Source organism: Camarhynchus parvulus, chromosome Z (genome assembly GCF_901933205.1).
Source record: "Camarhynchus parvulus chromosome Z, STF_HiC, whole genome shotgun sequence".
Lineage (NCBI taxonomy): Eukaryota > Metazoa > Chordata > Aves > Passeriformes > Thraupidae > Camarhynchus > Camarhynchus parvulus.
In genome coordinates, this window is record NC_044601.1 from 68,928,965 (window position 1) to 69,217,322 (window position 288,358).

Below are 288,358 nucleotides of genomic sequence, written 5' to 3' on the forward strand. Positions count from 1 at the left end.
GAAGTGGAGGAAGGAAGTGAAGGAAGGAAGGAGGAAGGAAGGAAGGAAGGAAGGAAGGAAGGAAGGAAGGAAGGAAGGAAGGAAGGAAGGAAGGAAGTGAAGGAAGGAAGGAAGGAAGGAAGGAAGTGGCGGAAGGAAGGAAGGAAGTGGAAGGAAGGAAGGAAGGAAGGAAGGAAGGAAGGAAGGAAGGAAGGAAGGAAGGAAGGAAGGAAGGAAGAAGGAAGGAAGGAAGGAAGGAAGGAAGAGCGGAAGGAAGGAAGGAAGGAATGAGGAAGGAAGGAAGGAAGTGAAGGAAGGAAGGAAGGAAGTGAAGGAAGGAAGGAAGGAAGGAATGGAAGGAAGGAAGGAAGGAAGGAAGGAAGGAAGGAAGGAAGGAAGGAAGGAAGGAAGGAAGGAAGGAAGGAAGGAAGGAAGGAAGGAAGGAAGGAAGGAAGGAAGGAAGGAAGGAAGGAAGGAAGGAAGGAAGGAAGGAAGGAAGGAAGGAAGGAAGGAAGGAAGGAAGGAAGAAGGAAGGAAGGAAGGAAGGAAGGAAGGAAGAAGGGAAGGAATGAGAAGGAAGGAAGGAAGGAAGGAAGGAATGGCGGAAGGAAGTGAGAAGGCGGAAGGAAGTGGCGGAAGGAAGTGGCGGAAGGAAGTGGGAAGGAAGGAAGGAAGGAAGGAATGAATGGAAGGAAGGAAGAAGGAAGAAGGAAGGAAGGAAGGAAGGAAGGAAGGAAGGAAGGAAGGAAGGAAGGAAGGAAGGAAGGAAGGAAGTGAAGGAAGGAAGGAAGGAAGGAAGGAAGGAAGGAAGGAAGGAAGGAAGGAAGGAAGGAAGGAAGGAAGGAAGGAAGGAAGGAAGGAAGGAAGGAAGGAAGGAAGGAAGGAAGGAAGGAAGGAAGGAAGGAAGGAAGGAAGGAAGGAAGGAAGGAAGGAAGGAAGGAAGGAAGGAAGGAAGGAAGGAAGGAAGGAAGTGGAAGGAAGGAAGGAAGGAAGGAAGGAAGTGGCGGAAGGAAGGAAGGAAGGAAGGAAGTGGAAGGAAGGAAGGAAGGAAGGAAGGAAGTGACGGAAGGAAGGAAGGAAGAAGGAAGGAAGGAAGGAAGGAAGGAAGGAAGGAAGGAAGGAAGGAAGGAAGTGAAGGAAGGAAGGAAGGAAGGAAGGAAGGAAGTGGCGGAAGGAAGGAAGGAAGGAAGTGGCGAAGGAAAGGAAGGAAGTGGAAGGAAGGAAGGAAGGAAGGAAGGAAGGAAGGAAGGAAGGAAGGAAGGAAGGAAGGAAGGAAGGAAGTGAATGGAAGGAAGGAAGGAAGGAAGTGGAAGAAGGAAGGAAGGAAGGAAGGAAGGAAGGAAGGAAGGAAGGAAGGAAGGAAGGAAGGAAGGAAGGAAGGAAGGAATGAAGGAAGGAAGGAAGGAAGGAAGGAAGGAAGGAAGGAAGGAAGGAAGGAAGGAAGGAAGGAAGGAAGGAAGGAAGGAAGGAAGGAAGGAAGGAAGGAAGGAAGGAAGGAAGGAAGGAAGGAAGGAAGGAAGGAAGGAAGGAAGGAAGGAAGGAATGAAGGAAGTGAAGGAAGGAAGGAAGGAAGGAAGGAAGAAGGATGAAGGAAGTGGAAGGAAGGAATGGACGGAAGGAAGAAGGAAGGAAGGAAGGAATGAAGGAAGGAAGGAAGGAATGAAGGAAGGAAGGAAGGAAGTGGGGAAGGAAGGAAGGAAGGAAGGAAGGAAGGAAGGAAGGAAGGAAGGAAGGAAGGAAGGAAGGAAGGAAGGAAGGAAGGAAGGAATGAAGTGGCGGAAGGAAGTGGCGGAAGGAAGTGGAACGGAAGGAAGTGGCGGAAGGAAGTGGAGGAAGGAAGTGGAGGAAGGAAGTGGCGGAAGGAAGTGGAAGGAAGGAAGAAGGAAGGAAGGAAGTGGCGAAGGAAGGAAGGAAGGAAGGAAGGAAGGAAGGAAGGAAGGAAGGAAGGAAGGAAGGAAGGAAGGAAGGAAGGAAGGAAGGAAGGAAGGAAGGAAGGAAGGAAGGAAGGAAGGAAGGAAGGAAGGAAGGAAGGAAGGAAGGAAGGAAGGAAGGAAGGAAGGAAGGAAGGAAGGAAGGAAGGAAGGAAGGAAGGAAGGAAGGAAGGAAGGAAGGAAGGAAGGAAGGAAGGAAGGAAGGAAGGAAGGAAGGAAGGAAGGAAGGAAGGAAGGAAGGCTGCTGTGTGGTTTTATGGGCCCTCTCCATCCCACCTTCACCAGGGCCGCTTTCCTGGCCCAAGTGGGCTCTACCAGGAAGGAGGAGAATCCAAGCAGGGAGACAAAGGTGGCCTGTAGTTCATGGCTGTTGCTTAGGTCAATAATATATCGATCACAATTTTGTGGGCTAAAAGCTTGACCTTTTAAAGGGCAATTGGCGCCTGTGAGATTTGATTTAGGAGAAAGATAATAATTTAAATTTAATTTTCACTTTGTGTTTCAGTTGGGAGAAATTCGAAGCAAGGGTGCTTTTTGGGGGGGAGGAAGGTAAGGGTTTTTTCCTGGAGCCATCACAAAGAGCTTCATTTCAGGGTGAGAACAGCTCTGTTGGTTGTCCCTGCTCCACTGCTCACCATGCAGAGGCATGGACAGGACACAAGGCACTGAGCAGAACATTTATTCTGAAGCTCATCCCAGTAAATATAACAGATACTGAATATCCCACATGAAGGAATGATGGCTTTCCCCCCTCTAGGAACAGCCTGACCAATGAAAAATCACACAAGGCTGTTTTAGGGAAAACCCCACATTTTTAGGCCTTCAAGAACCTGTTTTGTAAGAGGTTTTGAATCTGCAGACATGGTTTTGCCCGAGTGGTTTATTCCCATTATTCTCAAGCTGATTCAGTCCTTGAACAGGGACAGACAGCTCTGGTGGGGCTGAGCAACCCCTGGTCCCCTGCACCCCGAGCCCTACACCCAGCAGGATTCATGGGGGAGCACTGCAGACTGGATGCAGGAGCTGTGCTGGAAGAGGGGATGGACCCTGACAACAGCTCCAGGTACAAAAATAGAAACAGCAGGCTGAGGACAGCTGTTCCTAGTTTAAATCGCCAGTTTTTAATAAGCTGTTTTGCTCCTTGAAAAGCTTTTTTTTTTGTCATTTCATAAATAGGAGGAGGGGCCAGGGTAGCATCATCAGGACGTCACCTACTTTGTCACTGCTCCTCTCCGGATCCTCAATTTTCCCTGGTGCCATCACATTCAGGGCTTTCAGCAGCACAAAGTGACTGCAAGGAAGACTGAAGTCTGCCATTTAGTTTGCCAAGACATCTGGCAAAAACATTATGTACAGCTGAACATTTCATCACGTCTGCCAAGACATATTCATTTTGGATTAATTTTAAGACAGTTTTTAAAGTGATGATGAAGGATTATGCCATGCGCTTCAGCAGAATTTGAAAAAAAATTAAAATCATCCCTCCACTTTAAATCTCTCATTCAAATTGTCCCAGTTTGGCAGCTCCACGGTGTATTGGAGTCATGATCTGGAGGGATTCACCAATAGTGACATCTTCATTCATCTGAGTCATGTCAGTGCTGTCACAGTCCATGGGTGGTAGCAGAGCCTCCAACACAAAACACTCCGTGGAGATAATTCACTTCCAGGCAGGCAGCACAGCCCCAACATCCAAAATGCATCCACCAGCAATAACCCAGCACTGATGACTGAATGAATACGAGCTGCAGTCTCAGCTGGAACCTCGCAGTTCGGGGTTAACTGACCCAGAATGCAAAGCATTTCCACAGAGCTGTTACTCCAGGGACATCCCCGGTATTCCCAGTGAAGGGATGCCAAAATCAATGCCAGGGGCTTGCAAAGGAGGGATGTAGCTCATGGGTTGCTGCTTTTGAGCAGGCCCATGCAACTCTACAGCCATATCCATGGCCCTATCAATTTCTCTGGGCACCCTGGGCCAGGGCCTGCCCACCCTCCCAGCCAGCAATTCCTAATTCCCACTAGCCCAAAATCTGTCCCTGCCCTCTGGCCCTGGGAAGCCATTGCCTGGCTGCTGTCCCTGCATGCCTTGTCCCCAGTGGCTGTGCAGCTCTCCTGGAGCCCCTGGAGGCCCTGGCAGGGGCTCTGAGGTGTCCCTGGAGCCTTCTCTTGTGCAGCTGAGCAGCCCCAGCTGTGCCAGGCTGGCTCCAGAGCAGAGGGGCTCCAGCCCTGGGATCTTTAAATTCCCTTCAAACCCAAACACGCTGTAATTACATTAAACGATCATCTCCACTGCCCAGGCACCTCCCTGCCCAGCTCCTTATGAGCGGCTGTTCCCAAAGTCACAGCAGGAAGTACAGCTCTGCTGCTGGGGTCATTGGAGGTTGCAAGAGCTGCCCTTTTGTCTGTGAAATACCATTATCTTCAGCTGGCAGAGCTGTTATCAGCTGCTGGTGACGTGTGCTGATGTCTCATGCACGAGGATGGCCTGGAGCACTCCCTGGTGATGTCACAGCAGCCCGGGGATGTCCTGCCAACTGGCTCCTTCCCTGAAAGTGAAAAGAACAGGGAACCTCCCAGCCTTGTGATCCCTTCCCTGAACCTGTCACACGCATCTGGGGGTCATGACTGGCCTGTGCCAAGGCACCATCAACGAGTAACTCCTAAAAGTTAAAAACTCAGCCTTCTGGCCAAGCCCAGAGCAATTCCCAGCCCCATCCAGCCCAACCTCCACCACCAACCTTGTGGCATCCGGGGCTCAGTCTCCAAGGACTCCTGCACCACACCCAGAGCTCACAGCCACCACGGCTGCTGCCAGGACCTGTCCAGAGCTGAGGCTTCAGAACCCAGGGGCTGTTGTGTCTTGCTCTCAGGTGTGCAGCTGTCACCTTCAACACTGCTAGCTGTTAGCAATTAAAGACAATAAATATGGTAATAACAACTCCCTCGAATCCTAAAATTAACAATGAATCCAGCACAAAAGCAGCTGGGATGCTGAATTTTACCATAATGCCAGTACCATTGGTACAAATTTTTAGGTAAGGTGGCCAAAGGGGGAATGGGTAGAAATAGGGAAGGATTTGCAGTGGTCAGGTGATTCTAGGAAGTGAAATGCATTAGAAAACTCTTGCTCTTCCAGCACAGAAGGTGGAGTTCTTGCAGACCAAGCCCAGTCAATTACAAGAGAGCCTGGGGCTGACTTAATATGAGATTTGACCTTTACTTGGCTGAATTAGACAACATATGCAATGATAAAACCAGTAGAAAAGGTTGTACAAAATCTTTAGTTTCCAAAGAAGGGAGGGGAGTTGTTTGCTTCTTCCTTTCCTGTTTAACTGGTAGATCAACAATCTTGTGGCACGTACAAAACAGCTTGGGTTTTTTTCCCCCTGTGACTTGCCAATACTCTTTGGTTTTAGGCTATTAGGGTCAAGAAACACCAAGAAATCTGGCAGGTTTTTGGACTGCTTTTGCCAAAGTGAATGATGCCCAATGCATTTATCTCTTCCAGCTGCCCCCCTCACCCCCACCTCTCTTTCACAGCAAGAGCAGAGTTTCACTCCATTGCCTGAGCAGGAGGATTTCTGCCTCACCAGGGACACGTGCATGAGGCTCCACAACTCCCTCTTCACCAACAACTTACACAGCAGCTGAGTTTTCTGCCTGTTTGGTCCTCTGAAAGGGATGGTCCTCTGAGAGCAGACCTGCCTTCTCCTGCCCAGCCCTGAAGTGATGGATTTCCTTCTCCAGAGCTGCTTGGGGAGCTCAGGCAGGTGGTGACAGCAGTGATCAGCACCCAGAGCAAGAGTATTGTAATAGAATCTCAGACTGGTCTGGGTTGGAAGGGAGCTTAAAACCCACCTTGTTCCACCCCCTGCCATAGCAGGGACACCTCCCACTGTCCCAGGCTGCTCCAAGCCCCATCCAGCCTGGCCTTGGGCACTGCCAGGGATCCAGGGACAGCCACAGCTGCTCTGGGCACCCAGGGCCAGGGTCTGCCCACTCTCCCAGTCAGCAATTCCTTCCCAGTATCCCAAAATCTGTCCCTGCCCTCTGGCAGTGAGAAGCTATTCCCTCTTTTTCTGTCCTTCCAAGGCCCTCTCCAGCTCTCCTACATGCAGGTACTGGAAGGCCACAGTTAGGGCACCGCAAACATGAGTGTAGTCAGGAGAAGGTGCAACACCCACCCCACACCCCAAAACCAGAGACACCATCAGCTGAAATGGACAGAAAAGGGAATCTGAGGGTGCAGAACACATCAGGTCTGGTCTTGTGTGGACAACCCTGTCCCCTCTCTGCTTTCCCCCATGACTGTGCATTCCCAGCGTCCCACTGTGACCATTAAAGCTGAGCTGGCAAGAGGTGACATTCCATGTGACACTGCAGCACGACATGTTCCTTCCTTTACCAGACACTGACTTGAACACTGATTTACTTTACACAACAAATAAATTTACACTCTTCTTCATTGCACATCGTGGAGGACATTATAAAACCTCGATCAGGTTGGGCCTGATGATCACACCAAGACCTGTGACAAAACACACCACCCTGTATTTACTGTTTCATCTTTTTTTATTTTTGTAATTACGCATAATAAATCTTTCACACAAAGTAAAAAGGATCCCTAAGGTGAAGGAAAAACAGAGTATTTGTGACCATACCAGACTGCAGATGTCAGGACACTGCCAGGCCCACATCACACTCCAGCTCTTGGGAGAGCCAACGGGGCCAGCATGAATTTCTGCCTAAATCTTGGTCTGGCTCTGCTGTTTTGGCTTTAGGTGGTAACTCCAGCTGTTCCAAACCAGCTGGCATCCAGGAGCAGGGTATTTCATGAAACACACAAGGAAATTACGCCATCAGAACAAACCTCTGCACCTCAGTGTCACCACAATGGGAGGACAGTGAGAGAGAATTTTCTGTGCGGCGACGCCGATGATGGTTCAGCAGCTGTTGGACCTTTTCTATCAGACTGCTGCTTCATGTGCTCCTCTCTTGCAAAAAGCCCTTTCGCAGACAAATCAGGTTTTCTGCAGTCTGACACCTGGCTGAGCAGCGTCTGCCCTGGCAGAGCCTCTCTGGTGCTGCTCACCCCGGAGTGTTTAAAACAGATGAACATTGAGCCAGCCCAGCAGCTTTAGAATCCACGGTTTAAAAGTGCATCTTCAGACTGACCTTTCCAAATCTGGGCAGCCCTGTTGACTCACAAACACTCTTAGTCTTTTAATAAAGACAAAATTACAAATCACTACACTAACCAAGAATAGTTATCCCCTTTTGACGTTTGCTTAAAGACCAAAACAAAACAGAATAAATCCAAAATACAGATCAACTTATGTGCAGCTCAGTCATGGTTCATTAATTTCTCCTATTTGTCTAAGAAAACACTGCATCTCCAGTCTTACCATCGTCTTTTCTCAAAAGCTTCTGCCATTTCAAAGCCCTAAATGCTCATGGGCTCTATATATCCCTTTGCAGCTATATTTAAATAAATTTGGAAAGCTTTTTTTTTTTTTTACAAGCCAGCATTTCCATTTGTGTAGGACTCAAATGGACTTCTGTCTCTAAATAAGCAGATAAAAGGAAAGTACAATCTTAGCACATCCTTCAGAGGGATGAAACGGTGCAAGAAATTCTATTTAAAGCCATTCAAAGGACTTTCTGAAAGCAAACGCACCCAATTCCTCAGGTCAACAAACAGAACATGCTGTAGCAAGCAGTGAATACAGAGGGTTGCCACGCATCTTCAAGAACTAATTCCTTGAAATTGAAGTTTTGGCATGCAATGCACTGCTGACAGTCCCCCACACAGCAGCACGTGGGACGAGGAGAGTGGGTGCACGTGTGTGCAACAGGCATCCCCAAAATACGATCCCCACTTTGAAAAATGAGATTTCTTTCAAAATCACACCACTTCTTTTGCTTTTCCCACTGCTGAAACAGGTATATCAGGAAAGGGCACTTGAAAACAACCAAAAAAGAGAGTAGTATTCTACATTCAGGTAAATTTATACTTCTGCCATAAAACTTTAAAAGCCAAGAGGAGGTTTTCAACACAGAGCTTTGTCAAGGATCCCCAAAACACACTGTCACCATTACGCACAGATTTACAGGACACTGGTCTATTTTACAATCTTGTAATTATTTTCTTTGGACTTTTTTTCCCCTCTTCCCTTACACGTTCAATTTCCAGGAACAATTTTGCACAGGAGCACAGAAAAACAAGTCTGTAAGGGACTTGACTCCGAAAGCAGGTGTTTCTTGCCCTCTGGAGAGTATTTGTCAGTCAAACAACAACAACAACAGAAGACTTGCTATTGAAAATCCTCCCACAAACATCTAAATCAAGTGTTTTGAATCTGCCTGGGAGCTAACCTGATTAAGATGCTGCTTGCTTAGTTCCCTCGGATGACAGCGTAGACAGCAATTTAAGGGCTGCAGCCTTGACAGTGCCACAGAAACGAAGGGCTGTGAGTGGAAACAAGGATTAGGTAACGAGCACCCCACGGCAGTGTCCAAGAGACCATAAAAAGCTTGACCCAAGGAAGCTGCCTGCTCCAAAGAGCCAAAAATACAAACACTCCTTCCAAATCAAAGCCTGCAATCTCATTTAGCCTGTTAAGTTAAAAGGACGATCAGGTTTGTGGTTGGTAGTAACATCATACCCCATGTGTAAGGCCTCATTTTCATCAAACAAGCTCTAGGTTACGGACTATAAACACAAGGTTGCCTACAAGCCATCAGTGCCCCACACCAGTCTGTCCCAGCGTGAGGCTGGGCTGGACACTGGTTCTGGGGTCACGGGCGCAGTTGGAGGGGGTCAGGTTGGAAGGGGTGCAGAGGTTCAATTCCTGTAGGATGGAGCGGGGCTGGCCTGGCCGGGGTGCCCCTCAGCCCGAGTCCATGGTGAAGAGCTGGATGTCACGGGGGTTCCAGTACAGGGCCACGGCAGAGTTGTACACCAGGGACCACACGTAGGGGATGAAGAACTCCTCAGGCTGCTCCTCCTCCACGTACTTAAACTTCAGCTCGGGGAATTTCTGCAACAAGAAGCCAGAGACCAGTGAGGGAAGGTTTGCATGTCTGCTTACAAACACACAGCCCACATAAACACTGAAGAAAGAGGTTTGGTGAAAAAAATAATGGAAGGAACTAAACCATTAGAACCCAAGGAAAATATTTATAGGATAAAGAGAACATTTATAATTTCTTCTTTGAATTAAATGCTACATTAGCATATTGTATTCGAGCCTTTTACCATTGGTCACAATCCATTTGCCTGTTAACAGACTAAACACGTGAATCCTTTACAAAACACAAAGGTCTCAAGGAAAACTCATTTTTAGCAGCCCTGCAAAAGCCTTCTTGCTTGTGCATGTACAAACATATTTATTGCATTTTCCCTTATAAACATTTTGCCATTAATTGTACTTGGCTCCTTAGCAGGAGAATCCTCTGAAAAGGCTGAAAGCATAAACACAGCTTATGGTAACATAGGATCACAGAATATCCTGAGCTGGAAGAGACCCACCAAGATCACCCAGCCCAGCTCCTGCCCTGCACAGACCCCAACAATCCCACCCTGTGCATCCCTGGCAGCGCTGTCCAAAGGCTCCTGGAGCTCTGGCAGCCTCGGGGCTGTGCCCATCCCTGGGGCGCCTGGGCAGTGCCAGCACCCTCTGGGGGAGAGCCTTTCCCTGATATCCAAACTAACCCTCCCTGACACAGCTCCAGCCGTTTCCTGGGTCCTGTCCCCAGTCACCAGCGAGCAGAGACAGACATGCTGCAACCTCAAGTTCCCATTTTTCTCATTTTTTCCCTCCCAAAGCAGTGCACACTGCAAACCCACCAGGCTCACTCTTGGTAAGCGTGTATTTTGGAAAGAGCTGAGTCTAGTTTTGTATTGTGCTCTTCACTTTATCCACTTCTAAATGTTGCCTGTGTCTGAGCTTGGCAGAGTCTCAGGCAAAAGCCGCATTACAATGATCACTAGGGTAAGATAAAACATGACCCATTTTATTATTTATAAGGCTGTGGCTAAGACTAAGAATAAACTCCTCTGTGTGACATGATCAGAACAAGCACAGGAATGGCTAAGGAGTCTCTTTGCCCATTAATAATGAAGGGATTCCCTATCCTATTTCTTGAGCTCAGTGTCCTGTTTCCTTGCCTTAAGGGTACAAGAATTCTGGCTGGATCAGTCTCCTTTGAGGGGGCATTTCTTGGACACTTGGTTTTCAGGGTTAGGTATGTAACTTCAATACTCCCATGTTATTTGTACTCTTGGAGTCAGAAAACATGTACACTTGTAGAAAAGTTGTAGAAATATGTGGATGTGGCACCTGGGGACACAGGTTGGTGGTGGCCTTGACACTGCTGGGAGAGCAGCTGAACTCCAAGATCTTGGAAGCTTTTCCAACCTAAAGGATTCTGCACTATCTCTGTTCAAGGAGGCAGCTAAAGGTAGGGCTGTTAAAGGCTCCTCTGCATCTAACTCCTGTTGAGTTCAAAGCCCAGAATCTCAAAGGTACATCAGCAAGTTTAATTTCCTGTGCCAGACATGCAGTTTGTGGTAGAGAACTCTCCCACAGCCGTTCTGTGCGTCTAAGCCACTTTCCACCACCTCTCTACAACCTCTCTTCTCCAAGTCTGTTTTGACCAGCCTGTTTAATCTTCTGCATCACTTTGGTTTTTTCACTCTTAGGTACCTTAGACCCATACTCACCCCCCACCTCTCACTTCCAATCTCTCAGCCTACTGCCATGCCAACCCCTTTCCACTGCATCCTTATCCTCTCTCTTTAGCATACTTTTCTCTTTTGTACTCACCTAACCTTTCTTTTCTCACCAGCCTTGTGAGTGCCTCCTTTTCATTGACACTCTCTATCCCTTCCCCACTTGGCTCCCAGTTCTGAAGTTGTCCCTGTCTTCCCCCTCTACCACCCCCCCAAACAAGCCTTCATGTATATTTTCATTAGTATTTATTTTGTTTAAAAAAGCCCTGACATTCTACTCTGCTTATCCTCAGTGTAATCTTCCCCACTTCCTTCCAAAACTTCCTGGCTTGTGGTCAGTGTAGACAGGAGCACGTTCTGCTCAGCAAGCACTGCATCAGCAGAATGAATGGTTCAACCTCAGGATTACACCATGGCAACACTTCCAGCCAAAGGAAAGTCTCACATAGCTGCCACTCTTCACCCCAGGGGCGGCATGCTTCTCACCAGGGATGCAGCCCATGGTAGCCCTTCTGGGAGGGAAGAAGGGGAAAGTGATTCAAGATTCTAACTTGAATTGAATTAAACACAACCTTCTTTTTCACCTTCAGGTCACAGATGTAGCTACTGGCTATGCAAACATTAGTGGCAGTAGCCTGGGACCATTCTTGGGCTCTTGGGCAGCTTAAAAAACATCTTCAGCCTCAAAACAGTAGGCAAAAATACATCAGAAATTCCAAGAGCTGCATCTGAGATACTCAGGTCTTACTATCCCATTATCTCTCAGCTGGAAGGGCAGCATAAAATGGCTCAGGTAGCATTCATATTTTCAGGCAATAAGCCATGCATTGATTTTATTATTCAGCCTCTCTTCAGGCTGATCGATGTTGCCATTTACTGCAATCGTACCGTAGCAATTTAATAATCAATTTCAGATTAAAGTCTGAGTGTAACTCACTGCAGTCAGCCTGGACTCTCTGACACTCAACATGTGCTTTGAACAGCCTATGGGGGTGTCTTGGAAATGCAGACAAGGAGAATGAGATTTTTAAGGAGAGCAGTAATATACACTGCCACTATATATACACAGTTTTGATTAAGCCTATATAAAAAGAATGTAGATAACATTAGGAGTGATGGATTTTTGAGGGTCCACCTGAACAGCATGCTCAGGACAGCTCAATGCATTGCTGATGAGACATGAAAAATTAGAATTCCAGGCCAGCAATTCAAACCCACATTCTTTAGATGACTGCAACGACCCACAGCTGTGTGCTGGCCGTGTTTTCTTATTCATTTAAAATGAGAAATTCTAGAGGTCCAGCATGGAGAGAACTGCACCAGCATCTTTGGGGTGTGCATGTAGCACTTGGAAATATAGTTTAATAGTGAGCACAGTCCTGCTGAGTTAATGTTTGAACTCAATGATCTTAGAGGGCTTTTCCAACCTCAATGATTCTATGACGTAACTTGCAAGATTAACCATGGCAGCCATCCACTGTTGAGATAAAAAACTACCCACACTGTTTCACTAACAGAGTGTTCACTGAAAACAGAATTTGTTAACAAACAAAATAATCAAAAGTTTCTTCCTTAAGAGAATGACTTTATAACAATTTGTAACAGCAGGATTTAAACAACATGTAAAAAGTTTGATTGATGCCAAAAAGCGTTAAGATTTTCAAAAAGCTTTTCAAGATTTTCAGGTGACAGTCCAAGGAATGCTTAAATTCCTATTTGTGTCATTTGTCTCCTGTATGTCCTGCTTCAAATAAGTGATCAGGAGCCTTGGGCCCTGGCTGTGTGCTGCAGACACACAAGAGGTGACACTGTAAAGCAACCAGGCACATGGATCTCAGAGCACTCCCAGAAATAGCCCAACCAGCAGTGGTGAGGACTTTATCATGGTTAGCAAAATTGCCAAAGTGGCACATCAAACCTGCAGTGCACAAATCTATTTTCTTCTACCTTGCTGCTGTTGTGTTCAACTTACTTCTGGAAAGACACTGGCACCCTAGCTGGTGACACTCCAATGAACCAGATTTTTAGCACCACTTACAAAGAGAGACCGTGCTAAGGCATCTTAAACAGCAGTCTTAATGATAGAGGAAAAGCCTTGGCATGGGATGAATCATCCCTTTTTTTCCTTCATTGCCCTGTTTGTTTGGATGGATGGTGTGGAAAGATGGAGCCCCTCTGCTCTGGAGCCAGCCTGGCACAGCTGGGGCTGCTCAGCTGCACAAGAGAAGGCTCCAGGGACACCTCAGAGCCCCTGCCAGGGCCTCCAGGGGCTCCAGGAGAGCTGCACAGCCACTGGGGACAAGGCATGCAGGGACAGCAGCCAGGCAATGGCTTCCCAGGGCCAGAGGGCAGGGACAGATTTTGGGCTATTGGGAATTGGGAATTGCTGGCTGGGAGGGTGGGCAGGCCCTGGCCCAGGGTGCCCAGAGCAGCTGTGGCTGCCCCTGGATCCCTGGCAGTGCCCAAGGCCAGGCTGGATGGGGCTTGGAGCAGCCTGGCATGAAGGAAGACATGGCATGGAAGATGTCCCTGCCCATGGCAGGGCATGGAATGAGATGAGCTTAAAAGTCTCTCCCAACTCAAACCCTATTTTGATCAAATATACAACAATGTTCACTATTTAAATTACTGAACTCCTTGCCTTGACATAAACAGGTCCATTGGAGCCATTATTTGCATTTCTTGCCACCCCACAGAGGGACAGACAACCCCAGACAGTTTAAAATAAATCAGCCTGAGAAAGTCCTTGAAAACGTGAGAGACAGAGGTAACATTACGGTTTGAACGGCACAGTTTAAATACAGACACCACTTATCAGCTCCAGTGAATCACCCCACCACATCACCCTATCTTGTTTTCTTCTGCCAGACAAAGCAGAAGTCAGATTTCGTGGTTGGGACGAGGGTACAAATGAGACAGACCGAGAACTTTGCAGACTGTCTGCATTGTCAATCACATGATTCGATGAAAAACCACGGGAAGTCCTATGAACAGACACAGAACTGCACTGCAGTAACTCAGTAACTCCCCCACCACAGAAGTTCAACAACATTGGGGAGTTTTGTTGGGTTTTTGTTTTGTTGGTTTTTTGTTGTTGTTTTGTTTTGGTGGGGTTTTTTGTTTGTTTGGTTTTTGGTTTTTTTGTTTGGTTTGGTTTTTTTTCAGTTAACGTTGAGGAAGGGAACATCATGGCCAGTGCACCTGGCTCTGCTCCAGGCAGCTCAGTGGGATCTGAGCTATAAGGCTTGAGCCATACATTAAATAAAACATCCCCCTCCCTCCAAATGAACCCTCAGAGCTGCTCTAAGGCTACAGTGTTATGTCAGTGGATGATCTCCACTCAGATGACACAGGCACAGGCAAATGGAGCTGCTTTAAGAGCAATGTCTTTGCTTCTTCCCTGATCTAGATGTTCAGCTGGATGAAAAGCAGCATTCATCAAAAATATGGGGCAGTCACTCTGGAAATTAAAGAAATTAAAGAGCTGGATTAATAAAAACCTGAACAACCCTCTTTTCCTCAAGTTCTGGTTGGAAACTCTGGTTTCTGAAACAGCAATCAAGCACGAGTCAGTATTTTCAAAAGCAGGTGACTCTTTGAGCAGAGAAGTGCTGTTTTCAAAAGAGTCTGAACACATTTGAGAGTCAAATTCATGTGAACTTTACATCAGTCCAAAGCTTCAAAGTCTCTCTGAAAATGGGATTTCTCTGTGTTTGAAAAGCTTACCATGAATCCTGTTTGGTAACCTAATGACTTGATGGCAAATTATGTGTTTCATATTGTTTCTGCTAAATATAGCAGTATTGCCTGCAGAGCATCTGTAGGATTGGACCTCATTAGCAAAATACATCAAATGGCAGGGGAAGAAAAGAGGACTCAGGTTCAGCACTGTACCAAGCCTCTGTTATAGGGTCTATAATGAATATTTACCCCAGCAAGGATCGCCCCTAAAACCTGCCTTGCACCAAACATACCAATCAGTGAGGATTTTGGGCAGAGAAATGACACCTGTACTTGACTGCCAAGTCCTCAACGCCACTTGGAAATCTGGTCCCCAAAATACCAATCTAAGTCAAATTAATGGCCAAGGATCTTGACAACAACGCAACAATCATGCCTGGCACACTGTTCATGGTATGGATACTCAGGTACATATGGAAACACTGATATATTTGGGTTTTATATAAATACAAGGACTTGAATTCTTTAACAGACCACAATTCATGGAAGAAAATGTCTCAGTGCTCGCTCCAGGATACTGACAGATTGAATTTTTGCAATTACTTAGTTTTCGTGGGGCGTTAAGGCTGTTTCATCTTTCTCAGGTTCTGTTTGTGTCTGCGGTGCTTCTCTTTGACTGCAGACAGAAAGTGTGTGGCTCTGGTGAACTATCTGTATGGGCTACACCACATCTGCCTGATACCATCTTTTTCTCCTCCTCGGGCTCACAGCACAGAGGATGATGGTGGGGAGATGAAGGAAGCAAACAGGAAATGTGCTAGACTAAGTGTGAGCCACACATCTTGTTCAGAGATCTGCCTAAGGAATAGGTGCAAACGGAAAGACAGTGAAGAAAATGGGGGCTGAGAGCATGGCAGGGAGGTGGAAAAAGAAATAGAAAACTCAGGGTAATAAGAGGTTCAAACCCATCTGTGCACAAGCTAAATAAAATAAGTATATTACATATTATTTTTTAAATATATATTAAATACAGTATTATTTCTAATAATAGAATGATGAAAGTTTAAGCAACTACACAAGCTGTAGTAGACAACAACATTGTTCCCAGGGAGTAAAATTCCGTAAGACAGGTAACCCACATTCTAATGGGTCACAATCTTCCAGGTCCAGGAGGGTAGGGGAGTTAATCTACAGAGAGAGAACTGTTTCAGCAAGTTTCATTGATACGTGATTTCTGTTTTCAGATCACTTTGAGTAAAGGTTTGTACAACCACAGCTGCAGGAAAACAAATGCTCAGCAGTGAATTTTCAGTGTCAGATGTGCACTACTACCAGAGAAGCAGACGTGCCTCTGGTCAGAGTTCAGCAATTACCAATTTTTTTATAGAGTACTGAGAAGCCAGGTCATTTTGGGAAAAATCAATCAAACAGTTCTGCCTAGATAACGATTGGTAAAAACACAATTAGTTAAATGAGTTAAATATTTGTGGCAAACCTGCCAGGGCACAAAGCTTTGCAGGGTACCATAAGAAGACTGCTTTTCTGTCTGGAATAGAATGGCAAATAATGAGAACTTTAAAGTCCTAGAAATTCAGAGACACAAACACATATACACATGTCTCTTTTCCTTCCAGGAAAGGAAACTTGCTGATAAATGTCAATAGTCCCAAATTGTGCCATTTTTGTCCTCATACCAGGCTGTTATCTGCACAGATTCAAAAAGCACTGTATAAATGGATATATCTGAGCTTAGGACGAGGTCAGGTATCTGGTGTTTCAGGATCTGCTGGGTTCCACATCAGAAACACTTGGACTCTGGGCTACTTCTAGACAGCACCAAATCCAAACAGGACCACTGGTCAGCAGCTATAAAGACAGGCTGGGAGAGCTGAGGGTGCTCAGCTGCACAAGAGAAGGCTCCAGGGACACCTCAGAGCCCCTGCCAGGGCCTCCAGGGGCTCCAGGAGAGCTGCACAGCCACTGGGGACAAGGCATGCAGGGACAGCAGCCAGGCAATGGCTTCCCAGGGCCAGAGGGCAGGGAGAGATTTTGGGCTATTGGGAATTAGGAATTGCTGGCTGGGAGGGTGGGCAGGCCCTGGCCCAGGGTGCCCAGAGCAGCTGTGGCTGCCCCTGGATCCCTGGCAGTGCCCAAGGCCAGGCTGGATGGGGCTTGGAGCAGCCTGGGCTAGTGGAAGGTGTCCCTGCCATGGCAGGGGATTGGAATGCAATGAGCTTTAACCTTCCTTTCAACCCAAACTATTGTAGGATTCTGTGAAAATCCCTCAATCCCTTAGTTTGAGGGATTTGAGTTTCTGCTCAGCTTCAGAGATCCTGTGTCCACCTGAAGAAATTTTGGAATGGGAGGAAAAGATAACCAAGATAAAAGACTGAACCAAACCTACACATCACACACTGTTAAGTATCATTAATCTCTACATACATTTTATGCATCCTGACATTTATAGTCACAGTTCAAGGATTTACAGCCCTAAGTATAATTTGCTTTCCCTGTCAGGATTGTCCTCTATGCCATGTTGTCTAGATGGACACAGATCTTTCCAGAATATTTCCAAGAGCACTGCTCAACAGCCAGGAGCCAGACTTGTCAGACCGTGGAGACAGAAAACAACAGGAACACTGTGAGGACATTTGCAACACTGCAGAAAATACAATACATGTTTGCTTTACCAAATAAAAAGAAAAGAAAGAGACTGATGTATGTAATACACTTGAAGCAGGAGGATGAAGGCAGGACGTGTAAATGAGGTACCATCAACAAAAACCAGAACTTTCATTCACTTCAGGGCTTAACCTGAAAGAATGGTAATTCTCAGAAAATACAGTGGCCTTTCAGAAGAAAGAACACAGGTCTGAGCAAAAAATGAACAATGACAACAATTCAAACAAAGGATGTTTTTTACATTGAAAAAAAAAACCCTAACCAAGAAGAGAGTTAAACACATGGAAGGAACAAAGCTACTGTGACCCAACTGACAGAAACAGTTCTGGTCCTGACCTCGCTCTAGCACTTGTTATGTGCATACACCAACCACTCAGACAAATAAGTAAAATCCTTTGTGTGGTTTTGAATTTAGGGAATTAAAATCTGAAAAATTGAATAATCCCTGGACCCATTTCTCAGTGGCATTAAAGGACACCAAAGCAAAAATGGGGATGAGTCTATTAACTCACAAAACTTTTATGGATATGAAGCAGATATATAAGCCTTTCCTACCATGGGATTTGCAGAAAATGCACATTTCATAACAGTAGTCCCTATTTTTAACACTGGTAAGGAAGATGCAAATAAGTTTAAGCTCTGGCTTCCTGTGCTTCAGCTTGCAAGCCATTCTTCTCTAGATTAATGTGCAAGGCTTTACACAACCACGAAAAACAGTAGGTTCTCAGCAAACATTTTTGTTAAAACTGAAGTGAGTTTAGAAATCACTCATCACTGACACCTTTATACAGAAGACTTATAGACCTGCTAACAAAAGGTTACAAGATTAGAACTAGATTTTAGATGCCTCAACTCACAATTAAGACCATAATGCTTTAGCAGTACCCTCAAAGAAGGGCTTAGAAATACATAAATTTCCGAAGTCTCAGAATTAAACCCTGCACTTTATGAGACTTTCCAAACCCCAAAACACCACTTACTTGCCAAACAAAGCTGATTCAAGGCTGTATTTTTTTCTTTCCAGAATTTTATAAGTGAGATTTGAGCAACCTGGAAGGTGTCTCGGCCCATGGCAGGGGGTTTGAACAAGTTGAGGTTTAAGGTTCCTTCCAGTTGAAAACATTCAGTGATTCTATGATTCTATGAATTCTGCCACTTTTCAAGTGCGCAAAAGGTAAAGTTTAAGAAATTGGCAGCAATAAATCAGTTGGGAACATCTCATGAGGAACAACTCTTTGCAGATCTCAAATTGGGCAAAAGCTCAAGTTGTCCTAAGTCCATACATGCACGTGCACTATTTGGATCATTTTGCAGAAGACAGAAAATGTATTTATAAAGTCTAGGAAGCAAGAAAAGGCAGGGGAAGATCAGTTCTGCAGTCAACCAGATCTGGAGCAGTTAACCATCCCTGGAGGGATTTAAAAGGTGTGTGGATGTGCTCTTGGGGACATGGATCAGCGGTAGCTTTGGCAGTACTGGGGGAATAGTTGGACTTGATGGTCTTAGAGGACTTTTCCAACACAAATGATTTTGTGATTCTGTGATCTGTGAGATCCTAAGATGCTTGCTCCCTCCAGAAAAAGCTCATGGTGCTCTCAGAGCCCCAGTATGACCTGGTCAGTGGGAAATCCTTATATGAAACAAGAAAGGCTTTTTATGGTTCAGGACTTGCCAAAGACCAAAATAATTCTTCCCAGGCAATTCTTCCCATTCTTCCCAATTTTATTATTCTTCCACAATGTGGAAGAACTCAAAGAACGGTGAGGTAGGGTTGGGAAAGGCAAAGTCTCTCCTGGAGATATTGTAAGTGAAGGCAGTAGAGAAGAATGAAGTTATTAATTACGTTGTTACTGGACAAAGTCTGCTTCAACTTTGGGATAAAAATGACAGATCTATATTCCCTTCATCAGCCTTTTTTAAACAAAGCCAATACTATAAATGCTCAACAATATTCCACTTTTCATGTCAGAGACAACCATCTGCTAATTATTTTCTGAAAAGTGAGTTACACACTTTTAGTCTGATCAATATAATTTATTAAACTTTTTTTAACAATAAAGAAAAACTCACTGGAAAGGATTTAAAAGGGCCTATGAAGTGCACAAATGATAGAAGCTTTACAGAAAATAACCCTGCTGAATAATGAATGTACACTAATATGTGTAGCTATATATTAAAAGACACGGAGAATCTGCTCTAGACAAATCTTACAGCCAATTATGTATTTTACATTTCAAGCAGAGAGTGCTACTGTTTAAGCCAGAGCAGTTGTTTTGACTTTGATAGCAGACTAGTCTAAAATACAAGGAATGTTGTTTATCATGGAAATGCTTTGTGCTCCAGATAACATCACGGATGGCTGCCCCACCTAGGCTACAGCACCATCCCACCGTCCTGAAACAAACCCCAGATAAACCTCTCCCTGCTGCCCAGCTCCTACTCCCACCAAAGATCCAACTGTTGTGCATATAAAACTCTCACCATGGTGTGTGCCATGCAATCAGCAACACAAAACGAGCAGAAGGTGCTGGATATACATGTGACAGTGAATGAAACTACTGGACTTTAAGAACATGACCCACACTTTCATGTTTTGGTAAGGCACAGAAGCCTTGATCACTCTGGCACTTTGCCTTGATGCCAGAGGGATGCACCCCAGGAACCCTGTATGGACAATGCATATATCCTGATGGAGTAATATATAAATACTACCCTTTTCTCACTTTTTAAAATTTTTTTTTATTTTTATTTTTTCATAGGATTGTCATGCCTAGGGTTAGGTTTTTCTTCCTCCACCCTGGAGAAGGAGCTGAAGATTTTGTCATCTGGCTTGGTCCCACACTGTTCTTGTTGATGGAGACTGTGACCCATCTATGGAGTTTCCAGCACTCCTCTCTCTGTTCTTCAGCATCTGAGCTGGGAAGGGACTAAAGCACATTAACAGTACAAACCCCACTAATTTCACGGTTTTAAGATTCTTCCTTTTGCAAACTACTATATGCAAACTACTTTCTCTGCTCTAATACAGTCTTGGGATAATCCAGCAGAACCACAAAGGATTGAAAGGTCAAAATGCTGTTTTCATCTGCCTGTTTCTTTCACCCCAAATCTAGAGTTACTACCACGTTACAGTTGTTTTGTTTTCTCATTTATTTGTGTAGACCATATTCCCCCAACACAAAAGGTGGCAGGAGAAGAGCACAGTGATTCAGTTTGCATACTTTTCCAGTGATGAGGTCCCAGACATGCTTTCACTACACATCAGTTCAACACTGCCTCCAAAACATCCCGCCAAGCCAAAAAGAACATTCCTTTGGACAACTGGGACCACGCTCCTCTCCGTTATCACTGTACAAGGGTTGATGCACTGCCTAGGCCTTGGCTTCGTGCATCAACCAGAGAGACAAGGTCCATTCTCCCAGCTGAGCTTAACGCCTTTGATTTGCATCCTCTGGGCTGACATTCACAGCATGTTTCCTGGTGCGGAGGGCTCCTGGAAGGTCACTAGACAAGGTTTGAGTTTTCCTTCACAGCAGCCACAGAGCTGAGGCCCGCGCCGACATCCTGCTCCAGTCCCTCCCACCCAGCGCGGCGGTGGGGCCGCGTGCCAAGCCCAAACATCCTCCCCCACCCCCAGCGCCCACGGAGGAAGACCTCCTTTTGATTTTGTACTTTTTAATCTGAGAGAGCCAGGCCTGTAAATATTACAAAAAATTATAACAATGACTAAAGAACAGAGACAGACTCGCTGTCACCAACTGTTAACTCTCAGATCAGGGCAGCCTAGGAAGCGGACCCTTATCTGCCTGAAGCTCAGGACGTGCTGACTAACACCCTATTGAGCCGGCAGACCTTTGGCTCCCTAATCTCCCCAAACTGGAAAATGTACACCCCAGTGGACATACTCCCTTCTTAAGTATTTCAAGCCTCTGCAAAAAGACAGACTGTGCTGCGAGATGAGCAGTGCTGCCCTGCTGCATGCAGGAAATCCCATTTATTTGTCTTGAGGAGTGAAATGTCAAGTGACAGTAAAACCTTTCCAGCCATAGCACAGAGTGCCAGACTGCAGCCTTATCTCTGCCAGGACTGCCAGCTAAGGAGCTGGTGCCAAATGTGTACGTTTACACAGTAATTTCGTGAATGTGGACTTCACAGCTTTATAAAAAAAAAAATTGCCCTAATGCCAAAAGTCCTTGAAGACAAACCAAAATCAGGGGAGAGGGGTTGTGTTAAGTTGACCTCAACAAATAACCAGGATGCCTTTTCTGAAATGGATTTTTAGTTGCTCATTCTGTTATATTTTATTCTATATTCCATTATAATAATGCAGGTTGCAATAGCAATTTCAAATTAGGTACTGAAGAGACGCCTTTATAAATGATAGAGGCAAGCAGTGTGTAGAAAAGAGAAAGGCTAAGTATGAACAGGACAAGGATTCCTTAAGGTGTTAAGACATCTTTACAAATCTTGAACCTGGCCAACTGGGCAATCTCCTTGACTGTCTGAGAACAGGAGCTGACTGCAACCAAAAGGGATCTGTATGCTTGGTATCATCCTGCAGCCACCAGTTTAAAAAGTAGCACTCTCCTATAGTGAAACTGCATTTTTTTCCCTAATGCAAACAATCACCTCAATCTGAAAAAGGGCCCCAAGTGAGTTGCTGTTTCAATAATGAATTAAAATTACTTGTGTTTTCTTTTTCACTATGCTTTAAATGCAGCATTTCCATATTTTTTGCCTTCACTGACACTTCACTTGTACTAAGACTTATTCTGGTAAAGACTGTCTTTAGGACATGAATCAAACATTTCTAGAGAACTCCCCACCTCAGGCCGGGGAATTCTTTCATAAATGCTACTATGTTCCTCTGTTATTGAACCTATCTGCCCCCTTCCTCCCTGTGCATTCAAGCCAGGTTTGTTCACCCTGGTGACAACAATCAGGCTTTGCTGGTCTTAGCTCAGCAGCTCGGCAAGTCCTGGTGGGGCAGATAAGCACCAGGAATTCAAATAAAGTTTTGCTGCCTGACTCTGCTCAGAACTACAGGCACCACTTGGATCTCGTGGGTCTCACACCAAGGACAAGGTGTAAGTTGAAGGCCTGTGCTCTCCTCCCACTCCACAAACACAAAATTTCCTTCTATGTTCTGGAGCTGCCAGTCCCATAGACTCGAGGGACCCTCCCTCAATGAACTACCCATAACTATCCAGCCTCTGGTTTCCCATCTATAGAAACCATCTTTGCTGTGTTTTTTGCCAGCTCACATGCTGCAGTGAAAGCAGGGAAATCTCCCTCGTGCAGCTTTGGATGCTGCTGCTACAGCATCAACAAGATGGGATATTCTCACCCCACTGCTACACTCTCTGCCCTCAAGCCCCAGCTCATAATCCACAGGTTGGTTGCTCTCCCCACAGTTTAAACATCAAAGCAATGGCTTTAAACTGTCAGAGGGCAGGGTTAGATGGGATATAAGGAAGAAATTTTTGGCTGTGAGGGTAGTGAGGCCCTGGCACAGGTTGCCCAGAGCAGCTGTGGCTGCCCCTGGATCCCTGGAGGAGTTTAAAAGCCATGTGGATGTGGCATTTGTGGGGGACATGGGTCAGTGGTGGCCTTGGCAGTGCTGGGGAATGGCTGGACTTGATGGTTCAAGAGGGCTTTTCTAATTTAAAGGACAAGGAGAAAACCTGGGTAGAAGGGAGCATAGTAGGGTTTATAAGGCACAAGAGTCAACATGAGGACACAGTCAGGAAAAACCAGCCTTTGTTTGTGAGCTCAACAGATTGTGGGCTTAGAATTAAAATCTTATCATAAACCCAGCCTAAATCCACAGGGACTTAAGATTCAATACCATCATCTGATACCCCAGAACATCTACAGTGACAAAAAAGACAGGGTGGTCTAAACCAGCTGCCCTCCAAATCCTAACACCAGAGTCCTCAGCAATGATGATAGATATGAGAAACCCCTGCTTGGCCAGGAAAAAGCCATTTCCATCTCTAATCATCCTCAGCAGGAACAAACAGCCTGTAAATCAACTGGAGAGAAGCTCTGCAACTTGTACCAAAGGTTGTGACAAAATTAAACTCTGTATGGGAATGCAGCGGACGCAGCCATCAGCTGACAAAGTACATCTCTTCCTCATTCTCACTTTTTGGTGCAGTTGCTGTAAACATTGAAGACATTCCTCTGATTTATGCATTTAATTAGAAGATATCTGTAACATTCCTGCTGTTTACATTTAACCCAACACTGCAATGAAAGCTGTAATTTTGTCTGGGATTTATATTCTGTACTCAAACTTATTTTGATTCCTTGATTTAAACATACACACAGAAGTGAAAATGTGTCAAAATCATGAAAATGGAAGAGATTATACTCCATTATGTAGTTCATCTGTCATCCAGGGCAGAAATTTTCTGAGGACTGTTTTTCTCAATCTGCCACATATTATAGAAACTTAATTCAAAAGACTAATTCAGAAAAGACAGCTAAACCTTATAAGTGGAAGAGCAATTGGATGAGTATAATTAGAAGTTACATGATTTTTTCCTCCCTTTATCTTGTATTTAGTTGTCATAACTCATTAAATTTTGCACCTTTTGGGATAAAGTTATTGGCCTCTGATACATTATTTTACAGTTTATTTAAAAAGTGATTAAGATTTCCTTTTCTTGATGGAGGGGGGGATAATGTGGGACTTTATTAATCAAACAAATGAATAAATTCATTTTAAATGCAACTTTTTATACTTTTCAGCTACTCTGCCTACACTGAAGTTTTGCAGTAGAAAAGGAACACATGGATTGGAAATAGCTTTCAACTGAGCAGGGGAAGAAAGGGGTCAGGGCATTTCAGTGTAATTTTACTTTATTTTGACCAAAGCTGCAAGATATTTGGAAACAACACGTCATACGAATGCAGTGCCTTTGGCACTGCGCTTTTCATTGGACTCACAACATATGCAATGGAGCAAGGGGAGGCTGCACAACACATGTGAGGCAGATTTAGTCACAGCAAAAAACGTAATAAAAGTATAGGGAGGCTTTCTAGGGAGGGAAACTTGGGGAATGTTATTTAGCTTGAGCAATTGTACAGCTCTGAAGTGAGCAGGGGCTGGGCTCTGGCTGGGAGCCCTCCTGTAAGATGTGTTGGACAGGGAGTTTTGGGCTGCTCAAGAGTGTGGGGCTTCTGCCAATGTCCTGCAAAGCCAAAGCTCTGCAGCTCTGGGCAGGGAAGCTCCTCTGTGCTCTCTTTCAGAAAAAATGGGATCACCCTTGAAGGTTAAGAGAGTTCAAATGATGTGGCAGGCCAGCAGTTAGCAGAATGGAAGTAGCTTTGAAAAACGTACACATGCAGAGAATTGTTTACCCAGGTCAGAGCTCAGTTGCCATGGGGAGCAACGTGGAAACTCTCACACTGCTTTCCCAGCCTCCTGTTTCTCCAGAGCTTGCTTTCTGCCTTGTACTTGGTATCTCTTTCTTGTAGCAGCTTCCTTAAACCAATGAAATCAGTTAATCTAATGTATCTGGTGTCAAACAACAGATACACAAAGACAGACTGTTTCATGTTAGAATCTGTGTAAAGCTTAAATTTTTCTGCTCAAAGTCTCTTACTTGTGCCCTTCCTTCCCACAAAGTAAGAGAATGAGAGAATTGTAGAATGGTTTGGATTCGAAGGGGCCTTAAAGTCCATCCCATTCCAGCCCCCTTCCTTGGGCAGGGACACCTTCCACTATCCCAGGGTGCTCCAAGCCCTGTCCAGACTGGCCTTGGACATTTCCAGGAACAACCACAGCTTCTTTGGGAAACCTTGTGTCAGGGCCTCACCACCCTCATAGTCAAGAATTCCTTCCCAAAATCTAGTCAAAAGATTCTTCTTCTATTTTAAATTACACCATCTTTCTAAGTGCCACTGAAAAATTAAATTTTGGGACTAGTTCTTTATTTTTAAATTGCACAATTAATTTAAAATAGATGTACAGACAGCCAATGGAGAGTCTGAAGACCTCTGAAGAGCTGAATAAGTTCTGAATCAGAACTTATAGCTAACTTCGCTGGTTATTTCACACTGCAATGACAGGCCAGGGTTCAGCTGTGGATAAAGAAATATTTCACTGATCTCTTTTGGCAGTCCACACTCCCTTTAGCAGACTGGAGTTTGTGTGTCATCTCCTGACCCTTCCCCTCCACAAAGCTTGCAGAGCACCTAACACCAGCCCCTCACCATTTACTGCCTTGTGCAAGGATGCTCTTCCATATGGACAGCAACAGGATGGTATACATTCCCCATCATGGATGACAGAAAATGTCATCAGTTACATTATTCTCCCCTAAAACTTCACTCCTAACAGCAGTTTTCTGCTCATCACAGCTCTATAGTGTCCTTATGGCTGGGAACCAGCTGGAGCACCTTTCACTGGGAATGAGATGAAGATGCTGAAAGGGTCCCTCTCACCCTGACTGTCACCAGTGGAGCACAACCAGATTCTTCAGATCCAGGGAAGGAGACGATCTTTGCAGTAGACTTCCCTTGTGTCCCTTACAGAAATATTTTTCTGCTCTCTACAGGTAGCATAAAGAATTACATAATTATTTCATAGAGTCCCAGAATGGTGTGGGAGGGACCTTCAAAGCTTATCCAGTGCCACCCCCTGCCATGGGCAGGGACACAGGTTCCAGGTTGCTCTAAGCCCCATCCAACTGGCCTTGGACCCTTTCAGGGATGGAGCATCCTTCACCTCCCCAGGCAATGTGTGTTTTACCTCCTTCATTATAAAAAGTTTCTTCTTTATACCTTTCTCTGAATTTACCTTCTTTTCATTTAAAACTTTTACCCTTATCCTGAGCAAAAAAAGAAACAAAACCTCCTTTAACACCTCTTGTTACATGACACTACTTCATCTTCTAAAGCTTTTGCATGTAACTGCATGAATTTTCATCTGTGGCTTAATGGGAGCTAGTTAATTACAACCCACAGAGCGCCACAGCCAAGGCTGAGGCATTATTCAGCTCAGCTGGGTACAGGGCTGTGACTGCAGTTATAGCTCTGCAGAGCAGCAAAGGGAATTCCAGTCATAGCAAGGTGAAAAAGACCATGGGAGAGAAACAGCAGACTCCTGCACTGCTGATCAATCTGCTGCTAGATTTGGTTTATTTTCCCTTTCCCATTTTTATTGAAGAATTAAGTCTCAGAATCACAGTAGATATTACTGTATTAATTTTATTACATTTGCATTTATACAATTAAATTGCTACTGTTACCTAGTCCACGGTAGTCCTGGCTGGGCAGGCATGACCTTGTTGTCTACACATTTTTGTTTAAACTTTTTTTTTTAAACTGGTCTGGGATAGCCAAAACACTGCCCAGCCTTCTGCAGGAGACTAACCTGCATAACAGTATTATGGAATAGCTCTTTGGAAGCAGCTACGGCCAATCCAGGATAAGGTGATTTCATTCCAATGCAATTGTTGAGCTTTGCAAAGAAAGCAATGACTCGGGAATGAAGTGACTGAATCCAGAACACAGCTTCCAGAAGGTAACTGGAATAATCTTCAGGGGTGGAGGGGACAGACAGTAAGCCTCCATGTAAATATTAGTCTCCATGCAGACAGCAGCTTGGGAATAGGAGTGTCCTGTGCTAGCCCACCCTTCATCCTCATCTTGGCCAACGCACCTCATTCCTGAACTGCAGAATCACTGTACTCCAGTCACTCACCCAAGCACCACCCTCCCAAGCTACCTTGGATTCTTGTGCAATACCCATCTCTGATGCATTCCTTCAACCTGGAATGAAATGCGTTTCCCTGGATTTCAGTAAGATAAACAAGCCTTCTGTACGAACAGGATGCTTCTTTCCTAGAGAACTGTAATCTAACTACAAGTGAGATGTAAAGGAGAAGGTAAAACCAGACAACATACTTGATTTTGAAACTATAGCTGTCGACATAACCCTGATGCCACTGAAACCCTCACCAGTGCTTCTGAGAACTCTACATGTAAGGCTTTCCTACATTATATTTGCATTTATATGATTTAATTTTACTATCTATTACTCCAAAATAGCCGATTTTCAGCCAGTCCTTTATCTTGTATGCATTCAAGAAAGTTAAGATTTTAAGCAAGCATTGAAGAAAGGTGAGGGTTTGGCTTAGATCCTCCAGAGCAGCTGTGGCTGTCCCTGCATCCCTGGAAGTGCCCAAGGCCAGGCTGGACAGGGCTTGGAGAAACCTGGAATAGTGGAAGGTGCCCCTGCCCATGGCAGGGGCTGACACTGGATGAGCTTTAAGCCTTTTCAACCCAAACCATTGGCTTGGTTCTACACCCAAGCCATGGTTCTAAATTATTTGGAGCTTCCCCAGATGACAGTAAAGGTCTTTTTGGCATTGTGATGAGTTCACTCATTTTTAAATGCATACTGCAAGGAGATTTGAGTGTTACTGGCACTGTAATGGCCTTAAACATCATCAGCCTCTCACTGACAGAATGAGGGACCTCCAAGTACACACAGCCCTTAGCCATCGTGGCTTTCCTTGTTCACAATGGAAAGGACCAACATTCTGAGATCCTCAGGAGTATTTATGACACACTACTTTAAAATGGAAAATTATATTTATACTACTAAACCACAATTTTTTAAAAGCAAGGAATGCTAAATTCGTAATATTTTTATGTTAACTTCAGCTGCAGACACAGCTTGGAAAACATTTGAATTTTACGAGCCTCAGTTATGTTGGTAATGAGGCCAAATCACCCACTTATCCTCCCCTGCAGTGGCTCAGGCTCGCAGGATGCAGGCCATGAGCAGGGTCCCTTGCTGGCACCAACCCCAGGTGGTTCCTGCAACAACAACCACAGCTCACAGAGTGGCAGATGAGGCTTACATGGTGCTTTCACAGGTGGTGGAGCTGTTTTCAGCCACTTTTTGTTTGTGGAACAAAGGATCACAAATTGCCATGAAGCTAAATGAACTAAGAGAGCTCTAAATACTTCCACAGTGATTTGCTCATAATAAAAAGGAGACTACCATATTAGACTGCAAAAATTCTATTTAAAGGATTTTTGTATGAGAAGTGATGAAATTAAGAGAGGCTGCATTACTTGCTACTGCTATCAATTAATGCAGCAACCACTTCCAGACATAATAATTACCATATGTGCACTGTGCTTTACCTCTGGGCTTAGTAATTTCATACATGGGAGGTTACAACTATTGATTGCATTAAAACAGACTGATGTGTTATGAGAGACATGCTCCCAGTGCAACACATCATTGCACAAACTAAAATGATTCAAGTGGTACAGGAACAGACACCTGCACCCACCAGCAGACAATCTGCAAATGGTCATTTCTCCATCCCCTCTAAAGCACACAGATACAGTGTGTGACACAGAAAAAGTATTGCAAAAGGAGTGAGCTCAGCTAATTAGGGACAAAACTGAGGAATCTTAAGAGACAGATGTCACCCTCTGGAGAAATGAAAAATCCCCAGGAGTAGCTCCTATCAATATAAATAAATCAATAAAACAAAAATGGCTCTTTGTTTCTCAATGCAATTTGCACAATTGAGAATTTGCTCATGTTTAGGTTGAGTATTAGGAAAAACTTCTTGACTGAGAAGGCTGACCAGCCTGGCACAGTTTCCCAGGGCAGTGGTGGAGTGGCCATCCCTGGAGGGGATTAAGACCTGTGTGGATGCAGCACTCGGTGCATGGGTTAATGGTGGCCTTGGCAGTGCTGGGGAACAGCTGGACTTGATGGTCTTAGAGGCCTTTTCAACATGATTCTGTGATTGACAACTAGCTCTGCAAATTTAGAGCAGCCTGGAGTCTGGTAAGTCACAAAAAATGCATTTACATTTTGAAAAGTGCATTTGTTTTTTAAAGTTTCCTGAAAACTTTAAAAATTAAAGACAAGGCCCTCCAAATAGCATCTAAAAAGAATGGTGTTTACCTTGCCATTACACAGCTGAGTTTGTAACTATATGCAAAACCAGCAACATACTCAGAAAGAACTGCACTTGGCTTTTTTGTTGTCATCCTATATGCATAATTAAAGACATATTTCTATTCAATTCTGGTTAAGCTCCTACAAGTTATGTATAAGTTATAACTTAGGCTTTAATGCATCCCTTAAACAACAAAGCATTGTTTATGTTTTTAATAAATCTTAATTTTCACTCCTCTAATTCAGAAGACATTTTTTGAAGCAAGAATACCCTGAATTCAGTAGGCAAATCTCCCATTAACATAACTCAATTGCCCTAAAATAATATTTATAAAGACAGTGGCAACTGTGATGTAAAGAGCTAAATGTAATAGGCAAAATTATCCTGCATTAGTAGTATATTCATAAGGGGTGAGAGTGTGTCAGCAATTTCCAGAAACCTTAAAAGTAGGAAGGAACCTGGCTTTTTTTCAGCAAAAGCACTAAAAACAAGCGTCAGCACAAAGAGTTAACACATTCTTCCTACTTCTGAGAGCAGGAACAGGGCCGATTTCGTCAGTGAGGTTTGGCAGCGCGCGAAATCCTGTAACCAATTCCATTTCCTGATAAATGAACGGTCCACAGGGGAAAGTCAGCCAGAGGCTTTGGGAACTGCCGAGCGCTCAGACATGACCGAGAGGCTCCTGGAAGGAGACAGACTGTCTCTTTGCTTATCGCCGCCCAGCCGAGCGGCACCAGCGCAACGCCGGTGCTGCCAGACGGCGCTGCGAGCCCAGGCCACGGCACAGCCGCTCCAGCCGCATGTGAGACCCCCAGAAAATCAGAAAATACACCAGCCCCAGCACATGCCTGACATCAGGCTCTAGGAACTCTGAGAACACATGGCCGTGTAATACGGGCGTTGGGATGGGACTTGTAACAGTCCGCATTGTTTATGTATTTCAGAGCCAAGTGCTAGGAGTGACTCGGTATTCTGGAGCTGAGGATCTCGCCCCCACCCTTCCAACAGGAAAAAGCCAAATACAGAATGATAAATCATTCATTATTGGTTAGATTTTGGCATCAGTGAGGCTGTGAAGGAGGGGTTTTCAATTGGAGCTATAGGGTGCGTCTCCTCAAGAGCTGAACATCACTCTCAAGTCCTAAACCGTTCTTCATTTTGAGCTACAAATGCTTTTTTTATAGTTATCTTCATAAATGTGACTAATAGTCTTAATGAATGTTAACAGTAAATATCAGACCTAATAGCTAAATGACGAATGTGCCCCATCCCAAGATTAGCCCTGAGTTTCTGGTCTATTTAAACACCAACTTGTCAGACAGAGTTAACCTGGATGTTTGTTCACTTTCATATTATTACAAATCCTTTCACAGCTCCAACATTTTTACAGGAAATTCAAGTAGCTTGACATACACAGAACTGGACTTTCAAAAGTCTAAAATTTGAGCTCGTAAAAAAGAATAAAAATACTGCTAGTCTGATGACCCCTGAAGGGAAGTTAAAAGAAAAGAAAAAAAGAAAAAGCTCAAATAATAACTTCAGGCCCGTCATTACCAAAATCCTGGGTAAGTTTTCAAGTGGCTTGCAGGCTTATAATAGCAACTACGTCTGCAATTGATTAGCTCCCCCAGCACAAACAGATGTCTTGGTGACAGGGAGAAAGTACTGTGGGCTTGGAGTTTACTGGGATGCACAATATCCCATTACTGAAAAACAAAATAATAAACGGGAAGGTGAGGAAACGAAAGAAATATTAATATATAACTTTACATAAATATTATGCTTGTTCTCAATGTGTCTGAATCCTGTTTTACTGCATGTTCTAGTTCTTTGGAAAGCCCAGGATAAATTCTTTCTTGTTCCCAAAGAAAATGCCAGAAACTTGGTTGAATCTGTCCTTTATCACAGCATCACTACTCATTCCTTTGCTGGGATCTTGCTGGGTGTTTTCTGCTCATGGCTGTGACAAATACAAGCTAACAGCATAAAAGAATGATAGTTCTCTACATTCTCTATCTGCACAGGTTTGCAAACAAGGTACGTGGCCTTGGAGGAACACCAGAGCACCGTTTCAGACATAACACCCACACGTAGACCAAACAAACTCCCCGTTCCTGCCGCTCCTTCCCTGACTTTACCTCGCATTAATTAATGCATGCTTTAAACCTCAAATGAGAAAAGTGGTGGGAATACCTGAAGGAGATACAAAAGAGATTTGCTACTCTTTGGAGCATTTTGATATTCACAACTCTGCCACCTTTAAAGTATCCTTGATCCTTTTTGGGCTGCTGCTGTGCTTCTACCAAAGACTGCGATCACTCTGTGCACAGCATTGCGTAATGAGCAAGGAATACTGCAGCAAGAAAAAGTCTTCCTGCTCTCTTAAGGATGTGGCATTAAAGTGGAGGATAACACTGCAGGTATGGAGTGCCACAAGCTGGCTGACATAAGCAAAGCCCAGAACAGAAGGATTAGTATTTCTATAATAGAATTGCAGAACCATTTGAGTTGCAAAGGATCTTAAAGCTCATTCTGTTCCAACCCTCTGCCATGGGCAGGGACACCTTTCACTGTCCCAGGTTGCTCCAAGCTCCATCCAGCCTGGCCTTGGACACTGCCAGGGATCCAGGGGCAGCCACAGCTTCTGGCACAGGGCAACCTTGCCAGGGCCTCACCAGTCTCACAGCCAAGAATTTCTACCCAATATCTAACTTAAACTTACAACAGTCAGTCAAAGTACATTGAAGGGATTCAGACATCAGTGTCTTATTTGAATTGTAATCTGTCTAAGAGAAATTATTCACCAACAAGGGTGACAAAAGGCAACCTATTCAGGACAAGAGTGAGCAAAAGCTGATGGATTTGATGTGGGTAACTCCCAGCTTCTTTGAGCTGACTGGGCGCCTGCTAACAAAGCTCTAACTCCATCCCATTGCTCCTTGAGCTGCTTCTCTCAATCCACTCCAGCTGAGATGGCTGAAAGTCAGGAGCTCACAGACACAGTTTTGCTGCTCAGATCACATACAGCACAGGCAGAAACACAGCATCCATGGCACAAGATCCTCACCAGGCTGCTGACCATGCAACCAATGCAATCCCCACAGAGCAGCAGCCAGGGAAATCAGGGAAAGGGCAGGGGAACATGAAACACAGTCCCTTTTTCCTCCTAACTGATACCAGTCACTGTGAACCACACACTCCCCGCCATGGGACACACACAGCCTTGGGGCCTGCCTAGTGTCCTGCTTGCATCATGCCTGGTACCATCTCTTAAGCATGAAGATGCAGCCTGACAACCTTGAGAATGTTGGAGCCATCAGCAAAACTTTCCAGTAGAAGCAGGATTTTCCCCATGAAAATGAATGCTTCAGCGACTAGGAAGAAAACAAGACTGAAGTTCCCAGTTTATTCTTCATCTCTGAAGAAAAGCTGTTATACAAATGGTCTAAGTTGAAAGCATGATTACTATTTTCTGTTCAAAGGGATTTTTGGGTGCTTTACAATAAGAAACTGATATTACATGAGAAACAGTTTAAAGATCAGAGATTCAAAAGTTTGCTAATGCTTTTTTCCTATGTTGATGCTGCAGTGATGTTTATATTACTCTTCAATAGGGAGGTGTCAGAAAAGCATTAATATGTTTTTAACTGTGTGCCAGGCAGACAAGCAAAATAAAATAGCTGGGTTTTTTTCTTGTTCTAGTCAACAATGCCAAAAATTACTGCTTATTTTTCTCCACCCCCATGAAAGAATTTATAACCACTGAAGTAAACTCAAGTTAAAAAGCTGGTTTTAATCCCAAAATTGACTGACAGCTGCTGTGTAAAAGCAAATGTAACTTGTTTGGGTTCTCAGGAGCATTCACATTTGAAAAATTTAGTCTCCTGGAATCATTTGAAGGGCGGTTTTTGGTGTTTTAGGATTTTTTTGTCCCTTTCCCCATAATGCTACAAAAATAATTTAAAGAATGTGATACTGTATAATTTTCACACTCCTAAGACAACTGGGGAAAGGTAGAAAGCACATTCCCTTTTCAAACAGCCTTAAGAGTAACATGTAAATGTGGTGTCAGTTACAGCGGGAGTGAACTCTCTTTGGGAGTGCCAGGGAGAGGTTGTGAGTGCCACAGTGCTCGGCCTGGCAACACTCAAGCAGATAAAATACTCAGCTGCAATTCAGACCTTGTATGCAAAGGGACTCGTCTCACACCACACCAAAGAAATCCAAATCCTGACATGTATGACAGTTAAAATCCATGCAAACACTTGCAGGAATGGGTGAAGAGTTCATGTTAGGGTTTTTTTTTTCATATAAAAATATTAAACCAAACTTTGAAAAATAAATAAGTACACTTGATAAATGCTTGATAACTGCCAGCCTATGCCAATATTTGAAACACCTTGAATTCAGCAATATGAAAATAAGCGCTGTGGATAGCAAGTTTCAAGTCAAACTACATTGCTAAGGACTGCAGTAGAATTTATTTCTCTTTCATTAAAGTCTCGAAGTTAACTGATTCCTTCCATTATACCTGAAGGATGCTTCTGAAAATGAAGTGTTGTTGGTATTCAATCCAACTCATCAGCTGTATTTGCATTACATGTGGCTACAAACAAGGCTCTCTAAAGACTGCTAAAATCCACTTTTAACCATGGAACAACAGGAGTCATCATGTTTCAAAGACTTTTGATCACTTACATGCACAAAAGCCATGTAGATGTGAACTAGTGGTGGCCTTGGCCACCCTGGGGGAATTTATTTTAGAGGGCTTTTTGGACCTAAATGATTCTGTGATTCCGTGACTTTGAATCCACAGATGGCAAAGTGAATTTACTTTGGCCACTGGCGTTTTCAGTGTTAAAGCAACCAGGCACACGAGTATATTTTTTATTAACATGCTATGTATTCTAACTAGCTACTGAACCCTACTTCCTACTAAAATCACATTTCTGTGGATTATCATATTAATGCTTCAAAGCGAGGGTGGTATTTATTTCTGAACTAAACCCCCAAAGCTTTCATTCCCTTCTGGGATGATGCCGTTATTTTTCTTCCTGTAAGGTTTCAAACTACAAAGCCAAGAGTTCCCATACAATGCATTATGTCAGCAAGTATCTAACTTCAAGCACTATAATAATCACAGTTTTTCCATAGTATTTTTCACATACTTTAGATCTTGCCTACACACAAGTTTGCACCATTTAATTAAACAGATTTAAATGATAGAAACTCCTGCTTGGACATACTTATTATAAAGTGGTGTCATCCAGTTTAGTTTCAACTCATTCTCACCAATTTAAGTAGCAAGGCTTACATTAATAGAAAAGCACCTGCATAAGGGTTTGCCCTGGCTCAGACAGACAGACAGGTTTATAGTCCCGCTGTAAGATTAGCCAGAGTCAGCTGAGTGCAGACATGTCTTTGACCGCTCACAGTTTCACAATGATAAGTTATTTTCTGACCACAAAGCCCATCAAAACTTTCAAGATCATTTTTTCCCCCTGGAATTTTGATTACCCAAAATAATATTTCTCAAGGGACGCAGAGTATATTCTTCTCTGCTCAAGGTCTCTGAGAAGCTGACCTCTAAAACAAATGCCTTCAAAAGAAACGCGAGTTATTGTCCATCACTTACAGGTCAGCTCACAGAAGCAGGGAAGTCTGACATCTTAATTGAGGGTATAAATTGTCAAAAGGAAATATACAATCCATAAATACTCTTATTCTTAGCATATGGTCAATGTTCTGGAAAGGCCCAAGAAGCACTTTGTTTAAAACTTTCTTACACTTCTGTCACTAATCTGATCTTCTTCAGGGTAAGGGTTAACAGCAGCTGAGGGTCAGCAAAAGGAAGTCTGTGTTGTAGACGCCTGCCTAGCGTCAGACCTAAGGATGTATTAGACACAATCAGCTTCCACTGTAATAAGAACTTTGACCTTTGAGCCAGAAAAAAAAAAAGAAAAAGATAAATATCAGGAAGAACTGGATGAATTTATTTTTTAAGGAAGTTTTCTGTCTCTCTTGCTTAGTGCTGTGTCTTAGAACTCTGTAATGGATTTGTTGATCTCTGTAACTCCTCTGTCCCTATTCCTTTATGGTGTTACACAGAGTTAATTTGTGAACCATTCCACCAAAAACTCCACAGCAGGAAAAGTGCTACAGCAATAAAATAAACACAAGAAAGCGGTACATAGCTTTTAAAGCAATTACAGATCTGTCCCAAAGTTTAATTTGGATTATTAAAGACCACTGGTCTGGATCCTGAATCCAGCATCTTGATGTGGCCAAACACTCAGGACTAAGGACAGCAAAAAACCTGTGGGGAAAAAAACCCCTGTAATCAGGAGCAATTCTAATAGAAGATGAGGCAATGGATGGTTTCTTTGGATCAACGAGGTACATCTATATAGAACACCTCCAATCTCCTTTGCCACCTGGGGTGCTATGCAGGGTTGCCTGTGTCCTGTCCCTCTGCAGGTGTGATGGCACCACTGACTGACCAATAGATGATGTCTTCTCCCTGGGAGGAGTATCTGCAGAAGCAGGAAAATTCTTCCAAAGAGAGCTCAGTACCCAAGCCAAGAAATTGCTTAGGTTCCTTTGGTTTTGGGGACTTCACACGCACTTTCTTTTATGGCCATTCCTGATTTCTGATTTGCCATGAACACAAGTCTGATGGGGAGCAGCTGAGGGAGCTGGGAAGGGGCTGAGCCTGGAGCAAAGGAGGCTCAGGGGGGACCTTGTGGCTCTGCACAGCTCCTGACAGGAGGGGACAGCCGGGGGGTCGGGCTGTGCTCCCAGGGAAAAGGGACAGGAGGAGAGGGAACGGCCTCAGGCTGGGCCAGGGCAGCCTCAGGTTGGACAGCAGGGAAAATTTCTTTACATAAAGCTCTGTCAATCCCTTGTTGCCAAGGGCAGTGTTGCAGTCCCCACCCCTGCAGGGATTTAAAAGCCATGTGGATGTGGCACTAGGAAACATAGGTTAGTGGTCACCTGGGCAGTGCTGGGGAAATGATGGGACTTGGTGGTCTTGGAAGGCTTTTCCAACCTAAATGAATCTGTGATTCTACCAAAGCACCTGTGCTTGACATCCCTTGTTGAATTCACTGCCACCTCATTCAACAACCAACTGTTTTTTACGGTATTTTTTGTAGCTAAATTTCTGGTGCTGCTTCCCCAGGGTGATGTGCCAGGGATATAAAGCTGCTCTGGTCCACCTCACAGGCAGTATCTGCCATCACCATGATGACAATTTACTCTTCCCCTGTGCTCTGGTGCCTCAGTGATTAGCAGCTTTTTTCAGTGAAACAAATGGAAGCTGATGGAGTTGGAAGTACATTGTTAATAGAAGGGGAAACCTATGAGAAGTGCTTTTAACACCTAAAGTGAAACTTGTTCTGTCAAGAGACTGAAGGCTTTTACCTCTGCTCCTTTTACATATTCTGTGAAATTTTAATGCCCATCGAACTCAAATGCACTTCAATAAATATTAAATTTTGTACCATATCAAAATTGTGAGAGTTGATAGCATAATGGCATGTCTGCATAGCACACAAAGAACATCTGACAAAGTGCACACTGATGACAAAATACTCATTGACATGGGGAGAAAAGGAGTGGGGGAAAAACAGAAGCAGATCAGAAAATGCTCATGAAAAACAAATCTCCATCTTAAGTGGCTTAGGTAATGGGAACTTTTCTTTTATAAAGCATTAAACATGGCTTCCCAAGTGTGATCATTCCATAAAACCAAATGTCGGCTTCCAGTCACTAGCTGGCATTTGAAACAAGTTTTCCCACTTATTGCAGAAGAGTTGTTGTTGTTATCTGCTGGCTAACCCCCCTTAAAATCCTGAGATAAGTCACAGGCTCCAGACACGGTCCCACTTCTCTCACTCTCCTAATCCTGAAAGTACAGATAGGTCACCAAAGGGAAGGAAGGCAGCCTGAGAACTTTCAAAAAAATAAAGGGAAAGAAAGAATGAGGCTAATTTTCACCTATCACTATGATCTCTAAATTGCCTTTAATAAGCTTCTGCAATATAGCAGGGAGCCTGGATTGTGGGCTGCTCGTCTGCAAAGGAGACAGCTCTATCTCCACGCCACGGCTTCTGCCTCCATCCCGGGCATATTAACTCCATTTATCTCCTCCCACAGACTGAGGGAGAAATAACCAGCTCTTGATTTCAGCACCTGCCCTTTATCTCTCTGTTTGTGCAGAAGTCTTCTAAAAGGCTAATTGCTCAGCTTGGACTTTCTTGGACTTCCACAGTACACAGCTAAAAGCATATGCTTAAAATAATGTTAATTATATTGTTTGTCTCCAGTCAGACTGCTCCAGGACTGGAAGGAAAATCTGAGTTAGATCTCCCATTTCCCAATAATTATTTGCTAAGAAAACGCAGGATATCTTTCCTAACACAGACACACACACACACACATATATATATTTATCCATGACCTACTGCTACCACCCATGCTCACTTTGCATCCTGTGTTGCTCCCCATAGTGGAAGGGAGCAGGAGCACCAGGGTGTGCTCCCAAACTGATAAGCTCCATTATGCAGATGAGGATCGTGGCTCTAAGTGCTGTTATTTTTAGGTGACGTTGATTCATGTTTGAACTATGGGCTAAGCAACAGACTCAGAACCTGAATACATGTAGCACCTCTTGAATGCTCACTTCCTCGACAAAGGCCAAGATAAGCAACTTGGAAACATTCACTTGAAAACATCCGTGCATACATTAGGTACACAAGAGAAAAAAACATCATTGTCTGAGCTGCAGGGAAGTGACTGAGTAAAAGCTCTGCCTCAGCCCTCATTTTCCAAATCATATCCATGTTTCAACTGCCTCCCCCAGAGTGCTTCAGCTGAAGATGGTTATTTCTAGGACGCAGGAATAATATCTCTGCAGGGTCTCTTGTACTTTACAGCACTTCAGTATGCTGTGGCAAAAGGCAACGATGGCTTGAAAATTAGTTAGCAATTAACTGCAAAGCTGACACACACATATAGATATATTCTTGGGATTGAACTCCACAGCTTTGCACATTGGAATTACGTGTAGGTTGTGTCAACATAGATGCAACAGATTCCTAATTCCTCCAGACATTGTCCAAAGCGGCTGAGCACAAGCTGCCCCCAGGGCTGGGGACAGCTCTGGGCCCCCAGGACAGGAGAGACACTGAGGGGCTGGAGCGTGTCCAGGGCAGGGAACGGAGCTGGGAAGGGGCTGGAGCCCCAGGAGAGGCTGAGGGAGCTGGGAAGGGGCTGAGCCTGGAGAAAAGGAGGCTCAGGGGGGACCTTGTGGCTCTGCACAACTCCCTGAAAGGCGTCATCAAAGCCAGAGTGGGTAGGGCTGCTCCCACCCATCGAGACTTGCCCAGAGAGTGTCATTAAAGACCTAAGGATTAAAGCTTTCTCCTTTACTTAGCTGCTGAAGTGCCTCTGAGTTGCCAGAGCTATTGTGTAACTATATCTTCAGTATGATCTTAATATGAGTTTGTTGAGCTTTAGAATAGCTTCCCCTGAAAACCTCAGACTTAAGTGGGAAGACGTGAGGAACGGGGAGACTCCCAGGAGAGAGGCACATGGACAGAGGGCACAAAGACTCACAAAGCCATTTCTATAGGAGGGAAACATGTGCTGCTCCTCATCACTACCTCTGCAAAGGAAGGATGTTACTTGCATAAACAAACTGATGCATGACAATACATAGACACATATCTATATATATACAAACACTCCATCCCAAGATCAATGTCACCTTTTCTACATAGAAAAGTAACGCGCTCTGGCCAAACTGCTGCTCAGCAAATGTATTAAAAAAGAAAGAAAATAAAAAGAAAAAACAAAAAAGGCAAAAAAAAGTGAAAAAAAGGAAACCAAAGAAAAACAAAAAGACAAAACCCAGTAGGTGTAAGTGGTCAGTACCGAAGACTGATGTGCCAGGCTGGCTTCCCTTTGTAAGTCTGTCCCAAAACTCAAGTGCTCCAGAGGAAAGGGAAGTCCTCCAAGCAACACTAAGCATCCTTAAAACTGGAAGGACTTGACTGTTTGGTGAGGACTTACAGAGCTTGGCACATACCAAAAACTGCTGGTTTGTAGCTTTAAGTGGCAATATAAACATATAATTTTGAATACTGTATTTTGTTAGTGCAAAAAATTGAAACTTGATGGGATTTCACTCCAGAAACAGCATTTCTGTAAATTGTGGCCTGACATATCAGTCAATGTGGCACACTCAGCAACTGAGAAAACCTTCATTTTTTTCTATGCAGTGAGTTGATTTGGTTATGGCTCTGTGTCAAGAAGGGTGTAGCCTCAACATAAGTGCTTTTAATTATCTGCACATCAGAACAAGTTGTCATAGAAACCGCTGAAATTCCAGTGTTCCTCTGCATTCACAGCATCACCACACAGAAAGGACAACCTGAAGGGTTGGATTTGGACCCAACAACTGCTCTGGTGTTACTCAGGCTATTCTTGTACTGTGGCTCAGGACTTGGACTCTAGACCAACCGCTCCTGAAGGAATTCAGCCTGAGTGACTGAAGATGTGCCATCTCAGGGACACAGGATACTGCAGAAAAGACATTAGTATATGCAACCAGCCAGAAAATTCCCACTGGGTGTTTTAAAATTACCAGCATATAAATAAATTACCAGCTGTTGCCACTGGCTGTACAGACTCAGTGTGCCTTATCAGAGGATATTTTACTAAAGTTACCACAAAAGAAATAGTGCTCTCACTCTCTTATCACAGAGAAGCAACAAAAATAGTTCTGCAGAAAACAGACAGTATTTAAAAAACACTTGACATAACAGAGAAACAAGATCCATCGTGTTTAAAAAACACACACAGCTCCCATTTGCTTACTTACCCACTTACACAGATTTCTTTATTGCAGTATTTAAACATCACACAGCCATTAATGGATTTTAGTCTCCCAAAACCTGTCAAGTTGGTAAATCCCTCAAGAGATTTGAGAGGTTCTCAGAAAGGAATAGAGGGGACTGCTCAGGATTATACAGAAAGCTCATCATCATGTTGACCAGACTTCCAGGTCCTGAACTGATTTTCCCTAGGTTGGGTTATTCTTAACTAAAGCCCTCCAAATTTATCTTTATAGCATTTAATATAGACCAAGACAGAGGTGCACTAGAACACTAGAAACAGAAAAAGAACACTAGAGACAGAATTACCAGTGTTTGGTTACAGTATAACTAAACAACAGATGGAGAGAGGAGCCTGCATCGTCAGGATATGTTGAAGAAAACCTTAGCTTCAGCAAATTTTAATTCCTCCACACACTTCAATTTAATAACTAATCACAAAAACTCACCCAAACACTTAGCAGAAATTAGGAATTTAAATGAAAACATACACATATGGCAATCGGCAGTATAATCACTTATCAGTCACTACTGAGAGGAGAGATGATTTTTTGAAGTTACAGACATAAAGGGCATATATGTGTAATTGATAGGAGCAGTGTACTTTAAGTGATGAGGTCTTGAGCACTTACTCTTAGCCGGTCTTTGGGCAAAGCAACAGCTCCTTGCTTGATGATTTCCAGAACTCGCTCCACTGACAGCTCAGCTCCAGCTTGCTCTAATCGGGAGCTGAAAAAGCTGATCACCTGGAATGAAACATCACAGCACATAAATAAATAGAAGAGATCTTTGGATCAATTTATACACAAAGCTGTCATCTTCTTTTTTGGCAGCACTGCACTTCTTAAAGAATAATCACATTATTGCCTGTGTCACAGCCAGGGAGACTTTGTTAATGTCAAATTAGCACAACTCTCAGCATCCTCTTGCAGTCATTTTCAACAGACAGATGATTTTACAATATAACACACACAGCTGAATTAATAAATTTACATTTTCAAGTACTGTGCACTGAAATATGCCTATATTTCTTTCTGTCCATTCTGTCTATCAGGCTTTTGAGTTCTTCCAGTCTTTCTATGATTTGAGCTACATTGTAAGGTATTAAAGTAAAACCATTATTGTTTCACTGACTTCTGGGCAAAAGGCTTTAACACAAATGTTAAGTATCTCAATATGAGAGACTACACTTCCTGGGATCTGTGTAGCACTCAAAGCCACAGCAAGTGGATAATGAGAAGGAAGTCCACCAAGCTTCTCTTCCATCCAGTATCCACCCCAAGTGCCACATATACCTTCCACATCCTGGATTCTAGGTCTAAAGAATCCTGCAAATTCCCTGTCATCTTCCAGATATCCCCCTGGTAAAGCCAAGCTCATTTTCCCCATATTTCCCTTCCCACCTCCTTTTCTGTGACCCAGCTGGTCCTTGTTAGCTAGAACTCAGGTCAGGCTTTAACTTTCATCTCTCTCCAAGCTCAGTGGGTCACAGCAGAAGCAGACATCCCACTGGCAGTTATCCATGTGGGACATCAGAAAACTTCCATTTCATCCAAAAAGAATATACTTTGCAAACCCCATACCTTATCCCAGGGAAACTCCTTAGTCACACAAGGGATCCAGGACTCAAAACACAAAAAGGGTCCGGGGAAAAATTTCAACACCTACTTAGAATCATCTGGAAGAATTATAAAAATACCAAGAGGCACTTGGTAAAGCCTGTCTACACCAGAGCACCTGGCTACCCCTGGGCTGCAGGCAAGCACAATGCTGATGGCAGGTTCTGCAAAATCCTGTGAGCTTTCAACACCCTCTGTGGAAAAATACTGATGTTCACTTGTATCTGAGTCACAGTCCCAGTCCATCGAGTAATCTTCGATAATTCTCTCGCGTAGAAGTGGGGAAAAGTGTATTATACTACAAAATCTCTGCTGAGCTCTCTTTGTTCTGCAGTGAGACACAGCTGGAGCCAGAAACCATTACCCTAATTATGCCTCAAAGCTCAGCTGCTGTTCATAAAACAAAGACAGCTGATGGCTTGATTACTGTGAGATTCAAATTTGTTGTTCCTGTTTGTGACTTCCCCCACAGAAAGCCCAGCCCTTGTTTTGAGCTGGCAGATTTGCTGGGATCTCTAGAAACTCTTGCACCAAGTGAATGAGGCAGAGGCAGACTAAAGTTGCTGGAAGTTGCTTTTTGGGGTTGTCATGGGATTGTGGTGTTTGGTTTGGTTTTTCTCTCTGTTTTATTTTGTTTCTAACAACAGAAGTACACAAACCAGTCAAGAAAAAAATTCAGGTTTAATCTTCTGTGCTGTCCCTACGATTATCTCCATACTTGAGCAGAAAGGGAGAATTTTGCTGCCTCTGGCAGATGCTGCAGGTAGGCTTTTACGTTCTTAGAGATAAGGACCTGGTGGAGCACTGTGATCTCTGATCCTTAGAAAAAAAGGAGTAGGAAGATGTGCTGGGTTCATAAGCAAAGGAGCTGGAGGGAGGGACCAGAAAGAGTAAAAGAGCAAGAAAGAGCTTGTGCAAAGAGCGTGAGGACCTCAGAGTGAGGCTGACACGGTTTTGGCACAGTGTTTGGGACAAATTGCTGGTGGAGGATACACAGCTCACAAAGGAACAAGCAAGTTGCCCACAGACTTTGAAAGAAAAAAACATCTTCCTGCATTCAACACTCTTCTGTTGTCAGTAATCACTGGTGAAACCCATCCTCGCCAAGGGCAGGCTCCCGCACAGAATCCATCCCAGTGGCACTGCCTTGTTAGCTCAAGTTCTGATAAACCACAACAAAAGCGAAACTTAATATTTAGCTTTTAACCAAAAGGATAAAATACTATCATAACGCAAACATGTAAAAAAACTGAATGAAGCTCACAGATACTCCCTGAATTCTGACATTTCCTATTTTAGGAAGTCAAACCCTTCAATCTTAACATGTTTTTGAAAGACTTATGTTTTTGTGGTAAAGGTACTAATCTTCTTCGGGTTATATTTCAAAAGAACAAAAGCAAGACAGGCTTCCAGTATTTTCAGGCTATGTCAGCATTTTACAGAACTCAGAATGGCTATTTTTGATGTGTAGTTGATGACTAAAATTAAAAATACTTACTTTAATAATGGTGCTTATCTCTAGGAGTTATTTGCCTTACTACTTCAAACAAAATAGAAATTAAGTACCTCCCTCTTGGACCTTGAGAGCACAATACCCCAATGAGACAGTGAGATACCCACAAGTATCCCAATGAATTTACAAAACAGAAAAGCAAAAAGAAAAATTAATGATTAATTATACAGAGGATATCCTAAAGAAGGCATTTTCTTATTAGCTCCAGATGAGGAATAGAACCAAAAAACATCCAGTATTATGTCTCTCATGCCCAAGCTCCCACCTCTGTAGCAGAGGGCCTAAGACTTTTCCTATTAATCTAGTCGGATATAAAAATATAAAAGCTCAACATCATATTAAAGAAGAGTAGCCTTTTCCTTTGAAAGAGCTTTAATTATCTTCTAGGCCTCTGTTACTCAAGTAACAGAGGCGAATTTAAAATAAAAATGAAAATTAACAGACTTCCACTCCTTATCCCATTGAAAGTAAAATGAACCAGAAAAAATAAACTGGGAGAATAGTATTAAAAGAGTTTCAGGTTTTAGTACATGTTTTAAAACCAGCTGAGCATATGACTGTATGAATAGAAAAACCTCAAATCTTAGGGCAAATAAAAAAGGTTGAGAGATTATGTTTTCCTGGTACCCTGAAAATTAATTTTCTTCTTAATTATTTGGGAAATTGGTCTAAGAAAACAACTGCAAAGACTGCTTAAAAAGAAGAATAAGAAGAAACTCCATGAGTTGCTGTGAATTACTCTCTTCCTAGTCATGCTGAGCTCTGAAAGGCCTCTCCTTGAAGCAACATAACCCATTCTAAAAGCTCTCTCTCCAGTCTGGCTCCCATATTAGCAGAGATTAAAAGGCACATCTAATCCAGGATTAGACAACCCCTCATCAGGAATATCTGATCCCTGTCCAGATAAAAGGCATGGAGAGCCTTGCCCTGTGCAGAGTCTAATCCTGGCTGTACCTTAGTCTATCCTAAGGTACCCAGACCTGTGGTACAATGGGCACAGGGGATCTGGTTTGGCCATCTACAGCTCAGGCCTTGCCAGGGTTTCTATCAAAATACCATTAATATTTCTGTACAAAAACTATGTAGTTTTCTACAGTGATTTCCAAAACTGGTTTTAATCACAGACTCATGGAATGCTTTGGCTGGGAAGGGATCATCCAGTGGATATCCCTGCCATGGGCAGGGACACCTTCCACTAGCTCAGGATACTCCCAGCCCCATCCAGCCTGGCTTTGGGCACTTTCAGGGATCCAGGGACAGCCACAGCTGCTCTGGGAAACCTGTGCCAGGGCCTCACCACCCCCGCAGTGAGAATTTCTTCCTAGAGATCAATTTTCCATGAGAAACTCATACTTTCTCCTTTTGTTTTCTAAACAGTAAACTTACAAGCTATTGCCAGAGATTAAAAGTACTACAAAATTAGAATTATTCAGAAACATTTTTCATTTAAAGGCAATATTTTAGGTTTTGGAGATTACTTTTGAGATTGTGAGGGAACAACCACAGTGTCTGTTATTTCACCCAACTGTTGTCTTCGATTGGGCTGCAAGGCTGAAGTAACAAAATACTTCCCTTTACAGCATGCCAACAGCAGAGCTATCAAGGGCAAAATGTTTTCTCCAATTGGATTCCATCAGCAGATGCTGAAGTGCTGTGAGGCCTGTGGCAGCCCAGGCAGTGCTGCTGCCTAATCAACATGACAACTCCTCTCCTTCTCCTCCAGCTAAAAATAACAGTACAACACGTTGCTGCCTCCTCTGCCTGCAACTGCAAAGGTCAGTTCTGAAAGACAGAAGAAAAAATCACTTGGCAAAAAATGAGTAAGTTTTGAATCTGTTTTTGTCAATTTTATTTCCCTTTGAAAGCGATTGAAAGAAACACTTTGAGAATTTTATTTCCAGCCACGTTCACCACTGGGAGAGTAATATGGTGTATTAATGGCACACCAAATGGAGAAGAAAAGAAGAAAACAAACCTCTCACTGTAAAGTACCATAGGATTAGCACTTCAACTAAGTAGCTTCCATAGGGAAACATAAATCACAGCTACATTTGGTATCCAGTAGTCATAGCTGGAGCCAATGAGAGGCAAAGCCAACCCTTGCTGATTTAAGAAGGGGTGAAACAGCTTCATGTGATTCAATAGCAGGAGAAACACAAGAGGTTAATCAGCAAACCTGAAGTACTGTATTTTTCAGAACCACCTTGAAATGAGGAGCATGTTCAAGGGCACACGAGCTTTTCCAGGTATTCTGCTCTCCACTCCTAGGGTGTAGGAGTGAGAAAAAAGGAAACAGGCAAAAAGAGCCCCCCAAAGCAAACAAACAATAACCAACAAAACCCCAACCCAAACCCACCATAACCTTAGATTATGCAGCTAGGTTCTGGTAATCAGCAGGATCAAGGTTTTTCTAATTTTAAGGAAAGCCATAAAAACGTAGTTCTTAAGTCCTGAAGGTCTTGCAACAGGGGTTGCTATGCCAGAGTGAAGACAACTTGATGGATTTTAAAATCTAGTAGGGAAATGTCTTTGAAGAATGAAATTCCTTGTAGGAAATTGCATCAATTGAATCCTTTGCATCACTAAGCCGGTGCTCCCAACCTCTTGATGTCTATCAGAGTATTTTGCAAACAAAATTCTAGCAGCTCCTAGTTAGGCCTGTTCCACCACCTGGTATCAGTTGCTCACTTGTAGGAAATATGAGAGCAGTGAAAGCCAAGGAGTTCTCGCCGTGGCCATGAACCAAACACATCTTTAGGAATGATAAGTGAAGAGTCTCCACCAAATTCCTGACATATCTGAAGCGGCTGACCAAATTACAGACCACCTCTGAAGTGGAGGCATAGACAGCTCCCAGATGAAATATTTCTGCATAAGGCCAGAAGAGGAACCATAGCATTCCTCTTTGTTCACCATTCAGAATAGGAATATCCCATTTTAGATAAGAAAGATGCACTATCTCCTACTAAAATTGCTTTCTAAAATAAAAGGTAAAGTAATAGGAAGCAGAAGGTATTTTGATTTCAGTTTCTTCTGTACAGCATTAATGGTTCCCATATGTTCCCAATCAACTCGCAATGGTGATTTTTAGATTATTTAAAAAAACACAGAGGCAAATAAGTAGTTTTCAATAAAAAGTGGTCGCTATACTGACGACTCTTATACATTCACCTATTTTTGCCTCAGTAATAAAGCACACAGACATTATGTGTATCTCGAGAGTAAACTGAATGGTCCAAATCCTGAGAAACAGCCCAGAGCTAATGTGGCCAGGTCTGTACTGAAGGTAACCTTGGCAATTCCTGCTCTGGTCTGAGCTCTGCTGGGGCTGCAGAGGCATGCTCACACCCACCTGTGCCTGTACCTGTGCCTGTGCTGGTCTGTCCTCTGCCCCAGTGCCATGCTGCCAAACACCAGAGGTCTCCAATGCTGAAGTCCCTGAAAACCTACCACAGTATTTCATTATTCCTAACCTTGGAAAAGTCTTTCCTTATGATCTGTGAACCCACAAGTATGTCAAAGAGACTATTCCACTTCCCTTCAAAGCAGCATTTTATTTGAAAAATACCACATCACTTTAGCAAATCAGCACCTTCAGAGGTTCTGTTTTCTACAGCTCTTATTTCTACCTGGAATTTCTTTCATGGTGCCAGCTGAGTATGAGCACAGGTGTGCCCAGGTGGGCAATGGCCCCTGGGCTGTCCCAGCCAGGCTGTGACACAGCCCCAGGGCAGGGCCTGTCCCTGTGCTGGCGCTGCTGAGGCACCTCCAGTGCTGGGGACAGCTCTGGGCCCTCAGGACAAGAGAGACACTGAGGGGCTGGAGCGTGTCCAGGGCAGGGAACGGAGCTGGGGAAGGGGCTGGAGCCCCAGGAGAGGCTGAGGGAGCTGGGAAGGGGCTCAGCCTGGAGAAAAGGAAGGTCAGGTTCCTTGAGGAAAACTCCTCCATGGAAAGGCTTGTCCAGCTCTGGAACAGCTGCCCAGGGCAGTGGTGGAATCTCCAGTCTGTGGAAGAGTTTAAAAGCTGTATGGCTGTGGCACTTGGGGACATGGGACAGTGGCGGACTGGGCAGTGCTGGGGAATGGTTGGATTCAATGGTGTTGAAAGTTTTTTTCAACCTAAATGGTTCTGAGATTCTAAACCCAGAGTAATCCAGCTAAGAAGTCACCAGCATGGCTAGGCTTAGAGGATATCTCTGTGTTATTCTTTGCTTGTATACACACACAGAATTGCAGCAGATGCCTTCTTCTATTTGCACCATCAACTACTCATTATTGCATCCCCCAGTACACTCTCCAATTAATTCTTCTTCAAATTTTTAGCCTTTTCACCTCTTCCATGCTTCCTTTTGGTTGATGAGTACATTATGTCCAACTGAGTAAAAATAATAAGCATTTAAGTCTTTACATGTCATATCTATTTTATACATTCTTGACAAGGCAAACTGGCAACTGTTCTGGTGTCCAAAACTCATTACAGACTTTACATGCTCTGTATTTTGGTCTGATTTCTGATGCATTCAACAATATCACACAGTCTGTTAGTATTTCTCTATGAAATGCAAATCTGGAATACAGTTCACAGGCAGAGAATCTTTCATCAGCTGGTGGGCAGAATTTGCTGGAGCAGAGGGATGTCAAAGTGACATGGTGCATAACAGGCACCTACTGCTCACATGAATCTCTAGAGCTATCTGATGACTGGAATCATAGAATTCCAGAATGGTGTGGGCTGGAAGGAACCTTTAAAGGCCATCTAGTCCAATCCCAGTGCACCTTCTCCTAGACCAGTTTACTGCAAGCCCCATCCAACCTGGCCTGGAACACTTCCAGGGATGGGCCAGCCACAAATTCTGTGGGCACCTCATGCCAGGGCCTCACCACCCTCCCACCAAGAATTCCTTCCCAATATCCCATCTATCCCTGCCCTTTGGCAGTGGGAAGCCATTGCCCCGGTCCTGTCACTACATGCCATGGTCAAAAACTACACTCCTGGTTCCTCTGCAGCATGGGTACAGATAATGCAAATATTGCTGTTTATGACCAGAGAAAGTACCAAGAGAGGGAGCCAGGATGCAGCAGAGCCCCTGCAGACATACCTGGGGAGCTTCAGAAAGGTAACTTTTCTTGACCACTCTTGCATTACCAAAAGTCGTAACATTTACCATTTCTGTCTACAATTTACACAATTTGGGCCACCGAATTTCATTGATCACGACAGCCTGAAAGCCAACACAGCTCCCCAATATGCAGGAAGTTGGTGGGTCCATCCTCTTTTGAATAACCAGCCTTGGTCACAGGAAAAGCCTGGCCAGCTCACTATTCTACCTGAAAGCAGGCTGGGATGGATGCTGAAATAAGAATATAAGAGCAGGTCAAGAATAGGGAGATCCTCCCCATGAGTATATCCTCCCAGCTTTCAGCAACATACACTTTAGAAATTTATTGAGCCAAATCTTTAACGATTTTTTTTCTGACTCCTTTCAGAGCACAGCTACATTTCAGACATCCACAGAGTCCCATACTGCTGCGAGGATGGAGCTCCAAGCTCCACCACTGCAGAGAAAAGCCTGGTAAGCTCTTGGAGACAGAAACTCATTTAGGTTCTTCTCAGATCCTGCCCATGTGGCTCCCAGACAAGCTCCCTGCAATGTGTACAGTAAAACTGACATGATTTGCCACTGTTTCAAGGGACAGCAAGACCAGTTAGAACATTCTGGCTGTAGCACACACGAAAAAGACTGGTTCTGTATGGCACTGCCAGTACTGTTTATGAAGCGCAGGACGTGACAGGGTAGACAAGGAGTCAGATGAATCTCATCTTTTATTCAGATCTACAAACCTGACAGCTCTTACCACTTGCCAGATGGTGACAGGTACATTAGAAAAAAAAATTTAAAAAATTTCTTTTTTTGACGTCCTCACTTCTCTAACAAAGGAGCTATTTAAAAATTCAACATGCTCCCTTGGAAAGCTTTAAATAGTTTCTGAATGTAACTGGCATTATGCTGTAACCCAATATTAAATAGTTTTGGGGAGGAATTGTTTAAATTGTTGAGGGAAACCTACATTTAACTGTTACAAAGGAAAGGATGTGCTGCTGTCTGTGGGAGGCACAGGGCTGCAAGCAGAAGGATCTGGCCACCATCAGTTATCCTGGATGTGGGCAAGTAACCAGAGAAGGTCCCTATCTCAGTCAGGAATGTAGACAACTGTTATCTTCAGTGCACCATATCCTCTTTACACAACTTGAAGACATCTTGTTCTAATCAGCCAGACAGTATCATGCTGCCTTGTAGTCTGCAGCTGCCGAAAGTTTGGAGAGTTTTGAGCTTCAAGTTCTCCACTCCCCAAACTCTTGCATGACCAGAAAATGTGAAGAGAGAACAGAAGAGGAAGGAATAGGTACAGAGCAGGATTTCAGTGCAACATTTTAAATGATTTTCCTTTAGGGGCAATCAGATATCTGTCAATCTCCTGTAATTAAAAGCAAATCAAACCAAAAACTCTGTAGATTATTAGGCACAATAATATGTTATTCACTGCATTCAGAGACTTAGTACCCTGCTCAGCCCTCCCTTCCAGTATTTTGCACCCAGTGGTCATAGTGTGGCTTCAAACATTGCTCAGCTCTGCAAATATTGACTAGAAGACAGAGAAAAATTTGTAACTCTTCAATTTTTTCTAGCAGAAGCTCAGGCTCTCCATATGAACATTAAAACTACTATCAGAGGCAGAAATAATTAACAACTGTTTCCCAAAGTCATGCTCCACAGAGAGTCACACTAGTTAACAACTTCTTATCCACAGCTATTTTCTTCTGTTTTCTTCTAAAATGTTTCCCTAGGCAATAGGAAGGCTGCTGTGAAGAAAACACTTGGCACGTGGAAACAACACACATTCAGATATAGACAGAGAGTAAGACAGCTGTATGCCTGCTCTTCAGTCATTTAAAATTAATTCCCCATAATCATTAATAGGCTGGTGAGAGGAGTAAGAGAAAAGAAAAAAGATTGTTTGCTGATGCAAATTAGCTTTTGCTCCCCTGAAAGGTAGGTTTCTAACAAGGGGCAGTCAAGAGAAGCTGACATTGTTCTCCCTTTGAGGGGTGAAAGATGTGTCACAGCTTGGGAATTCCTTACCAGAGGCATCGCAAAATCCTTCTGATTCACCTGAGTTAAAGATGTGGGAAAGGGCTGTTAAAGAAATTAGAGGGTTGGAACTAAATGACTTTTAAGGTCCCTTCCAACCCAAACCACCCTGTGTTTCTATGCTGCCCAGAAGGCATGTGCAGGCCCAAAAAACAGACAAGAAAAATGCAACATTTTAAAACAAACTGGTAAAAAATGATAAATATTTTCCACCTCTCAAGAGTAAGAAGAGGTCACAAAACCAAGTGTAACCATCTCTGAAGTCAGGTATAACTCACCAGGTCTATATTTTGCATGATGTCCTGGAAGGAGGGGTGAGTCCGGAACTGCTCGAACAGATCGCGCTTGTAGAGCAGAGCGTACACCAGGTTGGGGTTGTGATGCAGGGAATTGGTCAGGCAGGAGTTGATGATCTCCAGCATCATCCGGATCACTTCCTCAATCACATTCAGGTCTTGTGCCTTTAAGAAAGGAGAGAAAGGTCAGTGTGCCCTCTTCCATTGTAAAATATTGAGTAATAAAGGCAATGCAAAGGTAATTATTATTAATAAAGCTATTAGCTGGTAATGTTTCTATGGTGAGCAAATCTGGCATCCATGTGTCTGGAAAGAAATCTGTTTTCTCCAGTAATCACCAAAATTTTAATTGAAATGCATCATACTAGTACTCAGCCTCATAGCTTGATTCTCCCAACAGAGAGCCATGACATAAAGCATTACCATATTGTAATCAGTCAAATTCATAAGGGTTAAGTGAACACAGTCTTTTCAACCCTTCCTATTCTAAGTAAAAGCATTTCAGCATATAATTAATTTATTACATTTTCTGTTGAGCCCCTATGCAGGAAGGAGCGATAGGGAAAAAGGAGGAAAATTAACAGAAATAAAAAACAGTGAGTGAAAAAGCAAAGGCAGGAGAAGGAAAACTGACTGTATCAAACATCACTGCAACTTCAACATCTGTCACTGTTACCAGACTTTTCCTCTTTGACTCTCTTTTAAAATTATTTTCTTGGCATTGAAGAACATTTGTAACAAATGAAAAAAAGTAATCTCCTTTTGTAGTGCACAAAACGTTCACACTAAGATTAACTTGTAGAGCTTTTAATTTTGTCGGTGCATTTGACAACTCAAACCTCCTAAGCTGAACAAGCTGGCATGTGAACTCCTGCCAGCTGCCTGGATTTCCCTCCTTGAGCTCCACATCAGGATATCTCCAATACAGTTATTCTGACTGCAGAGTTGTCTGTCCTACCTTGGAATAGGGTAAAAAAAGGGCTCTTCTACCTTGTTTGTATCATTTAGGTTGTCTCCATCACATCAAAAACTGGACTGTGAGACTTTACACGTCTGGCAAGAATGAGAACCATACTAAACCAGCTTGAGCTTTTCTGTTGGGTATGAACAATAAAACCACTGACACTTCCTTTTGCCAACTGCCCACAAAGTTCACTTTCTGAGTTATCATAAGGCACTTAAATTCTTCTAAATTCTTACAGCATTTTGTTGGGCTGTCATTCAATCTGCACACAGTTATTTTCTACTATTAAGCAGCACTGTAGGAATTGTCATGTGGCAGATGTATGCTCTCTCCAAGACAGAAGAGAACACAGGAATTTTCATTATCCTGTTTAGACTCAAAAAGAGCAAAATTCTTTGCTACCACTTTGCTCTGGCTGCTTTCAATGGGAAACAAGGTGCATTTCTTCCTAGAAGTGTAGCTCACAGAATCCCAGAATGGTTTGGGTTGGAAGGAACTTTAAAGCTCAACCAGTTTCACCACTTCCATGTGCAGGGACACCTTCCACTATCCCAGGCTGCTCCAACCTCCATCCAACCTGGCCTTGGACACTTCCAGGGATCCAGGGACAGCCACAGCTTCACTGGGAAACCTGTGCTAGGGAACCTCACCCTCACACCAAGGATTCCTTCCTAATATCCCATCTGTACCTGCCCTCTGGCAGTGGGAAGCCATTCCCTCTTGTCCAGTCTCTGCATCCCTTGCCCCAAATCCCTCTCCTAGATGTGGCCCTGCAGAAGGCAGCACCATCCCCCTAACCTGCTGCTCCATTTCTTTTGTGACACTGAGGACCATGGAGAAGTGAGATCCTATCATCTGATCCCACGCTACAGTCTGGTTATCCCCAACCCTTGTCTTCTACATTTACAAGGGAGATTTAAGTAGAAGTTACTTGAAGTTCTGGTTTGAAAAGCAGTATCTTGTGCACACATTCCAGTAAAATTTATTCTTTAGCAATGATACCTGACAGTGAAGGTTACAGACTTTTTTCTGAATGTACGTATCTCCTATTTTTTAATGACTTTGCCACCTAAATTAGCATTGTAGTGTACCTAACAATGATGGCAGAAACCATTACAAAGCTGATTGCTGTCAATGGGATCACATTCTTCTATGACAGAAATAATCTTTACTTTCAAAATGCAGGTGGTTCCTCTGCCTGTAGATACCTAGTTATTGTGCTATGAAACAGCATCTCAGGTAGGTGTTGCCAAGGGTATGTAATGGAAAATATTAGATAAAAATACAAAAAGCTGCTTCAGCTGGCATCTGAAGAAAAATCCAGACCTAACTCACCTGGGGAATCGTGCTTGCCTATCAGATTTACTGCAGAATAGGCTGTATTATGGTATATTTTTAAAAGCTCTGAGCACTGGCATACTTCTGCCCCCAGTGCAGCAGGGTGAGTTAGTGACCAAGACACTATCCTAAAATACAGAATAGATGACTTTCACAGAAATATTATGATTCCAACTCAAGTGAGATCCATCCAGTTACCAGAAAGGTAACAAACCACACAACTACTTTTCAAAACTACATGTTTTTTTTTTTTAAATAAAAGGTGTTCAGCTTAAACCCCAGGCATACAGCTAATTGAAACAGAAAGCATTGCTAACCATCTTCCAATGGGTTGGAGACTCCGCTAATGATCAGCTTCAAACAATGAAAAGGTTCAGAGGTTATTGCACAGTAATTAAATTTAACATTTTTAAGAGCTAATGGACAGAATCAACCAGCTGTATTTCAGCTACTACATCTCAGGTGCAGAATCTGGGACCCCTCCATGAAGAAAAACAGGAGATATAGTGAAGATTTTTACTCACAACTGACTACATGAAAAAGAATTTTTAAGAAGAACTATGTCCATAAAAGACAGAGAAGTGGCACTGAATCCCTGTTTTGCACATACGTTATCAGGAGAAATGTCTGCTCCTATAATTAGAGATTGAACCATTCCTAACGGTTTAAAAGTTTTCAAAACAAAGGAAAAAACAAGCATAAATCCAAGGACAGCATTTGGATGAGAAAGTGGAGAAATGCTGATAAAATGCCATGTGGTTTTGTTGCTCTGTATCATCAGTATCAAGCTACAGACTGACTGCACCCAGACATATCATCAAGACAGGTATAAATAAAGTTATATTAACATTTTGTTGTTGCAGTTTATCACCTTGTGTATTACTTTCAGAGTAACTGAACACAGCTGAAATGCTGGAAGTGTGTGGCCAAGGCATTTGCTCACAGTTAGTTGCTTACAGACATATTTACCCATCAAAAAACAAATCACTGTCAACAGAGGATGCAAAAACTCAATGTCACCTAACACCTGCTTAATTTATGGTCCCCATCTCCTGGTTCCCACAACGGAACATGCTCATCCTTTTAATTCAATTTGACACTGAATTTATTTTAATTATGTGACCATAAAAAACTGATTTAAAAAGTTCTATCATGAATGAATGCAAATCTCCACCCTCTAAATGTTACCAGTTCTAAGGAGATAAAGGGAGGCATGTCTTGTGTAATTCAGCTTAGTGTTGCATAACCATCCCTCATGGTTTGTACTGTCTAATATAAACAGAGGCAAAATTATTCAGCTTTCCATTTTCTTTCCTCCAAAGTTAGTTTATACAGAAAATAATAGCTGGTTGAAAAATTAGAATTTTGGTGACTTGTGATGCTATGAAATGGCATCAATAAGCAAAGGTGGACATGTGCTTCTCTCCCATGATGAAATTAGCTCCTTGATTAGCCCATTTTTTGCTGGAAGTCAAGCATTGCCCTTTTTCAGAGTGGTCCCCAGGGTATTGCACAGCATGGATGGTGACAGATATCTTAATGATATTTTGCATTTTTGATCATTAACCCAGGAAGATATGCAGCACACTCAGTCACAGCTGGCACAGGTTTCTCAGAGCAGCTGTGGTTGCTCCATCCATGGAAGTGTCCAAGGCCAGGTTGGATGGGAACCCTGGGATAGTAGAAGGTGTTCCTGCCCATGGCAGGAGAGGAACAAGATCAGCTCTAAGGTCCCTTCCAACCCAAACCATTCAGGGATTCTAGTCCATGATTCTAAGAAGCATTAGTAAACAAACTTAAGTCTTGTGTCATGTCCACATGACACTTACAAGCTTCAGACTATATATTATAGATATGATTATATATTTCTTTATAGCAAGCTGGAATTCACTTAAATGCAATGATCTGGTTTTTCTCCCTTTTATCTGGATATACAGTAAACCCCAATCCAAAGCAATGAATAATTGTAAGCCTAAAGAGGTCTACTTTCTAACTTTTTTAAAAATTGGAGATCTAACAGAGCAACTTTTCCTTTGTGGCAAGATGCATGTGAATGGTGTTATGCATCATATGACAATGGGTACAGACACCCAGGTCACTTGTGTGTACTAAAAAAAGCCACATTTCTCACTGTGCATTCACATCACAGCAATTTTCCAGCCAAATTATACTTCCAGCTAAATAACTGCTAATTATATAGTTAGCACAATAAGCAGGAAGAAGCTTATCTGCCTAAAAAAAGCAAAACCTGAACAGGGATTGGTAAGGGAGTATGCTACAACTGCACAATGTAAATAGGGTAAAAGAAAACAACAAGAAAACATATTGTGCTGAAGTCTTAATTCAAAGAAACCTGATGAAATAAAGTGGAAATGTCACATGTAATTGCAAAAGAAATACTTGACAGAAATGCAGGCAGACCAAAAAAACACGTCCTAACACAATTCTTAACTTAACTGCTTATGACAATGAATGGCTTTTAGTGAGTGGGAACTTGCTGCCAGTAATAAAATGCTTTGACATTTGAATTTTCAAAAGTGCAAGTTGTTTTGTGTCAAAGCTTGGTGGCTTTAGCTCATTCTGACCAACACTGCTGGTCCCTCTCCAGCGGAGCCAGGAGTGCACACAGTGTGCAAAAGCTGTGAAGCGGCTACTTAAAACAGCTGGACATGATGTAATAGTTTCCTTCCCAGGAACTCCACAGTTCACAGAAGGAAAACCATCTTGGACTCACCACTCTCCCTGCTAGGTCTGAGTGACCCCTTAAGGACATCAGCTCCCTTTGCCTCTCTTTACAACTCAGAAAATCCCAGGATGGTTTTGGTTGGGAGGGACCTTAAAGGCCATCTTGTTCCACCCCCTGCCATGTGCAGGGACAACTTCCACTGTTCCAGGCTGCTCCAAGCCCTGTCCAGCCTGGTCTGGGACACTTCCAGGGATCCAGGGGCAACTACAGCTGCTCTGGGCACCCTGGGCCAGGGCCTGCCCACCCTCCCAGACACCAATTCCTAATTCCCAATAGCCCAAAATCTGTCCCTGCCCTCTGGCCCTGGGAAGCCATTGCCTGGCTGCTGTCCCTGCATGTCTTGCCCCAGTCCCTGTGCAGCTCTCCTGGAGCCCCTTGAGGCCCTGGAATGTCAGGAAGGTCTGCACCATATCTGTGTAGCTGCATCCACATTGCGGGACCACCCATCATCTTCACAGCTGAGGCTGAAGGCCTCATACAGACATAGGAATAGAGAAAAGGTGAGGGTGGAGGCTGCACAGGCAACTGTAATTATGGCTGCTCTCCATGCTGAGCCCTTGTCCATGATGACTCACTATAGCTCTTCATCTGTAATATTTTCAGTGAGATTCAACAATTTGTGAACATAAATGATAAAAAATTATAGTCATAAACAACTACTTCCTTCATGACGCAGATATGACTATAAAGGCAATTTTGTCAGCAATGAAAAAAAAGAAAACCATATATACCCCGCACAATTAACAGATATCAAAAGGACTAAGAATGCCAAATTAACCCCAAACAGACAACTGATTTTTTTTACCAGGGAGAGACCAACAGGAAAAATCTGGTAAACCGTTTCAGATCCATAAGCTGCAGCCACACAAAGTACAGCTGAACAGACAGTTTCAGTTCATTTTACATTACTTTTTTTTTAATCTGGCTTTGTACATGCTAAAGAATACTTCAATGAATTATACTTTTGGACATGCAGTAGTTACTACTTCTGCCTGTAATGCAGCTATTCCAGATTTCAGGGAGGTACCCCTCAATCTTTTGTGAGGAATAGACAATAGATGCTACAGGGAATTTCACCTTGATAACATAATTTATCAGCATCCACAATTGTAATGATATAAATTTCCCTTTCTCTTTAGAGAGGAATATCTATAGTTAAATATTTTCAAATAATTTACTTTATTTTTAGTTAGTTTAAGAGAGGCATATGTATCTTGTTTGTATTAGCTTTGGGGAGCTTCCAAGAGAGCTGTCTGAATTTCCTGCACTTTCAGCAGAAAATAAAACCTTCAACAAAATAAACTTGCTCTGCCAAAGGAGTGGAAGAACGGAGAGGAATGAAGGAAGCTCACAAGAAAGCTGTTCTTATGCTCAGTGAGCAAAGCAACTTCAAAGCCAAGCCTTTGGTGACCAGAATCTTATCTTTATCTCTTTTACTGGCAATACTCTTTGGCTGTTCTATGTCAAGCTTAGACAACTTTTGGTAAAGTAGGTATTACGTGAAAAAATGCAGGGCCTATAGTGATTATAACCTCAAGTATTAACCCTGCCATCTCTGATCACTGCTTAGAAATGAAAGCACTCCTGTCACACAGCAGAGCTGTTTGTTGCCAGACACTTTGATAAATAAACTGTCCATCCTGACATTCCTCCTTTCCTTCCCGAGCAGCTGGCAAGCTGAGAGTGCAGGTTTTCAGCCACGCTGAGCCAGCCTGTCTGGGGGTACAATTCCCACAAGGAACACAGCATTTCCAGCCCATATCCCAATGCCAACACTCACCACAGCCCACGACAAAGAGGAAATGCCATAGTGTGTGTCCTGTCCCAGAGGAACAGGCCCAGGAGCAGTCTGCTCCAAAGGAAAATACACCACAGGACACCTGCCAAGGCAGCAAGCCCAACTGCTTTCCTGCTCCAAAACCATGCTTTCCCAAATTGCACTGGCCCAGGAAATACAGAGCCATTTCTGAGGACACAAATATAACCCAGGGAAGGTACAGCTGCTCCATTGGTACTTCGTACATGACTTTACCATACTGTGTTTATTATCCAGCTGACCTACAGCTAATCCACTGCTCATCTCCTGCTCACCCCATCACTTTCATCTCTTCTTCCATCCATGCCCTTCCTGTGTTTGAAATTCCAATCCTAAACCACTTCACTTTGAAATATTTTAACTTATCCTCCACTTCCTTCAAAGTCAGGCTCCAGAATCAATCAAAAATTGCTATAAAACTGCCCAGATTCCTTCAGTGCTTTACTGATTCTTGGTGATACTTCACTCTCATAGCCTTGTGTCTTTTTTACCTGTTGACTGAGGATTTTGCAATTCTCAGAATCACAGAAACCCAAAATGGTTTGGTTTGGAAGGTTTATTGGCAGAGAAACCTTACACTAGACCAGGTTGGTCCAAGCCTCCTATGAATCAAATCAAATAACCTGATTTTTACCCAAACTAGCTTAGAAAAGGCAAATTACTCTGCAAGACATCTACCCAGGGTCAAGCTTCAGAGGATGGTCTAAGCCCACCAAGAAGCTTCAGCATAAGGGGATCCACCACAATGCCCAAAATACCTGGAAGTCACCAGCTGGGAACTCTAACACTCAAAGACAGTATTCCCAAACCACATGCAACAATGACAACAGAATACAAACAGTATTTAGTAAAACTGAACCCAATCTTGTCTAAGATCCCACAAAACCTGGGAAGCAACTGCTACTAGAGGATGACAACATTCCTACTAAGAAAATTAAAACTGTGAATTTTTATTTAGTCATACCATGCTTGAAATACTAATGAGGTTTTCTTGCTGTTGAAAGGAAATGAAGATTTCTCCATTTCTCCATGAAACTTAGCAGTATTTGCTAGAGGTATGGGAAGATTTTGTTAAGTTTGACTGGTAGAACAAGAAAGAACAAGTCCCATACACAACCCCAACTCCACCATACAAAGGTAAAATAGATCATCATGATACAGGCTTTAATTAAGAGAACCAATCTACCTTGAGGAGTGTTTGAGGACTTTAAAGACATTCCTCAAGTGAAAAAGTTTCTGATTTCAGCCCTACACATTCAGCTTAGCTGCAGAATGTCACCAGCAAAACTGTTTGGAGAAGTTACACAGCAGTAAGTGCTGCAAGAACTGAAACCTTGACAATTATCACGGAATGATAACCACCACAGGATGGTTTGGGTTGGGAGGGAGAGAGACCACCTTGCTCCACCCCCTCTGGCATGGGCAGGAATAACTTCCACTGTCCCAGGCTGCTCTAAGCCCTGTCCAGTCTGGCCTTGGACATCCAGGGACAGCCACAGCTGCTCTGGGCACCCTGTGCTGGGGCCTGCCCACCCTCCCTGCCAGGAATTCTTTCCCAATATCCCAGAATATCCCAGCTAACCCTGCCCTCTGGCAGTGAAAGACATTTCCCCTTGTCCTGTCACTCCATTATCTGGTAAAAAGTACTTTTCCACTTTGTGGAATCCCATCAGGAGCAATGCAGGTCTCATATAACACACAGTTTCCAATTTATGCATTAAACCTAACAGTTGTATTAATAGCAATGTAAATAGTACCTAATGAAATCTGTAGACCTTAATGTGTATCTTAGAGATGATTTCTGATGACCCTCTTTGAAGCAAGTGAGTGGTTCTCCAAAAAGGAGCAAATTTAACAATTTACTATGAAGATACAGTTGCTAATACAGGCGTTCAGTTTTGTGTTTCAGTTCATAGTTAACTCCAGACTTAAGCACCCTTACCATATTTTAATGCTTCTTTGGAATGGGCTCATTATTTTTATCCTATGTGATGTTAATTGAAGTACAGAAACCCATATTTTTATCATGAAGAAGAATAAGATGGCAAAATATCACATCTTGCAAATGGCCAGAAAAAACCCACCAGTTAGCAGTTAAACCCAAACAGTTTTCTTCATGTTTTTCCTTCACACCTCCCAAACTTTACTACATACAATACACTACAGTTGCAGGAAGTAATTTATCCACCAGTACCCCCACCCCAGCATAATCCCTGACTATATTATCAAATATTTTCTTCATCCTTGATATTATGCTTAGCAGTAACAAGTGTAACACTGTCTGCAAAAGTACATATAAAACTATTAGCATGTTTCCTGTGAACCACCTGCTGTCAGCTAAGAAAATCACTCAGTAATTACAGATTACACCAATCCTGGAGTCAGCTCTGGGCCCCTCAGGACAACAGGGACATGGAGGGGCTGGAGCATGTCCAGGGAATAGAGCTGGGGAAGGGGCTGGAGCCCCAGGAGAGGCTGAGGGACCTGGGAAGGGGCTGAGCCTGGAGCAAAGGAGGCTCAGGGGGGACCTTGTGGCTCTGCACAGCTCCTGACAGGAGGGGACAGCCGGGGGGGTCGGGCTGTGCTCCCAGGGAACAGGGACAGGAGGAGAGGGAACGGCCTCAGGCTGTGCTGCTGGAAGTTCAGGTTTGACAGTAGGGAAAATTTCTTTCATAAAAGGGCTGTCCAGCCCTGGCACAGCTGCCCAGAGTGGAGTCCCCACCCCTGGAGGGATTTCAAAGCTATGTGGATGTGGCACTTGGGGACATGGGTCAGTGGTAGCCTTGGCAGGCTGGGGAAATGGTTAAACTCAATGACTTTTCCAACCCAGACATGAGAGGGCTTTTCCAAAGCAAATGGATCCTACAATTCGATGGTCTTGCAGACCAAACTTCAGTGTCTAAGCAATTTTAAAAATTGAATATATTCAATTTAAAAAATTGAATATATACAAACTGAACATATACTGATCCCCGACTAAAGCTGTTAACTTCACAGAATCTGAATTCCTAAGTTCTCGTATGGTTCCTCACTGATCAGATCCTGTGGTTCAGCATTTCTGCTATGACGCAGCAAAACCATCAACGCCTTGGAACTGCTCTCTCCCACTGAAAGCACCAACCCAAATAATTCTGACCCTATCTAAGAGAAAAAACTTCACACACAAGACTGTGTAATCCAAGTACTCAATACAAATAGAGACTGAATGGGGTTTCCATAATTTCCATACTATCCAAGCAGATTTTCCAGTCCTGATGATGCACAGGATGTCAGTGGGAAAAGTCAGTGCTTCTCTCTACCCAGCAGCCAAAAGATTCTGTATTCCTGCCCTTGGGTTGAAGATTGCTATTGAAATTTCTGTGGGAGGCATAAGAAAGTCAGAAGGGGTTCACAGGGCAGATGTATCCATCATTACAATTCGGGGAATGCCAAGGAGGCAAGGGAATGGTGTTACTCCTAAGGCCACACACTGCCTCTGCTGCCACAGAGCAAGACTCCTGCTCTCCTCAAACACCAAAAATCACTGCAAAGGGACACTGAGATGGGTAAGACAACAATAGAAAAGCACCACAAAACAGAAAAAACTCCTCTTGACAATATTAGGCATGTCTAAAAGCAGTAATTACAAAAAAGGTTGATTTAACCTGTTGCTGTTCATGTAGAAGGTTACAGCTTGCACACAGGAAAGTTTATATGATGGTTCAGTACTGAACAGCAGCAGTGCATGACACAAAATGTCAGGTCCCAGGTAGCAGACAACTGACAAGGGGTTATGGCACAGGATTCTCAAACTCCTGTGAGCAGGAATAAGCTGCTTTACAGCCATCATCTTACACCAGAGCTGAAGATAAATCATGGAAAATGTCTTTACTTCTTATGATACATTAAAAGATAGCAGCATGGTTAAAGAAGTAATTCTTTGACACCACTCAGCACATGTGCTATATTCATTCTTTCAGTGGTGTCAAATATTTTGAAAATTAAAGGGAATAGCTTAACAAAGATATGTGAAACCTATCAGAAAAATCACATTATTGAGCTTTGAAGTGGTTTTCAGTATAAGGAAGATAAGTTCTTCTAAGATTAGAAAACATAAGAAAGTGGTTTTGTTTTCCTCTTACCTTTCCAATTCTTCAAAACTAGTCACTGCCAGTAAAACTATCATTTATTATATTAACCTGGGCCCAAAAAACCTCCATGAACAAATTTCAAGAACTGCTCTCTTGAGCTGAATAAAGTGGAAATTGTAAGGAGATGAGAAACAGCCTTCTGAGGGCTGACAGCAAACAAACCAAATAAATGGTTTATCTTTTAGATTAAATCACTTTTTACTACATTCTATCCTATTTTTGAAATACATTTGGTCACAAAGACACTGCATCAGTTCTGATAAACACAGAAGTTGCTGACCACTGTGCTGCTAAATGTTCTGGAAGCACAGAGCAGCTGCAGCCTGAACACCAAAAAAACAAACCTTTAACTGAGATGTGGAAAACCCAAAACTCACAGAAAATAATTGTAGATGTCTATGCACAGAGGCATTTGCTCCAAAATGAACTATAAGCAACAGATGGTATTTTCTCAAATTTTGAGGCAAAATGCTCTTGATGGAAATATGTGAAAACTGCATTATCCAACTAAATAAAATTTCCTGAAATATTTATGAAGCCTTGTCTATTTTGGGACCAAAGTTTATTTTGTATAGTCTGGTTCATAAAACTCAGCAGTGACAGACAGGGAGAAGATGACAGATTACTGCTGAAAGACAGTGAAGCACCTGGGTATGTTATACATCCATCCCAGATCCCTCCACTCTTCCTCACCAAAATCCTGTTTGTGATTATAACTGGTTACCTATAATTTACACTAAGTTTTCTAACAAACTTTAATTAACTTATCACACTTTAAGATGGCTAATATATTGCAGAAAAATAATTTTATATATCAGAAAAATTCCACAAAGCTTTTTCCCATGGGAATGTAACATGACTCTTCCTATTGACTCAATTTATCAAAATCTAGAAGATTAGTACTGGGATGGGAAAACTTGTCATTATTTGTTCAGATAACGTTTTTTGGCTGCATTGAGTAAGCATCTTATTTCTCTGTGAGTGCCACAAATTATCTGCTGGTGAGTAGACGAAAGACCTGCCTTTGGGAACTGCAACATCCATTTCCTCCACAGTTTATCTGGGGAGAACATATATACTTCAGAAAATGAGTCCTATTGCAGTGAATAAAGCAAATTGAACCTGCAATGTTACAATACATTTTATTTTCTCTAGAACAGGACGGCTGTTTTTTGTTATTACCAACATTATCTTTGAGGTCAAGGGTTTGGGTTAACACACACACAAATGCTGGAGTGGAACAGGCTCTGTACACACCGTGCCAGCTTGATAGCAACAGAAAAATGCATTGGAACACAATGTCTTTGGAGAATATGTTGTTCAGTAGTGGGCCACAGCTCACCCTGCTTGGGCTCCAGCCTGAATATGAACAAGAGCAGCTCTGGAAGAGCTCCACTACATTCCAGTAACATATCTGAAGGGCAAATGGGAAAAAAAAAAAAAAAGTATCTTACGTGTCTCAACTTTGTTTCAGAGAAGTGAAGGCAATCAGACATCTCCCAAAAGTGCTGGGGATAACAAATACAGGAGGATTAAACAATGGCAATGTATTAGAGGCTTGTCTCCCCAGAGCCTTCTCTTCCCCAGGCTGAACACCCCTAGTCCTCTGACTCTAACTCAGAGATTGTTACGAATTGCTACTTTTTGTGCAAAGTCTGGGTTATTGTTTCTATAATTAACCAATTCTGGGGAAGAATCCCTATTTATGAAAACTGACTTAGCACATGAAATATGCAATGTATTCCACTAATTCACTTAGTTCCTAATCAACAAAGAAATGAGAAAATTAGGAGAAATAGCTGATTGGAATGAAAGGGAATTAAAAGTTTATCTTTTCAATTACACCTGTGAAAAACATTAGGGTGTCCATACAATTCAATAAAAATGAGTAACAGACTCCTAAATTTCTGTTTCTTCTAAATACATTCTCTAAATTTTCTGAGAGGTTTTTCAGGAAGGTATTTCACAAAGAACAAGAATCCACTCTTGTCAATGAGGATAAACAAAATGTAAATTCTCCCTTCTACATTTCTTTAATGCTGTTTTCAGGCCAGGTGATGAGGAAATAATTTTTCAGTAAGTGGCTTATTTTGCTCCATGTGATACTTCATGAGCAGCAGAGAGGAGCCTACCCTTTTTCAAAATCCAATTTTGGTTTTGGATTTCTGTCTATATTAATAATTTTTCGTATCCAAGCCTTTTTCTTATGCACTTCATACCAAGACAGTCTTTTAATATGGTTGACTCATTCCCTTTAAAATACTCTCCTTGCCTTCATCCCATCCCTCAGTCTTCTGGCCGCCCACACTGCCAATCAGCAGCAGTTGTGTAACATTACAGGTAATATTAACAACAGCCACCAGTGGGAGAATTGCCCTCGGCATGACACTGGGAAATGCTGCTCAGGGGGCACGAGAAGATAAATTGTAAACTGATGAGATGAACTTGCTTCAGTAACATGGACACAATGTGTAATAAATGTGACTCTGCAGAGGTAGAAAATGGTCCCAAATTACACGACTGTTTAGGCTGGAAAAGCCCACGAAGATGGAGTCCAACTATTCCCCCAGCACTGCCAAGGCCACCACTGACCCAAGTCCCCAAGTGCCACATCCACACGGCTTTTAAACCCCTACAGGGATGGGGACTCACCACTGCCCTGGGCAGCTGGGCCAGGGTTGGACAGCCCTTCCCACGAAGACTTTTCCCTGATATCCACCTGAGGCTGCCCTGTCCCAGCCTGAGGCCGTTCCCTCTCCTCCTGTCCCTGTTCCCTGGGAGCACAGCCCGACCCCCCCGGCTGTCCCCTCCTGTCAGGAGCTGTGCAGAGCCACAAGGTCCCCCCTGAGCCTCCTCTTCTCCAGGCTCAGCCCCTTCCCAGCTCCCTCAGCCTCTCCTGGGGCTCCAGCCCCTTCCCCAGCTCCGTTCCCTGCCCTGGACACGCTCCAGCCCCTCAGTGTCTCTCTTGTCCTGAGGGCCCAGAGATATCCCCAGCACTGGAGGTGTGGATGTTTCAGTTCAGACAGATTTGAGCAGCATCTCCACAGGTGAATAACTTCTTCCATTATTTTATCCAATGTGAAGCACACTATCTTCCTCTTATAGCATGTTTCTCAAAATCATGGGGTCTTGGTTCACCCTAATTTCTAGTATTTTCTTTGTCTTTCCAGAGCCAAATCACAGATCTCTGCAATGAACGAGTCTAAAGATCTGTGTTTGGTTACTTTTTTAATAACTTCTTAGTACCCTTTGGTAGTAATGGATGGCTTTTTTTAAATCAACTAAAAACATACAAAAATCTCACTGGTTTTTCTGTAAATGTGCCTGTAAAATATGAAGAGGAGAAATTGGAAATGGAAGGTACAACATGTTCCGCCAATATCTCATAGAGAAAAAGCAGCACACAGAAATTCCAATTCCAGTTAGATATTTAGTACCAAACAGCCTAAAAGGTTTGGTACATACTTTCTTCCTCATCCATTTCCTCTACTTTATATGGCTGCATGTTTAAAAAAACAATTACTGGGATGTTTATAACATATGGTCACATACTTATGGTTTTTAAGCACTACATTTTTCAATCAAAACCTTGCGCTAGGAACACCAGAAAATTGTTTTAATGCATTGTTGAAATAGATTGCTGCTATAAAAATAAATCCTACTCTTTGGAGAGCTACTGCATTAGGTTGTTCTGTTTGTCTGTGGACGTCTGACCAAGATGAACCATCCAGGTGAATAATTGGTTTCTGAGAAACCCTGAACAACCCACTCATGTGAAACAGGCAGCAGGAAAAGCATCTAATGACCAAATCAGCAAAGGGTGCTTTGGGGATCAGTACTGCTCCTTTTTTCATCCAAACACTTCAATACTTGCCATTAGTGCGAATAAAACAAATGTTGGTTTACATGTCAGTAATAAACAGTTTTATAGAGAGGCCTATGAGGGCTTTATCTTAATAATGTATCACATTTTCTATCTACAGCTACACCTAAGACCCTTCTAAAATACCCAGGCTTCCAGTTCTCTCAAATGCAACCCAATTAGCTGTAGAGGAGAAAAATCAGCTTACAAAGTTCTCCTGTTTAACTTATGGAGCTGCAAAGGAACCCCAAGATCTCATCCTTTTGTAAGACAAGGTCTTACAACTTCTTCAGTTTAATCATCTTTTGTTTTAAGAACACTCATTTAAGCAGTCTTCTCAAAAAACATAGGGTTTGAGTGCAGATTTTGAACAAATGCCATAATTTATACCCTTTACTGCAAAATAATGACAATGTACTAAAGCTCTACAACTATTAAACAAGAAAAAGTAAAAAAAAAATATTATCATGTTTTGTTTATTTCAAATGTTTCTAACAAGCAAAACAAGGGGTTTTGAAATTTAGCAGGTGTTCTTCCACTTATTGGTTTTCCTTTCTCACAAACCTGAAGAATGAAAGATTTTCAATCAGATGATCATAAGATGCTACTGCCACAGTAAATGTTTTTTCAAACCGAATGAATTTTCATCCCTATTTGCCAAAATAATGAGAATTTTTAAGTGAAATAAAGCTTAAAACCATCTGTGTAACACAAATACCAGACACCAATGGCACTTTTGTGGAAGTCCTGGGTGATGAAAGACCAACATCCTATTGAAGGATATCATCTTGATATTCTTCAATGTATTTAATGTAAAAATCTTTCAAACACAAGCAATGCATTTGTAAAGATATAATAATGCAAAAGCCAGCTGCAAATAACTATTAGTACTTCATAATAATATACAGAAGTTTAAAGAGACTGAACTTCACCAACATATTTTTTCACAGGATTTTAGGATAGTTCTTCTGTTTAAGGATAATTTATGCAGCATTTTCTTATGAAAGTTTCAATTCATTTAAAGGAAAGAACTGATTAAGAATTCAGACAGAACTGCAAAATTCAGCTATTACTCAATAGAAAAGCTTGCTTTAGATTTGGGTTAGGTTGGTTATTTCAGTCTATTCTGAAATAGCTATTTTTTGGTGATATAAAAATAGGGGGATTAGGTAGGAGTAATATTCTATAAAATATAATTCATCTGAAGGAGGGTATGACTAATATTTAGAAAAAGTATTTTTAGGCCCTCTGCTCAATACTGGAGACAGGCAAACCCAAGAATAACCTGATATTGAAAACGTTACTTCATCAGCCATCAAGTCAGAGTAATCAAAAAGAAGGTATTATACTGCAAAACAAGGTGACTCTCCTATTAAGTGCAACTTGAACAGCTAGAATCCACATACTATTCAAAACCCACCCAGTACTATATTGCTTTACCATATGCTTTCATTAAACAACACCCTAATAAAAATTCTCTTGTATAGTCACATTTTAAGTTTATTCCTCTAGACAACATGAGAAACTAAAAATTCACACACAAAAATGAAGTTTTTTAGACTACTAATGATGCGTGACTAAGACATTAAAAAAAAATCTTACTGGGTTTCCTGATGCCATTTTGAAATGGAAGAAAATAGAAACAACAAAAACACTGAAGAGACCTAGGCAGTGCTTTGGGTGGTAAGTAGGTGAGTTCTGAATTTTAAAGAAAGATTATGACAAAAAAACCCAAAACAACATAACAAAACTACCTTCGTCACTCCAGTATTTGACAAATATGGACATATTTCAGTCAGCAGTCTTGATTTAATTTGGCAAAAGTTTCCCATTCTGCCAACAGTGTATCCAGTTCTACATATTTTGTGAGTTCTTAGCAGTTTCCACCGAGCAGTACTTTACAGACTACCAGCTGAACAATGTTAATTGCATCGCACTAACTCTATTACAGCCCACCAGTTTACTTGGAAGTAGGTTTAATTTCATTTCTGCATCATTTCTGGAGTCATCAGATGATTGCAGGGAAGACTTCCCATTTCTTTGTGATAGCACACGTTTATAGGAGAACACTTCTATGTGATGGCAGAGCTCTGCATTAAACTGCTCTTTAGATAATTAAAAAAATCAGATAGAGCTGCAAGATACCTCATGTAATATTAGATAGGCAAGCACAGAACATATTATAGGACCTGATGAACCTAGAGGTCTTTTCCACTCCAAATGGCTCTATGATTCATAGAATCATATAATCCTAGAATGATTTGGGCTGGAAAGGCTTACAGATCATCTCCTTCTAATCCCCTAAACATCACAACATTTATTTAAAGGCCAAATTGTTCACGTCATTAGTGAATAAAATACTGGCTTTTATCATACTGGATTAAAAATTAACTTCTCTGCACGTAACTGAAACTAGAACATTAATAGATTCTAGATCTGTTCCATTATGCTTAAAAGACAGCACCTACTGCAGTTCATGTACCTGATTTTACCTACTCTTTAGCAATTTCAAGTTTCTAAGATAAATATGGAGCTCTTAATTATAACAGGCAAGTTTTTCTTAGGAAGTAAATGACGCAGGGGAACCTTTTTACATTTCTTGAGGTACAGAGGGGAGACTGGGCTGGTTCTCTCTTGGGGAAACTCAAATGAAGGACTATTTATGAAGTACTTGGAGGTTTGAGTATAATCAAATGTAATAACAAGATATAAGCTCCCACCCCCCCAAATTTCTTTTTTGTTGAAACCACTTTTGTAATACTATTTTTTAATAACCCCCATAATGGCCAAATTAGAGGGACCCCAACTGAAGTCATTCATCCCACATAAAACAAACATTGCTTTTTCTTCTTAGCTTTGTTTTACAAGCTACATTACTTCCAGATGACGCTCGAGGGGCCTAGGAGTTTCAAGAGTTAGATGGTTAAACAGACAGCTGCTTTCTATTTACCATATAAATCAGGGAAAAATCAAAGAAGAATCTAAATATTGGAATTCATTTAGCCCATTATGGAGCACAAACTGAGGGGGAAAAGAAAATAATACAGAAATCTCATCATCCAGATGCAAAGTTTAATTCTGGTTATCAAGATGAGAGAAAAACTCATCAACATTTGCAGAATTCCAGCCCTCCATGAAAGCCAGCTTTGCACAGTGGGTAAATTTACTGGATTGGGAAGGAGTCATGAAAAGTCAGCTCTAATTGGGATGTCTCCAGTACCACAGGCTTTGCTACTGCAGACTTTATATATATAACTACACATCAAAACATGTAGTTTTATACATATACATGCACACACAAAGCTCATTACATTTGTATTTTTTACATTTTTCCCTTTGAGTTACCAACATGCTTTCATTTTATACTAAATAAGCCAAAATCCAGATTTTGGACAGAGGATTGAAGAATGGCTCTCCATATATTCATTAATGTATCCATTCATATGAAAAGTTTGATATTACTCTACAAGATTTTTATCCCAAATTTCATCCACCATTGACATGCTGTTTAAATTACAATGCTGTGTATTAAATAATTGAATATATTGCCACTAAGTGGGATTATTTTTAGAATTTTTCCTAACACATTTAAACTTCATCTGGCTAGAACAATTTTTTTTAAACCCAAAATTCAGGAGGTAAGACTCAAGTGATGATGTCTGGCAAACTACTTGAATCTAATACTATACCTGCATTTAATTTTTAATTTCCTCAATTTTTGCATTAAGGAAACTGGTTTTTCTCACATCAATAAGAAAATGACATGAACTTGCCAAAAATCAAAATTTTCTCTCTTCTTCTTCATAGAAGGAGTTAAGGAGAATCTCTCATTACCAGCTGTAGTTTAAAAAGCAGGGGAAGCACTCAAAAACCATAAAGAATACTATGAAATCCTTGAAAAGAAACTTTTGGTGTAGATGGTAACTCCAACAACACATCTGATGTGCTACTTCCCTAGAGAAGTTAGCATGTCTCTATTTATGCTGTTAAGTACCTCTGATTTGATAAATTACATTAGGCTGTAATCAAATTACCAAGAAAATAATTGATATGTTTACTTAAGTAATATGTCTTGATTTGAACTAAAAGAAGCAAAATTCTCAATTATTTTATTACCAGTTTTCTTGTTTGCTAAAAATATTGGAAAACATGCTTTCATTGAATGCAAGAAAGTAAGAAAGATAAACTTAAGCCGACTCTTCCCATTTCCAATTGGATCATATGTAGTATTTCAAAACAGGTCAATGCTGCTACAAAAACAACGACTAATAGTCTAACAAAGGATTGTGTCTAACAATTAATAATAGTCTTAGCAAAGGATTGTCTTCGAGGCAATAATGACGGGTTGGTTGTCTCTGTCCTGCTGCCTTCTCCATCCTGCTCCTGAATCCACCACACTGACAAGAGTTTATCAGGAAAGGACCAGGACACTGGTCCAGCATCAATAAATGAAACAAGTTGCTCTTTTCTTTTTTAAAAACCAGAAAAACCCCAGCAAGAACAATATCAAGGCCAATGGGGTCAGATCCTCATTCCAGTTCCCAGGTCTGCTGTTACACCAAAACCTGATGGCAGACTGCAGCAGAAAACTCACAAAAAGAACATTAATAAACATGTAAAGGTAGAACTCAGTATATTCCTACCACCATCAGTGAGTATAAGCTTAGGGACTGTGTATTGGATCAAAAACTTACTAGAATATAAAGAGTACTACGGTTCAAACACACAGAATTTAGGACAACATCTTAAACAGCACCTAGAATACTTTTATGTGATTTAACCCTTGGATTCGGGTTCCATGCAAATTCCCATTTGGATTACAGAGCACAGTAAGAAAATGAATAATTTCTAAATTAAAGTGAATGAAAAAATGGTGAAAAAGGCATTTTAAAAATACATATTTGGTCCAAACAGAACCTGGCAAGAGAACTGCTTATTAGGCAAACCTCCACCTCTCAACAAACAAACCTGTGCAGAGCAGGCAATACTGGAATCACCCTTTTCCTTAGCTCCACGCTGGGATACAGAGGTAAAATGTGCTTCAGGACTTCTGACATTTCAGTCCCCTCCACTCCTACACTCCTCCTTGTTCTTACACACAACATAAACACAGGTTTTCAGAAGCAGAATATGCTGAAGTGATGAAATCTGGCCTCAACATTTTTTAGTCAACTGCCTATATTTCAGGCTGAGCTGTAACATGAGCAATTTGGAGAGTAAAAAGAAAGGACCAGAAAGCCATGCCTTAACAGTTTACCTTATTGTTTCAAAATACAGGCCATGAACTTAATTTACTCTCCCCTACACCAATCTTTCCAAGGGCTCTCTTTCCCCCTTCCATCCCTACATCATACCAACAGTAAAAAGAAAAAAAATCAGTGGAGTATCTAAGCCTCTTGGCTGTACTCCAGGGAGCTTTCCCAGCTCTATCAGCTGCATTGTTCAGCTGTTTCTGAACGTAAGGGGACAACTTCATACAGAAAGCCTTTCCCCCTTGGCCTTTCCTTAACTGCAGCATTGTTTACATCCAGCAAGTTAAAAAGTTCAAAAGCCATAAAATATTTTTCAAGCATTTTTTTTTTAAGCAAGTATTCTTACATATCTTAAAATACAGATCTTCATATCTATGTTACCACATGCCTATGTGTGCCTATGTGTTTTGCAGAAATGTGCATCATGTTGTTTCCTTATTTAAGTCATTAAACAATTATATCAAATTATCTTTTTAGGTATTTTTATATTTAATACTAGAGTAATAGGATATGCAAAGTCTCAGGCAGGCATATTATGGATCATGCATTAGCCCTGAAAATAAAACAGTTGATACATTTTCATCCTCAAAAATCCCAAGCAAATGATAAATCAACTTTTCTTTCCTGCACACAGTACTGCAGCGAGGGTTCAAATGAGTACAGACCAAAGATACTTCAGGAGCACAAAGATATTATTCAAGTCCTCTCAAGACGTCTCCTTCTTCCACCCAAAGCAGAGATTTCCCAACAAGCCACGCAATTAAATACAAAATTGTTGCCTACTTGTGGGCATTGGCTCAGCAAACTGAAGGGAACTGTAAGTATCCATGTATTCAGAACATACTAATTTACCCCATGACTCCAGTACTCCCTCAGAGGCTCACTGGGAATTGTTTTCAATCATTTTTAGGCATTTTAAGATTCTGTGGATGCTAAAGCCCACTTCTTAAAAATGCCATTTTCAATGGTGTGATTTAAATATTCTGAATTACAAATGGCTTGAAAAGCATGAGTTGACAGTTAAGTCTCTTCCTTCTGCATAGCTGTGGTTTTGTTCTGCCATTTCTAAGTGTAATTCTTGTTTTTTAGAGACGTTTCAGACATGACATCATTCATACAGGTTCCTGTATTTTGATGTCGGTGGTTGCTCAGCTGCCACACACTGAGAATTCTTTGCAGATTTAGGGACGTATGACTTGAATTCCGAAGCACCCATAACAACATTCATTTTGATACTCACATAATCAGGAAGTGGAGAGTCGTTTGAACCCAAGGAACCTCTCAAGGACTGCGTGGCTTGCTCCAGAACTTTGTTGTGTTTTTTAGACAACAGAGAAAACAGACTGGGGGAAAAAGAAATTAAAATAACTTCACGAGAGTGTCCTGAAATAGTTAAGATTGTTCAGAAAGGAAAGGCGTCTTATTATATACATAAAATTTTTAGAATGTAATGCACAGTTGTATTATTTATTTATTTATTTATTTAGCATCTGGGTAAGTAACAGCAGAGTTTGAATCAGAAACATTCTATACAATATATGCTCTGAAGAACATTTTCTGTTCATTATTAAATTCTTAAAAGTGATATCGTCACAGAAGGAATGGCATACATGCATTTTTAGTTCATAAACAGTTTGTGTTCACTAGAATGCAATTTTTAAGTGCAGCACCTCATGCAATACACTGTAATATATACTTAAGTATCTCATATATTATCCATTTTAATAACCTATTGCTTAGACAGGAGAAATCTGAGTATATGATAAAAGCTTTGTGTATTTTGAGGCTGAGTTATTGCATTTTACTAGTACGTATTATTTTCAAATTTATTTTAGCCTAAGTCAAGTGAAAAAGGATTACGTTAGCTTTATAATCTGTTAAATCAGAGGTCCATACACATACAGAGAAATAAACATATTTTTCTTGCATTCTGGAAAAAAGCAGGGCAATGACACTCAGAGAGGATGGTGTAACCTGATTTACAAGGAGAATGGTGGAAGTAACAGCAGTAGGCAAAGACCATCAGGTAATGCTCAGCAGCAGCAAGGAGTCCGACACTCCTCTAAAGCCCTGGGTAGCTCAAACATGGCTATTAACTAACAGATGAACCCATCCCCATACTGGAAGAGCTTCTAAGACCATCGAGTCCAACATTCCCCCAGCACTGCCAAGGCCACCACTGACCCATGTCCCTAAGTGCCACATCCACTTTTAAATAGTGGCTTTTAAATCCCTCCAGAGATGAAGACTCCACCAGTGCTCTGGGCAGCCTGTGAAAGAACAACCCCTTCCATGGAGAATTTTTCCCTAACATCCATTCTAAACCTACTCTGGTGCAACCTGAGGCCATTTGCTCTTGTTAGGTGTCAGATGTTTTTAGGCTTTCTGCATTTAAAAACATCATGTGGATTTCTTTACTTCTTTTTGGAGCATTACAGGACTCCTATCAGGATTTCCAAGGATGACTGTATGTGTTTTAGAGGGTGGAATGGCTAGGTTGTCATGAGCTCTTGTCATCCCATTGCTAGTCAAGAATCTCAGGAAAAGGCTTTTCCAACACTCCTCACAGCCAGGAGGAATTAGTTACACTAACTCACAGCTATTAGTCAATACCATTAGAACATTCCATGCTAAAAGGGGAAGAAGCAACACAGAAATTAAGATCTATTGGTAGCTTTCCACCTTTTTCCCTCTCCCATATTCTATTACTGCACTCACAGACTGAAATTTTTGTTCAGATCAATAACTGGATCTGCAAACTGGTCCTTGGTAGAAAACAGTAGCACTACTTCTGCAACCATGGGTATCTTTGAAGACTCAGATTTCAGAGATACTGTCATCAGCACCATCTAGTGCTGTGGAGACAAAATAATCAGTTAAAACCAGGCTGGAGATGCTTATGTGGGATGCAGCAAAATCAGGTTAAATCTGGTGTCTGCTCCAGAAGATAAAGATAATTTCACAAAGAGGAAGAGTTTGGAATAAAGCATATTTCCAACTAGTAGATTCTTCTCCAAAACACATACAGCATTTTGTCTTTAAATGAATTTTAAATATAAACAAGGAAAAGGGATCAAGATTTTGAAAGTGCATGTGTCCAATGCATATAGAGAAGAAAATGAACATTCAGTGGTACTCTGCATGGAACCAGAACAGCAAAAAGTAAATTTATTTATTCCAGTAGAAATGTAGAGAACTGGAGAAAAGCAGAAAGGAAAATAATGGACAAATTATTTCCTTATATATTCCTTAAAGGGTTTTTTTTTTAATTATGTGCATTATAAGTAGAGTTTATCGCATAAGGGAGATCTTGGTGGCTGATTTCTAGTTAAAGAGCAGCAGTGCAGAGGCTTTTGTTGTCTTTCCCCTTGCAAAGTTCTGCTTCCCAGCCACAAACTCATGTCCTTCACACCATGCTGGAACAATTTTTTGTGGGACCAGTGCCCATAACACAGATATCCAGGTTAGAAAAACTCAACACAATTCTCTCCTCCATCCATTGGTAATCCTTCTCTAAGGACCATCCCTTAGATAAGCACAAGGACAGGGATACATGGCAGGATTTTTCATACTAAATTTTTCATAATAAAAATGCATAGAACTGCAAACTCAAACACACCCACAAAAACACTACAGCAAAACACAGAAAAAAAAAAAGAAATCAAGGCCAGATATTGTGATTAGGAATGGATTTGGAGCTTCCTAGGAAATACTGCTGCCCCCTAAATTGGTGCAAAACTTCAATTCTAAGTCATTCACTTATTATTGTGCCTCTGTCTCCAGCTCTGAAAACCACCTTGATAAATATCAGACTAATTTTTAAAGTCTCAGCACAGGGTTAGTTATAACCCTCAAAAGGCATTTCTATGAAGTTTAGCTCATAAATATCTTTCATCACCACAAATGCTGCATTCTAGAAGAGTTGCTTTATTTTGCAGCAGCCATGTCTCCAGCATATGTAGGATTTTAAGCTTGATTTTTATTTTCAAGGCACGAATAACGCAATTTTAAAAAAGCAAAAATCCTTTACAACAAGGTTGTTCCCCTCCTCACAACAAGGTACAAGGTCCAGAAGTGGAAGCTGTGACTGTCTCCCAAATTTCCCTCATGTGTCTTCATCACACATCTATTTTTGCCCAACTAAAAGCCAAGTTGAGATCAAAAAGAGAAATATATGTACAATGTGGTCACTAAGGGCAGCGTGCACAGGCTGACAAGAATATGGATTTTTCTACCGGAATATTTGTCCTCTTTCATCCACTCTTCTCCATCAACTGTCAGGCAGGCTATGGAGCCTGACAGCCCTCCAATTTCACCCATTATGGACTTTTCATAACAACAAAGAGCTATGTCCAGAACAATTAAATCATCTTGGTACCCCTCATCTGAACTCCTCTCTCCCTCACATCCAGGCCAATGCATAGTGAGCACACATCCAGGGCAATGCACAGTGAGCAAAACAGCAAGCTGGAATAAGAGCAAGATGAGGTAACAGCTGGCATCTGTTAGGAAGATTAAGACCATCAGCTGGCATTATCAGGAGAAATTCCTGGCTGTGAGGGTGGTGAGTCCCTGACATGGGGTGCCCAGAGAAGCTGTGTGCAGCTGGGAGTCCCCAGGTCCCTGGAAGTGTCCAAGGCCTAGCTGGACAGGGCTTGGGGCAGCCTGGTCTAGTGGAAGGTGCCCCTGACCACACACAGTGTGAGCTTTAAGGTCTTTGCAACCCACACCATTCTGGGATAATGTGATCTATTACAGATCATCAAATCGCAGCAGCAATGAGCTCAGCCAGCAAGGAAGACTAAAGGCTGAACAACAGTCTCAAGGTCCTGTGGTTGTTTGTTTTTAAGGAATTTAAAACAACATAGATTTCTTACCTCCCTTTACACAGCAGGTTTTAATTTAACTCAGGGCTGAACTCCAATAAATGAAAGAAATTAATACAGACTAAATAGTAATGGTTGCTAATACCAATTAATTGATTAAGTGCTATTTGCACACACAATAAAATGCAAACCAGTAACATATGAACTTAGCACTTTCAAAAAGTCAACTCCACAAAGCATGCAGATCCCAAAAGGAAAAAAAAAAGCCAATATGGAAACTCATCTAACAAGTGCCTCAAAAAGTCTAATTTACATCAGTTTGAAAAAGCTCATAAAGTACACTTTTCACATCAAAAAACCCCAATGTATAAAATGCAGCTTTTATAACTAAATTTGGAAAAAAAGATGTGAGAATTAAAATTAAAAGTTGAAAGGAAATCTGAAGTTAGAATTCACCAAAATGTTTTCTGAAAGCTTTGAACAATGAGAAGGAAAGGAAGCAGTGTACTTTACTTTAAGGAAGTGAATAGGATGCTCCAGAACAACAACATGCCAGTTTGTCCTGAGCATAATACTGGAACAGTGATTGTGAAACTCATTCCAAGGAGGATACCACCAACACTAAAAAATATACCTTGTCAATGGTCTTTCAATGAGACTGCAAGAAAAATAAAGCACAGTACCCCTGTTGTAACAGGCTTCTACAAATCATTTATATGACTTTGCTCCATGTGAGATTTTTTTTTAATTAATACAGTTGAATAATAAAAAGTAACATGGGATGCATTATATGAACTGAGACATCCCAACAGTCTGAAAAATATTCTTAATAGTTCCCAACAGGAATACATTCTTGGGCCATCTAAATAACAAAAGCTGATAAACACTTGATCAAGCCATCAAAATACTTTCAATATACAGAGAGAATATATAAAGTGACTTATATCGATATACATCAAGGGTAAAGAAATGTCAATGGCCTGAAGTTGTGCCAGGGGGGTTTAGTTTGGATATCAGGGAAAGGCTCTTCCCCAGAGGGTGCTGGCACTGCCCAGGCTCCCCAGGGATGGGCACAGCCCCGAGGCTGCCAGAGCTCCAGGAGCCTTTGGACAGCGCTGCCAGGGATGCACAGGGTGGGATTGCTGGGGGTCTGTGCAGGGCAGGAGCTGGGCTGGGTGATCCTGGTGGGTCTCTTCCAGCTCAGGGTATTCTGTGATTCTATTAAATACTACAATTAAACTTTGCAAATGGCACAGTCATTACAGGAGTGATAAGTAAAGAGAAAAGGCATTTTAATTAAATTTTTCTTACCTTTTGAGAAGTTGGACACAAAAATAAACTTGCTGAGACTTAATGCAGCAGCAAGCAATCCCAGCTGCTCCCTAGGTATGAAGGATTTCACCCTGGAAGCAGCAGCTAAGGATGACCAAAGAAAAAACAGCTGCCTATAATGCAACAAAGCTGCTGAAAGAGTACCTGTCTTTGGTTTTAACAAAAATATGGCCCTTCATGACAAGAAAGACATTGAGGCACTGGAGCATGTCCAGAGAAGGGAACAGAACTGGGAAAGGCGCTGAAGCCAGTTGGGTGTCTGTCTCTTGTTCCAGATAACAAGTGATAGGACAAGCAGAAATGGCTCAGGTTGTGCCAGGGCATTTAGTTTGGATATCAGGAGAAGTTTCTTCATGGAAAAGGCTGTCTAGCCCTGGCACAGCTGCCCAGAGCAGTGGTGGAGTCTCCATCTCTGGTGGTGTCTAAAAGCCATGTGGATGTGGCACTTGGGGACATGGGGCAGTGGTGGGCTGGGCAGTGCTGGGGAGCAGGGTTGGACTCAAACTTAGACATCCTTTCCAACCAAAACAATTCTATGATTTTATATCCAGTAAAGTTGTGCTGTGCAGCAAGTGCCCCTGGCATCCTGCGTGAAAGATTTTGAAACAATTGTATGAAAATGCACAGGATCTAAACCAGAAAACATACTTCTCCACGAAATTCTTGAAAACTCATTTATTCAATGGATTTGAGATGAGTGATTTGACCAAAAAACCAAAAATATGCAAATGGAGAAAGGAAGTTTGCTTACACAGTATTCTACAAGATACCAGAATAAATAAAAAAAAAAGAGTTATTAGAAACTTAACTATCATTACATGGGCACCCTTACAAAGGAGGTTGAAGCTCGGCTCAAGGTGCAATAAATTCCTATTTGCACTGTCAAAGCAATGGCAGAGAGGGAAGAAAAACCTGGGAGGAAAGAAGACAATCTCAATACCTAGGGTATGAGATGAGCTTAGACTGATGGTGTGATACAAAGAAAGAGAGGGAAGCCTGAAAAAAGTGGCACGGATAGAAACAAACTGATGACATTAGCAGAGGAAAGTCAGATAGTGTTATATGACAGCAAGAAGGGGTAAGGATTGGATTTCTCACAATTCAAATCACTACTGAGCTTCTAAAGGTGAATTTTCATTTATCTGGGTATCTAGAAATATTCTGTATATGCTGAGTTAAGAACTACTTGAAGACCAAAGCACCTCTCCACAGAATTTATTTGAAGTTTGGAAACTCAGATGTTCTGAATTTTTTCTGCTCACTCTCCTAGTTCAGCAGTGCTGCAAACAAACTGAACAACACCCAAACACAAACCACTATCTGGTAATGGATGTTCTCAAACAATTCAGCAATACTCTATGCTGCTTTTTCTCACTCTTCTTATATACATGCCAAATGTACTATTGTTCTCTGTTTTAAAGACTTAAATATAAAGCCTTAAATATCAAAACCTTGCTACACGAAAAATACTCCTTTTAAACAAAAGGATTTTACAATGAGACAATCATATTAGAAAAAAGCTCTAAAAAGATTTTATTTTCAAAACCTGATATCTAAAAGTTAAAACCATACCTTGATTTCTGTATATGTAAGGAACACTCCTTGGGTTGACCTATTTTTTAAAAAGGATTACAGCAAAACAAAGTGTGTGCTGTGGCACAAGACCTCTAGACATGGATATGTCCCAGCACAGACGTCTCCAAGCAGACAACCTGAAATGCCCATCTGGTTGAATAAAGGTCTGTGAAGGGTCATACCAGACATCAGAACAAAATAAATGCACTGTGCTGCTCCACTTGAAATACAATAAATGCATTGTCCCATAGACCTGTGTGGGGGACAGTTTGTAAGCAAGTGCCTGTCTGGGCAATGGAGAAGTGCTCTGTGAGCACTTAAGGAACCCAGCACTGGGAAAAATCCATTTAGTACAAATAAATGCAGAGAAAAATCCCTAAGTCCCCTGTGCTCATGTCTACTAAAGAGCCCTTGAGGCATTCTGCATTCAAATTATCCAAGCTACAATGGCACATAAATAGAAATAAAGAGAGACAATAGCCATGGAGAACTCCAAGGCCTTTGCAGGGCCATTTACTCATAGAGGGGCACTGCTCTTATTTATTTGAGACCAACTCTAAAGCCTGGGAGACATTTAGGATCCCAGGAAGCGGAATCTAACCAATTAAAATATTAAATAACAGAATAAACAGAAAGTAAGAACGCACCTTATATCTTTCTTTCTAATCTTGTAAAGTGAACCATGACTAAATTCTGCTGAATAAAGATTTGCTATATTTACTATTAGGTCCATCTGGCTTGTGGAGATGATGTGAAATCAAGAGACTCACAGTGCGCAGACATCACAAATATCATGGATGTAAATAACATGGCTAGCATGGGCCACACTGGTGGACAAAGAGGGTTCAAGGGATCAGGGAATGAAAAGAACTCCCAGACAGTACAACATTCACACGAGGAGGGTATTGCCATGTTCTGATTTTGCTGGACAGTGATAAGACCTTTTTCTGCTTTTCTTATCTTGTGCCTTCTTAAAAATATAAGTTTGTGTCCCCTTGGAAACAGCTATGTGCCGCAGCTGGCAGCTATTTCAGGGCAAATCCCAAACTATAGAACCTCTGAGTGATTTGGGTTGAAAGAGATCTTAAAGCCCATCCAGTGTCATGTGCAGGGACACCTTCCAGGTTGCTCCAAGCCCCATCCAGCCTTGGAAACTTCCAGGGATCCAGGGGCAGCCACAGCTGCTCTGGGCATCCTGTGCCAGGGCCTCACCACCCCCCTGCCCCCTGCTTTTAAATAAAGAATTTCTTCCTAATACCCAATCTGAACCTGCCCTCTCTCTGTTTAAAGCTATCTTGTTGATATCTGGTCATGTAAAAAGTCATTCACCTGAGCTGCTCTCTGGCATCACAAATGGTTTTAATGCAGCCTGGGTAAGAAAATTATTTCTATCCCATCTCCCTGTTAAACAGCAAACATAAAAGGCCACTCTTTTAATTCTACAATCCTAAACTTGATCCTAATAAATTATATACTTCAAGATATCTTCATGACAAAACATCTTATTAATTTTCGAGTACTCTTTTATCTGCCACTGCTTACATATGAGCAGAGATCTGTAAGTCATGTGTTATAAAGCCATATCAAATTCTGTCTCACAGAGGATAACATTATTATTTAGAATATTGTTATATTAAGTAGAAAAACAAGAAGTCACCATACACTTGTAGATTTATAAGCAAAATCAGAAACAACTTAAAACAATTAAGGGAGGCTTTGCATTAACGAACAGGATTTCCTGCCAAAATGGAGTTAGAAAGACAATGACACTAGAAACAATATGGAAGAAAGGAATTTGATGTGGCAAGACAAAAGTAAATATTTACAAAATAAGCCAAGAGTTTAATTTCCAGAGACCAGGAAATGTATTTTTCAACTGAAGGCATATATTGTTCGGCATCTCATGGCCACTTTCCAGCCAATGTTGGGAAATGGATGCTCCTATTGCTAGAGAAGTAAAAGGAACAGAAAGCAGTAAATTCCTTCCCCTGTATCTTGGTACAGATCGTTTTATTCCCCTTTTGTCTGACATGCCAAATAACATCCTTGTAACTCCACTTACAGGGCACAGGCGGGCTAGGACCTAACTCTAGGATGCATTGAAGTAGAAACTCAATAAGCAGACTGTGATATACCATGGACTGAATTCCTGCACACAAATCCCACAGAACGTGATCATTTTGACTTGACAGGGCAGTGCTTTGCTGAGCACCATCTCTCTCCTGTACTTCTCAAGAGAGTGGCAAGCAGGAAACTAAATTCTGAAAAGCTGAAAGTATATGTCCAGTATAAACAGAATATGTATTTGCAAAGCTCAGATTAAACACAAGGCTTATTCTGAGCTAAAAATCCCCAAATCTGTTCTAGGTGTCTCAAGGTATGCATGTAATTCCTTCCAATGATCCCTGTGTTTGTCCTGTTACTATTTTATAAGAATATCAAATGGGCAGAGCCTGCAAAATTTCAATTTTATCTACTTGCACTTAATTCAATAAGGGTAAGGGTCTAATGGCTGCTGAGAGATGGCATTTGCCTTGAATGAGGGCAAAGCTCTGTGGGTGAGAATCAGGGGAAATTGCTTGAGAAAGCATCCTGAACAAAACTCTCACCCAAAACCCTAACAAAGAAATTACAACATGAAAATTAGAAAGATACTGCTGTTGTGCAACCTAAGGTCCAAATCCCTTTCCTTTGAGCAGCTCAGATTTGGCACAGCTCTGCTGAAACACACTGGCTGTGCAAGCACATTTGTATGTATTTGTATGTATTTGGGTGCGTGCTACACTTGGAAAGAGAATTGCTGTGCCCTCTAAACTCATTCTGACAGGAAATAATCTGAGTCCACTTTAGGAGACAACAGACTCATTCTGCTTGCAGAAGGTCACAGGGTATGGGTGTTGCTAACAGCCCTCTTTGTTCTAAGATCTAAGCAGAACATGAGCCTGGAGTCCTGGTTCAGTACCCGGAGCCCTCACAGCGCTCACCTCTGGCACCACCCTGTCCTTACACAGCCCCGTGGGCTCAGCGAGGGTTTGGCTTTTTAGTGCCCTGGCACAGCTACAATGAATTAATTGCAATCTCCTGTGAAACTTGGAAATAATTTCACAGAGTCATAGAATGTTTGGGTTGGAAGGGATCTTAAAGTCCATCCCACCCCCAGCCCCCTGCCATGGGCAGGGACACCTCCCACTATCCCAGGCTGCTCCAAGCCCCATCCAGCCTGGCCTTGGGCACTGCCAGGGATCCAGGGGCAGCCACAGCTGCTCTGGGCACCCTGGGCCAGGGCCTGCCCACCCTCCCAGCCAGCAATTCCTAATTCCCAATAGCCCAAAATCTGTCCCTGCCCTCTGGCCCTGGGAAGCCATTGCCTGGCTGCTGTCCCTGCGTGCCTTGTCCCCAGTGGCTGTGCAGCTCTCCTGGAGCCCCTGGCAGGGGCTCTGAGGTGTCCCTGAAGCCTTCTCTTGTGCAGGCTTTGACCTAACTTCATAAAACTTGAATTCCGGTGTCGAAGCACAACAAGAAAGAAGTCCCTAGGACAACCCATCATATGCTGCAGACAGAGAATGCTATTTTTGTCTTATGCCTTTGTTTCCCTTCTCCCTCCTTTCTCTTGGTCCCTGTCCTAAAGGTCTCTTTGACCTGTTTGCTCCACAGGAAGCAGTTTACTGCTTTCCTCATGGACTGACCTTGTCTTTGGCCAGGTGTCCTTCCTGATCACATCTTTCTCCCTTCACAGTGATTCTGCTAGTGGGCATGGAAAGCCTCTAGCTGTCTCTCCCTCATCACTACAGTCTGTTTGGTTATCCTACTGACATGAAACCTCTACAATTTTAACAAACTGGAAACATTTTTTTTAAGAAATAAGGAAAATCAGTTGGATCAGTCAACTTCACAATAAAGTCATTGCTAAGGACACTACAGAAAGGACCAGAAATTCAAACCTGACATAGGTGCCACAGCTAAGATGTTCTCCCAAACATAATTTTGGATGCAAGGACTCCCTTAGGAAAACAATAAGGCCACTTGTAAACTTTCAATGCCCCAATAAGGAAAAAAAAATTGCAAGATAATGCATTTATATCTGTGCACAACTTCCATAACTGTTTATAGTGGGTAGCAATCTTTTCTTCCCAAATCTGTATTTACAAATAATTTGTATTTTCACTGTGAACACTTGTGAACCACTGAGAACTTTTATGAGTATCACGGGCTGTAAAAAGAACAGTTATTAAGGAAATGAGCATTTTTTGTCTTCTGGATAAAGTTAGATGGCATGTGTTCAGTATGCCTGAGGCCACACAAAGAATAAAGACAATGCAAAAAAACCCAAACCAGTGAATAACTCTACATTCAAAACAAAGCACAATGAACAATCACTTAATTAAAGATTGTGTTTCACTTTTGAAACCAAGACAGTGAATTAAACTTTTCATAAAACCTTAATCTATTATTTCCTGAACTTTGAGTGAAATTCCAATATTGATGAAGTAAATTTTTATTGTAAAATATGCATAAAGCATAATATATTGCATGTATTACCACCTCCTTCAATGGAGTGCCTCCATCCATATCATGTTAGTGATTTTGGCTCAAAAATCTCATTTTACTCAATTTCCAGACATGAAAAATTTACAGTTTGAGCTGGACTACTATAAAGCTGAATTTGGAGCTGAATTTTAATCATTCCCCCTACACCTTCACCAGGAGTTTCGCACAGGATGTTCAATCTTGGTACACAAACTGCAATCTCCAAGACATGTGTATTCAAACCAGTACACACAGAATTTCAATTTTCAAATTTTGCTCATGCATTCCTTTCTGAATAAATCATGCCAAGCACAGAATACCTCTGAAGGAATAAAGAAGAGAATTTTAGGTATGGTAGTTGATGATGAACTCAAAATTCACACTACAATATCTGGTATCACATTATCCAGACAGGCTCCAGCAGTGGCCCATGGAAACATCTGAGGTTTAACAAGGCCAAGTGCTGGAGCTGCACCTGGGTCAGGGCAGCTCCAGGATCAACCCAGGCTGGGGCTGAGCAGAGGGAGCAGGAGCCCTGGGAGAAGGAGCTGGGTGTGCTGTGGGTGAGAGCTGGGCCTGCCCCAGCCTGAACCCCCTGCCCTGGGCTGAGCCCCAGCGTGGGCAGCAGGGCAGGGGGATCCTGCCCCTGTGCCCCTGGGCTCAGGTGAGAGCCCACCTGCAGAGCTGCCCCAGCCCTGGCTCCAACAGCACAAGGAGCTGGAGCTGCTGCAGCCAGTGCAGAGGAGGCCACGGAGATGCTGCCAGGGCTGGAGCCCCTCTGCTCTGGAGCCAGCCTGGCACAGCTGGGGCTGCTCAGCTGCACAAGAGAAGGCTCCAGGGACACCTCAGAGCCCCTGCCAGGGCCTCCAGGGGCTCCAGGAGAGCTGCACAGCCACTGGGGACAAGGCATGCAGGGACAGCAGCCAGGCAATGGCTTCCCAGGGCCAGAGGGCAGGGACAGATTTTGGGATCTTGGGAATTAGGAATTGCTGGCTGGGAGGGTGGGCAGGCCCTGGCCCAGGGTGCCCAGAGCAGCTGTGGCTGCCCCTGGATCCCTGGCAGTGCCCAAGGCCAGGCTGGATGGGGCTTGGAGCAGCCTGGGACAGTGGGAGGTGTCCCTGCCCATGGCAGAGGATGAAATGAGATGAGCTTTAAAGTCCCTTCCAACCCAAACCACACTAGGATCCTAGGACTGAGTGTATGCACCTACATAAAACACCCACACCTTCCTCCCATGGTATTTGCTGGAAATACTTCTCCTCTCTGCAAACAGCCCTGATGCAGATCAATATATTTTCCAAGAGATGAAAACATTTTCAGAAGTACATGAAGGCATACTAGTATTTGAAAAAAGGAAAAATGTAATAAAAACACAGGATAATGTCAAATAATGTAACATCAAATAATGTAAGATATCAAGTGTTTTTCAATACAAGACCAAGATTAAGTTTTATTATCTGTTACTAAACACATGCTGTAACAACACAGTACTTGAAAAACATGTATCTCAAATAAAAATTGTTTACATCCTTCACTGTAATGTCAACATCATCCCCTTTGAAGCATTTCTGTGAATTTCTGTTCTTAGAAACAAACCTGCAAAATTTATTTAGCCTGTCATAAATAAACCACTTTTCAAAGGAAAATTGAGGTTAAAATAGATAGGAAATTAAAGATAGGTATTTTCATCCTGAAAAATACTGCATCACCGAAAGAAAACATTTATCAAGAATACTAAATTTTTTGTAAGGGATGTTAATGTTCAGTCAGAACCCAACTGCAGTGAATGCTGAACAAAACAAGGGATAATGAAGCATTTCATAAGAGTGCAATTCACTATGGAAAAAGCTACAGTTAATGACCTACACGGAGGTTAACTTGGCTTTAGGAAGTCCCAGCCTGCCCTTGCCCAGTTCAGTGTAAATGCTGTGCCAACATCCTGGGAAATCAGCCCATAGCATTTTTTTAACTCCTGTTATTTAACATTTCTCTTTATTTTCTTTATTTCTCTCTTCTTGGTAGCTCCAGCCTCTCAACAACACCCATGTCCTTTCCTAGGTATGTCTCAGAGATAATGCCAGGGCCTTTCACTTGCTTCCTTTTCCATGTATCTTTATTATGAACAGTAAAGTTGACCTCCCTAACATCACATCCCAAATGTACAGTGTTTAGTGATTTTTTCTCCCTTGTTCTATAGCTCATGAGAAAAAAAAATTAATTAAACAAAACAAAACAAACAAACAAAAAAACCCCAAAGCCCACACAAACAAACAAACAAACAAACAAACAAGGTAGGGGAAAACAACCAGTGAAGCGTTGCTGGAGGGATTTAAAAGGTTTGTGAATGTGAAACTTTGGTGACCTTGGCAGTGCTGGGGGAACAGGTGGACTTGCTGCTTTTAGAGGGATTTTTCAGCCTAAATGATTCCATTAAATGTAGAGCAAGGACCTAGACAGGTTAAAACACATCTCCAGGGAAAAGCTTATAGGTATCAAGAATATACCATGGTCTCCAGCATGTACAAAAGCATTTAGAAATACACTACAGCTTGAAATGCTCTGAACTACTCATCATTGCAGGAAGATGACAATCTTGGAACGGATAATCTGGAAGCCTTTAAGGAAGGAAAAATGTTTGGAGTACTGAATTCTCCCAGCTTTTGTCTCCATCACCACCACTGTTCTCCCAAACAAACATGTGTGATCAAAATCACCATAGCTCACAGCAGGAAAAGGTTTGTCAGCATCCTGAAGGATCCCCAGCTTGGACCGTCTCCTCATCTTTTATTAAAATATTTTCCATATCTAGCAAAAGTCACATCTTACCCAAGTTTCACAATTCAACCTTGACAGAGCTGAAATGCAATCCTGTTTCTCCACTTTAGTCTGCCTGTCAATGTTTTCAATTTTATTCTTCAGTGAAAAAGGTGTTACAGACAATACCAATGAGACCTAGAAATGATACATGGGCATGAATAGCCCCTATTAAGAAAAAGCAGATTTTATTTAGATAAAGCTTTAAAGCTATTGTTCATTACTTTTCAGTAGGAAATGTGTCATTATTTCCCACATACACTGTCATCTGAAATTACCTTACCCACTGCTGAACCTGTCATTTTGAAGAGAGATTATTTTATTGCCTTCAGACCTCCTCAGGTCTTAGAATTGGTGGGACAACTAACACAGATTTGATTTAATTATTTATTTCAGCGCTCTTGCAGTTGTGCAATATTTTTCCATCTTAAAAACTAACATGATAGCTTTTAAGTCCCAGTCCTTTGAGCTGCACAGTAATTAAATTTACATCGTCTTCAATTTATTTGGAAATTAACCTCCTTCCCACAGAGAAAGAGGTTGAGCTTTACCTCCCACTCAGTTTTATAAATCTTACTCTGCTGTGTAATTCTTCCTGCCTCTATCAATCTAAAAATCCTCCTAAATTCCAAAACATTGCCCTCCCCAAAACACACTTTTTAAAAAGGCACATTTCTGTGATGTTCCAGGTCATTCTCTGTTTTTCCCAAAGTTAAGACAACATTTCCAGGAACTTACTTCATGATGATAAAGCAAACACTAACAAATTTCATATTCTATACTGTAAAAAAACCAAGTACAACCACCATGGGTTGGGATGTTAATTCCGCTCCCGCTTGGGAAACAAATCCTAGGCCATAGGATCAAACATAAACTGCATTTCAATAGGATATTCAGAAGAGACACAGTAAGAGTATTTCTAGGCATGTACAAACATTGTTCTGAATTTCAATTTACCCAGGTGACCGAACCACAGAATCATTTAGGTTGGAAAAAACCTCAGAGATCACAGAATCCAAGCTGTGCCCAACCTTGTCACCCAGTCCAGTGCACTGAGTGCCATGTCCAGGCCTTCTGTAGACACCTCCAGGGATGGGGACTACATGGGCAGCCCCTTCCAATTCCTGATCCCCATTTCCATGGGGAAATTCCTGCTGCTGTCCAACCTGAGCCTGCCCTGGCCCAGCCTGAGGCCGTTCCCTCTCCTCCTGTCCCTGTTCCCTGGGAGCACAGCCCGACCCCCCCGGCTGTCCCCTCCTGTCAGGAGCTGTGCAGAGCCACAAGGTCCCCCCTGAGCCTCCTTTGCTCCAGGCTCAGCCCCTTCCCAGCTCCCTCAGCCTCTCCTGGGGCTCCAGCCCCTCAGTGTCTCTCTTGTCCTGATGACCCAGAGCTGTCCCCAGCACTGGAGGTGCCTCAGCAGTACTGGCATAGATCACAGATGAGTTCTCCCAACCCTGGTGGTGTAATCTGAAATCTTAATTCAAGGCCAAAACTATCCCGGATACTGAAGCAATTTGTAAATATGAACAACTACACAGACAGTATAAAGACTCACAAAGATAAAATCAAGATAATCATGGTATTTTACAATTAAGCCAAGTTGTAACAGAGTGATGAAGTAGAGACTAGATAAATGGACAGGGAGGTGGACAGAAACCTGGCTAAACTAAAAGGGTCAGAGAGCTACAGTCAGCAGCACAAAGTCCAGCTGGAGCCCAGCCAGAAGTGATACACTCCATGTGGCAATTCTGGAGGAGGCCACGGAGATGCTGCCAGGGCTGGAGCCCCTCTGCTCTGGAGCCAGCCTGGCACAGCTGGGGCTGCTCAGCTGCACAAGAGAAGGCTCCAGGGACACCTCAGAGCCCCTGCCAGGGCCTCCAGGAGCTCCAGGAGAGCTGCACAGCCACTGGGGACAAGGCATGCAGGGACAGCAGCCAGGCAATGGCTTCCCAGGGCCAGAGGGCAGGGACAGGTTTTGGGATATTGGGAATTAGGAATTGCTGGCTGGCAGGATGGGCAGGCCCTGGCCCAGGGTGCCCAGAGCAGCTGTGGCTGTCCCTGGATCCCTGGCAGTGCCCAAGGCCAGGCTGGATGGGGCTTGGAGCAGCCTGGAACAGTGGAAGTTGTCCCTGCCCATGGCAGGGGTGGAACAAGATGGCCTTTAAAGATCACTTCCAACCACTCTGGGATTCTGAGACCAGTGTTTTCCAACATCTCCACTGATGCTCCAGCTGGTGGGGCAGGCTGCAGCCTTGGCAAGTTTTCAGGTGATACAGAACTGGGAGGAGAAGCTGATGCACGTGATGATTGTGTTGCTAGAGGGACAAGGACAGGCTGGACAAACACTCCAAGAGAAATCTTGTGAAGCTATGAAGGGATGTATCAGATCCTGGCTGTTGAGGGTCAACCACATACAAAGCAGCTTTGCAGCAAAGGCCCCCACGTTCCTGGGGAACACAGAATTGAAGGTCACCAGCAACTGACCCTCACACCAGTGAAAGCCCTGGGCACCTTGGGCTGCGTGAGGCACAGCACCATCAGCCCAATGAAGAGGTGATCCCCCCTCTCTGCACAGCACTGAGAAGCCTCACCTGGAGCACTGGGCTCCCAGCAGCAGGAACATGCACACACTGCAGCAGGTCCATCAAAGCACCACAAAGTTGATGAGGGGACTGGAGTGTCTCACGTGCAAAGAGAAGCTGAGAAGCCTCTGATTAACCTGGGAAGAAAAGGCTCACAGGGGTCTCAGAACATACAAATATCTGATAGGTGACAAGGTGGTGTTAGATCATAGGTAGGACTTGATGACCTAAAGGTCTTTTCCAATCTAGATGATTCTTTGATTCTGATGGGAAAGTCTAGAGATGATTAAGCCAGACACACTGATGCCCAGAGAAAGGACAAAAGGAAATGGGCCCAAATTGCAATACAGGAAATTGCATTTAACTGTAAGAGAAAAACCACAAGTTACACAGAGAGCTTGTGGAGTGACCATCTTTGAAGATATTAAACATCAACTGGATGTAGCCTTGAGCATACAGCTCTTGGTGACCCTGCCCTTGGACATGAAAATCTCCAAAGATGCTTCCTAACTAGGCACTTTAATGATTCCCTGAAATCGCAGAACACAAACATTGAGCACAACTCAATAAACAACAAAATGCAAGGAAAATTGTCTGCTGGGAATGAATGCCAAGCCAATGTAGAAACCTGTAAAGCCACAACTGCACTACAAAGCACTCTGGAAAATACAGAAAACATACTTCAGGGTAAAATACTGCAGTAGCAAGAGGACAGCTTGTTGATTAATTACAAGAATGCAGCATTGGAAAGATCTGATTTTATTTATTAAGTTGGAAGCTTTTTATAAACACCAATTTTAAATTTTTACCAAGTGAATGTCACACTAAAAGCAAGGACTTGCATTTTTTTCACTCTGGTGAAAAGGAAAATATCCGTGTTGAATTCCCTTAAAAGTCTTCTGCAAAACTGAGAAGCAATCACTGAAATTTGACCAACTGGAAGTCAAAAACTCTATCTCACTACTGCTAACAGGTCCATTACAGGTACCTTACCATATCTTATCTATAAAACTAGATTTTCCTCATTTATAAAATATTCTGATAACTACAGAACACAGGCAAAATGCAATACTGCACATCATGCACCTAGAAGTATTTAAAGTAACCAAGTGCACAAGGTAGGAACATTAAATGGGAACTTTAAAATCTTTCATTAGTTACATGTATTGAACCAGTTTTCAGCTAGGCTGACGCCCCAGAAAACTTTTCCAGCAGAAGAAAAGCCAAATGCTAATCATTGTCCTGGAGGTTACACTGGGGCTGGAGGATTAGTCATCTTTGGAAACCAGTTGTGGTTGTTCTTATTTTCCTCTCCCACTGCTTTTTCTGATCTGTGGCTGCTGCAGTGGGAGCATTCTCATCAATGTTTTCTCATAAATTCAGCTTACAAACACGAAAGAACAAAACCACTTAAGAATAGCTCACAGCTCTCACCCCCTACATCCTGCTGCAGAGCGGGGATCCAAAAACTCCTTACACAACTTAAATCAATCCTTTGGAGGATTGGAATAAAGAGCTGACTAAATCTTCCCCCCAAGCCTCTCTCTTCATTTCTTGGTCAAACAGGCTGCGGTGAGGAAGGGCGATACCAAAATGTGAGAAGACATAATAGTTGTTGTTTTCAGATGTTCTCAATAGAAGCCAGAAATTAAAAGAAGGAGTTGTTCTTACAGTGTTACTAATTCTGCAGATCTGGAATGGTTTGGGTCACTGAGGTCAGTATGAATGGATCTGGATGCCCATTTCCAATTTTTCGGGTATTACACCTTCAATAAGCAGGTCAGCAGTGTTCCCTATTCCTTTCCTCCCTATCCTGTTCCAGCCACATGGGGAGCCAGGCCAGGCCTGCAGGACCCAGCAGCCCAGAGGCTCTGCCTCCGTTTTAATGTGCTTATGACCCCTCACTGGTGGCACCTGCCCCTTTGATGGCAAATCGCTGATTTAGATTCAACAGCTGGGCAGCTGGGAGACTACCCAAAACTACATCAGAAGGAGAACCATGAGGATGATGCCTCTAATCACTTATACTGTTAATCAAATATTTTAAAAAATATATTTTTTTTAATCAAAATAAGCCAAACTTCCAAACTCATGCTATCTACAGCTGCAGTTAATTAGAAAAATATAAACCCTCAGGTATTTTCACTAAGCAGGTCTCCCCTATGGCTCCTGTGCAGAACATCTCTGCAGAACATATCACAACATCTGGTTTGAGACAATTTGGGCTTACTGGAAAACACCCAGTGAAACTGGGTTTCACTATATAAGGGTTATCTCCTGGACTCATCCTTTTTAAACTAACATACCAGCCCCACATCAGCAGACCACTCAGATATCCTTCTTATGCACAACTCCCCACTAACCAAATTACATTTCAAGTGAAAGCCTCTTATGAAGCTATGAGTACGTTATGAGGTTCTCTCATTTTTAACTGCACTGCTGATTCTTGGGGTTACTGACTAAAAATAACTGCTGAACTAAAATTTTATATATTTTATGAAGTGGGACACTTTGCATCCAACCTTAAAAGCAAAAAACTTTAAACCTCTTGTCCTCTACATTAACAAGATTAATTTCTTGCTGCTTCTGCTCTTCAGAGTCCTTGATAAAAATTTAAAATTTCCCTCCTCACCACTGTTCATATGCACAATTTGAATCCCTTAAGCTCATCCATCTCTGTCTCCAGGAGACACCTGCAAAGATGTTTGCTGCACTGTTCTTTTTGTGAATCATTTGTTACTCAAGGTTTGCAAAGTTCATGGCATATTTTAGTACTGAGGGTACTGCCCAGCTCTGGGTAGACACCCAGATCTCTCTCAGGAGACCCATGAATGTGGTTTAAACATTTGTTCTCAACTGATATCAAGATGTAGATACTCCTACTTAAAAGGGGGAAAAATATATACATTCTGATGCTTCAGGCATTCTGACTGGAAATCTTAATCAAAATTATCAATTGTGACAACTCTGGCTGCTGTCAATACTTTCTTTAATTTGAGAAACTGGAAGATGTTTTGAATCAGTAACATATGTTTGTTATTTTCTAAGTGAATAATTTTCTATATTTAGGCATTAATTAAATATTTTACTAAGTTGCTTTCACTAGTCAAAGTTCATGCAATACTGTTTGGGACATCATAACAGACACGAGTGCATCACCTAGATGCAGAAAGCCAAGAATACCTGCGGGGCATTCCCTGCTGCCAGTGGCACTGACTTCGGGAAGCTTCTGGAGAGGTGCATCCAGGGAAGTTAGCAAAGACAGAGGGGCTGGATCTCAGCAAGGATTTTTAGTCTAAGGATAAAACTGGCTGAGATGAGCATAAATTCTTTCTCCTTTCAGCTATAAGCTGTTTCAGTATATTCAGACTGACACGCATTTTGTTAGCATTCTCCTGAACTCTTTGGACAAGCTATGGCATTTTTCTTCTTTTACTCCCAAAACAACAGCTTATTTACATACTTACCAAAGAATAAGACACCCTCCCAATGCTGATTAAACGCCAGACGTTACGCAGGAACGCAAAACCCCCGGACTCTGAACATACTGCTACAATGGAAATGTGTGAAAGTAATTTTGTTCCAGTTTCATCTCATGGGAATGTGGGCTCATAAGCATCCAATTAAAAATAATTCTGACTGATCGAGATATGTTTTAGCTTCACATGAGAATTTATCTTGAAAATGCCTGTGATAGATTTTTACCAGGCTGGGAGGAATAAAGATTATTATAGAGAAAGAACCTCACTCTTGCAATTTTTCCCCATTCAATTTAATTCTCTGTACATGAGAATGTAGAGTTTTGGCAACCTGTGCTGTTTTGTACTATTTGGGTCAAATCACCTGGGGAACCTGAGAAGATATAATTTTTAGTGGGAAGACTCCAAATGAAAATGCATCCTTGTAAAGCAATCTGTAAGGCAAACAAATGAACAAAACCCTGCATGGCAATCTGCCTGTAACTTCCATTTTTTATGCCAAAAGAAGCCACTTTGATCCACTCATCTGCACAAACCATAGGAATTCCCTCAGCTACTTCCTCCTTCAAGTCCAATAGCTTTGGCTGGACTTGGACATATCTTTTAGGAGAACATCCAATCTCATTTAAAAATTCCAATCTAGGGAAATCCAGAACCCTTGTTATTCCAGTGACTCATGACCATGTAAAAAAAGACAGACCAGTCTCAGCTGGGTTTGCTTTCCAGCTACTGGAGTGCATTGTACTTTTGCACAGGATCATGGAATAACGTGAGCTGGAAGGGACCCACCAGGATCACCCAGCCCAGCTCCTGCGCTGCACAGACCCCAACAATCCCACCCTGTGCATCCCTGGCAGCGCTGTCCAAAGGCTCCTGGAGCTCTGGCAGCCTCGGGGCTGTGCCCATCCCTGGGGAGCCTGGGCAGTGCCAGCACCCTCTGGGGGAGAGCCTTTCCCTGATATCCAGCCTAAACCTCCCCTGACAAATCTTATTAAAGGGCCCCTTTATTGAAGGATTTATTTACCCTTAATCTTCCAAATAATTTAAGGAGCAAACTCATAAAAATGTCATAGAGTACTTCTGATTTCTTTCAAAGTCAACCTGTTCCTTTTATCTTGTAGCATGATCTATGTGCGTGGAATTCCACCAGCTTCATGAAAATACACCTTGCTTTCATCAAGCTTAGACAATTATATTTTTATATCAGCAATCTCTCCCCTTCACTGATTGCTCCTTCCCTAAAAACTATTTTTGGTACTTAATTTTAAATAGGGCAGGTCTTAACAAATCAATGCAGAGGGTTTCCACTAGACATGCACCCACGTGATAAACATCCAGTTAAACTGTATTTGAGACCTGCAAGCCAGGCAGTTCTTCACCCAATGAATACCCACAGCATTGATTTTATATCTCACTGGCTTCTTGATCACTATGCTTTGCAGTACAAAGATAAATAATCTGTAATAGAATTATTTATAAACAATTCTGCTCTGCCAAGTCACTCGATGTTGAGTGTAAAGTGATCCTTCCATAATAAACAACTCCAAGCCTCCAATAAAATTATGAGCAGCTGTCTAAAAATCACAAAGCAATAAAATATTAAATTATATTCATTCAACAGACCTCTGACCTTTATTTTTTTTAATTCTATTTTTTTCCCCCCAAAGAAAAATTATCAAATGAGCTGGATTTTGGGGAAATGATCCACACCAACACAGCAGCCAAAAAAAAAGCCTCATCTCCTGAGCTGTGCCCCCAGCTCAGAAACTGAGCCCCACAAGCCATCTTGCATGGAAGCTCAGAGAACAGAGCTTCCACAGAAATTTACAGGCCACTCTAGAGAAATATCAGCATATGGGTATTAAAAAACCAGCCTGAATCCTTGAAGAAATATTAATGCAGTTTGATTGTTTTTGTCCTTTTGTCTTTTTTCCACTTGTTCTTGCTTCTATTTACTTCTTAAGTGACTTAATTAAATTCTGTTCAGCTGTTCCATGGTCTGCCTAAGACTGAAGTTTAAAATACACCATAACCACTGAACTCAATGACTATTGGCTGACAATTACAGCAACTCACAGCACTGGGCAGACATTGAAAACAAAAAGTAAAACTGTGTATATTAAGCCCAGTAGGAAAAAGACCACCTTTGAGAATTCATGTTTAACACTGGTAATGGAAGCAGTTAGAATTTATCAGTGGCACAGCATTAAGACAAAAAAAATTGTTCATTGTCATAAAAATGTACCATTTCCAACTCTGACACTAAAAGCTGGAGATACTATGCCATGTTTCAATAACAAGAAAAATTTCCCAGCCCACCCATAATGATACTTTCTGATAATGTAATGACACTGCAGTCCCTGAATGGTACTGATCCAGTCCCCATAGCCTCTCAGCTTGGCAGGATGCTGAGCAGAGACCACTGAATGGTGTTTAGGGGAACAGAAAGGAAAAAGAGAAGGAAAACGATCATTGGTAAAATGCCAGCTTTGGAAGCAAAGTGCAGAATCTTATTTAAATATCCTGCAGAAAAATAATGTTTTTATTTAGTATCGTAAGAAAAAGAAACAAACCACCAGCTTGTTTATTTCTGAGGAGTGCTTAAATCTACCAGTTTTTTACATGCATTGGAGAAATAAATTTTTCTTTGGGGAAAAATATTTTAAACTATGCTATCTAACATTCCAAAAATACCCTGCTTTAGTGATAAATGAAGTGAAGCTAGTTCTTGCCTGCGACAGATCCAGATTCTGCCATCTTCATTACTCTACTTTTAATTCTATGACAAATGTGGGGGTATTTATGAAAGCTCTGACAGGTTAAGCTCACAGTGAAGTAAGGATCAATGTTTGCCCTATCCCTGGAAGTGTTCCAGGCCGGGTTGGACAGGGCTTGGAGCAACCTGGGATAGTGGGTGGTGTCCCTGGCTCCTTCCAGGGGGTGGAATGGGATGAATTTTAGGGTCCCTTCCAACTCAAAGCATTTAATGACTCTAAACAAGGCTGATGCATTGACTATCTTACTCACACTAACTTAGGGTGTTTTTCATACTAACTGCCTAAAAACTCAATGGCAACAAATGCTCAAGATTATTGGAGAAAAAGAATTCACATCTGTCAAGCCTCATTTGAAGGAATATGAATTCCTGCACATCTCACAGAGCAAATCCAATTAATCCAAGCAAAAGCCATTTAAGGTTCAATAATACACATGTCTGCCTCATGTTTTTCCCCACCTTCTTTTCATAGACTAAAGTCAAAGAAAATATGTCAAAGTTGCAAATGCTTAAGCTGTTTTTGAGGATGATACCTAGACACCTTTCCTGTATTGCCAGGTCAGTAATCCATACCAGGACACAGGACTGGGATCCAGGCTCTGTGGCCCAGCACAGCTCGCACTCCAAGGAAAAAGGAACTGGAAACTGGTTAAAAAATTCAAGTTGGCTTTAAGCAGCACTTGAGCATCAGGTTGCAGCAACAGAACCATTTCTAGTAAATTAGCAGCATTTCTCAAAGCTAAGCTCCAAGGCCATGATCCCAATAAGGCAGCACATTCTTAAATTAATGTAATTGCATAATTCCATTGACTCTGATGGCATGGGAGAAGGATGGCTGCAAAGCTCATTCTCCATACGCTTCAGACAATGCCAAAACACTTCTGAAAGGGAGCATTATAATCTTATGAGATACATTTTGCTGTTTAAACAAACCTTGCATTAAGTAATAAAAGATAAGCAAAATGGGTAAACTTAATGTCAATTTGATATCATATTTCTTGGTCTTTTTTACTTAGGAAAAAACCCCTTAATTAAAATTAGTCCATAATAAATTTTACCTCTGCAACTTCAAGACATATTAACCCAATTTACAAGGTTCAGCAAAACTGTATTTCCTGCTTTCACACACAGTGTCAAGCTTGCTATGAAACTAAAACTGTCCATAATTTGTTCAGCATCCCAGAACTAATCATTGCTTGTTAGCTGCCTCTTTGCCAGTACATGCACTAAGCCAGTCTGCCTTCAAAAGCAATTTTACTGAGCTTGACTGCAACCCAGAGAGGTTTAAAACAAAACAGGAACACACACGAGCATTAAAACATCACACAATGAATATGAAATGCAAAAGGAAACAGTAATAGTGGCAAACATATCTCACATCACAAAGCATAGTTGCTGCAATAAAAAATACATAGCATGGTCACAACAGAATTATTAGATATTAGGAATTTTGCATTACAAACCCAGGCTCAATATTTATGCTATGCTGATGCTGTGCATAATAAAATGGGTATTGTACCTACTATGTTTCTAGAATTTGCAATAGACCAAAAGCAACACTGGCACTAAATCCCAACGAAAGCTGCCTGGAAATCTGGTGCTGTGGGCTTGCTCCCTTGTGGGATAGCAAAATATGTGTTATTTGCATTCCCTCTTCCCTGCTTCAACCAATATTGGCTGTCCAGTAAATGTGGGGTGTGGTGTGCCTGTGCCACATCACCACCAGGCTCTTACAACATCCATGAACACTGAAAACCTGAGAAACACAGAATGGTTTGGTTGGAAGGGACCTGAAAGACCATCTGTTACCACACCCCTGCCACGGACAGGGACAACTTCCACTAGCCCAGGGTGTTCCAAGCTCTGCTCAGCCTTGGGCACTCCCAGGGATCCAGGGACAGCCACAGCTGCTCTGGGCACCCTGGGCCAGGGCCTGCCCACCCTCCCAGCCACCAATTCCTAATTCCCAAGATCCCAAATCTGTCCCTGCCCTCTGGCCCTGGGAAGCCATTGCCTGGCTGCTGTCCCTGCATGCCTTGTCCCCAGTGGCTGTGCAGCTCTCCTGGAGCCCCTGGAGGCCCTGGCAGGGGCTCTGAGGTGTCCCTGGAGCCTTCTCTTGTGCAGCTGAGCAGCCCCAGCTGTGCCAGGCTGGCTCCAGAGCAGAGGGGCTCCAGCCCTGGCAGCATCTCCGTGGCCTCCTCTGCACTGGCTGCAGCAGCTCCAGCTCCTTGTGCTGTTGGAGCCAGGGCTGGGGCAGCTCTGCAGGTGGGCTCTCACCTGAGCCCAGGGGCACAGGGGCAGGATCCCCCTGCCCTGCTGCCCACGCTGCTTTTGAACATGTTTAATGCAAACGTTAATATATTTGCACATAAAATCTCCCAAAATAGTAATAAAAACTGTAATTTTTTGGTAAGTACAAAGACAGGCAACACCATCTGTGGGTATCAAAGCACCATTAGAGACCTTCTGCTCTGGACTAAAATTTATATTTTTTGCCAAGAATAGTGGATGGTGGGATGGTGATTTATGAATCATCATAATTAATTATCCTCTGCCTTTAGTAATTTGTAAATTCCATCTCTTCTCTAAACGGGCTGATCACACAATAAAACACTGTAGTACTTAACAGAGGATGGATGCATGGATACAAACAAAAAGCTTTTGACACCTCAATTATTTTGTTGTATTCGATGCTACTTACAGACTTAGACAGGCAAATTTCCTGACTATACTTCTCTAATCATCCAACATCAAAACAACAATAGAGAATTAGCCATAAAAAACAGCTACCTCTATATTTTTACAGCAGCAATTTCTATTTCAAATCCTCTGTTCTTTTCACATCTCAGAAAAAGATAACCTGCAATGAAAATCTGAGATTTTACAATCTCCCAGATTGATGTACTCTAATATACCTCAGCTGATGCATAAGCCCCATTTCAGAAAGTGATACCAGTAAAAAATATCTCCATCAGTTGTGGTAAGTGGGGAGTAACTAGATGAATGTTTTTGCTCTAAAAACTTCACAAGCTTGTTACATGGAAACACATACAGTATTATCAGTGCTTATTTTCATCCACAGAACACCTGAAAGATGCAATATCCACAGAGAAGCACTCAGCCTCCCATGGGTGATTTTGTCAGCTCAATGTGTAGTGCTGTTGCTGTACAGAATTACCAAAATTTCATGGAAACAAGCTGGAAGAATTACACTATTTATTTTACATTTTCAGGATATCATTTCTACATGTAAAACATTACATCTGAAAGAAGACTGTAGTGTAGACTACACTTATTAGTAGTATTCATTTTTAAATAAGCCTTTGAAATCTCAGGCTTTTGGCTACTTTAATACCATGTCCCTGTTCCAAATTAATCTGGAGAATGCCCCTGGGACAGCTAGATTTTCATGTCCTGTTGAGATCTTCACAGTAATTCTCCATCATTATGTACTACTATAATTTTTTTCTTTTGTACAAAAAGAGCTATTTCAGCTTGCATGCCATATTTTCTTCCCTTGACAATCAAGCTGGTTTTACTTATGTTTACTGTGTGGTCCCTTGCTATTGTATGCTGGCTTAGCTGGGAAGCTGCATTTCCACCCTGGATGCCTTCCACGCTCTGATCAATTTTGTCACGCAATTTTTCCCTTGTTTTCCCAAAGCTTCTAGGGACTAGGTTAATATATTTAATTATCCACAGCATCAACAATGAAATAGTAAAACATTAATTTTTACTTGGAGTAAACAGCTAAGAGAAATCCTTTGGGTATGGCAAGTAGGACTTACTTTTAATTCACCCTTTTTACAGTTTCTGTAAAACATCTATTATCCCCTATCACAAAGAAGGATTTGGGGCTGAAGGAGTCTCATAATTTTTATTCTGTATAATTTAAAGGAATCAGACATACAAAAAAGGAGAGATCTTTAATTGTCCCAAGTAACAATCAACAGAAGAGGAAATGGACTCAACTTGTGTCAGGGGAGGTTTAGGTTGGATATTGGGAAAAATTTCTTAACCCCAAGGGTGGCCAGGCACTGGCACAGCTGCCCAGGGTAGAGGTGGATTCTCCATCTCTGGAGGGACTTAAAAGCTGTGTAGATGTGGCACTTGGGGACATGGGTCAGTGGTGGCCTTGGCAGGGCTGGGTAGTGTTTGGACTCAATCTTAGAGGGCTTTTCCAGCACAAACAATCTTGTGATTAACTTCCACGAAAACTTCCTGAACTTGAGGCAAAAGCTGTATCATTTCTACTCTTGAAAAGCAAATTATATAGACAACGTTACAAATAAAACAATGGGTGTCAAGAAGTATTAGACACTTGCATGTAACCTCTGCACCAATTCCAAACTATGCAACTGCAATGGAAGTTTTGTGAATCACAGCTCAAGTTCTTATGTCAAGGCTTTGGAAATGGATTAAAATCCTTTAACATAAAAAGCATTTAAAGCTTCCAAAGGCCAAAGAATTTGTATTCTAAATTTAAAAAGACAAACCAAACCATTAGTAGACTCCCATTTCTAACACACTTTTTAGAATACACATCAAGGATGTCAGAAAGACACAAACTATCCCCTTAGAAATTAAAATTATTCATCAGTCAACTGAAAACATGCACAGATCAGTCACAGGGCATGCAGCATGCAGTAAATGGAGAGGAGAGGTTAATAACCTGGAAGCATAGGATCTGAGAATGTGAGAACAAGTTAAAGACAAGAGTTCCTCTCCATTGTCACTGAGGGTCGAGAAGCAATGCTGCAGCGTAGAGCAGTGGGAGTGGGGGAAATACAGTTTGTCCAAGACATACACATATCTCCGCAAGTGGCGGCAGGTATAACTGAAAGACAAGGGTAGAGGGAGACAAAACAGAAAAAAGAGGTGTTTTCCTTTAAGAAAGCTAAGTCATGGTTTAACATCCCTGGCTTTTGTGCCAAGAGTCAATGGAAGATGCCAAGAAAGCAATGGAGCGGTCTGACATAAAACAAACAGTTTCAAGAAACAGAGGGATCTGTTTGCCCCTGTGCCCACACGCTGGTTCTGTCACTGCTGCACGGGGAATTTGCCAAGTCTCACACATTAGACACAAGAATTTGGGCTTATTTTGGGTGTGTGTGTGATTTCTCTCCCTCCTCCCCCCTGCTCCCAGTATCATCTTAAGAGAAGTTTTATCTCTCTCAATAAATGCAGGAGACTGGCCCCTGATTTACAAAGGTTACCTTTAAAAAAGACCTAAGAATTTCACAAAATTTAACCACCTCTCATCAAAACTGACAGTTGACTTAGAGAGGAAAAAATCATACTGAGTTATTGCTCTTGTAGTCTGGGATTTCAGTGGTAGAGCATTCCTGTATTTAATTCTAGTTGCTCAAATGCAATGCTTAATCATAACAGAGTTACTCAATTAAGACCTGGCTAGCTTTTCCACGAAGAACTAGAGTCACTTCTATGAAGTAACTACAGAGCAAGCAATAAAACATTTAAAATTGATATTAAGCAACCCTGAATGCACCTGAGTAAGAGATATATTGCCTATGCCTATGCACAGGATATCCTACCACTCATAACGGAAAGAAAAATAAATTCATTCGTGTTGTTCACCTGCAACAAACTGCATACTGGAAAACTCTGAGGCACATAGAAAATATAACCTCAACTACCTTTTATTATAGGGTTTGTATAGAAAGTACTTCGCTGCATAATGGTGCACAGCCCAGGGTGTGCCAAGTATGATGATGTGATGTGATGATGTGTCTCAGTGATCTTACAGCTGGACTTGGTAATCCTGGCAATCTTTTCCAACCTTAATGATTCTGTGATTCTAAGTTGTCCAGAAAGTGCTTTAACTGGCCCTATATACTGAGAGACAAAAAGATCAGCTCATGATGGTCCTACCAGGCTCTGCTGTCCTCACCTGCAGCCAGGGAACACAGCTCTCTCCAGGACAGACATACCCATGGAGTGCTAAACTGGGAAAGTTTCCCGTGGAGATTTATGAAACCAAGTCTCTTCTGCTAACTTTGGCAAGAACCAACAACACCTGAACTCTAGGCTCCATCCAAATTAAAAAACCCCATTGTTTCATGGCATCATAGGTGGAAAATTGGCCCACGGGTTATACACCCAACTACCTGCATTTTACAGGCTAGCGTCTCTGTAAATCCCTATGTTACACAGTCACATGTGGCTGCTCTTTCCTGAGACATTTGTGTACCTCGGAGAAAAAAACAGGACAAAAAAAGAGTGCCACCAACAGTGCCACCAATCGGTGCAATCAGTGGGACTCGCAGCCCAAGACTGCACCAAAACCAACCTCCCTCTCAACCTCCCTCTGCTTTGCTTTAAACAACACTCACTACTGGATTACATCAGTCCTATATTTGCTCTGGAAGTTTAAGAACACAAGATCCCTTTTGGAACTTCATTTGCAGACATGATAATCGTCAGGAGATGAAGAAGCTCAAGGATGCCACTTTTTAAGTGTTCCTGCCTTTTCTGCTTTCCTGACCACAGCACACTGTGAGCAAGGCAGTCTATTCTATTAATTCCATAGGCCAGGGATGGACAAGATAAAGGATTTACAGGGTCCCATACTAAAGAAAACCCTCAACCCACAAGCCTGCTCTTCCATCTACCTGGAGAGGCCACATATTTTTTTCCAAAACCAAAATAAAGAGCATAATTTAGAATGATGATGCTTTGAAGATTTAAATGGTTCTAAGTCCACTGTTACCATTTATTATATTTAACCAGGCCTCTTACTAGAAAACTCCTTCCAGCTATTCAATCTTGTTAGATTTATCAAGAAATTGAACGGGTCTTCCATTGTAGAATCCCACGATGGTTTGGGTCGGAAGGGACCTGAAAGACTATCCAGCCCCACCCCCTGCCATGGGCAGGGACACCTTCCACTGTCCCACGCTGCTCCAAGCCCCATCCAGCCTGGCCTTGGGCACTGCCAGGGATCCAGGGGCAGCCACAGCTGCTCTGGGCACCCTGGGCCAGGGCCTGCCCACCCTCCCAGCCAGCAATTCCTAATTCCCAAGATCCCAAAATCTGTCCCTGCCCTCTGGCCCTGGGAAGCCATTGCCTGGCTGCTGTCCCTGCATGCCTTGTCCCCAGTGGCTGTGCAGCTCTCCTGGAGCCCCTGGAGGCCCTGGCAGGGGCTCTGAGGTGTCCCTGGAGCCTTCTCTTGTGCAGCTGAGCAGCCCCAGTTGTGCCAGGCTGGCTCCACAGAGAAAGTGAGAGCAACTATCTTTGACCCCTGCCAACATTCCCCATAAATGGGAAGAACAGGACTTGATCCCATAATCACCATTACCATATTCAGGCTTAACTGACCAATGGGGTGAGGTGACAGCATGTGGTGGAGGAAGAGAAGTTTTGCCAAAACATCACCCAGAGGTTCTGGAGACACACCCAGGGTGACACAGCGTCAGCAGCACTGCCCTCCATAGGCCATTCCTATTTTCAAAGCTGGTCTAGCCTACTGAGAAGTTTGACATTATCTCACATCAAGAGCAATGCAATCCCATAACTCCATGACTTTCATAGCCACTTGGACCTGCAGAACTTACATCAAATTGAAGACTAAGCATTTCTGTTATTAAATCCTCTGAAGTAAACCAGAATAAAATCCAGGCTTAAGAGCAGAGTTCCTTTAAGACCATGTACATTAAGAGACATTGACATCAATTTTCACTGACTGCTTGTGAGTTTGAAATAAGCTTACTTGATCCACCAGAAATGAGGTTTCCAGCTACATCTACTTTTACTGAAATTTTTGTTTTCTTCATATTTTATGGGGAACATTTCTTTTACTTCATAGCAAAAGGTGATCTTCAACTACAAGGCAGTACTAAAATATTTGAAAAACACTACTGCAAACAATAAAGACAATTATATTTGATTTCAGGTGTGTCTGTGTGTGTGTGTGTGTGTGTGTGTGTGTGTGTGTGTGTGTGTGTGTGTGTGTGTGTGTGTGTCGCGTGTGTGCTAGTCAGGCATCCTGTTTACCTGGAAAACAAAACTACCTCACACTGAACTAAAATCCCACTTCAAAAGACTGTAATCCCCTCATATAGAAATCCATCTGATCAACATTTTGAATTCTGATACAACAACACACCAGTGTCCATTTCTAAAAGCTTAAAGGTAGAGTGCCTTGCTATAAAACTCTGTCAGGGAATCTGGGTGGACTTGAGTTATCCCAATCTAAAAAAGGTAACTATTCATACATAACAATAAACTATCACTCTATTTATGGTAATGAAAATAATAAAACTCTTTTCTTGTCTTCTCACTACACAAAATACACAGTGACATTCAACAGAAGTTTAAATTATGAACAAAATTCCATATGCTCCATCAAAACTTCAAGTTATTGAAGTTTTTTGTCTTTAACAGCCATGAAAGCCACAAAACCCAAAACTTTCAGATCTAAAGCAACAGAGGTCAGCATCAGTATTTTGGAGACTAAAGTGCCAGGATCCTTTCTGTCTGGTAGTTCTCCATCTCTCATACTGGATCAGTTGGGACCCTTTGTGATTACAGAATATCAGCTGGATGGAAACATAAACATGGAAACCCAACAACATCTTTAAGATAACAGAAGATGCTCAAAACTGACAAGAATCATGGCAAAGCACCAAATTCAGTCTTTATAAAGTCAGAAAGCAGCATTTAGAAGGCTCCAAGGATTTAATCTCATAGGTATTTTTATAGGTTTCTTGTTTATTTTTCATTTTCTCTACTACACATTGAGGATGGAGAATTAAAAGAGACAAAAATTGAACAAAACACCAAAACCACCATAAAAATGCTCACTTGATAACCATCAATAATGTGAATTTTGGAGTAAAAACATACCTAAAGTAATTTGGTATTGTAAGAGACAGCACAGAGAACCTGACATCTGTGATGAAGCCTGTAAACTACCTGCTACCTGAGAATTTTTTCCTCTCATGTTTCTGGCATCCCTCAGTGATTCCTTCTCTGATCATGGCACTGTCTAATCTTTCCCAGCAGCTGGTATAGAGAGGGCAGGGAGGAAGCTGCAGTATTGGCTGACAAAAGAAAAAAAGAGAAGAGAAAAGAAAAAAAAAAGAAAAGGAAAAAAACCTCAAATAAACCACATTAGTCAGCCATATCAACCTCCTAGGGAAAAAAAAAAAGTTAATTTGCTCAAAGGGATAATTGATCCTGCTTTTAAGTCTCCCCAACTTCTGAGCTGTCCTTTCCTCTGCCACCCTGCAAGGGCACCCTGTTCTCATCAAGAGGTGAATGCCTTCATCTGACTGCTGTGAGAATACTCTCACCCATTTACCCCAATCTTCTGTAATCCTGGAACCCTGGTCCTCTGCCTGAGAGCTTTTTAAATTTGTCTGAACCAGAAGTAGTTAAAATGAAGGCTGAGACCCTCTACTGTACTCACTGCTCACTGCCTGAAACCCAGGTACAGGTAGGGGAAACACACATTTCTACACACATACAAAAATTAACCCAGCATATCTACATTTATTTGTAATTAAGTGCAGATTCGATGAACGTAAAGAAAAGTTTTATTTCCTTTTTCTTACCCCAGTCACTAAAGGTACTCTGATGACAGGAGTTAAGCAAGAGCATCAAAGACACACTTTAAAACATATGGGAGCTTGATGTGGAGAGCCAGAGGGAAGGTGGAGGTTGCCATGTGAATAGAAGAAAATATTTTCAGTAGGAAGGGACCTATAACTTTCTAGTCCAACTGCCTGACCAGCTCATGGACGACCAAGTTAAACCATGCTAAAGCATTAGCACAGGGTGCCCAGAGCAGCTGTGGCTGCCCCTGGATCCCTGGCAGTGCCCAAGCCAGGCTGGACAGGGCTTGGAGCAGCCTGGGACAGTGGGAGGTGTCCCTGCCCATGGCAGGGGGTTGGAATGATACAAGACTAAAGGTCCCTTCCAACCCAAACTATTCTGGGATTCCATGATGGACCATCTCTCTAGGAAGGCTGTACCAGGGTTTCACCCACCTCTCAGTAAAAATATGCTTCCTAATGTCCAGTCTGAACCTCACCTGGGCAGTTTTGAACCATTCCCATCCTTCCTATCACTAGATTCCAGGGAGAAAAGGTGACTCCCTTCCTCAGGAAGCTGCTGCAGGGAGCAATGAGGTTGCGCCTCAGCCTCCTTCTCTCCAAACTAGGCCAGCCCAAACTCTTCAGCTGCTCCTCACAGGACACTCCTTCCAGCCCTTTCACCAGCTTTGTCACCCTTCTCTGGAAGCACCCAAGGACCTTCACATCTTTCTCAGATGGTGTGTCCAGAACTGCACGCAGTGCCCAAAATGACACTGCAACAATGCTCAGCAAAGTGGGATAATCCTCTCCCCTGAACAACTGTTTTTGCTGTGTGTGATGCACACCAGGATGCAGTTTTCCCTCTGGGAATGCCATGGCACAAAGGATGTCACAGCTTCCTGCAGCTTTAGTTATCCCCCTGATCATGTGGAAGCCCTCCAAGCAACTTGTGTGAAACCAGCAGATGGTAAAACCAGCAAATAAGTAAGACTTTGCTGAAGATTCTTCCAAAGTTTCTCTGAAAATTTAAATATACTAATTGGCCACTGAAATTATTTTGGTTTAGGTGATCATATCACTTCCAAGATTTAACTCAAACTCCACATTAATTCAAGAAGTGAACATAAGGCTACAGTCACAGACTAAATGCCTAGCAAAAATAAGAGTTTGAAAACAAGAACTGAGGAAATTCATTATATATTTACATTCATTTTTCCATCCAAAATTTAAGACTTGAACAAGACAACAGCACTAAGCAAAACATGCAAAGCCACTTATTTGTTTAAACTAGAAAGCTGATATTTTCTCTAGTGAAAACAACTGTTATTTTAAAATAGGCAAAGGCAAAAATGTAAACAGCACCAGGCCAACATTTTAATGACACAGAAAGGAAGCAAGCTGGACAGGGTATAGATAAGTGGTATAAAACCAGTGTTCACTAACCCTTCTACAAATACAACCTAGGCTGAAACAGCATATACAGGATTCAAAAGAAAAATTCCCAGTTTAAGTAATCGTAAATCATAATCTTCCTCTTGGCACATGCCAGATTTTATGAGAGCTATAAATCTTTAGCGTTATTGAGAAAAAGAAAGGTCTTGAAGACATACATGCCATGTGTATTAGCTCAGAGAAACTAGATTAATCTGCAGCAATAAAAAAAGCCAATTCTACTAAGCCTGATTAAATATTTAGGTCATATTGTTTCTGCGGCAGAATTTAAAAAATGCACAGCAAATAACATCTCTCCCTGAGCTTGAAGACTTAATCACTGTATTTTCAAAAGGCAGTTATGTTACAACACGACTCTACAGGAAAGCCAATATGAAATTCTTTAAAAGAAAAATAAATTAAAGTATAAGCTATTAAACTAGCACATGTTAATCAACACACTGAACTACCTCTGTACACATGGGCAGAACGTCACGACATGCATTACTGTTCATGTTTGATAATTTGAGTTCTAGGAAGTCCTATTAGTCACTACTCCTCTGTTCCCAAAGACAAACCCAAGCAAAATACATTCTGTACTCAAACACCAAATATATGGTAACAACAACTTATTAGATCATCCACTCCATGAGAATTGATTTCTATTCTGCCTGATATGTCACAAATTAATGTTATTTCATAAGGCACAAAGAGCTGAAAGGCAAATAATCTCTCTGCCTATATCAAGGCTAGGTTGGACAGGGCTTGGAGCAATGTGGCCTAGTGGAAAGTGCCTCTGCCCAGTGCAGGAGGGTTGGAATGAGATGATTTTTACAATTCCTTCCTACCATGGGCCAGTCTAGGATTCTGCGATTCTTGCAACAGCAAAATACATCATACACAAAATGCAAAAATAGAATTTTGGATTGAACTTTTCATTTATGTTTAGTACACTGATGACATGATGAACTATGGTACTAATGAACCACAGCAGAAGTCTAATTGTCTATTTGTATTTCAGTACCAAGAACGTTTTGAAAGACAAACATGCCCAGGTTCATGGAAAGATGTTCTGGGCTTCTTTGGGGCGAGTTTCTGCCACTATGGTGATAGCACAGTTAAACTGCTTAAGAAATTCCATATTTTTCATACTGTTTAAGTATTTTTTGAATTATTATTCTTACATTAGAGTCACAATTAAGATGAAAAAGACCTTAGGGGATCTCTAGCCCAACCTTCTGCTCACAGCAGAGTTAAAACTGTATCCACACCTGAACAGAGGCTTATCTGGTTGTCTCAGAAGCCTCTGGGGGAGAGACTCTACAACATCCCCGTGCTGCTGTGCCAATTCTGCCATGACCACGAAAAATTGCATTTTTCCCTCAGCCTGGAACCTCCTGGTCATTCTCTCTCATCTTCCTGCCACACCCTTCTGTATAAAGAGCCTGGCTCCATCTTCTCAGCAGCCTTCTCATACACATGGGAATGCTGCTCACCCTTTCCGTGAACCCCCTACTGTAGCCTTGCCCCAAAGCCTTCTCTCCTCCAGGCTAAACAAGCCCAGTGCCCTCAGCCCACCTTCCCACACCAGCTCCCAGCCATCATGCAGCCCTCCATGGGACTCCCTCCAGTCTGGCAGCCCCTCTGCTATGTCTAGGGGCCCAAAACCTGGATGCAGTTTTCCAGATGTTATCCCACACAGTGGTCTCGTATGGGCACAAATCAACACACATGACACTCTTGGATGTGCATTACCAGGCCCTGTGGACATGGATATGTCAGTTCTCAAGTAAGCCTGACTTGATCCTTTTCCACTGCTGACTTTCCTTCTTCCCTGATCCCCAACTAATGTCCTCTGCTAAGTAACATTCTCATAGATTTAGAAAAATACTTCATTCCTGCAGGCCTTCTTTTGAGATGCAAGAATCCCTAAATTTATATCTTACATCATAAAGTGATGACAGGATTTTAAATTACATTACTGCAAAACAGCAGTTTGGTGGTGAGGGGTCACCATGGGGTTAAAGGTGCCATAACAACATAGAAAAGGATGAAAATTATTTAAATGCTTAAGAAGCGATTATTTGTGATAATGTGTCACAGATGTAAGTTCCCATGCCCTGAAGCAGCACTCTGTCACAGTACTGGCCAAATGTACACGACAGGCTTATGAGAGGAGTATTATCTTTATGCATGAAAGTATTTATAGTGAAGGAGGGCAAGGAAATGAAAGCCAAACAAGTTCTGGAGATGTCTGATAGACTGAAAACAAAACGAGAAATATATGAGATTCTTCTACAGAAAAGACCAAATTACTTCTGTACAGATGAAGTTCTATCAGAAAGAACAAAAGGATTTATATATTAAAAGCAGACAGAAATAACTGATGACCCATAAGCAAAAAAGATCTAAAAGAGCTCAGAGGAAGTGTCTATTCAGTTCTGATGTTTCAGACAAAGGCGAAGGCTTTAATCACCCAGACGCACTGGTTACTTGGAAGGCACATATCGCCGGCAGCTTAAGAGACGCTACTATGGGAATGTTGTTTTGGAAACCTCCTGTGCTTTATCCTTTGGCTAGACACTTGTGATAATTCACAGGCTCTGCATGGGATTACAGGGATGCTACGACACCCTCATTAACACAGGCATTTGCATCTCCGTCTGCCTGAACCTGGAAAATCTGGCATTGGGAGACAGCGGCAACAGAGGGCACGGCACGCGAGGGCAACGGTGTCTGAGCCCCGCTGCCCCACCCACCCAACATCCATCCACCCATCATCCATCCATGCATCCATCCATCCATCCATCCATCCCTCCCTCCCTCCCTCCCTCCCTCATCCATCCCTCCCTCCCTCATCCATCCATCCATCCCTCCCTCCATCCATCCATCCCTCATCCATCCATCCATCCATCCATCCATCCATCCATCCATCCATCCATCATCCATCCATCCCTCATCCATCCATCCATCCATCCCTCATCCATCCATCCATCCATCATCCATCCATCCCTCATCCATCCATCCATCCATCCATCCATCCATCCATCCATCCATCCATCCATCCCTCATCCATCCCTCCCTCCCTCATCCATCCACCCATCATCTCCATCCATCCATCATCCATCCATCCATCCATCCATCCATCCATCCATCCATCCATCCATCCATCCATCCATCCATCCATCCATCCCTCCATCATCCATCTGAGCCCCTGCTAAATGGGGTACTTGCAGACAGACCTCAGCACACAACTGAGTCATAGGAGCGTGCCTCTACAAAACTTCATAGTAAATTTGTTTATTCATTACAAAACTAAGTGCACTTACTTTACCTAAAAGCCTGTTATTTCCTAAACTCGCTGAAGGCCATTACCATTAAATAGGCTGAGTCATTCAATGGTTATAAAGACCTGCTGCACATTAAAGTTGTTAAATCCTGATTCTTTTGCCTGTACCTATAGTTTCACCCTCCATTTACAAATGTCAGATGATTCAATGTGCAATATTGTCTTTGAGAGCCACAAAAATGCCAGTGAAAATACACAGTGGTAGGAAATACCTCCGTTTGAGTACTTAAGAGACTCAGAAATTTCACAGATTGTTATTTTCTATTCCCAAAATCCATTAGAAAGCCTATTTGAAAATCCTCACTGAAGTGTGGAGTCTGAAAGAACTGAAAATTTCCATGTGTGGTGGAAAGGAAGGAGGCATTTGGAGGGCACTGACACAGCTCTGGTTCCCTCCCTGCAGCCACTCATACCTATCCTGACTTCACACAAGTGGAGAGGGACATTAGTTCACTGCAGTGCAGAGCTGGAAAAATACTAGACGTATATAATGACATCAGTTAAAATGCGAAATAAGCAGCAGCCTGACAAGGAAAAAAAATATAATTAATGCTGGATTTTTGGCTACATTTTTGTTCCATACTAATGTTTACTTAGAATCATTTTAGTTTGTCAGATAAATCCTTAAAAGTTCATTATTCATTTCTTCAGATCACAGTACATGGTTTTTTCTAAAGGGAAAATTTCTAAACAGGAAAGAGTACATGTTGTATCAGAATAAAGCACTAATGAGCCAAATACCCCGCAACTGAGGATAAATTACAGGTTCAAGCAAGTCATTATCTTGAGTCACCTCTATTTTTGTTAAGGAACACAGTCCCATAAATATGTTCCATTCAAAACAAACTGAGAAGACAAGACTGCAGCTTCTAGGATTCTACTGGAAAGGCAAATAATAGTTTCTAAAAGACTATCATAATTCCCTTGTTTTTTTAAATCTCAGAAAAATCTTATGCGGAACAACTTATTGGTTTAAAACAGTCTTTATAACACAAAATCTATAAAGATTACATCTTGATATCTCTAAGGTCCCTTCTGATTCAACCATTCTATGACCCCCACATTAGACATCCAAATCCCAAATAATACAATGGGACACAACCCAGCAAATACTTCAGTGGCCTTAAATTTTTTTCCAGCTGAAAGAAATCAAAATTGTATTAGCAGGAGTGGAATAATCCTACTTGATTTCTCATTTTTGTTTCTCGTAGCATTAAACATGCAGAAAATTTAGGTGACACAACTCTGAACAATCTCAGTCTACTCTGCAAATTCATCTGTAAAACAACACTGGAAGTCTATCACAAAAACAGTTATTTCTCTACAGGTTTCCTCAGATATTTCTTCTTCTCTATCAGAAGAGATTCACAAAATCAACAGTTTCAAAACTGTTACACCAAAACAGACAAGTTTAATTCCCCAATTTTAACACTCTATCAAGTTATACTGTTTCCAAAGAGCTTATGTGGCACAGTAACGATGAAGGGGCCAATCATAATAATTAAAAATGTCACAATGGGGCCTTCTCCCTCCTAAGTCCAGCTCTCTGTGACACATGTGATGCTCTGAAACAGGGTTCAAGGCTTCAACACACCTCAGTTCTCTGCTGATTTGAATCATACATCCTGCCAGGCAGGACTTGAGTCTGTAAGACTCTGAAATACCACATGATTTTCTGGGATGGTGGATGACAAGTGCGTTGTAGTAGTGCCTTGCCCCCCAAAAATGACAGAATTATCCTGCTGGTTGTTGCCTACAAGTCAACAGAGACACAAAAAGTGGTCCATGGAAGATCAAACTACCTTGTACAAAGTTGAGCTTTCAGAGTGGTGCATATTTTGATACTAAATACCTTTTAAAGCCAAATCAGCAATCAAACTGTCATTTTAAAGGAGTCCTGTGGCCATTAACTGCAGAGCAGAAGGTAAGATAGTTTAACTGCTCTGGTCAATGTGAGAAAACCCTGACACAGAGAGAAGCAACTGCTCCCCCAGAACCCCTCCATGGCTCACACTGATCCAATCTGTCCATCTGGGGAGCCTCCATGACCCGTGAGCTGGGGGTCCTGGGCTGCAAACACTTCCAGCGGCATGTGGGGCACTCAACTGCTCATGCCAGATGGGGGACGAGGGTATTACTGTCCCATCAGATGCCCACTCAGAATCCCCTGCAGGTTCAACCAGGCTTAAACCAAGTTCAATGATATTTCCATGTTGGAAACAGCTGATATCAGCCTAAAACCTCACCTCCATATGTTACACACAGGCAAAAACGGGCAAGCACACATGGGGTACCGCTCTTGGTGTTGACATAGCTAAAGCAGCATTTTAGTACATTTGACCACAACACTCAATTCCTAGTTACAAAGGATGCTTCTTTCCTCTTAAAAAATTAACTCATTCTATTTACATCCCTAAGTCGTGCCAGCAAGAGCCCATTTGCTACTAATATTCTCTTTTCCCTTGTCAGAACAATTGTTGCCTTCCCTTTTGTCACAGCATTTCCAACTAATTGCAATGACACCTCCCAATTTTGGAATGGCTGATCAGCTTATAAGCTTCCCCACAGCTAATCTAGGTCAACAAGCTACTAATAAGGCCAGCATATGTTTCTTTTATTTAACGCTATTGAGATCTTTATAAATCGCTTCTGTCTCCCAATAAAAGGCACCCCAGGGATTCAAGACCCTCTGTGGGTTTGAGAGTAACAGTGACAGAGCAGAGAATGAGGGGTATAAAAAACACTGCACACAGAGTAGGGAGCCTGTGGCTGTGGACAGCTCAAGGAAGAGAAGGCAAAGCCTGCCCAAGGTTTAACCAGATGACTCAAACAGTGTCTCCAGGTGTCCTACTGCACATACAACCTTGGCTACTGGCAGCCCACAGGTGAAAAGCAAAGCTCAGGCTCAGGGGCTTGAAGTTGCCTGATGTTCCATTTCCACAGTGTCCTCTTCCAAACGCAGCCTGAGCATGAGAATATCATGAAGGCCCTTTTTCTGAGAAGACATTAGTTTTCACTCTACTTGGAATGCTTAATAAAAATGGGATTACCACTTTTGCTGCACTTCATAGGGGTCAAAAAAATTCTCATTATAAAGCAGTTTCTCAGAAACAGAGTATAATTTTATCACAGAAACATAGAATGGCTTGTGTTGTAAGGGATTTTCAAGATCATGTCATTCCATCCCCCTACCATGGGCAGGGACACCTTCCTCTATCCCATGCTGCTTAAAGTCTTATTCAGCCTGCCCTTGGACAGAGACCCAGGAGGAACCACAGCTTCTCTGGGCACCCCATGCCAGGGCCTCCACACCATCACAGCCAGGAATTTCTTCCTAATATACCATGTAACCCTGCACTCTGGCAGAGAGAAGCCATTTTATATCCAGGCTAGACAATAAATGCTTTCTTTTCTGAGAAGAATGTTACAAACTATTTCAAAGTTAAGAAGCACTGAATTGTCTTTGAGGATTTTAATTCTTATTTCTGAGGCAAGGTCAATCAGTCAGTTCTGCAGCCTTCCATTCTGAAGAGAATTTACTGCCAGAATCCGTATCTTACAGCACATGGTAAATACTGCCCAGGTGAAGGATGGAGAGAAAAATCAATACAGATTTTTCAAAGTAACAAATTCACCAGTCCAAGTATTGAATGGCAATGCAAGTTTGTTGGGATGAACAGGTCATCAGCTACTGCTTTAAAGCAAACACAGAAAATTAAACAAGCTGATTAAGTTGCAGATAAACCTGAAGCCATATCCACAGAAATGCTCTTTGCCTGTTCACCTCAGTAACATGTGGTCTGCATGGAAATAATCAGGGATAGGAATTACTAAAAGCCACCTTTTTTATCAGCAGGTCCCTCTAAAGCATGGAATTGGAGAGTAGGGCTATGGGGCTTCCTGCACTGACAGTGAAATTAATATAAGCCTGAGGTTAAAAATCACATTTAGAAAATTTAGAAAATAATCATACTATTGTGATAACTATCATTGAAATAATTTCTTTCTAGGACAACCTATATGTGACTCAAAAGAGGACAAAAAATTATCTTTTATTCTTGAACAGCTCAGACTGGAGGTACTTGAGTTTCACTATCAGAAACCAGGGATTTTTGACTATTCCCCTCACATTATTTGCAGAGGCAGATTTCACTGCTTTAGTGAAACTGTTCATTACCCTCAATTCCTTCCTTTCTTCTTTTCTTTTGGTTAAAAAAGGAATGGGAAAGCTGATGCTCAGAGGGTTTACCATTGAGCAGTACAAAGCTGATGCTTAGAGGGTTCAGTATTTAAAAGCTCTGGCCACAGAGCACTAATTCCAAGCAGCTTCATCATTTATTATGTTATAATTTAACCTGTGAAGTCTCTCAATGTCTGCTGCCATGGGAGCAGGAGCAGTCTCTTTTCTCTAGGGCCTGCAATTGTGAACACTTCCCTGGTATGATTAAGAGATCAGTAAACTGAGATTTAATTTAATGGCTCAATTAAGAGATGAAGATTTGAACCCAGGTTGTAAAACCCTTGCCTACTGATCATTCCTACAGTACCATTACAGCCTACCCAAGCCCAGGCTCCTGGTGTCCATGGTGTGATACAAACCTGTGTGTTTCAAACCATCCCCAGAGCTGTGCAGCTCTAAGCAACATAAACCTCACGTTCCAACAGTACCAATGGAGAAGGAATAGAGGAGGGTGGAATCAGCTTTCATGTTACGTGTTAATAAATATGTAGGTTATAAATCAGCCACTGAACATCTTACTAGCATTATCTTGCTTTTTGATTACTGGAAGTTGACATTCCTGGAAATAAAGAGCCTTTCAAAATAAGGTTTCCTAGTGTCAAAGGACTTCAACTCCCAAATCTGGAACAATTCTAGGAAGTTTTTAATCTGGAAAACTGCTCTAATTTAACCCCATTCATTTCCCTGCTGTAAGAAAGATGCCGGAACTATGAGCTTAACAAAATTACTGCATACTTTATTCACCTAATTGTATTTGCTCAATTTAGACATCTCAGTTGAAGTGTAAAATGCCAACTTAGCTCAAATCTTATAATTTAAAAATCACAACTCCTGTATGAGAAGAAACACTTCTGTTCTATAGCCACATTTCCAAATGAGAATTAAATTAGAAAGCAAAGTTTGAACCATTAATGCAGCAACCTGGATTATGCTTCCAAGTTTTCTCCCTTAAAATGCACCTTTGATTTTATGAACTCCATCTCACTAGTTCCCTGCTCCAACTATCCCATTACTATTCTCCAGTGGTAGAGGAAGCTCTCTGCTAAAGAGCTTCCCAAAAGCACTGTGGGCATCAAAGAAAAAAAGGCAGGAAAACCAGAAAGCTCAGAGTCTAAAGTTGTGTGGGAGACAAATTTGTTTATCTTCCTATGTGAGCAGCCTAGAGAATCTTGAGCCAGCAATTACATCTCATTATTGGCACTACTAAATGATATTAAGCAATTGGCAAATTTTAATTTCATCACACTCACACACTAACAATTTCAGATGTTTCAGTTCAATGTGGTCTCTAACACATGGGTCAGATCACACAGGTCTTGCTGCTCTATAAGTATTTTTCTTCTTTGTTGAAACACAGTGATTCATACAAATTTTTCTGAGCAAAGAATGGATCAAGACCAGCCCTGGGAGAAAGACCTGGAGGTGCTGTGAGTGAGAGCTGGACCTGCCCCAGCCTGAACCCCACTGCCCTGGGCTGATCCCCCAGCATGGGCAGCAGGGCAGGGGGATCCTGCCCCTGTGCCCCTGGGCTCAGGTGAGAGCCCACCTGCAGAGCTGCCCCAGCCCTGGCTCCAACAGCACAAGGAGCTGGGGCTGTTCAGCTGCACAAGAGAAGGCTCCAGGGACACCTCAGAGCCCCTGCCAGGGCCTCCAGGGGCTCCAGGAGAGCTGCACAGCCACTGGGGACAAGGCATGCAGGGACAGCACCCAGGGAATGGCCCCCACTGCCAGAGGGTAGGGTTGTATATGGTATAAGGAAAGATTTTATTTACAGTTACTTTAAGGAAAACATTGGACAGGGTTTTGAGCAACCCAGTCTACTGGAAGGTATCCCTGTCCATGGAATGGAAGATGGAATGAGATGGGCTTTAGGGTCCATTCCCACTGAAACTATTCTGGGAGCGTATGAAATATGTTGCAGTAGCAATTCATTGTTCCTCTAAAAACCCACACATTACAGCTTAAAGACAATTTTCAGTTCAGCATAAACAGGACTTTAAAAGCACTGTTTAAAGTAACATCCTGTACTCTTTTTCCTAAACAACAGTCATAAACATTTTTGTTCAGGAAAATCCCATCAGATTTCTGTAAGAGGAAACCATACCAAAGAAATTAAATTACTAACACAGAAAAACATAAAGCAAATAAATGGTTTCGTTGGGGAGCTCAAACTTCTCAAATACAGCAGTACGTATCATCAAGGGTAGCAATTTTCACAGTAGCTTAAGAAACATAACCCTACAAAAAGATGAAGACATTTTTTCACTGAAGAGTAAAACAGAATTCAGGGCCTCATCCTCTTCTCAGATGTGTGGAACTACAGCAATGCAGTCAGAATTTACAAGCATTGATGTTTGAGGACATCACTCATAACTTATTTAAAAAAATAAATAAACAATGCTTACAGCTGGTACACCGGCCTCCAACTTTGCTCTCCAAGCAGGTACAGCAGGGCTGTGACGACACTCAAGTACAACCTACTGCATCCCACAGCATGGACAAAGTACACACGCCTCTGATCTGCACCCCTTTAAAGCACACATTCTTATCTAATTCCATTTGACTCCTATCAGCATCCGGAGAATTTACACCAACCTCTTTCCTCAAGTCATTCCCTGAATCTCACTGAAATCTCTGTGACTACCAAAGAAATCCACACAAGTGCAACCAACAGAATTCTTAGTGTCTCCCACAGCCCTGCACATGAGCAGCTGCGGAGGTTATGCACAAAAAAAGGAAAACTGGATGGTGTTTCTAGCCCCATGAAATCATCTGATGTTAAAAGTCCATGTCTAATTAGTGAGGTGCATGGCAACCTCTAGTGGCATATGCCTGCTTAGGAAAACGCAAACATTCCAAAGCATGAAGCTACAGGAAAAGCATTTGCCTGAAGTGATCAACCCTCTTCTTGTCACTAATTTTATTAGAATGACATGGAGAGGAGATGCCAGAACACAGCTGATCTGAGGAAGACCCTCCAAGTGTTACATATACTACAGCAGTCAGGCAAGCTGCAGAAAAGTCAGATATAATGAACGAAATCTGTTGCCAAATAGGTTAAAGGAATTAATGCAAACTGACTTGTAGTGTTAAGTGACAAACTGAATACTTGCACTACCATGCAGGTACATTAAAATATAATTTTAAGATACTACAAACAGCTGCACTCCACAGTGCAGTGCAGTACCACCCTCAGCAATCTGCTGATATAAAAGCTCTGAGTAATTAAACACAAACCCATGGTAGCAGTGCATAGAGAATCTCAGAATATTCTGAGCTAGAAGGGACCCATAACAATCATTGAGTCCAACTCCTCAGTGAATGGTCCATACAGGGATCAGAGAAGGCAAGGATTTCAAAGTCAAGGCAATCTACAACAGAGGACATCCAACACTAAGTGAACCCTGGATCTTACTAGGAAACATCTATTACTTCTATTTTTAACTTCCAGCAGCTGCTTGTGATAGATTTACACAAATCAGACAATTTTCATGCTTTGCTGGAACGTGATACAAATTACCCAACATTATGAAGTTGTCTTTTACTGAGCTCTTAAGTGCACTACATGAATATTCCCAGCTCATTCTTTCACAGAAAATAGTCTTCAGAATTTAAAACAATTGGCTGTCTCTGCTCAGAATAGGATTAGGAAAAAGCCTGTGTGGAAATGGAATTAATTCTCACATTAAGGAAGGAGTCATTAGAGCATCTGGTGAGGTTTAAATTATGACTGTCTATTCAGTTGTATTAAAATTCAGATTTTAAGTGTTTCAGAGCTACTTAATTTAGAAACCTATACCCTGAAATACTTCATGTAATATAAATACTATTTTGTTTTTCCTTTGCAGAAAACGCTTTCTGATTAAGATGCTTGTACTCCGATGGTGAAGCAGAATAGGAGCATAAACATATATATATTCTGCTTTGTCATCATGAAACAAAGCTGGGTCCATCACTGCTGGCAAAATTTAGTAATTGTGGATAACAGACTTCCTAAGGTAGAAAAAGGAAAAACCATATATGACTTAAATACCAGCCCCTTAAGAAATACATGTATTTGTACTGCTTTTCTTGGTAACTGAAACTTCATAGCAAATCTAGTGTATTTTGAGAGGAAATCAGCTTAAAATACTCCCTCCATCATGATTAAACCTGCCAAGGAGCCCAGGGCTGTAAAGTTTCTGAGAAGAAAATGCAGTAAAGTCTAACAGGAGACAGGCTGCTCCTGGAACTGGCTCTTCCTTCCAGCCTGCTCATGTCCTACTCCCACAGGAGACTTTACAACAGATTTTAATACATTTTTAAAGTCGTGTCTTTTGATTTACAAGCAATCATGATCACAGTGACAAATTAAATTCCAGTCTTGGTGGTCATTTTTCCCTACTGTCCAGATGTACAGTTTTCTAACTCCAGAATAAGATCCGCTTTCCCTAATACTCCTCTTGTTTTTGCTGGTTCTGTTTCAAATCTAAAGTCACCTCCTTCATTACAATTTCCACTTATAATAATATGGAGTGCCTGGCTACAATAAGACAGAAGCTTAAAAGCAACAGCATGGAATGCCTTTGGACTATCTAAGAATGTCACAGTATACGTAATAGAGATCTTATTGCCTTTGGTTTGCTTTTTCAGTAGATGAGTATGACCATTTTCTCTACCCACCCTTACATTACTTCCAGGCAGAACAATACAGCTCCAACCTTGCCAGCACCCAATGGCTGGGATAGCCAGCATCTTTCTCTCTGCTGTCCTACCAGACTAACATGTCAAAAATTCTCCAAATGCACTGAGATCTCCAACTAATTTATAGAATCACAGAATAGAACTATAGAACCATTTAGGTTGGAAAAGCTCTTGAAGACCATTGAGTCCAACCATTCCCCCAGCACGGCCCAAGGCCACCACCGACCCATGTCCCCAAGCGCCTCATGGCTTTTAAACACCTCCAAGGATGAGGAGTACAACAACTGGACTCAATGATCTTCCACTCTGACAGAATCTCCTTTCCCTGTTTTCTGCCATTCAACCCTTTGCCTTCTTTCTGCACTCGTCAGTGTCAAGCAGCAGAACAAGTCTTGTCTGCTTCCAATAAGAATATCACAGCTAAAAATCAAGCAGCATTGTTAAAGTTATGTGTTAACTATTCAGGTTGAGAGACATTAGGAATAAGGCTCCCAAACATTAGGGGATCCTAATAAAAAGCTGCATGAAATGAGTGAAAGTGAAATTCTTGGGTCTTGAGACTAGCAAGTAACTGCTTCCTGCCCCTAATACACCCAGAAGGACACATCTCACTGTGGGCTGCAGAAACAGCCATAGAATAAAAGAGAACAAAATCAGAGCCCAGGATTCTAGGATCAAGCCCTGAAGTGGCAAATGAAATATCACAGTAAGAACCAGGCCAAGTTTTTGAGAGTCAGAGAATTTTATCTCACACCACATAAGGATCTCTGATTTCAGAACATTTCAAAGGCTTGGAAAACTCAGACTTCAAGTCTATGATTTGAGAAATGAGCACAGCAAATATTTAAGACAATGTCTGTGGCAAGTAAGGGGAAAATAGCTCCATTTCAAACTCTGAACCCTCTTTACTTCTGCCAAGGGTATGAAAAGAGGGCAAGTGTAAGGCAGGTGAAAGGCACCAACACAATGCATTCATTGGTAACCTGTCCTACTTATACCACCAACCATTTTCAAAGGAGAAGTGTCTTGGAGAGAATTAAATCCTTAAGAACAAGCTGTATGTCATGTTAACCCAGTCCTTGACAAAGTGTACAGGTACACAATTATTATTTTTGGCACGCAGTCTGTACCTGACAAGCCCTGTAACAATTTATTCCAGATCACATTAAAAAGGACCTTCCTAGTTTCCCTTGGAGCGTGGAGCAGGGCTGGCTGCCAAGATGAGAAGGATGCCTGGCGCAGGGTTACCTGCCTCTACAATGTGCTCTGCAGCACAGAAACACAATAGGAAGGACCAACTTCAATATCTGCTTCTTCAAAGTTCTGGCCTTGTTTTACAACCAGAGCAGATACTGACTATTGACTCCTATACAGGATAATAAATGTAATTATTTGGAAAGCATAGATTTAGGCTTTATTGCCCATATTTGCAGAGTATTGTCACAAAATGATCATTTAATTATATCTGATTTTAAGAATAGACCTTTTGCCAAATATGCAGGAAGAAATAAGTAGAGAATCCATGCTGTGTAGCACTTGAGAACCAGTGCTCAGTGCATTTTTATAATAACTGAATACACGACTGAATTTGCAATTCCAACAAACCCCTGAAAACCTTCTGTTTTGAAGGCAGGTATTGAGCTGTTCTGTTAAGAAGATCAAAAGGCAGAAGTTTTTCAGACAGAGAAACTAGTATTTTTACTGCCCATTCACAGCAGGTTCAAATATAGAGCAAGTAAGATTTATTCTGGGATTATTTAGTTACTCAGTTATTAGTTCTGCTGTTTAGTTCATTGGTATCTACTAAAGCATATAAAATTAATGTTTCTGTACTACTAAGGCAAACAAAATTCAAGCTCCAGAGTTTCAGCAGAGATAATTTTTCCAGCAGGGTCTTTATATTTACCTGATGATCCTCTGAGCAGCATACTGATGAAGCGAGCGGAACTGTGCCGACATATTTGCTAAGGCTGCCAGACAATTTGTGTGAAGGTATTTGTCCTGTCAGAAAGAAGAGGAAAGATAAAAAAAACCAACACATCAAACTGTTGGTTGGATACGCACTGACACCTCTGGCAGGAGTAATTCAAAAGACTGAGTAATGTATGTTGTTTTTAAAGCACAGGAAGAAATGCAAAGTGTATATACTCGGTGAGGTTTGAACATGTTTTCTTAAAATATAAGGGTTATAAAAGAGTGATTCCATACAAATTTCAGAGTGTATACATACATATACATATATACATATATGTATAGATATGTTTGTATTTGTCTTTCAATGTTCATTTACAGTTGCACCACAGCTGTAACATATACACAAAGACATTTTCTTCCTCTCCACCTTTCTCTCTCTCCCTTTTGTAGTCTTATCCTAAAACTTCCTACTTCACAACTCTGAAGTAAGGTACAATCATATGTTACTTCAGAGCACTGGTCCCCATTTCAGCATCCCTGAAACCATTTGGCCAAATAAGCATTTATCTGATGGCCCTTTCAAAGTCTAGGGTTCTCGCAGAATGAAACTTGTCCACTTATCCAATCCAAAGGGGATTAATTTCCCTATTCAAGTCTAAAATATTAATTTACATAACAGATTCTAAATACTCCAAATATATGCCAAATTTGTTCTTATTCCTTCCAATTATTTTTATCATATAAGTTACACCCTTAATTTTTGCAGTTTAAAATGTATTTAAGGTTTAATGTAATAAATTCCATGCCTTGAATTGTTGAAAATATTCAGAAATGTGTGATACTATGTTTGCATTTGCAAAAAAGATAAAAATCCTATTGTGCATTGAAAAATGCACAAAATCAATCTAGGCTATAAGGCTCTGAAATTAAAGCAGTTTTGCTTTGCCAGAGCTCAAAGAGGTCTTCTGGCCCAGTCCCTGTCACACTTCCTAAAAAATTAACAATAAATAGACCTGAAATTCCCTCTTTTAAGTCATTCAGAGAGGTAAATATCCAATCAGGAATAACTTCTTCTCATGAAACTAAGGAACTCTTTCTTCTCAACTGAAGATGGACTTGATGCCTGAATGAAGGTCTTTAGAGAACCATACTCAATGAACTGGAAGACAACACAGAAATTGTGTTACAGGTTCACCAATACTTAGTTAACAGCTGATCTATTTTCTTTCTTCCTGTAAAACAAGATGACAACTGGATGCAATAGAATTAATAAAATCCTACCCCCCATTTGAAATTGAATTCAAGCTGCTGAGGTTAGGAATTCACAAGCGCTCAACACAACTCTTACCCTTGTCCGTGTCATGTTGTACTGGATGGTTCTTATCACAACCAGTATTAGAAGACTCCCAAGTGAGATCTCCGTTAGGACACGCTCAGCATACCAAGTAATGTTTTTCAGTATCTGCAAAAAGAAAAAAAATAAAAGAAAAAGGCTCTTCAGCACCTAGGTCTGAATAAGAACACAGGAAACTGTCTGGAGTCTCAAATTTCTTAAGACATGAAAATTAGTTTCCAGTCTCAAATGTTACTTATTTTTTGTACTCCAAAGCATAACAACATTACAAAAAATAGTCAGATCTCTGCAGCATTTTCAGCTAGTAGATCTCATCAACCTTAAGTCATATAGAAACACAGCAAGTGTAGAAAGATTATTATATTTGGCATTTTGCTAATTTCTATGCCCTGTGCCACTACACTTATATACTTATCTTTACCCTTGACACTTTATGAAGTCTCCATTTACACCCAAGACACCTGAATAGTTCTGCCAAAGCCTTGCCATTTTCCCTCATCACTGGCTGGGCAAGAGGCAGCACACAGGAGCTCTAACTGATGGGCAAGAGCACACACACTGAAGGCTGGGGACAGATCAACAGTGTGTTGGCTTCAAACTGAAGCCTTTCCCTTGAAAAGTATGAAGTCTCTTCCCCTAATACTAAGCGAAAGTCATCAGCTAGATTAAGAGCTTCGTGTCTTTCACTGCCCTCCACTATCAGGGTGGATGAAGTTAATCACCATTTCCAAGTTTATTGCAGAAGGAGAATCAATCCGCTCTTTCCTTGTAGCCAGCCAACCTACATGGAGGAAACACGTACCCAACACCCTGCCTTGAAGGACTGGTAAAAATGACTCAACAGGAACTGTCCTAAAAACATGGAAAAATCCTCTATAAATTCAGGGTTATTCTCGGTCAAAACATAAATATATTTAACAAGGACTACTGCACACAAAGCTATTGCCCTGTGTAACTTCAGAGAGAGAAGAGAGACTGCAGGAGAGCTGCACAGAGACTGGAGAGACAGCACCCAGGGAATGGCTCCCACTGCCAGAGGGCAGGGACAGATTTTGGGATATTGGGAATTAGGAATTGCTGGCTGGGAGGGTGGGCAGGCCCTGGCCCAGGGTGCCCAGAGCAGCTGTGGCTGCCCCTGGATCCCTGGCAGTGCCCAAGGCCAGGCTGGATGGGGCTTGGAGCAGCCTGGGACAGCGGAAGGTGTCCCTGCCCATGGCAGGGGGTGGAACCCCAAGATGAACTTTAAGGTCTCTTCCAACCCAAACCATTCTGTGAGTCTGTACCTCTGGAAGCTCTTTCACAGTACAAGCGACATTTGAAATAGCATCCTTATTATCATTCATGTTTATTGGTAAGCTTAAAGTTTGAGATATAAAAATAATTTTTTAATATATATGAAGAGACAAAATAAAATTCAGATCCTTGAAATAAATTTTAAAATAATTTTTTAAAGCATCTCCACTATCACATGCTGCCCAGTACCTGGCATTTTGTCAGCATCTTCCTATTTCCCATAAGGAAGCTAAAATGAAGACAGTGACTGTAACCTACAGGTGGGGAAAACACTATTTTATGGCAAGGGTGACAAAACATCCCCAGGTACAGGCTGAGCTGTAGTAAACACCTTTTGCTAAAAGGATCAAAAAATCAGAATAAGAGGAAGACGGAAAGACTTGAGAGGTATTTAAGGAGAGAATGGTCAAGGCTGAGGAACAAATAGGAAACATGAAATCACTACAAGAAAGGTTTCCACAAATAGCAGGCGATGAGTGGATGTGGAAACCAATATAATTTCTGGTTATAGCAAGTTACTAACACTATTTTAAGACAAAGTGATGATGGTATAAATGAAAACAAGTCATCCAAGGAGTTTCAGTAAACAAGGACAACTAGTTGGGATGAACAACATTGATGATTAACAGGAAATGCCTGAAAGACAAAGCAAAATCGGCACACATTTTCACAAAAAAAGGCAACTGAAAATTTTAAAGGCTGTTAGTGTAAGTAATTAATGAATTGCACGTACAAACTTCACTGCAAGAAGATACTCTGCTAGTGGAGAACTTGATCATCCCAAGGCTGCTAAGCATAAACATATGGTAAGATACAGCAAGTTCATGGGTTACTTCACAAATGCAAAATGCTATCGTAACTGTAGACATCCATCCTGGTTGCCTTAATTATAATTTCTTAATAACAGCTTATTTATGACTATGTGAATATACCTGTTCTCAAGAGAAGATTTTATATAAAGAAATAAATTAACCACTTTGACAAGTATCTCAAGCAAATATCTCTAGCTCAAATATCTGAAGCTCAGCATTGAAGAAAAACATATTGTTATATGAAGAATACAGTATATGATCATTAAATAATGGTTACTCTGAGTAATACATAAATATAGCAGGGATAAGTCGTGGTTGCACATTTAATTTCCTGACTTTTAAATGCTTATTGAAAATGCAACAGACCTTTTAAAAATACAGCAATGAAAATGGGTAGTATAAAATACTATTTGTTTTGACATGACACACAATGTAAATTGAAACCAATAGTATATAAAGGGATGTATTTCCTGATGATTATTGAAGAACTAATTTCACTCAATTTGCTCTGAAATGATACCCAAGAGTTTGGGTTTGGGCTTTTTTTCCCCCTCTTAAGACAAAATACACTTATTCTGGCCAAAAAAACATCAACTTAACTGATTAAATTTCTAATAAGTTAATTTTTCTAGTCTCTGATTTATGAGTGAAATAGCAAAGCAACCTCCTCCCACAAATAAATAATCCTTATGCTTCCTCCCACCCTCTTTGTTGCTATTTTGTGGGGCACATCCCTGCGCTTCACCAACCAAAGCAGAAGTTCATGATTCACTCTATGCTGGAACTGAGAGCAGATTACATCATGTGCTCTCTCCCACAGGGTGTCCCAGTGGATAAGAGGAATGGGACTGGGACAAGTTAAGTAGTCTCAAGTAGTACCTTGGGCCCTCCAACATCCCCAGACACATCTTTCTCACCCACCATGGATCTCTGTTGTATATAGAAGCCATTATCCTTCCTGTTGTCCCTCCCTGTAGCTTATTCCTGCCTCCTCACCCTCCCAGACCCTATTCCTTCTCAGCTCTTTCTTTTAACTGCTTCCACTCCCCCCACCCACACCTTATCACCACAGATCCATGGAATGGTTTGTGTTAGAAGGGACTTTATAGCTCAACCCACCTTCCACTGTCCCAGGCTGCTCCAAGCCCTTTCCAACCTGGTCTTGGACACTTCCAGGGATCCAGGGGCAGCCACAGCTGCTCTGGGCACCCTGGGCCAGGGCCTCACCACCCTCACAGGGAAGAATTTCTTACCAATATCCCATCTAATCCTGTCTTCTGTCAGGGTGAAGCTCCTCTCCCTTGTCCTACCCTGCCCATCCCAGTCTCTCATCAAAAAGAAGCCTGACTTCACCTTCCTCAGCTTTTTGTCACTGTTCCTATCCTGCCTCTTTATTCATCTCTCCTCTCAGCATCCCAAAATCTTACCTACTTCTTGTTTAACTCTTGTCCCTCTTCCCTACTGCACCATGCCATGTTCCATGCACAGCCAGTCCCAGTCTGTTTCAAATTCCTCCCAACTGCTGTCACATCAGGGCTCCCACTCTTACATATTTTCCTCAACATGTGGAGGTGGCATTTGGGGACTCGAGTCATTGGTGGCCTTGGCAGTGCAGGGGTAATGCTTGGACTCGATGGCTTTGTAGGGCTTTTCCTAGCCAAAGGGTTCTGTGTGCTTTCAACCCCTGCCAAGCAGCAGCAGAAACATCCCTGGGAGCACAGTCCTGTCCCACGGGAGCAGGGAGCTGCACTTGCACAAGCTGCAGCTCGTCCCTGCCTATCTCAGCTGATAACGTGATCCCTGGGCACGGGAGGATGCACACAGCCCAGATGGCTCTGGGAGCAGCAAAATGAGAATATTCAGTTTCCACAGACGTCAGGCCACCTCTGGCTGCGTCCCTGCTACGCAGATGGAAACAGACTGCTCCCTGTGCCCAGAGACTGATAATTTGGTCACATTTAGTCATATTATCAGCAGCAGAGCCCTGGCACAAAGGCCACCTGCCAAATTTCAGATCCCTAATGCAAAACATGAAGTTACCAGGGCTCATTAAGTAACACGTTGACAGCTGAAAGAATGGACAAAGACATGTTAATGCTCCAGTCTCACCCCAGAAACCTTCAGTGAAACCTTCCCTGAAACTCTGAAAATACCAGCCTGGGGAAAAAGATAGTTACTGAGGTAAGTATTCCTTAAAATAGTACACTACTCTTAAAAAATATATATATATAAATTCACGGTTACAAAGTTACATACCAGAACCTGTTAGCTCTCCTCTACACTGGGGAAAGCAACCTGAGCTGAAATGACTATTTCAAAAACAACAGCAGCAACCACCACCATCCATTCTGGGTTTAAGAGGCATGAAGCACGAAAATACCTTAAATTTCAAAATCCTTTACCTGGAACCAGTGCCCCCACTGACCAATCTCATTGGTTTGCAAGTTAACAGTTAAAAAGGTAAAAAAAGAAAAAGCTTACTCCCTGGGGTGGTCTTGCAAGAATAATTTTAAAATAAATTAAAATGTTTTGATTATTCTTTTGTCTTGGATAGTCCCAATTAAGGGAGCACAAACTGCAAAGATGCAAAGAGCAGGAGCTCAGTTTTACACACACCAAGCAGTGAGATTCTTAGTTTCCCACAACTTTACTCATGAGATATTTTTTAACACACTAAAAATAAACACAGTTAAATCGTGATTTATAGTGTATCACCATTTACTACAGCATAAAGTGCTACAGTTGCACAATAAGGTTACTGCTACATAAAATACCTTATGATGTTATTTTGATGTCTGATGTAATTTTATTTAGAATTTAATAAATCAGAGGCAAAAGATCACCAATACTTGTCCCTCTGGGGAATTCTTACATTTACTTGTTTACTCTGCTATTATAATTATTGTTATTATTAGTGAAAGAAATTTAGTTCTGTGTGGTTACAGTGACCCCACTGCATTAAACCAATTGCAGGGACAGGACCTATGATTTGGATCATATTTTCCAGGCAGTTAAGACCACATTCATTTAAAAAAAAATGCTTCAGCATCCTACAGCAGCATCCTTTAAACCCACGACAAGCAGTCAAAAAGAGTTTCTGTGGTTTCCTGAGCTCCTTACCAGTTGGTAAATCACCAGATTTATAATACTTTGCTCACTAAAATTAATTCTAAAAATCAATAAATAAATGTGGGTTAAATGCCACAAAGGAAAATAGCCCATAAATGAACTGCACAGTCATGGTTCTTATAAGAACAGTACACAGGATACACAGCAGAGAGAAAAACAGGTTGATCTAAAATACAGCACAACTTTTTTTCTTCATCATTTACCCAGGTGATGGAGGGAATAAAAAAATTCTGCTGTAACTGCTAAAATCTGGTATGTACTTGCATGAATGAGGTTTATGAAACTGATGGTAGATGCTTACATTTTACAGAAAAGCCTACACAGATTTTCTGACTCCCATTATTTTGCAGAACTATAATGCCCTCTTAGGCTTTAGGAGATGTGGAGTCAATACCTAAGCAAGTATGAGACTAATTCCATACTTAATACCAGAGTTTTTGAACAGTAACTTGCTCATTCATATCTGAAAACATAAATTTAATTAATTCAAAGACATGAGTGAGGGGAATGCATTTATGACTTTGAAACTTTTTTTCCCCTACACTTATTTCCCTCCTTGGGATGTGCAGGAATGTGTAGGAGAAGCTCACACAGACAGGCCTGCAGCACCTCACAGCCACCTCTCATCATCCACCTAAGAACCAAACCCAGCAAAACTCTGGACACACAGCACTATTAACAAATGGAACCAGGCACTATGGAGCAGGAAAACACAACCAGAGAGGAAAAGAAGCAGTTATTGAACATCTGAAGTAAAATCAAAAAAACTGTGAAGAAAATGGCAGAAGCAAAGGCATGACTGAAAAAAAGATCAGTGCAGGGTAAAAGGAACAAGGTGGGGTTTGTGTTTTTATTAAGTAGTAAACCAATATCCACATTGCAAGCGAACACTACAACTCTGTTGGCAGGGTTAGCTGAAAGGCAGGATAAACCGGACAAGAAAACTTGATTTATGTTCTCATTCCACAGCTGGATTCTCATTAAGGAATTTTAGGGAAATCTTCCATTTTTACTCATCCAGTAAGGAATTTACTGAAAGACTTATTGAATTTATTTATTGTGTAAAGCCTCTAAAATGAACAAAGAGTGATAGGAGAAGAGACTGAGGCAGGAATGACACCTTGCCTGCTGAATTCCAACTCTACACAAGCCCAGTTTATGTGAGAGGATAAATGGCTCTGTGACACAGAGCTGAAAAATACACATCACACATACACCTCTGGTGCACATGTACAGGTTCAAGGCACACAAAGTTGAAGGCATGAAAAAGCTTCAAGAAAATATTTCAGTCATCTGTATGGTTACTGTAGGTGCTCCTAAAAGCTGCTTCCAAAAAGGTATTCCCAGGAAACTGCATTAAAATCATCTCTTTCTGCTTTCTACACATAAGCTATACTAAACAATATGAAATTTCAGAGAAAAAATACTGTAAGTCCGAAAATTCACCTGGGAGAGAGTTCTGTTTAGGAACCTTGAAATTTGCTTTCAGCATTTTGCATTTCAACAATTTCACAAAGATAATAATTCACATAGATAATAATTTCCCCAAAAGAGAATTTCTGTGTCCCAGTAAAAAAATCAAATTAAATCAATGCAAATATCTCATGCAGTATCATAGCTTTAGAAGCTGGGAAACTAGGACATAATTGTCCAAGGTATTCTCCTGTACAGATGGTCAAGGTCCATCAAAGCTAGTAAAAATTTGGCTCCTGCTATATTGACAATATAAAATAGAAATTAATCTAACAGAGAGGCAGAAAAAGAAGTGCCAAGTAAGGAAGTAACATTTAGTATGGAAAATACAACTCCAGCTAAAGGCTGCATCACACTAGTTAAGCAAAGTTTTTCAAGAGAAATAAAAAATAAAAAAGGTATCCTGGTTTTTTTCCTCTTCTAGGCCCTCCACTTCCATGGCAAACATTCAGCACCTTTGAGGCAGCCTGCCCAGCTATTACTAGGCTAATTTGTAACAGGGAACACCAAAAAAGACAGAGAAAGAGATATTTGCAGCAGTTTCTCTACAGGAGGGAGTGTGTTTGTTCATTTCACTTGGGAAAAGTTTTGAAAGCAGTCTTCAGGTTCCTTTTTCTTACAAAAGAAAGATGAGTATGCCATCAAATTTGGATGAGCTCATACAGCCTCTGCTGAGGGAATAGATTTGCCAATGTATCTTCTTAGAAGTAAATATTTAGATTATTTTTAGAGCCGAAGGATTATTTACCAAAACAGCAACTCACCACTTCATGAATGGATCGGTTGAAGCCATCATCCTCTGTGAGGATCAGCAAAATGATAAGGGCCATGTAAACATGGTGTGAATTCCTTTCTTCAACATGATACAGGATTTCAAGAATTGGCAGAACCTTTAGGGAAGGAAAAATGGGTGTATCAGTTTAGTCTTCAAATACCTCAGACACTAAACAGAGGAGGCTCTAAAGGTCCCATGTATTGCCCTGCCCTTGACAATTCTTATCAACTCCTCCCTCTGCAAACAACCGCCCCTGAGCAGCGACATACAGTGTCCAAACACCTTCCATCTGCTTCATTCTGTCACACAAGAGAGTCTAAACAAGTGTTTCCTTGTGGTCAGAAATGGAATTTCAATCCCTAATAAATGAGATTCCCAGCCATAGCAGTTACCATAACCTCCAAATGCTTCAGTCCTCCTCTCTACACTACAGCAAGAAGAGAATTGTTAAACAAGATTTTCACCAGTCCAAGCAGGAAAACAGTAGTGTCTACCATCTGTGCTACCACAAGCCTGCTCTGAAAAGCCTTTCCTCCTCAAACCTAGCCAAGCACATCAAAGCTGAGGTGAACAGAGGCATTTTGAGACATGAAAGTTAAACTCCATTTTGGTGTGTGAAGATAATACCAGAAAAAAAAAAAAAACAGTTTGGGTTTGGTTAAGACTAGAAGAGGCCTGTTTTTCCAATTTTAGATAATATGCAGCCAAAGAGAACTGACTGATCATTATGATTAGAGTTCAGCCCAAGGTCTTGCAACATTTCCACCAGGATGAACAGCTTAAGCCAAAGCCTTGTAATAATAATGAAAATGAGATTTCATTGCAACAGCAAGCATACCTGAATGCTAGTCTAAAGTTAATCCAGATGCAAACATTGTCTCTCTACCAAATGAAAATTAGCTTTCTACTGGCTCACTACAACGTGGCTTCCATGGGCTGCAGAAATAGGCCGAAATCACAAAAAAGCCCTGGAAAAAGGAACTGGAGAAAGCCCTCAGTTCCAAGAAGCTTCTAGACACCTAAAAATTTGCTGTTTTTCAAAACAGGCCAAAGGCAGCTGGATGAATCATGTGAAACCTATTCTGGTGAGCAGCCAGGACACCAAGTGCTTCACAAGCCTCTGAAGTTACCAAAATGTTCTCTTACAGTCAACCATCCTCGAAGCAGTTGGGACATACTAAACCAGTTTTTATTAGAATGAAATGAGATTGATCTGAATGCTGCAGGCCACAAAACCTTTTGACACATGCTTTGGTCAGGGTCAAGAGAAGATGACTACAGAAGCAGAAGGAGAATATGCTTACAGTAACATCATTATTAATATTAAATCAATATTAAAATAAAATATTTTTAAAATTACATGTTCCAAACATCCTTCCCTTGCCATTTCAAAGGATCCTTCAGAAACCTCTCTCCCCAGTGGAAACTAGAGTACCATCTTTGTGTTTTCTGAATATCAGTCTTGAGTAAAGACCAGGTTTTCCCTAGAACTTCTAATTAGCACCAAAAAAAAAAATTGTCCTTTTTGTTGGATGGGGAGAGAGACAAACATCACTGTGTTGGTCCACCATTCAAATGGTTTCCCTTTCCAACACTTGCATGTAGCTTTGCACTGTAAAAGCTCTGTCATTTCCAAATCCAAGAGTTATTACAGTAAGCTGCATAGAGCTGGAAGCAACATAAAACTAATGAAGAATTGCATTTACAACTTTGCAGGGAGAACAACAAAAGCCTTGCTGAAGGTAGCCATTGGAACAACTTAGTTTTCCAGACAGATCCCAGATGGAAGCACAGGATGGTTTGAGCTGGAAGGGACCTTTAAAGATAACTGTGACTCAGTCAGGTTGTGTCAAACCATACAAACCGCTCTGGCAAAACATACTCCTTCAGAACAGCTCAAAATATCTCCTCTGTCAACACATAATAATACTAATTGTAACTGAAAAAGTCCATTCATGTTCTCAAGTGCTCCAAGTCCTACAAGTGTGTGTCTACAAACTACATTTAAACATACATGATACTGAGACATTGCAGCCATTCCCCTACAAGCCAATGTGTGGAAGTGCTGTTACTAAAGCTCCATACTTGCTACTGAAGAGTAGTCTGGCACTCCAGATCATGTCAAACAGTCCTCCTGCCCCAAAAAAACCTCTGCTGCTTCCAAAACCTCCACTCCTTTGGCCACGTTTCCCTTTCCACTCCTCTTTCAGGCTCTGTGCCATCTACACACTGGACAAAACTCAGGGAGGCATATGGCAACTTTATTCTCTCCTATGTGCCATTTCTGGATGGAACCAGAATCAGATTGTAGACTTTTCATAATTCTTCCTCCTTACAACACTTCCTCCTTTATATATTGATTGCTCAGGTGCACACACATCTTCAGGACAAGTATTACTGTTCTCAAAACAAAAACAAGCCACCACTTCTATAAAAAAGTTACAATAAATATTCAATTAAAGTTCTAATCATATGAAAATGTAAAATTTGAAATACTCTGGGGGAGGGGAGTCTTGTGAGCAGTCTTGGGTGGAACCTGGAGGAGACAGCTTTCTTCAAAAGAGGAAGACTTTTAGATAGTTTCCTTGAAGAAGTCTGGGGCTGAAACCTGGGTCTCAGGTCTCTAGAAGAATTCAAAGAACCCTGAGAGATGCCTGGAAGGAGTCCAGGAGGATTCTGGAAGAGATGGATTCCTCCAAAAGAGAAGAATCCTCTCAGTTTATTTTAATTATATTAAAATTTATCTAGACTTTCAACCAAAATACATTTCTATACTTCTATGCTGCATACATACATTAAAACTTTTATACCTATCTTCTTATGCAATGGTTTTATCCAACCCTATATTGAGAAGAGAGCTACCACTTCTTTTGTACTGCTGACCTTTTTCTCAGAGCCATCACACTACCTCTACTGCTCCACTACTAACACTCCTCCCTCAGGAGCAGCTTTTAACTGGCAAGAAACAGCCACCATTAAAACGTTACTTTTAATCCCCAAAACAAGAGGCAGGTAAAAACAGAGACTGAAAATTGCAGGTGCTATATCCAGTCCAAGGCTGGTTTTCCCAGTAAAGTTTAAAAATAGATTGTCTTTAGTACTCAACAAAATACAAGCAGCAACCTGCTTAAGACAAATTTATACTACAGGAAAAAATATTGCTGTAGCATCAGCTGATATAAATACATCATCGTGTATGTTATTTCATTCCAGTGATGTTGAGCAGCAACAAAATCTCAACTCAGCAGCCAAAGAAAACACATCGAACAGCTCATTTCTTACACGCAGAAATCTAACTGGTATATTTACTTGCAATACTGGTGCTAACTGCTCTTTCAAACAGAAGAAGGCTTGACAGACTCCCATCCACAGACCAGAACACTATGCTTGTCAAAACATGTGCTAACTGACCTCTGTTTCATCTGTCCCACCACTTTCTGGAGGATCTCTGCAAGCACTTTGAAAAGGACAGCCCAATACTAGATGTAAACTTCTCTAACATCAGATATTTAATCAGTTATTTTAAAAAATGAAGAAGGACACACAAAGATCCTAATCATTTTCCCAAGCAGAATTATGTTAAGAACAAAAAAAGGGTTTTTTATTAAAAATAAAACACAAAGTCCAACAGAAGGTGAAGGTATTTAGCTGTAACTGGCAGAGGGAGAATCATACAAATGAGGAAGTGAGCTGAGACAGTATCTGTTATACCAGCTAAGAAAAACAAACTTTTAATTTACAAGTTCCACTAAAGTTGAAAAAGAGCAGAGACACATTTCAAAAAATCCTTATGAAATGTTACAGAGCACCTTCTGGTGATGCTTCCTGGGCGCAGACAGGGAGACAAATTAAAACAGGGGAAAACACAACATATGGGATGCACTGAGTGCAGTGAAACAGGAAGAACCTGCAAAACCCCCTAAAGTTTAGGATGAACTCTGAGCTGCCTGTGGACGTGATCTCTCACACAGCACCTATACAGCTACCACTCCATTCATCCAACTGCCTCTGCACAAAGAAGCCACTGATTGACATACCACATGCCTCCAAAATGTCCTCCACCCTCATTCAAAGATCATTTTGACTCTGGATTAATGACCTTACTGGTTTTCTCCCATATCTCCGGATGGTGGGAATCAACCTCCAGGCTTTAATTCTTACCATCCCTCTCTGCAAGCAGAGATTCCTGTTTTTTGAAGGATTCCCCTTTATGAAGGCACATACACATCCCGAGGCTCCCCAGGCTCTTCTCTGACCAGCTAGAGTTAGCTTCCTAGGCCTTTCACAGTGTTATTGCTAACTTTAAAGCAAAAAAGACTTCCATGTTTCTCAACAGGGATCCATTTTTCAATAGTCTGTAACTATTTTTAGTTACAGACTATTGGAAGTACAGTCTGGAAGTACAACACCAGAATAGTACAGAGTGTTTCAGCACCACTCTTGCCACACAGGAAAGCCAGCGCCAGTACTCAAGTCCCTTTATCTCATTATCAAGTCTAAGACTGAATTACCCTTTTTCACCACAGGACTGTAGTTAGGAGGTCATGATTTCTTCGTCCACTAGCCCTCCCAGCCATCCCAATTCTTTTTGGATCTGGCTCAGCCTGCCTTAATGAGCAATTAAAACTGCTCTTCTCAGTTGATTGCTGCTTATCCTTATCTACTGGCCCAATAAAAACAAGAGGATTGGACAAAGATGCCAGTAACTTGTCAGTAGAGATCACAAAGAAGCAGCATGAAGAGCAAAATAAGAGAAGTTTCAAATGTTGGTATTGAAAAAAAAATCAAAATACCCACAAAAACATACTGTTGACTTTTCAGTGATGCTTTTCTGAATTTTTCCAGCTTTTCCCAAGAAGTGTTTAAAGTTGCTGATAATTTCTGGGATTTTCTGACTATTTTTTAGGTGATTATATATGAAAATATCCTGCACTGCAGAGTATTTGAGTACCTGCATCTTGACTTGTTTTGACAGATGCACCACACTGTTCTTCTGGAAGCTTTACAGTGTATCAGACACCATAATTATAAAACAATGCACACAATTGTCTAGAGCAACCTGGGATAGTGGAAGGCATCCCTGCACATGCAAGGGGTTGGAATAAGATGGGCTTTAAGGTCCCTTCCAACCCAAACCATTCTAGTATATGCTGTGAGTCTAAAGATACAGCAAATTGTTATGGTTAGCAGTTGTTAACTTGTCATATCACACACTAGCAGCCCCAAAAATTATACGTGGCCATTTGTTAATGGAATTCATGCGAAATGACTCAGCCCTTGCCTACATAATCTGACGTGGACACAGGAGCTCAGTCTTGAATCAATTCAGCATCAACCATCTCACCCCAGTTTGCCAACAGTGGCGTCTATCAACTCCGATTTTAGCAATACATCTGCTAGGACTTGGACTGAAACCAAACTCACTCCATATCTGCCATCAAACAGGCAAGGGATCTAATTACCTGGCAAGATTTCAAATATTAAAATGGAAAGGGTCCTCTATTCTGTTACCAATTCCCCTAGACAGCCATTATCTTATTAAAGGAATGCTTTTTAATAAGTAAGATTTGTTAAAGTGGTTTGTGACATTACTAAAGTGGGGAGCATAAGCTAATTTATAACCTACAAAACCATACCAGGTGTCTGTTATATTGGCCATTAACCACAATCCTATTTAAGCAGCTAAAAGGCACTACAGTTGTATTTATATAAAATCTGTGAGCTGCTCCTTGAGGAGTTTCAGTCTTAGGTCAACCCTGTAAGACATTTGGCATGTTAGTCCAGTCACAGCTCATTTTGTTAACTATTACTCCTGAAAGCACAGAGACAGCTTGTGCAACTTTTTGGCCTGAATATCCAAAAGAGATAAATAAAATAATGAATGGAATGATATCTGCTACCAGTTTCTCTACACAATGATCAGAAGTGGGCAGGTTTGACCTGGGTCATGACAGTGGCACAAAGAAAGAGGGAATCCAAGATGTCTTGAGTACCACCCTTGACTGCAGTGACATGTTCAGCAGCACACTCCTGAGATGATGTAACAAAAATGCATAAGTGAGCTAGAACTGGCAAATGAGTGATCCAGAACCTATTGCTCCCACTGCAGAACAGAGGCCACTGGCAGCTGGTGACACCTAAGCTTGCAGGGCCAATCCCTCGTGAGGAGAATAAAGAAGGCAGAGCAAGACTCACCAGATTCTCTATGTCTGTCCGTGCCAACACGTAGGTGCGCACGTTGCTGTTCTGATGCAGAAGCATGTACAGGAGAAGAGTGGCTTGATCAGATTTCTGCTGATCACATAAAGCTGTGTATAAACTGTTAAAGTTAATCTGGAAAGCGTGTGGATTTGATGACGAAAAAGCAGTGTTATCTGAAAAAAAGAAATAAAATAAAGTCATTAACAAATACATTTATCATTCAGTTATTTGTCAATGTTATAAATCTCTGGGGGAAATATTTAATACACCACAGAAAGGAGGAAACAAAAATCACCCATGATTCTTATTACCAATGGTCATAAACCACAATAGAGTCTTGTAAAGCTTCAGTTGTGCCAAAAAGCTGAGGTTGTCCGCCCATACGAGCTTCAGTAAGACCCCAGTACCTGCACAAAAAATTCACCTTTTTTCATAAAACAATTCTGTCCCTCCGTATCAATTCCACTGCCAAGAAGGAATGTGATCCCAGGAGCTGCTGGAATGGAGGCAGACACAAGGTCTTCTCTGGAAACAGTATACCAATGGTTAACTTCCAAACCCTGCACATCAAACTTACAGGTTTAGTTCTCTGGCATTAAGGCGGAGTCTCTCCCATACATCCCTCTCTTGGTATAAAGTGTGGATGTGCATAGGTCAAGATTACTGTGATATCTCAGTGAAAGGTAGGTGTCAGGACTTTAGAAGTGTGTGGTGGAGAGTTTGGCGAGTTAACTGATGTAAAACATCACATCACATTATCTGACATCCCTCAAAGTAACAGCAGTTTGTTCATAATCACAACTTTGTGCCAGGGCTGGAAGTGAAAATAAACAGATTTCTGTTCACAGAACCTTTACCAGCCTCAACAAAAACATCCACCTGCATAGATCCCTAAGGTCTAGAAATTCCCTGTGGAAACAGAAAAATCTAGTACTTACAGGGGGTTTTTGAAGAAGATGGAGAGCGAGACAATTTTTATATAGGCAAATAGCCATAGGATGAGGGGGAAGGGTTTTAAACTGAAAGAGAAGACATTTAGATGAGAGATCAGGAAGAAATTCTTCCCTGTGAGGTTGATGAGGCCCTGGCACAGGTTTCCCAGAGAAGCTGTGGCTGTCCCTGGATCCCTGGCAGTGTCCAAGGCCAGGATGGACAGGGCTTGGAGCAAGCTGGGATAGTGGAAAGTGCCTGTGCCCAAAGCAAGAGAGTTGAAACTGGGTGATCTTGAAGGTCCCTTCCAACTCAAACTACACTGTGATTCTATGATTTTAAGACCATATTCCTATTGAAGTTTGCTAAGTAGCTTTCAACACAGAAGAGCATGGCAGTCGTCATGTATTTTGAACAACATTTCCACCCACTTTGGATGGAAAAAGTGCTTGGAATTGCTGCAGGAGCCCTGCAGGAGCCCTGGCTGCCATTGGTTTTGTGAGGCCCAGCAGACAGCGTGCTGGGGAGCCATCACTCCTCTTGGCCAGGGCAAAGGGGGACAGCTCCAGCCATTGAGCTGGAGGCAGCAGGAGGCCCTGGAGCAAACAGAACTCCTGCCTGCAGGAGCTGGGAACCACGTGGAGACGCAGCCCCACAGCAATGGAAACCCTGCCTGTCCCAAAACCACGCACCCACGGGCGCAGGAGAGACTCCAACCTGGCCTTCCTCAACTACTGACCATGACTATGGACCAGCTGGATTAAAACCTTCCTGCTTTGGGCAGGAATTTCCCTTCAGGAGGAAAAACATGGATGTAGACAGCAAAACCAGAACAATTCAGTCCTTGGTGCCACAGGTCATTATCTGAGAAGCTCCTCTTGGCTTTGCAGCTTCACTTCCGTGAATGTTTAAGCTGTGCCACTAGGATTTATAGCATTTCACTATCGGTTTTATTAAAGGATACTAAAAAGGATACCAGTAAAATAAAAATCTTAACAGAATGAAAGAAACTTACCAGCAACACCAGCATATCCTGTATTATTCTGCAGAACATTAAGCTGATCAACAGAAAAATTAAACTATTCTAAACCATGTACAAAAAAAACCCTATCCTGAACTCCTCTAGTTTTGTCTCAATTAAATTATAGAACTTATTTTTTTTTTAAATGCCAATTTTCCTTTTATAGTATATATTATTACTGCAACCAGCTTCTTTTTTTCCACATTACTTTCCTCTTACAAACCCCTTAGAATGTTCACAGAAATCAAATTTAAGCTCAATTATGAGTATTGCTAGTGGGAACAAGTTTCTGGGAAACAATAAGTCATTCTATCAACACACACATGTAGAGAAAATATAGCTTTTCATGCTACATTTGACACAAAATAAGTTATTTCAAAATTTTATAATGATATATGTATAGCACGCTTTAATGAAATACATTACTGGCTACTGGTAGCATGAATCAAAGTCAACCAAAATGCAACATGAAAGAAAGCTTGCAGTTTAAAGACAGAACAAAATAAAAACTTTATCAACAATTTGATCTCAACCACCTGTAAATGGTATCCAATAAATCAAAGAAGCAAGTTAGGACTCAGAATTCTTCTTATGAGAACAATCCTCCACCTTCACAACCCAATAAATTTTCCTAGGTAATGGTGAATTAATTTAGAGCTCAACCTGGTTAAAACTTAATGGATAAAGGAATACAAAAACTCCCCAGAAGAAAGTGCATAACTCAGGATATTACTGCGGCTTCACAGGTTGTCACACAGCTCTGGAGCCCTGTGCACAGTGCCAACCTGCACAAAGCCAATGAAAGGTAAAACCACATGGCTCAGGTTCAGAGATTTAAGTGTGGATAAAGTACACATGGAAAATGGTGGAGTCCCCATCCCTGCAGGGATTTAAAAGCCGTGTGGATGTGGCACATGGTGACAAGGGGTAGTGGTGGCCTTGGCAGTGCTGGGGAATGGTTGGACTTGGAGGGCATTTCCAACCTAAATGATCCTGTGCTTCTGTGAAGGCACAGGCTGCATACTGAGCTATCTAGATAGCACAAGCTCTGTTAGGGCATTCCCACGTTCAAATAAGACCCTCTGTGAGTCAGTGCCACATGGCACCTGCAGTTACCTGACACAGCCTGGATCCTGCCTTCTCAAAACCCAGACAAGCACCAAAACAACTCTGAAACCTCTCATACACACAAAACTCATGGAAGTGTTTATGTTAAACATTTTTTCTTACATTTGAAATACAAGAATACAGTCAGCAAACCCAGGTAGCAATTTCATTATTTTCCTTCTCTCTGAGGACCATAACTTCAGGACAAAAAGTGCTACAAATTTTTAGGGGACTCCAGCAGACCCTTGGATAACCAATCTACTTATAGGTTAGTTTTATATAGTCACAGAATCATCAAGGTCAGCAGACACCCTCAAGAACTTCTAGTCCAGGAAGTAAACTAGACCAGGATTATAAAGCTTTCTAGTATTTCTCAAGTCAGAAGAATAAAGCATCCTCCTTCTGCCCCCACCACAAAGCCCCAGCAGCTGAGGAACTCCACCTCAAAACTCCCAGATAAAAACGTGTTATTACTGCTCTTCCATGGGCATGCTGGAAGGACAACAAATCTTGGAAAGAGAAGCTCTAAGCAATCACAGCATCTTGAAATTTCACTTATCAGCTCAGGCTCAGAAGTAAGAAGAGATACAAACCTTGTGTATTCTTGAAGGACATGATGGCTTGTCTGTAGGGGTTTGGGGTGTCTGGAGTGTCAGTCAGGTTGGCCAGGACCAGCAGCAGCAGCAGGCTCTGGCTGGCCAGAGGGGAGCACTGTTCCAGCTGGGCCGACGCTTTGCTGCCCACCCCACCCAGTGTGAACACTGTCCACAGGCCAGCTGCAGAGAAAACAACAACAAATAACAGGTTTGGTCATATTTTAACAAACAAGGCTATTCTAGAGTGTAGGTTTAGATTAGATATTGGAACAAAATCCTTCCCTGTGAGAGTGGGGGGGGCTTTGTCACAGGTTTCCAAGAGTGGCTGTGGTGCCCCTATTCCTGGAAGTGTCCAAGGCCAGGTTGGATGGGGCTTGGAGCAACCTGGGACAGTGGAAGGTGTCCCTGCCCATGGCAGGGGGTGGGACTGGATGGGCTTTAAGGTCCCGCCAGTCAAACAATTCTCTGATTCCACAATTGTACATTGTGCATGTACAGTTCCAGTAGTAAGGCATAATGTACAAAGCCAAGGTAATGTCCCCAGAGGCTGGTTGAAAAAACTCTCATTATCACATTGTTTAAACTTTGATGATTGGGCCTCAAATGCAGAGTCATTTCACACTTACAGCACTAAAAAGAATTAACTCCAACACTAAACTACAGCATTTGAAATTCCTGTTCCTAATTACAGCAGTGTTGGTGAAACCAAATGACCAGCTACATGCCAAATACTGATTAGAGGAGAAGGAGCATCAGAGGAGGATTAAAGGACTCCCCTCATCCCTTTCCAGCAAGTCCATTAGTCCTTATACCCTTGCCACTGCTCATGGGAGTGTATTACAGAACTGGAAAAAACTAAGAAAAGCACTAGAACTGAAACGGAGATGCTGCAGACTCAGCATTACTGGAGTACAAAGTCAGAGGAAAGGATAAAACCTCTATGTTTATCACATCTGGGCTCTCAATTCACTCATTCCAAGGGAGTAAGAAGCAGCGCCTCCCAATCACACAGTATTAGATTCACCCCAAATGCCTGCCTAGCAGTTAATTTTTTTGAGTGTATCTTGAAATTTTATTATAGAGAGTAAGCATTTAATCAAATTTAACAGGTCAAAGCTTTGAGTTATACAGGTTAAAAAATATTAAGTTTTACTTAAAAAAAAGGTAAATCCTTACTTCCTCTTTTAATTAATGCCTAAATCAAAAATTAAATACAATACACCTTCTTAAAGAAAACAGAAAAATTAAGAAGGTTTAATTTCCAGTCTTCTAGTCATCAAGATTCAAAGTGTAAATGATAAAAACTTCTAAGCCATTTGAATGTAAAATACTAAAGTATAATCAGTTAAAAGAATTTCAAGTACTCTAAGCCCTACAAGATTTCAAGCCTTCCAATGAGTATTTTTCTTCAAATGTAATTATACAGTCAGATTATGTAACAAACCAGTGCTCCCTCATTAGGACAATTGCAGGACAATTACTGCCATGTCATAGGCAAGGAGACTAATGCCACTCAGTGTTAAGCAGCTTGAGAGTTCTTATAATAAAAAGTACTATAATTGTAGCCTTCTTAGCAAAAATTTCATGTTACATTAGTAACCCTTTATTACCATGTTTTTCACCCACAGTTCTTATCAGAATGAATAATGTTGACCATGAAGTTTTTCACGTAGGTTAACCAGAGAGGTAACATGCAAAGAAACTATTTTAAAAACCCTGAAACAACTGTACACTTATCATCACATGCTAAAGAAACTAAAATTCATCAGATTTCCATTCTTAAATTTTAGTATTTTTCATTTTCTACCACCCCATCCTTCCGTGGCTGCCATCTGCCATTACATCTTTCCTCAATAGTTAAGAAAAGAGGGATCTAGCCAAAACACCAGTGATTAATCTGAATCTTCCACCAGGGAGAACAAGGTCATGATGTCCAAGAGACATCTGCACATGAATATGTGGCCCAAGTAACCTCCTGAAGTTCTCTTGTGTGTTGGCAAGTACTCCAGAAAACCAACCCTATGTTACAGGTTCATAACATTCCTTTCAGTTGCAAGGGCAGCGTCACTTTAGGAGCTAAGTGTTGGCTGATGCTTCCAACACACTCAAGTTAAAAACATTTTAAAGGAAAATATTATTTCTGATCATAAACATCACATTAAAATGCTAAATAGGTAAAGAGCCTGGGACGACAGAGGAACAGGAAGTTTCTAGCTCTGTGTAGCAGTATATTCACAATATCTGACATATTACTTTGTTAAACCTAATTTTATATTTATGCATATTTCAAAATTACAAGACTATATTTAACTTCTTTAATGCACAAAACAAAGTAACTTATGCTGTGCTCTCTTAGAAGCTTTCCTTTATATTCTTTTCAGATCTGAAGTTAATAGAAAACATAGAAGAATGGACACTGATACAGAATGGACAGAATAATATTTCAGATTCTGCTTCTTCAGAACATCGCAGGAAAAAAGAAACAGGACAAAAGGAAGAAAATTTCATGTTTAAAAGGGATGAAGGCCAGGTTGGACAGGGCTTGGAGCAACCTGGGATAGTGGAAGGTGTCCCCACCCACGGCAGGGGTGGGAATGAGACGAGCCTTGAAATCCCTTCTAAACCAAATCATTCCAGGATGCCGTGATTCCATTAAAATTCTTGTTTAAGCCAACACAATAGCCACATATGACTGCAACAGTACTAGTTCTGCCAGGCATCATTACAGGCATGAAGGGAAATTTGCCTAAATGCTCCAACATATAGACTGGATTTCTTTCACATTGATGTTTTTTTTTTATTTTACTTCTATCCTCTTGTCATTTTTTTCTATACCACATGAGAAATACAAATTCCAGATGTTTTTGTAAAGCTTTCTACATCTCTGGGAGGTGGCAAAGATAAGTTAGGGTTCTTAAAACTAAACCACTAAACTGCAAAAAGGAGGGAAGTGTAGATTACCTGAAACAGCGTCATGAGGCGTACACTGCGCCTGAAGCACACACTGCTTCTGAAGATTTATAAAATGTTCAAAAGGCTATACAATACCAAATACTACCTTTCTGAACCCAATTTTAAGTCTGATGAAGTCAATAATCCACAGCCCTAAAACAGCCCCTTCAACGTTGTCGTGGTTTAATACCAAACAACAAATCGTTCTCTCCCCTCTGGTGAGATGAGGAAGAGAACAGAGAGAAAACACAAAACTGACAGGTTGAGGAGAAGGCAATTCAAGAGGACTGAAAAAAGAAGGGAAAATGATGATGATGATGATGATGATAATAATAATAATGAAAAAAGAATATACAGAGGAAGTGATACACAGTGCAGTTGCTCACCACCTGCTGCAGACCCTGAAGCAGCATCCACCCACCCCTGGGCAACACCCCCCAGCGTTTTATTGCTCAGCATGACAGGATATGGGATATTCTTCAACAGTTGGGTCAGCTGTCCTGGCTGTGCTCCCTCCCAGCTCCTTGAATCTTAAGAAACCTTGAACCTCATCCCATTCTAACCCCTGCCATGGGCAGGGACACATTCTGCTATCTCAGGTCGCTCCAAGCCCCATCCAACCTGATCTGGAACACTTTCAGGGATGGGGCAGCCACAGCTTCTCTGGGAAACCTGTGCCAGGGCCTCCCACCCTCACACAGGGACACACAGGGACAGCCAGACAAAAATTTATTCTGAAATTATGAGAAGGTGACAAATTCTTGATGCAGGGTAAGCATGACTTAGCAACTAAAACACCAGGCTGGTATCAACATTACCCAGCACTGCAACTGTATCCAAGCTGAAAACAAGACAAGCTGAAAACATTTAGGTATTTGGATCACTTACTTCACTTACACAGTTTACTGTTTTCTGCAAAATACTTTCAATTGCCTCTCTCTAGTATTTCTCCATCATTTCTAACTGTGTCCACCTCTGGGCTCCCCAGTACAGGAGGGACATGGAGCTCTTGGAGTGGATCCAGTGGAGATTGACACATTTACTGAAGGGCCTGGAGCATCCCTCCAAGGAGGACAGGCTGAGGGAGCTGGGGCTGTTCAGGGCTGTGAGAGGGCTCTCAGCCCTGGCTGTCCCTGGCTGTCCCTGTGTGCAAGGAGGGTCAGAGCAGGGCCCAGGATCTGCTCCACGCCCAGCAATGGCACCAGAGCCACCAGCAGGGACTGAGCCCAGCAACTCCCCTGCACAGGAGGCACAACTTCTGCCCTGAACAGAGACCAGACAGGGGAGGAGTGTCCCTCACCAGGGATATTGCAGAGCCCTCTGGACACAATGCTGCATCCTGTGCTCTGGGATGGCCCTGCTGGAGCAGGGAGGTGGGGTCACATGTCCCACTGTAGGCCCTTCCAGCCTGACCAGCTCTGGGATTCACTGACTTTACTTCTTCACTCAGTCCCACATGGAACCACATTGCTAGAAGTTTTGTCAACTGAAGAACTGTAAAATTCAGCCAATTATTTCTGGAAAATACTCAAATATTTTAATAAGAAACTGGATGTTTTTACCTTTAAAACCAAATTAACAGATTCATTTTTGCCCTTTTCTTTCAGCCAACTAGCCACCACAGGCTTTTTTTCCCTGTCCATACAACTCTATGTAAAGCAAAGCAAGAAAAGCAGGTCATAAGAGCAAAGTATGTTATGTTGCAACAGAGAAGCTGAGATTTTCTGTAAGATGACTGGAAACACAGTTTACAGCCATGAAAACAAACCCAGCACTTTAATCTAGTTTGACAGTCTGTGAAACAACACTTAATGGCAAAATGAAGTTATGACACAGTCATCAAAATAGAACTTTCTTTCACCTGACTGTTATTTGATGTAAACACAACTCTGCAGAAATCTCAGCCTAATGCCTGGTCTCTGTTACACAATGAGATACAAGTAAGGTTCATGTTTGTACCAACTTTGGAAAAGTTTAAACACACTTATTCATAGTTTCACGAGAATAAGAAGAATTTTAAGAGTTTGACTTTGAAGACATTTTGAAACTAAGGGTGCAGAAGGTATTCTAAAAACTCATCACACTCATACAAAGCATTGCAACTTACAGTCAACAACTTCTAACACTATCTACCATTACTTTAAGTCAGAAGATCAACCGACTGTGAGCTATAATTGATTTTTGAGCTCTCCTGGATTAGTTATTAAACTAGTTGTAATTCTTCTGCAAAATGTATTATTCACCTTTCAACCTTCAGTGTCAAGACTGAGAAGACAAACTCTCTGACTTCCCATGCTGGACAGAGCATTAAATTAATGCCAAGGAAATTGGAGTTACTTACCTCCAAGTTTCTTTCTAGGAAATTAGTATTGTTTAGGTTTTTTTTTTTAATCTAATAGTAGCTCAAAAATTCAATTAAAGTAATCACTGAACTTCAACCTTTCCTTTGAACATCCTTCATTGCATTTAAATATAGGCATTAAATTGCAATTAATACTGGCAAAGCCTTTCTGAGTATGGTCCTGTCTCTCCTCACTGGAGCTTGGTAAGAGGGTAGATCCTTCCCTCATTCCCCATCACATAACCCACATCCTCTCAAACATATTTAGCATCCTTCTATTGAGTTTTTTATTACTTTCGACAGGATTTTGCTGAGGGCACCAACTTGAGATGCTGCCCCCAGGCTGCTTTTGAGACTGAATAGGACAAAATAAGAGTTTTAGCAGACATGAAAATTTTCAAAAGGTCTCTTGATCTCCCCCTATCATTCTGACATTTCCAAAACAACAGTCCTGCTCCCTTGTTGCAAAAATGGAAAGAACACAAATAGATGAGGCTACAGAAGTTGGCAAAGCCAGTGTTAAATATCAGAAAGAAAACTCAACCACAATGAAAAAAGCCCAAAACAGAACACTTCTAGCTTATAGTTAGTAATACATCCAAGTCCTAGCTGCACATTCTGCTTTCCTATTTCTGAAACTTTTAGCATCCAGAAGATTGTCCAATGCTTGCAATGCTGCAGGATTGTCCGATCCAAGGCATCACTAAATAGAGATGATGAAGAATTAAAGCAAAAGTGATTTTTGTTGCATCTAATTGTACCATCATGCAGTTCCTCCACCAAAACCAGTAAATAGCATATTATTAAAAAACATTACAATTACTGTTTAATTCTTATTATACTCAAGGAGCAGCACTGGGAACTTTAGTGTTGTTGTTTTTTTAATGCTTATTATGTGTGTCACTTTTCTTAAGTCAATTCAATAGTTCTCACACTGTGGTCTGATGAACACTTTCTGGTGGCCCACGGAGAGCTGGCAGTTCACATTGTGCTGGCTCTTGTCCTTGTTTCCAGCTGCTACATTGTGTTAGAAGAAAGCTAAAAATACATAAATACTTTCCTACGATTCCTTTTCCATGCAAGCAATTTCTCAAGCTGCCACGGGGATGTTATGTGATAATGGATGGGAGAGGAAAAAGAGGTCCATGGAATCATGAACGGGGATCAGTGAGGCAACTGCTGTATCAGGGGCATTTTATACTTTATAAAGCACATCTCCAACATCTGAGATCTTTAGTTAAGGAACTTAAACTGCAAATTGTGAAGAACCCAGGGTACACTTGCTTAAGAAATTATAAAAACAGCAGCTACATTAATTTTAGGGAAGTCCCACTGCAGATTTGTGAGGATTCATCACAGAAAGAAACTAGCAAAGCTGAAGTATAGGAAATATGGAATCATTTTTACATGGTTTATGAACCTGCATGTTAAATATTCTACTCTTGAGCAACATTAAACTCATCTGTAGCATAAACACACTGACATACACACAAACTACAACCTGTGACTGAAAAAGTCAATCTGGTGACTGTAGACGTTTTAAGTAGGGAAATTGTAAAAACTCAGAAGCACAAAAATGGCTGTCCTAAATACAACAGTAACTTTTTGTTTGCAGTCACTTTTTAATTGCAGTAACTTTTTCAACTGACACAAGTTTCTGTAAATGATAGAGTTTTTGAAACGTTTCACTTGGCATGATAATACAAATGGCAAAAGTAACAATTTTTAATTTTCAGCAATATTTTTCATGGTCATCATAGTCCAGCATTGGACTAACAGGATTAACCCAAGCCAGCATGAGACATAGGAGAAGTCCTACAAACAGCAATAAATGAATAGTTTCTGGATGTCAGACAGTCTAGCAAAATAATTTTGTATTTTAAATACTGGTAGGCTAGTTCCTCTCTAAGTCATCAGGAGGCTGCAGCAAGAATTCACACGTGGGAGACACTAAATTTAAAAGCATTTTGAGACAACAGCTATGTATCAATACATCTTGACTCTATTTCTTGTCCGGAACACAGGAATGGCACATGCTGTGTATCAGAGTAAATGTGTGATCACTTGGAACTCCATATGCAGGCTTAAAATCCCATTGAACTACCACTTAGTCCTTAGTGCAAGGTCAAAGGCACACAATTTACACAGATGATTGCCATGGCTTTATTTCAGGTGCTGTGTTATATTTCAGTTGCTTTACTACTATATTTTAAGTATTTAATTCCTAAATACTACAGGAAAGTGACTGAAATGCTATAGAAAGATTAAGTGCATGTTTTAGATTACTTCTTTAAACGTCAAAAAGAATTATAGAAGTGATTTAAAAACCAAGTTATTTTCTTCTCAACAAATCACTGCAACAGAACAACTGCTCTATATTTCATATATTTCAACTGGCTCATTGAAATACATGACTGAGTATGACTTAATTGTTTGAGGGTTTTCACACCTAATAACACTATTGTAAAGGAGACCAGTATTTCAGCCTCCCTGCCAAGAACAGCAGAAGGTAGTTGTTTCTGTGGAGCCAAGCTCTGCAACACCAGCCCCCTGCCTGCCCCACTCCTGGTCACAGCCTCTCCGGGAATAGCCAAGTTCATGTCTCTGTACCCACACATTTCAAATACATCCCAAGCACTCGACTTTTTGATGTCACCATTGCTCCCAGTGCTGCAGCAGGACAGGAAAACCACAGCAAATGGCTGGGGTGCAGTGGAGGAGCCAGTGGGGAAAAGACAGCCCAGGAAATCTCCACACAAACCCTCTGAAGCCAGAGAAGCACTGATGAGTCTGAGGTGCCCAGGGCCGTGATGTCATTAACACATTCTGGAAGTAGTTTTTCAGGAAATGAATCATGGAAGCAAGTGAAATGCAAAGATGTATTAGGTAACTGTGTCCATCCCCTATCCATGCAAGTGTTCCCTCCAGTACAGCTTGTTATTCTATCCAGACTAATTTTAAGGGACTAGTAATGGAGCTTGAACGACATCCTTTGGGAAGCATGTTCCATAATCTAATAAACCTCAATGTTAAGATTTTTTTCCCTAATATTCAGCTAAACATTGCTATTGCTTTATTCAGCTTCATCTACTTATTCCTTTAAGTGGTTCTATGTAATACCATAAAACATTTCTGCCCCAGTTCAGTGTTTACAGCCCTTAAGTAAAAGGCACAGTCAGGTCTCCTTTGTTGCCCAGCCAAATTACATACACACATTTTTCTTTCTTTTCTTTTAAAGTCTTTTCCAGTTTGCTTCCTGCAATTAATTCCAGCTCCAATACTTTGCATGACCTTTCAAATGTCATGGAACTGAAAAAGATTGTAAACACTAAATTGGATAGATTGATAAATAAGCATATCCCTCATTTCAGTGCAAAAACAGTGTTTATTTCATTTTAAACCATTCATCTCCCTTTTTATCACTACATCTCAGGAGATCTTTACTGTGAAATTTGAAATGATCCAAGCCTTCCTCAGGGCAGGAGCCCTATCTACTGCATTATTACCTTTTTCTTGTTTTGAATTTTAAAATAAGGAGACAATCACCATCTTCCAAGACCACGAAGCTCAGCTACAGACCTGCATTCTCGTGAAAGCTTTTGACAACACAGAGGAATCAGAAATGTAAAAAGACACCCCCGGAAAAGTATTTTATCTGAAAAACTACAAAAACATACAAAAACAAAGTCAATACCTGTAAACTCAGAGAAATCGTATTACATGTAACTATATATATTATTTACAGTTGGACTTGATGATCTTCAAGGTCTTTCCCAAATTGATGTTTCCATGAGTCTATGATAAATTTAACATTTCCAGATGGGATCTACTTCTCTTACTTGCCCAGAGATGCTGAAGTACGGAATAGCTTTGTTAGCTGCAAATCCCTGATGACATTTTTATTATACATAATTGGAGTATGAGTAGTAGATATACCCAGAGACAGACACCTTGAAGAATTAAGCAAAGCAAATTACATAACATATCTATGAATCAAAAGGCCAAATAAGGCTGGGAATAACCCTAACAAGTCATTAATTCACTTTTAGAAATATATTAAAAATAGCTATAGGAGGGGAAACATCTTAAGCAAGGAATCTTCACATTTTTATTAGACCAAGTCCTGGCCTGCTGCTGGCAATACCTATTTCAACTCCTTTGGACACAAGTGATACATTTTCTGAGATGGAACAATATTCCTGCTGCACATTTGAAAACTGTCCAGTATAAGTGAAGCTGCAAATGTGACCACAATATCAAGACAAAATAAATAAAGGTTTTATGGTATTATACAAGAGCAAAATACCACAGTATTATGACTACTTGGAACACGGCAAACTAAGTGCAAGCTTGAAGAGAGTGAGAGAGAGGAAAACGAATGAGAAATGTGGGAAAAACTGCAAATCCACCCAGTGTTGTATTTAATTTTAGAGGAACTGTCTGACTCAATCATCTATCAACCTTGGAACAGCAAACCTCACGCCAACAACAAGTTCACATAGAGACATTAAAAAAGAGTTGTTGGATGGTGGGGGTTGGAGGCTTGTTTTGGTTTGGGTTATTTTGGTTATTTTGGTGGGATTTTGGGGCGAGAAGGTTAGTTCTTGGAGAGGTTTTGTTCAGTCTTTTATTTTTAAATTTTTTTTTTTAATTATTTTTGTTTTTAATAGAAAACTCTTCTGCCTTTTGCCCAGGGTACCATCCCAGTATTTTATTGTTCTTGTCAGAATACAAGGGAACACACTGAATGTGTATCATTCAACCAATTGTAGAACTTCCAGTAACATCTTCTGTTGACTCTATCAGGCAAAATATGAGGCAGAAACAAACATTGAAACATGTTACAAAGTGAACATCTTGCCAGTATTATTTTTAAATAGTGCTGATCAGGGTATTGATATTAACTAATGCTTTTGATGTAGGACCCTCAGGAGAACTTCATCCCCACACATAGTGTGGAAAGAGGAAGAAGAAATCCAGACAACCAATGAAAGAAGTGACCTGCAAAGTTGCTAGACAGGTCAATGCATCCAAGAAATTACTTTTGCAGAGCAGTTAGATTTTTGTATCACTTAGTGAGTTTAGCACACTGCTCCTTTTGGTTTGTCGTGACTGCAGGCACTTAATTCACTCATATTCCCTACGAGAGGAACAAGGAATAGCTAGCCCAGTAAAGTCAGCACAGACCTGCTGCTTCCCTCCTAGATCTAAGTTTCATTCCTCCAAACTTGTGAAGCACCTCACCAACGGCACCTGCAGCAATTCCAGCCAGCTTCTCTATCAGCCTTCAGGAGAGCATTCAAAAACAATTAAATAAAACTCCTAATATAAGCACAGCTGAAAGACCTGGAATTCCACAGCTTAGGAATGCTCTGGCTGCCACCCTTATTTCTGAGAAGATATGCTCACACTTCTTGGAGACTGCCACCTCTCCACAATGCAATGGGCATGTTATTTTTCAACCCAGCATTTCTTAGCCCCTACTTTTCCTTTAAGAGGCAACAGTTTGTTTGTGTGAGGTAACTTCTTCCTCTACACTACCTGCTACTCCAGCAACAAGGAAAACTCTAAGTCTTAATTCTCTTGCTTGAAACCTGGTCCACCAGCAACTGCATGGAGCAGCAAAAGCCCCCCTGGATCCTGGAACAGCCTCATGGACCTCATGAGGGGTGCTGTATCTGAGCCTCACTGGCACGACACTCTGTGGAACACACTTCATGAAAACTCAACGTTCAGACAATTTTGCTGCCAGTTTTTCAACAAGTTTCTGCTCAATGTATGCAAACAGCAAGTTTTGGGACCCTGTGACTTGGCCAGATTTAGTAAACTTTAAGAGGGACTGTAAATGGCACATCTCTATCCACAACTTCACTCCCTAAGACCCGCTTCCCAAATCTCAAGAGCCTGTTCCAAGGCATGAAGGCTCTAAAACTCCTCAATAAAACAGATGTAAGAATTCAGCGTTGGTTAAGTAACATTTTTCCCTAACCTCATTCTCAGAAACAGAAGAACTGTTTTCAATTAAAGCGGTGCCAAAAAAATTTTTAAAAAAATCTAAAAAAAAGAGCCTAAGGAAGATACTCAGCATGAAAAGTTTCACCACAAACAACCAAGTCTGAAAAAAAAAAAACTATGAGCAATTGAAAATTGGATTTCACTACAGAAAGTGCTCTATAAGCTTATCTTGAGGCATCAATACCAGCTCCAGCCATACGAACATTATTAAAGTGGCAGTTTTAATGATGAAGCATTGAGGAAAGCAGCAGTGCTGAGGAATGAAGTCCTACCCCCAGAACAAGCATGCCACAGGCAAAACTTTTCATTATCTTGACTAGCAGAAAATGCCTCCTCAGCTGAAAGAACCCAGTGTCCCTGCTCCCTGTCGGAGCGGGGCGTGAGCTGCTGCCAAGGCTGACGAGCTGTTTTATGTCAGCACCTGCCCTTTGGCTCCGCTCTCGCACTGACATCAACCCCAGCGGCATCAGACAGGAACACGTTTCTGTCACCAGACACCACGGCTGGAGCCACACCAGCTCCACAGCGCTGCCGCTCACGGAACGCTGCTTGGAGCCCTCTCATGGATCCAACGCCGACTGAACTCCCTCTCTTTTGGGTCGATGGCCAGTGTGGAGGGGATGGTGTAGGGAAAGGTTTTGGTGTGTCAAATTTACTATGAAAACAGAACATTATGGGGGAAGAAAAAGGCTGACTAAGTATTACTGACTCTGCCTGCATATTTTTTCCCAGCAAAAACTGATAGCTAACATTGAAATTATACAGAAACATGTGCTAACACTCATCAACTTTATTATTAAAGACTAAAATTACCTATATAGTATTGAGAAAGTTTTAGTTCCAAATACTGATTTGCCAATTTATGAAATGAATTACATAAAGATTTGTATTTATATGAAAAAAATATATTTAGAGGCACTTTATTTTTTCACTAGCATGCATGTTCAGTTCCATAATACTTCATCTTCAGTACCCAAAAATGTTTTTACCACAGGGCAAGGGATTCCTCTGGGCTTTTCCTGTTCCTAAGCATTTTGCAATAGCACCAAGCCATAAAGGGAAAAGAAGTTTGCTCTCTGGGAGCACAGTTAGGAAATAGTGAGGACAAGCCACTCCTGCCTCTCTGCCATCACCTACAACAGGGCTATGCCCGTGCCTGAGAAAGAGGAGTTAATACAACTTTTTAATATAACGTACAAAGCAATTCTCCTTCTGTATGAGATCAATCTAGGAGTTAAAAAAACAAATTTGAGCAGCACGATTGCCCTTGAGGGTGACACCTGTTACCACCATCTCCAGATTTGCACGCAGATCTCACTTGTGTGGAAGATCCTTGGCAATCCCAAGGTACCCCAGGCAAGCCCTATGCTGCAGACAAGCTATGTAAGCCTCCATCGCCAGCAGCTGTGCAGAGACATCCTTTTTAGGCTACCAGGTTTTGAGTAGATCATTTGAATATTATACTATTTTTCATAAGAAACACTTTTGCTATCCCAAACACACAAAATCACGAAATGATTTGGGAGGAAAGGGACCTTCAAGATCATCTCATTCCAAACCCCTGCCTGCCATGGGCAGGGACACCTCCCACTGTCCCAGGCTGCTCCAAGCCCCTTCCAGCCTGGCCTTGAGCACTGCCAGGGATCCAGGGGCAGCCACAGCTGCTCTGGGCACCCTGGGCCAGGGCCTGCCCACCCTCCCAGCCAGCAATTCCTAATTCCCAAGATCCCAAAATCTGTCCCTGCCCTCTGGCCCTGGGAAGCCATTGCCTGGCTGCTGTCCCTGCATGCCTTGTCCCCAGTGGCTGTGCAGCTCTCCTGGAGCCCCTGGAGGCCCTGGCAGGGGCTCTGAGGTGTCCCTGGAGCCTTCTCTCCTCCAGGATGAAACTCACTCCACATTCCCACAACAATTACTCAACAAACTTTATGAAAAATCACAAATGCCACCAACTTGTTTGGCATGAGCTGATAGCAGGGCCTTGTGCAAAACAATTACAATTAGCAAGGTAAGACAATGAGAAACACCTATGTGCTGTATTTACATCCTATAAGATCACCCGAAATTTTTTGGTAAGTGGGAATCCTACGCACATTATCACACGCAAACAGCATGTTTTATTAACCTTGAAGCAAGGCCCAGCATTTAAAACATGAGGATAAGGATCAGGACAGTGGAATTTTATTCCCAGCTGCAATGTCAACTGATTGTGTAATTTTAACCAAGCTTCAAGCATGTTATTTCCTCTTTTTCCCCTATCTATAAAAATGAGAATTTTCTACTTAATAAGGGCCTTTACATCCTGATGCCCTTGGCCTGAATGTGCGTTGTTCCTGAGCTGATGTCCCTATTTCCTAAGAGATCTCTGACCCACTGAAGAGAGTCAGAGCAGATTATATACACACTGGGACTGATTACACACCCATTCTGTATTTACATACAACTAGCTAATGATAGAGATATTATACAACTAGCTAATGATATAGATATATAGAATGTATCCAATTATACAGATATAATTATATAGACATATAAAGGACAGATCTTTGCTTGACAGATCCTCGCAGAATGGCAATTGCTGAGAGAAGCAGTTCAATAAATATAAACTATTGAGGCTGAAATTAGAAGTCAGCAGTGAATGAGATGGATAAACCTAACGCCAAACTTGAAATTCTGCAGGCCAAAACAGCTTTTTCTTAGGAATATTTTTATATTTTGTATTATCTACATTTCTACATATACATTTCCTTTAATGTATTTACATATGTCATATTTGTATATGCTGTATATACATCTTATAAAACCACTTGAAATTGTTTAAGTGGGAATCTTACAAATTACCACATGCAAACAGCACGACTCCTAACTAAATGTCATATTGATATAATATATTCTAGATTTATGAAACAATTTATTCTCATATGTAACTTACACATTTCATTTTTATATCTCTACGTATTTTGATCCCTAAATGGTATATTTTTGTATAAATACACTAAATATATAGATGCAGTACATTGGGTCGTTTACATTTCTATTATTAAATGTAAGCATGTTCATATGTTTCTGTACAGCCTGCATTTTATTTGTATTTTATAGGTTTTCTATTATATGCATACACATCCACACATAGAACTAGCGAGTACCAAATAACTGTCAAATGCTACAGTGTCTACAATGTCTCTCATTCTTGGCAGAATTAATTTGATCCAGATTTACCTTCCAGCTGAGAGTAAACTCTGCTGAAACCTCCCATATATCTATTTCCTTTTCTTTTGCAGACAAGATCTTTGTTCCAAGGTCATGACGTGGCTGCCTCATCCCTGGAAATGTCCAAGACCAGCCTAGATTGAGCTCTGAAGCAACCTGGTCAAGCAGACAGTGTCCCTGCCCATGGCAGGAGAATGGAACAAAATTATTCTTAAGGTCTCCTCCAACCCAAGCCCTTACAGGATTCTACAATTTTATTATCTGATTCTTTTCCTAAAAACAAAAACACCCATCAGTCTCCCACACAGATTCATCCACAATCCATAATTCAAGTGCTTTAACTGTAGAACAGTCAGAGGATTCTTTCAGTTTCCAAGTTTCGTATCAAAATGGGATTTATTTTCCAAGTTAGCAATTTTTTAACACTTACCCTAAAGATTAAGAAACAGGTAAGAAAACAGGTTCAGCTTATGAATTCCTAGATGGCAAAAAGACAACTTCAAGTCACTACATAAGGGCTTAGAGGAGATGTCTCTGTTAGACACCCTGAACAGACAAAAAACCACCATGACTCAACTGCAGAGAAAGGAGACTACAAAATGTAAAAAGATTAAGTCTTTTCCAAACCAGAAAAAAAAAAGGTATATAAGCTCTGGCAAACTCAATGCTAAACCAGACCAAGTTGAGCCGAAAGTAATTTGGGAGCAGCCTGCTAAAGGTATAAAAATCAACAGTAAAAGCTTTTCCAAACAATCTGACAGCTCCTCAAAGAGGCCAACAAGCCATAGAGGCCTTTAGGGAGCACTCTGGGAAGGTCAGGCTCTGGCAAATGAACTACTCAGGGTGCGTTTCCCAACACTTTCTGCACACTCCATCAACAGATCTGATGCATGACCAGTGAAAGCAACTGCGAAAGCAACACCAACTGCTGCGCTGTCCTCTCTTGGCAACAGGTCCCCCCAAGCAGCTGAAGGCTCTGCAGAAGCCCTGAAGATGAGGGGCTAACGTGTATATCCCAAACACCAGTAGCTGGATGGCTGTGGAGTCAGCAAAGAACTCTTTTTGGGAACAACAGCCAAGGGTTGTTGGTAAGAACATGCATGAGAAAGACCAGGATGTGGCTACAGAACAGGCCACACGGAAGAAGGGCAGCACTTTCTTGGGACAAACCCCCTTCCCTTCCCTTCCCTTCCCTTCCCTTCCCTTCCCTTCCCTTCCCTTCCCTTCCCTTCCCTTCCCTTCCCTTCCCTTCCCTTCCCTTCCCTTCCCTTCCCTTCCCTTCCCTTCCCTTCCCTTCCCTTCCCTTCCCTTCCCTTCCCTTCCCTTCCCTTCCCTTCCCTTCTTCTTTCCTCTCTTTAATCCACTCCCCTCTTTCTCTTCCCTTTCACTCTACTTTTTATCCAAAATCCACCACCATGTGCTCACACTAGAAGAACAGAGACTAACACACCAATTTCCATGCCAAGTGTGTAATTCATTAGGAAAGCTTCCTGAACTTTTGTAGACTCTCTGACTTTTGTCATTCCTTCTGACCCCAAACATCTGGGTCCTCCCTTCCCCTAAAGCATCAGACATCACAGGCCCAACAGGAAGCTGCCTTTGGAGCAACAGCCTTCAAATGAAGGATCAGGATAAATTCAGGGGGAATTTTTTAAGAAATGCAGCATTTTTATATTGTCCCATAAGACTCAACACCCACATTAAGCCTGAAATTTTCACACCTATGAGTCCTCACCACAGATACAACTGCAGGTAAGCCAAACTTCTCCTGCTCATGTTTAAGTAATTAAAAGAAGCATCAGCAGTTGCAGAAACACCTGACTCCACATTAAGGAATATTCCAAAGTAGTTATAGCAGCAAAAGCTCCAGTTCTAACTCAAACATCTAAAATCAGCATGAATTTGGGTAAACATGCCTTACGCATTCAAATGGCATCTATGGACTTTCTTAACTAGTTATTAATTATCATCTGAAACAAGCCCAAAAGAAAAAACAAAACAAAACAAGATACTGCCTAATTAATATACTTTTAAGCAAGCACAGCATCGATTTGTTTGAGGAAAGCATGAATTAAAGAACTCCAAAATACATCCGGAACAAATTGGAAAAAGAAAATGTTTAATATACCACTATTCCATTCCAAGCTTTTATTTCCTCCCACACCTCTCACACAGACATAAGAGTTTAATGATAAAGACAGCCCCCCCCTCCATGATTGCAATTGATGGATAGTGGACCACTTTTAATTCTAGTTGAAAGAATTTGGCACTCTATCCTATTATAACCAGACAGAACTATACGTTTTAATTTGTATAGTCATTACTTCTTTTCCAAGCATGCCTCCTAAGGCAGAAAAAGTGACAAGACAAAGGGATTGATTTGTACATAAGGTGAAATGATTATTTAGTACTTATTTTCCATCTTTAGTAATTGCATTGTGCTTGCCTCAAGTATGTGCCAAACCACAGTAAAAATCTAATTTAAAATTAATTAACTGGAGATCTCTACATACATGCCGAAGCTAACTTCTACAAAGTTTCTAACCCTTAAAAATTGTCTTCTGCAATTTGCAAATATGCCAATTCTTGACATACCAACAGGATGCTGGAATGACTTAAAAAATTACTCCAAATATTTGAGCATGCCATCAGTTTCAGCAGACTGGTGGTGGCTGTGGTGGGGAGAGAGAGTGAAAAACACAGAAGGGAAAAAAAGATGCTATGAAAAAGACAGGAAGAGAAACACTGTAAGAGTGATTGAGAACACATTATTTTCCAATACACAAACTGCAAAAGCTCATAAGGTTATTTTTTCTTCTTCCAGTGAAAATATTAAGAAGCCAAATGGCAAAGATAAACGTTTTCTATTTAGCAAGGACAAAAATTCCCCAAGTAGCTACAGATTATATGACAAATCATTAGCCTGACTAGACAAGCTACACAGGATTACATTTAAAACATTTTAGTTGACTACTCAGGAAAATAATGATTAAATTTTACTGCCTATACATTGTTCAAAGTAAGTTTACCTTCTGTTCTAAAAAACATTTATAAGTCAACTGAGTGCACCAAGGGAACAGGAAAACCATGGAGGAAGAGACAAGAGTAATAGGTAACTACTTATTTTCTTCCTATCACTCGATGCACTGAGACAGCAAACTTCCATAGTCCCAGGAGAGCCCATATTAAACATAATGTATTTTCTATTCATAAAGCAGCACCAGCATAAATGGCAAACACACCCAGACCAGCCACACACAATAGGTTTCCCTGCATTTGTTCATTTTAATGCTGCAATTAAATCACTCGGCTCTACCAAGTGCTGTCACCAGGACTTTGTTTTGTGACTGCTACAGCAGTTTAAAATTGTTTGTTTGGGAAACAGTACAACTTTTGCAAAGCTTCAGAATGTTTTCAAACTCAGGATAGGGAAGGCAAATATATCTCAGAAAAGGAAAAATTTATATAAATCTTCATTAATAAGCAATTTGAACCAATACAGCAATTACACAAAAAAATGCACTGACAGCAGCCACAGCATGTTAAAAGGTTGTAGAAAAATTAAACAGAACATTGGGCAAGAATAGGAACGTGGCTAATGAGCACATTTTCCATCTAGGCTAAGACTATTTCAGGACAACTCTCTTAATTGCAAAAATGTAAAATGCTGCACTTCCAATTGCATAAAGCCTTTACATAACAAGCAGTTCTCTAACCTAGATTACATGTGATTCCTGTCCAAAAACAACAGTGACAACAATCAGAGACTCTATAGCTTCTGTCCATCTCCCAGGCTGCTTGCACCGAGAAACAACAAACACCACCTCGAGGGTGATGTTGCGCAGCAAATCCCAAATTTAACTTTTTACAGAAAAGACAGCACACAAAATCCCCGAACTGAAAAATGGGAGAGGAAGTCAAGGAGGGGAAAAAAGCCTGAAACCACTACAGATTTCTCCATAGCGAAGTCAGATTATCTTTAAGCATGTCGGCAAACTTCACTCGATGATCATCAAACTATTACTGAAATTGGCTGAAACAGCAGACCTGCCACTAGAACTTGTGTGCAGATCTTATATTTGATTTTAGGAGCACATGCTCCAGATGCTGTTTGAGAGAAACCTTGGAAGACCAATACTGCTTCTGGAAATGCCAATGGAACACCTTGCCACCTCTCACTTCTTGGTCCCAAGACAATTTAAAGAGGTTGACTAGAAGTCATCTCAAAAGCTTTCTCATCACAGTCATCTGATTCATTTCACAAAATTTTTGGCAACAGGAAAGTTTATGGAGAATCTCAAGTAAGGTCAGACTCAGTAGCCGTGAAGTCCCCTGTTTAGTCAAGAAAAGGAATGTGTCTGTTTGGTACAGTCCTAGACTTGCTGTACTCTTTTAAGGATTCTGCTTCATCAGGTGGGCTTTTTAACTTAAAAAAACTACTCCAGATTTCACAGATCATCAAATCACTATGGTTGGAAAGATTTCTAAGGTCAAGTCCAACCATAAATTTGTTGCTGTTCATTTTTCTCAAGACTAAATGATTGGATCATTGAGGAAACTTACAAAAAAGTTATTTTCCCGCATGGAGACACAGACAGAATCACAGAATGGTTTGAGCTGGAAGAGACCTTCAGGATCACCCAGTTCCATCCTGCCACGGGCAGGGACAACTGTCATGAGCCTAGATTGTTCCAAGCCCTGTCCAACTTGGTTTTGGACACTTCTGGGGAGGGCTGCCACATACTCATACTCAGAGTGGCTCACCATGAAGACCAGCCATTCTGCTTCTCTTCCCAGAAAGTTAAGAGTTTTTGAAGACATAACTTATTTCCAAGATCCATAATTTCCACCAAATTAGATCCCTCAGTGAAGACAGAACTTTGTGGTAAGTCTGGACTAGTGTCTGAAAAGCTCTGAGGTCAGGCACACATATTTTGACAGAATGCTGTGTGTCCATGTCTTGCTCTCCATACGTGATGTGGAAAAGCAGCACTCAGTTCAGCAAGACAAGCAGTGGCTTTGCTTCATTCCCAGTGCCCAAAGGTCTCTTGGGCCAACATGCCTACACAACTACAACCATGTACTAATATCAAGAAGTCCAAAATCATTGTTCAAGACACTTGAAATTTCGATTTATCTGACTTTGAGACCACAGGCCAATCAATTACTAGGAAGGGGAACTTTTATTTTTACCTTTTCCTCCAGGACATTGCAGGTGATAAGACTTGTGGGCATCTATTCCACTTCCACTGATCAGCTGTTTGTAATGGATGTCTGGGAACAAACCCTCCTGCTAGAATTTATTACTTACATCCTAGTATGCATGCATACTAGGACATAAGGCTTCCAGGAAAATCTTCTGGATGAAGAGAATACATGTGTTTTTAGCAGTGTACTTACAGATTTACAACTACTTTTTCTCCAAGGAGAGCCTCTCCAAACCAAAGGAATCTTTAATCCATTACACAGTATAGGTGGTGTTTCTGGTTAGATACATGCAATTATACATATAATTTTTGGACTAGTCACTAGGTCTCAGAAGTATGATGTCAAATTCTGTCAATCAGAGCTGTCACAGGCATTCAAGCTGCTGTGCCTGACTGCACCACCACCAAGATCATAAACAGTTTACTAATATACCCTAGCAAGTACTCTTTATGCAATTTATTGTAAAACTCATTACACTCTTAAAATTAACAATTATTATTTTATTTTCCAGACATGTTTTATAGCAGTTGTTCTTTTATAATTTCAGAGGTTCTAAAATGTAAGTTTCCTGTATAGGTAATTTCTCATTAATATCATCCTATCTGGCTTGCCTGGGCACTACAGAAATCCATGGTAATTCCAAACATTATATTTCAAAAATAATTCACTTCTCTGCTGAGTAAAACTGTTTTCTTTTGACTTATTTTGTTGTTCTTGCCACACTTTTCTGTGAAACAACACAACACAAAAGACTCAAGTGTTTGTTGCTAACCACAGAAATGAAAGTTCTTCATAATGTCATTTAAATAACTAGATATAAAGAAATTCTAAAATTACATATTAAGGTTTTAGTTCTTTCATCTGAAAGATGTCATGTATTTCCTCAGGATTGGAAGTGGTTGGGGACATTTTATTTCAACACCCCCACCAGACATCAATGTGCTCTGCGTTTGCTGCACCACATGACATACCTGGTTTGCATCTGGAATGTTGCACCAAAGTTTCTCCTTCAAATGGTTAAATATGTTAATTATGCCCTTCTTCTAACTGTGGTTTTCTGATTGCTTTCAGCATAAACTGTGTAAAAAACCTAACACAGTTCACCCAGTATTCTATAAAAAATTAAACGCTCCTCTGTTTCCTCCACCACTATGAATTCAGAGCATGATCAAGAAGTGTCCCTTCTTTCCCTGGAGCACTTCGCACCACTGCTAAAACTGGCAGGTTGAAAGTTCAGGGTCTCATCTGAAGATTTCCTCTGAAGTTACTGGGATTCTGCACAAGCACACAACGTCTCTGTGCATAACCAGACCCCAGAACCTCACACTGCAAAGCTATAAATACACATCCTTTGCCACGTAGAGGAACATGAACACTTTTATACCACACAATCTGCTATCATCATCTCCAAAATAATTCTTTACTTCGGAAGAAATTATGGCCTGTGAGGGTGCTGAGGGCACAGGGTGCCCAGAGCAGCTGCTGCTGTCCCTGGATCCCTGGAAGTGTCCCAGACCAGGCTGGACAGGGCTTGGAGGAGCCTGGGACAGTGGAAGGTGTCCCTGCCCATGGCAGGGACATGGCACTTTAAGGTCCCTTACAACACAAACTACTCTGTGATTCTGTGATTTTATGATTCATGGCAGTCCTGGGGGCTTGCTCTGTTTCCCAAGAATGGTACAGATTCTGATATGTTTACACAAAACCTTCAGAAGTATTCAGAAAGTAGCACAAGACCAGCTTATGCACTTAGAAAAAATGACTTTTTAGACATGCAGCCCCTAGTAAGATCTGTGTTTAAGAGCTTTGCCAGTCCAAAAGAAGTTTGCAAGCCTGATAACTGCAATACAGGATCTTCCTTGAGAACACAAAGAAAAAGAACAACAAAGATGGTTTTCAACAAATTATTCACTTCTCTCTTATTCTACTGGCTCACCTTCTCTCCATTTTTTTTTTGAATCTCACTACACAAAGCATTGTATTCAGGCAGATATTACATGGGTGGTACAGCAAGAACTAGTTATGTAAGAGCTATTTCTTGCCTCCAAAGTCCTAGGTCATTTAAGCCCTAATTCAGATCTGCTGAAAACTAGTTTGTTCTAAAGGCTTAAATGAATCTATAAATCCACCTTTCCCCAAACATTCAAACCCAGCTGTATGACAGACATCACAGAATGGTTTGGGTTGGAAGGGACCATGAAGACCAGCTCAGGCCACTCTCCTGACATGCTTTGTGTGAATTAAGACCAACAGGAAAGTGAAAACTCTCAGTTCAGGCTGAGAGTATAGGTCTATGTATTTATCAGCAACAGAGTCTCACACTGTGGAATAAAAATCCAAAATATTAGCTGGAATGCTATGAAATTCAGTCTTTTAACAATTACAAGGAATCATTCCAGAGTCAGACTCATTCTGAAATTTTTCATTTAGACAGAAAATATTATCCTGTTCCTGACCACAATTCTCTTATGAAACCTAGTTTTAAATTTATTACCTACCCAATTCAGCACAAGAGTGACAAGGTCTCAACTCTGTCATTATTAATATCCACAAAAGGAATACAGGGTTTGGATCCCAGCCAAGGAAAATCTGTCCATTGTACTGCAGCATTTCTACCAGTAATAGTCTACCTCAAACCTCACAAAATGCTAAAAAATCAAGGGGGAAAGAGAGCACTGTTTGGCACAAATACTGGACAAAATACTATCTAGAAAGGTCAAATATGTAAGCATTTACTTAATATGCTAAATAAAAATAATTTGTGAGAGCCTATCAGACCAACTTGCTCTCCACTTGGCATAAGCAAGCCCCAAACAATAGCCTAACAAAGGAAGTTTTTCACATTAACTCTTGGATACACATCACATCAGAAATGGGTTTGCATCACAACAGCCATTTACATGTAAGCAACAGGCTTCATGTCAGCCAGCCAAGTCATACCTGGGTTAGAGATGGAAGTCATCCTCCCACCTACAGCTGCTCCACCTTTCCAGCTCCACACATCCCCATTTTTTGTCTTACAGGACAGAAACAAAGATGGAAAGGACCAGGAGACAATATGGGACATTTGGGCAACAAGGGATTTGCTTCTGTGCCTGCCCCTCAGCTCTCATCTATCTAGTCCTTTCCTTTACTTCACACAGCACTTAAGTTTACAGTACTTAGTTTTATTAAACTCCAATATTTGCTGAAAGATAAAATCAATAAAGTTGCATTCCAGCTACAGTGCTGGTAACATTTCTTCCCTTTGCTCTAGCCCTTCACCCAGTCAGCCTGCACAAAAGCAGCGTGTCACTTCAGCCTGAGCCACGTCCCCTCATCTGTGACAGCCACCACCACCCAGACACCAACTGACACAGCTTCACAACAGCACAGCTCTGGGCTTCATGTATATTCAAAATCCAAATAAAAATCTAACTGCTTAGAAGCAAGCAAAAATTCACACTTTCCTGTAAGGATGCTAATTGAATTTCCATGTAATGCAGAAATTTATGTTTCAATAATGAAAATCCATTCTTTTCAACCAGGATGTCTATTCCTAGGTGCCACATTCTTTTCTTGTTAATAGTATTTTTCTTTCCCCAAAGTGAGTCACTCTGGAAAATGCCATTCGCTTAAAAGAGAAAAATTGACAAACAACCCCAACTGTCACAAAAATGAATGTTCATGCTCAGTGCTACAACTACCACATACCAGTAACTTAAACCTCAATCACGAAAGTACCAAATTACTCAACAATAGTAACTGGCCTCAGGACAAGGAAATAAAACTTAAATCTGCAACTGTGAAAATAGTTTCTACTAATACACTGCTAAGCACATGATCTGTTTGGCTTTGCTCTGCTTTGGCTGGGAAGTCTTTCGCAGAAAGACGGAAAAAGTTTTTGATGGCTTATTCAAAAGGAAAAATAGCCATTTATCAGGTTATGTAAAAATCTCATACTTGTGTTGGAAACTACAGTTTGGCAGAACACATTCAATTACCACTGGGTCTTCTAGAACATTAGGTAAAAAATAACGATGGTATAATCGCATTAAGGGTTTGTCTTTGTTGGTTTAAGACAAAGATTTTAGTCAAAGGCCTCATTAAATCTTAGATCATTCTGTGCAGAGCTTAGCTCCTCTGTGGGTCTACAAAAACAAGGAACTACAACCATAATCCATAGAAATAAAAGAAAGATGGAAAGACTTCCAAGTTTTTTATGCTTAAAAGTAGAGGAACATTTTTCCCCTCTTGAACAAAAATTATTCATTAGAATCTAATTATCATTAGCTGTGAAAATGAAATTATTTGTGAAATCAACCCTCAAAATCAGACTCACACACTTCAGTCCATATATGCAATACTGCAAGTTTGTGCTCTTAAGAATACACTCAACAAGGCTCACGAAAACGTACTCTGAGCCACATCCAGGTGATGTGTGCTACAATCTCCAGTGAGGTTGTAGCACCTCAAAATTACAAAATTAATTATAGCCAAGACTTTCACAGTATTTCCTCTTAGCACAGAATGGTTTGGGTTGGAAAAGACCTTAAAGCTCCTCTTGTTTCAGCCCTTTGCCGTGGGCAGGGACCAAGCTGCTCCACTAGACCAAGTTGCTCCAAGCCCTGTCCAGCCTGGCCTTGAACATTTCCAGGGATGGGACTTCTCTTATCCTTCAAAATATTTTTGTCTAACATTCTACAAATTCAATGTATTCTTTGCATACCAACCACAATAAAAAAATGCAAATAACCAATTTAAAACAAGGTTGCTTAGGAAAATAAAAGCACAGTTTTATGATCTTTTGAGTTTTATGATTTTATGAGTCAAGGAAAGCTTCTGTGCAGATCTGCAAGACTGCAATTTTGAAGTGCAAATATATGCAGAAATGCACACAGATATTTTCACTACAGATTAAAGAGATTCAAGTATCCATCTGATTCTGGGTTTTGGTGCTCTTCGAAGTTTTGCTTCCACAACACCTTTTGTTTTCCTTCATTCCCCTCAGAGATCCAGCAAAACCTACCACAGTCATCTCCTAAAAGCACAGTATTCCTTCACACCATGCACATTCAAAAGCCAGAACAACAATTTCTACCTGCATTAATGACTTGTTTATGGAGGCAGTTAATTACCCATCTCCTGGACAGGTGCTTAGCACTGGTAAGAGAGGTACCACTTTCTGCAGGGAATATTCTTGTCTCCTAAGTATTATTACTAAATCAGAGTTCACCTGCAGGCTCCTTAAGTAAGCATTATATTTAATTTATATATCTTTATATTTAAGCACTGTAGTTGAGTAGACTGACATCACAAATTAAGGCTTCTCCCCTGAAAAAAATATTGAAAGGCAAATAAAACTGTTTCAGAACTTAAACTAATTTGATCATGACACAGAACTTCCACATCTAAAATGTGCTTCTCCTATCATGAGTCCATTCCATGCTGAACATATTTCATAAACTTCTCTTTCACCTTTTACATGTCAAAAAGTCTACCAGACTTCAGGAGTTATTTAGTGAATGGGTTAAAATACAGATTTTCCTTGCAAATGCACTAAAAAAAAACCTATCGTCATTTATTTCAGGGAAGGAGCAGAAGGTAAAGGTGAAAGAGAACAGGGAACTAAACAGAAAGCGCAGACACCCTTTCCTCTACCCTTGTTTTACCTGTAATGTATGAATAATAAAATAGATTAAAGAAAAATGCAAAATAACATGACAACTTCACAGAACTGGTACTCCAGTAGCCTACTGGAGAAAACAGAACCCCTAGAAAATTGAGCTAGCTAAAATCAGTATTTCCAGACAGGAAGTGCACAGCATTGCCTTTTCATTCCTTTAGTCTTTACACACACAACCAATCAAAAAAACCACAAAATTTAACTATTAAAAAGGAGTTTCACACGCCAGGCAATGTAACTCCCCTGCTCTGCTGAACATGGACAATGGTTAAAATTAGTGATCTGATGTCTGAATACTCCCACTCCAAAATATGGCACAGACATCTGGCAGGACAATGAAAGGGAAACAGTTAATGTGTTATTCAGTAACATGTAATTTATTAACAAAAGCAGCTTCGGATGGATTTAATCCATGAGCAGACCTGAAAAACAGTTTTTAAAAAGAACAATACAAAGCCAAAGAATTTATTGTGCTTTATCAATGCTCTTCATCCTGACTTGCAATGCAGCTCAGTTTCTCCTATCCATGCACCTTCCAATCTGTCCAGGGCACCTGTCAATTATCAGACATCAAATTTAAACTTTCCATAACATGTCACCAGTGCATCTGGAACCAAACAGATTACCCTTCTTCCTGACCTATCCAACCATTTTCATGAGAAATCGTGCAGCTAAACAATGTAGCCTGAGCACTTTAGTGCAGGTATTTTCAAAATCACAAAGAATAAATCCCTTATGGAGCTGTAAGTTGTAGGTGTTATTTTAACATCCAATATTAACGCAAAAAACCCTAATCTTTTGAGTCATTAACACTACAAAGTCTGCATCTGTCATCCAGAAGGAGTACCATCACAAACTTCAAGATCAAAAAACCCTGGAATGGTTTGTGTTGAAAAGGAAAAGCTTAAAGCTCATCCTGTCCCACTCCCTACCATGGGCAGGGACACCCCCTACTGTCCCAGGTGGCTCCAAGCCCCATCCAGCCTGGCCTTGGACACTTCCAGGGATCCAGGGACAGCCACAGCTGCTCTGGGCACCCTGGGCCAGGGCCTGCCCACCCTCCCAGCCACCAATTCCTAATTCCCAAGATCCCAAAATCTGTCCCTGCCCTCTGGCCCTGGGAAGCCATTGCCTGGCTGCTGTCCCTGCATGCCTTGTCCCCAGTGGCTGTGCAGCTCTCCTGGAGCCCCTGGAGGCCCTGGCAGGGGCTCTGAGGTGTCCCTGGAGCCTTCTCTTGTGCAGCTGAGCAGCCCCAGCTGTGCCAGGCTGGCTCCAGAGCAGAGGGGCTCCAGCCCTGGCAGCATCTCCGTGGCCTCCTCTGCACTGGCTGCAGCAGCTCCAGCTCCTTGTGCTGTTGGAGCCAGGGCTGGGGCAGCTCTGCAGGTGGGCTCTCACCTGAGCCCAGTATCTGTTAACACTGTACAAGAAGCGCAGCAGCCCACAGGAAGAAGGTACCGAACCTTTAACTCACAGATTTTGGACTGTTTCTTAGACAGCATGGATGGTCAAGCATCTTTATCATTTGAAATGTGCTCAAAAACGAACTTGAAAAATACTTTTTAAAGCCTTTTCATATTTATTGCTAAAATAACGATTAGGTAGGAAACGAACATTCTTGTTGATACTCAATTATAAGGTAAAGAGCTATGGATTTCTTACCATCCACTAGATAAAATTTATACGACTTTGAGCAGCAAAAGCAGTTATGTTTGACTTTTTCTTAAGTTCATTTTTTTACATAGCTGATTACTGACATTCTTTAATTATAAATATTGTCTATCTCAATTTCCAGTCCCATAATTCTCTAGAGCAAAGAAGAATTTGGAAAGCAAGAAATACCTCCTTTTCAGCCATATAAAATTCTTTTTTTTCTAGACCTAATCGTTGCAAAATATCAACTTTTAAAACTTTGTTACAATACATCAGCTTGCTTCTTGGTTTCCTTTAACAAGCAATTTCCCCTAAAGAATTAAAGAAAAATCATTTTTTAGCCAATAGGTTTTCTCTTCTCTTTTATAATGGGTTATTTGAAGCTGGTCAGGTTTTGGAATATCAGGATAAATGTCAGGGAGATAAATCACCAACACACCTCGTGAAACTTGCTGCTGCACTCTCAGTAAACAAGCTGAAGCATATGGTTACAATTAGGGTTTGTATGACCACAGAAATCAGAAGCTGCAGTCATGAACCACAGCCTCGCTGTGCTCTGCACTGATGGTCCCTGCTCCAAACAGCTGACAGGCTACAGAAAGCTACAGCACAGCTCCCTGCACAACACAAGCCTGAGCAGTGCCAGGAAGACATCACAGAAAAGAGGTTTTACAGACTTTAAAAACACATAAGCCTCCATAATGTTAAGTATGAAAAACGTTGTCACTGTCACAAGGGTGGAGTGATGGTAGTCAAGGGTCCCCAAGAGCACCAGCTTGTCCAAAAATAAAAGAAAAATGTACAGTTTCGCAGAATGGGTAAATCTCAGAACAGGTAAAGGGGGAAGGGACCACAGTGGATCATCTGGTCCCAGCTCCCTTCTGCAGCAAGGTCATCCCAAAGTAATGGCACAGGATTGTGTTCAGATGGTCTGGAATATCCCCAGTAAAGGAGACTCCACACTCTCTCAGGTCTGTTTCAGTGCTCAGCTACTGCACAGGGAAGTTCTTCCTCATGTCCAGGTGGATCTTCCTGGGCATCAGTTCCTCTGGTGCCATTGCTGGGTCCCACAAAGAGTCTGATCCCTGCTCTGACACCTGCCTACTGATAGAGATAAGTCTCCTCAGAGTCAATCAAAGATTTCTCAGAACCATCAAGCCCAGGAAATGACAGCATAAATTGCTATTCTGGGAAAGCATGCTTTGCTGTCACTACTGTCAGTGTATGTGCAAAGAGCAGAGCTCACAGAGCAAAGTCCATGCTACCTGTAAAGCTAGTTCTGACCAATAGTGGTTTACTATCAAAATAATGTTGGTGAAGCTAACAGGACTGATTGAGAATTTCATGGACTCTCAGGATGGTCTGAGTTGAAATGGGACCTTCAAAACCATCTCATTCCAAACCCCCACCTGCCACAGGCAGGGACATCTTTTACTATCCCAGGCTGCTCTAAGCCCTGTCCAGCCTGGCCTTGGGCACTTCCAGGGATTCAGGGACAGCCACAGCTGCTCTGGGCACCCTGGGCCAGGGCCTGCCCACTCTCCCAGCCACCAATTCCTTCCCAATATCCCAAAATCTGTCCCTACCCTCTGGCAGTGGGAAGCCATTCCCTGTGTCCTGCCCCTCCTTGCCTTGTCCCAAATTCCTTTCCAGCTCTCCTGGAGCCCCTTGAAGGCCTGGCAGGGGCTCTGAGCTCTCCTTGGACCCTTCTCTTGTGCAGGTGAACAGCCCCAGCTGCAGAGGCTCTCCAGCCCTTGGAACATCATTATTTCTTAATTATACAACAATTGTTCTGGTTTCAGATCCTCGTCATTCAAAGTCCCAAGAGCTTGGTGGAGCTGGGGACAAATGCCACCAGAAGAGCTATTGCTGTAAAATCATTCTATACTCTCACATTTGTCAAGTACACAAAGATAAATTACATTACAAGAAACAGAACATACATGGCATAGTGTACATCAAAGAAGTCTCTGAGAGCTTGATAGTGAGTACATCTCTGGTCTGCAGAGATACTTATCAGACACAATATATTTCTGTACCAATGTGATTAAGGCAGAAGGTGAGTTTTTGTCATAAAAACTTGAAAACTCTCAAAGACAACACTAAGGCATTGGTCAGGCAGCAGCAACCCAATTTCAAACCAGCTTCTGTGGTCCTTGTAGCACCCAAGCACAGATTTTGGGCAGGACAAAGCTGCTCTGGCACCAGTTTGCTGTGCAGCTCTTGCAGACTGCCCCTGCCATAGCTACACCAGAACACTCAACTATTTATTCTCAAAGTACCTGTGCTTGAACTGCAGCCACACACTTTGCTCTGTGTCAGGCACATTGTCACGGGAACTAACTGAAAGATTAAAGACCTGGAAACTTCCTCAATCTTCCTATTCAGACAGGGGAAAATATCATAGTTACAGCATCAAGAGGATAACACTTACAGACTGTAAGCAAGAAGGAAAACGAACAGACAGAACTGGAAAAGAAAGCTCAAACGTACATTTCCATTGTGGTGGGCATGAACAGGCAATTAAGCATTGACTAAGCACCAGAGATAGACACCAGATCTGTGACACACACAAAAAGGATCTGGAAGGTAGAAGCAAGCAGAGTGAAGCATTTGCTAGCAGAAGCAAAGGTTGGTGAAATCATAAGAATAAGAAATAACAGACACACTGTTAGTATCTTTTTGTGTCTCTCTACTTTGATATATTTTTTATGTAGATATTACAAATCAGGATAATCAAAATTGAAGAGGAAAAAGACAGTAACATAAAACACTAAATATTAATAAACAGTTTTCTTGTAAAATTAAAAAATGACCATTCAAATGCTTCTGTTAACCAGAAAGTAGCACACAAAAAAAAATACAGTAAGCTATAGTGTATATAAATCACAGATGTACCACAGAGGTCTGATACCTTCAGGTATCCTAATGCTGAACAGTATAGTGCAGAGTACAGCATATACTTGCCTGATATAACGTCATTATTGGCCAGGAATATTTCTCTAGTTCCAACCAAAAAGTATACAGACATGAGAAAACAAGCCATCACTGATCACTACACACTGAATTCTGCAATTTCTATTAATGCTACAACAGTGCATTTGTGTGGCAGATTAGTTATGATGATGACTTGGGTGATTAATGAAGCTGAATCCGGTTACTGACTCGGCTTGAGTTCCTTACAGATACAGCATTGTACCCCTCACATCTATAAACACCCTAACAGCACAAACCGAGTCAATTAGATCCCACTGTTGCAGTAACTCCTTACTTCTGCCAGATGCATTACTGTCTGGAGTTGATTTTTAATAGCAAAGTACAAACTGGATCAACTATTTCAAAGGAAACCATCTAAATTGACTTATTTTTCAACAGTCTTGAGTAGCACTATCATTTCCCTGTCTTAGCACATCATCTGCTTGGCAGTTCCTCACTCTAACAAGGATTCTATTTTGCAAGCAATAAAATGACTAATTTAAAAAAATATTGCTTTTCCACAAAAAGTTGTCTCAACTTAGTTGACTGTAGACTATGAATTGGCAAATGTTAACAAATCTCAACAAAAAAGAAGAGGGAACTTAGAGCCAACAAAAAAACTTGGGTTTGAGGGTAAGTTGGTTCAATGTGCTTTGTGAACCAAGAATAATTAATTTCTGGTTTCCAATAAATGAGTTTCTAATATCTAAATTCTACTGCCATGCATATTAATGTCATTTATGCTTCACAACACTGCCCCAGATCTAGCAGCACTTTACAATTACTGTGCACACCTACTGAAAGACCACAAAGACAAAGCAAAGTTGACTCAGTAGAGAAAAATCTCCTTTATGAAGTCACAAAAATAAATACCATTATTTTTCCCCTCCTTCCAAAACCACCATTGTTTCTTTAATTACTGGAGCATAACAGAATTGGCAGGACAATCCAATCCAGGTATTTTATATCCAGGATAGAAAAAGGTCCTTGCACAGAGGTAACCTGGATCCAGTCAGAGGCCAAACCCAGAAGTAATTGCTGTGAGGATGTTGGTTGTGTGGTTTCAGAGTTAAGGAAGCTCATGAGAGGAAGAAAAACAGGCTACGAAGGATGAGAAGCAGGAGAAGGTTAACTGTGGGAAAGGGTAAAATTCTGCTCATATCGTGTATAATTATCACTCCTGCTGAATCACAAGGAAGGAAAAGGAGGGTGGATCTAAAATACAGTGCTTGTAAGAGTTTGTTGATCTGCTGCAATGCAAGTGACTACAAAATAGGAGTAACATTATACATGATAATTTAGATGACTGTGGTATCAAGTAAAATTATTAACAAGTATAATAATTATTTTAGGCCTCAAAATGTCATACTAAAAATACTTTTTTTAAACCAGGCTCCTATCTCCTTTCATCCTAAGTAGATTGTATTTAGACTATTTCAGTAAACTTACTTTAAGCATTATGTGGTATTTAAAAGGCACTGAGCAACACAGAAGTGAGTTTTCAATTCTTCCATTCTTTCAATTTCTATCATGTAAAGATTATAAAACACACAAAAGTAATACAATACAGAAATCACATAAAAGTTTTCCACAGCTGCTCATTGCTCAAAATAGCCTTTTGTTCCCTAACAGACGATCACCTCGTGTTGCTGCATCTTCATTTGTGCTGTGCTCTACCCGCGTACCTGAGGCTACATGAACCAAAGTATTGATTTGTAAGAGTTAATTCAGAGATAAGACAGGCAAATATGCCATTTACTCTACAATCCTACTGTGCCCACGTTTCATCTACAGTCCAACATCATATATAGGCAAATAATTTTTTAAAAATCTCGAGCAACTGTCTGGGCATGGATAGAAAAAACATTCCTGTTTTTTAACAGGATGTGGTACTCCTTTTTTCCCTTTTCCCAGGCAGGAAATTAGAAAGCTCTTTAAAAAGACTCCTCTTCTTAAAGCTTTAAATGAAGACACTTAATTTGCTGGGCTAAGAGATGGCACTTCAGGTACTCATGAAAGAAGCAAGAAAACAAGTGTAGGCGTATGCCAAGGTAGTTGCTAAGGGAATGGTTCAAGAGGAGTGAAGGAGGTGGGAGTGTAGGAAGAGACAAGAACAGATGTAGGCTGAAATCTTAAGAGTTTGCATTAAGAAATGGAAACTTAATATACAACGGGTAAAAAGTCACAGGGGATATCATGTAAGAAGTGTTACAGAGGGAGGCTCGAGTGGTGGCAATATGGACGCATTTACAAATCAGTCAAGTAGCCAGAAGAGGAGAAGTGTTTTGCCTGTGGCAGCATTGAGACAGAAAGACACTAGAGAGATCAGAACTAATAATAACATAAATAACAGCAATTACTCAGGTAATACTATGTACCAAAATACGCAGCAGAAACTGAAAAACTACAATCTAGATACTGAAAACTGCTTCAGAAAAACATGTTAAGGGCAATTTCTCCTTGCAATTGAAACGAAGAAAAAGAATATACCTGATGGGACTCTCGAATAAAGCACTGCAAGGAACAATTTAATTAATCTGGCGTGCGTGTAAGTGAATCGCAAAGCAAGCCACTACTTTGTGCTGGGTTTAGGTTAGGGACACAAGCCAGGCGCGGCCCCGGAGGGTGTAGCCCGGAGCGCAGACGGAGCTGAGCGCAGCAGCCGTGCGCTTTTACTGCCGCCCTGAGGAGGGACGCGGGCACTGCCTCCGACTGCAAGTTCTGGCAGACCCCTTGCGGCCTGAACTTTAATATTCCCTCAGGAGGCTGCCAGTGAATTGATTTCACAAAAGAGCTAAATAAATAGTATCGGTTTTAAGAGCAACTGACTTGCAAAGTGTTCTCTAGTTTATCGGGGAAAAAGAAAATAATATCTACCTTTGCTGTTTGCACTGTATTATGTTTTATTCTCATTCAGTGGAAAAGAAAAAACCTCCAGGACAGATTTTTATATACCAGTAAAACACATCTGGTGTGGGGAAGGGAGCAGCCACCAACCAAAACAGAGTGTATACTATAACAAAAAAGAGAAACCTTCTTCTGAACAACAAATGGCATCAAGTCTTTGCTGTTCTTCAGGCAGCATTTCTCTACAGCAAACAGTCTGGGAAAGGTCAGAATCTAGTCATACTTATCAGGAAAAAACATTAGTCAATTAATGGGAAAGGCACAATATGTTACAAAAATTCCTATCTAGGCTGCTCCCTTACATCAAAGAGCCCTCCTAGGAGGGACCCCTTGGGACCACCTAGCCCAACCTTTTGCTCAAGCAGAGCCACAGAGCAGGTCACCAGATGCACAGAGTAATTGTAAAGAATAAAATGTGCACATGAAACTATTTCTTGCAACACTTTAAGTAACTTGAAGTATGTGATTCATCAAATAGGGCACTGCTTGGTTGGTTGAGGGTTTTTTAATGTGTCAGTAAAAAAAAAACCTGGGGCTAGGTGATACTTTTACCATCTGCTGTCCTGCAGGTATAATTGCTTCAGATTCTAACACATCTCAAGATGGGCCATGCAGGCCTGCGGAAAGCTTTCTACATTGGTATCACTTGCTGAAAAAGAAATGGGCTACAGGTGTATTTGCAAGAGAGGGCACACAGAAGGCAATACTTCATATGGTCTGAAGCACGATTTATAGAAAATCAGACTCACTTGCCACCCCAGATGCAATTCCATAGAGCAGTCCTCCTCCATCTGTTTGCTGCTGAAAGACGTGGGTCCCTGGAGGAGGGCTTCTCTCTTGTCTAATGAAATTATACAGCAAAGTTTTCACAAGTCTGCTGGTGTAGGGGAGACTGGAAAGGAAAAAAAAATTAGTTGGCTCGCAACTCAAAATTTGGCACAACAAAATCCAGGCAGGGTGCAAACGCTAGTGTTTGGCATTAAAGATGGTCAGTAACTCTCCCAGTGCTGACCAGACTGGAGAGGAAAAGAACACAAAGGTCTTCCCCATGCAAAGCTGCCCAGACTTCAGCAGAGGTCTGAAGGAGCATTTTCCACAGCAGGATCATGAAAACTGCCTTTTGTTTTTTAAATACTACTTTTAAATAAACCATTTAGTTTGTAGAATCATTGTATTCACTTACCTTAAGACACAACTGGAAAAGTATTTATGCAATGGAAAGGAACGCTGTATTTTTTCAGTTTTCACTCCATGCTCTAGTAACATGGAACAGGTACCAACAGCATCTCTCCACACCCACAATATTTTGTCTGTGTGTGCAGCTCAGAACCAATCTTAAATACCTTTTCATACTTCAAGGATTCTATAACTCAAGGAATTTGCAAAGACCAATGAAACAACCAACCTCACATCAACGAATCTGAAAAATGCTGGTAGAATTTGCTGGATTTAACTAGAAGGTTACAGTATTTCTAGAATGGAGTAGCATTTCCACAACAGCAAACAGCTGGCTCCAATTCCCATCTGATTTAGAGCAGAAAAGAAGGAGCTCTGTTAGGATGGACTGTCTCACCATCTGTAGAATCCCAGTAGGTAAGGAGCTAATGTGCATGTCCCAAACAGCAATAGCTGCGTGGTGTGGAGCCAGCCAAGGGTTTTTAGGAATAACAAGCAAGGACTTGGTAGAAACACAGCAGAGTAAGACCAGGATGTGGCTGGAGAAGGGGCCATATGGAGGCAGGGCAGCGTTTTAGGGACAAACCTCCTGGCTGTGGCTCCTGCAGGAGAGCACAGCCCGGCACAGGGGCAGGGACAGGGCCAGAAGGGCCCAGCACTGCAGGGGGGAACTCTGAGCCCATCCAAGACCCTAAAGCCTCCAACCCATTTCCAGAAAGGCCTGAAGGAACCACTGTGAATGAAAACTGACTTGCACAAAAAGTGGGAAACTTCTCCTCAGGAGTGGAAGATTTAAATGTGCCCCACAAAGCCCAGGGCCTCAGGACATCCCATCAGCTGGATCTACACTGGAGTAACGACTGGCGATCTCTCTCTTTTTTCTTCCTTTCTCTCTCCCCTTCTTTGATCTAATTTCTCTCTCTCTCTCTGTTCCTCTCTTTCTCCCTTTACAGCACACCTCACCTTTATCCAAATCCCACTGTGCTTACACTGGGATATCAGGGACAAACACTGTTTTCCATGCCAGGTGTGTAATTAGTAATAAAATCTGGCAGATCCTCTGACTTTTGTCATTCCTTTTGATCACAAACATATACAAACCCTGGGTGCTTCCCTCTCCTTAGGGGTGGGATGTCACACCAGTACCCCTCCACCTGTTCACATTGCTCTCGATTCCCAGCCACCAAATTGCTACATCTCTCTACAGAGGTCAGGCTCCTCCTACTCCCAAAACAGACCTCTTAGACCACATACTAAGTCTTCCCCCAAACACTCCCCATTTTCCCCCAAACCCTTGATTCCTTCCATCCAGAGACTGAAGTACTAGGATACCCCACACATCCTGAGGCTCTGGCTCTATCCTGCTGATGTTTCAGGCTGAAGTCTGCCCAGTGCTCCAAGCTGAGCCTCACTCCTTCCCCTGCATGTCACAGTAGTATCTGTGTCTTACACCTAGTAGAAACTTCAGGAAAACAGAGAATAAATGCATTTATGAGAAATCTGCCCACATGGAACTTGAAGTTGAAAGAGAATGAATGGGAGCCTGACTAAGATGCATGTAAGCCACCGTGAAAGCACTTGAACACAACAACCAACTTGCCAGAACAAGTGGTATTACTCACACAACCCAGTCTACCCCTGGCTAAGTGTTCCCTTCAGCTCAGCCCAGCATGTGTCTTCATCTTTCCAAGGACTGCTGCTTATCTGGATGGCAAGAAAGCCCTAGCATTTCTGAGGGACCTGAGTTCTCTAGGCTGCAGTGCTACAAGACTCATTGTTGAATCAAAAAACCATCCTGAAAACTAAATACTGTTTAAAGTTAATGAAACTACTCTCAAAATATAAAAACTATTTCCAAATTAGTTTTACTGAAGTCTGGGCTGTGAGATTTCCACCCAAATCCCTCCAAGAGCCTTTACAGATGTTTGCTTTTGTGATCTCTTTTCTTTTGAGCAGAGCAAATTTTCTATCAAGATAACATTTTGCTGCCTTCTGTTTTCAGGTACAAACAACCTAAAAAAGCCACCAGCAGCGTTTTCTTTGCCCTTAGGCAGCACCCCAGAGCAGGACATACCATCGACCATGCATCAGGTATCTGTGAATGATGCTCTCTCGCAGAATCTCTTTGTGGAATAATTGGCAGGAGAGGAACACAATGAGAGTTGTCACAGCTTCCAAAGAAATGCTGTACGTAATATCTCTGCAGAATAAAGGCAAAATTACAGAGATTAATCTACTGGGTTGTTTACAGGCTGATTTCCAAGAACACTTGGTAGCTTCACCTGAAGTTATACACTGTGTAGCACAGAGAGATTCAACTGGGAACATGTAAACAACAAATTCAAGAAACTCAGAATCATTTTATACCAAAAATGGGTGTTTTTCTTAGAAATAAGCATTTTTTTCAGACACCAAAGGACAAAACAATGTAAAAAGAGGTATTGCTCATGGCATTCAAGTTGCAATTGATAGATTGACTATACTTCTTACTCAAAATACTAAGTATCTCCCAGAAGTGTGTCCTTTGTACTATTAAACAAAATTGTCACGAAGCCATCATGCTAAGTGAGGGAATGAATGTCCAACTAGCCCAACACAGCTCCATCTACCAAGAAAACTGGATCCCTATGAGAAGAATGTAATATACAAAAGCCAGCTCAAGTGTACAAAATGCTCAGGGTATCAGGATACCACATACATTGCTCAGTTTTTAATGGTATTTTTGAGGTAACAGAGAAGTACAAAGTTTCAAGGCACTACAAGGTATTCAAGATAATCACAAAGAATGAGCCGCAATGCTTAAATACGGACACCAGACAGCTCAGCACAGTTCATTTAGCCCAGGCTGATTAGGAAAGGCTGCGCAGCAGAACAGATGACAGGCGCACTATTAAAAGTATCTTGTGCTTTCTGTTCCCACCTCTGCCTATAATAACTTTGTTACAAATCTGGTTTTTAAAAGGGAGAGAAAAACGGCATTTGCCTCCTAAATCAGTAACAAATTGCAGACTGCAAGAAACCTTTTATAACACAATGAACTAACTTGGACATGAACCAGTATCATTCTTACTTTCAACCAAAGACCATTTTTACGTCCTCCAAAATGAGATACTTCATTTGGTGCAACAGCACCACCCTGCAGTTCATCGGAAATATTGTTATCAAGTATGGTTATTGTTACCACAAGTCCTTTTAATGTTTCTCCCACTGTCACCATTTAATTTCCACAGTATGCTTCACAATCCAGTATTGCTAAGTTACAATGGTTTCCCTGCAACAGTTACCAAGGTTTTCTGACCTGGGACCTACTGGAAATTCAAAATCTGTTTATTATTGTCAAATGCAAATATTTAATAGTACCTCTATTTAAGAATTTTAAAAAATCCAAACACCAAAGAACAAATCAGCATTTATGTTTTTTAATCAGTGGTGCTAAATTTTTCTTTGTTACAATGTCACCTTCCAAAAATTTTATTCTCAACAGTTAGAACAGGTATAAGCATAAAATTAAGTGCACTTTCAAACAATGATGACTTGAAAACTACAGTGCAATCTCCCAAAACAAAACAAATTAACCGCAGAAAGAACTAGATTTTCACTAGTCTCAGGATCAGAGCTGGTGTGGTCCTCACTAAAATACACAGCATTTTATTTAGAAGAAATTAGTCTAATTTTTAACACAACCAAATAGCTTAATATTCTCAAGTGTGCTGCCAGATATGCTGCAAACAACACGCATTACTATCAAGTGTGAAAACAAGAATTTCACGCAGCACAATGCACAGACAGCTTAAGTTAAGCTCTTCTGCAGCAGCTCCAGGCCAGAGTTTCTCCAGAGTGCAGTTATTTACTCAAAGCCAACAGCAAACTGGAATCACAATTTCCTGGATCACAATCCACAAAACTGCACCACCTCTCATACAAAAATGTTTTTAAAAATGAAGGTTGTGCATATTCACTGTTTTTTATTTTCTCACACTTCATTTGAGTATTTGAACCCCAAACATTTGAAGTTATGGGTTGGGAAAGGACATACTGCCTAAGTAACATTTTCCTGAAAATCATTATGTCCTTTTGAATTACTTTTACTCTCTGCAAGTTACCTGACTTTTTGCCCACTCCTGAGGAAGTTCGCCAGTGTAAATGCTGATAATTAGATCAGGCCAGAGGTTACACTCTGATCTGGTTCCACTGCAAATTCATCTGAGCCAGAAGCAAGGACGCACTAGGAACAGTGCCTGCTCCCTCTCCAAACCAGGGAGCGGTGCAATCCGCCACCCACACGCATCCCAAGCAAAGCAAAGAAGACTTAAATACATACATAACATCAATTATCAAAGGTTCAGCCACCAAAAAAAAAAAGGAGAAATGTTTTTCTATCAAAATAAAAGCAACAGTTTGGGAAAATACTTTTTTGATATTATATGAAAAACATTCAGAAACTTATCATTATGACGTCAGCTGAGAATACAGGAACAATGTCTCCTACCCCAAGGTGATGAATGAAAAGGGTAACAACTTCATAACATACTACAGCATGCACTGGGTCAGTATTCAGAGAGGAAACAAATTTTGGGGTCTAGTATACTTTTTCTCCATTTCAATCATTCATTCATTTATTTTTATTATAACCCACACAAGTGGAATAGCAAATTTGAGGAAACATTACAAAATAATTTTCTGTTTTGACAAGAATCAGCATAAAAAAATAAACTAAGAGATTACTGTACTGTATTAAGGAAAAAAAATCTGCTTTCAATATCCTTACATAACTCAGATAGAAAAAAAACAGAAAGGTAAATTCAAGCAGTCCCACTTAGTGAGTTATTCTCATTTTCTCTAAGTTCAAAACCCAGACAGCGCACATTTAACTGTAGAAACACGCCACCCAAACCTGTAGAATCTCTTCAAATTAAATCTGCTCTGACAAAAACAAAACCAGGGTCCTGATATCTAGGGTAACCCCTCAGATCCAGTCACCCTTAATTTATCAGCACAATGATAAAGCTTCAGAGCAAAATTATTTTCTCCACCAAGGGTCAAATGTATGGTTTTCTGAAACTCAGGCATTTCTGGAGGATCACAAGAACTACCAGGAACCTCTTTCAACTTCAAAGAACACATTGTTTATTTATATTGAGAGACTATATAATAGGAGGTCTTGGTTTTGATTTTTTTTTTATTTTATTCAAAGCTATCAGTCATATAGAACGACTTTACATGGAATTTATGCTGATCTTCAACTTCCCCTGAAAACTGTCTGCTTGCAGATAAGGAGGAAACTAGAAATAATGAACTCATGTATCAATTACATGTCAAAATTATTTAGCTACTTCTTTCAGAAAGCTAGAATAACTGCATGTTGTTTTGAGCTTCTCTGGCATTTTTTTTTTCCTTCTCAAGTGTCTTGCAAAACAAATAAAATATCTACAGGTAGAGCTCACACTCTGTGTAAATGGACATCATAAAGCAATGCACCAAAACATGCAGAGGTCTTTTCTTTCTCTTCCTTTGGATTTTCTCTTTTGCGGATTCATTAGTTATTCTCAATTTTTTCAACTTATTCTCTCCCTCCCCTTTCCAAAGGGAGATATATTCCCATATCAGGTAGGTAAGTTAGCAGATACTACACGTCTGTCTCTCAAAAGACATCTCAAGAAATACACATCTTTCACATGGAAAGAATCTGAGACAGACTGAAGTCCAGAACTCATGGCAATCATTTCTCTCCTGCATTTGGGTTCTCCTCTTATCACAGGCAGCTGTCCTGGTACCATACCTCGTATGCAGCGGCATCCCTGGACTGGATAGAGCAGGCCCAGGCTCTCCCATGTGACACCCGAGCTAAAACTGATTTCTGGCAACAAACCTTATAGATAAACATGTACTCTCTGAAGAAAATACAGATCATGCCATATCTATCCGAGATTATGTTAAATAATGAATTCTTCACAGAATGAGGAGCTCCAAAATGCAAGATTCCCCAATACTAGCATAACAAATGTGTGTATTTAACACGTGTTTGGTGTCTACATTTCAATGAAAAACTGATACATCAATGGATTCCTTCCAAAAGTAAATGATGCCAGATCATTTCAATTAAAATTTTTTAATTAAACGACTACAGAGTTGTATGATTTATAATCATAAACAAATCAGTAATCATTAGATAACAACTTATTAAAGCAAAAGACAAAAATTAGAATAACAGAATGGTTTGGTTTGGGAGGCACCTCGAAGCTCATCCAGTCCTATTCCCTGCCATGGGCAGGGACACCTTCCACTATCCCATGGTGCTCCAAGCCCTGTCTAACCCAGCCTTGGACACTGCCAGGGATGGAAGGTCCACAACCTCTAGGAAATAAATTCTACTGAATCAGACCACATTCCATTTTAATCTTGTTGTCAGGTAGGTAACAGAGATCCTGGGTTCCTCTGGGACCTCTACAGCTGCTTTAAAGCAGCACTGCATTTAAACATACAGTAGTACTGCTTTAGAAGAAATTGGTGCAGTAACTAATTCTTCCACGATATGGACTGGAGAGAGTATCACTTCTCTTCTGGTCTTCCACCAAGAACATATATTTTAGTTTATTTATTTTATTTTTTGACTTTGGTGACAAACTTGTAAATTAGAATAATCAAATCCTAGGCTGGTTTGTTTCAGAAAGGACCATAAATCTCATCCAGTTCCACCCCCTGACACAGACAGGAACACCTTCTGCTAGACCAGGTCGCTCCAAGCCTTGTCCAACCTTAGCCCAAATATTGTTCCCAAATGATGCAATCACCCCACACAGAACAAGAACTATGGTCCTGTTAAAACCACAACTCCCCAGTATCCTGGCATCTGCTTTATCCATTCAAAACCATGTGGATGACCTCCTATCAGCATCACCTACCAAGAACTTCAACAATCTACCTATGTGTCACCATCCTGCTGCTGCTGGCTTCTCTCCAAGGCCAAGCACTGCTCACAAGTGCTTTCTATGCTCCCAATCATTCAGCTTTGTTCCCTGCCTGTGAGAGAGAGGTCTGTGACAGAGGAACCAAGGTGAAGCACAGAGGCACCATAGAGGAAAATCTCAGCCACGAACTCCAATTAACACTCTGAAGGCACATGCTGTTGTAAACACTTTAATTACTCAGTGAAATGCAGCTATTTCTACATCAGCACACAGAGGCTGGGAGCTCATAAATTATTTCACACCTACAGAGCAAACAGCCTGAACAGTCAGAAACCAAACTCCAAATTTCAACTCCCACCCCTAGACCAAGCCCCCTCCCTGTTCAAATATTTTCCTGAACTTTCACCCAGCTAGAGCTGTCTACTCCGAGTATTAAAAGGTTAAAAGGTAACCCATTTTCTAATTTAGGAGAGTTGCCAAAAGGGCTGATTCATACAAAAAGTCTCAAATCATACAGGAACCAGGTTTCATTTCCCTGCTTCCTGAGGGCCCACCAGAAAGGTGAAAGAGGAGTCACCACAGAGAATAGGATCAGTTTTTAAAACTGAAAAGCAAGTACAATATCTGGCTATCAGTCTCAGGATACAAGTACAACAACTCGAAGAGAAGATAATCTTTCCTCTTGGAAACACTCCTAATTTTACACTCACTGATGGCACATATGTACTGTGGCAGCTGATAATGTTCTACAGTCATTACAGCTGACTCCAAACATTTGGGAGATGTCCCAAGGGGGCACTCAGCAAACACAGACTGGAAGCAGAAAGAATCTCTGACATTTCGTACTGCATCTCCCCCACGCTGGGCATTCCCAACTCGGAGAAGAATAGGGTGAGAGAACAAAAAATCCTGGAATGGTTTGGGTTGGAAGGACCTTAAAAATCATCTCATTCCATCCCCTGCCATGGGCAGGGACATCTTCCATGTCCCAGGGTGCTCCAAGCCCTGTCCAGCCTGGCCTTGGGCACTCCCAGGGATCCAGGGGCAGCCACAGCTGCTCTGGGCACCCTGGGCCAGGGCCTGCCCACCCTCCCAGCCAGCAATTCCTAATTCCCAAGATCCCAAAATCTGTCCCTGCCCTCTGGCCCCGGGAAGCCATTGCCTGGCTGCTGTCCCTGCATGCCTTGTCCCCAGTGGCTGTGCAGCTCTCCTGGAGCCCCTGGAGGCCCTGGCAGGGGCTCTGAGGTGTCCCTGGAGCCTTCTCTTGTGCAGCTGAGCAGCCCCAGCTGTGCCAGGCTGGCTCCAGAGCAGAGGGGCTCCAGCCCTGGAGCATCAACAATATGGAAATACTCTAAAGGTAGTGCCTAAAGGATTAACATGACTTGAGAGCCTTTTTTCACAGACCTGTTCCTAAACCATCTGAGACTATGTGACTGTGTATATTGTCACTTATTGATATTTATTTCTTCCCTCTACAGACTAAAAATTCTAGAAGAAATTCTGGACTTCTAAATATTGCACAGAAGATGTATTATTCTCCATTTGCTGTTCATATCACCATGTCTTGTTACCAATATCCACTAAAACTAATTAAAAGACGTTACTTTTCAAACAACAGAACACAAGAGAGTGACCCAAATTCCTTCAGAAATGGTCAGCTTCAGAGACTCCCAGGTGTAGCTTCCATCTTCCTCTTCCAGGGAAGAGGAGATTACTCAGGTGATCAAACTACTACATTAGACCATCAGAGAGTTCTACACAGAGCCAGACCACAGGAATCACATCAGTGATGCAGCCTAAGTGAAAGTGAACCTTCTCCACAGTCTGTCTTTGCTGTTGAGACCCAAATACCTGCAAACAGAGGTTTTTCAACACCCATCATCTTTTGTGCAGAGGGCTGAAAACCATATATGAGTGCAGATTATTGGGAATATGATACACAGCATAATGTATGAAAAAACTGTACAGACCTCTGACACTGTGCTTTGAGGTGAAGAATTTTGTTACAAATTAAAGCACACCAAGTGAACAGATAGAACATGTCACAGAAAAATACTAATCTAAGTCTAAAATAAAAACTAAACTAGAACAGAGTAAGAATATGTGATACAGATAAAGGTTCTCCTACCACCCCAAGGTGCAGCAGCAAATGAAACTCCCTTTATATGAATCAGCTCCCTCCTAAACAGAGCACAATAGTCTTAAACTTAGAGGCTCTTCAAAGTAAAGAAACACAAATCTCTCTCAGTTTGGATATTTTCGTTATCTTCGACCTTAGTTTCAACAGATGGAAGTTTGCCTTTGATGATTAGACAAAGTTGCCAAAAATGCCAAAGTCACATGTTTTCCAAATAATGGAGCTACTACAGTCTTGATAAAAATTCCTTGAACAGACTCTTTTTATAAAGAACTATTCTGACCTATTCTTTTAAAAGTAAGAAAAATAATTAAAATATGGCACTACTGAGCTAGAACAGAAAACATTTCTTAATCTCTTTGCTACTCACAACTGGCAAAAAAGAAAGCCTAAACACTTCTAATCATCGTACATGGCACTTTTCCTACGCTGCAGTTACTTTGTAGAGCTTTATAATCAATTATATTGCCTTTCCTTCCTACATATGATTTTTTAGCTCCCATAAAATGCAGCGAGCATCCCTAAATGAGTCAAAACTTTGTCAACATTTAAATTTTGCCAACATTTAAATTTTGTCAACATTGTCAACATTTCCAAACAACTAAGACTGCACCCTAAAACAACCATAACTAGAGAAAATAAGGGAATGTAATAGAAATATCAGCTAACTTGTACTGGCACCACAGGGTGCTACTTAGGAGTGATGTAACTAGATCACAGTATTTCATTTTTCCTCCACATGCATTTATAGTTTTCAATGAAGTGAAAATGCACTGATAACAACCAGATGTTCAGTTATGGATACCAGTTCTTAACAAGCTGCTGAAAGAAGCCTTTATAATTTAAAGCTTTGGGAGCTCCATCCTGCAACAAAATGTTAGCAATAGTTTCTACATAGCAGTCATACAATTAAATACTAACATTGTATCTTTTCGCCGACTATGCAGTTCGAATCATTAGCGTACACTCTTGAGTGCTAACATTAGCAAAACCAAAGAAAAAGCAGAGTATCCATAGCACACCCAAGGGAACCATAAATCAAACATCAACATATGGTAACACAAGGGTTATAAGGGACTGCACAAGTCTAATTGATGAAAACTGTATTTCCTATAAAATTAAAACTGAAACCTTTATCCCTGGCATTTTGTACAATGCAGCACAGCCTGTTTTTCAGACAGGTAATTCAAGATATTTTTAATAACTCTCAGACACAGCAACACAATGTTGAAGAGTCCCAGAGTCCCTACTGCAACCTATTTCTGCCTTGAAGCACATTTGCCTTTTGCAATACAAATTAGCGTTGAAAAAGATTTTCTTAAATTCCCTGTAAAAAAACTGAGACACTTCCAAAAATGTTCTGCCTCCCAGAAAGGCTCTGGAGCCTTTCCTAACCAAAAAAAAAAAAAAAAAAAAAATGTTTGGCTTCATAATAAGGGACAGAGATCTGACATGTATCTTCTTCCACACGCCACACTTACTTAGTAATTTTGAGAAATACAGTCCACCTGCCATTTCCAAGTATGCTGTAGGTTGTTTTGTACACATAAATGAGCTTATTCTGCCAAGGCTGATAACGAGAGCAAGCTCAGAGGTGAGTGACATCTGCCCATACCCCAGAAAAGACTGAAGCCTTCATGAATTCAGCATCCCTGCCAAGCCCAAACTTCTTACATTTAGAATCCCAGAATGGTTTGGGTTGGAAGGAACCTTAAAGCCCATCCAGCCGCAATCCCTGCCATGGGCAGGGACATCTTCCACTGTCCCAGGTGGCTCCAAGCCCCATCCATCCTGGCCTGGGACACTCCCAGGGATCCAGGGGCAGCCACAGCTGCTCTGGGCACCCTGGGCCAGGGCCTGCCCACCCTGCCAGCCAGCAATTCCTAATTCCCAATAGCCCAAAATCTGTCCCTGCCCTCTGGCCCTGGGAAGCCATTGCCTGGCTGCTGTCCCTGCATGCCTTGTCCCCAGTGGCTGTGCAGCTCTCCTGGAGGCCCCTGGAGGCCCTGGCAGGGGCTCTGAGGTGTCCCTGGAGCCTTCTCTTGTGCAGCTGAGCAGCCCCAGCTGTGCCAGGCTGGCTCCAGAGCAGAGGGGCTCCAGCCCTGGCAGCATCTCCGTGGCCTCCTCTGCACTGGCTGCAGCAGCTCCAGCTCCTTGTGCTGTTGGAGCCAGGGCTGGGGCAGCTCTGCAGGTGGGCTCTCACCTGAGCCCAGGGGCACAGGGGCAGGATCCCCCTGCCCTGCTGCCCACGCTGGGGCTCAGCTCAGGGCACAGGAAGTTTCTGGGTCCTAGTGCATATGGCTGGGGCATGTCCAGCCTCCCACAACTTCTGGGGTACAACCAGGATATACCAAAATCCTTCTCCTCAGGGCTGCTCTCCAACCAGTCTGGAACAACTATGTATCTGCCTGCAAAATACCACACACAGGTATCCCAAGCACCTCAAGCGACATTCAGAACAAGTTCAAAAGGAAGGAGCGCAAAACAGCTGCACAGGTTCCTGCACCTCTGTTCCTGCATTCTGAACATGGAAATGGCTTTCCATGCTTTAAAAATAATTTTACAGTTTCAGTGAAGGTGAAAAATACAAGCTTTAACTGGGGTGCAGGCAAGCAATATATTCAGACAGCAGCTGCCAGCTGTACCCACCTCTTCACCAAACGGCATCTGCAGAACCCAAGGGACACACTAATTGTCAAAATCCTCTGTTAAGACTATTGAATGCTCTTAAGAAAATCTTTGCTGTTCTGAAAGATACTTTGAAGACCAGCTCAGCATGGAGATTTTAATGGTCTGTCACCAAAAAAAATTCATCTTTGATAGCATCTTTACAGACAGGCATTCTGTTACAGTGCCATTGCAAGCTGCCAAAACTGTCTGTTCTCTCTGAGGTGATCCTAAGTTCTGACACAGAGATCATTACAAGTTTGAATACTTCATGTATTCCACTTAATCTATTCCTTCCCCAAATTCACATACTAGGCTTGCAGCTCTCTTGATTCATTCCAGCCAAAGACAAAAATGGACTAGTCCCTTGAAGCAGAACAGGGAAAGAATCTCTAGTGATAACTGATCAGGGAGAGAGAGGGAAGCAAGAAGTACACTCATTATGAAAACAATCCTGATCACCCTCTTGAACAAAATTAATAATAAAGTAATACCTCATAACACCTTTTTGAAGAACATAGTTGGACTGTGTATTAGAGAACACAAGTTCTCCAGTATGTCCTTTCCCCTACCTATTTCCCTTCCGACGTATGGGAACAAAATTCTTAGTTAAAGCATTATCACACCATTAAACATATTCTAGTGATAAACAAGACAGTAATACATATTTTTTTTGTAAGTGTTAGCATACAATACCAATGAGCAACATGCTGTTTCAGAAGTTTAGCTAAAAAAACTTATTTCACCAAAAAAACCCAACTAACCACAAAACAAAAATCTTCCACATCTATCTCATATGAAATATAAGTTTTTGATATAGCTGAATATTAAATTATGGACACACTTTATAATCTTCTTTTTAAACAAGCCATTTTAGCATTAGATTTTATAGTAATCTAAGTGCTTCCAGCAGCTGCTTCCACTTGCAGCAACCAGATTCACACAGGAACAGAGCTGCTGAGATGTTCGGTTGTGCAAGTGGGTGAGGAACTATCAAGCTGGCATATTTTCTCCTGCTGGAAAGGCATTATGAAGGATACTGGACTACATACAGGTACTTCCAAGAAAGAAAAATAAAACTCTGAAGGATTTATGAACTTGCCCGTATATCACAGTCCTCTCAGCCCTTTGTACTTCCTCTAATCTGCCCCAAACAAAGTGTGTATGTGCTCCAGGAAGTCCTGACAAGCTCTGTGGAATGACACTTTGAATCACACCACTAATTCATTACACTCTACCTACACAAATCCCTCACGTTAACGTTGACAGAGCTGCATTTAATGACAGTAATGTTTCAAAAAACATTGCATCTTTGTCAGTTTTCCAACCAAAAGAACAATCCCAGCCACGAGGTAGCAGAGCTCTATACTACACTGTAACAGACAATCTGAAACTCCTCCAAAGCTGCCATGCTTCAGCTGGGGCGCTATATTTTAGACACAGACTACAATGCAATTTAACACTAAAGACACTGCTCACTCCACCTTTAGTAAAGTTTATCATGGGGAAAATAGTCAAAACTCATCAGAACACTTCCACAAAAGTGAAAGAACACTTTTTTTTCCCAAAGAACAAAGCATGCTTTCCTACATAAAACACTAAAGTATGTTTTATGATACATTTCCCAACAAGACGTGGAATCAACATTTCTCAAATCCAACAGATGCATGAAAAAAAAGCCATGTAAACAAATCTGGAGATCTACAGAAACATTCCACTTATTAATTTCTCTTGTCCCTTCTTCAGACATCAATTCACTGGAATTTTAGAAATCAGTATTAAATAGCACAGTATGATTTATTTTCAATTTAAACCCCCACAGAACTGCAGAAGAACTTTAGTTTTCACCTTACTGCATACCCCAGAGCTGAAGTGACACCTCCACTGTACCTTCCCCTGTACCATGAGCACAACCATTTCCACCAGTTACTGTCTGTGTACTGACAGGGGTACCTGAAACAAATGGAATAACTTCTGTTGATGGTTTGAACTGGGTGTGAGATGTTCATCATGTACTTCTTCCAACAGAATACTCAGGGCTGGCACTGGCAGCAGCTTATCATTATCTGTACTGCTCCATCACATGGAACATTCAAATACAACTATTTAAACAGTATAAACCCATTACTACAATTTCATAGTCTCTCAAATGCTCAGTTTATAACAGAAGACTAAGTTAAAAAAAAAAAGCCTACTTACAAGAGGGGAATTTCAACAATGAGCTGGATGAGGCAACACAGCAACTCTTCTATAAGGTCTTCACACTCTGCTCCTAAAAAAGAAACACAGCAAAGGATTTCTGGATTTTTCAAATACCAAAACAAAACAAAGATTCAAACACACAAATGCAGATGATCAATATCTTAATTAAGGAACAACCACTAGAAGTTCTAGCTGTTAAAGGACATAGGATTTTTTCCTGAAATAGAAAGCACTTGAGATTATTAACAGAGAAAATGGTGACACCTTCTCTTTTTTACATAAAAAAGTAACTAATAACAAATGCATAAATTAAATGAGGTGTTGGTATTGTAGGAATGTGCTAATATTTAGCACAACTAGCCTTCCTTTACTACTTACAGAAGATCATATTAAACAGTGTTATTACTAACAGCTGAACTAATCACTGGTGACTTCTCACTGGTCCACAGTTAAATGTCCTTCCAAAATCTCCTGCACTTCACGTATTTTCCCACTCTGTTTTTTAAATCCAAGAGAAGAATAATCAGAGACAGTGTCATTTGTCTATGATTCACTGAGCAATATCATAAAAGAATGTCAAAAGAATGGAGCTCCTGAGCAAGTCACCACTGCTCCAGACTAATATAGATACAATGTTTTCATGGATGCATATTTATCCATTGAGGAAGTTTTACACATTGCAATCACAAGTTGTGCATTTTAAGGAAACAGAAATCACTCTCTAGTCATATACAATGTGATAAAATGCATGCAGTGATGCAGAATTATTTAAAAACTTGCAACTAGTCTAAGAAATAAAACTGTTCATATTTTACATGAGTAATTTTTAAAAGCAACTGTAACAAAAGACTTTCAAGATTCATTAAAGAAAAAACTTATTAAACCACTTGAAGTTATCATATAGTACTAAAAACCCCAGAAGATAAATCTCTTGGCTCATCAGGATTTTTCTGCTTTCAAAAATAAAATTATGAGAAACCTAAAACATCAGAAAGAAATGGAGGGTTTTATAGCACTGAATGGCTTAAGAGTGGCATAGCTGATCCCCTGCATTACAGCATTGCAGCACAATAATTACCCAAATGCCTGTTTATTTTGTATTTTCAAATAAATAAGTTCTGCCATAAACACAGCTTTATAGCCGGGTTACAGAGGTGTTACTCTGCTTAACTCAAGTTTGTTCTTGAATACAGAACTCAATTTTAAGAAGCACACCAGGGGGAATATTCACTATAAAGCAAAATTATTTCTTTCCACAATCAGTTTATTAAAAACACATTAAAAATTGTCACCTAGTGAACTGCACATTCTAAAGGAAATCAGTTTTTTATCACGGAAACGTGGTTTCCTTTATATAGAATCCCCCATGAGTAACACAATGCAGCTCCTGTTAGTAAAACCAAGAACTGCTCAGAATATTTAACCTTGGACAGAAACCACAGCCAATAACGGAGCACAGATAATATATTCTGAAGTAACTTGAATGTGACATTTTCCTCAGGCTTTCTGAACCTAGAAAATGCTTATAAAGCAAGACTGCTACTAGTTCCCAACAGGTACCTAATTTTTCTCCCAACAGAAAAAAGTGAAAAGGTTAAAAATGTAAAGTGAAAGCATTTTTAAAACATAAATTTTTCCACCACACTGTATGCACAACTTATATGAACAGAGAATAAGGTTATTTGAATATGAAAGAAGGCTTTTCTCTCAAGACAATATTCAAAATAAAAGAAGAAAACACTGGGTTAACACAGTCACATAGAATGAAAGATGTTATTTAAAAAAAAAACAAAACAACAACTTAATTGCTGTAATCAATGTCATTCAGCTACAGTAATTAATGTATCCTTTTCCCAATTGGGGCACACGCATTCTTGTTTAATTTTCATCTTGCCAAGACAATGAGGAGGATGCAAGCCAAATCTATAACGTGAGAGAGAGCTATAAACACAGAACACTCTGTGTTTTCATAAACAATGCCTCTTTCAATAGCAGGATAAAGACAATACACACAAGACTCATTCACATTAATAGATCACATACTTGGATCAAAGACCTCTAAAGCCTTGGGGAAAGTAAGTACAGGGTGAACCTGTCCAGATAAAATTAGAGGAGGGAGAGGAATCATAGGTGTATCTTCCAAACTGCACTGCAGAAATTACAGCAATTACACAGGTTTTAAAATGTCCAGTCATGCTGAAGCACCATTTTTTTCATCAGCTATATTTAAGTCCTCAAACATGGATTATTTCATTTTGCAAGAAATTTTATGGATTCCGACTTTTTGGGGGGGGTTGTTTGTTTTGGATTTGGTAAATATATATATTTTATATATGCATATATATGTATATATGTATACATATATACATACATATATATACATATATATATATATATATATATACACACACACATTGTTAACATTTTTTTATAATGCAATTTTTTTCATTTGTTTTTAGTTTTTCAGTTACCCACATTACAGACACTGGATTAGCACACACTACACAGGTCAAATGGCTTATGAACATGAAAGCAGAGATGCCAGGAGGCCCCAGTTCTAAAACCAGTTCAGCTCCATCTTCTCAAGAACCTAACTACTACATTGAGAAGACCTGATCTAGTGGATGCCTGAATATCTTATCTGATCAGTAAGATATTGAGGCATAACAAGGTATATCCTCATCTTAAATGCTACTTGTTTTTCTGCCCTGTTGCTCACACAGAACCTGGACACAAGTAATAAAATAAATAATTCCTTGCAAAACAGACTTAAAAGTTCCACAGGTTTTGTGATTTGGTCTTCAGCTCTAATTACTCTTAAAAACTTACAACTTCTGCTTGATAATAATGAGTACATAAACTGATTGCCTTCCCTCATTTCCTTTATGTGATAGCTGAACATGCATGAAATCATTTAAGGCTTGCAGTAAATGTCTTTTTATTTATTCCCTTCTGTATGTCCTCATACTTGCTTTAATATGTCACAAACAGCCCTCAGTAGCCTTGTGTTTAAAAATTCCTCTATAGATAATGAATAAAGCTTCCTACTACAGCTCAGGGAACAGGTTAAATGAATCAATAGTCTGATTTACACTACAATACTCAGCATGTGCTCTCTTGCACCTTTGAGTCACATTAGTTAAAGATTGCAGAAGTTACAGAATACAGACATTGGAAAGATGAATGATTTGTGTTAGTGAGACTAACTCCAACTCCAGCTGAGCAGATGCCGACTCCAGTTTGGGATTTATTGATATCAGGACATTTTCAGCTGAATCTTAAAGTATATGGGTTTAGTCTCTCTGTGGATTTTCCTGCAATCAAAATTCTGAAATATTGTCCAAAATTATAAGCAAATTCCAGTCATGGATGAAGAGGCAAAGGCTGCAGCATCTGAAACTCCTAAAAAGAACACGTTTCTATTAATGGTAGGCCTTCTTTTGAAGCAAATCAATAACAGCACTATTAGCAGCAACTCAACTCAGGGCAATTTATTTGTTAGGCTAAAGTACACCCATGGACTCAGGCTTCAAAAAAATCCCATTTTATGACACAAAGCAAGGTTGCACAGCTTTCTTCTGAGCCTCAAGCACAGTGCAGCAGGAAAAAGTATGAACTGGACATTCAGAAAAAGTGAAAGCATATGAACTGCAAAATCTGAGATAAGGCAAATATGAAACTTGCTACCTGAACAATCCTGACTATGTCATATATAGTCTATATTGCTGAGCAGTCAGTGACAGGGATGTTTTCCATACATAGGACTCTCACAGATTATAATTATACACTTCTCCCTGACACACCAAATATCCCAGAGCAGGTGCTGATTGCAGTGTGAGCATCCTGACATGCTGACACTGCAGTTATGTGCTATGAGCTCCCAGGTGCTGCATTTATATCAGAGAGCATGGCACCAGAAGATATTGTCCAGTCAGAAGGATAAAAATATGATGCTCATAGAGAAACAAACACCACCACAGAGTGATTTCCAAAGGATTTGTGAGATGATCCTGAAAGAAACAATAACCTTTTCTCAGAAGGCTAAGAGACTGAACAAAGCATATGAAAATGGACCACAGGGTAGAGAGGTTGTTTGTGCTGTTGGGTGATTGCACTGTTCTTTCCAATGACTACTGACCAGGCAGTGAGGAAATATAGAAACTTCAAAATTCAGACATGGGATTAAAACTTCTTTTAATTTGGATATTTTATTTACATCAAGCAGTTCATAAGGCTTTGTTTTATTCTCACAATTGAAGAATTATAAATAATGCAAAGCCCTAGTAAATGAAAAAATAGTATGGATGACTATGAACTTAATTTTTAAAAAGCCTCTTCACCAAAGATAGTAAAAAATTTCCATAAAAGTACTAATAAATCTATCTAAAATTAGGAGCAATATAGGAATAATAATATTATTATAATAGATTAATAATTTTATAATAAAAATATATAACAATAACAGGAATATTATATTTTCCAAAAAGTAGACATCAAAAATTCAAGAAAGCTACACTTAATTATAAAAATACAAACAACAAACCACTTCATTTTCTTCTACTTACTTTTAACAGGCCCTAGCACAACTACAGTTTATTACAATTCCTTCATGATACTTCCATCTTCCTATAGCTGAGCGTAAGCCTTATTACCACCTTCTGGAGATATTTAAAAGTAAGATTTTTAGGACTCAAACCCAATGGCTATGTAGCCTCAGCATGTTATGAACCTCAACACCCTGAGGAAGTTCACAGGAACCATCTCCAATTGGAAACCCAAAGACGAGCCAAGGAGCAGTTCATTTCCTGCCTCACCAGCAGACCACACACAATTACTTTCCTAATCAACAACATCCCATGAACAATCTGCTCAGAGGTAATTGCTAAGTACATTTGCCATCAATATGCACAGAATTATTGCTAATAAATGTCACTGTGAATTACAGCCAAGTGCTACTAGACATGTATAAGCATGGGTCTACCCTGGCGACAAGAATCACTTTCCATACCACACTGCAAGGAACTCCCAGGGCAAGAAATAAAGATCACAGGGGCTCCAGCTGACAAAAGTCTCAGCTTTTCCACACATCCCACTGTGGCATGCTGTACACTGAAGCAAGAGGTGAGCCATTTCTTTAATCCAGAAATAAACCCACAGGCAGTCTGCAGGGATAGCTTATACACAAGCAGATACTCTTTTCCAGTGCATCAGCAAGCTGACTTCCCTCCCGGAGATCACTCATGACAGTTTAAATACATTAAACCATTTCAACATGTAGCACTTAATCCTTTGGCACCACAGTTCTGATTTCCCCAGAGCACTGTCAGGAGCCAAGGAGTTAAACAGATTTTAAAAACAGTTTTCACTGCTGGATGAGCAAGCAGTGACTCGGTGTTCTCAACACGTGTCCTCCTCACAGGAAATCCAGAGTCAGACACTCTTGGTTGTTCTCACACCATCCACTCACACTGCTCCAGCATTCTGAGACTTTTTGGGCTTCATGCAACATGCAATTAAACACTGAACAGTACTTTGACTTGGACTTGGCAGTGCTGGGTTGACTTGATGATCTTAGCGGGCTTTTCCAGCCAAAATGATTCCATGATTTACCCCAAAGCAAAAGAAATCAAGGCTCCTGTGGCAGCATTATCCATCATGCACTCCACGAGAGCATCTTGATACAGGGCTACACCAAGATTTGTGGCAGACAGTGCAATTGATTTTGAATGCATTTGTATTATTCTTATGCAAAGATAACAGCTTCTTCCTTGAGCATCTCTCCTGCCATCTTCCATCTTGCATAATACATACTTCACTTCTGGGACATGAGCCCATTTTAGTAATTCTGCCTAAATTCTGTACTCTTGTATAAACTATTGCCCCCAAATTAAATTTTAGCAGTTGCTTTCTCAAGGGGTCAATTCCAACCAAAGGACTGTTACTTTCTTTCACTAGATCCCTAAAAATAGCATTAATTCCACTCTGTGCCTGCTGTTGGTTTATAAAAAAGATGTGAAAAGATGCACTAAATTGCAATATCAATGTTTCAATGTTCATACATGGCCACCTTCACCTCAATTCCTCTGAAGAGGACCATTATCACCTTTCAAACTGTATGAAAATCACTAAAGCTCAGGCTGATCTACAGCACCACATCTCAACAACATTCAAAAAAAGTCAGATTAAGCTAAATCGAACTCTCTAGCACTTAATTTCTGTTTTTAATGCAAAGTTTGGGATTCTGAGTCTAAAAAACATAGAATCATAGAAGTATTTAGACCTAAAACACCTGAGGGAAAAGACCCTTAAGATCAAGTACAACTATTAATGTAACTCACTAGTCCAGCACCAAACCATGTCCCTGTGTGCCACATTTACAAACATCAGGACATTTAAGTTTCTCATGGGATGTTTCACTTGCACTTGTGTGTACACACCATATGAGCTTGGTCCTGCTTTCTCTTCATAAGTAAAATGAAGTTGCAGCTCCTCTTCTGACATTCGACTGATGAATACTTTCAGCAAACAGCAAATAATGAACAGTGCATTGTGAGCCTGCCAGATAAAGAGGTGGCTAGAAAAGAACAAACAAGAATCAGTAACACTCCACCAGCAAACATGCATCAAAAGCCACAAGAAAATAAATGTCAGAGTAGACAAAGTTCTACAGTTGAAGCAAGGAAAAGTGTTTAAGCAGGGAGTCTGCAGTTGATGTTAGAGAAAATACAATGGGAATGTATTCAAAAGTAGTTTAGAAAATACAACTTTATCCCTAACTACATTTTGTGTCATTAAAAACACCACAGTAGACAGAACTCTTTGAGAAACTCACCAAACAGTTCAGCAAACTTCTAGCGGCCTCTAGACACTACGGACTCTAGGCACACAGACATTTTAAAACTTCCAGCAGGTTCAGACCTGGAAGCTTCCTGGCTCCCTGAACCTTAGCCCTTTTCCCAGGTGAACAGCTTTCAGGTAACAGCAGGCATTTATGGACTTCATAAGCACCATACAGCACAATTTTCTTATGCAATACACACATATATTTTCCAACCTTTCTGAATGAAAGGGAAATACAGCTGCATAAGATTTTTTTGAGTCCCAGTAAGCCCTGCTGGGGATCCCATGCAGCAGCACAGAGTCAATTATTGCCGAAAGCTGTACTTTCAAGGTATTTTAGGATTAAAACAGTAACAGCTATCTGGGCACAAGTAACTTCTTACTTTAGATGCAAGCAAAAAACTTGATGGCAGTCATGGGAGCAAGGAGTAATTCCAGCCCCAGATCTGATGAAAATGGGACACTTATCTGTGGGTGGGAGAGAACAACTACAGAAAGTGTCCCGCAAAAAAAAAACCCACAGTGCTGCACAAGTAACCTATTGGGAGCTCTCTCCTACTGCTGAAAGGGGCAAACAAAACCAACAGCAGCTGCATGACATAACATGAAAGCAGTATTTTGATACATATTTACATCTTCATAGACATAGATATTTAAAATATTTCCAAGATAAAATACTGGCTCATACATTAAGTTCAGCCTAAAAGTTCAGATAACTTTTAAAGATTTCTAAGGCAGTAGTACCCATACCTTGCACCATTTATATAAAAATGTGTTCATCTAACATACAAATATGTACTTTTGCCCAGTAATCTACCTACCTATTACACTTAATTTCTGTGTTTAGAGAAGTACTAGACACTTGTTCTGTTTCAAACAGCAGTTTAAGAGAATTCTAAGGTTTGGTCTGTAAGCATGTTAATTAGCAGTATAGAAAAATTCAAGAGCTAGCAACAAAAGGAACACCTAAAAATTAAATGGCACACACAGCTTTTTTCTGAGAACTTACTTCTGACATTCTGCTGAAATTTTTAACTCTTTGGTTCTAGAAAGAAAGACTTTAATCAATGATCCAAGGTTTCCTGTTCGAGGATTCTTCTCAACTAGATGAGGCAAAAAAAGATACAATCACAAAGTATGAATAAACTGACACTACCTAGTTCAAATAACATTTAGAAAAAAAAATCAAATTTCAATGTCTCAAATGTTTCTAAATAAAGCACAGTATGTCTTGGTTTTCTGTACAGGCATTCTTCTTTCTAGATTCTCTGGTACATGGTTTACTAGTCCAAAATTGTTCTCTAAATACCATTAATCCTAGATTTAAAATATCTCAAGCATGGGATACTCATACTCATACTGTTTCTTTCCCATATTTGTCTGTAGTACAACAGCCTCCCATCAGAAAACTGGGCAGGTCTTCACAACTACCTTTCACCTTCTCGCAACACCACTGATCACATTTATATCACCTCTTCCTCTCATCCTCTAATTCCTTCCCCTTACTGATCATCTTAAAGGGCAAAGGGAAAAAGACATAGTAGAGATGGAAATATTTGTTTTAAACCTTGCAGTCATACCAAGTTCTGTAAAAGAGTTATCAATGGAGGTAAAGGTTTGGGGTATACATAAACACACTCTTTACACTGCTTTAATTTTAGTAGGGCAATACATACAAATAGAATGATAAAGGCATCAATGTGGGATTAGAATAGGAATGATCTCTCCCAATTTTTCTGGTAAAGTACATGGAAAAAAGATGGCACAACATCTCACCTAAAGACTTGCAGACTGAGATTGTGGCTTCTTCCAAGAGCTTTAAATCAGCACTAGGTGAGAGGAAAAGAAAACAAAACTGGTTACACAAGCAATTGGGTTCCTGTACTTGAAGTGAAAATTCATTACAAAACAGTAATAAAATCTTTCTATTAAGCACTTAATTTTAGCCATCCATTAGCTAGTTGAGGTCAGTTTGTCCAACCTCCCTGCTCAAGCAGGATCTCCTAGAGCCAGCAGCCCCTGACTGTGTCCAGGTGGCTTTTGAGTATCCCCACAAGCTCTCTGAGTAACTCATTCCAATGCTCTGTCATCCTAACATCAGGCAATGCAATATTCTTTTGAAGCACAGCAACTATAAAAAAGGAAACTAATATTCAAAAGTGAAATGTCTGTCAGAGTAAAATTATGTCAGTGTTTTCTCCCAGGGAACAAGGAACAGAATGAGAGAAAATAGCCTCAAGCTGTGTGAAGGGAGTTTTAGGTTGGATATCGGGGGAAATCCCTCCATGGAAAGGGCTGTCCAGCCCTGGCACAGCAGCCCAGGGCAGTGGTGGAATCCCTGTCTCTGGAGGGATTTAAAAGCTGTGCAGTTGTGGCACCTGGGGACAGGGGTCAGTGGTGGCCTCGACAGTGCTGGGGAATGGTTGGACTCCGCAGTCTTTGTGGTCTTTTCCAACCTAAACGATTCTGTGATTCCATGAGCATTTTATTACTGCTAGTTTTGCAGCTTCAGCGCTGCCATGCTCAGTTTGGTGTTACCAAAAATACAAACAAAACAGCAGCCTACAGAAAGAACTTGAACTTTTTTACAAGAAATTTCACATGAAATGACACACTTTTAAAAACGTGAATAAAAGAAACCTCCATCTGACATTTAACCTCAAGCTAACCAGCTCTTTCCTTTTAACCAATGTTATTATACTAGTGCAACAATCACATCAGATGCAGCAAATTGTTCCTAACTTCATTAATTGCCTCGTGATATGCCTCAGAAAAACATTATCTGAAAAGAACAATAAAGCACTAAAGCAAAACCTGACAGCAACCACTGAAACCACACTAGCTGCGTCAAACACATACTTCTGACCTACCAGTGCAGGGCAACTGATCTTCAAAAACATCCTTAACAGATGGGAAAACAAGACAAATCATCAGACGCTGTGTTCAATGCCACACTGAGCAATATGAATATTAATAACTAAAGGGCACCCTGTTCCACCACTCTCATCATTACAATTTTTTCCTTCTATCTTGTCTGATCCACCCTCTTCCAGTTTAAAAGATCACCTCTTCTCATATCATGAACTGCTCATATCATGAACATATGAACATATCATATCTACTGCTCAGTGTTTTGAAGAGATGGTAGAGCGTCTATACAGACTGAACATATAGCCTGACCTTCAGGGACTTCTGAAGTTCAAAAAATTAAAGGATGGTCAAAAAATTTAGTTCAAGCCTGCAATCATAACACAATCCTTTTTAAATTTGCATGGTAATTCAGTTTACAGCACACTGTTGCATCAACCTGAGATTATCAGCGGTGCTGTGTGGGAAGCTGCTTAACAAGCTCCAGTGCTGAAAACCCTGTGGAGCCATGCTCTTGGAAGCTGTGGAGTTTGAGCTGTTCCCCAACTCATGAGGACTAGAAGATACTGTAAACACAGCAGTCAAAAAAATTATTTCAAAACCCTTCAACAGGAAACTATGTAAGACAGAGACATCAAATTAAGTTTTAAGATGCCTGCAAATTTTATTGTATATCAGACTAAATTACTGTGCACTGAGCTGACAGCTGAGACAGCTCTTCACCTACAGCTAAATATCCTAAGACAACTTTAGATTATGCAGATTGGTTTGTCCTGATATCAATTACCAGCATTCATTCTTCTCTTACAAACTGCTTTGAAACACAAGATTCAGAAAGAACAAACTTACACTTTGATATATACTTTAAAAACATTAGGCTTGGTCTCAAAGGTGGTCTCTTGTTCTAGCACTACAAACATGCAGAGTAATTAAAAACAAATGGTATTGAGCAAGAACCACCAGCACATCACCAGCAACTACGGACAACACAGTTTTCTAGGTCTATGTGACCTTACATTTTTTTAAAACAACAAAAACTTCTAAATTTGCCCAGCTGGCTGCTTGTCATCAGGATTTATTCCTTGCCAAGACCTGACAGGCAGGGAGGGTGAATATTACAATGGACAACAACTCAGTAGACAGTTTTAGGTACTGAAAAATCATAATGTAACACAACATGACTCCTCCCACTATCCAAAGGTCCTGAGGACACAGTCAGAGCGGTAATTGCTCCAGGATTTAAACCCTAAATGCAGACATTCAGCATTTGAATTATGGTTCATTTTCTCCCTAATTTCTAAGGTTAGGTTTCAAAGTACAGCATTCTTACAGATTTTTTTTCCTTCTCTTTTGAGTTATTAAAACCCACACAAAGTCCTCAAAAAAATTCCACGGAGTTGTTTAGTTTCCACAAGTTGCCAGGATCAAAACCAGTGGCAAAGCAAGCAAGGCTTTCAGATCTTCAGCAAAGCTTTTAACACTCCAGTAATTCTTTTTCATACTAAAATGAAGTTTAACGCTTAAAAATTAACTACAGCCCACTGCCTCTTATTCATACAACAAGAACACAAAAGTGAATTTTGCCACACTCAAGATGAGGCAACAACTACTGTAAAATTTCAGTTCACTCAAACAAAACACCTAGTGAGGGGGAATTACAGCAGAAATACCACCCCAACAGACAGACACCACTGAAATGCCTCCCCAGGGATGGACTCATGTAGACAATATCATGGACAGGTACAAAAAATAGCAGCTCATTCCTAAGTACCATGGGCCAAACTCAGCAGTGACTTTCTTTCCTTTTTTTGGGCAGGAAAGAGAAGCGAGAGACATGGAAAAAAGCTGTCTGGGTATTTTCTTGTGCAGTGAAGAGACAGAAGGTAAATTACATTAAGATTTGGACAGAAGATGCCAGAGCCAAGATTCACAAGGTGGCACAAATGAAACAGTACAACCAACTGTGGTACCAATTTTTCTCTACAGTCCCTGTGGAAATAACATCTGGTTAATGAATGAATGTAAAAATGGAAACTCAACACTGAAACATCTGCCACAGAGAACTCTGCTAATTAGTACTTGAATTGTATTTCAGCCCTAACAAGAGCAAGGACTGATAAAGTGAAGCTCCTTCACTGCACTGATCACAAATAAAAGTTCCAATTCTCTCTGAATTTGAACTCTCACCAGAATTAGAACTCTCACCTGAGGAATACGGACTGCCCTGTTGTCAAGTATCTGTCAAATACATGTCTGGAGCACAAATCTGATGAGAAGCAGCTGAAGGACCTGGGAAGGGGCTGAGCCTGGAGCAAAGGAGGTTCAGGGGGCCCTTGTGGTTCTGCACAGCTCCTGACAGGAGGGGACAGCCGGGGGGGTCGGGCTGTGCTCCCAGAGAACAGGGACAGGAGGAGAGGGAACGGCCTCAGGCTGTGCCAGGGGAGGGTCAGCTTGGATATTGAGGAAAATTTATTCATGGAAAGGGCTGTCCAGCCCTGGCACAGCTTCCCTGGGCAGTGGTGGAGTTGCCATCATGGGAGGGATTTAAAAGCCATGCGGATGTAGCACTTGGTGACATGGGTTAGAACACATAAAAGTAAAGGACAGAATTGTTAAGGATGGAGTGTAAAATATTCCCTGCTCTATGAGAAACATTTGGTATATTCGCAATGTGAAACAGATTATCTATAATTCTATTGCTAGTAACAAGCAGGCAGTGAGTATGAAAAGTCAACTCTGCCTGCTGTTGATGGCTCTGCTGAGGATCAGCAAGAAACCCAGGCACTCCAGTAACATCCAGGAAGCTCTGCCCTGGACAAGACACCTCTGTGGAAACTAGTCACATGCATAGGGAACAAACAACCTCTGAGGGAGGTTGGGCCCTTGCACAGGTTGCCCAAAGCAGCTGTGGCTGCCCCATCCCTGGAAGTGTTCAAGGCCAGGCTGGACAAGGCCTGGAGCAACCTGGTATAGTGGAAGGTGTCCCTGCCCGTGGCAGGGGTGTGGAATTGGATGATTTTTAAGATCCCTTCCAACTCAAACTGTTCTGTGCTTCTGTGACACCAGCTTCAAGCCACGGGCCTTTAACAGAAGGATCACAGTGACCTAGGTGAGTTTGCACATGTACTTCAATTGGCACAACCTGCACTGAACCACCTCGCTTCCACAGAGTAGTACATATTTACATATTCACCAGTTCTACAGTTTTCCAAGAAATGAACAAAAGGCACCACCTGATGTGGGGATTCAAACAGGCTGTGAACATCGGGGGCAAACAGAATAGATTCAAATCAGAATATTCTTAACTATACAGACTTTACCAGCTCACTTGGATACAAGCAAATTTGTGAGGTGCATGGTTGCTTCCCACACACTTCAGGAAAAAAATCCAGGCTTCACAGCAGTTCCTCCCTCATGCTGTGATCTGATGGCCAGCATTTTCAACGTACTTAATAAAAGAAAAAAAATACTTTATTTTATTTGCTTTTCTTTTATGTAGAGGCTAAGCCCACAGACTTCAGCAAAACTAAAATATTAATTTTAGTGAAATTTGCTTCCTTGACAGCACAGCCTTGTTTAAAGAAAATTGGTTTGTCTTTGTTTATTTTAAAGGTATCCAAAGAGGAGAGGTTTTACAGTGGCAGTGATTATTTTCTGTAACATCTTAACACTACGTAATAAGAATATTTTGCATACCAATTGTCACTAAAAGCTGCTCCAGACACAGGCAGCATCTGTGTGACTGCAGCTATCACACATCAGTGGTGAAAGTAAAGAGTAATCAAGGATAATCACTATTTCTTTGGGATTTAATCACTTTGTGTTTGCAATCACTCATCACAGTGCAGAGTTTCTTCATCAGGAAGTTAGTTTTCTGTAAGAAAACCTCTTTTCAGTAGAGATGGGAAAAAATGGCTAACTGAGCAGTCTATTAATCAATAAAATTTCATCATTTTCAAAGACTGTAAATTTTTATTTCTGGCTTCTTACAACCAAAAAGCAGGATCCTGCAGTCAGCAGGATGTTTTTGTAAAAAGTATTACTTCGAAAAAGAAAAGGAAGGAAAAAAAGAAAAAGGAAAAAAACCAAAAACAGTGGCATTATAAATAGGATTATTTTTAAATGGTTGAATTCAACTGCCTTACTTTAAATTTACTAACAATCAGTCTTCAGCAAAACGATAAATATTAAGACAGTGAAGGCTGTTTCCTGGCAGCAGCCAACTTTGAAGAACGTGGTTTTATCCACTTTTCTTTTAATAGCACCACAATAGAAGATGTTTCAAAGTTGCAGTGACTTCTCTTAAAGTATCTCCACATAGCAAGAGAAAGCGTTCTGCCTAAAAGCTGCAATTATAAACATATTCACATCACAACACCTGCCCTTAACATGGTAAGAAAAAGAACCAAACCAAAGCAGACAAGTAGCCCTCTAAAAAAGGAGGGGGTGGAAAATAAAACAAGCAGCTTTCCTGACAGTTTTTTCCTCATAGTAAGGCCTTTTTTCTTTGCCATTGAACACAAAACAGAAGAACCGGGGCATTGACTAAATTCATACTGTGGGAATGCTGATTTTAAAGGCGTAGTTGGAGGACAGACATCAAAGAGTACAAGGCAGGGTATGATTTATTGTACCATTTAAAAAATGTAGCATGGTAAGGAAACATAAAAGCTTCCCATCTCTATGTCTTTCCATTAAAGGCCCATGCACATTATTCTTGAACCACCAACTCATTTATAACTCTGGGGAAGGAACAAAGCAGAGCAGTAAATATTAAGCACATGATTTTCAGCAAGTTCTGCTTTAGTTAACTTTAAGTTTTCCATCAGAAAATAATTGTAACTAATACCACCACTAAGGAGGAGGCTGCATTCTTGGTACCAAATCACAGAAAAGTCAGACAAACACAAAGTCTGCCTAGACTGAGAGCTAACACTCCAAAGCAAACCTCATAGCTCTTAATCCTGACAGCACTAAAAAAACCTTCCAGAGAAGCTGTATTTAATTTTTCCAATAACCAAACACTATTGGATTGATAGGGTAGTCATCTAAAGTATAGAAGTGGCAGATTTATACAGATTTTAATTCAGGTCCCACAAGTCCATTCTGTGCCACAAATAAGGACCTGTGAAGGAAAAAAACAGGAACATGCAGGAGTGTGAAATTGGAGTACCAAGTACTTCCTAATGGCTGAAACCAGAAATGCCTCCACAGACACTTCAGCAGTACCTGCTTAGCACGCATGATTTGCTTTATGGAAGATGATATCGCAATAAACCTCTTACAGTGAAAAGCGTGAGGCAACCTAAAACTAAACTGCTGGCAGCTGTTCCTTGGAATGTCATTTATGTTTGTACCACTTATCTGCTCCCACTCCTAGGCTGTGAAAGGCCCAGTGGCTTTCTTTACGTGCCAGATATCCAGGCTGGCTGTGGCTGTTACTATTCACTCATGCCAGGGGAGTCACAGGCAGCGAGCAGGAATTCACCATCACCTCATTTCTGATTACTGACAACTGATAGTCCCTCTTAGTATTTGCCTAATTATTAAGAAAATTAACAGTATGAGAGGAAGAACAAACAGCCCAGGAAGGCAGAATATTAGACTCCTCGCAGCAAGCTCTGCTTTGATCACATTCTCCTGTTCATTTTTGGATGGCAAAGCAGGTTTAAGCAATCCCACCTTTTAGCTCAATAGGCTGCTGTGCCCCAAAAAATCAACCCCTCATCATGCCAGAATTGTTTTGTGGTGCCAAGCTATGAATCACTGTTGGGAATTATCTTGGCTGAAAAACTAAACACTTCTGCTGTGTTTCCCAGATAGATTAGCTCCTAATTAAACCTACAGAAGAACAATATCAACACTGGAAGAGATAGTGAAAAGGCAAGAGCATCTTGCATCAATGCTGACAGAGATAAAGCAACTTTGCAGTCAGCAGCACTGGTATTTGGCAAACTTTACCATACAGAAACAAACTATTCCATACAGAAAACTACCTTGTGTTCTTCACAGAAACAGACCAAAAAGTCAACAGGACTGAAAAAAACAAAACCAGTAAAGAAGGCGCGGCTCAGTAAATAAGCAATGCTAAACAATTTCACATGGAATCAGAAAAAGAGAGATTAACCCATTCAGTCAGGTAGAGGTCAGGAAAAAAAAAACAAAAAAGAGAACCATGAAGATGAGACATGGATAAAAGGAGGAAGAGATCAACCAAACTGAAAGGAGAAAGAGAGAAAAGCAAAACAAGGACAAATGAAGAAATACAAAGTGCCAGGAGACACAAAGCATACGAAAATGAAGACAGCAGAGTGCCAAAAGTGGTGCTATTTTTAAGATCTGGTATCATGTATTCATGTTTCTTGAAGTAACAAGACATTCCCCATCTCTCAAGCCAAGGCACAAAAACTACTGTTCCACAGAAGATCCAGCTCTGCTTGACACCTGGGATCTACCGCACCTGGACTAACTTGGAACAGCATCTGTAAAGCAAAGCACTAGTCACAAGTTCCTAACTAGAAAAAGCATACACGTAAAAGTGTTACACTGATTCAGATTTCCCTTGGAATCCTTCCTTGCAGATACTGTTTCCTTGCTATGACCAATGCTTCTTGACAACAAGGGAAATTTGTTTGGCATCTGTTGCTGAAAGGAGTAAATCTACCCCAGCCTCACCACTCACCCACCTCGCTGGTTTTTGCTTGGATCGTTTGGGTTTGGCTGATTGCTTTTCCTACGAACATGAACTTGTCTACCACATTCTCTTCTAGTGATTTTCTCTGCCTCCTCCCCTATGGTACTGACATATGTGGAACAGAATTATATCCAAAGCAGCACCCAGGGAAGACAGCCCTCTTCTCCCTGGGGATCACGTCAGTCCCTTTGCAAAAACTTCAGGAAACAGATCTTTTACTCTGAAGTATCACCAACTGCCTCCAGAAAAAAACCAACACAAAACACTTAAACTGCTCCAAATAATACTTGCAAACAGTCACTAGTTTTGCAACAAACCAGAAAAAGTGAATTTAAAAAGAGAAGAAAACTGTAAGACTCTGTCCTGTATGACAGGTGAAAACTGGCTCCTTTCCACAAATCAAAACAAGCATCTTGCTCGTGACACTTATGCCTCATTAAAAAAAGAGTTAATTTGGTAATTTGGAAGATTTCAATCTCAGAAATTGACATTGACCTCTATTGTTCCATTCCTGCAGGCAAGGTTATCTGATATAGACAAATGCTGAGAGTGCTGTGCAGCCAACACAGCCCGATTTCACTTGCCAATGGTTGTCTCAGGTAGATGCAACTAAATGGGAAATTTATGTTTCCTTCCAATACTAAGCTGCAGAAAAGATGTCTCTAAAAATATTTCTTCTCTAGCTCCCAGGCAAGAGCACCATCTGGTGTTCAGCTAATTAAAGCTTTCAACTTGCATTTGGATCATTTTATTGGACTTCTTGTCTTTTTAATTATGTTTCTTGCTTGAGGTTTTTTTGTTTGGTTAGGTTTTTGCTTTCTTGATTTGGGGTTCTTTTTTAGCAAATTTACTCTGCACTGGATCTGAATTTCATGAAATAGGCACAAAAAAGCTGCAAAACAAGCTAAGAAAAACTCCTTAACTTTCATGGTGAACAAAGAAAAATAGACCAAAAAAAGAAATTGGTGGGGTTTTATATGTAATTATTATTAACGCAAACAACAAAGTATTATATAAGTTTTTAGAATACTGTCAATCTTATTAGTCATGGGTAGGCTGTAAAGAAATCTTGTCTTCAGGGATCTTAGAGGAAACAAAACTGCTTGTTTGCACACTCCCAATTCCATACTGCCCTTTACCAGCTTTACAGCCCTCCACACCCCTGTCCCTTCTTCCAAAACTCTGGCTATTCTCTCCAGGCAGAAGCCAAAATACTTCCTCTTCCTCCTCACTCTTTATAAAAATAGCACCTAGTAAATACTTCCCAGTTATTTACCTTAACCATTTTCCATTCCAGTTGCCTGAACTTTCACTTACAGAGAAGCACCAGTTTTATGCTGAAAACTGTAAAAATAGTTTAAGCAACACTTGAAGATATTAATATCAGACTGTTCTTGTAAGACTGATAATCTACTCACAGGCCAAGGAATTTAGCAATGGAGTTGGGCTAACAGAAGTTACAAGAACTTAAATTCTCTGCTTCTGGAGATGTGCTATGGATCCTCTAAAACATACTGATTTTATTTATACCTACACCACTTTCTGGAATGAAAAGGCACTCAAAGCTAGAATTTTAGGTATTTAGAAAATATTTTTACAGAAAATACACACCAAATTTCTTTTTAAGATGTAAAGACGGTGAAAAAAAGCCATATAGACTAAGCAACTCAAAAGCTAACCTACAATTAAATCATGCAAGAAGTACAATTCACTCTACATTGAGAGGAAACATCAAATGTTGGAATCTTCAGCAAATCCAGTCAACCCAAAGGCTATACCAAAGGAAAAGAAAGCTTCCTAAAACAACAAGGAAAAAAGGCTCCCCCAACACTACAGACCCTATTTCTGACCTTTACCAGGAGAATGAATAGCAATTACAGCTATTACGAAGAAGAAAGAAACCCACAGGAATGGAAGAGGTGGCTTCCAAACTTAGAGACAACAACCTATTTTACACAGGCATTTATTCCTCTGCTACCTAAAACAGGAATAATTAACATAACCACTCATTTGCTTTCAGACTGGTCAATTCTATAAACATATTATCAAAGCCAGCTCTTCAACACCCTCTTACCTGTTTGTTGGAGTGGTGAAGCTAAAAGACAGAAGCTGATTCCAGAACGGGTCATTCTCAGAGATGGGCTCTGATCCTGACAGTTTCTGTAAGTACTCATTTTCTGGAAGCTCACTGATGCTGCTGCTATTCGCTCCCATCTTCTTTATTTGGCAAAGGTTTTTCTAAATTTTCATTTCTTTGAGGAACAAAACAGAAGAAAGAAATATTTTAAGTCTTTTGCACAAATAAGGAATATGTAGACCCTGAGTTAGCCACCAGTAAAGCTTTAGATCACGTCCGTGAAAAATTACTAAGATGTAGGAATCAGGCACATAGGAATATATCAGAAAGATTTCCTTTCAACAAACTTTCGACTATAACATCTTTGGTCAATAAAGATAGAAGTTTTTGTGCTATTGCTTCAGTCAGCATCTCATTTGTATTTTAATAAATTATAGCCAGCAAGAACACTGCTTCACAGCCATATCAGTGACAAGGCTGCTAGCAGTGGGGAAAATTACGAGAATAGAATTCACAATTTTAATGGGGGTGCCAAGCTGACATACTATTCAGAAATATGTTTTCGAACTGAATATGTGTCTTGGTTTAGAGCAAAATTTGGGAGAGAGTCTCTAAATGAGTTCTGGTAGGAAGGTAAATTCAATCGCCCCCACTGGTCCGGGAGAAAATACTTCTTTGAAGAAAAGTGGAAAAAAGCTGTTTATTAAACAATAGAACTTAAACAATATTAAGCAATAAAACTCCTTGCCGCTCTAAAAAAGATGACAAACTGAGAAACCCCCTGTCCCCGGGTTGCAGCTCAGCTCACTTAGTCTCTTATCAGTCCTCCTGGTGCTGGAATTTGTCGCAGACCAGGCCCAGCCCAGCCCAGTGGCCACAGGTGCGAGCTGCTGGTGCTCCCCTGGGTGTTCAGTCCAGAGCAGGTTCCAAGAGGTAAAGAAAAGGGAAAAAACTACAGTCTAGGGAACTTCTTTGCCTCAGCCAGCTAAAACTAACTCAAAGCAAAAGGAGAGCTCTCTGTCCTGCTGTCTGCTCATCACAGAAAACACAGTTCAGGGAGAGGAACGCAGGGGAGTGAGTCCAGTGTCTGAAAACAAACTGCACACTTCTTCTCTCCCCCCTTCACTCTGCAACAAGTCTTAAAGGTGCAAAACTTATTATTATTCAGCATAAACAAATGAGACAATTTGGCGATAAAAGCATCATAGAGTCAACTCAGGACAATATGCACAGATAGAAAATTACTACTTCTGTGAAGATGCAGCTAACTCCTGCATACCACCAACAATCTACACCTTCAAAGTTCCTGCCTTAACAGCTCTTATCATACTGCTATCAAGTAAGCAAAGGTACTACGGACCATACATTAATCTCCTGACCTCTGTGAAATAACACTGCTCCTTCCAGGCAACTACTTCAAAGGGAAAGAGCCATAAAATGAACACATCAGAAACACAACTGCTTTTTGATGGAACACTGCAGAACCTGGCACTCCAAACCCTCTTATTACATGTGTTGTACTTGATCTGTGTGAGGAATGAGAAGGTTTAAAATCTTCATGCTGCTTCTCATTTTTATAAAGAATTTAATTAACTAAGAAACCAACACAATACTATCGACTATGTCCCAGGTATAATCCCAAGCACTTCACATCTCTCCCGGGCATCAACTTCAATAAACTTCAACCTTTTGGGACAAAATAACCATGACTGATTGGTTTAAAAGTTTGTATGAAAAAAGGCATCGCCATCAAGATAAAAGTGCCATGCAACATGAACTGCAACCTAAATACTAACTCCTGAGCTGGCGGAAAACATAAGAAAAGGCACAGCTGTATCAGAAGATGTAAGCTACTACCCAGCAGCAACTTTTCCCTTGGTTTCTACAAAGACACAGATGCGAAGTATCAGATACAAGATATCAGACACAAGGATCACGACCATACTGATACTCTTACACTCATCAACTTCACAGAAGCAATTACTTCCAGAAAAGATACTTCTAAGAGCAATTAATATTAATAAAGAACTGTGTAAATATGAAGAAAGCTTACTAGAGAGAAACAAAAAGCTGTACCATTAGGAGTCATCATGGAATTCATATTTGAGATTTAGAGCAACTGCAAAGTACACAAATACGTCAGAAACAACAAAGGGCCAGCACAGTCATAGAGTAGAATATAAAATATTACAGAGATCTTTAAAATGTGAGATCCTAACAAAAAAAAAAAAAAGGGGGGGGGGAAATGGTGATTATTTTCTAAATTTTATTTGTAGGAGACTCTACAGGCAGGGACACCTTGTACTGGACCAGGTTGCTCCAAGCCCCATCCAACCTGATGTGTCTGCAACATGTTCACTACTGCAAAAGCCAACAGTGATGCTGTTGCCCCAGAACCTACATTTTGACACAAGCCCTGTCCCTCTAAATGGCTTAAAGGCCCTACATTTAAACCTTTATTTCTTGGAGAAAAAACAAGCCTAGTCTGTGTCTGCTTCAAGTTCCCATTCTCTGCTCATGTTTTCCAGCTTACTTGCTCCAAGACAAACAACCAGTGGTGAAGAGAACCAAGAGGCAGCTGGAGCCCTGCCTTCAAATGCCTCCACCTCCACCTGGAACTCTTGAGTTCTCCATGCCAGAGCACTGACAGTGCCCAAAACCCTTATCCTGCTCTCCTAAAATGAGTCACCACATTCTCCATTTACAAGTTACTCTTACAGATCACTGCAGCTCCCAAAGCCCCCCACATTTAAATCACCTTCCCAGAAATATGACAGCAACTGGAACAGGTTTCAAGCTAATTCTTGAAAAGGAATCACATTTGCTTTCCAGATTTCCTATGCCATGCCAGCAGGTTCAACACCATTAAGACAAAATCCAAAACAAGGAGGGCTTTAACAGCAAGTCTTAGCAAAATTTGTCTGTTTTCAGAGTCAGTGTCAAATCACAGTGCCCAAGAACATGCCCAGTTCCACAGCCATGCTCCCAAGCAACATGACAAGCTGTGGAGCCCCTCGTGAGCCCTCCAGCCCTAATGCCCAGCTGGCTCCCTCCAAACCACAGAGAACATTTTTCATTCCACAAACCTTCCCCAAAGTGACAGTAAAATAAGGCACTGGCTGATTATTTTCTCCTCTAAATGAAATAAATATCAAGCCATCCAAATATCAAAATAATCCTGCTCGCTTGAGCTTTAAATACCTGACAGTAGTTTGTAGATAAGGAGACTTGATGAGCTTTGACTTCCACTCATTCAAGAGCCAACAAATCTTGGAGCAATCGAACAAACATACAGATTTTTTCTGTCTCTTATAACCCAGGTGGTTTCTTTCCTCTACTTAGTACATTACACTCACTATACCCCTCTGAAGTAAAAACCTCAGCAAGTTCTACTGATCCTTCCTGTAGATGACTTCTTACAGACACAAGAAGCTAACTCCTTCCATCAGGAACTTGTGTTATCCCAAAGCTTGATGAAGTGCTCTGCAATGACTCCATGATGCAGCCTGAGCACCTTCAGCTCCTACAATCTGAACCACAGGCCCTGCTTTACATAAGCAAGCCATTTCTGAGGAACTCCAGCCAGCAAATGACCAGGAAACAAGTCTCTCCTTCAGAGTTCATGAATATCCTACAGGAAAAAATGTCTAAAAATAATTTAAAATAGAAAAAAACAATCAACATTTAATTTCCAGGCATTTTAACAACAGTAACAGATTAACCCCAAAGCTTTAACTTAGCTGATTACATGCTACTCACGATCTCAAACACATTTCCAATTCAGCTGCTACTAAATAATATTAAATTAAATGGCAGTCAAATCAAATATTTCTTTTAGAAACAGCTGTCTTTAGCTGAAAAGATCACTCACATAAAACATGTAACCACTTGAATGTCCACAGTCCTTCTGATTAAGAGGCACTGCCTCTGTGCCCACATGCTGGTTAAGACAGTAGAGGTTCAAGCTATTGGATAATATAAAAAGTTCATCAGCACTTGGAACAGATTTACAACAGTATGCTTTAAGCAGCATTTAAAACATTTATTTATTTATCCACAATTTTCCCTTAACAGCCCCCACTGCACAGAAAGGCTGCTCCAGTGGATCCCAAAGAAACTGCAAAAAACAAGGTTAAACAGCTTCTGCTTCCTCACATGCTGAAGTGGGACAGCTCCAATAAACACCAAATCACAGGAAATTCACTCCAGGAAAGTCAGTCCTCACTCTACCAGTAAATTACCAATGAAATCTGATTTACTTTTCCTTGAAATACATTAAATAAACAAATGCATGGTTCATTAAAATAAGATTTTACAAAAAGTTAATCTACTTATCTGCCCCCCCCCACTCCCCCCTCAAAAAACCCCAAACAGACATTACTTGCTAGCAACTCATTTAGTTTAACTCAGTATTATTACACCTCCAAAGAATCACAGCCTGGTCTGCAAGTGTCATTCTCTATTAAATCCAGCATCTGTTTAGCCCCAGAACTTGGCTCCATAATGCAGCAGTAGAGGCTTTAGAGCAACACAAGGGAGTTTGTTTTGCACATCAGGACTCATTGCAATCTCAAATTGCTAGGGGTAGGTATAAATCCCAAGTTTATTGTTTCTTCTAGAAGTTTTAGAATTAATTATTAACAAGGCTTACAAGAACATAATTTTTCATCTGAAAGAAAGTTAAAAGCAATTCAGCAATACATAGATGCCATGTGTGAGCTCCTAAGTGTAACTCAAGGTACAGATGTGAACTGCTGAACTTGGGAAAAAATTTGTCATCCTCTATACATCTTCTATTTAAACAAGTTTAGACAAGTAATTAGAGTTCCTTTCAGGATTATATCTCCTACTGGTCTCACAACTTAATTGCTAATCCTGGAATTTTATCTGTCCAGTACAGCCAGCTGCCCCCTTCCAAAATTACGCTTGCCATGATCATCTGGCTTAGTCTGCAGACATCTTGAATAATATAAATTACGTATCTGTGGGATTTTCTTTTAATTACTGCTTTAAAGTGTAAGAATTTGAGATGGTCATGCACATGATTTTACAATGTCATCTGAGATCTGGTTGCTAGATTGAGTCCTTAACACACTTACATGAAAATACTGGAAACATCTTAAAACCTAACAAAAATTTAATATCTATACATAGCAGGACTCTGGTTACCTTTATAGTTTGCAGCTTTATGAACTATGGGCATTGTTTTCTTTCCAAGCAAAGGAGCCAAAATCACTGTAAAGATGAGAACATGAGATGTAATGCTGCTCATTCAGTATTACCAAAGCACTGCACTGAGGTTTTTGGTTGACTCCTATTTGTATCCAAGAACTGCAGGTTTCAGACCATCTTTCACCCATGAGACATTAAAGCATCCCACAAAATCCTAAGATAATTCTTGCCACGGAGGTATGAGACTACTGCAATATATTTACACATAATTCTCCATACAACAGAAAACAGAGAAGTTAAATTAACAGTACGTATTGTTCAGCTCCAATATTTGAATTCTACTGTCTGCACAATATATTCAAATTCTGACTACTCACTCGTGTTACAGTAATATTCCATAGATTCACAGAATGGTTTGTTTTGGAAGGGATCTTTAAAGGCCATCCCATTTCACCCCGTCCATGGGCAGCAACACCTGCCACCATTGTCCCAGATTGCTCCAAGCTGTCACTATACAACACAAAAGAACACAAGCACACTACTTTCTCAAGGTGAAGGAAGAAAGAAGAGGTTTATTCTCTGACTCTAACATCTATAGTTTTCCAAAAGTGACAGCGGATTGGAGGGTGACAATGACACCTCTCCAATGACATTGGTTAAACCAACAGTCTATCAACTTTCTCCTCCTCCATAAAAGAAGACAAAACAATCAGTTGTTTACAGAAAGTGTCTGAGAAAGTTCACTACAAGAATGTCAATACCAGAAGGCTTAGAAAATCTTAAAAAACTAGGGTGACATCAAGCATCATCCAACCTGGCCTGGAACACTTCCACAGATGGGGCAGCCTCAATTTCTTTGAGCAACTTTGCAGCTTTCCAGACATGTTAAGTGTTTATTTACCTGCACTGCTTGGAGAACTCTTTTGGGGAAGTTTTGGTGCTGTTAAAAAGGCTGAAAAAATCCCCCAAGAAATGATATTTTTGTCTTTCTACGACAAAAAGCAGTTACGCAAATACTTCGTTCTTACTCAGAGATCACTCACTAATTCTCACATAAAGAGGTCCAAAACTGTAAGAATTTTGGTTTTACCAATTAAACTGGTAAGATTTTGCTGAGCAAAACTAATGATGCAGAAATACCTGGCAATAACAATTCATGCCAGTAAAGGAGATCTTCACGAAAAAAAAATCTTTACAATCCTCAGAATTTAGGAATTCTTGCCATTTTAGATCAGAAGAGAGCATTGAAATAGTCTTTTTTTTAAGCATGTTAATGAGCCAGAATATTCCAGTTATAACTTAATGCTCAGCAATCTTCAAACAGTATCAAACCACTATTAAAAATTCACCTTCTCTGATACACCAATTAGCCACAACCAAGCAGCCTGGGACATTTCAGAATTGAATAAACACATCCTTCAAGACCAATTAGAAAAGCTTCCTACTGTTTTTAAGTTAATGAGTTATGCAGGAAAGACTGTTTCTGCTCACTTTACACTGATATGTAATTTCCTCACCCTTTTCTACTGCCTTTTTGGAAACCACTCCTTTCACTCCTTTCTTCAGTTCCCATTATCCACCCCTTTTACTTTTGCATGCTGAAACTGTTCAGATACATACCAAATCCTCTCCTCCCCAGAAAAAAACACACCAAAACCACAAAAAACACAGTTTTATGAGAAGTAAAAGCTGCTTTTGTGACAAACACAAAATAAGTGCTCTTTTAGAGAACCTGGCTGATTATGACAGGGTCTATCTTTGCAGCTTGGAGATCAATACCATCTCTCATAGTTTTCTAGATAATCCTCTGTTTCTCCTCTACCCACTATTTTTCAGACACTGTCAAGTTCAACGGCTACTGTCAGGGATACAACCCTCTAACCTATTTCTATTTTTGCAGTAGCCCAGCACACTAACTATTCACCAGGTACCAAAACATCTTCCTGTAAAGCTCAGCACATCAGGACAGAAGCATTTTTGGATGGCAGTAAGAAATGCAACAGAATTATGAAGTGGTCCCCACAATGTCTAAGAACAAGAACAATAAAATTAAAAAAAACATCTTAAGGTCTTTAGGCAGCTCTCAACATAAATTATCTGACTTGCTCACTGTTTACTCAGCTGGATGAACAAACACAGCATCTCTTTCGGTTCTCCTGCTCTGTTCTAGTGCCTTCCCCTTCAGTAAGGACCTGAATCGATCAGCAGTGCAGTAACATCAGAATGGTCCTTCTGGGTTCCACTGAAGCCTGTAGAGACTTGCACGCAGCAGAAGTGATCAATCTCAACAGATTTAGTGCAGGCAAAGAAGGCCCCTCACAGGGAAGGCAAGCAGCTGAAAAAACGAGTGACAATGCTATGTTTTCTGCTCCAGTTCCTTTTCCACAACATTTTCGTGGGAGACAGTCATCAATAAAAGCCTAATTCTGAAGAGCACAATCTGCTTCCTTCATGTCCCACCTACAGTACAGTTGTTCTGCTCACAGCTGAAGAAGGGATTTTTCAAAACCTTCATGGTGAGGCAGAGTATTTCAAGCAGAAGAATTCCAATGTGAGTGAGCCCGGATGTTGTGGTGCTTCCCCAAACTGCTCAACAAGGGATGCTATTGTCTTTGACAGTTCACCCTACGCAGTGTGTCACATTTTAATAAATGCTCTGAAAGGAGATGACAGAAAAATGAAAACCTAAATTCTATAAATGAGACTGAGATGTACTGATCATGTTCTCAGTGCCATCTCAGAAAACTAACACATTTTTATACACTCTATAAACTCCAGGTTATTGGTGATCCACTGTGCTAATTTCTGATCACTAAATCTAGTAATTTTGTTAAGGAGATGCCCATTTACTAATCTCAAAATACCTTACTTCAAGTGAACTACTAGTCACCTTCACAGGTCGCCTTCAAAGCCCTGTCCTGAACTGCAACTACTGACTCACAGGAGGACAAAAACAAGGAGGACAAGCTTGTTCAAGTTGCTTTTCTGTATAGTTATAAGAGATCAAAAATAATTTACACAAAAACGCCACTCCAACCTTTCACCTCACAACAGAAACTTCTGATACAGAATGCTCTAAAAAATGTTAAGAAGTTACGAGACAGCCTCAAACACCAATAAGTAAATACAGGCTTGTGGCAAACTAGACCCCAAAATTATCATATTTCCACCCAACATGTATTGGCCTTTCCATTAGCACATACCCATTAGTGACACAGCCAATCTAAATGAAGCTTTTTGTCCTCTATTCCCTCAGTCACCATGCTCTGGCAGGGCAGGGCAGCAGGTACATGTCAAACCTCTTGAGGAAGATTTTGCTGAATCCTGCATGTGAAATGCCTTTCTCTTAAGGCATTTCACAAGTTCAGAGAGCTTCTGTTTAACTTTTACAGCTAAGTAAGCATTTAGAGCATTTACAGATTTCTTTGTCCAATTTACAAAAAAAAAGCAATTTATGCAATAAAACATATCTCTAGTCTATTAACACAAAATCCTACAAGATCAATTACAGAGTCCTCAATTTTGTTCATTTTTAGTGCAGGCAATTACACACCCATGCTAAAACATGATACTTGTGGCCAAATCTCTCCGAAGGTTCAAAAGCCTCTCTACCTACAAAATTTATCAAGAGTCAAGAAAATTTAAAGCTACAAAAAATATGAAGATCACTTTTATTTTGAAATTCCTACGTAACAAGTTATGAAATAAATACTGCACCAAGCCTACCAATCTGAGAGCAGAATGACAGCATCAGTTTCACAAAAACATCCTGTCACAGAGGGGAGGAGAGGTGGTGTGCAGGCAATTATGAAAAAATTGAATCATGAAGAAAGGTACCTCTATCCTTACTCTTACAATCCAACACCCTAAGAAAAGGTCAGCACTCAAATACAGCTAGTGTTTTTTGGAGTACATGCAGAAATAAATTCTTTAATCCAATTAGTAAACACTGTCAGAAGGGAAGAAGGCTGGGTCAGGCACACCTTGTAATTTGTGTGTAAAACACCTGTTACAAAACTATTACAGGTAAGTAACACATTTTTCAAAAGTTTCAAGAAGTGAAAATTCAAATACTATCTCCACTCTCTGCAGTGGGCAGGTATTTCTGTAAAGGTTTTGTTTGCTCTCACCAGTGAGATTCCTGCTGCCAGCCAGGACAGGTGCGCTGGAACTATAAAATGAGAACAACAAACTGAACTTTAAACAAGAATATCAAAGGGATATGGAGCTTTAAAATAAAGACAAATCAAGAATGAGCACAACCCATACTGATTCCTGCCTTCACAGATTAGGAACAGACAGCACATCAGAACCAACACTGGTGGTTTGACATTATCGTCTCCCAGAGGCCAAAAAGAGACTTTTATTACCACAAATACAGGAATGGTTTTCAAAGAGAGTTTTACACCAACTCCCAGACAATCTATGATGGATTATAGCGTTGGAAATTTTGTTATGAGCATTATGAGAATGCTTTGATGACTTTATCCCTTCCCTCTATTTATTAAAAAACCCCTCAGTATACCTACTTAAAAAATCAATTTATAGTAATTCATTGTTTCCACCATAAATGAAAATGCACAGGTGGGTTGGATATGACACAAGTGAGGCTAAAAATAGCCTGATTTAATAAATCAAGTAGCTTCAATATGGAAGGGATGCTAAGATTACTGTTACACACAAGTATTTCTTCCCTATTTCACTATCAGATCTATGTAACTTATTTTGTGTTTGCCTAAAGTCCAAAGCAATGTTTCAAAAAGATAATTCAAGCACCATTTAAGCTTCAAACAGATGCTCAGATGTTCATTAAATGCCTGTATTTGTTTCAATACTGGTATATTTTGCTATATGTAAAAGCTTATCCAACTATTTTGATATCTGTGCTCTTCCACAGTTTGGGCATTAACCCTATTCTTGCAGCAGGATTATTTGTCTCTGCTTTTGAAGTTTCTCACAGCTGAAGACCTAATTACAGCATAAAAAAGCCTGTTATGCAGAAAGACAAATCTGCTCTGTATGTATAATAATTTTATACTATATCACACATCACAGTTTATATTAAAATATTATATTAATATATTATATAAAATATACCACCTATCTTCAGGATTCACTGCAAATTCAGTTATACTTGCCAGGGTGTGGGATTACTTCAAGGTGCAACAGACTTTCCACTCTAGAGAATACACTTTGAAAAATACAGCTAAAATCATTAATCATCTACTGTGGCATCAGTTCAGCGGCCACCAAACAGGATTTCTTGCCTTTAGTGACTTTTGTCAGTCATCAGCATGTTAAAAACACCTTAAGATCTTAAAAACATAGCATGTCAGAAAATGCCAGAGGGCAGGTTTGGATTAGATATGGAGCAGGAATTGCTGGCTGGGAGGGTGGGCAGGCCCTGGCCCAGGGTGCCCAGAGCAGCTGTGGCTGCCCCTGGATCCCTGGCAGTGCCCAAGGCCAGGCTGGATGGGGCTTGGAGCAGCCTGGGACAGTGGAAGGTGTCCCTGCTCGTGGCAGGGGCTGGAACCAGATGATCCTTAATGTCCTTTCCCACCCAAACCAGCCTGGGATTCTATGATCTCCCAATCTTCCTCTTAATCTGATAAAATCACTGGAAGGAAGCACCAGATCCATCTGAGTTTAGCAGTAATTTGCTACAAGTACTTTTTTTACTGATTTAGCAGGAAATATGAGGGATAAGAAGCTCTGCTAGCAAAACATCAGCACGGGACTGTAAGAGGAGGAGCTGAGGGATGCTCCAGCCAGGTGACAGTGCTGAGCTGGGTCCAGCATTCCCCGGGCTGTCCACGGGCCTCTGCTGATGCAGCAGCAGTGGAAAGAGAAAACAGCCCATGGAAAAGATAGCAGGAGGCCTCCCAAGGTCCTGGCAAACTAAGGAGAAATTGCAATTTTCTAGTCGACCCAGCTGGAGCACCCAGAACATTTTTCAGTTGGGAATTGACACAATGTGGGATTACACAACCCTGCGTTGGGACACAGGACCCAACCACCCGGGAGCCTCCTTCCACTCCCCTGCACTCCCAAAGTGATCCGTGATGAAAATATCAACAGCTTTTTTACTTCTGCAAATACCTACAATGATTAAAACTATGGCCCAGCACGTTATCTCTCAGCACAGGAGAGGGAAAATTAGATTACAGCCCCACAAACTCCCTATGCCCAGCACAGATTAAGGAGAATAAATAAACAAACAAACAGTGCTTGGCATGAAGGCATATGAGGTAATGCAAAGCCCGGCAGCTCAGGTGAGATACCAATTCAATTTTAAACTAAAATATGCCTCACTTTTGATAAATATTATCATTCATAAGTATAAAAACAGTGTGGTAGGCGTGAGGAGGCAGAGTGAGCCCCAGGAGATCTGAGATGCTGCAGAAGAATAGAAAAGCCTCCGTCAAGAACAAGATGGAAAATAAATCAATTTATCATCTAGACATGAACAATAAATATCATTAAGAGCACATAAGAAAAAAACGGGTATAAATCTCTGGCTTTCTAGTCCTGGGCGCATTTAAAGGGACACAGGGACATCGCAGGGACCCTGAGGGATCACAGGATCCCTGTAAAGGAACACTCATAGTCTGGGTAAAGGGACACAGGCACATTCTGGGAACCCTGGCAGGGATCCCCGTATCCCTAAGGGACACAAGGACATCCAGGGCACCCAGCGTGGGATCGATTCCTGAATCCCGAAGGGACACAGGCACAACCCAGGAACCCTGTGAGGGATCCCGGGAGATGCCCCAGCCCGGGCGGGGACACGGCGGGTGCCGGTGTCCCGGCAACTCTCCTCAGCGCCGGTGTCGAATTACGCAAGGCATCCCTCCGTCTATCGCGACACAGGCCCGCGCCACGAGGGGACGGTGACGTCGGGGTAACCGGGGGATCTCAGGGGCCCCTTTCGGAGTCGGCGGCCGCCGGGTCCACCCGTCGCCCATGCCCTTCGAAGGCACCGCCGAGGCCGCGCTTACCGTCCGTGCCCTGGGCCCGAGCTCGGTGGCGGGGTCGGTACCGGGGTGCCTCGGCCCGCGCCGCTCCCGGGTCCCCTCACGGCCCCTCACGGTCCCCGCCCGCCTCCACGTCGCCGGCGCTGCCCTGCTGCGCATGCGCGAGGCCCGTGCGGGGCGGTGCGTGGGGCACCACGGGAGTTATAGTTCCTGACGGGCGGGGCGGCCATGATACCTCCCGTGTCAGTCCTGGGCTGATCCCCTAGCATGGGCAGCAGGGCAGGGGGGATCCTGCCCCTGTGCCCCTGGGCTCAGGTGAGAGCCCACCTGCAGAGCTGCCCCAGCCCTGGCTCCAACTGCACAAGGAGCTGGAGCTGCTGCAGCCAGTGCAGAGGAGGCCATGGAGATGCTGCCAGGGCTGGAGCCCCTCTGCTCTGGAGCCAGCCTGGCACAGCTGGGGCTGCTCAGCTGCACAAGAGAAGGCTCCAGGGACACCTCAGAGCCCCTGCCAGGGCCTCCAGGGGCTCCAGGAGAGCTGCACAGCCACTGGGGACAAGGCATGCAGGGACAGCAGCCAGGCAATGGCTTCCCAGGGCCAGAGGGCAGGGACAGATTTTGGGCTGTTGGGAATTAGGAATTGCTGGCTGGGAGGGTGGGCAGGCCCTGGCCCAGGGTGCCCAGAGCAGCTGTGGCTGCCCCTGAATCCCTGGAAGTGCCCAAGGCCAGGCTGGATGGGGCTTGGAGCAGCCTGGGATAGTGGAAGATGTCCCTGCCCATGGCTCATCCCATGGATGAGCTTTAAGGTTCCTTCCAACCCAAACCATTCTGGGATTCATTCTGATTCTCTACTCTGCATCCCACATTTTCAGTGGGACATGAGGTAAGCCCAGCAAATGGGACCAGCAGTGAATATCTGAGGGTGGGAGGATTTACCAGCCTTCATGCTGCTTTAAATAATTGTTTCTCCAAGGGTAACCTCCAAAGTGGGGTTTGTGCCATCACCAGCAGGTTCCAAGGTACCCGTTGGCTCATTAAAAGGGAAACTCTTCCCAGTGTAGTCCTGAGTTTATTCCCACATTCCATGTGGTGCGTGACAGCAAATCCCCAGCCGGGCTCTTCCCCATCCCTGTCCCTGGGCTGTGCATGCCAGCAGCAGGTCTGCAAACAGCACCAGTGGGTGTAGCCCTGAGCAAACAGTGCCACGTTACAGCTCTGGGGCTCGGCCAGTGCTCACACAGCGCTGGGGGGGAATGGCTGCGCCCACAGAGCTGCGGCCTGGTCAACAGCAGGGCTGTGAAACGCTGTGTCACAAAGTGTAAAGGTTTTGTAGAGCAACCCCCGTGCCAAAAACAAGCATTGGGGGTTATAAACACGTCTATTCACAACATGTCAATTTGTGTTTCACTGTCATCCCAAGGACAGGCTGGGCAGGGCTTGGAGAAACCAGGGATAGTGCAAGGTGTCCTGAGGGTGTGACAGGATGAGATTTAAGGCCCTATCCGACCCAAACCATTCAGTGATTCTAAAACAGCAGTGAAATAAAGATACAGCGCTATTACCTAAAAGCATTTCTAATGCAAAATAATCATGGCAAACATGGCCTTCTAGAGCTTTTCAATTAAGTTACTGCAGCCAGGTTCGTTGAAAACAGGAATAATGGCAGTCTGTTACAACCAAAATATGATTTGGTTCAGCAAGCATTGCTCTAACAATCAGAAAACTGCACAAAGATAATCCCTTCTTTCAAGTCTTAGGCAATTTAATGAAACTGTCATTTCTCACTGGAGGAGATTTTAGTTAACCTAAGTGGAAATTAAATTTCTCTTCATTTCCTTTACCTGCAACCTCTGAAGGCACTGCTCTTTCAGCAATAATGTTCTCCATCGTACAGAAATCATGAAGGAATGACCCAGAGGACTGAACCTCTGCAGTATGTCCAACAGCTCCCAGAATTCAGCTGGGACATGATTGCTCCATCTGGGCAATAACAGCATAATGTGCTACTGTCATTAGATCAGAATTTATTTTCAGTTTAGACACTCTCAGCAGCTGATCATGTGCAGTTTAACATGCCAGAATTTCCTTTCCTGTCAGGATCAGGCCATCAAAATAATCAGCAACATAAAATTAATTCATTTTATTTAAGAATTTTTGGCATATATTTGCATTTTTTAAAACGTGTTTTTCAACTAACTTCTTGGCATCCAGCAACTTGTGCAAACCAACACACAGAAGGTACCACATCCCATTAAGACTTTCTCATTAAGAAAAAATACTTGAAATTAGTTGATTTGAATGATGGTTTTTTTCAAATATTGATTTATTGATCTTTCCTCAGTAGCATTTAAGCAAAGTCAGACAGGTTTAATGCTGAAAAACTTAGGACTAGATTTGCAGTTCTTTGGTCCCCTAAAGATGCCAACTCTGAAATTTTCTAAAAGTCTTCAGTGTAAATGGAGCTGCTACTTGGTCTAGGAAATTCTGCTAGATGTCCACGTGCCACTATCAGGTGCCTAAACCTTTTGTAAGTCTTGTTTTTAGCGAGTAACAAGCACGTGGGAATTTTCTCAGTTAAATTCAACTCACTTGATCAATATTATTCCGTCACATGAGGATTTCCCTAATTTCTGCCCGCTTGTTTTTCTTAAAGAAGGCTTTGTGAACTCCTTTGTGTCCCAGCAGATGATCTCATGCAGTCCACCCCAGACCTGGGCCTTTGCTTTCACTCGATTTTCATTTAACTATTCACAACACAACAGGATTATTGACCTATTCTTGAAAAAGAATAGGGGCAGAAGAGTTATAACACAAATCTCCTGACAGGACTTCCAGTGAGGTGCCTCATACAGAAAGTTTTGTGATGTAGATTGCTTCCTTTAGGGTTTAACTGCAGCTAATAAAAGCAGTGGAACACCATTCCAGAGACCATAAATCTGTAATCTTATTTGCATTATCTGCCTGTTTTCCTTTTTGCAGCTTTTTCAGAAGGCCTGGTGTTTAAATATGGTGCTGGCACATAGCTGGAAGCCTAATTTACTATGCACTTTATTTTCTCTATTATTTTTCAATGCATTTTCTTCTGTAATAATATCCTAAATAACTAAAACAAAAAAATTATGCAGACTTCATATATTGACTGAATACATTTACAAATTAAAGGACCCCCAGTAAAGCTCTTGCTCTACTTTTTGTTGTGTTCCCAGCTGTTTAGAGGTGGATATACTCTAAAACTGTGGCCTGTTTATGAGATGCCCAGCATATTAAAACAGCATGGAAGAGACAGTCTCTTCAGCAATGCTCAGGATGTCAGAACATGTATTCTTGTTTAGCTGAAGAGCTGCAGATTGGACTGGGCATGACTGAGGCACCTCCAGTGCTGGGGACAGCTCTGGGCCCTCAGGATAAGAGAGACACTGAGGGGCTGGAGCGTGTCCAGGGCAGGGAACGGAGCTGGGGAAGGGGCTGGAGCCCCAGGAGAGGCTGAGGGAGCTGGGAAGGGGCTGAGCCTGGAGCAAAGGAGGCTCAGGGGGGACCCTGTGGCTCTGCACAGCTCCTGCCAGGAGGGGACAGCCGGGGGGGTCGGGCTGTGCTCCCAGGGAACAGGGACAGCAGGAGAGGGAACGGCCTCAGGCTGGGACAGGGCAGGCTCAGGGTGGGCATCAAGAGGAATTTCCCCATGGAAAGGGTGGTCAGGAATTAGAAGGGGCTGCCCAGAGAGGTGTTGGAGTTCCCATCACTGAAGGGTTCCATGGAATGACTGGACATAGCACTCAGTGCTCTGGGCTGGTGACAAGCTGGGGATTGGTCACAGATTGGACTCAGTGTTCTTTTCCAACCTAAATGAACCTGGGATTCAGTGATCTAGGAGGAAGCTGCCATACACTGATCCAATGGGGGGTTATGTTCCAAGGATGAGGTAACAGCTGATTAAACAGCAATTCCAAACTCAGGTCTAAAGAGAATTTACTCCTTAAGGAAGAGCAAACAGCATTAATCAAGGTCTGACACGGAGGTGTCTGTGCCTGAGCTCATTGCAACGCCATGGCTGTGGCTGCAGGGGCACAGGATCTGTGAATCCTGCAGATCAATTCACACCATGTCTGACCAAACCAGGCACTGGCAGGAAATGAGGCACCTCACCAAGAGCACCAGGCAAAATTAGATACCAGAGTAATTAATTAACTGCTGAGAGAAATCACAGTCACGAGAATAACACTGGACCACAGTGACAGGTCAGGGACTGCCTGTATAAAAAGGTGCCCTTTCAGGCCTGCCTGATGGAAGATTTTAGGGAAATTAAATCATAAAGAACAATCCAAAACTGCTGGAATGGTTTAGTTTTGAATCTTTTAAAGAGCTCTCTGGTTTGGCAGACAGGAAAAAGCAGGAATTACCACTTTTATTCCTTACTAAACACAGGGACACTTAAAACTCTTCACAGCTGGGATGCAAGTCAGCAGCAGAATCTTGGCAGGAAGTGGCAAACTTTGCCCAGCTCACTTTATCATGAACTCATTTATTTTAGGGCCTCCTTCTGCCTGGGGCCTGTCTCCAGGTTTTCAAAGATTTTGTCACCACTTGAAGTGTTTATAGCTCTGAACACTAAGAATTCTGTGATTCTGTGCAATAATTGCATGAAGCGACTTATTTTTAAGTAAAATCCCGGTTTATTATAACGAAAATTCCACAAGTATGTTAAAGAAGTTTTAGTTGGATGTTGAGATTTTTTTTTAAAGCCAGAACTTCGCCACTATAAATCACTACAACAGAACATAAAGCAACATTCTCTTGCATCATGCCTCAGGAAAAAAAAGGCATATTTCAAGGAAAAAAATTAAGGAAAGTATCACATCAAGACTTTCTGCTTTTAGTAAGCTAAGTAAATTTTGTATGCAGCATAACTCCTCTAGCTCATTCATAGACTTGACATGAAAATCTAAATTCTTCATAGATAAATTATGAGCTTTTGTTGTCACAATGCAGTCCACAGTTCTTCACCAGGAACAGATAAAGCCTTTAAGGTGAAAGCCTCAAGTACTGCACTAGCACTTAGTGACATCAAGATGCTAAGATACATTTGCCTTCCATAGACAGATTTATTCTTACGTTATTTAACCTAAACTCTAATCACACCAAACAGATGGCAGATGAAAAGTAGTTCCAGCGAGAAAAATACAAGAACATCAGCTTTCAAATATTTTAAATAAACAAACAGCTGCCATTTTAGTGGCAAAAGAGACTCTCCTGCAAGCAATTAAGTTTTTTATTCAGCTAAAATGTGCAAAGAAAAAAAGTCTCAAATTGAGAGGAATATCAGCAGTTCATACTGGACATGAGGGAATAAAATCCTTAGGAATTAACTCCTTCAAGCTGTTTTCTTGTCATATACTGCAGCAGATCCCTTTGCAGGACTTCCATTTGCAATGCCATTGCTTTCCAACTGCAAACAAAAAACAGTGTCATTAATGAGATGTCAAATTAGAACTTCACATCTAAAACAGGAACAGCTGGTGACAAAAATGGCTTTTAGAAGCAAGGCCAGCAAAGTAATATGGAGAAATATGAAGCAAGAACGAAAAGTGGTGGTGCCTGTGTAGATTTGCAAATAATTATTGCTTCAGGGGGAAGGGAGGAATGAGAGCAACATTTACGAGTCTTTGCATTGTGACAGAAGATAAGTAATAAAAGCATAATTAAAATGCACTAAGCATCCTCCCCCATTACAAGTGGCAGAACTGCCTGAAGAGAGGGGCTGTTTTTATTTTCTGCTTGTGATTTGCCAAATATTTGACTTTTTTCTTTGAAAGAACAGCCAGCTGTTAAAAAAAAAATTAATTAAGCTGTTTCAGGATACAGGTACAATTCCTCTTCCTCCAAGACCAGAAGAAGCAACCATTATACTAACTACGTCTTGAAGCACCAATTCCTAGCAGGCACAGTAGTGGTAATTGCTGTTTCTCAGAAAATAGCCACAAAAATATCTGTAAACACACCCAGCTGTTCACCCTCCTGAGCTACCACTGGGTGCCTCATCCCGGAGCTTCCCTGCTTAGCTGGGTGAATTAATCTTACTTTATGGCTTCCAGATCCATCCTCCTGGTCTCTCTTGGCAGCTGCAGGTCCCCGGGGGTTCCCAGTGCTGCCTCCTGGCCCCTGCTTGGTGCCTGGTGGCTCCTGCACAGCTTTCTTGGGCCAGACACGCTTGATGAAGGGGGCAATCATGGGGTAAATGTAGGGCTCCACAAACTTCTTGTAGACCCAGAGCAGAACAGGGATCACGATGCAGGGAATGCACACCATGGCTCCCTCCTGTGCTGGGACAGAGATGGTGGGGGTGGGGAAAAAACAGCTTAGGTGGGAGCATTTGTATGCCACAAACTGAGAAAACAGTATTTACAAAGTAAATAAAATCCATATTTCATATTCAAATGTAGATTATTCTGTAATTATTAAGCAGCTGCTAAAGCTTCAAAAAGGTTGTGTGTTGCAATGTTATAAAGCCTTCAACAAAGGGAACATTCTTGCCATTTTAACAAAAAAACCCCAAACAATTTGCTATTAATTCATCCATCCTACAGATGCAACTAAGGAAAACAAATTCAGGAAATAAGAGTTTTTGCTTAAGCCACAAAAAAAACAGTTTAAGCAGCAAGCTGCCAGTATTAGCCCAGTTCCCACTATATTATGAGTACAAAGGGTTTGTTTTGCTCAACCCATTTTTATTTAAGGAGAAACTAAACAGCAGAAAGCAAATCCATCCAATGGGTTGCTAACACTGAAGGGCAGGATAGTGGGAAAGGAGAAAAAATTCCAATCAGGATTTGAGAGAATTAGCATATGGGTTACTTTCTTCCTGCTGCCCTCACTTGATCCCACACCAACCCCATACAATTAACTGCTGGAAAATGAACCATGACCTCTCTCTGAAACCCCACAAGTCATCAAAATTCACATCTTGGGGTCTATGCTAAAAATCAAAAAGCAGAAAAGCAAAGCAAGGAGGCAGAGAGGTCCAGCTGGGAAAGGAAGCAGTTAATTAGGGCTGGACCTGTCACTGCCAGGGCAGAGAGCAATATATTAGACATACTCCGCTGCCACACAACTTTGCCCTTCACAGTCCCCCTTTCTAGGCTGCTGACATCTCAATTCTCACACCAAGAAGCAAAACAAAAGCTTTCCAAGATGGAGAATGAAAAGGCAGATGTGCACACCTCCCTAGGGACCAGTTTTTGCTTTTTATTTTATGTTATCCTGAAGATTTTTATTCCTGTGGAAAAGCAGAGTATCAATTTCTAGTTGACTGCTTCCAGGTTCTGCTCTGGCTGCTTCAAATACAGTTTAAATCTACTCTCTGAGGTCTGAGACGAATCTTACACTGAGACAACACAAATGAGGTAACCCTTTAAACTTATTAAAAAAATATATTTTCAGATACTCCATCAGAACTTCCTAATTATTAAATTTCCAGCAAAATGTGGGTTCATCCAGCAGCTGAAGAACATGCCTGGAGAGAACACCTCAGGCTGTAGAATCATTACAGAATTATAGAATTACTTGGGTCACAAGAGAGCTTCAAAATAATTTCCTTCTATTCCCTGCCATGGGCAGGGACACCTTCCACTATCCCAGGCTGCTCCAAGCCCCATCCAGCCTGGCCTTGGGCACTGCCAGGGATCCAGGGGCAGCCACAGCTGCTCTGGGCACCCTGGGCCAGGGCCTGCCCACCCTCCCAGCCAGCAATTCCTAATTCCCAAGATCCCAAAATCTGTCCCTGCCCTCTGGCCCTGGAAACCACTCCCTGTGTCCTGTCCCAGGGAACCTCAGCACATGTTCTGCTGCCTCTGCAGCCGCTTCGTGTCCAAAAAATTCCTGCGCAAAAAAATCATCCCTACCTCCGCCTGATGCACCAGCGATCCCTGGGATCAGAGTGGAACACCGTCCTGACGAATTCCTCCGGTGTCCTGCGAAGCTCGGCCAGCTGGTTAGCAAGGAAAATAAACAAAAAAGGAGAAAAGAGGAGTGAGGGGGTGGCCGGGCGTGTGATCTCCTGCGGCGGGCGGTGCCGCCGCCCTCGGTGGGCCCCCGGCACGGAACGCGCTCGCTGACGGGCAAACCTCGGCACGGCACGGCTTTGTTCCCAGCGCCCGGAAAACGCCACAGGGGGAAACCGGCCGGGTTTGCCCCGTTTTCCATAAAGGATGAGGAGCCCGGGAGGCTGCCCTGATGTCAGGCGTTGCCGTTCTGCTCTCCGGGGGCGGTTGGGGCCGGTGCAGCCCGTGAGCCCCTGGCTAGCGGCGTGGCCAGGCAGCCGTGGGCCGGGCGGGGCGGGGCGGGGGGCAGGTAGGGTGAGGGGAAGGGATCATTCCCTGCTCCCGGTGCTCCGCACCCACCTGCGCCCGCACCGGAACGGCCTCGCGCTTCCGGGGCGGTGCTTCCGGCCAATGGCCGGCGGCAGCGCGCGTCACATGACACGCCAGGCCCCGCCCCACCCGCGCGGCAGGAACAGGGACCCGATTCCCGATTATCCCGGATTTGGGATGGGGGAAATGTGGGATGGCCCGGCAGCCGGCGGGAACACGCTGCCCCGCTTGGAGGGCTGATATTGGGAAGGAATTGCTGGCTGGGAGGGTGGGCAGGCCCTGGCCCAGGGTGCCCAGAGCAGCTGTGGCTGTCCCTGGATCCCTGGCAGTGCCCAAGGCCAGGCTGGATGGGGCTTGGAGCACCCTGGGATAGTGGAAGGTCTCCCTGCTCGTGGCAGGGGGTGGCACTGGATGAGTTTTTTAAGGTTCTTTCCCAGCCACACCACTCCATGATTTTGTAATATTCACTGCCCCTGTCCCACAACAATGCCCAGTGCCAGGTCAGAACTTGTAGCAGAGCAACACAATCAATCCAAATTTTAAGATTTTATTTATACACATCTGTCCATGCAGATTTATTCCCGAGCCATTAGCTTTTGCTTCTTCAGCTTCTTCTGGGAGATCTGGGAAGGAAACACACAAAAAAGAAAACAGTGAAATGAGACCTCCTGAAACATCCTAAAGTTATCTTCTAGAAGTGCTATGAACTATTAGGAATTGTTAATTAGCAATCAACTGTTAATTAGGAAGTCCCTCACAAATGATACACTCATCACACCTGCACATGAACAGGAATCCCTACAAGCACTACATTGCTTGCAGGCTCTCAATTCAATTTATTTTATTGTACACACCCAGGGCTCACACACACAGTGCTGTAGCTGCTTTGAGGGAGGAAAGAACCAACCCTCTGTGCAATTAAAAAATGCTTCTCAGGGCTTTGAAGTGCTTAATACTTGAGCTGAAAATTAAAAAATGGGGTTGCTCAGAAGGAACTGTTTGTTTTCATGGGCATTCCAAAGGTGTCCTAAGACTGTCATCACAGCAACCCCTCTTCTCTGCCAGACCCTCTGCTGTCCTGACAGCATTACAGGAACAGAGCACACAACACAAGAGCACACAACACCTGGTACCTTTTTCTTCTGCGCAACTTCCTCCTCTGGCTTGGGCACGATCTGCTCCTTCTCCGTGAGGATCATCTCGATGTGGCACGGGGAGCTCATGTAGGGGTTGATCCTGCCGTGTGCCCGGTACGTGCGCCGGCGCATCTTGGGAGCCTTGTTCACCTGGATGTGCTCGATCACCAGGGAGTCCACATCCAGACCCTGGCACGGAAGAAAATCTGTGAGCCACTTTTATCTTTAAATAATTCATTTCTGCAGCAAAAATGTGAGTAATCGCCCCAGACACTGCTGCTGGTGGATGAAACAGCGAGGAGCTTGGGGGTGCCATGGAGCTCAGGGTGTTCCAAGGATCTGCCAATGCAACTGCTGAGCTTGGCAGTGTTGTGGAGATAAGGACTTACTAAGCAAGTGTCATTTAAAATTACAAAGTCTAGCCCTCACACATCACAAATAATTTAAAATTGTGCTGATGGCTCATTGTCTATGATTACTTCAAGGTCACTCAAAGGTGTAACCTATTACTCCAACACTGCCAACAAAGCTACCAAATTAAGCACTGTAACGAAGACAGCAACTGACCAAGTCAACAGATCTGAATTTCACAGATTTTGAGATATCTGAACAGCCCTTTTGTGTGAAATCTTTAAAATTTAATTTTTCCCTGTGAAAAACTGCTGCTACCATTTAACTTGAGGAACACACATAGCCTGCTTTAACAGGGAGCTGCACCAAACTGTCCCTACAATTCAATACTGTGGATGAAGCAGGTGGCAAGTGGCTCTCCAGGTCAGTGATACCCAGGCCAGGGGTGCTGACAGAGGGCATGACACCACTGCTTTGTGCTCACTAACACCCACCTTGAGCTCAGCATTGCTCTCTGCATTCTTCAGCATGTGCAGCAAGAACTCTGCGCTCTTCTTGGGCCAGCGGCCCTGCGTCCAGCCCCACTGCTTGGCCTGGAAGGAGAGCAAACAATGGGAGCCTGCTTTTGGCCTGGTCCATTCCTGTTACCTTCTACACATCTCTAACTTGCCATTATCATAGAATGGTTTGGGCTAGAGGAGACCCTGAAGTTCATTCAGTGTCACCCCCTGCCATGGGCAGGGACACCTTCCATTATCCCAGGTTGCTCCAAGCCCCATCCAGCCTGGCCTTGGGCACTGCCAGGGATCCAGGGGCAGCCACAGCTGCTCTGGGCACCCTGGGCCAGGGCCTGCCCACCCTGCCAGCCAGCAATTCCTAATTCCCAATAGCCCAAAATCTGTCCCTGCCCTCTGGCCCTGGGAAGCCATTGCCTGGCTGCTGTCCCTGCATGCCTTGTCCCCAGTGGCTGTGCAGCTCTCCTGGAGCCCCTGGAGGCCCTGGCAGGGGCTCTGAGGTGTCCCTGGAGCCTTCTCTTGTGCAGCTGAGCAGCCCCAGCTGTGCCAGGCTGGCTCCAGAGCAGAGGGGCTCCAGCCCTGGCAGCATCTCTGTGGCCTCCTCTGCACTGGCTCGAGCAGGTCACCATTCTTCCTGTGCTGAGGACTCTGCATCTTATGGATATAGACAGATATCTTATGGATAAGATTAGAATGGATTATCATCTACTCTATTTTGCTGTACACCAAACCCCACAAAATTTAATCCCTTGACTTAATGCTGCCAAATAGATGCAGACACTCCATGTAGATGCATCTTCTGGAATTAATAGCCTTTCCTCCCTCTTGACCAACCTGGTCTGGTGGAAGATATCCCTGCCCATGGCAGGGAACTGGAGTGAGATGAGCTCTGTGGGCCCTTGCAACCCAAACCACCCTGAGACTCTGTGTTTTAATGCAAGTTTACCACCAGCAATGACAGACTACACCCACACCATCTCCCCACCACCTTTCTGTGTTAAGCACCCAGAGGCAAAGGGATTCCCAGGAGCTCACCTGGGCGCACCTCCCGACGCCGCCGTTGTAGCGCCGGAAGGGGACACACTGCTTCTTCAGGGTGACATCCTTCAGGTACTTGGTGGCCTTGCGGATGTGCATGCCCTTGATGGCCTGCGCCGTCTCTCGGGTGTTCTGCCAACACAGGGCACAGAAAAGATCCTCTGAACAAATCCTTACAGGAGACAGCACGAGCGCAACTACCCCCCTGTCCTCCCTGGAAAAGATTCTCTACACTCACTAAAGAATACCCAAGTCTCAGAAGGAAAAAGAATTAACATTTTTTTACTTTGTTACCACTTTTCTAACCCTTGGTATGACTGCTGCTACTAAATTTGCCTCTCCAGCACACCTTTTTTTTTTTTCAACTCAGTGGCTAAGTCCAACAAGGAAATTTGTAACTTTTAATAAAACTACAATTTAAGAACTTATACTATTCATAGCTCCTCTCCGGCCACTAATCTAAAAAGGCAAGATCAGGATGGATGAATTCTTACTAAAATGTCAAATACAGCACCTCACAGGAACTGATGAAGAAACACGGGGACAATTGTTAACAATGTTGTTTTTTCTAGAAGAATTGTAAGAGAAGAAAAGGCGCAGAAATAAAAATTAAGGATAAAAGATCGGTCCTTTAGACAGCATTAACTAATTGTGTAAGCCAGCTCTAAGTATAGTCCTACCTGTTCATAATAAAAAAAAAAGAAAACCAAAGTGAAAACTTGGCATTACACTAAGCAGAAAATGATCTGCTAAGTTCTCTTTTCATGATTAAGTAACACTTCTGAATTGTTCTCTGCACCTAAGCCTTTTCCAGAGGAACTGAATTCCTAGTGCCGAACAGCACACAACCAAAAAGAGTAGCACAAATTACTCAAATTGCACACCAAACACTAGCCCAGTGTCTGATAAAATTTACTCTGTTTTGCTGTTGTGTTTTATGTGAATTAAACAAAGACAATTTTAGGATCCAGACTTTTAATTTTTTGTGGATAGAGACCATTACAAGCAGCCGACAGCAATCCTTTAGTGAATAAAGAGTAAAAGACACTTCCTTAAAAAGAGGAATATGGATAGAAATTCCTGAGGGCAAGGAGGCCCTGGCACAGGATGCCCTGAGAAGCTGCGGCTGCCCCTGCATCCCTGGAAGTTTCCAGGGCCACGCTGGACAGGAGCTTAGTCCCTAACCAAGGCAGAGGGTGGAAAGAGATTATCCTTACGATCCCTTCCAATCCAATCCAGTCTGGGCTTCTTTTAAAAAGTTACCATAAAAACTAACAAAAACTACATAAAACAGAAAATGAATTTACGATTTCTGCTAATCACATCCTCCTCACCTTGAAATGCACACGCAGGTTAGATCCTCGGGACTTGCATGCTGCAAGAGAGAAAAAAAGACCAAGTTTTAGAAGCCAAACCTCAGTGGCTTCCGGGAAATCCCACACGAACTCTCCTAAAACAGCAACTCACATTTCGTGGGGTTCTCCGGATCCAGGGAGTAGCGCACCATCTTGAGAACTCAGCTGAAAAACACCAATTAAAGCATATTAAACTTCTAACACTGGCACGCAGGACCCAGACTACTCCCCTTACCGCCGCAGCTGCTCAGAAATTACGCATTCTTTTCACAGTTACATCCAAAGGTGTCCTAAGAAAGTCATCATCGCAGCAATGGATTTTCTCAGGCCTGCCCCTTCCCCGCATCCGCGCCCGCCCTCCCGCGCTCCATCCCGGGGAATACCGCGGGTGCGGAGCATGTCCTAGCGATCCCGGTGTCCGGGACGCCGGTGCCGGCGGGGATAAGGCGGGATGGGGGCGGATGGCGGCGGCTGGCGCGGGGCCGGGCCGACCATGGCTGCTCACCTCGGGGCGGCGGCGGCAGAGGAAGAGGAAAGGCGGGGCGCGCCGCTAGCGCGCGCGCGTGTCTCGCGAGATTTCCGGCGGGAACGCCCCCCGGCTGCGCTCCGCCCTCAAAATGGCGGCGGGGCTCGGTGTGCGAGAGGTGTGCGCACGGAGCGGCTCCCTCGCTGAGCCTGTGAATAAAACCTGCTCTGGGGAAAGACATCGCGGAATTCACGCTGCCGTGCGGAAACACACCGCGGTATTCACCCTCAGCTCGTGGTGCAGGTGCGTTTAGCGAGGAGAGCAGCGTGCATCTGGCACAGCACCACCCCCCGTCCAAGGGAGGGGATTCCCCCTCGCCGATCCCCGTTGGGCGCCTTGAACGCTGTCAGTGGTGTTGGTCACTGCAACATAAGAAAGATATTAAACTGTTAGCGCCAAAAGGATGGCTACGGAAGCGGTGAAAGGCCTTGAGGGGAAGCCGTATGAGCGGCGGCTGAGGACACCTGGTCTGTTCAGCTGGAGGGAAGGAAGATTTATCGCAGTTAAAACTTCCTCGTGAGGGAAGAGGAAGGTCAGGCATTGGTCTCTTCTCTCTGGTGACCACTGAACCACTGACAGGACCCAGGGAATGGTTGGAGCTGTGTCAGGGAGGGTTAGGTTGGATATCAGGGAAAGGCTCTCCCCCAGAGGGTGCTGGCACTGCCCAGGCTCCCCAGGGATGGGCACAGCCCCGAGGCTGCTGGAGCTCCAGGAGCCTTTGGACAGCGCTGCCAGGGATGCACAGGGTGGGATTGTTGAGGAACTGGACTCGATGGCCCTTGTGGGTACTTGCCAGCTCAGGATATTCTGTGGTTCACTCAGTCAGGATCATTCAGGTTGGAAAATATTTCTGAGATAATCAAGTCCCAGCTGTGCCCGATCCCCACCATGTCACCAGCCTGGAGCTCTCAGTGTCACCAGTCCAGGCATTCCTTGGACACCTCCAGGGATGGGGACTCGCAACAACACCTCCATGGGCAGCCCCTCCAAGTCCTTTCCATGAAGAAATTCCTCCTGATGTTCAACCTGAACCTCCCCTGGCATAACTTGAGGCCGTTTCCTCTTGTGCTGTCCCTTGTTCTCAGGGAGCAGAACCCAACCCCCACCCGACAGCACAGAATTGTTACGTTTGGAAAAGGCCTTTAAGTTAACCGGGTCTAACTCTCACCCCAGCAACCACCACCGTGTTCACCATTAGATGGCAGCTCAGGATGGGAATAAAGCAGCACATTGCTCACTGAGGTGTCCCCGAGACCAGAACGAAGAGATTCATTCAAGTTCATATTTATAAACCTCAACTGGTATTTACTGCGCCATTACAAAATAATCACAGACTGACTCATTAAAATAAAAGATTTTTCCTTCCCATTTGAGGCAGCATTTGCGACTAGAACTGCTTGGGAAGCCGCTCAATAAAAGCAAAATGTTTCCTGAAAGTGCCCAGATGCAGCAAAAGTCTTATTGAGAAAAAAATGACAGGATGGGGGAAAAAAAAGAAGAGACGTAGTCCTGAGATGGCAGTAATCTGGCGTGCAGGCACCTCTCCAGCATGAGAGTCTGGGTTTAACTCTGAGTTTAGAAATAAGCAGAGGAAGAACTTGCTGCCCATCTAAACGCTATGAACAGGAGGCTGGTTTTGGATCTCTTGTTTAGGGCTAAAAAGCCCCAAAGCTCTGCAGCTAGGACTTTATGCAAATGAGAAGAGGAAAGTATTTGAGCTATCACAAATATTTACGTGGCTGAAAACCATAAGAGCTCTAGTTGTTACTGCAGCTCTCTATTTACCTGCCTTAAAAGGTCCCTTTTTCTTTGGTTTTGGGGAAGCTCTCTGCAAAGTCTCCAAGCAACTTTCAAGCACTGATCTCAAAGCCTGAAACATGCTGGGGTGAGGGCAGATATTATTTCTTCTCTTTATTGTAGAATCACAGAATGGTTTGGAAGGAACCTCAAAGCCCATCCCGTGCCACTCCCTGCCATGGCAGGGACACCTCCCACTGTCCCAGGTGGCTCCAAGCCCCATCCAGCCTGGCCTTGGACACTTCCAGGGATCCAGGGGCAGCCACAGCTTCTGTGGGGAACAGTAGATAGCACTAAGTTTTCAGGTACAATAAATTAAACCTGGCTTAAGCTGGGATCCTCAAACACTCCCACAGCCTTACCCACCACACTGTGGGAATCGCCTCTCTGAACACACCTGAATGCAACTCTTCTTCATCCTTTCTGCCCTCCCCTCTGCACCTTCCTCTGTTTTCTACTGGGGCAGGAACCTGGTCTTTACATGGGAAGCACCTTTACACACAGCCTGGCAGCAGTGCACAAAAGCAAGGAGATGTTCAAGGAAAGCTGGAGGAGAGGTGTGAAACACAACTACTTGACAGATGATGGGGATTGTCACCTGTGTTCACCAATCAAACCCAAGATAAATACATTTTCTGTTTCTCCACAGGTGGAACTGTTTTGCTCAGCTTCTAAGGGTTTGCAGTGGTGGAAGGTTAGCACAGAATCATGGAATATCCTGAGCTGGAAAAGGCTCACCAGGGTCATGGGGTCCAACTGCTGGCCCTACACAGACACCCCAAAAATCCCAGCCTGTGCATCCCTGTGAGCATTGTCCAAATGCTCCTGGAGCTCTGGCAGCCTTGGGGCTGTGACCCCTTCCCCGAGATTCATGTTTTCAGCTTTGTTGGGAGTTTGACAAGAGCTCTTGTGGGCAGCCTAGCACATTCCTGGTGCTGGGATCAGGGCTGAGGCAGCTGAGCTTGTGCCCTAGTTGGGATTTCACCACATTTTTCCCCCACTGCACCATCTGCCTGGGACCTTTGGGTTATATGAGTTGACTCCAAAAGAGCTTTCAGATTCTAAGCAGAAAATACAGGCAGGTGAGTCCAAAACTGTATTCTTGAAAACTCCTGCATTGGAAGCAGGTGCCTGCTAATTGTACTGGAACCTTAAATCCACAAATCCACAGGACTTTCTCTCAGGCTCCACTGCTGCCATCCCTCTTGCTCCCCTGTCCGTCCTGCCCTGCCCCAGTGCCTGTGCTGTGCACGCCCAAGGAGACCTGGCTGTCCCAGCAGGTAAGGACAGCAAACACCCAGCTGTGCCTGGACCTGAGCAGAGCCCCTGCTTTGTGCTCTGGCAACTCCTGCTGGGAACATCCTCCTGTGAAGGGTGGATCACAATGGCAGCAGAGGCTTCTGCTCTGCTCTGGAGCCAGGCTGCGAGAGCTGGGGGTGTCCACCTGCACAAGAGAAGGCTCCAAGCAAAGCCATCTAAGGGGCTCCAGGAGAGCTGCAGAGGGACTTGGGGCAAGGGCTGGAGGGACAGCACACAGGGAATGGCTTCCCCCACACAAAGGGCAGGGATAGATGGGAAGGAATTCTTGGCTGTGAGGGTTGGGAAACCCTGGCACAGGTTTCCCAGAGAAGCTGTGGTTGCCCCAACCCTGGGAGTGTCCAAGGCCAGGTTGGATGGGGCTTGGACCAGCCTGGGACAACAGAAGGTGTCTTTGTCCATGGCAGGGGTGAAGCTGGATGAGCTTTAAAGTCCCTTCCAACCCAAACCATTCACTGACTCCATGATTCTCTCCTCTGGCTGTGCTCCCGGGGCTGGAATGTGGCTGTCTCCCTTATCCTGCTGTGGAAAGGCCCAGCAGGCAGTGGAGAGCATTCAGGTACTGGAGTGTTGCATCATGTAAGTCCTTCTGTGTCTTTAGCTGTGAGTGAGCAAGCAGCCTTATCAGTGCTACTGGGAGCCAAATGTGACAATTAGCCAATGTCCCTGACAGTCATCATCCCTCCTGACCAGAGGGACAGGTGAGCTCCAAGACTGGCTGAGTTATGTTTTCTCTGTCTGTGGTTGTGTCTTTGTGGCAGCTCTAAAACCACATTTCCAGCCAGGGGACCTTCCTGCTCACCTTCCAGCCTGACACTCAGCTCAAGCACATACCTGAGGCAGTCACTTCTAATAGAGGGGCTAATAGCCACAGGAGGGGCTGTGCTAAACCCCTGCAACACACAGAAACACTGGGGCTGACTGACCAAGCTTAGCTCTGGCTCGCTAAAACACACTCTGTATCTGCTCTTTTACAGGAGAGGGCCTGACCTGTTCTTTGCGCTGGAATGGAAGCCAATTCCTCAAATCTTTTTGTAAGATATCTTGGCATTTCTCTTAGAGACCCAGCTTTTGGAGTCCAAGGGTTATGTGGGGATATTAAACTGTCATTCATGAAATTGCACACAAATAGTTCCTTGTCCTAATGTTTAAGCAGAAAATCTTGAAGACAAAGACATTTTAAATTGAAACCAGCTTGAATGCTACAAACACTGAGGATTTTCAACCATCAGACAGCCGGCTGTAGTTCCTTCTGTGAAATCCTCTCTGCTGACCAGCCTACATTCTCCTGCCCTCCTTGTCCCAGGTGATTGGCTTCTCCAGAGGCACAGCTCACCCCCACTGTTGGCCTTTTCCTCCCACAGTCAGCAACACAGCAGCATTTGGACACATGGTAGGCAAGTTCTCCAGCTAAAGGGTTTTACACAGGCATCTCGAAATCTACTGGCCCAGTCAATGAGTTACAGGAGCAAGATCATAGAATCACAGAATCAGGAGGTGGTTTGGGTTGCAAGAGACTTGAAAGATCATCCATTCCCACCCCCTGCCATGGGCAGGGACACTTTCCACTGTCCCAGGTTGATCCAAGCCCTGTCCAGCCTGGCCTTGGACACTTCCAGGGATCCAGGGGTAGCCACAGCTGCTCTGGGAAAGCTGTGCAAGAACCTCCCCACCCTCTCTAGCCAGTAATTCCTTCCCAATATCCCATCTGTCCCTGCCCTCTGGCAGTGAGAAGCCATCCCTGTGTCCTGTCACTCCATGGAAATGGGGGAAACGCACTTCCAAAAGATGGACTGACCTTCACCAGAGATTTGTTCTGCATCAGTAATTCTGTCTTGGTCACTTGGAGAGCTCAATTCTGTTACGTATTCCACCCTGTGACTTTGAAGAAGAGATGCATCCATAGGGAGCATCTTACTTAAGGAGGTAAGTTATTTATATGCATATATTTATGAGCATATATCTGTACATACATATATAACTCATCCTAAGTGTATCATCTAAAACATGTGAACTGAAATGTTTTTGATTCCCTAGGGGTCTTCCTAAAACACAGGCAATTCTTTACCATGAGAGAGTAGCTGCACATCCTGTTTAAATAATTTTTGTCATGTGTATGCTGCACCTAGAGCAGGGGTGAGGAAAGAGCAGGGGAGCTCAGCGTCAGGACAGCTGAATATCTGTGCTCACCATCACCGCTGCTGGAGCGTGACGCAGTAGCCACAGCACCTTCCCCACGCTGCTTGTGACCTGCCTGCCAGGACCATAGTCAAAACAAGGAAAAAAACAAAGCACAGCAATCGGTGAAGTAGTCTTAATACTAAACTTTTTTGGCATGTTGTCCAGAGCTATGGGTTCATCCACCCCCTACACACCCAGCTAGGACGGAATCACTGGTAAAACAAACCTCCCGTGTGATTAAATAACCTTGTAGCTAAAGTTTGTGTTTATTCAGTGCAGTTTTTGACAGCAAACCCATTTACGCAGGTTGTGGAGGTCTGTGACTGCTTGTTCCTCACTTTAATGGCCAGGAATGGACAATCTCCATGATGAGTGAATAAAGGCATCATATAAGTGCCTGATCACAAACACTTTCTGGGATAAGTTAATTCCTGGGTTTATACTTGCCCTAACCTGTCTAGTTTATAACCAAGAAGTACTGCTTTAAATGTGCTTTTGATTAATGAAACCTAAATTATGCCTGGAATCAGGGATATTGACCACAATTTAGTCACAAATTAAACTATGGGGAATTCTGTTTAAACAAAAGAGAATGGTTGAACCCTGAAGCAGGTGGGCTAGAGACAATATCCTGGGCAACCAGCTCTGGCTGACTCTGCCTTGAGCTGCAGGGGGGTTGCTCTGGGGAGCCTCCTCTGGCCCTTTCCAGCCTCAGCTTCTCTTGATCTCTGAATCTTGTCAACATTTCTAAAGCTGAGTGTGCCCTGTACTGTGAAACAGAGCCTCAAGCTCCCTTTGTTGCACTGCATCTCCTAAACAAAATGGATCAAAGAATCCTCCTCCTCCTCCTCTCCTCTGTTACAGTCGTGATTATAAATGTGGCAGTGCTGGCAGTTGGACTCAATCACCTAAGAGATATTTTCCACCCTTAAATGATGCCATGATTTTGTAAGTCTGTTGGCAGTTTTTGCAGATGCCCTGCTCAGGAGCTCCTCTGGATCAGCTGATAAACCCCAACCAAACTCTCTTTTCTCTTCCAGGGGCTTCTCCACCCCCCTGCTGGCAAACAAAGCATGCAGGGACCTGGGACAGGAGCATCCTTACAGACAGGACCCAGCTTTGCAGAGTTCTGCTCAGAGCTGGGAGATGAGCTTGCGTAATGCCTATTAACACAACCTGTGCCAAAGTTTGAGCCAGCAGACAGCTTTCTGTCCATGGCACAGCAAGAAGCAGCAGCCCTGAACATCTAAACTTCATGTCCATAGCAATCTTTGCATCTTCATTTTTTCATCTCAGTGCATGGCTCTTGTCGTCATTCCTTACAATTCTTATGGTCAGAAATTCTTCCCAAGTTTCTGATCCCCCCTCTATCTCTGACGATTGCAGTGTCTTCCTGTCCACAAGACACAAACAGCTTGGATCCCAAATGTCACCTCTGAGGTCATCCCTCCCTCCTATCTTGCTCCATGTCTGTTTTCCAGTCATCCAGCTACTTCCCTCTTTGCTGTTGCAACAACTCTGACACAAGCCCCCTCTTACAAAGCTTTCCCTATCGGTCCAGCTTATTAATTCTCTCTAGCTGCGCTGCCCTCCCCCTCTCCAGCCTCTCCCCTGCTCTCTGCCTGGTTTTTCACAGCATGGCCAGTCACATGCGGTGCTTGGGAAGGTCATATGATGGTAGGGACTGCCGGGCTAGGCTGTGGCAGGGGCCCCTAGAGGCAGCACACCTCCAGCTCCCCTCCACCCTCGGCCGTCGGCTGCCCCGTGACTCACCCAGGTGCTGGAGCTGCATCCTGCACGGCACGGAAGGCCAGGCACAAGGAAGTGCACAAGGAGAGTTCCCTTCAGGGAGCTGATTAATGGGATGGGTCCTGCTCCCATATCACAGACTGGGCATGTGTGCTGCTACTGCTCCCCTGTTCTACCTGCCCAGCAGGCCTCTGCTTAGAGGCTCTATAAAGTATATCACAAAATATAAAAATAGTATATTTTGCTCTATAAAGTATATCACAAAATGGAATCCCAGGATGGTTTGGGTTGGAATGGATCGTTAAAATCCTCTCATTTCATCCCCTGCCATGGGCAAGGATATTTTTCACTACCCCAGGTGGCTCCATCCTGGCCTTGGGACACTTCCAGGGATCCAGGGGCAGCCACAGCTGCTCTGGGCACCCTGGGCCAGGGCCTGCCCACCCTCCCAGCCAGCAATTCCTAATTCCCAATATCCCAAAATCTGTCCCTGCCCTCTGGCCCTGGGAAGCCATTGCCTGGCTGCTGTCCCTGCATGCCTTGTCCCCAGTGGCTGTGCAGCTCTCCTGGAGCCCCTGGAGGCCCTGGCAGGGGCTCTGAGGTGTCCCTGGAGCCTTCTCTTGTGCAGCTGAGCAGCCCCAGCTGTGCCAGGCTGGCTCCAGAGCAGAGGGGCTCCAGCCCTGGCAGCATCTCCGTGGCCTCCTCTGCACTGGCTGCAGCAGCTCCAGCTCCTTGTGCTGTTGGAGCCAGGGCTGGGGCAGCTCTGCAGGTGGGCTCTCACCTGAGCCCAGGGGCACAGGGGCAGCATGCCCCACCTTGACCTGCCTGTCACACTGCTGGTGATGCAGCCCAGGGTGTACCTGACCTGTACAGGGAGGCCCTTTTGCTTTTCCTCTGCCCTCACTGCAGTCTTTCTGCCTGTCTGGACTGGGAAGTTCTGGGATGAATGTCTGCAGCATCTGTAAGTTACAGGCAGGAACATAAGCTCAATGCACTAAGAAATGCCCCAAACTCTTCCTGATTAATTGCAGAGCCTTTGACTCTTCCTAATAAGCTCCACACACTCAATAAACACACTAAATGAGAGAAGTTAGGCAATTAGGAATAAATGGCCAGAAGGTGAAACAGAGCCTGATAAGGACCAGCCTCCCATCACCCCCTTGCAGACTCTGCAAAGAGACGTGGTAGGTGTCCTTTTCATGGAGACACTGAGTAATAAGACTGGATTCAGGGATGGGATAACCAGTGAGTTGTCAAAGTAAAATGTGCAACCTGGTGAAAACCAAAATGAGTAATACTGTTGGTGTAAGTAATGCCAACATCTGAGAAAAGCAGGAGACTCCCTGTATTTCCAATGGTGACTTGAGGCTTGCCCCTACCTCTGGCAGATCCCATCTCTGCACTCTGCGTGGGTTGCAGAAGACAAATGGTTCAAAGGGGAAGGTAAAGGAAGAACAGGGTGCTGGAGAGCAAATGACACTGACCTTGATGATACACAGCCACATCTTGTGCAGCTTATTCCTGTCCTCAAGCTGTTTGTCACCCTTTTTCTTCACACAAAAGCTAGTGCGTAAAGTCTGTGTTTGTGGTTTAAAATACGATTCCTCTTCAGTGTGTGAATCACAGTGAAATACTGCCACAGGGTCTCCTAAACACCAGCTGAATCAGCAATCAGGACCAGAAATAGATGAAGAATTTCTGTGAGCTGACACAACAACCACTCAGGAAGAAACAATTATCCGATATTTGCATCCATAAAGCCTGGGTACAAATTAACAATAATGGTGCGAACTAATATATGTTTTTACAGGGCTTTGCTAAAGTGAGTAAAGAATTAATTTGTTTTAATAAAAAACTTGTTTACTTTCCAGTAGCCCTGGAAGTGGAGTGGCATGCTCAGAGTTTCATGGGCTTGGTGTCCATCCAGATTTACAGATGAGTTTTGAAAGCCTGAGATAGATTTAAAGTGGATTTAGGAGTGCTGAAAATTAATAATAGAATAATAGAAGGGATTGGAGTGTAAGTTAAAGATCCATCTGTTTCCAAAGCCCCTGTCATGTGCAGGGACACCTTCCACTAGATGAGGTTGCTCCAAGCCCTTTCCAACCTGCCTCCAGACAACTGGTTTGGGCATTAATCTGGAGAGTTTTCAGAAAAGAGTGAGATGTCAGCTTACTCATTATTCTGCCAAAATGCCGAACTCCAAGATTTTTTACCTGCTAATTACAGAACTAATCCCAAAGCCATAGCTCTGCCGAGTCCAACAGACCCATCTCAGTGGGCAGGAGGGCCACTGCCTGCCCTGCCACTTCTCAGAGTCTCCGCTGGTGCTGCAGCCCTGCTGAGTGTTGGGTACACCTCACTGGTGGTGCTACCACATCCACTCACACTTGGGCCAAACGTTCCTGCAGATTTGAAGAAAAAGCTTTTGGGTAAGGATATACATTCTAAAGCAATCCCTAAAGCGAACAGCTGCCCTACCAACTCCTCTCTGGATTCTCTGGCAGTCCCAGGCTCCTCTTATTTTAGTATTTTTTCTTTGATGGATGCAGGAGACTTAAAGCAGAAGCTCTGCTGGGGCCTCACTATCTGCCAGCTGAAGGATCAAGTAATCACGAACTTCAGAGATGTTTCTCCAGTCCCACTAAAACAGGACCTCAAAAAGGAGCAGAAGAATATCCCTCTCTGCACCCACAACACCTCTGCACTGCCAATGCACTTGGCTGCAAGTCCATGTTCAAGCCCAAACATGCTCAGCGTTCATCCAGCTTGGATGGAAAACTGTGAATTTTGCTTAAAAGCATAAGATGAGAGAAATACACATCATTCCTCAGCACAGACCTAAAGGCATCCTTGTCTGCAGAGGGGATGGAGCAGGCCCACCGCACACCACCGGGCCTTCTGTCTGACACAAAGCAGCCTAGCAGCCCGGATCCGTCTCACGGACCACGAGACATGCTGGGAATGACAAGCTGAATTCCACTTGTCTGCTTGGGCACAGCAAATGGGCATCAGGACACACTGAGCTCTCTCTGGCTTCCAGCCTGAGCTCCTGTGCAGCCCTGCTGGGGATAAAGCAGGGCAGGATCACTCACAGCAGCCCAGGGACTCATGCAAGACATGGGCAGGGGCAAAAAGAGATAAAAACCATCATAAAAATCATTCCTGTTGCTCATATATATGTCTGGCAAAACAGCAGAAGCTTGAAGAAGGAAGAAGAATTTTGTCTGTGGTGAAGGGTGGTCCATGGTCCCCCATGGGGAGGGGGCAGCCAGCAGGGATCAAAGCCTCCTGGAAACCTCCCAGTGGATGGCGATGCCTGGAGACAGGTACAAACTGTAACCCTGTGTGACAACGTTCACAAGAATTAGCATTTCTCAGGAATGCGGGGATTTATTCTTCAAGGCCCACCATATCCGCGAGCACTGCAGCCCAAACACTGCACCAACAGAGCATGTGTTTGATAAGAACCCAGGAACAGATGCCAGCGGATTTAATGTGGGACAGGAGGCCCATTGCAGGTTTGCAGACTGCTGGCAGGGTCAGCTGTAAATATTCCCTCACAATCAAAGGCATTCATCTAAGGATTACATGCTGGGGGCTTTGTGGTAAAGTAAATTTGCAACTAACAGGACCATTAATAGTCAGACAGTTTAGTGGGTTCGCTGGCTGCCATTTATTTTCCCCCCAGTCATTTTTACTACATCTAAATACCATGGGGATGTGGGACTTGAATGAGGTGGCTTAAGAAATCAGCTTAGAAGGAGTAGGAGAAGGGGTTACCTCCAACAAAGAGAGCTCAACGGGGATCGAACCGGGATATCAATAGTGGGTAAGGCCACTGAAGCATGTGAGCTGATTTCATAACCTGCTGGAGATTAGCCTCTTCTGTAAGCAAACCAACCTACACAGGGGTATGAAGTATTGGTCCTATAAAGTGTGTTCATAGAGGGGATGTATTTGAAAGGCTGAGGAGGGAAGGTGAAACTTTGTGGGGTAAGGAGTGGCTGTGAAACAAAGATACCATGGCCTATTTTCACCCCACTTTGACACTCTCAGAACAAAAATAACCAGAGCAAAAACTGTGCTGCAGAAATAATATGTCCCCCCTCACTGCAGCAAGCACTAAGCATAAAATAATTGTGGTGTGATGGGATGATGACAAACCAAGAGTTCCAGGGCCGAGCAGGCACAGGGTGATACAAGGATTAACCCCGGGATAATATTTCACTGGAGAGCTGCCTCTCCAGAATATCAGACATCTTGGGGTGCAGTCAGCTCTGCACCCCCATCCTTCCCAGGCCTTTGCCCCAGCTCAGCACACCCTGAGGCTGCTGCCATCCGAGCAGCCATTCCCTCGCTATTTGTTCACTACCTGTCCTCCTTTGTCATCTCAGAAACAAACTAGGCAGAAGGAGCCATGTAGGAAACTAGCATCAATTCCACTGGATTATACTGCCCTGTGTTTTGTAATTGAAAATAATAACTGTTTTATAACTAAAAAAAAAACCAAACAAAACAGAGAGAGAGAGAGATCCCTTTCTCTCCCCTCCTCTTATCCTGCAAATCCTACTCACTCTTTCACTGGAGAAAAGAAGAACAAGGCAGGAAGAATGGAGAGTGGGTAAAACATTCTCAGGTTTCTAAATGCACTCCCTGACACTGAATATCTGACCTAAAGGCATGACATCTCTCTTTAGCTTGTTCAAGTGAAAAAAAAATTTAATAGGAGTGTCTTTAACTCTGGTTGGTATGCCAATGTTTTCACTTACCACTTCACAAGCCCGGGAGTCACAGTTTTTCCCTGATAGGAGTGGCCAAGTGTTCCACTCGTACCTTCCCAGCAATGTGAACACAACAGGATGCAACCTTAGTCATGGGAATACTGTACAAATCCCTCTGCAGCCATTCATATCAGCAGTGGTACTCTGTTCTGGGCTGCAAAACTCTCTCTTTGCTGTATTTCCACTGCAGGCCATCCATGGGAGGATGAGGGATGCAATGTTGGCAGTACTGTTCATGCAAAAGGCTGCTCTGAGTTTTCCTTGTTATGTCCAGCACCACTCACACCAGAATTACTCTATCTCTACAGGTTTTTAAAGAGGACGTGTGATGATGAAGGGTTTTCCCTTTTCCTTTAATGCTCTGCTCTTTAATGGTGTTGTCATTTCTGCAAGGAAAGCGGGTGTCTACATGCTAATTTTAAAGACAGGTAAAAAGAGGCATTAATGACATTTATTTTGCAGAAGTCTTCCGACTTCAGTCTCCTCAAAGTCCTTTCTGTTAGGGATGCTGAGCTCCTGCAGAAGGCACTGACCATAACCCAAGTTTGAGATGCTCTTCTTGTATAGAAACAGCATTGAAAGTGTCTCCTTGACGGATACATGGGTGTGGAAACCTCTCAAATTAAATGCTGCTGCTGTAAAACCTGTCTGGTCCTTCCCTGAGAGCACCAGCAAACTTCAGACCTTTAAATATTTGGGCATCCTAATTTACATCCCATATTGATTTTAGCTTTTTGCTACTGAAAGAAGCTTGATTCCTCTCATGTACCTTCTACCGCCACATTTCATGACTGTGGTCTGACTCACCATGTCTGGTGCTGAAGGAGAAACCAGACTCAGCCACCCAGCACCCACCTGCAAAGAGCTTGTGACTACAACTGAGTGGAAACATTTTTCTATTTCCTATGAAAACACTCATGATTTCAAAAACATTCCTCTTCTGCTTTTGGACTGAACTGAGACCTTTAGGAAATCACGTAGGAATGGAGCCAGGGAGAGAGGAAGGGGGCCAGAAAGGCACCTCCAAGAACAGCCACTATCTCCACAGGCATTGCCCCCTCACACCAGCTGCTGAGGTAAAGCCTCCAACATCCCTAAAAGTGCTGTAAGTCTGGAGCTTCCTTTTTTGAGGAACTCTTGAGCTTTCTTCCATCTTTTAAAGTGGATTACTGTCATTTCACCCTGGCTTATTATTTATTACTTGCTACAATATCCAGAAATTCCATCTGGGAGCCATGAGATCTTTTCCAGTGAAAAATTAATCAAAACTAGGAATTTTTCCTTAGAATTATTTGGCTTAACGAACTGCTATTTTCCAAGCAGCTCTGGGTGGGAGCCTCCTTCCCCCCAGGCCACGAGGGTTACAGAGAGGTCAGTGTCGGGCCACACTCTGTGAGCTGATACAATGCCCATCACAACAGACCCTGAGCATCTCCCCAGATGATCATCACCCTTCAGCCGAAGCAGCCAGGAATTATTTTGATGCACTTTTTCCTTGCTGTTGCTAAGCTATTCTCACTGCTACTGTCATTCCTGGAAGCCAGAGGCAAAGAGCAGGACTCCCCTCCCAGAGCCTGGAGTTGCGCAGACAAAAGCAGGAGATTTACAATAGCAAAAGACAACAGAAGGACAATGACAAGACCTCATAGTTAAACCACGATAATGTCGTGGTGGTCAGCAGTCTGGAAGGGGTTTGCTGGCACCAGAGATTTTTTAAATGATGAGGTGTTTGGTGATGAGGCTTGGCTGAATCATTTCCTGCAGGAGTAAGTCCAGTAGTGGACAGCAGCTGAGAAATTTAGGTCCTTTCTGTTTTAGGTCAGTGCTGGCATGGTGCTGCTCCTCGAGAGGGACCACACAGCTGCAGAGGACAGCTACATCCTCAGGACATTTTGCTCAATCCCACGCTCCCTGAGGAACATGAGCATCATCTCCAGCCTCTGGAAACAGGGTATGCTTGGGGAGATCCCAGAACATGTATTCATCCTGCAAAGTGGGAAATGAAGAGGTTCTAGGAGTGATCCCCAAAGAGGAGAGGAGCAGCAGTTCACAACCTGTCACATATAAGAGAGCTATGAGGAAAGAATAGAATAGAATAGAATAGAATAGAATAGAATAGAATAGAATAGAATAGAATAGAATATAGAATAGAATAGAACAGAACAGAACAGAATAGGAGTATTTCAGTTGGAAGTGACCTACAATGACCATCTGCCAACCCACACAGAGTCAGGAGATGTCTGGGCTGAGGAAGGCTCACAGAGATGTGGGGTACAAACTCAGTGCCCTGAGTAAGCACTGCCAGAAAGTCAGATTAATTCTCTCCATTTGTGTCTATAGTTAAGTGCTAAAGCAATTTCTGTGCATGATTTTGCATGATATCCCATTTCCTTCCTTCCTTCCTTCCTTCCTTCCTTCCTTCCTTCCTTCCTTCCTTCCTTCCTTCCTTCCTTCCTTCCTTCCTTCCTTCCTTCCTTCCTTCCTTCCTTCCTTCCTTCCTTCCTTCCTTCCTTCCTTCCTTCCTTCCTTCCTTCCTTCCTTCCTTCCTTCCTTCCTTCCTTCCTTCCTTCCTTCCTTCCTTCCTTCCTTCCTTCCTTCCTTCCTTCCTTCCTTCCTTCCTTCCTTCCTTCCTTCCTTCCTTCCTTCCTTCCTTCCTTCCTTCCTTCCTTCCTTCGCTATTTCTTCCTTCCGCCCACTTCCTTCCCCCTTCGCCACTTCCTTCCTTCCTTCCACCCTTCCTCCCTTCCTCCTTCCTTCCGCCACTTCCTTCCTTCCTTCCTTCCTTCCTTCCTTCCTTCCTTCCTTCCTTCCTTCCTTCCTTCCTTCCTTCCATCTTCCTTCCTTCCTCCCCTTCCTTCCTTCCTTCCTTCCTTCCTTCCTTCCTTCCTTCCTTCCTTCCTTCCTTCCTTCCTTCCTTCCTTCCTTCCTTCCTTCCTTCCTTCCTTCCTTCCTTCCTTCCTTCCTTCCTTCCTTCCTTCCTTCCTTCCTTCCTTCCTTCCTTCCTTCCTTCCCTTCCTTCCTTCCTTCCTTCCTTCCTTCCTTCCTTCCTTCCTTCCTTCCTTCCTTCCTTCCTTCCTTCCTTCCTTCCTTCCTTCCTTCCTTCCTTCCTTCCTTCCTTCCTTCCTTCCTTCCTTCCTTCCTTCCTTCCTTCCTTCCTTCCTTCCTTCCTTCCTTCCTTCCTTCCTTCCTTCCTTCCTTCCTTCCTTCCTTCCTTCCTTCCTTCCTTCCTTCCTTCCTTCCTTCCTTCCTCTTCCTTCCCTCTCTCCTTCCTTCCTTTGCTTCTTCCTTCTTCCTTCCTTCCTTCCTTCCTTCCTTCCTTCCTTCCTTCCTTCCTTCCTTCCTTCCTTCCTTCCTTCCTTCCTTCCTTCCTTCCTTCCTTCCTTCCTTCCTTCCTTCCTTCCTTCCTTCCTTCCGCCCTTCCTTCCTTCCTTCCTTCCTTCCTTCCTTCCTTCCTTCCTTCCTTCCTTCCTTCCTTCCTTCCTTCCTTCCTTCCTTCCTTCCTTCCTTCCTTCCTTCCTTCCTTCCTTCCTTCCTTCCTTCCTTCCTTCCTTCCTTCCTTCCTTCCTTCCGCCACTTCCTTCCTTCCTTCCGCCACTTCCTTCCTTCCGCCTTTTTTTTTTTTTTTCCTTCCTTCCTTCCCTTCCTTCCTTCACTTCCTTCCTTCCTTCCTTCCTTCCTTCCTTCCTTCCTTCCATCCATCCATCCATCCATCCATCCATCCATCCATCCATCCATCCTTCCTCTTCCTTCCTTCCTTCCTTCCGCCACTTCCAACACTTCCGCTACATACTTACACCACTCCTTCCTTCCGCCACTTCCTTCCGCCACTTCCTTCCGCCACTTCCTTCCTTCCTTCCCCTTCCTTCCTTCCTTCCTTCCTTCCTTCCTTCCTTCCTTCCTTCCTTCCTTCCTTCCTTCCTTCCTTCCTTCCTTCCTTCCTTCCTTCCTTCCTTCCTTCCATCCTTCCTTCCTTCCTTCCTTCCCATGCCAAGTATGCAATTTTCTAATAAAACATTTGAAGTTTTTGCAGAGCCTCTGACTTTTGCCTTTCCTTTTGACCATGAGCATCTACAAATCCTGGTTGCTCCCTTCACCTTAGGGGTGGGACACCACTCTCCTCATCTTTGCCCATTGTTGGCCTACATCTTTTCCCTTTGCCCTGGTGCTTTGTCCTTGCTTTCTTCTGTGAGTTTGGAGAGAAAGAGGAGACAACGGGGCTGAGGAAGGGGATGAAGAAGAGAGCAGGAAAATCATGTGTCCCCAGACCATGATCTCTTCTTACAGTGTGGCGAGGCAGCAGCAGTACAAAGTGAAATAACTTGTCACACATCAGCAATTGGTAAGTAAACACGTAATAAAAAAGTAGAAATAAATGGTAGATTTTTGAGTTCAAAATTACTTATGGTATCGATAATGTATATCAATAGAAGGTGGTGGGCTCCAAGTCAGGCAATGCCCTTTGGGCAGCATCTTGTGCCTGTTAGGTCCAGAGGGCCCAAGGGGGAAATTCTGGGGGTTCCCATGGGTGGAGATGGAAAGCAGAGACCCCACTGGCACATGGGGCTGCAGCATGAGGGGTCAGCACAAGTGAGACCCCCTTCCCCAGCACCCCCAGATTCCCATGCCGGGCTGCATGTCCCCTGTGTCCCTCAGGGTGTCACCGCTGGGGATCCCCTGTGGCTCCCACCAATCCCCCCAGTGTCCCCTGTGTCCCTCGGGGTGTCAGCGCTGGGGACCCCCTGTGAATCCCACCAACCCCTGACATGTCCCCCGTGCCCCTCGGGGTGCCAATCCTGGGGATCCCCTGTGGGTCGCACCCACCCCCCACATGTCCCCTGTGTCCCTCGGGGTGTCAGCCCTGGGGACTCCCTGCGGCTCCCACCCACCAACCCACCCAACGTCCCCTGTGTCCCTCGGGGTGTCAGCCCTGGGGACTCCCTGCGGCTCCCACCCACCAACCCACCCAACGTCCCCTGTGTCCCTCGGGGTGTCAGCCCTGGGGACTCCCTGCGGCTCCCACCCACCAACCCACCCAAGTGTTCTGCCCCCGGGGGGGGCCGCCCTGGGGACTCCCTGCGGCTCCCACCCACCAACCCACCCAACGTCCCCTGTGTCCCTCGGGGTGTCAGCCCTGGGGACTCCCTGCGGCTCCCACCCACCAACCCACTCAACGTCCCCTGTGTCCCTCGGGGTGTCACCGCCAGGGACCCCCGGGGACCCTCCCACGCGGGGCGTGGCCTCCCATTCATGCTATATGTGACGTCACGGAAGGCGTGACCAATAGGAGCGGCGGGCTGGCCCCGCCCCCATGGTGCCACTGTTAAAGCGCCGCCGCCGCCGCCGCGCGTCCGTGCGAGCGTGTGTCCATCCATTCATCCCTTCCCCGCTCCAGCCTCCGTCCGTCCGTCCTGCCGAGCCATGAGGAGGCTCTTCCTGCTGCTGTGCAGCGCCGTGTCCTGTTGCACCGCGGCCGCAGAGGCGGCGCTGCCCGCGGCGGGAGGTGGGTGAGCGCGGTCCCACGCGGGAGCGGGGCAGCCGCGGAGCGGGCGCGTCCCCCGGCGGGGCAGGCGGGTTCCGAGGCGCTCTGCTGACCCTTCTCTCCCGCGGGCTCGCAGATGGCAGCGCGGAGCGTGTGCCGGCGCAGAAGGCGCGGGTGAAGTTCGGTCTCCGCTCCTCGCCGGACGCCGGTGAGGATGGCTGCGCGCTCGCCATCGGCCAGCAGCAGTGCTTGGAGGACTGCAAGTTCAACGTGACAGCTAAAACCTTCTTCATCATTCACGGCTGGACGGTAAGTGTGAGGAATCCCGGGCAATGCTTAGTCTGCCCACTAAGAGAGAGCAAACTGCCCTGCAAATGGGCTGTGCCTCCAGAATATTTATTTTCAGGAATTTCTGTGGCTGACTCATCCCTGAAGGTGTTCAAGGCCGGGCTGGGTGGCAATTTGAACCACCTGGTCTAGTGGAAGATGTCTCTGTCGATGGCAGGGGAGTTCAAACTAGATAATCTTTAAGGTCCTTTCCTACCCAAACCATTTTAGAATTCTATGAATATAGGAATTTGGGAAAAGTTTTGGGAAAAGTTTTCATGTTCTGAGCACAATGGTCTCTTAAAAGATGCACCTCTATTGAGATCTCTGGAGCAAAGTGTTCGGGGTCAGGCTTAGAAACTCTGAAGTCACCCAACTCATTCATAACTGCTCAAGATCACTTCCTAGCTGTATAATGTGAACATAGCACTAAAATCCAGCTGACTGACCACTATGAATGTGACACTTGACTTGACAGGCACGTGTATAGCCCTTCTGTAATCGTAGCTGAGTGCCCAGTCTGCTATGTGCACTCCTTAATAAAGAAACAAGAGGGCATGCAGGCTTTATCAAGGTTTTTAATTCTGCATTTGGTAAGGCTGAGTGTGTGGCACTCAGGGGGCTTATCAGCTCTGCCAGGGCTTATGCAAACTGCACTGCCAGGTCTCGTGAGTAATTTTGCAATCCATCAGAATTTCTTGAGAAAAAGTGAGATAAGGTGGCATGTAACAAATGCCTCTCCCTCCTGCCCTAGAAGGCAAGTGGGTAATTACAGCCAGAGTCTCTCAAAACCTGTTTTTCTTACTCCGTTGCATGCATGCTCTTACTGCATCGCTGAGAGGTAGTGGGGCTTGCAAAGGAGCAGCATGCAGCTGGAGCAGCAAATGTAAATGACATGCAAATAACTTGACTGTGGATGTGTCATCTTGGTCCTGCGAGCTGGAAACTGACACCTGAATCTCTTTCTAGATGAGTGGCATGTTCGAAACCTGGCTTGACAGCTTGGTGTCCGCTCTGCAGGAGAGGGAGAAGGATGCCAACGTGGTCGTGGTGGACTGGCTCTCTCTTGCCCACCAGCTCTACACCGATGCCGTGAACAACACGCAGATTGTTGGAAAAACCATAGCGAGGTTGCTGGACTGGTTACAGGTAGTGCAAGCTAAGAGCAGCCTCTGTTGTAATGCTCTTACATTGAGGGACTGTTGCACAAGGCTGCCGAGGCTCACCAGCAGGGCAGGCTGTGCTGTAACACCCATCCCAGGGCTTGGCCAGGTGATGGCTCATAGCTGCAGTGCTGCTGCCCTGCCTCCCTGGAGAGGCTGCCTCGGGTGAGGCACACTCGGGTCAGTGGTGCTTAAGGGCAGCTCAGGTTTGGAAGCGCTGCCTGAGCAATGTGGGCTCGAGCGTTCAGAGCCAGCGCCGGCCTGGCAGGAGGCAGGGAAGGAGGAGAGGTCCATGGTGCTGCACTTGGCACCTGAGGCCACGGCTGAGTCTGCTGGCAGCTCCCAGGGGAAAGTTTTATTCTTGGTGATAAAGAATATCATAAGTGGGACTGGAACACCGCTAAACCATGAGCGCCATCCAAACCGTTCCGCTTGTCTTGATAAAATACAAAACAAAGCATGCTTATCTGCCCCCTCCCACCAATCCCTTCTTAGAAGTGGACTTTATATTCCTGCAGACAGAAGCAGCACTAGATGCCATGAAAGAGAGGGGATCAAACTCTCATATTTTCTTTTCCTTGCAGGAGAACCCCCTCTTCAAGCTTGAGAATGTCCACCTGATTGGGTACAGCCTGGGTGCCCACGTGGCTGGCTTTGCTGGCAACCATGTCCATGGCACTATAGGCAGAATTACAGGCAAGTGGCTTTTTAAGCACTTTTTAAAGCAGTCTCTCCCCTGTCCTTCCCGGCAGTGAGTTTCCCCGAAGAGGCTCGCTTCCTGTGTTGCTACAGTGTTGTTTTGGTGTTATTCTTCCAGAAATGACAAGTTTTCTGCTTGTGGCAGCAGTGGAAAGCACAGGTCTCCTCACATCAATTATAGCAAGGCTTCAATGAAAAAGCCTTACCCAGGACAAACTGGTTCTGGGTTTGTTTGAATTTAAATGTGGGTTCCAAACAAGTCCAGCTCAAACTCTTACTATCCAAATGCTGTTCCTCTGAGTGTTAGTGTTTTTATAATTACAGCTCATAAACTAATGGAGGTGAGAGCTATTGGGTGCTGTTTGTCCCACAGGATGTCTGATTAAAAAAAAAAAATCAACTCTAAACCCTCATTGTCGAAATACCTGAAGAGTTTGCTTCCAGCTCCAAAGGAAAGCTGATTTCAACATGTGAGGACTTAGGGCATAGTACAAGCAGTTGCATTAAGGATTTACATGTGACCCTGGCAGTGATAATTCCACATAGCCCAGCAATAAATGTCTGTATTTAATTAATCAGGGGGAAAAAAAATCACCTAACAGTCAAGTTGTAGAAATACTCTGGAGTGCAGCTTCTGGCCGGGGGTGAAGCTCAGGAGTTAACAGAGCATCCCAAACCCATCATGGGATCTCAATGAAGGTATTTCTTGGCTGTTGCTTAAATTGTTTTAGTCCCTCCATATGTGCAGTCTGAAAACAGACTAAATGTCACTGAGGCAGCTTTGCTGCCAGCTGTTCCTGGGGTGTTAAACTTCTTCTGGTGTTTGGAGATGCATCTTGAATCATCTCTTCACCATGACCTGGTGAAGGCTCTTTGCTTCCAACAGGCAATCTGATCATGGTGCTGCTATTGTGTTGTGCTGCCCCAAAAGTGGAGCGGGGCATCTTTATTTGTTTCCTCAATGAGCCCATGGTGAGAACATCTTGAGGGACAGTACCAGCAATGGGGCTGGGACTGTCTGTGTATCAGGTGGTGAGGAGACCTGCCAGCAGCAGGCTTCTGGCTATATTCTGTATGAAAGAACCCAATTTCTTACCTGGCCCCTTGTGTTCTGTCTCTGACTGCAGGCTTGGATCCTGCTGGCCCCATGTTTGAAGGAGTGGACCCCAGCAGGCGCCTCTCCCCTGATGATGCCAACTTTGTGGACGTCCTTCACACCTACACCAGGGAAACACTGGGTGTTAGCATTGGGATCCAGATGCCTGTGGGCCACCTTGACATCTACCCCAATGGGGGAGACTTCCAGCCTGGCTGTGGCCTAAGTGATGTCTTGGGAGCCATTGCCTATGGGAGTAAGTTCTCTTTAATCTTTTGCCTCTGGTCAGTGTAGACTTCTCACAAATAGACTTGGGTCAATGGAAAGAAAATCATTTTTTCTTTCTAAAATGTCTGTATTTCTGGAGATAGTTGCTAGAAACTATAGATGCTTTTAACAATGAAGCACATTCTCACTCCAACACCTGATCATAATCTGTGGTCTTATGCTGTGACTAGCATCCTCTTAAAGCTCTTCATGGGAGGGACTAAGTGAGCATCTCCCACTAACCTCCTGAATTGCTGCTGTTGGAAAACTGAGTTTGTCCCCGCTCAGCTTGTGCTGGGCTGCAGAAAGGCATAGCTCGCTTTATCTTGTGGGCTGCTTAAACCAAATTTATCCCTTGCAACTCTGCCTCTCCAGCAATTGGTGAAGTTGTCAAATGTGAGCACGAGCGGTCTGTGCACCTCTTTGTGGACTCCCTGGTGAACCAGGACAAGCAGAGCTTCGCGTTCCAGTGCACCGACTCCAGTCGCTTCAAGAAGGGCATCTGCCTGAGCTGCCGCAAGAACCGCTGCAACGGCATCGGCTACAATGCCCGCCGCATCCGGCACAAGAGGAACAGCAAGATGTACCTGAAAACCAGGGCTGACATGCCCTTCAAAGGTACGCTTCCCCTCCCAGCAGGAGCGCAGCCTCCCCGAGTCAGCGTGGGGAAGGAGGCAGAGGCGGAGGAGCAGCATCTCCCCAGAGCCCTGCAGCTCCAGCTGCTGTTCCGCTGGCACCCGGCTGCACTGCTGTGCTGTGCCATCACCGTGCTCCTTCCTCCCTGTGCAATCCACCCACAACAACACTCTGCCTTTTGAGCAGGGCTGCAGTTACCTGCTGTGCTTGCAAAACTCAGCCTCAGAGAAATGTAAGGTCTGGGGAGCTGTCCCCAGGGTGGGCCTGCTGCTGCTGTTGTGTAAAACTCAAATTTGTAATCAGTAACGGCAGGAAAACGTGATCAGTGCTGTCTCTCTAAAGGAAGGGTCTGGTCTTTGCTAGTCAACACTATTTCACACAGACCAGTGGTGAGCAACGTTTCTTTCAGCGCAGCTGGTTCCATCTCTGCTCTCCCCTCTCTCTCCAGTCTACCACTACCAGATGAAAATGCATGTCTTCAGCTACAAGGGCTTGGGAGAGGTTGATCCCACCTTCTCTGTCACCCTCCACGGCACCAATGGAGACTCTGAGCCCCTCTCTTTAGAAATGTAAGTAATCTGCCCTTTGTGTTTTTACCTAAGTATGAAGGCCACAGGGACTACATGGGATGGCAGAATTCTTTTTCCTCTGCTAACACTGGCGTTGCATCCCAGCCTAGCAGCCTCACTTCATCACCTTTCCAAAAAGCTTTTCATTCAGTATCTTAATTATAATTTATTACTGGACGAATTGAGAACACTTTAATGTGCCCAGTCCCATGTTAGCCTTCATGGCTCGTTGCTTTTTTGTGTGTGGTTTTTTTTTGGTTGGCTGGTTTTTGCCCTCTACCATTTGGACGTAGTCTGAAATGTCTCTGGAGGCACTGCTGACCTCACTTAGCATCTCCCAAAGGAAAGAGCAGGTACAAACCCCACCTTTAAGCTACGGAAGGATGGCCAAGCTAAGTACACACTGCGTTGTGTGGAGCCAGCTATCTGAGCTCCCGTCAGTGCAATCAGTAATTAACTGGTGACAGTTGAATGTGCAGCACTTGATAAGCTGCAGGGGCTCTGTTAAACTCCTGGCATGGAACAAAGGAGCACCTGGCATGCTTCCATAAGGAAAAAATGCCGAGTCTCTGCCTCTCTTCCAGGCTTGATCTAATTGGCCTAAACGCTACCAACACCTTCCTGGTCTATACTGAGGAGGACATGGGTGAACTTCTGAAAATAAAGCTCACCTGGGAGGGGACGTCTCAGTCGTGGTATGATCTGTGGAAAGAGCTGAGGAGCTACTGGTACAGGCCTGTGAATTCCTCCCAGGAGCTCCACATCAGACGAATACGTGTGAAATCTGGGGAAACACAACAGAGGTAATAATTGTGCTAGGCTGCATGTGAACTCACCTGAAACTTCAACCCAGAGCAAGATAAAAAAACCAGTGTTTTGAATGTGGTTGGTATCCTGAGCTGGCTTCTTTTTTGGTGCCACCAGCTATGGCTCCCTCGTGGTGGAGGAGAGCAGGGTACTGTCCAGCATGAGGCTGCAAACAGGCTTTAAGCTAAACTGGTCACCACAGAGCAGATTTGGGGTATTCTTTTGCTTTATTTTGATGCTGTGGGATCCTCTGAGGACTAAATTAACATGCTTCAATGTGGTTTAGATTGTACCTGAAGTGTTAAAGTACTGAGCACCAAAAGTACTGAAAGATGGATGATCATGGCTATTATTTACAGGCTCAATGTGCTGATTTGGTACAACCAGCAGAGCCTAAAACTGCAACCAGTAACATGGTGGCACCAACCCCTCAAGCACTGCGTTGCTCCTTCTGGGATCTGGCAGGGGGGATTGGTACTAGGTGATTTTTAAGGGCCTTTCTAAACCCAACCATACCCCTGGATCATAGACTTGACCATAGAATTCTAGTGGAAGGTTCTCCACCATGGCAGGGATAATTTTTAAAGTCCCTTCCCACCGAAACCATTCTCTGATTCTATGATTCTCTGCAAATGGAAAGTTACCTGAGCATCCAAAAATTGTTAAGGCTCCCAAGCATGCAGCACAGTGCTCCCACACCTTCTGTTAATGTTGTTCTGAAGGTAACCCAGATCTGTCAAAGAGCAGCAGTTGACATTGATTGATTTCCCACATTTCTCAGTGCTTTAAATAAGCATCACCTGTCATCTGTAAGGTATTCTGCATCCTGGCTTCTATGAAACATAGGGTAGTAGAGGCAAGGATCCCCAGTTAAAATATTGAAGTAGGAAATAAAACAGCGACTCAAGGGGCTGATGGTGTATCAAGATGTTCTGTGGGATGGATGGCTAATTAAACAACTTGTCCTAGAATAAGCTGCAGTCCGTATTACCTGCTAATTGTTAATCATGAGAGAGCAAGTACCTTGACTTCTGTGTCCTCCTCCTCCTAAGGTTTGCTTTCTGTGTGGAGGACTCTCAGCTAACCAGTATATCTCCTGGCAAAGAGCTCTGGTTTGTGAAGTGCACAGAGGAATGGCAGAAAAGGTATGGAAATAATTCAAGAGAAATTCTGTATGATGCATGTGGCTTGGCTGGGATGAGTGGAACCTTCTCATTGTATTTTTAGCTCCTGATACCTCTTTTTCTTTCAAAAAAGATAAGAATTCCTGGCCTAAGATTCACAGCTATCAGATTTAATTTTTTAATATCACCTACTATTGCTAAGCAGGTGATATTATTCTCCCTTCTGACCTTGGATTGTCATCTTGTACCTTTACATCTTTATAGCCAAAGAGGTTAATCACAGTCCTTGCTGCTAATTGTGGTAGGTGCTAAAGTCAGGTACCACCAAAGCCCCAGATCTGTGCAATAGTGGAAAGGTAGCTAAGAGTCATTTATTAAGTGCCCTGTAAAACAGGGGGAAGCTGGGAGAAGTGCAGGGCATTTCCTCAAAGTCTGGTGGAAGACCTTGAGCTGCCAAGAAATCACTTGGTTAAACTTTGAGCTCAATTGCATGAGGAAGACTCAGGTGAGGACTTGCCATGGTGTTACAGCCCTGAGTCCTCCAGCTTCATCTCCAGGCCTGATGATCTCCTCTGGTTCAGGAGAGTGACACTGCCAAAGCAGCTCAGGCTTGTTTAACCTCTGGGCACTTCCCAACACACAGAACAGTCCTCAGAGCGTGACTTCCAGAAAGTCTGGTCCCAGCAGTGACAACCTGATTGCCTCGGATGCCTCCGGTCATGTTTTGAATGAATTCCTGTTCATTTGACTAAATGATACTTTCCTTTGGATTTAGCCCAGCCTTTTGCCCTCTCTTAAATTTCATTTTGTAGACTCGGAGCTTTGTCACTTCTAATCCAGAGGACAAAGTGCTTGTTAGGGCTAGCAGAGCCGCGTGGAAGTCGAGCTTAGCCCAGCCTTCCTGGGCAGCAGAACTCAGCTCAGAAATGTGAGCTGGTCCCATTCCAGGTTTGGCAGAAACCAGCAAGCTGTGCTATGCACGGTAGCAAACAATTCTGTGAATGAAACCCCTGTGCAAGAACTTGTTGCTCTGCCACAAGTCTCGAAAGATCGAGTAAACATTCCTGCAGGTACAATAAAAGGCTGTTTTGATATGCTACTTGGTAACCCTCATAAAACTGAATTGCTGGCAGATGTGCCCTTCCTCCTTTCTCGTGCAGTACAGCTTGTGCATGAGGCAGAGGAGCTGAGCTCAGCTCCAGCACACCATTTTTTCTAGGAAATGATCCTTCCTTCCAGAAATCATGAGTGATTACTTGCTGTTCAGTTCTCTGTTTCTGCCAAGTCAGTGCAATATTATAGTTCCCTCCTTAGAGATTGAGCCTGCAAACATCTGTCCATTCCAAATGGAGCTGCACAGGCAGGGTCTAGCTCAAGCCCTGTAATTTCTGCTTGCAGCCTGCATAATATCTGCTGCAGGCTCTCACTGAGTAGCTACTGGGCAAAGTGCAGCTTTGGCAGAATAAAACGCCAGCCTGTGTTGTCCAAACCTGTTCTTGGCGTTCCATGAGTTCTTAGAAATCCTTCATTACTCCTCTTAACTCCTGCATTTAACTAGGCATCTTTTTTGCTCTCTGTTTTCCCCAGGTCTGTCTCAAATCTGCTCTGAAGGCTTCCCTAAAGACTCACAACCAAGCAACCTAGATGCATGAAGACCACGCAGGTGGCAAGATGCTCTGGGAGAAACCTGGCTTGGTAGCACTTAAAGAAACTAGCTCTTCAGGACAAAACATCTTGGATTGGATGCAAGAAACCGAGGAGCAATTGATGAACCATGGTCCTAGACCTAAAACAACTAAAACTCCATTTTCCCTTTTCCAAGGAGCCTGGTTTGTGCATTTAACCTTACCTTGACCTGTTACACACTGCATTTCCCCTTCCCTGCTCCCATTAACCAGGACTATGGGTGAGATCTTCACAGACTGAGACCTCAGCAATGATCTTCTGGTCTGCCTGCCAGTGGAGTTGAGAAGACAAATAACCATGCTAACTGCCCATCAGACTGTGGGTGACAGAGCTGCCAAGAACAAATTAGCACCTAGGGTAGGGGTTACCATGGTCCTGTAGCACTGTGGGCTCTGGGAAGGTGAGACCAGCACAGGTCAGGTGTGTGGGGTTGTCTAGGGAAGGGCTGGGGATAAGCACAATGCCACTTAACTTCAAGTTGTCCTTTACTTGCCTTAAAAATAATCCGTTCTGATACTGAAATGTCTAATTTCCTGACATATGGCCTGATAAGGAGGCAGAGCTCTGTCCTCCCTGTGCCTGCGGCAGGACACGGTGCAGGTGGTGGTGGTGGTGGTGGTGGTGGCAGCTGCTCCTCAATGCCTGGTCAGTGTCTGCAGTGGGGCTGCCCAGTCCCACGTGGGGATCCCTTTTTAAAGGGCAAAGAGGATCTGCCCTTGTTCTGACCACAGGGATGGAGGGAGGCAATGCACCGTGCTGCCTCAGGAGAGCTTTTCACCACTCCTTTTAACCTCTGAGAACACGCTCACCTCTGCTGAGAAGCTGTTGTAGCACCAATGCATAATTAAGACCTTATTTCTGAGTGCCAAACATCCTGCCCTCAACTGTCACAACACCCCAGTTGGATTCCCTGGTCCCAGGTGATCTTGGCTTGGCTTTGAGTTGAACAGACTCTGCAGCTGTCCTGTTTGCTACAGCAGAGTCACCACCTTGTCAGTTGGTGAAATAGGTTTTGTTTTGGTTGCTTGCTTTTGGCTTTTATTTCTTTTTCCTTTTTTTTTGTTCACTTTCTGGAAGGAAAATTGGTATAACAGCTCTTGAGCTTTTGGCATGCAGAAAGGCAATCTCAAAAATGGTGTTGCCAGGTTGTGCACTGAGTTCTGAAGTCTTAGCAAGTCTGAGGCCTGCAAATCTCTTCAGTTTTTGTAGAGCTTCACTCCAACCAAAGCAAGCACATTTGGGGATATTTTTTTCATGGTTTTATGCAAAGACTTCGGAAACAGAAGCCTTTGGTAAGTATCTGTGAGTTGTTGCCATGCCATACTTAGAGAAGTTTCAAAGCCCTATTTGTATATTGTGGTTTTTGTATGACTTAAAACATAATTTATTTCTCATATTGTATATATGTAAAATTTTAAACATTTTGGTTTGAGTAACAGTTTTTATGAGCCTTGAGATCAAAAATAAAGGGCTTTGTAAAAATCAGTGAAGTCTTGTTATTGATGACAGAACCATTTATGTTGGAAAGACCCTCCAAGAACACTGCGTTCGAACTTGTCCCCAGCACTGCCAGGGCTACTGATCCCTGTCCCTAAGTGCCACATCCACCCATCTCCAGGCATGGGGATTCCACCACTGCCCTGGACAGCTGTGCCAGAGCAAGACAACCCTTTCCATGAAATTTTTCCTAATTTCCAGCCTAAACCTCCCCTGGCCCAGCCTGAGGCCTTTCCCTCTCCTCCTGTCCCTGTTCCCTGGGAGCACAGCCCGACCCCCCCGGCTGTCCCCTCCTGTCAGGAGTTTTGGAGAGCAATCTACCAAAACCTTTGACATTCCTTGCCAGAACAGCTATGACAGTCTTGTTCCTCCTTGCAGGTCCCCAAGACCTTCCGCCAGGTTCAGCACCCTCCTTCCTCCTCCTTCCCAACTCCTCTGTGTGGCCAAGGCCGAGCTGTCCTCTCCATGCTCCCACCACTGAGGGCCTTCAGGAATGGGGCAAAGTCACTCTGGATCTACAACTGCCCTGGAGGGATGCCTCCCATAAAACACTAGGAGAGGGGGGACACACAGAGATGCTGCCAGGGCTGGAGCCCCTCTGCTCTGGAGCCAGCCTGGCACAGCTGGGGCTGCTCAGCTGCACAAGAGAAGGCTCCAGGGACACCTCAGAGCCCCTGCCAGGGCCTCCAGGGGCTCCAGGAGAGCTGCACAGCCACTGGGGACAAGGCATGCAGGGACAGCAGCCAGGCAATGGCTTCCCAGGGCCAGAGGGCAGGGACAGATTTTGGGATCTTGGGAATTAGGAATTGCTGGCTGGGAGGGTGGGCAGGCCCTGGCCCAGGGTGCCCAGAGCAGCTGTGGCTGCCCCTGGATCCCTGGCAGTGCCCAAGGCCAGGCTGGATGGGGCTTGGAGCAGCCTGGGACAGTGGAAAATGTCCCTGCCCATGGCACTGGATGGGCTCTAAGGTCCCTTCCAACCCAAACCCTTCTGTGGTTACAGGTTTATTTCAGTTTTACCTCAGCAGTGAGGATATTATTTGAACCATACCAGTACCATCATCTTTTTTTCAGCAGAGTGAATATGACAAAATCAAAATCCTTCTCTGCTTTGCATCAGATGGATGTTCTGGCTGGCCCTTCCCCGCAGTGACCATAAGCCACATTCAGCAGGGAGCTCCACCAAAACCATTAACCTTCCTTTCCCATGCTGCTTTCTCTCAGACATGGCAATACCACTACTGCTTTTGGCTGGGGAAAAGCAGGATTTTGTGTTACTTTCTATGGTTGTAGCAGTGAGCAGAGTGGACTCTGGCAAGACCATTGCTGCTGTGCCAGGCTAGTCAGGACAAGTTCAAACTCCCTCTCTTCCTTTGATTTCTTCCATGAATTCTTTTTTTCTCCATTAAATGTCACTTATATTTTGCCTGAAATGCTCCACCTTTGCCTGACTTCACTAACAAACCCATTGGTGAACACTTCTAAGGAAACTTACCTAAATCTAATCACTAACTGAGTTTTCCCAGCTTTTCCCCGCAGCCACACCACCGAATTTAAAGGGAAGCCTCTTATTGTGCTCTGCCTGTGCCTGACACAAATTGATGGCACAAATCCAGCAGCAGCAGAAGGACTTTGCAAACAGAGTAAATACCTCTGAGCTGAGGAAGATTTGCATGAAATTACTTAGTTAACCTTTCCCTATGGAAAGCTCAGCAATGCCTGTCTGCAAGGAAAACTACCTCAGTGGATTTGGCAGAGAGCTATTTGGTGCTTGCAGGGCCCCTGATTATTCTGCACCCCAGAGTTGGAGCTGTCTTCTGATGTGTTCCTGTGGGGCTCCCTTCCACCCTCTGCAAAGAGTGTGTGGGGGGAACTAACACCAGAAGTCATTCCAGATATCTGGAACTCATTTTTTCGCTGCTGCCCCGTGGACACAGCTGCAGCACAAGGGCTGGTGCCTCTTGCAGGGTGAGTCTCCTGGAAGGACAAGCAGGAGCTGGCCTCTAAAGGAAAAGGGGGAAGAATACAAGAGCACAAGAGAGGAGAAACAGACTGCAGCTCTCTCACATCTGTGGGCATCCTCTTCAGGTGTCTGGCCCTTCACACAGCAAATGTTAGCTCCCAAATGCATTGCTCCTGCTGCTGCACACCTTGAGGGGTCACACCTGCTGGCACACCAAGATGTATCCCTGCATGCCTCCCCTCACTGGGAGCTCAGCTATGCATTAGACAAGAGAGAAAACAGAGAGAAAAGGGTGGTTTTTTTAAAGTTTCCAATGAATTTAGAATCTTTTCTATGTCTCTAAGGAATTTAGGCCTAGCAGAACAGACACACCCCAAATCTGTGCCAGGCAGGGCTGAGGCTGGACACTGTGCCCCCAGCTGCCTGGCACCCCTCCCCCAGGTTTCCTCGGGGTCACTTTTCCACAGCCACTGCATTCAGCCCCAAGGGTTAGGTCCCCACAAAGGTCAGGCTGTTCTCTGAGGAACAATAGGGCCGGCATGGGGGATGCTTTATAACCCTCCTCAACCCCCACCCAGGGCTGCCCCAGCCTCACAAGCAGCAGCAACTGAGCACGGTTTCACCAATTACCATAAAATCAGAGCGCCATAGAATCCCAAAAATGGTTTGGGTTGGGAGCTTAAATCCCAGCTCATTCCAACCCCCTGCCACTGGAGGCATCCCTAGAGACACCTTCCACTGCCCCAGCTTGTTCCAAGCCCAGTGCCACATGGCCTGGGACACTCCCAGGGATCCAGGGACCACCACAGCTGCTCTGGGCACCCTGGGCCAGGGCCTGCCCACCCTCCCAGCCAGCAATTCCTTCCCAATATCTCATCTAATTATCCCATCTAATATTCCCTCTGGCCCTGGGAAGCCATTCCCTGTGTCCTGTCCCTCCATGCCTTGTCCCAAGTCTCCTCTCCAGCTCTCTTGGAGCCCATTTAGGCACTGGCAGGGGCTCCAGGAGAGCTGGAGAGGAACTTGGGGACAAGCCCAGCCTGTCAAACACATCCCAGCATCCCTCTTCAGAGGTGATTTGAACACAAAGTCCATTTGGAGTGTGCTGCTCCCTCATTTCCCAGTGTAACATCTCCCTTTGGCAGTGTGTCCTAGATCAGATCTCCCTGTCCTATTCAGATCTCCCTAAACCAGGACACAGTGCTCTGCATTGCCTTAGCAGACATCCCCAGTGCAGGTGGTGCCAGCTATCTCTCCCAAGCTACAAAAGTCTGGACACAAAAGACCTGTCTGGGAAGAAAAAAGCAACCCATCCTTCCAAGAACAAGGACAGCACGTTTTTTGCTGGCTTCCCAAACTGAAACAATGACTCAGCCTAACTCCAGCAAGTAAAACTTTCCAGGGGTCCTCAAGAGCAGCCTCACCGAGAGATGGCTGTGACAGTCCAGGAAACCCAAGATCCTGCTCCTCTGCCTGTGCAAACCAGTTGTAATTTTATGCCTGTTCTGATGCTGACATTCCAACATAAATTATACAGCTCATTGTCTTCGCAGCAGTCCCATCCAGCCCAGCAGCAAACACAAAGGGTCTGGCAACTTCTGCACGTTGATGCAAAGGCATCACAGACCTCACACTGCCCAGAGGGATGGGTAAAGCAGCTTGGCCCAGAAGCAACCCATGTTTAAAACTAAAGATCAGATCATTTATATTGCTTGATTATTGCTTTTTTCCTATCTCTGTCCTCTCTGTTTCAGGTTGTTTTACAGCTGTTTCACAAAGGTTCAGGACATTTATGGCAATCTGTATAGAGAAGACACAAATTTCAAACATATAGAATTCTCTTCTTCTGACCTGACTTGTAATAGCATTGAAAAATGAGGAAGGTGGATTAATAAAGCAAGGTTTTCCAGGCCATGCTGTTCCATCTCTCCTCATTCTGCAAACAGGCAAACCAGCTCAGACAAAGTAAGAAATGACACAAGACTTGGACAAAACATTAACGCAAATATAGTTGGTTTTTCACCCCCTCCTTTCCATGTGGCTTTCCATATCTTGTTTTGGCTGACAAGAGACATATCCCACAAAGTTATGAAGAGAAAGGCCACACCAGCTGGGCTGGAGCTGGGCAAGTGTACTGAAACAATTGTAATCTCATGCCCTAAAACCTGCAGATGTTAATGAGAAAAGATCCTTGCTCTGCTCTCTCTGTGAAACAGCCAGACCTGTAACTGAACAAACCATCAAAGACTCCATAAAAAAGCCAGACCATATTTTATTCACACATAGCAATGGAGGGAACACCCAATGATCTCAAAATCGGTTGGGTTATAAAGTTTAAAATTTATCTCTAAATTTCAGACTGATGGATCTGGGTGGTTTGCAGATGACTAAATTTGTTCAAAAACCCCATTGTTCTCCTTACCAATAGTTTATTAGTTTTGTGTTTTTGCTGAGGAAAAAGAATCCATTCAAACACAACAAAACTGATAGTAGGATAAGATTAACAGGTTTGCCTTAAAAATTTAGTTTGCCTTAAAAACTTAGTTTGCCTTAAAAGCACTCCAGGAGTCAGTGAGAGAGAGAAAACACAGATGCCTTCACCTTGGTTAACAGCTTTGTACATGAACAAGAACTGCTCATGGTCTTCTGAACAGTTTTCATGCAAAAAAAATAGTTAAAGAGTTTATTTTTCTTATAGGAGTTTTCTTCTACTAGTCCAGTCTGGTTTAATATGGTCTAATTCACATTAGGTTAATGAAGGTAAGGGAAGGTAAATCAAAATGAGTGAAACAGAAAATTTCTAGGGAGAGAAGGCACATGGAGATGCTGCCAGGGCTGGAGCCCCTCTGCTCTGGAGCCAGCCTGGCACAGCTGGGGCTGCTCAGCTGCACAAGAGAAGGCTCCAGGGACACCTCAGAGCCCCTGCCAGGGCCTCCAGGGGCTCCAGGAGAGCTGCACAGCCACTGGGGACAAGGCATGCAGGGACAGCAGCCAGGCAATGGCTTCCCAGGGCCAGAGGGCAGGGACAGATTTTGGGCTATTGGGAATTAGGAATTGCTGGCTGGGAGGGTGGGCAGGCCCTGGCCCAGGGTGCCCAGAGCAGCTGTGGCTGCCCCTGGATCCCTGGGAGTGTCCAAGGCCAGGCTGGATGGGGCTTGGAGCAGCCTGGGACAGTGGGAGGCGTCCCTGCCCATGGCAGGAGTGGCACTGGATGAGTTTTACTGTCCCTTCCCACCCAAACCATTCCATAGTTCTGTAACTCTCAAAGGCTGCCATGGTGGAGCATCCATCCCCAGGAGAGCAGCAGCACACTTACACACAGGACATGTTTCCCTTGAAGATTTCTGTGACCAAAGCCAAGGCTGCAGAAGCAGGAACATGACAGCTTTTCTGGGAGTTGTGTCTGCAGAACTTCCTCCTTGTCTCGGGAGCACAGAGCAGCTGCTGTTGGGCTCGGGGTCACCCAGCAGGGCACTGCCTGGCAGGACCTCGGCTCAGGGCACACACGAGTGCTCCAGCTGGGGCCTCCTTTGACATCTGAAGGAGTTTTCCCTTGGACCACAGCAGATGTGAGATGCTATTCCAGGAAGGGGAAGGAAGCTGACCTGAAATGCCCAGGTGAGGAGCATGCTCTGCGCTGTGCAATGCTGGTTATAAGAGGCACAAATTTAGAGAAATTAAAACTTTGTCCACTTTTTTGTCCTGTTACTTCTGCTCATCATCCTCAGTTATTGACCTAAATTCCTGTCTGGAATCCAAGTCACACGCTGCCTCCAAGCCAGCTCCAGTAACAACATCAAAGCTCTGACCTAGACCGATCCTGTGTTCTGGCCAACAGCTACTTAACAGGACACGATGAACTTTAGATCCAGTTCATCTTTACAGGGATGAGCCAAAGGAGGTTCTCATTTTTCAGTCTGATCCAAAGATCCTCAGTTAACTTTTGCTGCCCTGTAATGGTGCACTTTAAAGTTGTTTGCCCTTCCCATCTGGAAGACCATAAGAAATAAGTGGAGAAAACCTGACAGCTAGATGGGTGAAGCAACAAATTTGATTGTGTACATGAAATGCTGCCAAACAATCAAGAAAAAAATGAAGAAAGGGAAAGACTAAAGACGGTGCCTTCTTTTCTTTTAGCTCTCTTACAAGTGATTAGGTAGTGAGTGGAAGCAGGGACAAAACCAGATAGTCTTAGGATATTTAAATAAATACTGTTTTCTTAAGATAATAATCATTAATACTGGAAATAACTGGAAAGGCAACCAGAAAAAAAATCCACTCTTTCATTTACACTAAAATTGAACGTTAAAGAAACCCAAAACATTTTAATGAAGACTGTTTTTATTCAAGTCATACCCTCTACATATCACTGGAGCCAAAGCCAGGCTCTGCTCTTCATCATTAATGTCCAGAAACCATTTAGAAGACAGATTTTTTAGATAATTCTGCATAATCATTATCTGTGAAAGAAAACCTGCATCTATGTTTTCCATTTGCATCCTTGGATTGGCTCCCATCCATGATCCACTCCCTCTCCCCAGTAGATTCATATCCATGCTCCTCATTGCTTTTTCCTCCAAGTTTTAGAAGAATCAGCCCGGTCCACTGCTGCCTAATTTAGAGAATCAGTGAGCTCATGCTTGTCCTCCAAAGGATCAATATCTGCACCAAATATGAACTCCTCTCAGGTGAGAGCCCACCTGCAGAGCTGCCCCAGCCCTGGCTCCAACAGCACAAGGAGCTGGAGCTGCTGCAGCCAGTGCAGAGGAGGCCACGGAGATGCTGCCAGGGCTGGAGCCCCTCTGCTCTGGAGCCAGCCTGGCACAGCTGGGGCTGCTCAGCTGCACAAGAGAAGGCTCCAGGGACACCTCAGAGCCCCTGCCAGGGCCTCCAGGGGCTCCAGGAGAGATGCACAGCCACTGGGGACAAGGCATGCAGGGACAGCAGCCAGGCAATGGCTTCCCAGGGCCAGAGGGCAGGGACAGATTTTGGGATCTTGGGAATTAGGAATTGCTGGCTGGGAGGGTGGGCAGGCCCTGGCCCAGGGTGCCCAGAGCAGCTGTGGCTGTCCCTGGATCCCTGGGAGTGCCCAAGGCCAGGCTGGATGGGGCTTGGGCCCCCTGGTCTAATGGAAGGTGTCCCAGGGAGTGGAATGGGATGGGCTTGGTGGCCCCTCCACCGCCAGAATTTCTGATAAAGAATTTCACAGCACAGAGCTTGACCAAGGGCAACCTACATCCCAACTCTCTCCAAGTCCTGAGTTCCTCCTTGTCTTCTTTCCCCACGTGTGCAGCCTCCCCAGATGTAACTCCTGTAATTCTCTGAGCATTCTGCCAGTCCTCAGCTGGGCAGTGGAGAGGAACAGAGGAGCATTCAGGGTAAGCTGTGAAGTACCTGAGGATGAGTTTCTCCTGCCCAGAAGCAGAAACCCCAGGAGCTCTCAACCCCTGTAACACACCCAGGTAAGATGATCAGTGGCAATGCGTTAGCAAACTGATGGTCTTCCTGCATCCCTGCAGCTCCAGGGCCATGCATCAAAGCAGCTGAGATCAGGAAAATTATTTTATATGGGTTTTTTTTGTTAAACAGGGATTGAGGAGAACCTGTTCCAGCCAGGCCACCATCTGGCCCCTGCCTTTAACCTTTGTGTTCTGGGGATGCTGGAAGAGCTGCAGCCCCTGTGCAGAGGCACTCAGAGCTCCATCTCCACCTGCACCCTCCTCTCAGACCTCTCAGGAGAAACACATCCTCCAGCTCCCTTCACCTGTAACTCAAAAAGGAAACCCTCTCTGCTGAGCTTGCAGAGAGAGGTGTAAGGCCCAGGTGGGCAGGGGACACGCATGCACTCATGTCCCTCTTGACTGGGTCATGCTGCTGCTGGCCCACAGAGGTCACCTGGGAACCCAGCACAACAAAAGCCCTCCAGGCATGGTGGAACTTCCCACCAGGAGCTGTGATAACAGCAGCAGGCATGGTGCACCCAGCAACACTGGAGGCCACCAGAAGTCCAGGCTTTTTGCCAAGGATCAACCCTCCTGTCGCTGGAAGATGCTGCAGAAGCCAAACAACACATTCCAAACCTCAAAGGAATTTACAGGGTTCCCTCCTTGATATCCTTATGGGTCCTTGCTTGAGCATCCTGAAGAAGCAGCTGCTACTCATGGCAGGATCAGCCATTCCTGGGAGGTTGCTGAGTTAGGCTAGGATTGCAGTGCTGCTTCCTCTGCTCTGCTGTTGAATCAGCAGCTTGGAAGGGTCGTGAGCCATGTTCTTCCGAGCCACCATCAGCTGGTGGATATGATCAGGCCCTTACCTAAATTTGTGGTCAGTTTGGGAATTTAGGTTGAAGGACTATGTCCTCCCCCAGGAGGTGGGGATCTGCAGTGGTTGAACTGCAGCAGGGCTGTGGCCTCTGATCACTCCATCCATCTGATTTTTCTTTATAGCTAGGATGAAGCCACCTCCAGACCTGGCAGAGAGCTGGGACAGCTGCTCACTGCCAGGGGTGAGCTGGGGCTGATTTATGCTTTGGGAGATGGGCACACCAGCAAGCCTGTTTGTTTGTAAACCAAGGATGATTTATTCCTCTTAGTAATTCAGTGTCCTTCGGAAGGCACACGATGTCAGCCCCATTCACCAGCCCTTTTATTTATTATTTTATTCCTGCATAATCCATGCTGCAGACAAAGAAGCACATTGTTCTACTCTGGCTGACAAACAAAATCTGTTTTTTTATAAATTCCTGCTGTGTTGTTTTCTCCCAGTTTTGCTGTATCAGCTTTTAACTTCCATTTAGAAAAAAAAGGTATTATTTTTAAAAGAAGTTAAATTTGTTTTGTAATCCAGCTGAGTTACCTCCTTATGCAGTTTCAGCAGCATTTTGCTGCTCCAATGGCCAGGAGGCTGTTTGTGCCAACCTATCCAGACTGACTTGCCTAAACCACCCCATCCTGTAGTTTTAATGGGACTGGACTCAAGAAACAAAGCAAAGGACCAAGTCCAAGCTTGGGCATGTACTGATGTCATTTTTCATCCTGCTTTCAGGGGAAAAAATTGTAGAATCCCAGAATGGTTTGGGTTGGAAGGGATCTTAAAAATGATCTTGTTCCATCCCCTTGCCATGGGCAGGGACACCTTCCACTGTCCCAGGTTGCTCCAAGCCCTGTCCAACCTGGCCTTGGACACATCTAGGGATGGAGCAGCCACAGCTGCTCTGAGCAATCTCGGGGCCTCCCCACCCTCACAGCCAGCAATTCCTTCCCAATATCCCATATAACCCTGTCCTCTGGCACTCGGAATCCTTTCCTCCTTGATCTCCTTGATCAGACCCTTGTACAAAGTCCCACTCCAGCACTTCTGTAGTCCTCTCATATAAATTTGCTAAGATAGAGCAGTTGGGACCCACAAGATTGCATATTTTAGGAGATGTTACCTTGAATTTTGTGAACTGATCCACTGCCCTGTGGCAGAAAATTCTGGGGAAAGTCATGGGAGCCAACAAAAAACTCCCAGTGTCTGTTAAACTGCAGATGATCTCTGCACCCATTGCAGTGAGAATTGACCTATTGCAAAACACACACCAAACATCCCTCTCCTGACCACTGGACTCTTGTTGCCTCTTCAGGGTCTCTGGAGATGATGCTGAAGCAATCCCAGCTCAGTGTTGTTTTGACTGGGTGGCTGACCACAAGAAGGGTCTCTGGCTATAGCACAGAACTGGAAAGTAGATCCAAGGTTGGTCATCAACACTGATACCCAAGGACAACCCAAAGGTCACAGACTGGACTGGAGAGACCAAATGCTCTTTAAACCCCTCGGGAATCTGTTGAAAGCAGACCATGAGGCTGCTGGTCTTTGTTCCTGCAGGATGATTGAAGCCTTCCCAGGCCCTGAGGCCAGAAATCCCTCAACAGCATCCCCATAACTCACTGTGCTCACTGCACCTGCTGCCCACAAGGACAGGTGAAACTGCTCTAGGTTTGGACATCAGCTGCTTGCTGATGTGTGAGAGCTGGGAAAGGCCATTACCAGCTGCCCAGCCTGGCTGAATGTGGTTTTCAAGGGTGAAATCCATTTAAAGACAAACATTTATTCTGGCTCCATCTTGATCTTGTGGTTTTTCTTTCAAGTGAAAGGCCGGTGGGTGTGAGACAATCCTATTGTAGATGCACAGCAAACTCAGGACAGTTGCAGAGTGTATGAAAGCTCCCAAGGGATGTCTTACGATGTGCCAAGAGTAACCCCAGCCACCCATGTGGCAATCCTGCACACAACTGAGTGCAAGCACAAGTCAGAATAAGAAGAAAGGCCCCTCAACTCCATGCAAAATGCCAAGGACCAGCATTGAAAAAGGGTGAAGAACGGGGCATGCTTATTATGGCAACATTTTTCAACAGTAGGAGAACACTGTCAGAGCTCCCACCTCGCTGGAATCTGCAGAATAAACAGTCCCTGATGCTGGGTCACCAAGGGGTGACTTTAAATTCCCCATTTCTGGGCAAAATCTTGTCCCCAGTATGTTCCTGGCACTCTCAAGGGAGCACACCAGAAAGCTGCTGATGCCCCTCATTAGTCCTGTAAAGCTGTAGGACAGCCTCCCACCAGTCACTGCAGTAAAACCAACTTGCTTCACTCAGCCATGACCAGACTCCTTGGCCAGCAGCCCAGGGATGTGATCCCCAAGCTCCAGAAGCCTGGTGGTGCTCAGGCTGGGGAGCATCAAAGTGGAGGGGCCATTTGCTGCCAGATTGCAAAGGGAAGCCAAAAATAAGTGACAGACTAACCAGGGATAGAGCAGCTCTCCACAGACCGTTGGTGTTCCTGAACTGTCCTCGGAGCACCGGTGGCATTGAAAAATAAGCAAGGAAATTTCCAGCTCAGCTACTTCCTAATTGCACAAAAAGTTCAGGGAGGACAAAGACACACAAAAAAAGGAAACTCTGAAAGGAGAGCTTGTAAAACCACAGATAAAATGCTTTTCTCTGACCACGACAGTACCATTAGAGTGGTGTTATATTGGTGCAGTTCAGGGTCCTGGAGAACTTCTAAGGTGTTTGTGTGTCCAAGGAAGAAAGGAAGAGACTGGGCTCTTCTGGGCTGTTCAGAGGGCACACCCAGCTGCGCAGGGGATGTGTCCTCCCTGCCCGTCCCTTGATGACATCCCCTTTGTATTCATCTTTTGCTGCTATTGTGTCCCTTATTCTTCAAAACTCTCAGAAAACAAGTCTAAGGTGATGATAATCCCTGCACAAAGGCCTGTTCTACAGCAGAGGAGAGCATACCATACCTAAACCTGAGCCCCTAGACCAGTTCTCCAGCATGTTTGCAAGAGCTACTGCTAGAACTCAGCATTTTATGGACATTGCGGTGGATGCTTTCCCTTCTCAAGAGACAAGAAACACAGGTTTTACATGGGGCTTTCTACATATGCAAGAATTTCTGTCTTGGAGCACTCCAGATTTCCAGATCTGTAGATAAATCCCCTCTAACCTGTGCTCACCTGCTGCACAGGGCGTGGACTGAAAATCAACCGTTCACTCATCATTTTGCATCTCCTGGAGAAGCTGAACACTAAGGCAGATCTCAAACCACTGTTGGCCCTGCCTTTGGTGTGAAAATCAGTGATTTCAGGTTATTAAATAGGTGTTTTGGCAACCAAGTGCCTCACAAAGCATGGTGGGAGTGCTTCCCACCCCATGCTTGTCATGCAGCACAAAGATCCTGCCCCAGGCTCTCAGCATATGGGACAAAAAGTAAGAGAAGCACAGCATGGGATGAATTTTGGAATGTGTGGCTGCTTTCAGCCCTGGCATGGCAGAAAGGGGAAGGTCCTTGCATGGACCTTGTCTAAATTATCAGCATCCTGTGGAGCTGAAGTATCTATCCAGCTACTGATACACCCAATAGTAAAAAAACCAAACAAAACGGTTCACCTGATAACCCCTCTGCAGTTTCTCTGTTGAAGATTTTATGTATTTCAAAAAACAACCCACAAAAAATAAGCCTCAAAAACCCCACCCAAAATGGTCGACTCTCCAGCTCTTCTAAGAGCAAAATTTTACATCCAACTTAAATGCTTAAGATGAAGTTTTAAGCATCAGCTAGATCAAACTTAAACACAGAGGATGTAATAGACAACTTTTTGGAATTTAACTGAAATTAAAATCCTCTCACCCAAATTGTGCCCCACTTAAAATCTTATGCACAAGTGTTTGGAACAGCTCCAAAACCTTTAGCAATTTCCACATAGTACAAAGAGAACTTACCTATTGCCAATTACATAGTGCCTTTACCTATCAAAGCCATCATTTCCTCAAGGCATCCACAGAGTTTCTTTTGTAAATGTCTCTTATGTGGCAACAGGGAGCTCACTGTTTAATAGCACCAAATTCTCATTCTGCTTTTCAACACAACAGAGTTCCCCAATGGTTTGGTTATGGATCACAGAATTGTTTAGGATGAAAAAACCCTCTGAGATCATCAAGCCCAACCATCCCCAACACTGCCGAGGTCACCACTGACCCCTGTCCCCAAGTGCCATATCCACACAACATCTAAATCCAGCCAGAGATGGGGACTGCACATAAGCAGCTGTGCCAGGGCTGGACAGCCCTTTCCATGAATAAATTTTCCTCAATATCCAAGCTGAGCCTCTCCGTGCCCAGCCTGAGGCCATTCCCTCTCTCCTGTCCCTGTTCCCTGGGAGCACAGCCCGACCCCCCGGCTGTCCCCTCCTGTCAGGAGCTGTGCAGAGCCACAAGGTCCCCCCTGAGCCTCCTTTGCTCCAGGCTCAGCCCCTTCCCAGCTCCCTCAGCCTCTCCTGGGGCTCCAGCCCCTTCCCTGCTCCCTTCACCAAGGCTGCTTCAGCATCGCAAGAAAACAACACTTTTCCCTTGACTTTTTACCCATTGCTGGCTATTTGTCACCTGCAGGTAAGACCAGCTCTTCAGCAGGACAATGAACTGCTCTGCCTTGGCAGCAGACTGGGATTGGGAGGAAAACTCCTTGTTTTCAATTTTTAGGACAGGCAAAGACCAAACAAGGAATTAGCTAATAAAATCCTCTATATTCCATGGTAAAAAAAGAGAAGAAATCTTGAATAAATTGTGTCAGACACTGTAGCATCTGAACCCTGTTTGCTACCAGAGATAACAAGATAACATACTTTTCTTTGTGTCTCAAACCAGTCTTGGTTTGTTTCAAACCAGATTTCCAGAGTCTGGCGGTGCAATATGATCCTTTTCTTGACCAAGTTGAAGGATAAGCCATTTTTCCCCTCATCTGGAAACAGCTGACAACAACATACTCTGCATTTATGGAGTACTTTTAATCTTGGTTGAAGTGTTTATGGACCATGGGCCTTGTTCCACTTTCAGATGCATCTGTGCAAGCCCATGCTTGGCTGGGAGGGAGATAAATTAAAGGAGGGCAGAAATCACTGCAGTGTGTGCAACAACAAAACAAGAATTAACTCCATATGAAGCCCATTTGGCTCTGGCAGGGCTTATTTGTTTTCTCTGTGTTTTTCTTTACTCCTGCTGCTCACTGTGAAGGGAAGATAAAGAGATGGCTGTAGATTGCCTTGCATAATAGAGCAGAATTTATTCCAGAGATTTATTTGGTAAGGGAAAAAGAGTAGATGTTGGAGACCTTAAAATAGATCAAAATCCTATCTTTTCAGGTGCTGTACAGGTACTTACTAAATAAAGAGCCAGGGATCTGGCAGGGATCACCCTGCATAAACCAGCAGTAAGGAGTGTGGGGAAGGAAATGAAGGTCCAGAGCAAGAAAGGTGAATTAGCCAGGTCACAATACCCATCAGTGGCTCCCAGATCTCTGCAGTACCCACTAAATAGCTCTGCAGAGATGCTCTGGATAAATTACCAACTCCAGGAAGCACAGCTTCCCTCCAGGCAGTCTCAAGATCTTGAGGTCTGTCCCTGAACCAAAACCCCATATAACACTTATACACCACACATTATTCCCGAACCACCAAAATTCTCAGAAATTTTTAGGAAAAGCTCCCTCCAGCTCCAAGCTCAGGATCAGTGAAGGCTCATTTCCCTGGTGGGACTCAGTGCTCGTTGTGGAGCTGGAGTGATGAACCCTGTGTGTGAGGCACCTGCTTCTTCACGCTGCCCTGCTGACAGCCAGGCCCCCAGGGGCTGACCCCTTGGGGTCTGCAGAGGCTGAACATCTGCCAACACCTGCACTCACCTGGAGGGGCTCTGCTCCTTTCAGAGATCTCCTGGGGTGTTCACTGGTGGGTACCAGGAAGAACTCCTTTGCCACATTTCTTTCCCTAGATCTGTGTGGTTTTTTAGACAAAACAGAATCACAGAATCATAGAATCATCAAAGCTCGAAAACACTCTAAGATCACTCTAAGATCACTAAGCCCAGCTGGCCACCCAGCACTGCCACTGTAACCCCTAAACCACATCTCCCAGTGCCAGATCCTAGCTCCTCTCAAACACCTTTCAGGGATGGAGACTCCACCAGCCCCATGGGCAAACTGATCCAATGCCTTACCAGCCTAACAGTGGAAAAATATTTCCTGACATCTAATCTGAATCTCCCCTGTCTCAACTTAAGGCCTTTTCCTCTGGTCCTCCCACTTCAGCCACAGTAGAAGAGACCAGCCCCCAACTCACTGCACCCTCCTGTCAGGGAGGGAGTTGTGGAGAGTGATGAGGTCCCCTTTGAGCCTCCCCTTCTTGAGGCTAAACAACCCCAGCTCCCTCAGCTGATCCTACAGAAGTTACGTGCACCTAGGGATTCTTAACCATAAAAAAACCCCAAAAGACCAAACAAATTAACACACAAGCCAACACTGGCACCTTCTCTAACCCAATTTTTTTATTTGTCTATATGAATCAAGAAATTTCACTTCCAAAACATCTCCTGTGGAATTCACTAATACTTCAAACATTTTTTCTCATTATAAGGACTGTGATGGGGCAGAGAACTTGAATGAAATTGTAGAATAGTTTGGGCTGGAAGGGACCTTTAAAGCCCACCTCATTCCACCCCCTGCCATGGGCAGGAACACCTTCCACTATCCCAGGTTGCTCCAAGCCCCCTCCAAACTTGCCTTGGACACTTTCAGGGATGGGAGCCCACCACCCTTACGGATAATAATTCTCCCCAATTTCCCATCCAGCCCTGCCCTCTGGCAGTGGGAAGCCACTGCCCTTTGTCCTAATGGTAGTAATACACACACACTGGACAATAATTACATTAATAGCTGGAGGTGAGGACATTGCAGCCAGCATTTACCAAACACCTAAAACTGTACAGAATTTACATTATGGGCTGATTCCAAGGAAAATTGGAGAGCATCAGCGATACAGGGAGTGAGGCTGTTCTCCTGCCCAGTTCTGCAGGTTCATGACATTTGGAGCACTCAGACTCCTGGATACTGATCCAGCCTTTATGACACAGTCACTCTGGGGTGTTTTCAGGCAGCATTTTTCAGATGCTGAGGATATGCAATGAAGATCAGACTTAGAAAAAGCTCGTTGTGTGTTTAAGCAGTTGGATAGGTCTAAGCAGCCCTTTTTAGGGCTGCACCAGTTGCAGAATCAGGTGGCTCACCATATGAGAAGTGGGTTGCTTTTGCCAGGGTTTGAACTAGTGCAAGGTTATGTTTCTTGAGATCTTGTCCCAAGCAGTGCTATCCTGAAAGAGGCAGCGAGATGTGGGAAACCTCTGTCTCTGTGCCAGAAAGAACAGATGTCTGTTAAACAACCAGACTCCCTCAAACATGTGTAACTGATAATATTCCAAATTAGTGTTCCAGGTAGAAATTCCGCAAGCAAACAGAGCACTTTATAATTTTTTAAGCTCAGGAGACTGGTCTCTCTGCATCAGGGAGATGTGCTCAGTCCTGGAGCCTATGCTGCTGGCCAGGCTCCAGGACTGAGTGTATCAGGTTTCTGCCTCTGTATTTGCACATGGTTTTAGATTTGGGAGGAGAAGCCCTTCCTCCTGTGACAGCCAGTTTTGGATTTCTGGATTTTCAGCTGCCCAAGTATTGCAAGTTGGAATAAATTTTAAAAAGTGTAGGTCCTGTTTAGGCTGCTAAGAGAAAGCAACTTCAGTTTTCATCCTTGCAGAGAATTTTTATGCTCCCCTTGGTATTTTTTTTATTCCCTCCATGATTCAGAGCCTTACTTTGGTATCTAAGTAACTTTCTTTGCAGCTGAGTTTGGTATTAGGGGCCACTTTTCCATGTGCCCAGGCATCTGATGAATCAATGATTATTTTTCTTGTAATATCTCTCTCTTATTTCAGTCATCTAAAACAACAGCTTTGTATTTCCAGGTATTGAGTGTTCACCCTGCTGAACTCGCCTTCTCAACTCTTTGACTGCGCTTGATTTGTTTCTATCACATGGGAGACTGGCAAGAGCACGGATCTGACTCAGCATAAACATATTTAGGATGCTAATAAACCTATATTTTTAAGCTCTCTCACTCCCCCTCTTGTTATGCTCCCTGTTACTGTTGAGGTTTTTCATGCATTGACCACATCCAGGTTCCACCCTTGTCCTCAGTCAACCTCTTGTTACTGGCGAGCTCTGAGCTGCATCTCCCGGGACTCTTTGATTGACCTGTTCTATCATTTTCTGTCTCCTTGGCTCCTACTGGCTGAGATTGGTGGTATTCCCCATTCCTGGGAGTGTTTAAGGGCAGTTTGAACAGGCTTGGAGCAATCTGGGGTAGCAGTAGGTGTCCCTGCCTGTGGCAGGGGGTGGAACAGGGTGAAGTTTAAAGATCCTCCCAACCCAAACCATACTGGGATCTCTTCTGCTCAGAATGGCAGAACTTCTCAGGAGAGTCTTCAGCTTTTCAGAGTGGCAGATATAGAGGGGATGATGGGGTTTCGGGGCTGGGAAGTCCTGAGGGACTAACACTCCTGTGCAGACTTTCTAGGTGGTGTTTGGAAACGAGGAGTGGGTCACGAGGCTGATGCCCTCAGAGCTGCTGGTGAATGTGGAGCCGCCAGCGTGTGCCAAGTCCCGGGGCCGTAAATAAAACCAAACTGCCCCTCTGCTAAGCCATGCATCACGTAAAGCCCCTGGGAACGGGATCAGTGAGTCGCTTCAAATGCAAATCGCTCTTGGTGCCGGCGGGCGCAGCCCCGGGTTCACGCACAGCGCCATTCTTTCAGCCCTGAAAGCCAGACAAGGCCTCCATGAGCAATAAAGTACCTAACTGGACTCTGACCTCGGCTGCACTGGGCCCGTGTGTGAGTGTGGATGTGTGCATGTGTGTGTGTGTGTGTGTGTGGGTGGGGGTATGTGTGTGTGAGAGTGTGTGTTTTTGTGTGTGTTTGTGAGGGGGTTTCCCTCGGCCTGCTCCTTCCCCCGGTCACTGCTGTTGTCTATGTGGTGTGGGCCTGCCCGTCACGGTCTGCTGCCTCTTGGCCGGCTTCCACCTGGCAGCCTCTCTGCTAAACCCATCAAACAAAAAATGCTCCTCCCTAGAGTCCCTTTCGCTTTCTTCGAGGTTGGGAGCTGCCGGAGAGGACCCTGGCACACCGTGCTACGGCAGCAGTGAGAGAGGGAGAGGTTTCCATCATGGCCCACCACGTGTCACAAGGAGGGGTCTGTCTCTTACAAGGACAAATTTTTTAGCAGGGCTTGTTGTGACAGGATAACGAGGAATGGCTTTAAATTGAAAGACAAGGAGGCATGTGTGGGATATTGGGAAGGAATCGCTGGCTGTGAGGGTGGGGAGGCCCCCAGCTGTGGCTGCCCCTGGATCCCTGGAAGTGTCCAAGGCCAGGCTGGACAAGGCTGGAGCACCTGGGATAGTGGAAGGTGTCCCTGCCCATGGCAGGAGGTGGAATGAGATGATCCTTAAAATCCTTTTGAACCTAAACCAGCCTAGGATTTCTTATAATGAGCTAAAGAACTTGCTATGCTGACCCTGGCTCTGCACATATCTAACAGCATCACCCTAAAAATTTTGTTATCCAGAATCTGTGCTGGAGACTCAGATCACAACATACTCTGTGGAAATAGTGCTGGGAGATGTCCATTTTTTGTCTGGACATCTCTGTAATTTAAGCTGTTGGAACCTGGATCTCGAAGTCTTGGGGAAAAAACCAGAAATATGGTCTGTGGAGATCAGAGGAAACTATCAAATGCTAAGGACAGAACAGCCGACAAAATTTAGCAAAACCGAGGAAAAAGAAAGATAAAATCACAATGATTGCATGAGAAGAAGGGCAGAGAATAATTTGGATTGATAGAAACATTTCAGATACAGCTGCTACAGAAAGCTTTGCCAAGTGGAGTTTAGCAGTTGGCAGATGTTGATTGCTCACTATTACTGTCTCTAGAGGTGTATCTTCACTTTTTTGGCACTCTCAATCTGCCTGCTTTCCTTTCCTTGTATTCACAATGTAAATTGTTTGGGACAGAGACTCTCCTTTTGGTGCATGGTGGATTTTTCCTAGTAGGTCTCTGAGCATTGAAAATTCTACTGGCAATTATATTGAAGACAGCTTAACCCTGAGGAAAGGATTTTTGACAACCTAGAAACAGTCAAGATGCTCCTTTTTTCCTGCCAAAAAGTTAATTTGTGATGAGTTATGGGTTTGAAGCATACACAAGGAGTAGATACATAAACAGGAACACTAAGTTCTGTTTATGAGAAACCTGCAGAAACTCAAAAGCAACAAATCTTTCTTCACTCAGCCTTCATCCCATGGTCCTTACAAAAGCCTCTTTCCAGTGGACACTCCCCAGCTTTTCCTTGGCTGTCTGGGAATGCTTCAGGTAATTTTTGAGCCATGATAACCAGGCATTTCTGCTTTACTCTGCTTCACCACCTTTGGCTTCTCAGAGTGTTTCAATAATTGCATCAATGAGCAGACAGACAATGACCGTCACAGTAAATATTTAATAGTTAAGGTGCATATGTGTTTAAGTCATGATGGGCCTTCCCTGCTAGGATCCTATTTATCTGGCCATGGATCTCATCTGTATATTCTACCCACCTACTTCGGCCCCCAACTGAGAATCCCTGTCAAATCTTCCCAACACTCCTGGAAAGTTTAAAATTAGATCAAATCTCCGTGGGTGGCTCTTACTTCTAAAGTGGATGAAATCCAAACATGAGCCTGAGCTGCACACAGTTTGGAGGCTGCTCTGGGAGGCTGAATCCATCCAGCCACCCTTGTGCAGAGGCCAAACCCTTACATTGCCCAAAGCACAGCCCCCAGAAACACGTTAGAGCTGGGATCAAAGATCAGAGGGAACGGAGAATTGCTGCTGGACTAACCCCCCTCACCCCTAGCACGGTGAGAGTTTCATGCCAACAGAAACACAGCAACAATTTATTGTTTTTAATCACTTCGAGCTCAAACCTTTCTTAAAAATGCTCCTTCAAATTTCAGGCTCTGAATCAGCCACGTGCCTGGGGCAGGTGTCCTGCAGGAGGACACGGTGGCCCACACAAGGCCAGCGGGTCACATTCCCAGGTGGTCGTTTGACCAAGTGGAGCACAACAGATGTGTGATGGAAATCTCTGTCCATTCTCTGTGCACAGGCATTTCCCTGAGTATATAGGCCATTTTCATCACCTCTGGGACATTATTTCTGCCAAATATGAATGTCTGAATCGGTTCCCCAACATCCAGTGCAATAAATTTCCAGTTTTGAAAGGGTTTCCAGACAAACAATACTAAAGTTAAGTATTCATAATGTAAAAGTACAGTAATTTCCTTCTTCAATACAAAATAAAACCCAGGAAAAAGATCCAGAAACATTTTAGATTAGAAGTGCCAAGGTAGTCAGACAAGTGGCAACTCAGTACTTTTCTTTTTTTCAATTTAAAAATTGAGATAATGGATATTCACAATCCATAATATGGAGATTGACTTCCCATTTATCCAGGATGAAAGTCTCTCTGTAGGAGGTAAGCTCAGCTGAAGAAGGAATTTGATGAAATATCTCTTGGAGTCCATCAGGTTGGAACAACTTTCCTCATTTTGGGATGTGGAACTAAGTCAGGGTGGTAACAAGCACTTTTTAATGAAAACCGGTCAAGACAGGGTCTGTCTGCTTTTTAGTACACTGGTGGAGAGACCACTCTGAAATATCAAAGAGCACTGATTTGCAGTCTCTTCTTCAAGCTACACACAATTATTCCTATAAATGAGAGCTGTTCCTACACGGACAGGTTGGATTTGAGCTTGGTGGTCCCTCACCCCACTTTAAATGTTGCAGGGTCTGAGCAAAAAGGGATATCTCTTTCCTGGCTGGGCTGGGATGTGCTCTGGGAGCTCGGAGGCACATCCTGCAGCAGCATGGCTGGGGCTTTGGGAGTGTCATGGATACTGCCATGGAATCCTTTAGGTTGGAAAAGCCCTCTAAGTTTATCAAGTCAACCATTCCCCAAAGCACTGTCAGGCCCACCAGTCACCCGTGTGCCCAGGTGCCACTGGGGACTCCATCACTGCCCCAGGCAGCCTGTTACAGGGTTTGACAACTCTTTCCATGAGGAATTTTTCCTAATATCCAAACCAAACCTGCTCTGCCGTAACCCAAGGACGTTTCCTCCTGTCACTGGTTGCTTGGGTGTCCTGAGCACATTGTGCCTGTGGGTGGAAACCCTGCTGAGTCCAGCCCTGGATAGCAGGTGCCCAGCTGGGCTCAGTCCTATTCCTACTGCCCTTGGGAACGTGGTGTGAATTATGCTCTGTGTAAACATCCAAATTATGTCTGGGGTCATGTTAACTTGGCTGGGGGAGAGGGGCAAAAAAGGAGAGAGACACGGGTACCTTTTGGGGGTAGGGTGAGGGACACAGACACCCTGCAGATTTCAAAGGCCCTTTCTTTGTCTTTCTTTGAGTTCTTTGAGCCCAGAAAGTTTATTTTCCCTCCGAGTCTTTCTTCTTTCTCTTTAAAATGAATGTTTGCTTCTATTAAAATCCCTCCCAGACTACAAATGCCAGTCTTTCTCCACTTGTGATGCTGCACTCCCCATCAAAACAGGATGAAAAGCCAGTCCTCCCAAATTCTGGGGGAAGAGGGGGTTTTCTTGTGGTTAAGCAGATTGCTCTCTGGGTCATTATTTACAACAGGAGTGCTGCAGAATTGTCCTTGTGCATGAAATTCCCTTGAAAAAGTGCAAGTCACTTGAAGCAAGAAAGGTTGTTTTAATTCCACAAGGCGAAGAAACTTTGGGCTTAGACAAAACAACCTGGTGTGAGATATCAGCTGGGTGGTTTATCCTCACCAGGCTCCTCAGGGGTGGCTATGGGAACAGATCCGAAGCCAATTTAAATGACATATTGAATATTCAGATATCTGTAATGAAAAAGCATTTTCTAGCACTGATTTTTTTTCAGTGCTGAAGGGAGCAGTGCCTCTGAGATAAAAACTGAGAATGTCACTTCCCCTTGGGGCCCAGCTCCGTTCTCTGGTAGGCAAAAGAGCGATTAACATATTTTATTGTTTCTATTTCCCTGCTTTGCATTGTCTTCCCAGCCCACATCAGGGAGAGGGTTAGAAAGGAGACGTGTTCCTGCTGAAAAGGCTTTTTAAAGTCTCCAATTTGGCACTTTTACGTAGGATTTCGACCCCCATAAACAGGGAGGCAGCAGCTGTGAGCAGCAGGGAGGGCGGCTGGGAGGGCAGGGTGTGCAGCAAACAGCTGGTATTTGTGTTGTCAGCCTGCAAATGCTGTGTTTCATCCCCTGTGTGCTTGTGATACTGGTGCAAAAGGATGTGCTCAGATGCAGCAGATCTCCAAGAAAGTCCAAAACAAAAAAACATTTCTGCAGCCGTGTCCTGCTGCAACTTGCACCACCAGGAATTCCTGAGCCCAGGATGTCACCTGCAGCTTGGGTGGACTTTACTGCCTTTAAAACCTCTCATCCTGCCCTAAAAACCTCTAATCCTGCCCAGCTTGTCCCCACTGAGGCCAATATCATCCTTTCCACGGTTTCTACAGCTTCATGAGGCAACCAATGAAAAAATATTGGGCCAGATGACCTTTAAACCTCCCTTCCAACTCAAACCATTCTGTGATAAAAAAGACTCTTGTGACACCGTTTTTGAAGCTTCTCCCTGGTGGTTCAATTTTTTGTACCCCTGCAGCTGGGCTGCAAGAGTGTGGATGCAAAGTAGGCAGACTGGTCATCAAAATGGGACCTGCAACATGCTTTTTAATGCTGTACAAAAAAGTGAGTATGTAGAGATGTGCCTTCTAATTATCCATGGAGATGATAACTATAAACCTCTGCTCCTGGATATGGTTACAACACCCTTCTTTCTTTTAAGACAGTTTCCTTGTTTCCTTGCCGCTTTTTCTTGAGCAGCTCTGAGGCTGGAGCATAGGGATCATGGTGGGATCTCAAAACCCAGCAAAGCAGATGCCTCACTTCAGAATATTTGTAGCTGTTGATACCAGTGGTGAAGCTTGGCAAAAGCCATGTGATGTTAAGAGGAAGAATGAGCTCAGTTCAGCTAATTCTCATGAAAGTGGAAATCGAAGTCACAAGTGCTAACAAGAACCTTCTCAAAAGTGTTTGCTGCCTGTTGCCTCACACTGCTTTGGGCAAGCAAGGCACAGCCAGGATTTGGGTTACTCTCTTAGTGCATTTTGTCATTTTTCTTGTAAACAGGACAAATACCTGATAGGAAAAATTAATTATAGGGAGGTTCAATATGTGAGGCGGAAAGCCAAAGAGGATGATATTTAAGAGGTTTGCAGCTCAAATATTTGGCTTTTCATTGGATTTAAAGCTGGTTCTAAACGACAGTGTTTCTGAATATATATGTTTTCCAAAGTCCCAATTTCTTAAGTCCAACAATTCCTGTATATAACTGTAGTGCTGCCAGGCTATGGGGTGTCTTTCACAATTCTTGTCATTTCTGTGATGCTCTTCTAGATCCCAGTTTCTTGTGTTTGTGAAAAATTCAGCTTTTGTTAAGTAAATAAACAAAGTTCCTGGTCATCTTAATTGTAAGGTTAAAAACAAAAACAAAAACAAAATGAGAAAGAGGACCTGGAGCCATGGTTCAGATGCTGGGGATTCTCTAAGGAAATAATAAATGATGTTTTCTAGGTTGCCTGGAGGTGTAACAGCTCCCAGAGGAGAGATACCTCCTCAGGTTCCCTCCAAGAGTTCTCTTCCACAGCCTCCCTGGCAAAGCTATCCATAGGGACTGAGGGAGGTGAGTCAGCTATCAGCCAAGGAAGGTGCAGAAAGTACAGGAAAGCTTCCTGCCCATGGACAGGAAAGCTGCTGGCTTGGGAATGTCCTTCCTAGTATGTGTCTGGCAGCTGGTCATGGAATCACAGAAGGGTGGCCTGAGGATGGAAGGGGCCTTAAAAACTCATCCCATTCCATCCCCTGCCATGGGCAGGGACAACTTCCACTATCCCAGGGTGCTCCAAGTCCTGTCCAGCCTAGCCCAGGACACTTCCAGGGATCCAGGGGCAGCTACAGCTGCTCTGGTCACCTGTGCCAGGGCCTGGCCACCCTCACAGACAGGAATTTCTCCCCATTATCCCATCTGTCCCTGCCCTCTGGCAGTGGGAAGCCATTCCCTGTGTCCTGCCACGACATGCTCTTGTGAAAAGTCCTTCTTCATGTTTTCTGTTGGCTCCTTCAGGCAGTGGACAGACACAATTAGGTTTCTCTGGAGCCTTCTCTTCTCCACGCTGAACAGTCCCAATCCTCTCAGCCTTCTCTACTCTCATAGAAAAGGTCTAAGAAAGTGGATTGAGTATTTCCTGCTAGGCAGGAGACATTCAATGCATTGAAGTAATGACGCCTCAGAGCCAAAACTGCACTTTTTAACCTGCCTTGGTAGCTGCAAAGGCGAAACAAAGATGTAAGAAGGGCAGGGACCTCAGCAGTCTCCTAAGCTCCCTGGTCCTTAAAAATCCAGGTGCTCTAGATGAAGTAAGAAACCAAAACTCATGGCACCCTATGAGTTTCATGGCACCCTGTGAGTTTCACAGCAGCCTTGGTGCTTTAGGGAAAACTCATTTCATGTGAGCCCTGGTGGCTCCTGGGGAGCTGAGAGCAGCCAGGAGCGCCTCCTTACCCAACCCTTCCAGCTGTGAGTATCGGTGCCACTCAGAATAGATGGGAAATCTGCTGCTACTCGTCGCCAGAGCATGGTGGGTGGTGGAGCCCTGCCAAATGTGGGTGTGTGCGGCCTGGCAACGGATCCATGGTGCAGAGAAATAAAGGGAATGCGCAGAATTTTCCAGGGGATGTTTGCAGAGCAGTTAGGCAGGGGGATTGTTTGATGGAGGCTGCAGACACCTGAGATCCTGCAGCATCTGCTCGATGTACAGAAGGGCCAAACTTCCACTTGGAAGGATGCTCTGACAGCTCCAGTGCTCTCCCATGCCAGGATGTCTCCTGGGTCCAACCCTCCCTGCATCTGGAGGTTCCCTAATCCTCCCTGAGCCCCTCAGTGCCTTTAGCCCCTCATTTTCCCTGAATCACCCTACCAATCACCCACAGAACAATGGCACTATTACACTGCGAGATACCTCTTCACAAACTCACCTCTATAGACATTGTAGCAACAGCATAAAATATCCTTCGTTTAAAAAAAAAAGTCTATTCCTTGAGCAGGAAAAATATGGAGTGGTCAAAATAATTGAAAGAATGGTGGTAGGTAGAGGTTTACTCAAAAATACTTGAGTTCATGTGGTTAATTGTTCTACTCATCAGCATTTAGGCAAGAAAATTACTTGAATCTGAAAATTTATTACTGCCTTCACAAACTTTTTATTGCAGTTTTTGGATTGTTGCACAAAATTCAGTACAACTGACATCAGCTATAAAAACCTAATACAGCTGGAAGAAAGGAAAATCTCAGCAGCTGAGAGAGCAAGAGAGAATTCCCTACTTCCATTTGTTTTGTATTTGTGCCCAGTTTCTGTATTCCCTGGGGATCTTTCAAAGACCATGATTACAAAACGCAGGAAGGTGTGTTTGGGAAGCTGAAGCACCAGACAGTAGCACCCAAAAACGGCCTTCAGATGGATTTATCAAAAAATTTACTACCTCCAGAGTTAATGAAAGCCTTTGAAGACAGTGGTGTGATGCACAGGAGATGAAGGATTTGTTGTAGTTTGTTGCGCGATGTTGGGAGACGTGCCACGAGCCCACGTAATGCTGGCAGTGACACCCTCCCCTCACTGTGCACTCACCCAGCCTGCTCCTCGAGGCTTCAGAGGACACTGACACAGCCAGGACAAGGCAAAGGAACAGGAATAATAAAGGCTAGATGGACACATTAAGTGTTTTGTCATTTCAGATCCTTTTCCCTGCCACCACTGACAATACTCATTTTGTAAGAAATTATCCCAAATAGGAGTTCACTTTTCTTTCTCTTTTTCCCCCAAAAACCACCCAAAATTGGAGACAGAGAAAGAGAGAAGGTGAGCGCACCATACCCCTTATTTTCTGGGACTCATAATCCCATTTTACTGTCTATCAGGACAATGCTGAAAAGAGAGTATGTCAGTTTGGGAATATTTTGCAGGTGGGGTTATAAGTCAACTAAAAAATGAAACAAAAAAAATCTGTTGGCGTCCTTCTTTCCCAGACACAGCCAAGATTCCTGCTTTGACTTGATCCAGGCGAGGGAGGGAGTGCAGCCTGTTCCTCCAACACACTGAGATGCAAGGGGTGTTTGTTTTCTGTTATCAGCAAAGGGTGGTGATGAGCTTACTGTCCATGAGATAATCTTTTTTTTATTACTGTGGGTTACATCAAGTGTACCATGGTTTGGAACAACAATGAAAGACAAAAATCCCCCCCAAAACTGTAAAAAATCCCCACCCTTCTCTTTTGCATTGGTGATAAACTGGTATTTTTTGTCAGAGTGCCCACCCTGAAGCGCGCTTTAATAATATTAGTGGTTATTACATGCAGAGCGGCTTTTCATGTCACATGAGCCAGGCTTGAAAGCAAATCCCAGCCTCTCTGTGAAATCCACTTGATCCTCGTGTTGAAACACAGCTATTTCCAGATGATACAAAGCACCTGTTTAGCAGGGAACTTGGGCAGGAAAATCCCATATTCCAGTCAGAACAGCAGGAGGAACTTCTTGGCTGTTCAACAGAATTGCTCACTGACCACACAGGGCAGGTTACAGGTCACTGTCGTACTTCCACAAAAATTGTTCCAACATGGAAATGTTTCAACAGCTCCCTGACCAGGGCTGAGTCAGAAAGCATTGTCCTCTGCTTCCACCCCAAATTTGCACCCATCTTTTTGCCATGATCAGAGGGGACAGGCATTCAGCTGCCATGGCTATAGGATGATGTGTCATTAATGTAATTATGGTGTTGATAAGAGAAAAAGATGATCCAAAGATCCCCAGCAAGTCAAGGCCCTTTCTTATGAAGGAGAGCTTTGAGAGCATTTCAGAGGGAATCCCAAAATGGTTTGGGTTGGAAGGACCTTAAAAGCTCATCCTGTTCCACCTCTGCCATGAGCAGGGACACCTTCCACTGTCCCAGCCTGTTCTGAGTCCCATCCAGCCCAGCCTGGGACACTTCCAGGGATCCAGGGACAGCCACAGATGCTCTGGGAAACCTGTGCCAGGGCCTGCCCACCCTCACAGGGAAGGATTTCCTTCCAGCACCTTTGCTAAATTCCCCCTCTATTTAAAACTGTTTCTCCTTGTCCTATGACTATTTGTCCCCTGTAAAAAGCCACTTTCCAAGGCAGAGGAGATGTTTCTCAATGCACTAAGGCATTAAATACAGCAGAAACTTTTTAAGAGAGCAGTTGGAGACTACTCAAAATAAATTGCTGGAGGATACTTAGGGACCTGTTATTCCTGTGCTTGCAAAAGCTGAATGAATAGTTTTTATCCAGATTCATTCCTAGCTGTTACAAAATCAGTCATATTCTGCAGTGTAATTAAGATGACCTCTTCCCATCTTCACAGCCCCACACAGTAATTCAGGGATGTAACTTGTGGGTCTGACACCATCCCTCACTCACGGTATCATCTGTGGAGCACAGGGACCCCAGCCCACCCCGCTCCCGCTGGACACACGCTCCCAGGACTCCACCCCGGCGCTTAAAACTGCACCAAAAGCTCCAACAAAGTCACGATGCCCGCCAGATGCGCTGCCAAACCTGAGGAGGATGTCTCCCATGAGCAGGAGTGCGTGGATAAGAGAACAATGCGATTTGGGGCAGACAAAAGGCTTGAAATCTGAGCCCACCGAAGTATCCAGGCAGCAGCTGCAGCAAACAGTTCCCGGGCAGATCCTGTTAAAGGAGAAGGATCTGCATTCACCAGCTCTCCCAGGTGCCATCACAGCAAGGAGAACGAAGATCTTTTGCTGTCCACGGCTGCCTGACAGGAGAGGGCAGCCAGGTGGAGATGTGTGTTTTCTGCCGCAGAACAAGTGACAGGATGAGGGGAAACGGCCTCAAGGTGTGTCAGGTTGGATATTGGGGAAAATTTTCCATGGAAAGGTTGTCCAGCCCTGGCACAGATTGCTTGGAGTAGTGTAAGAGTTCCCATCTCTGAAGGGATTTAAAAGCCCTGTGGATGTGGCACCTGGGTACATGGGACAGTGGTGGCCTGGCAGTGCTGGGGAATGGTTGGACTCAGTGGTCTGGGGGTTTTTCCAATGTAAACCTTTCAATTATTCTGTGATTTCCATCGAGCAGTACAGAGAGAGAAGGGCCAGCTGGACCATCCAGCCTGGACACAGAAGGCTCCTCGGTGCCCTAGGGCTGCGAAGACTTTTGGCATTCCAGTCTCAGCCAGAGAGATTTTCCATGGTCAGTGGAGATAATGAACACTTGCCTCATATTTATCCTTCTTCTTAGGGAGGAATGGACACTCCTGAAGAGCACCTTAGGCTCTGCTGCCTGCAGAGAGGATCTGCATGGCCACATGAGGGGAGTACACCATGAAGCTGCTCTATTTCCAGATGTGTCCTCCCCAAGTAGTAATTTTTATCTGCATTAATATTTACATTTTTTCATAGCCAGTTTTGTTTCCCTACTCAATGTCAGGGATGTTGGAACAACCTCTTCTTTATCAGAGCGTTTCATTCCCGAGATGTTTCCAAAACAGCTTTCAGTGCAGCTTTTGTACTGGTCCCATCACCAGTGTGTCTCTGAGCATCATGTAACCACGATTTCAGAGGCAAGTGAAGCATCATCACTTATGCTGCACACAGGCTGCAGGTGCTTTGGAGGTTTTTGGTGTTGTTTTTTATGGTTTGGGAGTGCTCCCAGTGTTTTCCATCAGGGCATATCTGCAGAAATACAGCGCTGAAGCTGCAGAACAGGCACACTTCCAGATTTCACCAGCTTTAGTCCCAGTATCAACTGTTTGCAGACAGCTGTCCCTGTAATCTGCAGGCTGCAGCTTGTGCAAAAGGGAAGCCAAAATAATGCAGATTACTGGACAGCTCATGGGCGGAGATGGCCAGGAATATTCTTCCTCTCACTGGTGAAGATGTGTAGGGGTTTTTTTTGTTTAAACCCGCATTTTGGATGTAAAAGGAGAAGCTTAACTCCCCAGAATAGGCTTATTTTATTTGGAGTTTTTCATATGCCATCAAATTCTTGTTGTTTTTCTTCTATTTCTTGGAATTTGTATTTGTATGTGTAAGAAAAACCACATTTCCTTTCTCCTTCCTGCCATTCAGGTGTTCCTGTTGTCATTTGCTGACAGTGACAAAGAGCTTTCTAAATTTCAGTCACTTAGAAAAACTGAAAATACCTACAGAGCTTCTGCCTGGGGACTTGCAGCCACATGCAGAGGCCTGTGCACAGCTGGGAAGTGCCACTGACTCATTATTTAGGATCTCAGCCAGGTGGACATCTAAATCCAGATAATCCATGTGCTGATATACATAGAAAGAGAGGAAACAGAACCAGAAGGAGACCACAGGGCAGGACAGCACTGAAAAGCTCTGTTAAGTGATCCACTATAGGCAAACCTGAGCTGTTGCTACTGCTAAGTGGTTTGAGAATTTTTTTTCCTGATTTTTTGGGGCAAGACGATTTCCTGGAAGGTAGGAAGTGCCAGCAAAACTTTTTTTCCCCTCAGTTTGTCCCCATCCCAGCTACTACAATCCCCCACCAAGCTGCATGTGTAAATGCTCGTGGAAGGTCCTGAGCATGAGGTGAAATTCCACTAAACTCCCTCTATTAAACACCCAATTTCACAGCTGGAGTTTGGTGGCAAAATGACAAGGGTAACCCAAATAAATGGGACACTTGCAGCTCCCAAAAAGCAAACCCACAGACAGTTCTTTTTGCTTCACCCAGGGAGGTTTGATGTTTGCAAGGAAGGTCAGCTCAACTCCAGACGTATCCCCAAAGCCTTTTCATCCAGTTGTGGCATTTCAAGAAGATGAAATTTCAAAGGATCATTTGGAAATGGACATGCTGTTATGGCTATAAGCATGGATGAGCCATTTTTCGTGAAGGGGAGACAGTGTTTACTGTTGGTGAGCTGTAGAACAGATAAATAAAAGCTTTCTCAAGTGCACTCAGCTGTCTTTGCTAAAGGGAGCTGCTCTGGCTGTTGATAAAAACCTCTACAGAATGAACAGCAGTGGCATTTCCCACCCAGTGCTGCTTGCACACCTCTACTTCCACAGAAGTAACTTTTTGTCAAGGGAAAAATAAGTGTTTAAAGATCTCAGCTATTCAGTTGGTTTTTGGTGAAGTGCTCCTGCAGTGATGGCCCTTTGCTCTGCAGGAACCAGGAGGGAGCCACCCTGTCCCCATCAGCATCTTCACTCAGCCACAGCCTGCAGACTGAGAACACAACTTTGCACCAATTCTATAAAATTGGTACAAACTGGGGCATTCAATTCTCTCATTTTGGAGATGGCTTTAATAAAAAAAATCTTTCTTGCAGGATACACATCACAGACACTCAACCTCAGGAAATTGCCTTGCATCTAGAAGGGGAAGAAAGCCCCACCAACTTGCCACCTCCATAAATCAGCCATCTGCAGAATGTAAACTGGTGCAGCGTGGCTCTATCAGCACTTACAGCTCCGAGTGCTTTGCAGAGGTTTACACAACATGAACTATTCTGTCTCTCCTAAAAGAAATCTCATGCTATAAATTGCCAAACTTTCCAGGAAACACAACAAAAACCCACCCGTCGGTGCTGACCTCCGGGACTCAGCTGTAGAGCCTGTGAAAAGGAGAAGTTTCCCTGGGGATGGAAGGAGCTGGAGAGCTGAGTTTATCTGTGGGTCTTTGGGGAAGAAGGTCACCCGCGGCACATCGCGACGCCACTGCAACGCGAGAAGGTGTTTTGGGAAGGGGCTGACAGATGATGGGGGGAAGCGAGGAGGAGACCAATGCATTCCTCTCCTTCCTGGCCTTCACGGGCTCCAAGGACATAACCCAGAATCAGCCTGAAAGAGCAGCAGAACTCCTGCTGAACCCAACAGGGCACGGAAAGATATCACACCATTTGTAAGACTTCATTAACCACCGTGTTTTCAGCTCTGTGGCACTGGCTGCAGGAGCAGGGGCTCCTTTCCAAGTGCTGAAACAGCTTTTGCCTATGTTTTCCCATTCTCAGATTTCTCTTAACTTGTGGACATAGCTAATGCTGCTGCTGAACCAGCCCTGGGGCCAAGAATGCTCCACTTGGCTTCAGCTTCATCAAAGTTTGTACAGTGGGTCCATCAGGAGCAACATCCTCTACCTTGTGATGTCGACCAGCAAAATCCCCACTAATTCTTGAAAATTTTAAGAGTCTGGAAGACAAGCAAGAGGGGAGGCAAATGGGGAATGAATTCCCACTGCCAGAAGGCAGGGATAGATGAGATATTGGGAGGAAGAAATTGTTTCCTATAAGGATGGGGAGGCCCTGACACAGGGTGCTCAGAGCAGCTGTGGCTGCTTCATCCCTGGAAGTGTCCAAGGCCAGAGTGGGCAGGGCTTGGAGCAGCGTGGGACAGTGGAAGTTGTCCATGGCAGGGGGTG

The 288,358-nt window shown here is 43.0% G+C and overlaps 4 protein-coding genes and 2 non-coding genes across 13 annotated transcripts; 1 reads left to right on the plus strand and 5 right to left on the minus strand.

The window, feature by feature from the left end:
• Positions 1-7,417: 7,417 nt before the first annotated feature.
• On the minus strand, positions 7,418-217,113 carry DYM (dymeclin). Of its 3 annotated transcripts, none has more exons than XM_030969398.1 (18): positions 216,976-217,113; positions 204,803-204,980; positions 194,943-194,995; positions 194,176-194,269; positions 192,764-192,900; positions 186,324-186,396; positions 174,487-174,612; positions 171,986-172,128; positions 138,313-138,495; positions 134,656-134,834; positions 128,450-128,575; positions 120,973-121,086; positions 119,617-119,711; positions 71,780-71,882; positions 62,880-62,933; positions 50,414-50,596; positions 40,486-40,599; positions 7,418-8,953 (listed from the first exon to the last, which is right to left on the minus strand). In XM_030969398.1, exons 2-18 carry the CDS (start codon positions 204,940-204,942, stop codon positions 8,804-8,806), a joined length of 2,067 nt encoding a protein of 688 aa, XP_030825258.1. In that variant the 5' UTR covers positions 204,943-204,980; positions 216,976-217,113; the 3' UTR covers positions 7,418-8,803. The 3 variants fall into 3 exon arrangements, with proteins under 3 accessions (XP_030825258.1, XP_030825260.1, XP_030825259.1); XM_030969400.1 differs by lacking the exon at positions 62,880-62,933 and adding an exon at positions 99,123-99,287; XM_030969399.1 differs by lacking the exon at positions 62,880-62,933.
• Positions 217,114-221,598: 4,485 nt separating this feature from the next.
• Positions 221,599-225,486, minus strand: CZH18orf32 (chromosome Z C18orf32 homolog). Of its 5 annotated transcripts, none has more exons than XM_030968601.1 (4): positions 225,342-225,397; positions 224,844-224,929; positions 223,024-223,260; positions 221,599-222,391 (listed from the first exon to the last, which is right to left on the minus strand). In XM_030968601.1, the coding sequence occupies exons 3-4, from the start codon at positions 223,249-223,251 to the stop codon at positions 222,317-222,319; spliced, it is 303 nt and encodes a 100-aa protein (XP_030824461.1). In that variant the 5' UTR covers positions 223,252-223,260; positions 224,844-224,929; positions 225,342-225,397; the 3' UTR covers positions 221,599-222,316. The 5 variants fall into 5 exon arrangements, with proteins under 5 accessions (XP_030824461.1, XP_030824463.1, XP_030824464.1 ...); XM_030968603.1 differs by having other exon boundaries at positions 223,024-223,265; positions 225,342-225,391; XM_030968604.1 differs by lacking the exon at positions 225,342-225,397 and adding an exon at positions 225,066-225,306 and having other exon boundaries at positions 223,024-223,265.
• Positions 225,487-225,838: 352 nt separating this feature from the next.
• On the minus strand, positions 225,839-230,289 carry RPL17 (ribosomal protein L17). 2 transcript variants are annotated; one of them, XM_030969119.1, is made up of 7 exons: positions 230,212-230,289; positions 229,819-229,871; positions 229,686-229,726; positions 228,349-228,483; positions 227,293-227,391; positions 226,445-226,636; positions 225,839-225,934 (listed from the first exon to the last, which is right to left on the minus strand). In XM_030969119.1, the coding sequence occupies exons 2-7, from the start codon at positions 229,856-229,858 to the stop codon at positions 225,887-225,889; spliced, it is 555 nt and encodes a 184-aa protein (XP_030824979.1). In that variant the 5' UTR covers positions 229,859-229,871; positions 230,212-230,289; the 3' UTR covers positions 225,839-225,886. The 2 variants fall into 2 exon arrangements, with proteins under 2 accessions (XP_030824979.1, XP_030824980.1); XM_030969120.1 differs by lacking the exon at positions 230,212-230,289 and adding an exon at positions 230,090-230,198.
• Positions 226,292-226,359, minus strand: LOC115915828. The gene has a single exon (XR_004061528.1). It is a non-coding gene; the product is annotated as a small nucleolar RNA SNORD58 (small nucleolar RNA).
• LOC115915831 lies at positions 229,949-230,017 on the minus strand. Its single transcript, XR_004061531.1, has one exon. It is a non-coding gene; the product is annotated as a small nucleolar RNA SNORD58 (small nucleolar RNA).
• A 17,132-nt stretch (positions 230,290-247,421) lies between the features above and the next one.
• Positions 247,422-257,357, plus strand: LIPG (lipase G, endothelial type). The gene is made up of 10 exons (XM_030968533.1): positions 247,422-247,560; positions 247,676-247,848; positions 248,836-249,015; positions 249,614-249,725; positions 250,856-251,080; positions 251,467-251,709; positions 252,176-252,296; positions 252,881-253,099; positions 254,156-254,248; positions 255,815-257,357. Exons 1-10 carry the CDS (start codon positions 247,479-247,481, stop codon positions 255,834-255,836), a joined length of 1,470 nt encoding a protein of 489 aa, XP_030824393.1. The 5' UTR covers positions 247,422-247,478; the 3' UTR covers positions 255,837-257,357.
• The last annotated feature ends 31,001 nt before the right edge of the window (positions 257,358-288,358 follow it).

Excerpts from the sequence above, each read along its gene's own strand:
- DYM (XM_030969400.1), bottom strand. The coding sequence starts at position 204,942 with ATGGGAGCGAATAGCAGCAGCATCAGTGAGCTTCCAGAAAATGAGTAC. Across the intron at positions 138,496-171,985 it reads AATTGCATCTGGGGTGGCAA|CTGGCCTGTGGACAGTGTTC; the intron begins GTGAGTCTGATT and ends TTTTCTCTGCAG. Across the intron at positions 71,883-99,122 it reads CTCAGATCCTATGCTTCCAG|TCTGTTTTCTCTGTTGTCTA; the intron begins GTTATTAACCTC and ends TTTTTCCCCCAG.
- CZH18orf32 (XM_030968600.1), bottom strand. The coding sequence starts at position 225,144 with ATGGAAAACGGGGCAAACCCGGCCGGTTTCCCCCTGTGGCGTTTTCCG. Across the intron at positions 223,266-224,843 it reads CGCTGGTGCATCAGGCGGAG|CACAGGAGGGAGCCATGGTG; the intron begins GTAGGGATGATT and ends TCTCTGTCCCAG. Across the intron at positions 222,392-223,023 it reads ATGGATCTGGAAGCCATAAA|TTGGAAAGCAATGGCATTGC; the intron begins GTAAGATTAATT and ends TTTTGTTTGCAG.
- RPL17 (XM_030969119.1), bottom strand. The coding sequence starts at position 229,858 with ATGGTGCGCTACTCCCTGGATCCGGAGAACCCCACGAAAT. Across the intron at positions 228,484-229,685 it reads ACCTGCGTGTGCATTTCAAG|AACACCCGAGAGACGGCGCA; the intron begins GTGAGGAGGATG and ends CTGTGTTGGCAG. Across the intron at positions 227,392-228,348 it reads GCGTCGGGAGGTGCGCCCAG|GCCAAGCAGTGGGGCTGGAC; the intron begins GTGAGCTCCTGG and ends CTCTCCTTCCAG.
- LIPG (XM_030968533.1), top strand. The coding sequence starts at position 247,479 with ATGAGGAGGCTCTTCCTGCTGCTGTGCAGCGCCGTGTCCTGTTGCACC. Across the intron at positions 247,561-247,675 it reads GGCGCTGCCCGCGGCGGGAG|ATGGCAGCGCGGAGCGTGTG; the intron begins GTGGGTGAGCGC and ends GCGGGCTCGCAG. Across the intron at positions 249,726-250,855 it reads CACTATAGGCAGAATTACAG|GCTTGGATCCTGCTGGCCCC; the intron begins GCAAGTGGCTTT and ends CTCTGACTGCAG.